Raw genomic sequence first — 247,091 nt, 5'->3', positions numbered from 1 at the left:
CGGGTAGTGATCAACGGCTCCATGTCTAGTTGGCAGCCGGTATCAAGCGGAGTGCCTCAGGGGTTGGTCCTGGGGACGGTTTTGTTCAACATCTTTATTAATGATCTGGATGATGGGATGAATTGCACCCTCAGCAAGTTCACAGATGACACTAAGCTGGGGGGAGAGGTAGATACGCTGGAGGGTAGGGATAGGGTCCAGTGTGACCGAGACAAATTGAGGATTGGGCCAAAAGAAATCTGATGAGGTTCAACAAGGACAAGTGCAAAGTCCTGCACTTAGGAAGGAAGAATCCCATGCACTGCTACAGGCTGGGGACCAACTGGCTAAAGCAGCAGTTCTGCAGAAAAGGACCTGGGGATTACAGTGGATGAGAAGCTGGATATGAGTCAGCAGTGTGCCCGCGTAGCCAAGAAGGCCAACGGCATATTGGGCTGCATTAGTAGGAGCATTGCCAGCAGATTGAGGGATGTGATTATTCCCCTCTATTCGGCACTGGTGAGGCCACACTTGGAGTACTGTGTCCAGTTTTGGACCCTGACAACAGAAGGGATGTGGACAAATTGGAGAGAGTCCAGCGGAGGGCAACGAAAATGATAGGGGGCTGGGGCACATGACTTACAAGGAGAGGCTGAGGGAACTGGGGTTATTTAGTCTGCAGAAGAGAAAAGTGAGGGGGGATTTGATCAGGGCCGGCTCTAGGTTTTTTGGCGCCCCAAGCAAAAAAAATTTTGGCTGCCCCCCGTCCCAGCCCTGGGCTACCCCCCCCGCACCTCCCTGCTGCCCTAGCCTTGGGCTCTCCCCCACCCACCCTGCCGCCCCAGCGCTGTGCTTCCCCCTTACCAGTGCCCCCACCCCCACCCTGCTGCCGCTCCAGCCCTGGGCTCCCCTTTTACCCCCCCCCACCTGCACCCTTCTTCCGCTGCAGCCCTGGGTCACTGGTAACTCGCTCCCAGGGCGGGTCATTCAGCAGGAATTTTGGATGCGCACAGAACACAGACAGGATTGGTTCCCATATAGTTACAGAGCTGCAGTAAAGTGGAACAATTTTCAGCTTGTGTGATTGGAGGGTATCTGGATGCATATTATAAGACTGTCCTCCATAAATGAGGAAAAGTTGAGGTGCCTTTATTATTCTTTTGTTCCACTCTTTCTTTCTATGGGGAATTTGCCAATGCAATATCACTGTCTTTCTTCCTTCCTTCCTTCCTTCCTTCCAAACAAACAAACGCAATGGCTGTTGAAAATAGCAATTCCAGTCCTAATAACGACTGGGAAGCATTTCTTGCTCAATTTTATCCTACTTTTTCTACAGCAAGTCACAGTGGATCAGTATATTTGATTTGGGAGAAATGAAGTAACAGCTGCCCAAACTGAGCTTGAGCACTCCTGAATTTTGAGGTGTTCAAATCTGGAGGGCAGGTGCTGGGGGGGTGTGTGGGCGAGGCTGTGGGCTCCACGGGGCAGCACGGCAGCATGTATGCAGCAGCGTGTCTGGACCTGCGCGGAGCCAGACACACTGGTCTGAGTGGCACAGTAAGGGGGCTGGGGGGTTGGAGAAGGGGTAGGGGGCTCTGGGGGGGGGCAGTCAAGGGACAGGGAGCAGGGGGGGTTGGATGGGGCAGAGGTTTGGGGGGGCAGTCAGGGGACAGGCAGCGGTTGGATAGGCATGGGAGTCCCAGGGGTTTGTCAGGGGACAGGTAGGGGTGGGGTCCTGGGGAAAGTTGGGGGTCTCTGGAGGGGGCATTTGGGGACAAGGAGAAGGGAGGCTTAGATAGGGGGTTGGGTCCCAAGGGGCAGTTAGGGGTAGGGGTCCCAGTAGGGGGCAATCAGGGGACAAGGACCAGAGGTGCTTAGATAGGGGGTGGGGTCCTGGGGGGCAGTGGTCCTGGGAGGGGGCAATCAGGGGACAGGGAGCGGGGACGGGGGTTGGATGGTTTGGGGTTTCTGTGGGGGGCAGTCGGAGGGAGCGGATAGTGGCAGGGTGGGGCTTCCCTTCCTGTGGAGTGTCCTGTTTTCTGAATGTTAAAATATGGTCTCCCTACCATCCACAGTGCAACTCTCCATGCACAGGACGCTGCCGCATGAGGTCCCCCTCCTTCCTTTCCAGTTGGTAATGGCCAAGGGAATGCTGGGAAATGTAGTTCTTTCCCTGCTCCAGGGCTGGCTCTATAGGCAGGGAGCTAACCAAGGAACTACAGCTCCCAGGGCCCCTTGTTGGTTCTCAGCTTTCCTGCCGCCCCTGCAAATGGGCTGCCCCAAGCAGGTGCTTGCTTTGCTGGTGCCTAGAGCCGCCCCTGGATTTGATTGCAGTCTTCAACTACCTGAGCGAGGGTTCCAAAGAGGATGGAGCTCAGCTGTTCTCAGTGGTGGCAGATGACAGAACAAGGAGCAATGGTCTCAAGTTGCAGGGGGAGGTCTAGATTGGATATTGGGAAACATTATTTCACTAGGAGGGTGGTGAAGCACTGGAATGGGTTCCCTAGGGAGGTGGTGGAATCTCCTTCCTTAGAGGTTTTTAAGGCCTGGCTTGACGTGATGATTTAGTTGGGGTTGGTCCTGCTTTGAGCAGGGGGTTGGACTAGATACCTCCTGAGGTCTCTTCCAACCCTAATATTCTGTGATAGGGGTCAGTTGCTCCCCATCCCCACAGCAGGTGTGGCAGGGGCAGTGAGAGCTGCTGGAGGAGCAGAGGGGGCAGGGTGAGCTGTGCTGGGGTGCATGTAACTGATGGGAACATGAGAGATGCTGGCCAGTCTGCGCCAGACTCACCTGACTGTCAGTACAGAGAGCTGGCAGTGCTGTCACTGCCCCACGCCCCGCAGGGTCAGAGCCCTCAGGCTGGCTGAGCTGCAGACTGCTGGGGTAGGGGCTGCAGCACCGATGTGATTAGCTCTGCTGCTGTCACTGTGTCCTCCCCTCAGGGGTGCTCATCGCACAGCTCCCCCCAGCAGAGCTCACTGATTGCTTTATTTATCGGAGCTGCCCACACTAGGGGATGGTAATTGGCACCTGTATTAAACAGCCTGGTTTCAATTACTGCCCGACGCATCTCTCGCTCTCTAGAGCTGGGAGATTAGGCTGGGGGAGGGGAGTTGTGCTCGCTTTCTCTTGCTCTCCCCACCAGATGCTCCTTCCACTGGCTCCCTCTAGGGCTGATGCAGCTTGTGGGATTCTTGCTCCTCTTTTCAAACTGTGTCTGTCTCCTGTGCCTTGCCAGGGCCGCCCAGAGGATTCAGGGGGCCTGGGGCAAAGCGGAGGAGCTGCGAAGCTTGTACTCACCCGGCGGCGGTCCGTGTCGTCTGCGGCATTTCGGCGGCGGGGGGCCCTTCAGTCGCTCTGCCTCTTCGGCAGCACTGAAGGGCCCCCCGCCACCGAAATGCCGCCAAAGATCCGGACCGCCGTCCCACTTGTCCCCCCCTCTGGACAGCCCTGTGCCTCGCTCATGTCAGATGTGGGCGGCAGGGAAGCTGCCTGACATCCACGAGAGCGGCCAGGAGCAGCGGGCACTGGGCTACAGTTCTGAGGCTGCTCTCCCAGGAGTCTCACAGGAGGGGCTCCTGCTGCAGGGCCTCTGAAGGGCTTGCTGGAGGGGCTGCAGAGGCAGCAGCAAGAGAGTGAGGCACAGGCCTTGCTGCCTGATTCTGGCCATGCCATTCTCCTTGCCTGATGTCCCCTCCCCTGCTGCACATCTCTGGCAGGCTCCTGCTGCATTAGTGCTCTCCCTGCTCAATGGGCTCAGCCCTCTCCTGCTGCCATCCATCATTTCTGATCCAATAAATTACAGCACCATTAAAATGCAATGGGAATTGTTTTCTGTGTTTTAGAGACACAAGCCCTTAAATTTCAATTTGTTTAGCAGATGATGAATGGGGAGTTGTGGTCCGTGCTGGAGCCACATCCAGCAGGGAGGGGAGAGAGCTGTGGAGTGCAGAGCCTCTGCCACAGCCTCTCTCCTTCTCCCCTTTATGCAGTGAAGGGCTGAGGGTGGAGCCCAGGAACCTTGGGGCCAGCCAGGGCCTGCTAGACTGGGTCTGTCTGACTAGGGAGCAAGCTGGGGCCTTTGGATAAAGTGGCACAGAACACCTGTTTTCAAGTGATAATGGGAAACCCCCAACCCAGCGCATTCCCATGGCCTGTGGGGCAGGGAGAGTGAGGGTCAGTAAACCAGGGTTTGTGCCCCCCAAGTGTCTGCCACGTGCAGGATACTGCACAATATGCTATGGCTGGAGGGAGCGAGGGCTAGTGAGATAGAGCAGGTGGGACAGGGAGCCAGGCTGTCTGGGTTCCATTTCTAGTTCTGAGATGGGGCGGAGGGGAGCCAGGACACCTGGGTTCTATTCCAGGCTGTGAGAAGGAAATGGGGTCTAGTGAGGCGAGGAATCATGAAGAGCCTGGGGACAAGAATCAGAGTCCTTGGGTGCATGAGGGAGTGACTCAAAATCTAGGGAAATAATGGGAGATATACCAATCTCCTAGAACTGGAAGGGACCTTGAAAGGTCATTGACTCCAGCCTCCTGCCTTCACTAGCAGGACCAAGTACTGATTTTTGCCCCAGATCCCTAAGTGGCCCCCTCAAGGATTGGACTCACAACCCTGGGTTTAGCAGGCCAATGCTCAAACCACTGAGCTATCCCTCCCCGCTAATGAAAAGGGGGAGGTGGTCAAATGGTGACTAGCTGCATTGGGGGAAAGACAGAACAGACTGAGCTCATGCTGGCGAAGGGGGTGAAGGTGGAGATGTTCTTACAGATCTACTGGGAAAAGGGAGGGAGACAATGGTGCTGGCACATTCATGAATGAGGTGGTGGGGATGCTGAACTCCTCTACAGAATCTCACTTAGAGCTTGTTGCTAAAGGGCAGGTTGGGGAGCTCTTGGGAAATAGCCTTTAGCAATTGGGTGGGGGCATCGCCCAGCCAGGGGCAGTAAGGGCCACTCCCTAGAGTGCAGAGAATTCTTTTTGGAAAATCGTGGCGAGTTGATTGGGGAGCCAGTGGCTGAAACAACAGTGAGGTGATAACACGCAGTACCTTACTGCTGAAGGACTGGGCTAACGCCAGCCCCCAGTTCCAGTGCAACTCTGCTGGAGCCTTCTGGGGCAGCACGCTTGCCCGGAGCTGAGTGGGCCCAGCAGGTGTGAGTTCTGTCAGTGATGCTGGCAGCGTTCTTTATTAGTGATGTGTGCACATTCCTGTCGTGCCAGTGCCAATCTGCCTCTTGTCAATACTGGAACAAATATTAGGAGGAAAAAAACCCCAGTAAACTGGGGCCTTCCTCCCACTTTCCCTACCTCCGCTCTTCCCGATGCCAGCACCCAGTGCTCCTCTCCTGCCCCATGCCCAGACAGCACCCCAAAACAAAAACGGCATGTGCATCATAATGTTGTGAGCTGTAGCAGGCAGTGGTGTCATAATGGGGGCTGGCTGGAACATTGCTAGGGTGTATTAGGGCATAATCATAGCCCCCAGCCCCTTGCTGCCCACCTGACCCTTGTAACGCTCATGATTTAAAAGCCAGTTGTATGATTTTTTGAGCCTGATGCATGCTATTTTAATGCTGGGGTCAGTGATACTGTCTCTTTTTCTGGTGTCCAGTGCAGTGTGGCACTGATCCCAGGAGGGAGGGGTCTCTGGGTGCTCACCATAATGCCAGTCCTGAGCCTCCTCATTCCCACTCTGCAGATGACCCTCAGTCCTGATCCCTAGCCCCTCCTGCTGGGATGCAGCCCCCTCTGGTCCCTGGGATACTTCTCTGACTCCCTATGGCTCTGCTCATCAGTTCTGAGAAGCAGCATCCCTGCTACCCTGGCCTGTCTCCCCATTCCACTGGCTCTTGCAAGTGTGTTGTAGGCAGGCACATAAAGGGTTAAACAATGCTGGGAGAATCAGTATTTAATCCAGCGCTGTCCCTTCCAGCAAACCTAGATGGGAAAATTACTCCCCATTGGAGGCAGCTCCTCTCAGGAAATGGAAATGCAAGAAGGCTGGGGATTAGGGCGCCTATCGCTGGAAATGGGTTTCTTATCATGTGCGTAAGCTGAATTGGTGGGACAGCCTCTGGAAATTGAATTGCCTGCCCGGCTCTGTCTTTCTGTCACGGCCTCCGTTCTCCCACCTGGCTCCGCCTGCCTCCCTCTGCCTCCCCAGCTGTTCTCTGGCACTGGCAGAGTTCTGTGTGCTGCTGCCTGAGTGGCATAACTGTAACTGAGCGAGGGGGGAAGATGAATGGGTAGCGAACTCTGAGTCGATCGGAGCCCCCCCCCAGCCTGTGAGATGGCTATGGCCAATGACAACCTCCCCGCCCCCCAGCTAATCCCTGCTGGACAGCTATGGCCCAGTGACCCCTGGCTCAGTCCTGACTCCACAGGGACAGCTATGGCCCTGTCCCCCCATCCCTACTTCATCCCGGACCCAGAGGGATGGCTATGACCCAGGGACCCCTTAAGCTCTAACTTCACTGGCGTGAGTAGAATAGAACCAGTAACTGACCACCCCTCTAAAATATGCTGCCCCCGTTCATACCATTCAGCAGAGCCTCCCTTCTACTAGGACCCAGCTCCTTTGTACACCGCAGGTGGCCCCCAGCCGGATGCTAACCCACTTGGACACAGCCCCTCCCTTGGGACAGGCCAGCATGAGAGACTGCTGCAAAGAGGGCTAAAGAGATGAAGATGGAGCTTTCCAAATAGATCAGGGAGATAAGGAGGAGAGGCAGGGCTAAGCACAGGCTGTCTGTCTGTCTGTCCATCAATACCCTATTTCTAATGTGCCCACCGCCATGTCTCTGCACCCGTGGTCTGTGACGGTCTGAATGTTGGAGGTTCCTTTAGAACTAATATAGCAGCAGGAGCTGTGCAATGTGTAATCAGTTACAGCCCTGGGCCGAGGAGTTCTCGCCCTGCAGGCAGAAGCTGACATTACAGAGTAGGACGGAACCCATCAGGGAGATGTGGGGGCCCGTGCTGCTGGAAGGCCTCCCACAGAAGATGGGGGCTGCAGGGCACATGGTGCACAGGCATTGGAGGCTGCTGCTTGCATAGTGGGCAGCGTGAAGGAAGGTGTGAAATAATCAGAAAGTAGAAGGCAAAACTGGAAAAGTGGGCAGGAATTAGCACAAAGGGATTGAGCTGGAGAGAGTCCAGTGACTCAGTGGATGAAGAGTCCTGGCAGCATGAATGGCAAGGAGAGAGCCAAGTAAGAGCATCTGTTGGGAGTTTGGGCTGAGTATGTCCCAAAGGAGGGCATGGACAATGATGAGTCCCATCCCCCAGCACCCTGCACTCAGTTGTGAGCTACTCAGCACCAGAGCCTGCCTGTCCCAGAGCAGGGAGGGGCCTGTCTCTCCCTAGGCTCTGGCAAGGTGATGCTTGCATATGAATGTGAGGGAGGAGTGAATGGAATAGACTGTGCCTCTGGGATGGCCCAGGCCGGACATCATGGGACTGCTCAGTCCCAGCTGCTGCAGTGACTCGGATCAGTGATCCGATCACTGTGTCAGCAGGGCACCCACATGGCCTGAGCTGTGCCCTGCAGTGACAGAACTGAGCACCAGGCCAGGACGATTGTAGTATTTATATTCCCAGATTATATTAAACTGACTAGGCAACACGTTAATTTATTCTCTCACTCCATCTCTAGTGGGCAGAGTTAAGGTCTGTGGTTGCCCTGACTGTGCATTTCCAGACCTTAGCATGTATGGGTGTCTTTCAAGTGTAACCATAATTCTGAATTTCCTGGTTTATAACACTTGGGTTTGGGATAATTACAACTTCCCTGCTGTATATTTTACCCTAAGTTACTGAGACACACTCTCAACCTAAATGCCATCTGTCTCAGTGTCATTTCCTGTTTTATCTTAATTAAAAATGTTACGGATGAACAGCAAACAGGAAACCCAGCAAACATCTTACCATGCAATATTCATAGTGAATATCAGCCTGCAATCGTTGTTTTATCTGAACCTTTAGGGCCAGATTTGCCAGGACACTCTGGCTGCTTTACCACGCTCTAGGACAGCCTGCTGTAGTGTTCGGTTTTCAGAGATTAGAAAGTTGGCAACCCCCTCATGTGGCTGGCCTGCATGCTACCCCGGCTACACGAGGGGGTTGCCAACTTTCTAATCTCTGAAAACCGGACACTACAGCAGGAGAGCTGGAATCTCCCAATCTCTTCCCTGAGGCCCTGCACCTGTCACTGCTCTCCCCCCTCCCTCTTCCTCCTCACTCAATCCTGTCCACCTCCCTCCAGCTGGGCTCCCACTGCTCTGGGGGCTAGGATGGGAACCTGCCTGCCCACGAGTTGCAGGTAGGAGGCCACTCCAGCTGAGCAGGGGCTGGCGTGGGTTGATGACCCAGCTCCTCCTCCCTTGGCACCCCCACCTGTGGTAAGTGGACTTTTGGTATCCGGTGATGAGTACATGTGACTGAACACTGTACAGGTCCTCTTTCAACTGGACTTTCCAGTTGAAAACCAGACACCTGGCAACCCTAGGTTTACAGCTGCTTTGCTTTGCCATAGCAGCGTAAAGCAGCCAGAACGTGCACCTTTCCTCCTTCCTGCTCATCTGAGGTTCTCCTTGCATCCTGTCCTCCACATGCCTCGGTGCACCCCACAACTCCCACACCATGTTCCCCAGCTATACCCCCACACCAGTTTTCCCCTCCACGTTCTCCTGGGTTTGTGTGCACCTCAGCTCCCACCCCAGTTTCCTCCTACTGCTTGCACATTCTGTTGAGCAATCTGCTGCAACAGGTAGCTTTTGAAAGGAAACATTTTGCACTAATGAGTGCTTTTGCTGTCATTTTTCATAGTTGAAAGTTTATCTGTCAGCATAAAATAGTCTCCTTTAGAACCTTTAGAGAACTGAAGAAATGCCCTCTTTCAAAATGGCCACTGTCTCCCATTGTTTTCAATGGGTCTGAGGCCGGGGTGGGTAAACATTTTGGCCCGAGGGCCACATCTGGGTATGGAAATTGTATGGCGGGCCACGAATGCTCAGGAAATTGGAAGTGGAGGTGAAGGCTCAGGCTGGGGGTGCGGGCTCTGGGGTGGGGCCAGAAATGAGATGTTCAGGGTGCAGGAGGGGGCTCCAGCCTGGGACAGGGAATTGGGGTGTGGGGGGGGTAGGAGCTCCAGCTGCGGGCGTGGGCTCTGGGGTGCAGGAGTGTGGGACCAAGGGGTTTGGAGGGCGGGACGGGAATCAGGGCTGGGGCAGGGGGCAGGCTCTGAGCGGCGCTTACCTCAAGCAGCTCCCAGAAGCAGCAGCATGTCCTCCCTTCAGCTCCTACGAGGAGGTGTGGTCAGGCAGTTCTGTGCACTGCCCTGTCCACAGGTGCTGCGCCTGCAGCTCCCATTGGCCGCAGTTGCCAGCCAATGGGAGCTGTGGGGGTGGCACTTGTGTCGGGAGCAGTGTGGGGAGCCCCCTGGCTGCCCGTGTGACGAAGTGGGGGGGGTTCTTGGGGTTTCTGTGTTTTCCAGTGGGCTGCATGCGGAGGGAGGGGGACTCAGTGTCCCCAGGTGTTACTGGTTTAACGAGGTGAGGGGAGAGGGAGTTTGTTGTTACAGAGGTCGGGAGAGGGAACTTGGGACCCCAGCAGAGGGCCGGGAGGATGGAGACCCCAGCGACTGGTGACCTGGTGACCCGGAGACCCAGTTCAGACGAAGAGAGGACCCCGGTGACCTGACCAGCCGGTTCCGGCCAGAGGGGGGCTGAGAGGAGAGGAGACCCAGGCCTTCCTGTTTACGACCCTGTTTCCCTGGAGAGAAGTCAATGGACAGAGGCAGGGCTTGGGGCCGGGGGTATGGGAGGCCCAGCTGGGAAGCAGGGGGGGCTCTGGGCTGGAGAGGGGGAGCAGGCAGAGCCCCCCTGGCTGCAGGGGAGACTGGGATGTGCTGGGCTGAGGGAGGCCAGGCCTGAGGCCCTGAGAGTTTCCTGTGCTGTGTTCAACTCTCAATAAACCCTCCTCTGTTACGCTGGCTGAGAGTCGCTCCGGTCTAGAAAGCAGGGTTGCGTCAGCCCCTTCGGGAGTGAGGAGGCCCGGGGGGTCCAGAGCGCATGGACTCCCTGAGGGGGCCCACGGCAGAGGCAGACGTGCTAAGGCTCAGAGAGGTGCGGCTCCAGGAGGTGGAGGGGCCTGACTCCGAGAGAGAGTGGACCCCCGAGAAGGGCTGTCACACTGGAAGGGGCACCCCCCACGGACCGCACGGGGCCACGAGTGGGCACGATCTGTGAGTCCGTGACAGCCCCTACGCGTAGGAGCTTGAGGGGTGACATACTGCTGCTTCCAGGAGCTGCGTGGAACCACGGCAGACGTGGCGCGGGGCAAGCCCCAGACCCTGCTCCCTGGCAGGAGCTCGAAGGCCAGATTAAAACGCCTGAAGGGCTGGATGTGGCCCCGGGCCATAGTTTGCCCACTGTATGGTCTGAGGCCATACAGTGCCACCACTAAGATGCCTTTTCAAAATGGCTGCCAATTCCTATTGTTCCCATGAGACTGAAGCCAAGCTGCCCTCAGGAAAGCAAGTGGCCCCTGGACTACTTGCCGGGCGTCTGGTTTTTGACCAGAATGCCTGGTCAAAAAGGGACCCTGGTGGCTCTCGTCAGCACAGCTGACCGGGCCGTTAAAAGTCTGGTCAGTGCTGGGCTGGTTGGTGCTGGTTGGTGGGCTGGAGTGGAGGGGAACCCTGGGGAGGCCTGAGTCCCACTGAGAAGGGGGGCAGGCCGCTGGGAACATCTCTGCAGTAGAACATTGTTCTTTGCCCTCTGTGGACGGAGAAACTCTTATTTCTGAAGAAAACCAGGAAACATTGCCATTAACCCTAGAAATATTTCTTCCCTTGTAGCCCTAGTGCGAGGCTCCAGCGAGTGCTAATTGTACAGACGGTTTGGTGAGTCTGTGTTACGAAGAGACAGAGGGCCAAAGCAAGATCTGAGGGGCACTGCCTTTCATAAAGAACCCCTTCTACATTCAGCGCGAATGCCTGGTGCAGTTAACAGCTTTTCTTGTACGCCCTCAGACCACTCACTCTGGGCCTGATGCGTCAACACAGTAAGTTTGGGGAGGGTGCACTGCGTTTCTCACACAGATAGGCTGAACTCCTGCCTTAAGTGCAAAACTCAGCCCAGCCTTAACTAGGGAGCTGCAGCTGGTGCCGCTGTCAGTTATTTCTGTAGGGCTGCCTTAGCCTTCTCTGCCGGCACTGGGAATTCACCCCCAAACAGCCAGAGGGGAGACATTCAGAGCCCTTGACGATGAGGCAGAAGGGAGGCCCAGCTCTGCTCAGCACTAAGCACTACTTCCTGTGCTTGATTTGTAAAGTACTGAAATGCGTTCCCTGCCTAGGCATGCCCTCACCCACCCCCCTGTCCCCCTCGTCTGCCCCTTGCCTGCCAGGGCTATGCCGTGGAGCTGTCCATAGATCCGTTTTGCACAGGGAAGGGGTGTGTTTCACTGGCGTTCACCTTGGGAATCTCTGCCTGCCCGGCCTCTTTCCCCATGCCCCAAGCCAGCGTGTGCTGGCTCACTCCCCAGCCGGTGCCTGGTTTCATGGCAGGCTGCATGGCACAGGTCCTGTGTGGAGTGTCTGGTCACCAGATGCAGGCGCAGCTTGCAAGGGCTGCCCAGGGCCGCCCAGAGGTGGGGGCAAGTGGGGCAATTTGCCCCAGGCCCCACAGGGGCCCCCACGAGAATACAGTATTCTATAGTATTGCAACTTTTTTTTATGGAAGGGGCCCCCAAAATTACTTTGCCCCAGGCCCCTTGAATCCTCTGGGTGGCCCTGGGGCTGCCAAGCTGAGGGGCCAGTGCTGCCCCAGGCCTGGACATGCAGTGAGTCCTGTGAGCTGGGTCTGCCCAGTAGGGGGCACTGGGCGGGGTCAGGTATCTATCACTTTCTCCAAACTGACTTTCTTGTCTATATCATTTTGGGCTAAAACTGATAAATCAAGGTGACTTTGGGGAGAGAAATATTTCCTGTTCCAGGATTTGCATAATCCTGGCTGGCGATATGATAATGATGTTTGTTGAAGACAGAACACGATAAATTAATACCGTTAAGTTGTTGCTGCAAAATGCAAAGCAGGTAATTTACAGCAGGCATGAGCAACAGTGTCTGTGAGTGCAAGAGACCGGGGAGCAGGCGGAGCCACTCAGGCAAGCGGTGGGGAGTCAGGGGCCACTAGGGCAGGGGTGTGGCACGAGCTGGCTTTGTCAGGCAGCTCATGCAGGGCTACGGGCAAGCCAGACCCATGCAGGGAGAGCTGGCTTCTTCAGTCCCATTCCCCCACCCGGCCACCCCTGGGGGCTCCTGAAGTTCTGACCTGGCTCCTGTCCCTGCGATATTCCTGCTGCTGTCCGCTCCTGTCCTAGTTCCAGGAAAGCAGCAGAAATGCCCTGCTTGGGCTGCTAAGGGGGTGCCCTGGGAGAAGGCAGAACTCAGGGCAAGGGGTCCCCTGGAGGACAGAGGGTGCTTGGGTGACCGTTCTGAGCACCTGCCCCTTGTTTGCCTCAGGGCAGTGTAAGATGGACAGCCAGCTCCCCCCCGGGATACCATCGCAGGGACCTGGGCGTCTGGTTCCAGCCCCAGCCCCCTTCACGCCCATCAGGGCTCAGCGCACAGGATGGCTCATTCAGCAGTGCTGCTGACAGGCTGTGATGAGGAGGAGTGCACTGGGGACTGGAGTGAGATGCGGAGAGCGAGTGACTTTGCCTCCCTTGTTTCCTAGACAGCTACATTCTCTGCGCATTGCCCTGGCCTTGCCTGCCGGACCCTGCTGGAATCCCAATGCACCGTTTACCTTTGCAGCTGCATGGCTTTACGCAATGGGAGCCGCTGCACAGGGGCTGTAGCAGGATTTCAGGCTAAGTGGATCCTCGTTTAGGCAGGTGTCAGGGTTAGAGCGATAGTGCTGGGAACCAGACAAGGGAGAGGGGCATCCAATGTGGGGAATCCGAACCGTCCTGGCCCACATGGGGATCCTCTGTCTCCCAGCCCATCCAGTGCAGGGATCCCCAGGGGAGTTGGGCAGAGAGGCTTGGAGGCAGGAGGCATCCCAATCTGCTCCCCAACTGGAACTGACTGGCTCAGCTGTTTCACAGTGTGTCTACCTGCACAGTCACAGACTTTTGTCTGAGTGCAGCCCTCAGAGCCCGGATCTCAGAGCCTGCCTGGGCCTGAGGAGGTCTCAGTGCCTCCTGCTGACTTCAGACAGGAAGGCGTCACCTGGAGGGACCCAGGCATGATCAGCTACTGATCCTAGGAACGTCTGCCCCCGCAGTCCTGGCTTCCGGCTGGGAGCAGTGCATGGCCCCATCCTTATTCTCTGCCCCCCTCCTGCCAAATTCCTAGCTTTGATTGAGAGCCTGTCGGGGCAGGAGTAGGATTCACCTCATTAACACAGATTTATTCCTGTATAAACCTTTCCTCGCTTTAATTGCAAAGCACTCAGACTGCCGGCACTGCTGCTAATGACTCCATTTCCACTGGGTAGGCCAGGTGTGTGAGCACAAACATGATGAGTGTGATGCGTGGCTGAGTGTAAGTGTGAAGCTGCAATGTGTGTGTGCGCATGGGAGAATATCATGATGCAGGCATGTGGGGTACAATGTGTGTGTGTGCACACCATGACGTGCTATCTGTCCATTACATGTGCTCACTAAGCCCTGTGCAGCTGGGCCGTGCTCTGGTCCCCTCTCTAAGGGGACGGGGAGGAGGGCTAAGCCTGGCATGTTTGTGTGTATTTATTACATGGCTAGATGGGCCCCGGCTGTGCCCAGCCAGTGCCATCACACGGGTTTGGGTGTGTAAATAGTACAACCATATCACTGCTCCCACAGCCTTTGCCCTCAATCCTGACCCACAGCTCCCTGCTAACCCTGCCCTGGGCTCCCCCACTCCCCAGTTCCGCCAAAAGGCCACCTTCTCACAGGAGCCCAGATTTTGCCTTTCCCACTGATTAAGACACTCCAGATCCAACCAGCAGGCAGGACCGGCTGGGGCAGCATTTCTGACCATCAGCAGTATCTGTCTGGCTGGATGGAAGCTGTGAAAATGCAAAGAGACTCGCTAACCAGGCTGTTGCTGTTGCTTTTCCCTCTTGTTTCCATCCAAATGTTAATTTTATGGAGTTCTTTATAAATCTTCCAGCCTTCCCCTGTCCATGGGCTACATAGATTTCATCTTGTTGAGAGGTGACACTTCTGGCCTTTGGTACCAGGCTATCAATTTAATGCGCTGAGTGTAATAAAAAACACAGGACCATATTAACTCACAATTACTCTGCTGCTCCTTCCTTAACCCTTTCCACACTGGTCTGAAAACCTCCTTGCCAAACAAGTGCCTCACACACTCCCTGTGCAAGGAGCTTGAGCATGAGGGGCAGCAGCAGCAGAAGGGTCAAACCGCCTGAGCTGGCCCCAGGGCTGGAAGCTTTGGGAGCCAGCTTGTGCCCTCTGCAACCACCATCCCATTGAGGGGCAGAAGGCACAAGATTTGCATCACGAAAGCCAAAAGCCAGCGTGTGCCCCTCTGAAGGCATGTCCCTGGGTGGTCTCCCCCAGCCTCTTTCCTGGAAGAATCACATAGCGCTGTTAGAGCCACAACTAGCAAAGGAAACGGGACCTGAGCCCTCCTGTCACAGACAGGCATGGAATGGCCATGCTGCCTAGCCCACCCAGGGCCCGACTCAGGCCACTGAACAGCATTGGCATGCATCCTTATCAGCTTCCTAAGGGCTGACCATTGCACCCTCCGCCGCCGATCCATACAGGGCAGTGTACTGCAGGCCAGGCAGCACTTGTGGTGAATGTATGAGGTGTCTAGTTCATGCTGTCCTGCCCTGTCCCTCCATCCCCTGCTGATGTCCAGTGATGGAGCAGCCAGAGGCCCCAGCACTATCCCAGACCCCTCTCCTCTGATGTCTCCATGTGTCTCCCTTCCAGGACTTTGTGCCAAAGGCTTTTCCACTTCCCATTACCCAGCTAGCACCAGACTCCAGGCTCATCTGGATCCACCCTGAGCCCTTCTAGCCGAATAAAGCGCAGCTCTACCCCGCTGGCTGGGAACAGAGCCGGAGGGGCTGGCATTCGGGAGCACCACGCAGGCTGGAGCACAGCTCTTCCATTTCCTCACTGCAAAGGCTGCCCCCGGACGCTGCCTCAGCGCACCTACCTGTATTCTGGGCTCGGCTGTGGGCTGGCTCCTGAGCGCAGCCCCTGCCATTGCCGGTCACAGGAATTCGCCCATTGGCAGCGCCAACAGGTGTGAGGTATACAAACATTCTTGAGACTAATGGAAAGCTGCAGCTCTTCATCCCTTTTGGCCCAGGGCACCCATCCCGCCTGGCTGTGGGTGACCCCCCAGGACTGGGTGTCACATCCCTTGCTGTGTCCCTGAGGGGTGAGCCTGCTAGGGCAGGCATGGGCTCACTGTGTCTCTGCAGTGCTGATCACATAGCAACAGAGCCAGGCAGACAGCCAGGGTCTGGCCCTCACCTGCGTCCCTGCTGGGCCTGTTTCTCTGGCCTCGGGTACCATGCCCCCATTATCAGCACCTGCGTACGGCTGTCAGGCAGCCTGTTGGATCTTACTCCTTTCTTAGCTCCATCCCTTGTGGCCTAGTTCTACCCTGTGTCTCACCCTTAGTAACTCCCCTCCCTCAGTGCCAGATACGGGCCGCAACCAGCCCCTTATGCCCCTGCTCAGCTGTGTGGAGTTAGCTGTGTTAATCTCCCCAGGACTCCCTCCCTGCTGGGAGCATCTTTATTGCCCTTCCCTGAACTCTTTCCAGTTTGGCTTGTGGCTTGTCCCAGCATCCTCCCCCTACCCCTGCCTGGTTCCACCCCTCCCACAGGTGCAAACTTTCTCCAGTTTCAGCCAAACAGCCCAAGGCAGCCCCAGCTCTGTGCTTGCCAGATGGGGAATGCTGAGAAGACAGACAGAGCCCAGGGCCTGGCAGAGCACAGCCAGCTGTGGGTTAGCTCAGGGAGCTTTCTGACAGCCCTAGAGCTGGGCTGCTCAGGGAATGGGGCAAGGAGGGGCCATTGGCCTGGAGAGAACTGGCACTGAGCTGAAATTCAGCTGTGTGGCTCCCCCTTTGCCTTTGTGCGTGCGTGCCGCTGGCATTTCTATTGTTAAGCCCTCAGTGTCCCTCCCTGAGCTGTGTCTGTCTCAGTCAGGTCACCCCGGCTTGGCTCTCGGGGAGAGCTGGGAAGGCCATGCCATCCTGATGGCTGCCTGCCTTTGCCCAGGGTTGTGGATGGACACTGTCTCATACCTTTGGGGAGGGGGCAGTTGAACTGTAGGTTGGATGGAGGGCAGCTGTGTCTGGTGCCTGGCTGTGCAGGCTAGGCAGGTTGCTGTGCTGTGGGCATGGGCTATGGGCCCAGTGAGGGGCCATAGTGTAGATCTGACTACGTTTTGATCTAGGCTGGCCCTGCTGCAGAGCTGTGCTGTTGCCAGAGCTGGGGGCTGGGTGGGGGATTTTACTGAAAGGCTCACTGAGGACCAACCATTTGGGCTCCACTTAGCACTATTTTAACCCTTGGCCTGGAAACTGCTTTTGTGCCCATTTTCCTCACCGTTGGGGTGAATGTGCCGGGGCAGGACAGTGGTGACACCAGGACTTCTGGGTGCAAATGCCTGGGGCAAGACCCAGTTCCAGTCGAGCTGTCAGTCTGGGAGCAGGAGCAGATGGATGTGGAAAGCCTTTACATTCAGCACATGATCAATACTAAGCCAATCTGCTGGAGTCTCTTATAAGATTATCTGGCCTCGTGTATCCAGTCGTAAAAAATCACTCAGCAGCACGCTGGGGAGAAGTGCTGCAGATCCTCTCTGAGAAGGCACAGAGCCAGAGTGAGGGACTTCGCAATTGTTTCTTGCAGTAAATAATTCATCCACTTTACATTTCATTTTATTGGGCTGTTCCCTGCCCCCCCTCCCACGCTCTCAGCTCCTTCTTCCCAATTTCCTTCTCTGGTCCTGCTTCTTCACACTCTCATTAATTTCTAGTCCCCACCCCATATGTCTCCAGACGGGGCCTCAATCCAGGTTGAATTTAGCATTATTTATTAGGTGCATTGCCGTAGTGCCAGAGCAGGAGCCTGATGTGCAAGGTGCTGTACAAATAACTTAATCTGACAATGGCTCCAGCTCTCCCAGTTTCTCTCCCTGCCTAGGAGATGGGATCAGATCCTGCTAGAGCCTGGCTGAACCCTTGTCTCCTGGGCCAGGCTCCACCCTCCCTCCATGACAATAACATAAAGAATGGTCATGCTGGATCAGACCACTCCTGCCTCTGACAGTGGCCAGTGCCAGTGCTTGAGAGGGAATGTACAGAACAGGGCAATTTCGAGGGATCCATCCCATTGGCCAGTTCCACCTTCTGACAGTTGGAGGCTTAGGGACACCCAGAGCATGGGGTTGCATCCCTGACCATATTGTCTAATAGCCATCGATAGAACTGTCCTCCATGGACTTCTCCAGTTCTTTTTTAATGATGTTACACTTTTGCTCTTCATAACATCTCTTGGCAGTGAGTTCCACAGATTGTGTCTTGTGTGAAGAAGTACTTCTTTATGGTAGTTTAAAGCTAATGTCTATTCATTTCATCAGGTGACCCACTTCCCTGTTTACTTTCTCCACACCATTAATGATTATATAGACCCCTATCACATCCTCCCTCAGTCATCTCTTTTCTAAACTGAACAGCCCCAGTCTTTTTAATCTCTCCTTATAGGGAAGCTGTTCCATCCCCCAACACAGGTGCTGGAACTAGGGATGCTGGGGGTGCTGCCACACCCCCTGGCTTGAAGTGGTTTCCATCACACACAGGGTTCACAGTTTGGTTCAGTGGCTCTCAGCATCCCCACTGTACAAACTGTTCCAGCACCCCCTGCCCCCTAATCATTTTTGTTGCCCTTCTCTGTACCTTTTCCAATTCTAATATATCTTTTTTGAGATGGGGCAACCAGATCTGCACACAGTAGCCAAGGTGTGAGCTGACCATGGATTTGTATAGCGGCATTATATTTTCGGTTTTATTATCTATCCATTTCCTAATGGTTCCTAACATTCTGTTTGCTTTTTTGCCTACTGCTGTGCATTGAGTGGATGTTTACAAAGAACTATCCACAGTGACTCCAAGATCTCTTTCGTGAGTGGTAACAGCTAATGTAGACCCCATCATTTTGTATGTATAGTTGGGATTATGTCTTCCAATGTGCATTACTTTGCACTTGCCACCATTGAATTTCATCTGCCATTTTGTTGCCCAGTCACCCAGTTTAGTGAGATCCCTTTGTAATTCTTCAGTCTGCTTTGTCCTTAACTATACTGAGTAATTTTGTATTGTCTGCAAACTTTGCCACCTCACTGTTTACCCCCTTTTCCAGATCATTTATGAGCATGTTGAACAGCAGTGGTCCCAATACAGATCCTTGGAGGACCTTGCTGTTTACCTCTCCATCGTGACAACTGACCATTTATTCCTACCCTTTGTTTCCTGTCTTTTAACCAGTTACTGGTCCATGAGAGGACCTTCCCTCTTAGGCCATGACAGCCTACTTTACTTCAGAGCCTTTGGTGAGGGACCTTGTCAAAGGCTTTCTGAAAGTCCAGGTACACTATATCCACTGGATCACCCTTGTCCACAAGTTTGTTAACACCTTCAGACAATTCAAATAGATTGGTGAGGCATGATTTTCCTTTACAAAAGCCATGTTGCATTTTCCTCAACAAATCATGTCCAGCTGTGTCTGATCATTCTATTCTTTACTAGAGTTTCAACCAGTTTGCCTGATAATTGCCGGGATCACCTCTGGAGCCCTTTTAGAGGTCGGCGTCACAGTAGCTATCCTCCAATCATCTGACATCAGCGCTAGGTTACGTACCATAGTGAGTGGCTCTACCATTGCACATCTGAGGTCCTTCACAGCTCTTGAGTGAATATGGTCTGGCCCTGATGACTTAATTCTGTTTAACATCAGTTTGTTTCACTATTTGCACCAATATGGTTGAGTACATCTGGCATCTGGAACGGTGGCTCAGGAGCCAGTTTGGGGGTGAGTGATAGATGTCAGGCTGTGGGCAGAGCCTGTCTGCAGGGACCAGGCTGGCCCCAGTGACTAGTTTGACATCTCTCTCCTGAACCTCTGGATGAGGGGAAGAGGGTGGCTAGGCAGGCTCATTTGTGCCACAGCTGCTGCAGCCTTCAGCGGCGGGATTGGGCGGGACTCACATGGGCAGAGGGATCTGCCTCAGGCCCCTCTGCTCCTACCTGAGCTTGGAACTTTCCCCTCTCTGTCACAGACACAAGGCACCAAACAAAGCCTGGTTGGCAAAGACATTCCCTGGTTGCCTTTGGATGGACCAGGCTGAGATGTGGGGCTGGACAGGGTAAAGCAGCCGGGAAGGGTGTAAGGGGGGATTTGAAGAGGGACAGGGTGTAGGCTCTTTCCAAGGCTGAATCCGCCTGCAGCTGGGCAGGGTGGCTCTGTTCTGTGCTTGTGCAGCACGTGGTGCCCTGAGGCAGGGGCTAGGCTTGGACTCTGGCTTGGCCCCGGTGCCTTGCTGGGCTGGCGAGAGAACCAGGAGCACTGGGACATGGGCTAAGGTCAGCTCTGACACCAACTGCCTTGGCTTGGCCCTTCCCCTGTCCTTCTCCAGAGGGGGCAATTTCCCCCTCCCCCATCTGTAAAGCACTTGAAAGATGGAAAATGCTGCTGAGCGTTACTGGTCCCTGGAGCCCACGTACTGTGGTGATGGGCGCTCGAGAGACAGCAGAGCGCTGGATAGCTGGACTCCTTCCTCCATGACAGGCTGCCTCAGGACAACGCCTCCTCCAGCACTGAGGGGCTCTGTGGAGCCCAGCCTGCTCTAAACCTCAGCTTTGTTCTGTGCTGGCAGAGTCCCACTACCTGAGAGACAGCGGCAGCCTTGCCTGGTTCTGGCTCAGGGAGCTGGATGGCTAGGCCCAGGAGGCAGTGCAGGCCCCCATGTGTTGTCACAGCGGGGATGCCAGGAAGCTGCTCCCGGAAGGGAGATGGGTTCTGGCTGCTGCTGCTCCCTGCCCAGGAGCCTGTGTCTGCAGCAGGCATGTAAAATGGGCTGCATTTCAGCAGCGTTTCCTAAACATGCCCGGGGCCCAGGAGCTACCACACTCACTCCTGGCTGCGATTTGCTCCTCACTGCGCGTCAGAATCTCTTGTTGCTGGGCTCAGGACAGTCCTTCCTTGCTAGGGGAGCAGTTTTAGCCCCAGACGAGACAAGGCCAGAGAGGACGGATTGCTCAGTGACTAGTGGCTGGGGCCAGCTGCAGCCTGCCTCCTTCTTTTATCCAGGGGTGATGTTGGCTGGGTGCTCAGTCCAGCCCCTCAGCAGCATGGGGGTGATGGGAATGGGCACCTGGCACATCATGTCCACCCTGAGCAGTGTCAGGAGGCGGGTCTCATCCTGGTGTTTTGATTGGGTAAGCCAAGCTGTCACACCAGGCAGCCGCAGAGCTCTGCAGCTCCTGCACCTGCTGCTCCCTTTCATCTCCTGCGTGCGCCAGGTGGGAGCGCAGCCTGGGGAGATGCTCGCCCACCGGGGACTTGGCTGCACCCTTTGATTTAACACAGAGGCATCAGCATCAAAGCAGCTTGGCAGAGGCAACCTCAGCAGTGCAGCAAGAGGACTGCAGCCTGCGGGCGCTGTGCTGCCTAAGGCTGGCAGAACTCCTGCCCATCCTCGCAGAATGACCTGGCAGCAAAGGAGGGACCAGGGCAGAGCCCTCTCCACCTGCCCCTTTGAGCCTGAAGGGGCTCCCCAATGCCCCTCCTCTTTGCTCCCAGGCACCAGCCTTGGGGTTACGAGGCCTCGGGGCAGGAGGGTCTGGATGTTAGTTGGCATCTGGCCCTGACTGCTAGAGAGCTGAGCACCCAGGCTACCGTAAGGCTCCATGGACTAGAGCTGGGTCTGCAGTGCCAGGGATGGCTGATGTTCCCACAGCGCCAGCAGGATGGTGTGCAGTGCCCCCTCCAAGGAGCACTGGGGATTAGGCACTGCAGGAAGTACCATCCTTGGGCATCTGATTGGCTACGCGTGCTGTTTAACTCTGGGGGGCGGCCCAGCAAGCTGTCTGGGTAGCCACAGATGTCTGGCTTGCTGTGACTCCGGATTGCACCACGCCAGCTGATCTCCAGCTCTGCCCCTGGCGCCTGCCCAGCAACTCCTCTGACCCCTGCTCGCTGACTGCCCTTGATGGGTGAGCACCAAGCCAGCTGGGACCACTAGGCCGGACCACCTTTGCCCCAGTCCCTCACAGATGCCCCTGCAGCCAGTGACGCAGCACCTCTGAAAACCAGGCCCAGGTTCTCCAGCTTCTCCACCCTGTGGTTCCCCATTGTGCCTGTCCCTTCACTCATCCCCTCTGACTTCCTGCCGTGGCTGTGCCAGTGGTGCAGAGCTGTGCCTGTCAGCCAGGCCAATGGGGTGGGGGTCTTCTCCCCAGGCTCGGGGGGGACGGGGACCTTCTCTCCAGACTCAAAGCTGACCTTGCTGCGGAGGTGTCCTCATCTACCCCCACCCTTCAGCCCCGTGTGGGGAGCTGGAGCTGGCGTGAGAGCACTGCCGAGTGCAGAGGAATTAGTCAGGTGGAGGCGACAGGCCCCTTTTGAAATAAGATGAATGGGCTGGAGTTGCTGAAAACGATTCTAATTTATAATCTGCTGCTTTGTGGAGCTCCCCAATTAATTCTCTACAGATACATAAATAGGCCGCATGTTTGTTTTGCTTCAAACGTAATAAACATTACACTCTGTCCCCTGCTTTTGGTGCCGGTTCCTGTCAGTGGTTCGTCCCTGTAGCTAATTCCTCACACCTGTCTCCCCGGCTCTGGGGAGCAGGGCTGAGCACGGGAAGGAAACGCCAGGCTCCAGGAACCTGCGGCACAGAGAGATAAATTGCTGATCAAAGGGCTACCGCGCAGCGTCTCTGCATATTTAGTCCCAGGCAAGGCAGCAGAACCTCACTCAGGAAAGCGCTTTGTTCCCAAAGAGCCGTCTCTCCGGACAAGCTCTGTAACAAAGAACAAACGGGGAGGCGCAGACTAGATCTCCCCAGAACAGGGGTGGGGAGGAGGGAGGTGGGCACAAGACTCTGGGTGTAAGAGCCAGAGCTGCATCTCCAGCCTGCAAACAGCTGTGTGCCACACCAGTGACATGGGACACAGGTCACAGAGCTGACAGACTGTCATTCATTAGTGTATAATCCCGTCATGGAGCTGTTCTTGCCGTGGGAACCATGTGAGCCAGTTTAGCCACAATCTGTAACAGGTGGGATAAACTGGTTGTGGCTATTCACACCGAGATTTGATTCCACACAACCAACCCACCTGCCCACCAGCAACCCACTGGGCACAGTGGGAGGGGCACACCCACCACCTGGGCCCACTGAGTGCCTCAGCCTGGGGCTTTTGGGCCTCCTGGCACCCCCCCTGCCCTCCTGTCCCCAGCATCCTCCCCCCCCCCACCCTCAATCATCCCCCTCCCACCCCTCCCTATCCCCCAACCCCACCCCTGCCCCTGGCCCGCTGCACTGCCTGCTGCGCCTGCTGTCCTGAGCTGTCCTGCTGCTGGGCCTGGAGAGCAGAGCTGTGCAGAGTGCCTGGAGGAGCAGGGAGGCAGAGTGCGCACAGCACAGAAGGTAGGGGCAGCAACCAGCAGGAGCAGCAGAGCCTGAGAAGGAGCCTGGGTGAGACTGCCCTTGGGACCTGATTGACTCTGGGATGGCCCTGGGATGCTGTCCAAGTGGGGATGACCCCCCAAGTGGGGCGCCCCACCCCAGAGTGGCATTCCCACTAACACTGCCAGCCGCACTGATGCTCCCCCCTGGGAGCGCCTGCAGGCCATCCAACCACAGCCACATCAAGCACACAGGGCCAGGCCAGGAAGGCTCTGAGGGGATTTTAAGATAACAGCAGAAGCAAGGGGAGCAAGTGGAGGCAGGGGAGAGCCCTCCCCGTAGATTTCGGCTCTGGCTCCCCAACCTAAGACTCTCTCCCATCCTGGAGTGAAAGCCCTGCCTAAGATGCAGGTCCGGGGTCAAACCAAAATGGCGGGTGAAAAAATGGGCGCGAAGCGGATCGGCCAATGCGGTCAAGCGGAATGCCAATTTTTCTGGGCTGGGCCTTTCTTTCTTTGGATCAAACTGCTTTCATTTGCTGGAATTTTTTGCCTCCAGCGGGACAGGGAAGGGCCAAGCAAAGGGACAGGGGGCTCTGGGGGGACAGAGCAGAGGAGGGAAGGGCTGGCAGGAGGGAGAGAGGGAGAGAGCAGAGAGAAGAGAGGAGCAGAGAGGGGGGAGGAGGCTCGGAGAGAAGAGGAAGGAAGCGGGGGGGCGGGATTTTTTTTTTTTTTTTTTTTTTTTCTTTTTTTTTTTTTTTTTTTTTTTTTTTTTTTTTTTTTTTTTTTTTTTTTTTTTTTTTTTTTTTTTTTTTTTTTTTTTTTTTTTTTTTTTTTTTTTTTTTTTTTTTTTTTTTTTTTTTTTTTTTTTTTTTTTTTTTTTTTTTTTTTTTTTTTTTTTTTTTTTTTTTTTTTTTTTTTTTTTTTTTTTTTGTTTTTTTTTTTTTTTTCCGGCCTGGGCTTTTTTGAGCCATTTTTTTTTTTGCCACCTTTTTTAGCGCAGCGGGGTTATTCGGCCGTGGCATTAGCCTTATTTATATTCAGAAATAACTATTCACTGCTCCCCCACTCCCCAGAAATATCCTCATGTCCTGGTCTCAATCCGCAGCATCAGCCTTCACCTGGAAGCTGTGGTAGGGGTGTGGAAGGAGTCTTAGTGCTGGTCACAGCTGAGTTTTGATTAGAGGCTGATTTGCATTTAGGCTTCTCATTGCTTTTTCTTCTTATTCAAGGCTTCTCATTCATTCCCTTCCTTCTCTATATCTTTTTCAATCCATCTCCCACATTCTCAGAGGACATCCCCCTTGGGCAGACATTTTGAGGTTTTGTTTTTTTTCTTTTTGTGTTTCTGCTGTTCATTGCTACCTGCTCCAAACTCTTTTCTTCTGTCAACAGTCATTCTTCTCTGCCACACCCTGTGAGCCCAGCTCCTCTTCTCCCCCTGGGTCTGGGTTCTGCCTGGTCAAGTCCTCCCAGTTTTGCCCTCTTTTTGGTCTTCCATTTTTTTTGTTGTTTTTTTTTGGTGGTTCTTTTCTGTGTGTGTTCTGCTCTGTGGTGTTTCTTTTTTCTTTTTTCTCTTTCTTCTGGCCTTTTGGTAATCCTGGTTGCAGAGAAAAGCCTGAAGCCTTGAAGCAGGAACCCTCCAGCCAACCTCCAAGAAAAGCCTGTATTTTTGACCATTCAATGTATTGTTGAGCTGACTCGTGATTTTTTTGTTGTTGATGCTGTGTCTTTTCAGCACTGATTTTTTTTTTGTGCAGGGCAATGGGCTGCAGCAGCAGAAGTGAGGAAACTCTGTCTGAAGTGCGATAACAGTGTGCAGTGTGCAGTGTGGGACAGTGGTGCAGTGATGCAGTGCGTGCAGGTGCAGATGCATGAGAGCCTGCTGCCTGCTGCTGTGTTTGAATGTTTCCAGGGTATGTGGCTTGTGGCCAGGTTAAACTAGTTCCACTAAGATGCTGGCTGTGAGCCTGGCACACTGGCCCGGCTGAGTCTGCCAGCATGTTGGGGTCTGGAGGCTGCCAGGGTGATCTGGCAGGCAGGCAGCATGCAGGCAGGCATTTGGGCAGGCAGGCAGGCTGGAGGGCTGGGCCTTGCTTTGCTGAGCTTGCTGCTTGAATGGCTTCTAGTGCAGTGAGCTGCTGTTAGCCCTGCTCTTGTGCAGCATCTCTCTTGCATCTCTGAGTGCTGCCAAAGCAATCCATGCAAAACTCCAGCAAGTTCAAGGCAGCCAAAGCTTCATCCCCCTATATTGACTATAGGTGACCTGGTATATTTGGTAATATTGAGTATGGTTCACCTGCAATCAATGGTCAACAATTCAATCAATGTCAACAAAACATTCAAAACATTCTAAAAAAAAATAAAAAATTAACAAAGAATTCTTTTTTTTTTTTTTCTTTTTTTTTTTTTTATTTTCTTTTCTTTCTTTTTTTCTTTAGGGACACACACACACCACACACACACACAGAGATGACACACACACACACACACCACACACACACCACACACACAGGTGACTGACTGACTGGACAGACCCTTCAGACTGCTCTCCCCTCTCCTCCTCCTGCTGGACGCCCCCCTGGGACCCCCCTCTCTTGGCCCCCTGGTGGTGCCCTCTTCGCGTCTTCCCAATGTGTGTGGGGAGTGTGAACCCCCACCGATTTCTGCCAGGTTTCACACCAGAATGTGGCCAGCAGCAGCAGCAGGGAGGACAGGAGGGGGTGAATGGGGGGAGGGGGGGGGGGGGCCAGTGGGGAGGGATGACTTGGCCAGTGTCTCCCCATTTCCCCATGCAGCTCCTCCCTTCTCCCCATCCCTGTCCACAGTGTCAAAAGGCAGCTAATACCTCCAGGCTGCTGCTGGCCACACCTGGCTGCTGCTGCTGCCTTGGGCAGCACAGGCAGGAAGGGTTAAGCCCAAGGAGGAATTGTGTACCAGGGCCCAGGAACCTGACTGCAGGGGGGGGCTGACTGCAACCAGCAGAGAGAGGTCAGCAGGAGGAGAGGGAGGGGAGGGGGAGAGGGAGCGGGGGGGGGGGGGGGGGGGGGGGTGGGGGTGGGGGGGCGGGGGCGGGAGGCGCCGGCTGGTGGCTGGCCTGAGTGCCTGGAGAGAGTCGAGAGGCTGATGCCCCCCCCCCCCCCCCCCCCCAGAGCTGAGGGAGAGAGGAGAGGAGGCTGCCAGCTGCGTGTGGTGGGGCTGCGGCTCTGCCCAGCGCCCTGCCCTGAGGGTCTTGGGCCTTCCAGGGGGGGCCCGCGCGCCAGAGGGGGGGGAAGGCAGGAAGGCAGCGCCGCCGCCAGGTTGCTGGAGCTGAGCGCCCGACCAGGGGGGCTGGTTCTCTGCACAGCGCTGGGAGTGGGTCGCACCCCGCCAGGGGAGATTTGGAGGAGCAGTGGGGCTGGGCGGGGGCAAAGGGACAAAGCAGGGAGAGGACAGCGAGAGGGGGAGCACGTAAAGGGCTGATGGGTGGGCAACAGAGGTGACATGTAACTGGCTGGCACCTGTCCGCACTCACCTGCTGCCGCAGCTTTCAACACACAGGCAGTGCCGGCTGAAAACAGGATGGTGGCTGGGTCCTGCTGACTGAGAGCCCTCACGCAGCAGGGGCTGTGCTGATGGACCAGCAGGGAGAGCAGCCGGCCCGGCACGCTGTAACTTTCCCCTGCCACCAGCCTTGCAAACCCACCCCCATCGTGTGCCACTGGACCCCCCCACCCCACCCAATCACCGGTGGTGGGTGGGCAGCTGGCGAGGGACCTGGTCAGCAGCAGGACCCGTCAGGAGTGAAGTGAGGGAGACAGAAAATACAGAACAATGTACCGTTTTAAGAAAAAGTTGGGACACCTGCAGGAGGGCTGAAATACAGGCCTGTCCCTTTAAAAACAGGAGATCTGATCACCCTAACTCCAGAGAACATGTGCAGCTCACCCAGGCAGAGGAATCACAGAGCAGCCATTTCTGCGGCTGAAGGAGAAAGGTGGCTTTGGTGGTTTGTTTCAGGCCCTCACACTTCAAACCTCTTGAAACAGTAGCCCAGGTGGCCTGGGCCCTCCCTCACGCTCCAGGGCTGCTCCTGAGCTCCCAGAGCCGGTAACAGTGGCTTACAGCTCTGGCACCTGGAACGCTGGCCACAGTTCTTGGAGGAATGGGATAAAATTATAAAAGCAAAAATATTGGCTAAATTCCAGGAAGAACTTTCCAGGAGGCATCCGATCAGGCTGTGCAGTGCCCAGAGGGAGCCGATGGCCCTGGACATTGAAAACCCAACCAGGCCTTCAAAGGGTGGTGCAGGGACACGCAGAGCCCGTATGGGTTTCTCCAACAAGCTGCACAACAACCCTGTGTTGCAATGGGAAAGAGAATTCTGAAATGCAGCCCCCGTGCGGTGGGACCTGGCGGCTATTTAACAGCACCTAGCAATGCTGCCCAAGAGTTAGGATGTGTTCGCTAAGCGCAATGTCTCCGAGGCCTCAGGACCGAACTGTTGCTGGAGACAAACCCACCTGGTTCCACAGAGATTTCTTAAAACTCATCCAGTTCCTGGCTTGTGAGAAGAGTGAAACCATTTTGCTGAGTCCTGTGAGGACAGAAATGAGATGTCACCCAAACCCCAGTGCGGAGCTGGAGCAATAATCAGCAAGAGACGCATCATGCCTGTTCCTCTCACCTGGGGTTCTCCAGCTCCCTGGTAGGAGAGAGAGACCTTCTTCCTCTCTTAACAACCATGTAAAAGAAGCAGTGAGAGATAAAAAGACTCCCTTTAAAGAGTGGAAGTCAAATCCTAGTGAGGCAAATAGAAAGGAGCACAAACACTGCCAACTTAAGTGCAAGAGTGTAATAAGAAAAGCCAAAGAGGAGTCTGAAGAATGGCTAGCCAAAAACTCCAAAGGTAATAACAAAATGTTTTTTAAGTACATCAGAAGCAGGAAGCCTGCTAAACAACCAGTGGGGCCCCTTGATGATCAAAATACAAAAGGAGCGCTTAAAGACGATAAAGTCATTGTGGAGAAACTAAATGGATTCTTTGCTTCAGTCTTCACGGCTGAGGATGTTAGGGAGATTCCCAAACCTGAGCTGGCTTTTGTAGGTGACAAATCTGAGGAACTGTCACAGATTGAAGTGTCACTAGAGGAGGTTTTGGAATTAATTGATAAACTCAACATTAATAAGTCACCAGGAGCAGATGGCATTCACCCAAGAGTTCTGAAAGAACTCAAATGTGAAGTTGTGGAACTATTAACTAAGGTTTGTAACCTGTCCTTTAAATTGGCTTCGGTACCCAATGACTGGAAGTTAGCTAATGTAACGCCAATATTTAAAAAGGGCTGTAGAGGTGATCCCGCAATTACAGACCGGTAAGTCTAATGTTGGTACCGGGCAAATTAGTCGAAACAATAGTTAAAAATAAAATTGTCAGACACATAGAAAAACATAAACTGTTGAGCAATAGTCAACATGGTTTCTGTAAAGGGAAATCGTGTCTTACTAATCTATTAGAGTTCTTTGAAGGGGTCAACAAGCATGTGGACAAGGGGGATCCGGTGGACATAGTGTACTTAGATTTCCAGAAAGCCTTTGACAAGGTCCCTCACCAAAGGCTCTTACATAAATTAAGCTGTCATGGGATAAAAGGGAAGGTCTTTTCATGGATTGAGAACTGGTTAAAAGACAGGGAACAAAGGGTAGGAATTAATGGTAAATTTTCAGAATGGAGAGGGGTAACTAGTGGTGTTCCCCAAGGGTCAGTCTTAGGACCAATCCTATTCAACTTATTCATAAATGATCTGGAGAAAGGGGTAAACAGTGAAATGGCAAAGTTTGCAGATGATACTAAACTACTCAAGATAGTTAAGACCAAAGCAGATTGTGAAGAACTTCAAAAAGATCTCACAAAACTAAGTGATTGGGCAACAAAATGGCAAATGAAATTTAATGTGGATAAATGTAAAGTAATGCACATTGGAAAAAATAACCCCAACTATACATACAATATGATGGGGGCTAATTTAGCTACAACGATTCAGGAAAAAGATCTTGGAGTCATCGTGGATAGTTCTCTGAAGATGTCCACGCAGTGTGCAGAGGCGGTCAAAAAAGCAAACAGGATGTTAGGAATCATTAAAAAGGGGATAGAGAATAAGACTGAGAATGTATTATTGCCCTTATATAAATCCATGGTACGCCCACATCTCAAATACTGTGATCGCCTCACCTCAAAAAAGATATTCTAGCACTAGAAAAGGTTCAGAAAAGGGCAACTAAAATGATTAGGGGTTTGGAGAGGGTCCCATACGAGGAAAGGTGAAAGAAGCCAGGACTCTTCAGCTTGGAAAAGAGGAGACTAAGGGGGGATATGATAGAGGTATATAAAATCATGAGTGATGTTGAGAAAGTGGATAAGGAAAAGTTATTTACTTATTCCCATAATACAAGAACTAGGGGTCACCAAATGAAATTAATAGGCAGCAGGTTTAAAACAAATAAAAGGAAGTTCTTCTTCACGCAGCGCACAGTCAACTTGTGGAACTCCTTACTTGAGGAGGTTGTGAAGGCTAGGACTATAACAATGTTTAAAAGGGAACTGGATAAATTCATGGTGGCTAAGTCCATAAATGGCTATTAGCCAGGATGGGTAAAGAATGGTGTCCCTAGCCTCTGTTTGTCAGAGGGTGGAGATGGATGGCAGGAGAGAGATCACTTGATCATTGCCTGTTAGGTTCACTCCCTCTGGGGCACCTGGCATTGGCCACTGTCGGTAGACAGATACTGGGCCGGATGGACCTTTGGTCTGACCCGGTATGGCCGTTCTTATGTTCTTAAAGCCCAGTCCCACTCCTTACCCCTCCTCTGCTGCCTTCTCCACGTCAGAAGTTCATAAATGACGGAACTTCTTCTTGTAGGTAAATCTGCCTGGAGTGAAACAAAATAGTTCAAAGCACTGTGCAGCCTGCTGGGGTGCCCACTAAATGCTGGCTGGGGGTAATGACGGGGCATTGATCGCTGGGCAGGAGGGCAGGGGTGGCTAACCTGAGGCAAAGCTCTTGCCATCTCCAGAGAAAAGGGAATTTAAAAAAATCAATTTAGCATGTAACTTAATGATGAGATTGAGCACAGCCCAGACCCACTACATATGGGGCCTCTCACTCCCCTTCTGCCCTCGCTACTGGGCAGGAGACCTGGGTCTGCAGCTTCAAAGGAATCTGCAGTCCCCTGCCACTGCAAGGTAGCAGCCAGACCACCACGGTAGCTGGTGGGCTGCCCGGCTGGCGTGGAGCCAGCCCTCCGTGGCGTGTGCCCTGTCCCCTCACTGGTGCTGGCGGCACCATGGTTCACTTGGCCCTGGAGGAGCAGGAGCAGAATCGCTGATTGGCCGTGTGTGTGTGTGGGGGGGGGGGCGGGGCGGGTGTCTTGCACCGCAGCAGCCAGGCCGTGGCTGCAATGGGCTTGGGTGAGCCCCACTCCTAGTCTGTGGCTGCCGGAACGTTTGCCTGGCCTGGGCCAAGGCGCAAGGTCCCGCATTAGCATTGGGTGGAGAGAAGCAGGCGTCTTTCTAGTAGTGCTGCCATCTGCCCATGGGAGGGTTCCAGCCAGGGAGGGATTTGGCTCAAGGGCTGGCTGTGAGAGAAGGGAGGCAGGCCAAAGACACTAACCTGGCAGCAGGGTCACCAACTGGCATATTGCCAAAGCTCTGGGGCCTGATGCCCTGTGTGCCACACGCTTGTGCTGCCAGAAGAGAGGAGCCAAGACTCAGGGTTTATCAGACCCCAACAGGCCTCCCTGCTGGCTGCCTGTCTGCAGGAGTAAGCTACGCTCTCCTGCCGCGGCACTTAGGAGTATGTTACTGCTGCCCCAGGGCTAGCTAATGTCACAGTCTCGCCCATAGTGTGTGTGTGTGTCAGGGAAGGGGGTGTCTGGGCTGTATAGCGTGGTGTGTGTAGGGTTGTATGGGTGGGGAGGTGTCTGGTGGGGATCGGCTGTATAGAGGAGTATGTGCAGGTGAGAGGTTGTATGGGCATAGGGTGTATCTGTGATGGGGTTGGGCTATATCGTGGGATGTGTGTGTAAGGTATGGGGAAATGGGTAGGGAGTGTCTGGTGGGGATGGACTGTAAAAAGAGGGGTATGTGTGAGTGATGCGTTGTATGGGCGTGGGGTGTATGTGTGGTGAGGATGGGCTGTTCAGAGGGGTGTGTGTAGGGGATGGGGTGTATGAGTGGGGGGTGTCTGGAGGGGTTGGGCTGTACAGAAGGGTGTGTGTAGGGGATGGGGTGTATGGGCGTGGGGTGTATGTGTGGTGAGGATGGGCTGTTCAGAGGGGTGGGTGTAGGGGATGGGGTGTATGGGTGGGGGGTGTCTGGAGGGGTTGGGCTGTATAGAGGGATGTGTGTAGGGGATGGGGTGTATGGGTGGGGGGTGTCTGGAGGGGTTGGGGTGTATGGGTGGGGGTGTCTGGAGGGGTTGGGCTGTACAGAGGGGTGTGTGTAGGGGATTGGGTGTGTTTTTGGGGGTATCTGATGGGGATGGGCTGTATAAAGGTATGTGTATGGGATTGAGTGTATGGGCGTGGGGTGTATGTGTGGGGGGTGGGCTAGATAGAGGGTATGTGTAGGTGATGGATTGGTTGGGCATAGGGTGTGTAAGTGTGGTGGGGATGGGCTGTATAGAGGGGTGTGCACAGACATGGTGGGGAGGGGTGCATGGGTGAGGGTGAGGTTTTTGTCCCCAGAGATTCATAGAGTTGAAGGCCAGACCAGAGCAGCTGATCCTGCATCGCACAGGCTGTTACAGTTCACCCTGGTCCCTCTGAATTGTGCCCAGTAACTTATGCTTGGCCAAAGTGTCTCCAGAAAGGCCCCAGCCATGCAGTCCTGGGGGTGGAGACTCCAGCACGTCCGGTGGGAGTTTGTTCCATGGTTAATCACCGCACTGTTCACGATTTGCATCTTATTTCCCGTTTGAATGTGTCTGGTTTCGGCATCCAGCCATTGGCTCGTGGTCTGCATATCTCTGCTGGATTACAGAGCCCTGGTTCCTGGGATTTCTCCCCGCGAAGTTAGTTACATGGTGTAATCCAGTCACCTCGCAATCTGCGTGTGGCGAAGCTCACAGCACCGGCTCTGTCACTCTGTGTCAGGCATTTTCTTCAGCCCTCAAATAATCTTTGGGGTCCTTTCTGCTCCCTCCACTGGAGATCGCACCGCAGGCTCCTGGCCACCATGCGCACCAGTGCTGGTCGGTGCAGTGTGGTGTCTTTCCCCTTGACTCGGGCAGGGGAGGCTGCTGGCCAAGTGGTCAGGGAGGGTGGGCATCTGTGACCTGGCCTGCCTCCCCAGAGAGCCGCTCTGCTACTGCCCTTTGCATTGTGCTCTCAGCAGCAGTGACAGGAAAACTTTATTCACTTGGCTGGGACTTGAGCTGCGATTCAGAAACGTTCCTCTCTGGTGTCACCAAGACACACTCTGCAGCTCCCCTCGAACTATGGCTGTGACCCAGCCGGGTCCTTCGCCCAGCCCACGGGGAAGTCAGTGCTCAGGGATCCCGCTTTCTCACCCCAACTCACTCCAGGACAGCTAGATAATTAAGTAATAATGAGCCTGCAGGATTGGGGCCCCACTGTCTAGGGTGCTGCGCAGACCCAGGCAGGCTCACTGTCCCCTGCTCTGTGAGCTGAGTGATCAGACTGGGGCCATGGGTGTGGGCAGGGCAGGGCCTCAGTGAGTTCTGCAGAACAGCAGCAACTGAGGCTGGCTGTGTGTGTGCTGGCTTGGTGCCGTGGAGGTGAGAAGGGGCGTGGACTCCCTGCTGAGTGGATCCATGGCATTTCTTCAGCAGCGCCCGACTGAGAGCACTGCTTCCTGATCGATACTCTCCAAGCCAGGGAATTCATTTCCAGAGTGATGGAGCGCCCGTCTCCAGGAACGCACGGAGATTGGCTGCAACTCATGCCGCAGAATCACCCAGGCAAGTGAAGCAAGAAATTCTAAATGTTTTTCATTTTCAGCTCTCTCTGCAGCCTGCACCTCCCCAAGAGCCGCTGTCCATTTTTATTTAGCTTTTGTTATTCCATTACAGTTTGGTAAACAAGAGTCTGGGAGCTTCTCAGAGCATGGCATGCGTGCCAGGATGGCTCCACACCAGAGCACCCTCTGCCTGGGAGACATGTCCACTTCTCCCCTGCGCTGCCAGCGCTCCCCTTCCCCCGCACTGGGAGAAGTCCCCTAGCTGGGGCCAGGGACAATCTCCCATATTCAGTCCTAGGGGCTCCTCTTTCCCTGCAGTGGGAACACTCCCCACGGGGGTCAGAGGGCGTGTTCACTCCATAGCCTCGGTCCAATACCAGCTCTAAGATGCTGCTAGTGATGGGAACTTTAATCGGTCCTGGAAGAAGGGGTGTTGCAGCCCAGGGATTTCTGACTGATTAGTGGAGAGGAGAAGGGAAGTTCACTCCTGGCTCTGAGATGTCCCCTTTAGTATGGCCCTGTTTGCTCTGCACAGCTCAGACCCTGCTGTTTGCCCAGTTCTTCCTGCAAGGCCCTGTCCTTCTCCATCTCTGTCTGCACTGGGGGCAGGGGACCTGGTGACCGTAGGACTGTTGTAGTAATTTGGTTGGAATAAAGGGCAAAAGAGTCAAAGGGGTTACCATGACCCTCAAACTGTCCAGCGTTAAACAAGGTATATAGAGACCTCAGCCTGCTTAGTACATGGCAATTGCTCCATTAAAAGCCTTTCCTTAATGATACAGAAAAGAAAGAAACACAGTTCAAGCATCTGAAATGTCAAGTATTGAATAAGGCTTTCGTTTTAACAGCATCCCTTGTTCCCTGTCCCTTTAGCTGGAGAGAGCTTTTTGCAGGAAAAATCCCCTATATTTGAGAGTCTCGGAGCTGGTATTAAAACTAGCACTAACTGTCCTGATGGGGACAGGGAAGTTAGCTGAGATGGGTGGGAGCGGTGGTTGTTGTTAAAGTCTGAGCCCATTTCCTAAGACGACAAAGGGGAAGACAAAACAACAGCCAAGATAGAAAATGCAACTTCTGTCCTTGGTGTTGATTCCTACTTGTGCCCTCACTGCTGGAGAAACCCGGTCACAGCACACAGTCTTCTCAGCCAGCTTAGAGGCCTGGCAAATTGTCCCAGCATTGGGCTGTTCAGGGTACTGCTTTTGCTGCCTCTTTCTGGCCACAGCCTCACAGCAGTGTTGCAAAAGACACAGACTTCTTGACTGGCTGAGCCAGACTGTTAGACAGGAGGAAAAAGGGAAGAGAAGAAATAAGGTGGAGAAGGGAAAGAACACAAAAGCGGGCTGGTGTGTGTGACAAAGTCTCACATCCAGGTAGTATTCAGGATTTAGCCGACATGGTGGAGGTGGTGATGTCACGTGGCTCCCTCTCTCACAGTCAGGACGATGGAGGCCCAGGAGATGGTGGAGGTGGCAGCCAGAATGGTGCAACTTGCTCCAGTAGCCAGTTTTTCTCCCTGAAGTCTCTCTAAGGACCGAAGGGAGGGCTGGGTGGAAGAGCTCCTTCCGTCATTATTTTAGCCACCAATTAGGCCTAGTTTCTAACACACCAATTTTGGTTCATGGATTTTCAATTTCACACTGTTGTGTTTGCCAGACAGGATCTTAACCCAGTTCTGGAGTTCTGTCGGGGCACCTGTTTGTTTGGCCTGGGCTCTGGCTACACGAGAGCGCTCACAGCTGTCCCGATGCAGCTGCGCCGCTGTAAGCTCTCTAGTGGAGCCGCTCGAAGCCGCGGGGAGTCACTCTCCCAGAGCAGCAGTAGCTCTGTCAGCGGGAGAAGCTCCCCATTGACGTAGCGCTTAAGTCGGTATAACTTACGTTGCTCGGGGGGTGAGGGTGGGGTATTCATACCTCCGAACAACCTAAGTTATACTGCTATAGGTGGTAGCGCAGACCTGGACTAATCCAGTCTTTCCATCTCCCTTCTGCAACTTTCCCCATCCATGGTGGTTGTTACAGGTTATTGTGTTAGTTTACAAATGTTCACTCACTTTTCACAGTTATGCTCGCAATTAGGCCCAGTTATCACAATAGGACCTGAGGGGGAGAATGGAGCCAGCCTGGCCGGGCCATCAAAACTCTGGCACTGAGCAGCAGAGTTATTGTTTAAAGCCTGACTCCACCTCTGAGCCCTGCATCTTTGAGCTCCCAGGTCCCACTCTCCATCCTCTCTCCCTCTGAACCTCTCCTCTACCACAGTGTCAACTCTCCGAGCCCCCTTCCTGCTCCCCCACTAACTCAGCCCTGAATATATTTTTACATGTTACAATTCTCAGATGTTTTTAAATTTAATGGGTTCTTTTTCCTCTTCTCCTTCTCAGTACCTATGCGGGAGCCTCTCTGAGCTGCTGCCAGCTCCAGGGATTACAAGTGACTAATTTAGGGCTGATGGTGTGTTTGAAGTTTAAGGGAAGGAAGTGGCCTGTGTAACATGCTCTCCCTCCCCAGCCTGGGGTCCTGGGGCAGGCTGCTGCTGTGGAGCCAAAGGAAGTTTAAAGTTAAACCTAGGAAGCTGAGCTCTGGACACAACTTAACCTTGTTCTGAGACAGGCCGTGCCTGGAGCTCAGAGGGTGAGGCTTACAGACTGTGTACGGGAGTCTGTGTGCTATCATCCCTCCACCCCTATAGGCCTCTATTGCATAAGGCAGGACGTTTGCTGGGGAGCTCTCTTGAATGCCACGGGCTGGGCTGGGGCACACAGAAGGAAGAGGTCTCTGCAGCTGGACCAAAGATAATCATGTAATAAAAGGAGAACAGACATGGGTGGGGTATGTGTGTGAAGAGGGGTATGGAAGAGCCCAGCACTCAAAGGGGCATTTTGGGGCCCAGGGAACTATATTAGATGCCAAAATGGCAACTGGAGCTCACATGCGGGACCTGGGCACCTGGCAACCAAGTCTGAAAATTCGGCTGTCCATCTCCTTATTGCCTTTCTGAAAGGGGATCCATTTCTAGCTGGGAACAAACGGCTTGTTTCCATCAGAGCTCTGCTCAGCTAGATCCAGGCCTGGCTCTGCCTCTGTCGGAGGTCTCCCTCCATTGCATTCAGTCAAATATTTCTCTCTTGCATATTTAAAGCCCTTTTTTCTAAGCACTAGTGTGCTCTACAAAGATACGACCTGAAGGAACAAATTAGGAATAAGTAAATAATTAGTCAGAAGCCTTGAGTGGAAGCAATGAGCAAAAAAGTTGAGGCACAGCCTTTCCCAGCAGGGAGCAAAAGGGCTCAGTACATAGAACTGGGAAATGGTAAACCTGCAGGAAGCAAAGAAAAAGCAGCATTGGAACTGAGATTGCAGATGGCTGTATGTGCTGCAGGCGAGAAGGCATGTGGAGAGAAGGACTTGAAATGCTAAGGTCCAAACCAGAAATTGGAGGCATAAAAACACCAGGAAGCCAATGCAGGCCTTGAATGAATGGAGTCACAAGGTAAAACTGGAAGAATGAAAGCTCAAAGGAACGGTATGATTTTGAACCAGAGGAGAGGACAGATGCTGGCAGGCCACCAAAGAAGCTATTATGAGAGTCAGACTTGGAAAAGCTCAGGACAGAGATGGAGATTTGAGTGCACCAGTCATCAAGCAGGCAGATTCTAAGATGCTTAGGTGATGACATCAACAGGAATTGACTATGGGATAGCATCAATACAGAGGGGAAGGTGGAACTACAGATCAGAGGGAATGATACGGCTGGATCCCGTGGCACAGGGACTGAAGAGAAACAGGGAGCGTTCACCCCAGATACAGAGACTCCCAAGACAAAGTAGTCTAATGGGACAAGAAAATGGATTTGGCTCTTATCCCTGTTTAATGGTAACAGATCAGCATATCCCCAGCTGGAGACACTGCTCGGACAGTGAGAAATGAAAGACCAAGAATCTGTGGAAGTAGAGACGCACAGGCAAGATCTGTGCATGTATTGCCAGCCTGTGTCTGACATGGTGTGTGGGGTTGAAGGTCTAGAGAGGAAGGAAGCAGGCCTAACACAGCTCCTGAAGCAATCCCAGCAGGAGAGTTACCTCCATGAGCCTTGTGAAAAGAACACTCCAGAAGCACAATTGTGCAAGAGAACAATGCCCTATGTATACAAAATGGAGGCTAATTGAGATAATGCTACCCTACCAGGCAGTGTGTTGCCAATGGATCTTCTCAGAGCAGGAGAGGGAAGAGCCTACTCCACTTAGCCTCAGCAAAATAGCTGCCAGCTCTAGCAGTGAGGCTGACTGAGTGCTCTGCTCCAAAGCCGAGGGAAGAACGGAACCAGGACAATGTGCTCAAGCAGTTTTGAAGCCAAAAGGAGGAGATAAATGGTCCAAAAATGACCTATTATCAAAGGTTCTGAAGGGGGGGTTTCAGACAGGAATTCCTGACAGACTCTTGGGGTCAGGGGCGAGAGAGAGAGCTCTGGGTAGGGGAGAGATGGCTTGGCTGAAGATAGAGACCCCACAGTGCTGTGAGCCATACCGAGGAATGTACTGCACCACTGCAAATCTTACCAGGTGAGGCCTGGTCTACACTAGAGAATTAGGTCAGCGTAACTACATCACTCAGAGCTATGAAAAACCCACCCCTGAGCGGCGTAGTTAAGCTGCCCGAAGTCCCCATGTAAACAGTGGAACAATTTGCCATCAGCCAAGCTACCGCCTCTTGGGGGGCAGATTCCCTATGCCGATGGGAGAGCCCCTCCTGTCGGCGTACTTAGTGCTGACACTGAAACTCTACAGCGGTGCAGCCATGCTGCTGGAGTGTTTTAAGTGTAGACAAACCCTGAGTCACAGCTCCCTGCACTGCACTTGTAGAGACTGGCTCAGCCAGGGCAAAGGACCTGTTATCAGGTAGCCTCATGGGTGGCTCCATGTGTGGCTGAACCACTCTCTCCTGGCAGATAGTGGGCACCCCGTGGCATAGCCAGGGGTGGACTTCTGCCAGTGCCTCCAACAGAGCCAGGGACTAAGGAGAGAGCAATGGTTTGGGGGCAGCAGGGCTGGCTTGGGGCTCCCTGGTGCTACCCTGTTGATTAGGGAGAGGATCCTAACTGCCAGGAGGGCTGCGGTGGTTCTTCTGCCTCTGATGGAGCTTCCCTCTCTCTGGTTGCCACCAGCCTCTATCTAACAGGAGAGCTGGTCTCCGGTCCAGCGCTGCAGGATGAAGTATTACGCTCTTGAACAGAGAGACGGTCTGAAGCTGCTGAGTCTGGCTTCAGAGGCTGAGCCAAACTGGAACTTCCCCAAAGGTCAGGAGGTTCTGGATCCAGCCACACTTGGCTCCTGCAAACATTCCCCTGGCAGCCTTGCCCCAGGGTGCATGTGCTCACATGGCGTGGGGGGTGTTTGTGCTCGCCTGGCGCGATGGGGTTCTGGTTCATGACAGGGCTCCTAGGTGCTATTGCCATGCAGATTATAATAATCAATAGTGGGGGGCTAGGTAATCTGTTAATTCAACACAAATGCTTCCTCACACCATTAACCAAGGAGAGGGCGGCGCTGGTGAGCAAACAGCCCCAGCCAGCTCTGCTTTTCTGCAGGTGGCTGGGCTTCGTGCCGGAGCAATGCCTAGCAAGCTGCACATAGGCACGGAGATCACGTTGAGGGCCAGGGAGGCTCTTCCTCTGGGAAATGTTTTTAAAACACCCGTTATTTGCTCTTCAGCGGGGCCCCGGGAGAGTCACTTTGGCTGGGCTGGTTTAGTAGCAACCAGAGGGGGAAGCTCCATCAGAGGCAGAAGAACCACCGCAGCCCTCCTGGCAGTTAGGTGCTGACAGAATTTTAGCAGGAGGTATAGGGGCTCCCTGGAGCGCTCTCAGTCATATCCCAGAGTCCTGAGTTAGACCTGTCTCTGCTGGGATGTTACAGAGAATAGGAAACCTTTGGCATTTTGAGATCCATTTGGCAGCAATAGGTATAGGTGGAAGACATGCTGAAGTGAAGGCCCCAGCCTTTGTGCATAGGGTAGGAGAAGTAGGCTGAACGTTGCAGAGAAAAATATCACGGTGAGCAAACAGCAGGAGCTGTGCATTCCAAAACTGACAGAGTCATTGGGCATCACCAAGTCTTTACATGCAAGCAGAAACAATTGATCAATATGTGACAGAATTAAGGATGCGCAGTAAAACCTGGGAGCTTGGGGATCTGACAGAATCATTAATAGAGACCAGAGTAATCTAGGGAATGCTGCATAAAACATAAAAGGAGAGGCTGGTGTGTGGACAAGAATTGACAGTAAGCCCAACCTCACAGATATACAGGGCAATCGAAATCACTTACACACAAACCAAGGAGCTAGACCCCACTGCAGAGGGAGCCATAGGCAATAGCAGAAAGAGAAACCAACAGTTGGAAATGTCTAGCAGAGGAAGAAACACCTTGTAGGACATTCCAAGTCTGAGCAACTATGCAGTATGGCCCCAACCTGTATCCTGCTTTGCAAGAAGCTGCAAGCGATGTGGTAAAACTAAGCAGCTTGTAAAGCCGTGTGATCCCAGCTGCCTTGTGGGGAATATCTGAAGGGTTCTATGTAGAGGAAAACCAAAAGACCAATAGACAGTCATGACACAATCCACACTGAGCAATATGGAACTAAAACCAGTAGCAACAAAGATCCAAGTCAGGTGTTAAGGAATGAGGGGAAGGTGTTTTTAGCATCATCTAGGAACTGCTGCCACCGTTCAGTACATAATGTGCCAATAATGGCTCATAATAGGCTCTGCCTAGGGAAACAGCGAGAACAGGAGAGAGGTGCTAGGTGCAACTTCAATACAAATGGAAGGTGAATGACTAGAAGATGGAATGCCTGGAAACAGAACAGTGAATGGATGTTCTGGCTGAATGGGAAAATACCTTCGTAACTGTGGACAAAGACAATGAGTAGTTGTGGGTCTGCCTACCCTTCAGAGACCTTAACTTGAAAAGCACCCAAGAATAAATCACTGCACAGTTTGAAAATACAAACATTTTTGGTTAATTACATGCATCCTCAGGATTCTGGTGACTGAATGAACAGAGATGAGCTCAGAATGATGCACATTTAATATATATTTTGGGAGGTTCAGATTCTTGCAATTACACTTTGGAAAAGACCCAGAAGCTTAGAACGGAATGATACACAGAGGAGCACGTTATTGGCAATGTCACAACAGTGGCTGATATAAGAAAAGCATGACTTAAACAGGGAGTGAAACAAGTAGGGCTGCCTGTGACAGGAGTGTGCACTTGAGGACTGGCCTGACATTTGCAGAGGGTATCATTTCTGTTAAGGACATTAAGCCTCATAGAGAAAAAGTCTCAGCCACAGACCTGATGCTGCATCCTCAGTGTGAGCAGATGCAATGGATTCCAGGAATGGTCAATTACCTGCAAATACCTGTAGCCATGAGACCTGAAGAAGAGCTCTGTGTAGCTTGGAAGCTTGTCTCACTCTCTTTCACTAACAGAAGTTGGTCCAATAAAAGGTATTACCTCCCTCACCTTGCAGCTTTGAGCAAACTGCCCAGATTTAATGAGGGGGAGAGGATAGCTCTGAAAATGCTCAGACAAAAGCCATCCTCACAGGAACTCTTCTGAAACCTGGAAGTGGAAAGAGACCACAAGTCTCTGACAATACTGTCTAATAAGCCATCAAGGACTTAGAAAATCAAGGTGCTGAAGATGTGTGTATGAGGTATGTGCACCAGGACACCAGCTTGTGCACATTTACCACAAGTACACATGTAAACTGGAGTAGATGTGCATGCACGTAGGTCAGTGGTACCTCCCTTGTGTTGGCTCTGTCCCTCTCCCTTACTACTGCTTAAATCAATAGGCTGCAAGAGCAAACATTTCTACTTTAGGAAACACTGTATCTTGGCACAGAGAACTATGCGCTACCATTGTACTCCGCTCACAGGAGTAAGACCTTACCCCAAGTTGGGGGCTGTAGAAGATTCTGACTTGTTTACCTGGCAAGGAAATTTGATAGGATCTTTGGTACTTACTATTCTCTGTATCCTGAAATTGCAAGATACCAGCAGTAAAATGGTTGACCAGAACCTGAAAGCTCTTTTTGCAAAGCATGGAATTCCATATACACTGAGAGATAATGGGCCACACTCTCTCAGAATGTAGAGAGTTAGCAAGTGACTGGGATTTTGAGCACATGACTTTGAAACCTAACGATCAAACAAATGGCCTCGTTGGGGCATCATCCCAGACAATTATTAATCGGATGGAAAAGTCAGTGGACAGGAAGGACTATTGAGCTAGATCAAGCTAGAAATCAGCATAGCTCCATGGAGTCCAGCGGGGGAGTGACTTCAATGGAGCTAGCAGGTTACACCAGTGGAGGATCTGCTCCGGTCCCTATAAAAGCACTCTAGTCGCCTGCACTGCTCCAGTGGGAGACTGGAAGTCCCCAGCTCAGCTACTTATTGAAGAGGAATCCAATCTAAGGGGCTGCCAGGGAAGAGCGACGTAAGGCTCCTAATTCGGAAGGAAATCAGAAGATTAAATCTGAAAAACTTGACTTGGATAATAATCTCCATTCCTTAAAGCCGGCAGTTGAGAGTGGCTCCATGGCTGCATCCCCAGCAGGTGGTGCCAGAGAGGTGCAAGCAAGCACAACTAGAGCCAAGCTCATGAAGCAAGGGACACAGGCCTGGAGCCTGCAGATATGAACTCTGATGCACATGAATTTGCAGAGCTTTGTCAACATTTGATAGAAGAGGGATAAAAAAGAGCATATGAGAGAGTGAAATCTGTGTAGCTGAGGATCTACCTAAGAGATTAAATGGCCTAATGGAAACATCTGAGGGGTTTCTAAAGTTGCTGCCTGACCAACAGGGAAGCAGGTGGCAAAGATGTGTGAGATGGGAGAGTGCGAGTGAGCTCGTCTCTGGAGCGGTGCAGTATGTGAGAAACAATTCATGCTGTTGTCTGTGTGTGAGAGACTGAGGGGGGGGGTGATAAGATGGGCACCATGAGGGGAGTTTGCACAAGATCTTTGGAGCAGACAATGAGAATGGGAATTGGGGTTGGTCTCTGAGAATTTTGAAGAATGTGTTTTTATGGTTCTAATTCCTGCTCACCCCCAATAGTGTCCTGGCCTCAGCCATGGAGCTGTGTGCTGCCAGCTTCCCAGAGATGGCAACAGGGAGGACGAGTAGGACTTGGAGCTGAACTGAACTTGGCAGCTCTGGCTGGGGAAGGTGCTCAAGGGTGTTGGGGAGAGTTGGATGGGAAGCGGGGGTAGGGCTGGTGGTCTGCTGGAGGCAGGGGCTTCCTGGGGGATAGAGACTGCAGGAGTGAACATAAGAACATAAGAAAGGCCGTACCGGGTCAGACCAAAGGTCCATCTAGCCCAGTATCCGTCTACCGACAGTGGCCAATGCCAGGTGCCCCAGAGGGAGTGAATCTAACAGGCAATGATCAAGTGATCTCTCTCCTGCCATCCATCTCCATCCTCTGACAAACAGAGGCTAGGGACACCATTCTTACTCATCCTAGCTAATAGCCATTTATGGACTTAGCCACCATGAATTTATCCAGTCCCCTTTTAAACATTGTTATAGTCCTAGCCTTCACAACCTCCTCAGGTAAGGAGTTCCACAAGTTGACTGTGCACTGTGTGAAGAAGAACTTCCTTTTATTTGTTTTAAACCTGCTGCCTATTAATTTCATTTGGTGACCCCTAGTTCTTGTATTATGGGAATAAGTAAATAACTTTTCCTTATCCACTTTCTCAACATCACTCATGATTTTATATACCTCTATCATGTCCCCCCTTAGTCTTCTCTTTTCCAAGCTGAAGAGTCCTAGCCTCTTTAATCTTTCCTCATATGGGACCCTCTCTAAACCCCTAATCATTTTAGTTGCCCTTTTCTGAACCTTTTCTAGTGCTAGAATATCTTTTTTGAGGTGAGGAGACCACATCTGTACACAGTATTCGAGATGTGGGCGTACCATGGATTTATATAAGGGCAATAATATATTCTCAGTCTTATTCTCTATCCCCTTTTTAATGATTCCTAACATCCTGTTTACTTTTTTGACCGCCTCTGCACACTGCGTGGACATCTTCAGAGAACTATCCACGATGACGCCAAGATCTTTTTCCTGACTCGTTGTAGCTAAATTAGCCCCCATCATGTTGTATGTATAGTTGGGGTTATTTTTTCCAATGTGCATTACTTTACGTTTATCCACATTAAATTTCATTTGCCATTTTGTTGCCCAATCACTTAGTTTTGTGAGATCTTTTTGAAGTTCTTCACAATCTGCTTTGGTCTTAACTATCTTGAGCAGTTTAGTATCATCTGCAAACTTGGCCACCTCACTGTTTACCCCTTTCTCCAGATCATTTATGAATAAATTGAATAGGATTGGTCCGAGGACTGACCCTTGGGGAACACCACTAGTTACCCCTCTCCATTCTGAGAATGTACCATTAATTCCTACCCTTTGTTCCCTGTCCTTTAACCAGTTCTCAATCCATGAAAGGACCTTCCCTTTTATCCCATGACAGCTTAATTTACGTAAGAGCCTTTGGTGAGGGACCTTGTCAAAGGCTTTCTGGAAATCCAAGTACACTATGTCCACCGGATCCCCCTTGTCCACATGTTTGTTGACCCCTTCAAAGAATTCTAATAGATTAGTAAGACACGATTTCCCTTTACAGAAACCATGTTGACTATTGCTTAAGAGTTTATGTTTTTCTATGTGTCTGACAATTTTATTCTTTACTATTGTTTCAACTAATTTGCCCGGTACCGACGTTAGACTTACCGGTCTGTAATTGCCGGGATCACCCCTAGAGCCCTTTTTAAATATTGGCGTTACATTAGCTAACTTCCAGTCATTGGGTACCGAAGCCGATTTAAAGGACAGGTTACAAACCTTAGTTAATAGTTCTGCAACTTCACATTTGAGTTCTTTGAGAACTCTTGGGTGAATGCCATCTGGTCCCGGTGACTTGTTAATGTTGAGTTTATCAATTAATTCCAAAACCTCCTCTAGTGACACTTCAATCTGTGACAGTTCCTCAGATTTGTCACCTACAAAAGCCAGCTCAGGTTTGGGAATCTCCCTAACATCCTCAGCCGTGAAGACTGAAGCAAAGAATCCATTTAGTTTCTCCGCAATGACTTTATCGTCTTTAAGCGCTCCTTTTGTATTTTGATCATCAAGGGGCCCCACTGGTTGTTTAGCAGGCTTCCTGCTTCTGATGTACTTAAAAAACGTTTTGTTATTACCTTTGGAGTTTTTGGCTAGCCGTTCTTCAAACTCCTCTTTGGCTTTTCTTATTACACTCTTGCACTTAAGTTGGCAGTGTTTGTGCTCCTTTCTATTTGCCTCACTAGGATTTGACTTCCACTTTTTAAAGGAAGTGCCTGGGGGACAGGACCTCCTGGGGTAGGAGTAGGTTGCAGCGTAGGATGGGGTGTGGTACTGGGTGGGCAGGGGGCAGGGTGGGGTAGGCTAGGGGCCCCCAAACCCGTGGCTCAGCACAGATCCCCTGAAAGGGCTGAGATGAGCCAGGGACCCCCAGGCCCCCGGATTGGGGTGTTTGGCATTTCCAAGGGCAGGCCGTGTTGGGGATTGGTGAGCTCCGTTGACAAAGCCCTTCAGTCAGCACTCACCCTCCATCCCCGTTGGGATGTCCTTGGACTACAGATCATGTCCCATGTGAAAGGGGATCGTGCCCATTCCCTTGCTCTGCACTGGGCTGTAATATTGTGTGTTTACAAGATGCATAGAGGGTTAGCTCTGCTGGGACCATTCTGATCATCCAGTCTGTCTGACCTCCTGTGTAACCCAGGCCCAAGCTCCAGCCCTAGCCCTGAGATTCCTGCATGCAGCCTGAACTAATGGGTATCTTAGAAGGACATACAGTGTGCTGAGCCTGCAGCAAGGTCTTTGTGTAGACACACTACAGCGCAAGATACCCAGTGTTCTTTAGCCCTGGCCTCTCCACACTGCATCTTCTACAGCCTCCTCTGGGCTGATCTAAGTGCACTCCATTGGACTCTCTGCAAAGCACTCTGGGAGCCACCTACCCTGATACTAAGTCTCTAATGCCACCTTTGCCTTGTGTTTTTTAGGCTGAGTGTCAGCTTTCAAGCCAGGCACAGCTCACGGAGGAGATGAAAGCATGGAGCGGAGCAAACAGCACAGAGCTTGCCCAAGCACTTGTTTATGAAAGAGCCGCCTGGAATGCAGGCTAAGTGGAAAGGTGCCACTTGAAAGATACCTTAATGCCTGTGAGTGAAAAAAGCATCAAGGGCTGGGAAGCAGGGGGAGCGTCCAGAGGCGACTGCATGGGCGGACTGCTAATGGGACTGCTCCTGGAGTGAGCAGCAGCGCGCAAGCCTGTGAATGGGAATCGATGTGGGTGCGTGATGCAGCAGGAGAGCAGCTGGGAATAGAGCTGAAAGAGCAGAGCGGAGAGCAGATACCAAGTGAGAGCAGGGCCAAGGAAGTGCCCAAAGGAGATGTCCCAGGAGAGGGGGACGACTTTGGGCTCTCTCCGGATAGCCCACGAGGAGCAGCTTTTAATCGTGGCATGTCCGGAGAAATGGATAACCATGCGCACGCTGCTGCTTGTACGGTGAAACCCACTCCACACAGGCGGCTGCACTTCCCCCAGCCCTCCACACTGAGCTGGGGCTCTGGCTCCCAGCACATGTGAGGAGGATGGTGTCTGAGCTGCTGGGCTGATCCAGGCAGAGCTTCCCCGTCACCCGAATCTGCAATGGCTCCCCCTCCTCACATTGTCAGCAGCTGCTCCAGATGCCCAGCGGCTCTGAAACCTCCCCTTACCAACAGTGCAAACAGGCGCAGGGTGCTCAGTGCTGTGCAAGAGACAAGTACAGGCCTGATGCCTGCCTTGCACAGCTTACAAGGCCCCTTGTTTGAGATCATCCTGGGCTCCACTCTGTTCCCTTTGAAACCAATGGGAGGTTTGCAGGGACCAGAATCAGGGGAGTTTGGAAACTGTGAGTCGAGGAGGACTATGTTAAATGAGGAGGAACACAGGGACTGGAGATAGCCATGCACTCCGTGCTCCAGCGCGCTCCAGCGGGGCTGGCCATCTTAGGGGCAGATCGTTTACCCACGTGAACACCATCTCATAGGGCAGGGCCAGCCGTGCACAAAGTTCCCTCCTTCCTTGGCCTCACTAACGCCCCCTGCTGCACTCAGTGTCTCCAATTTACAGAATTTCCTTGGCTGCCTGCCTGCAGCCCACCTTATCGCGCCAGAGCTGACACCTGGCACTCCTTCTCCTTCCTCTGCCTCTGGAACTACTCAGTGCAATGGAAATTGTGGGATTAGGTCAATTTCAACAGCCCCCTAGGTCAGTTACCAATTACCTGCACTAGATACTGATTTGAAAAGAAGCCTCTGATCTTTTCAACTTGCTCATTTTCCTCTTTCCGTTTCAAATTCTCCACTGCTGGAAATAACTCCAGCCTTTTACAGACCATAGTAAATGAGGATTTCATCCCAGTCCCTTGGTTTTGCTGATATGGACTTTTTCCTACACAGATGATGCCGTGGACAATCCAAGCTGTTTCCAGACTCTTCCACCTGGGCCCTTCCAGCCCCGGCCACCTGGATGATGTCAGGCAGCACTAATGGTGCATGGAGCGTTTTCGGATAGGCCATTGACCCCCCTATGTTATCCTGGACTGGCCTTTTCCTCTCTGCCTGGGCTAGGCATCCTGCTGCCTCCGGTGCTTTCTCAGCGTGAATTTAGAGCTGGGTGAAATGTGTTGAATTGGCAGTTCCAGGGGGCTAGGCCCCTCTTCCCCAGTGCACATGCCGCACTGGCAGCAGAAGTACAAGTTTCCCTATCAGTGTGCTCCTGTCCTGCCCTGGAAGGAGAAGGAAATTCAGACTCCATGGCCTAGTCAGTCCTCTCTGGAGAGACAAAGGGCCAACCATGGAGGGGGCTTCTGCAGGGAGGACACCTAGGAGCCGGATGGAGACGTCCCGTAGTGTTTGCATAGTAACCACAGTCACGCAGCCTCCTTGGATCCAGTGAAATGCTCTGACCTATGGCAGCCTGATCCCCACATTTTGTGCTGATGAAGATGCAGTCTCACAGTGCTGGCTGGGGCCAGGCTCACCGTGGGAGGTGGCTGTAGGAGGTCACAACTTGCTTATCCATTGGGGCTAGTGCAGGGTCGTTCCCCCTCATGTCTCCCAGCCCAGGAGCTGGCCAGCAGAGAGGCTCAGTGGCCCCTGGAGTCTCACTGTGTGCAGGCTGCAGGCTCCTGGGGAGCAGAGAGGGAGCTATTTGGTGGTATGGTTTCAGACTCCTCTGTGGTTCTTGGAGCCTATCATGGAGTCAAGCAAGCCACATCCCAAAGCAGGAGGCTTGGCACACAAATGCAGCAGCACATTTTACATAAAGTTCAATTAAATATTTGCTTTATAATTGCATAACAAATTATTCATAAAGGCATCGGAATCTAATCACTGGGCTGACACGATGGAGTCTGCAAATGACATAGTACTCAGGGAGAATAGAGATTGGGGAGAGCTGCCAGCCTCTCCCAGCTGCATGGGATGGGGGCAGGGACCTGGACGCCGGGGCTGCCTCAGAACCAATCTCTGGCTCCCAAACTCTGAGGAGAGTTCAGCATGGCCCCAAGCAGGCCAGGGAGCGTCCAGCCCAATGCCTCAGCAGCAGTGCAAGGTGCCACCGTGTTGCGGAGTGGCTGTGGGGCAGCAGGGTGGGGTGTTTGCAGTGTGTCCAACTCTCACAATTTTGTCATGAGTCTCATGATAATTATTGTTTTCCTTAAAGCCCCAGCTCCTGGAGTCAAGTGGATCTGTGATGATTTCAGCCTTCATTCTGAAATAAAAAGTAAGTTTCTATCCCTCGTGGTTGTGGAGAAAGCTTCAAACTGAGATTCCCAGTGCATCTACAGGCTCAAAAAGCAGAAGGCAAATAAAAAAACCAAGTCTATTATTTTTATACAATCTCATGATTTTAAAGCCAATCTCATGATTTTTGGTGTGCCTGACTTGTGCATTTTGAACATTTGGAGTTGGCAGTAGTGAGTTTGTCCCCACCTCACCCACTCAGGGTTCTGTGTGCCTGGCCCCAGGGGTGGGGAGGTGAGGGGGTTGGGTGGGCAAAGTACCCACCCCCTAAGGGACGACGGGGCACAGGGCGGGCATGGTAGGCTAAAGGGGCAGGCCAGGCCAGGCCTGGGTATGCCCCCTCCGGCCAGGCTACGCTGAGGAAGGCTGGCTTGGCTTGGGGCAGGTTTGGAGTGGTGACAACTCTCATGATCTTATCACGAAAGCTGCTGTTGTACAGGACTGAAGTCGGTCTCTGGTGAGACGCTGCGGCTCTCTCAGGATTTCAGCCTGAGCTTTAACGGGGGCTGCTGCTCCCTGACTGGGCAGATGGCGGCGTCCCGCAGTTTTGGCTGCCACCAGCAGAGGCTGCCGCTCCCCAGTGGGGTGCCGCAGAGCCCTGCTACCCAGGGTGGATCCTGGGCCCTGGGAGAGGTGGGTGTTGGAGGGTGCCCCTTGGAGTCCCCCCCCCGCCTGGCACTGAGCCTGGCCTGCATCTTGGGGCCCCCTCGTGCGTGGCGCCTGGTCTGCCCCAGTGTGGTGAGCTGCTTTGCCATATTGCCCCCACTGTGTGCTGAGCACTTGGCCACTGGCCCTACTGCTCCCCCAGAAAGGCTGCACTTGCATACAAGGGGGCTGAGTGTGAATGGCAGTGGCGGGAGGGCTGGCTGGACGGGGAGGTAGATAGCCAGCCAGCCAGCCAGCAGCCATGGACAGTGGATGGAGAGTTCTGTTAATGGGCGCCGGCTCTGCCACCAGAGAGGTGAGTCACAGAGCTCGTCCCACTCTTGTGCAGCTGGATCCATTGCTCAGCGGGGGTGCGGCAGCGGGATTCAGAGAGTAGGGCGAGCAGGCGGCACGGGCTTCCCACAGAAACACCTGCTCCCTGTTACAGAGCTTGGCTGTGTCAGGCAGGTCAGAACCCCCCACGCTCTTGCTCCCACTAAGCTCAGCTAAGATCAGTGTCTCCCTCTCCCTGCTCCCAGGTGAAAGAACCTGCGAAGCAGAGGCTGCAGCAAGAGAGCCCAGTAAGGAATGGCCTGAAAGCAGCACAGCTCCCTCCTGTGCATTCTCCTGAAGTCCCTCTCTGGCCACTCCAGCCCTAATGGAGCAGAGAGCAACCGCTGGCAGTTGGCAGACGGCCAGGAGGCGCTGGCTGTCAGGGGAGGGCTCAGCTTCTTCTGGCCAGCAGGAGGTAATGTGGGGATGAGAGCAGAGGCTCTAGCTACAGGGGAAACTCCCTGTTACTCCAGGAACTGCCTCTCCTGGCAGGAAGCTCAGCAGGGAATGGGGCAGGAGTGCTGGCTCCGGGAGCTCCTAGCTGCTCCGGACTTTCCCAGCAGGGAGCAGGGCTGCAGGGATAGCTGGGGCGCTCCCACCGGCTTCAGTCTCTTCTCCCAGCAGCAGCCTCCTTGAGGTTGGAGGTCTGAGAACCAGAGGAGGAAATCCCAGCAAATAGTTTTTATATTGTTGTGTTTACAAGAGCAGTAGAAGGAGATAATCTCAGTGTTCAGGAAGCAGGGAGATTTTCTCAGAGAAAATGGTAAATTTCCATCCTGTGTCGGGAGGCCCTGTTCCTTTTCTGATATTTCTTTAGTTGTTCATGTCACGGCCCTTCAGTCTGAGCAGTTTTACAAATGTGCTGTGGAGATGAAACGCCGGAGAAAGCTGCTCAAGATCAAGTTGGGAAAGCTTTTAACTTTCAACTGCTACAGACAAAGGCACCCAGAGAGAGGGAGAACACGGGGATTGGGAAGAGACCGAGAGAAGGAGTAAAAAGAGAGAAGGGAGAATCGACATGTGAAAGAGGCAGAGCAGAGAAGACAAGTCACAACAAACCCAAGACTGAAAGACAACAGGTGACTGGTAGAAAGAGAGAAAAGAGACCGAGATGGAGAGAAGAGAGCCCCACTTGGAGCCCAGGGAGTGGGGAAGGAGGCTGGAATGAGGGGACAGCACCGCGGACTGGGAAGAGTGAGAAAATACAAAGGCAGCTATTCGAAGGGTAGGCTGGATGGATCAATGAGGGGGATAAATGGAGAGAGAAGCCAGATGGGGACGAACTCCCCATAGAGCTAAAGGGGAAGGCAGCAGATTCCGAGGGAGACTGAGGAGGGTTTCGGTCATTCTGAGAATTAAAGAGGTGGCATGAAAGTGGAAGGGAACTGCAAGCAAGGGAAGGGAAGGGAATGAGGACAGGGCTGCAGATGGAAGAGGGAGCCTGGAGGAACCCCACTGGGGGAGCAGCATGTGGAAGGCCAGTTCACCCTGGAAAACAGAGTCCTGGGGCTGGGTTCTGCTCTTCCCATCCCTTTCCCTGCTTGTGCCTCTCTCCCAGGGCACCCTGGGTGATCCCGGCCTGCTCTCCAGTCTGAGCTGTCCCTGTCTGATCTCAGGCCATTATCTGTCCATCTCTCCTGAGTGTTGGAAATTCCAGCCATCCTGCTCAGATGAGCCTGGCCTCAGGCCGACCGGCCCTTGTCTGTGTAGAGAGGACCTGGGACAGGGCCCTGGCTAGCTGTGCCAAGTTCCTGTAGCGAGTCAAAGAGAGAGGAACCCAGCCCCCCCCACACACAGCAGCACTGTCACCCCATACTCAGTGGGGATGAGTCTCTGGAATAGGCATAAGCACCACCCTGCTCCAGAGAGTGAGCGAAGGTCCAAGCACTGCAGAAATGGGGCAGAATACCTGCAGCCAAGTGCCCAGGGGCCTCCATGTCTCACCTAGGCTGCTGGCCACTGGACGTGGGCTCGCACTGCCCCTCCCCTGTGCCCACTGTCCAGATGGAGGGTGGCTGATTGCTGCCTCTGCACCTCAGCCTGACCTCTGCCTCCTTCCCGCTCAGAGCCCTGGCCCCGAGACGAGGCTTCCCACCCCCTGGAGGGTGGTGAGGGGGGTATTATGACATGTCTTGTGCAGACCTCAGCCTTTGTCAGGCACTTGGATGAGACCAGTGGGTCTAGCTGCCTGTACAGCAGGCAGGAGGAGGACAGGCTCATCCCAGGCACCTTGGGAGCGGGTGGACATCCCTCGGGCTCTGGCCTGGGCACTCTGGCTTGGGAGTTAGTGTTTGCTGGGCCACAAACTTCGCAGCCACACTCAGGGAGGCAGGTCCCTGCTCAGACCCCAGAGGCAGCACAGAGCTCCAGGCTGTTCGGTTGTGGCCCTTCCTGAGCCTCACTCGCCCTGTGCCCTGCATGCCAGGAAGCCCCTCTCTGGCCTGCTGAACACCAGAGAGGTTATGGCTCCCAATTCATCCCCGCCCCTCTCCCTTTGGCTCACCCCTGTAGTTAGCAGCACTGACCCTGCTCGGAAGCTGGAGCTGCAAGAGGCACTGACTGCATTGCTGCCCTGCTGGATCCAGCACCCCAGCATAGGGCCAGGAGTGCTGTGATCCTGGAGGACCCTCAGCGCCCGACCATTCAAGATCAGTAACGATCCCCTGCTGGCTGTCAGCGCCTGTGCCCTGGCCAGATCCTGACACATGGTTACACTGAGCTCCCTACACTTCCTGGGTAGTTTCAGTTGGACCCAGGTTTCTTGTTGTAAACTGTTGGGTTGTGTAACTGTCTGCGGTTTAACGGCACCTGTGCTCCGCCTCAGAGGTGGTGGCTTTTCAGCGTAAAAACGAATGATTCCTGTACATGCCACCTGTTCGTCAGTGCCCAGGCACCGTGCACACGGATAAAAACTCGGCTGTGTGACTTCGGCTGGGCTGGGGAGGGGGGCGGGGGGGGGCGGGGAGACAGCGCCCAGAGAAGTCCCTGGTTTTTGCAGTTGTTATTTGACTGCCGCTTGGCTTTGGTGCTCCTTGTGAGGAGTGTTAGTTCACCCCCATGGGCAGGTCGGCCGAGACTTCAGCGGTCTCAGCACTGGGGGTCTGCCTGCGGAGGGCTGCCCCATTGTCCTTGGCCTGTATGGAGCTGTCTGAGCGATGGGACAGTGGGGCAGAACGCGACAGGCTGGCACTGGATGGGGGTGCATCGGGGGCAGTGGGGGGGAAGGAGAACACTGGGATGGAGTGTGGGGTGGGGGTGGGGGTGTATAGGGGGCCATGTGGGGGAGGGCGGGAGGATACGGGTTAAAGGTGCATGCATAACCGCGATGGGGTGTGGGGGAGGGAGGGAGGATGGGGTGCATTGGGGGCCGTGTGGGAGGGATCCTGGGATGGGGTGTAGGGAGGGTTCCCAAGATGGGGGTGCATAGGGGCCGTGTGGGGAGGGTTCCCGGGATGCATGTGTGGGAGGGAGGGCAGATGGGGTGCATTGGGGGCCGTGTGGGGAGGGATCCCGGGATGGGGTGTAGGGAGGGTTCCCAAGATGGGGGTGCATAGGGGCTGTGTGGGGATGGTTCCCGGGATGCATGTGTGGGAGGGAGGGCAGATGAGGGTGCATTGGGGGCCGTGTGGGGAGGGAGGGCAGATGAGGGGGCACTGGGGGCCGTGTGGAGGAGGGAGGGAGGGCATATGGGGGTGCATTGGGGGCCGTGTGGGGAGGGAGGTGGATGGGGAGTATAGGGGGCTGTGTGGGGAGGGAGGGCAGATGGGGTGCACTGGGGGCCATGTGGGAGGGAGGGAGCATGGGGGTGCACAGTGAGGCCATGTGGGGAGGGATCCCAGGATGGAATGTGGGGAGGGAGGGCGGATGGGGTGCATTGGGCGGCCGTGTGGGGAGGGCAGGCGGATAGGGGTGCATGGGGGTTGTGTGGGGAGGGATCCCAGGATAGGGTGTGGGAGAGGAAGGGTGCATGGGGGCTGTGTGGGGAGGGATCCCGGGATGGGGGTGCATAGGGGGGCCGTGTGGGGAGGGCAGGTGGATAGGGGTGTGGGGCCGTGTGGGGAGGGATCTCAGGATGGGGTGTGGGGAGGGAGGTGGATGGGGTGCATTGGGGGCTGTGTGGGGAGGGAGGATGGGGTGCATAGTGGGGCCGTGTGGGAGGGCAGGTGGGGCCGTGTGAGGAGGATCCCGGATGATGGGTGCATGGGGGCCATGTGGGGCAGGGCGATGGGGTGCATTGGGGGCCGTGTGGGGAGGGCAGGGGATGGGGTGCATTGGGGGCCATGTGGGGGCAGGGGATGGGGTGCATTGGGGGCCGTGTGGGGAGGGCAGGGGGATGGGAGTGCATTGGGGGCCGTGTGGGGGAGGGAGGGAGGGCGGATGGAGGTGCATAGTGGGGCCGTGTGTGGGAGGGCAGGTGGATCCCGGGATGGGGTGCATAGTGGGGCCGTGTGGGAGGGCAGGTGGATAGGGGTGCATTGGGGGCCGTGTCGGGGAGGGATCCCAGGATGGGGTGTGGGGAGGAGGGCAGGGGATGGGGGTGCATTGGGGGCCGTGTGGGGGGGGAGGGCAGGGGGATGGGAGTGCGGGGCGTGGCACAGGAACCCCCCCCATTGCGCCCCAGGTCGGGGCTGGTCGATGGGGAGGCCCGGGCCGGAGCCCCCAGCGCCGCATTCTCCGCGTCTCCGGCAGGGGCCGGGCGGTCGGGCTGGGCTGGGCTGGGCAGGCGGGGGGCGGGCGCCTCTCCCCGCCCAGGCGCCCCAGTCACATTCCAGCCCGCTCCGCTCTGCCGGCACCAGGAGCCGGGCTGCGCTGGCCGCCGAGCGGCTCCCGGCCGGTCCCGCTGGGCTCGTCCCGGGCGCCGGGCCCCTGCCGGGTCCGCGCCATGCCCCGTCCCCAGCCCCGCGCCGGAGGAGCCGCCGCCGCCGCCCGAGGTAAGAGCCGCTGCCGGGGACGGAGCTGCGGGGACCGGCGCTGCCGGAGCTTCCCGGCGCAGAGGGAGCGCTGCCCGCCGGCTCCCGGAGCTGCAGCCCGGGCAGGCGGCGGGGTCCGGGGCGCCCCTGCCAGGCCCCCTCCCAGCAGCGGGGCGAGGAGCCCAACTTCCCCGGCTCGCGCCTCGCTGCAAACTTTCCTGCCGGTCCAGGCTGGGTCGCCCCATGCCCGGGCAGAGCGGGGGCTGCGGGCCAGGGCTCGGGTCCTGGGGTGGGGGCGGTGAGCCGGGAGGTTTGGGGGCCTGGGGCCCTGGCAGTGAATCTTGGGCTGAATCAGGTTTAATGACCCTTTTCCAGGTGACTCACCTGAGCGCTGTTTGACGGGCTGTGGGGCCGGGCTGGTGGGTCAGAGGGGCGCTCACTGCTTCACATCACCCCCCTCGAGTCACTGCCATGGTTACAGCTGCGGCAGGGCCACGGCCACCCCAGCCGGGGCATGGCTGGAGCACGGTGGCACGGTTTGGCCAAGGGCTGTCGCTCTGCGCGCCTTGGGATCCGGACTGGATGATATTGGAAAGCCCTGCGCCCAGTGACCCCTGCCACCTTCCTAGGCTGTGGGGTCAGGGAATGAGTCCAGCTGCAGCTGGAGCCGGAGCCCTGGCAGTGACTTCAGGAAGCCGAAGTGAATGTAAAGCAGATGAGCTGTTCTCTGGCCTGTGGCTGGGCAGTGCCCCCTCTCCAGGTATTGGCATGTACAATGGAGATTGTCACAAGCATCTCTCTGTCACCCATCGCTGCAGTATCTGGGCACTCGGATGGCTGCAGTTCACCCCTACACCAATGTTACCTTTAAAAGAAACCATCTGAGATTCCTTTAGTCATGTTTGTTCTTCGCTCCTGTCTACGCGTGGAGAGTTAAATGACCTATTTATTCACCTGACCAGGATCAGGTCAGCCCCTGCCAGCAGCACCAGGAGATTGGTCCATTTGCCCTTTCTCAAGGAGCCCCTGCTAACGGCAGGCTGCTGTATAGCACTGCCACCCCATATGCACCAGGGTGTCCCCTGTTTCCTTTCGGCAGAGTCAGGATTCTGGCTTTCTCAATGGAGCCACGTTTTCTAATAAACTAAAAATAACTGTACTAAAACAGGCACTCTCCTCCTTTAAAATGTGGCTCCCAAATGCCCAATAGGCATCTCTGCAAAGACAGTCTGGGAGCATGTGCTGTAAGCAGCAAACACCTGGGAAAGGTTTTGCTTGTCCTTTGCGTCCAGCTAATGCCGTTCATTTGGGCCCCAAGGCTGTAAGCACTGAGTGCCTACAACTTAGCATGCCTCCGCCTGGAGCCCTAACCTTGTGAGACCCAGGCAGTACCCCGGTACCACAAGGGGTTGGAGTGCAGCCCAATGCTGCCTCTTGTTCACTTGTGTCCTTCTGAATGTTCCTTAAAGTTCGTTTTTTTCCTCCTTTTTAATGTGTTTTTTTAAATTAACAAAGCCTGTTACAGAACCAATGATGTGAATAGCAGCAAGCATGAGCTAAGCGCTGGTGTGAAGTTCAAATCAGTGAACCACAAGGCAGTGCAGTGTGAGAGTCAGGACAGAGTATGAGACTGTTCGGGGTGAAGTGAGCCTCTCCCTCCTGCCCTGAGGGTACTTGGATGGCCTGGGGAAGGAGAGCAGCAACACTCGGCCAGGGCCGCCTGCGGGGGGGCAAGTGGGGCAGGGCCCCCCATGAGAATATAGTATTCTATAATATTGAAACTTTTTTTTATGGAAGGGGCCTCCGAAATTACTTTGCCCCAGGCCCCCTCAATCCTCTGGGTGGCCCTGCACTCGGCTGTCTGCATGCCTCGCAGGTACAGCCTGAGCTCTCATTTCTGTTCTCCTGGGGAAATTTCAAATGCAAACTATTTCCTCAGGACCAGTTTCAATCGCTCATGAGAGCCTGATATTTACAGTGTGTTTGAAACCTGCAGACTCTGGTTTAATAGATTGTGGACTCTATTTTCCAGGAAGCTCACCTTAGATGCAGCATCAGGTTGTGCTAAGGTTTCTCCCATAAAACCTCCTTTTTCTAGCTAGCAAGTGCAGCAGATCCTTCTCAGAGTTACAGATCATGACCATTTTGCACAAGTTTTCAAAATTCCCCAATAAGCTGTTCCTCCAGACTGGCTGACTTTGGAGTTATATACAGTAAAAGCAGGGAACGAGAGAGGCTTGCATGTTTCTTTCTGGGCTGAGACCTTGCTGGCTGTGTTCCAGCTCCAACGGTGTTTTTCTGTCTCTGTGACAAATCCCTGGAAACGCTGACATGGTCTCAAGTTGATGACTATAGCATGAAGCAGAGAGTCCACAGAAAGCTGACCAAGGTAGACCAAATTCTGCCCTGATTTACAAGCTGTGCCACTCTGTTGCGTTCAGTGGGATTGAGAACAGAGTGATCCAGACAGGGTTCCTTGCAAGAATCGTTGGGTTGTCAACATTTCATACTATGTGTTTAAAAAAAAATCACCGTTTGATATACAGTAAATACCAGCTTTGCCCCTGCAATACAAATCAAGCACTTGTCCTTTGCTTTTGGTGTCTGACACTGTGCAGTGGAAGACATGGATTTTAAACTCCCAGCAGTGGAGTCATCGGTAAAATCAGGCCAATTTTAAAACTTCCTTTTACATGAAATTAGCAAATATCACAGAAACTATGTCAAAAGGCCTTCCTCAGGTGAAAGAGAATGTATAAAAACAAAATTCCCTACCTCTGTTTCAAACAACACCTGAGGCTCTTAAAACTGGGTATTTAAAACATCTACAGACCCAATCCTGCAAATCGTCACTCAGCTGAATAAGGATTTTCAGGATCAGGCCCTATTTGCTATTTACCAGGTATGTTGTTTTGTTATTTGGGGATTTATTTCCACTTGGACAATGAAAACGGACTAGTTTGTTTTACCTTTATTTAGAATCAGTTTATAATAAATTTCACTTTCATCTTCTTAGGCACTAGTCCGAAGCTGCAGGATTTGGGTTGCAAAGGAGCCAGAGGAAATCTTTGCTTGTTTGAAAAATCATTTCATGTCCATTGACTTTATTTTTATTTGCGTGGAGCTATTAAGTGTTTTTCCAGCTTCTCTGAAGAAAACCTAAGTTTTAGGTCAAATTTGACTTGCCATTGTCCCTTTAAATTATAAAGACAGAATTTTCAAATAATACTTTCTGCATTCTGACATGTTTGACATGTCTAGAGATACTGGTCAAAGGATGGAGTGTTGTGGCCACACTTGCTTTTCTCCTGTATTGGCCTTTACATATTTGTACATGTACATACTGTATGGAGTGTGTGAGCATAAGTTAGTTTTATACCTGTGTAGTTCTCACTGTGTATATATATATATATATGCAAGTGTATTTTGTGTGTCTATGTAATAATGTCTCCACATAAATGTCTGTGCATGTGCAAGTTTAATTATAGTTTAATTATGTCGGTTTATAAGGAATAATCTTTCAAGGGTACATGTATGTGTAGGATTCCTTGCACTGGTGTGTGGATTGTACAATCTATATACAGTGTGTGACTGGCTTGCTGTTCCGTGGATCTCTGCTCCATCTCTGGGGTCGGTTTGTTGTGTGGCTTGTGGGGGAAGAGTGGTTGGTTGGAGGGGTGCGTGGACCACCCTTATGTCCTTGGTCCTAGATGGCATTGTCCTGTGCTGTGCTCTGAGCTGGCGTTGGCAGCTCAGCCAGGCACCGTAGCTGTGCAGCCAGGAGGGGAGACAGTAGCACTTGGTCTGCTTCTTTTCCCGCACAGGCTGGGCCCCAGGTGTCTCCTCAGGGAGCCGGAGGCGGGAGGGAGATGGGGGTCGGTGACTTCCTTTGCTTTCTCGATCCTCCTGCAGCATTTGATTTTTCACCCAGGGCAGCTGCCCCCAGGAAGGCTTTGTTTCCCTTTGTTTTCTTGTGCAGTTGTACTTTGTTTGGGGTTAGTGACTGTATCAGCCCTGGCTCTGCCTCAGCACAGATGGAGCCTGCGTTTTGCCTGCTTGGTTCAGCCACAAGGAGCCGTCCATCAGCCGGTCTCGGCTTGGATGCGGGGAGGTTGGTTTGCGGGGTGCTAGGTGCTTGTTAACATTAATGCAGGGCGGGTGCTTGCTGCCTGCTCAGCCCTGCAGGGATTTTATATCTTCTGGGGCTTTGGATTTGTTTGTTGGAGTTTCCTGCCGAGGACTGGGCTGGGGCATGTAAAGCCAAAGACACTCTGATCCCATCGGCAGTCACCGCAGGGATCCCTTGCTCCAGGATTTAGATTCTTTGTTACATTTAATCATGACTTTTTATTATTTGCCAAGCCTGTAAAAAGAGCCAGGGAAATGTGCAGGGACAGCACGTTCCAGTCGTTTTATCTTCTCCTCCGCAGGGGTCTGGATTACAGGGGCTGCTCCAGACTCTCCCTGGGCTGTCTGTGTGTCTCCTTCCTTGTCTGGTTCTTTCTGGCAGTCTCTGCCCCGCGCTGTGCTGAGGTGCAGGGAGCAAGCTGGTTGTTGAGTGGCCCTGTTCAGTGCTGGAGTTTATCCTGGTTAATATGCCCCCAGCCTGCAGGTTGGGCAGCCTCTCTGCTGCCTCCAGCACCTCCTGAGCTTTGTTTTTCCACCTGTTCCTTGTCAGAGGAGAGATGTGCCCAGTGTTCTCCCTCTGGTTGGGGAATTTCACCATGGGCAGCAAAGACCAGGAATTTTCCTATGGGAGCTTTGACCTTCCCCAATCCACAAGCCTGGCTGGGACCCCATAGAAGGAAGTGAGGGGTCTCCCACCTCCTCTGCTGAAGCCATAGGTCTGCGTCTTGGAGACGCTGCTCCTCAGAAGGCACTGGAGAGCCCCAGGGTGGGTCTCACATGTGCCCTTGTGAGACTCTGCAGTTGTGCGGAGCAGCATTCAGGAGCTGGCTGTGTGGCATGGGGGACATGCTGTTACTGCAGAGCTCCCGTTGCTGGGAGCAGCTCCAGGCATGGGCAGTACCTAGATGGGGAGAGGCGCCAGAGTGAGGGGGGATTCCCTGCGTGCAGGGACCAGACTTGCGATGACTCTCACCTGGGTGAGAGCACTTACACACAGGCTGAATTTTAGTTTCAACTGTCAGTTTTTACAGTGTGTGTTTGTTGCATCTATCAGCCAGCGCACCCCCCCCCACCCATGAGCCCCCCGAGTACCTGTGAGCCAGGGCCATCCCCTCCCCTCTGACCTCCCTCCCCCACCTGTATCCAGCGCCATCCCCTCACCTCTGACCCCCCCCGTATCTGTGAGCCAGCGCCGTCCCCTCACCTCTGACCTCCCGCCCCGCCAGTATCTGTAAGCCAGCGCTGTCCCCTCCCCTCTGACACCCCCCCATGATCTGTGAGCCAGCGCCGTCCCCTCCCCTCTGACCCGCCCCCTGGTGTATTAGAGCCAGCACCATTCGCTCACCCCTGGGGGTGTGTCAGTGATGGGGATGATCTATTGGTCAGGGCACTAATCTAGGACTTGGGAATTGAACCTGGGTTTCCCTCCTCTGCCACAGACGGCCTATGAGACCTTGGCCCCATCCCTTAGCCTCTGTGCCCCAGCCCTGTCTGTACAATGGGGATACCTGGCTGCATAGGGCTGTGGGGATATATACATTGAAGACAGCGAGGTGCACAGATCCTGCAGTAACAGGGGCCATAGGAGCATCTGCAAGAAGGACAAACACACAAAGGAAGCCGCCTGCACTCCAAGTGTCTGGATCCAGATTCCCAGACTCCCTGTACTTGATTCAGATCATGCCGATTGCCAGAGTTTAGCTGGCCAGACCTGGCGGTGACAGGTGACCACTGCCCCGCAGCCCCTGCAGGATTTGCTGTGTCAGGAGTTCCTGCCCCTGCCCTGCCATCGGCTCGTGACCGGGTGGCGCTGCCATGTCCCAGTAGCACAGCCCCACTACCAGGGGCGGCTCTAGACATTTCGCTGCCCCAAGCAGGGTGGCATGCCGCGGGGGGCGCTCTGCCGGTCGCCGGGAGGGCGGCAGGCGGCTCCGGTGGACCTCCCACAGGCGTGCCTGCGGAGGGTCCGCTGGTCCCGCGGCTTTGGTGGACCACCGGAGCTGTGGGACCAGCGGACCCTCCGCAGGCATGTCCACCAGAGCCGCGGGACCAGCGTGCCTGCGGGAGGTCCACCGGAGCTGCCTGCCGCCCTCCCAGTGACTGGCAGGGCACCCCCCGCGGCATGCCGCCCCAAGCACGTGCTTGGCGTGCTGGGGCCTGGAGCCGCCCCTGCCCACTACAGCCGGCCTGGGCCACGTGCATGAAGCAACGGCTGAAGGCGGAAGTGCTGGATGAGTTGCTCTTGGATCGTGTAGAGTGCATCCTGCAGGCCTGGTGTTGCAGCCGGAGGGAGGGCTGTTGCAAATGGAGCCTGCGCTCAGGTGCAGGCTACAACATTCATTGCAACATCATGTTACTTTGTCCCCTTCCCAGGAATTTCTAGCCAATAGGAACCCAGTCTCTGGGTAGACTCCACTTTAGCTCCTGTGCAGCCAAGCCCAGAAGTCAATTGTGTATCTCTAAAGTCTAGCTGGTGTGGACAGACAGGTCTGGCGCTCGGTGGGAGAGTGTCTGGCTCCAGGCCCTGGAGCTCCGCCAAGGGTCCGGGTGAGGGTCCTAGTCCAGGGGCTGGGCTCAGTCTCTGCTGGCGCAGGAAGGGAGCAGTGTTGCTGCTGGGGAAGCAGCGTGTGCATGGGCGATGGGATGGAGCCTGGGGTGGTGCCTGCCGGCTTGCACCTGCTGGGCAGAGCTAAGAGCCTCCTGCTCGCGGGGCTGGGGGTGTCTCCAGGGCCACGGAGCACAAGTACTTGGGGCTTGATCATGAGAACAGAGATAATTGGCAGGGATGAGCCTGAGGTGGGTTCCGGGCTGGACAGGGGATCACCAGGCCCAGAGGCCATTGCTGTGGGTTACTGGCGAGTTGAGCTGTGCGCGAGGTTATTCTGTCGCTGCAGAGCCAGGTGATTGCTGTTGCCTGTGCCTGGTCTCTTTCTGCACGGCCCCCTCCAGCCCCAGACACATCCACAGAGTTCAAGGAAAGGGATTTGGTGCCCCCACCCCCAGCTCTCTTCTCTGGTTAGCTTCGCCTCGCTCCATTGCCGGCTCCACTGTCAGTGCCGGGAGCTCTTTGCTAATCTCACCCTAATTAACTGCAGCTGGCGAAGTTAATGAGGGTAGGTGACTGGGAACCTGGGGGCCTCAACTCACCTGAAGTTGCTGATGACCACATGCCTTCAGCACTTCGAAAACCAGCCAATCACATGAAATGAAGGGGGTCACCATAGAAACGGCTCAGCCAGTAACAGGCGTCCAAGAAACCAAACCGACTTTAGCAGAGGCGCGTGTAGACGTGGGCACAGACACGCACGCAGATCCAGGTGCACTGAGGTACACAGACAGACCTATGCAGACAGACCCATGTACCCCAGCATGGCAACAGCAGCAGCTGGAGGAGAAAATGAACCACCGTGGAGATTCCCTGAGGCTCGGCTTGCAACACGATCCCAGGGCGATACGCAGGGAGCCCAGCGCGGGACCTGTGCACCCTTGGCACCGACAAAGCCCTGGTAGTTCTCGCCTAGGGATAAACCTCCATCAGCCAGAAACCACCAGAGCCCTGCTCTGCAGCCTGGGCTCTCACTGTGGGCTTGAGCGGTGCCACCCCCCCCCCCTCAGGGGCAAGCAGCTTGTTCCATCCCACTGGTCCCTCATTCCCCTCCCTCCTCTCCTGGGCTGTGATAGGCATGGCCCGGGCAAGGGAGCCACAGCCTGCAAAAACTGGGTTCCACAGCTGGGGGGCAGGCAGCGGGCCAGGGGTGGCCCTGGGAGACAGGAGCCTGGAAGGGAGGCCTCAGGCTTGTGGGGAGGGGAACGATCCCGGGAGTGTACTGGCAAGACCTGTTTTGGACTGTGTTCCTGTCATCTAAATAAACCTCTGTCTTACTGGCTGGCTGAGAGTCACGTCTGACTGCGAAGTGGGGGTGCAGGACCCTCTGGCTCCCCCAGGACCCCGCCTGGGCGGACTCGCTGTGGGAAGCACACGGAGGGGCACATGCTGAATGCTACGTGGGAGCTTCCTGCCCTAAAGACAGTCTGCTCCAAGGGAGAGGAGGCTCCCCAGAGTCCTGACTGGCTTTGTGGGGAGCAGTTCCAGAGCATCGCCCGGGGACTCCGTGACAATGACATTCAAAATAAAAGACCCTTCTGTGCTGCATTTGTGCTCCCAGATCTGCCCCATGGTGCCCTGCATAGCAGCAGCAGCCATCTACTGCTTGGCCAACGGTGCTTCAGGAAACTGAGTACCCATCAGGCACATGGGCACAGAGCGGACCCTTGCTCCAGGCCTTGCCATGTGGCCCCAGGGGGGAACCCAGCACCTGCAGCTGACGGGACAGGTTCTTGCATTTCTTCACCACAATCTCTTGCTGAGGAGCTGTGAATTTTGGATTTTTCAAGGAGGCCTTGGGCCCTTTCCCTGCATCCCATGCACCAGCAGAGGGAGCTGCTTTTCCTCGTTTCATACACAGGCTGACATGCCAATTAATGTATTAATTTTCAAGGGACAGTCAGAGGTGAGACTTGAGCTCTGGCCCTCAAACAGGCCAGGTGAAGGCTGTGCCAGTCCCACTAAGCTGTGTGTGCACCTTACTCCAGTGCCCCTTCCCTGCTTTATCACCACAGCTGGTCCTTCAGGCTGGCTCTGGTGCATCCTGGCTTCTGGGGGCTGTGAATGTGCGTAATGTGCACGGGGTGTGAGCGCTCCCCGTGGAGCAGGTGGACTCGGGGTGTGAGCGCTCCCCGTGGCCGTGCACGGGGTGTGAGCGCTCCCTGTGGAGCAGGTGGACTCGGGGTGTGAGCGCTCCCCGTGGCCATGCACGGGGTGTGAGCGCTCCCCGTGGCCGTGCACGGGGTGTGAGCGCTCCCTGTGGAGCAGGTGTGCACGGGGTGTGAGCGCTCCCCGTGGCCGTGCACGGGGTGTGAGCGCTCCCTGTGGAGCAGGTGGACTCGGGGTGTGAGCGCTCCCCGTGGCCGTGCACGGGGTGTGAGCGCTCCCTGTGGAGCAGGTGGACTCGGGGTGTGAGCGCTCCCCGTGGCCGTGCACGGGGTGTGAGCGCTCCCCGTGGAGCAGGTGGACTCGGGGTGTGAGCGCTCCCCGTGGCCATGCACGGGGTGTGAGCGCTCCCCGTGGAGCAGGTGTGCACGGGGTGTGAGCGCTCCCCGTGGAGCAGGTGTGCACGGGGTGTGAGCGCTCCCTGTGGCCGTGCACGGGGTGTGAGCGCTCCCTGTGGAGCAGGTGGACTCGGGGTGTGAGCGCTCCCCGTGGCCGTGCACGGGGTGTGAGCGCTCCCCGTGGCCGTGCACGGGGTGTGAGCGCTCCCCGTGGCCGTGCACGGGGTGTGAGCGCTCCCCGTGGAGCAGGTGTGCACGGGGTGTGAGCGCTCCCCGTGGCCGTGCAGGGGTGTGAGCGCTCTCCGTGGAGCAGGTGTGCAGGGGGTGTGAGCACTCCCTGTGGCTGTGCAGGGGGTGTGAGCACTCCCCGTGGAGCAGGTGTGCAGGGGGTGTGAGCGCTCCCCGTGGCCGTGCAGGGGTGTGAGCGCTCCCCGTGGCCGTGCAGGGGTGTGAGCGCTCTCCGTGGAGCAGGTGTGCACGGGGTGTGAGCGCTCCCCGTGGCCGTGCAGGGGTGTGAGCGCTCCCCGTGGCCGTGCAGGGGTGTGAGCGCTCCCCGTGGAGCAGGTGGACTCGGGGTGTGAGCGCTCCCCGTGGCTGTGCGCGCTCCCTGTGGGCGTGGTGTGCACGGGGTGTGAGCGCCTCTGTGGGAGCATATGGAGCAGGCCTTGCTTTGCCCAAGCCCAGAAGAAGGATTAGCTGAGGCAGGATGGAGCGCATAGTTCGGAGCCGAAGTTGTGGAGTCCGGCACTGCAGCTCTGTCTAGAGAGCTAGCCGCTGTGCTGGCAGACCGTGCTGCTATTTCCACCCCTTGGCATTGCTCAGCATTTCTGAGGCGCAGAAAGCTGCGTGCAAGCTCTCTGAATGGGCTCAAACTAGCAGAGCAGTGACAGAGAAGCACTTATGAACTCTCTCCTAATAAGCCATTGACAGGCTCTTTTGGAGAGGGGCTGGTGTCTGGCAGAGACTGACCCCTGGACCTTCAATTCAGAACTGGTGAACAGGGTTTGGGTCCCTGTGCCAGTGTGCTTTGGTTAGAGCTGACGACATTAGGGTTACTGCAAGACAGGAGACATCAGCTCATATCCCAAGATTCTGCTTCTCAGAGTGCTGAGCAAGAGGGAATGGGAATTATCCTCAGCACTGCTGCTGCCTCTTTCCAGTAAATATCCTTGTGGACATGGTCAGCATTCTCCCTGCAGTCCTTGTCCAGCACCTCCTGCCCTGGTCTGACAGCTGGGCACCCCTCATGGTTCTGCCAGCACAGTGCCCGACAGCCATTGCTGCACCCACATTTTCCAGGACTCCTGGAACCTGCCTACTGCTGGTCCTGGGAAGCATAGGCTTCCAGCCTTGACTCTGCCTCGTGGGACAGTGTTTGGGGGCCCGGCTGCAGTTAGTGTTGTTTGTGTGGTAGGCGCGGTCAGCACCAGAGGAAGGTGCAGAGCATGAAAGGTGAACTGTCAGGCTGGAAGGAGGTTACTAGTGGAGTTCCTCAGGGATCAGTTTGGGGACCAATTTTATTTAACCTTTTTATTACTGACCTTGGCACAAAAAGCAGGAATGTGCTAATAAAGTTTGCGGATGACACAAAGCTGGGAGGTATTGCTAACACAGAGAAGGACCGGGATATCATACAGGAAGATCTGGATGACCTTGTAAACTGGAGTAATAGTAATAGGATGAAATTTAATAGTGAAAAGTGCAAGGTCATGCATTTACGGATTAATAACAAGAATTTTGGTTATAAATTGGGGGCATATCAGTTGGAAGTAACAGAGGAGGAGAAGGACCTCGGAGTATTGGTTGATCACAGGATGACTATGAGCCGCCAATGTGATATGGCCGTTAAAAAAGCTAATGCGGTTTTAGGATGCATCAGGCAAGGTATTTCTAGCAAAGATAAGGAGGTGTTAGTACCGTTGTACAAGGCACTGGTGAGACCTCATCTGGAATACTGTGTGCAGTTCTGGTCTCCGATGTTTAAGAAGGATGAATTCAAACTGGAATAGGTACAGAGAAGGGCTACTAGGATGATCCGAGGAATGGAAAACCTGTCTTATGAAAGGAGACTCAAAGAGCTTGGCTTGTTTAGCCTAACCAAAAGAAGGCTGAGGGGAGATGTGATTGCTCTTTATAAATATATCAGAGGGATAAATATCAGGGAGGGAGAGGAATTATTTCAGCTTAGTACCGATGTGGACACAAGAACAAATGGATATAAACTGGACACTAGGAAGTTTAGACTTGAAATTAGACAAAGGTTTCTAACCATTAGAGGAGTGAAGTTCTGGAACAGCCTTCCAAGGGGAGTAGTGGGGGAAAAAGACATATCTGGCTTTAAGACTAAGCTTGATAAGTTTATGGAGGGAATGGTATGATGGGATAGCCTAATTTTGGCAATTAATTTGGCAATTGATCTTTGATTATTACTAGGTAAGTATGCCCAGTGGTCTGTGATGAGATGTTAGATGGGGTGGGATCTGAGTTACTACAGAGAATTCTTTCCTGGGTACTGGCTGGTGAGTCTTGCCCACATGCTCAGGGTTTAACTGATCGCCTATCCCCATGCTCCAAGGAAATTCATGCATTTCCCACGTGCACTCTCTGAGGCTGTACTGTCTCTCTCCTCATTCTCGTCTGGCCCCATCACTGTGCTATCTGGCGCCTCCCAAGTGTTTATAAATAGAAATAATAATGACTGTCTCTGTCTCTCTCTCTCTCAGCCTATGGGGGAAATGGCTTGTTTAATTTCTAGGATTTGTGGGTGGGGGGGCTGTCTATCCGCACAGACCTTAACGAGGGAAGCTGTGGCTCAGAGCTGAGCTTTGCATTTAAGCCTCTCCTGCCTGGTGACAGTCTCATAGCTCTAGTGGAACACAGCTGGCATGGGGGGTCATGGCTGGAGAGATGGTCACTCGGTGAGTTAGGGCTGAGCCCACAGAGAGCTGTGAAAATCAGGACGCAGACCCTGAACTAGGCTCTGTCCTGAGTGGGCAGCCAGTGCCGGGAGTGGAGCATGGTGGCTCTGCGCTCACAGTGACCTGTGACACTGAGTAGATGCACTGCTGTGTTTTGTAGCTGCTGTCGCCCCTCGGTAGCCTGGCTTGTAATAGTCACGTGTGGGGGTCACAGATGTGGCTCTGGAGGAGGGCACATGACCCTTTGGCCAGTCGCAGTTGGCAGCAGCACCACAGCTATCCTAAAGGAGCCCAAGGTGCTGACCAGCTGGCGATGTCATCAAGGAGAACACCCTCTGCAGCACTGCCTCAGGCTTGCCCAGGCTCAGCTGAAGCCAGCTGCTCTTCATCCAGGGGCTGCTCTCTGGAGAACACTGGCGGTTGAGGCATCTCTAGCACTGTCGGCTGATGTTGAACGATACGGAGGAGAGGACTGAGCCTCGTGATGGTGTTGGGGGCTAGCGGGTGCCTGAAACAACTCTCTGGGGACAGTCCTGTCTCTCCAGCAGAGTGCACATGTGGCTGCTTCCACCGGTGCGCAGGGCTTTGAAGGGCCTGGGCTGGTGCATTTGCACAGAGCAGAGATCTTGGGGTTTTGTTTGAGTTCTAAGGGTATCACCATAGCAGCCGGAGAGGGACCTGGGGAGGGGAGAGCAGCCCAGGGAAGAGTTAGCAAAGGAGACAGTGATGTAGCGACAGGGAGAGCAGGGAAGCAAAGGAAGTGTGTGATGGAACAAAGCTAGACGCGTCTGCGTACGTGGGCGAGTGGGATGCTGGGGGCGTGTGTGGGAAGTGTACGCTCGCAGCTGGGAGTACTAGCGCTCATCCAGCCAGTGTGCTTCAAATAGACTGTAGCCACGACAACGCGGGAGGGGCTAACCGCCCCAAGCGTGTACCTGGGGTCTCTGACGGGCATGCCCTCAGGGGAGCTAGTGCCGTTGCTGTGTTCTGTTTGTCGTGCTAGCTGGATGAGCGCTAGGGCGGGTATGTCGCCTGGAGCTGAGAATCCCCCTTCCAGCTCCACGTGCAGATGGATGCACGCATGCATACAGAGCGCACCAGCCAGACAGCGTGGGCAGCATCGAGTTCGTGTGGGTAAATGACGTGGGGCTGTGCAGTAATGCCATTCAGTGGGGCCAAAAGTGGTTCAGAAGGATGGAGGTTTTGGGGGGGCTGGTTCAGTGTGGATGTGACTTTTCGCAGGTGTGTGGGGTTAGGTTTTAAATCTTCCTGAGTGGTTAGGGTGTAGTGCACAAGTCTCTGGTTCAGCTGGAGACTGTTTGCAGCTGTCCCCCACCCTCCCTGGTCTCACTGGTGCTGAGCTCCCAGCCTGGTGTTCCAGTGCTGGCTTTACCTGGTGATTTTGGCAGAAGCGTCGCTAAACAGATGCAGCGTCCGACCTTTCTGCCACCGTGTTTCTGACAGTGCTCGGAGTGCTGGCTTACACAGCAGGAGCCCTGCCTGGCCATCCTCCCTTCAGCCCTGTGCTGGAGCTAGTAATGGGGGAGAGCTTTGCCAGAAAGCCCTGGTGTAGATAAAGCTCAGGAGTATTAACAGATATTGGGGATGTTGGTACCATCCTCCACCCCCAGCGTTAAGCAGTGCAGGGCTGCACGCCCTCCTGGTGGATCTAGGAGTGGCAGCGCTGTGTCACAACTGGGGAGACTGTGCATTTGCCAGTCACCACACTCGCATGCCCTCTCTTCACATGCACGTGTACACACTCACACATACAAGCCTTGTTGATAAGGGGGAAGTGGTAGATGTGGTATAGCTTGATTTTAGTAAGGCTTTTGGTACTGTTTCGCTTGACCTTGTCATAAACAAACTAGGGAAATACAACCTAGATGGAGCTACTATAAGGTGGGTGCATAACTGGTTGGAAAATCGTTCCCAGAGAGTAGGTATCAGTGGTTCAGTCATGCTGGAAAGGCATAATGAGTGGGGGCCTGCAGGGATCAGTTCTGGGTCCGCTTGTGTTCAGTATCTTCATCAATGATTTAGATAATGGCACAGAGAGTACACTTATAACGTTTGCAGGTGATACCAAGCTGGGAGGGGCTGCAAGTGCTTTGGAGGATAGGATTAAAATTCAGAATGATCTGGCCAAACTGGAGAAATGGTCTGAAGTAAATCGGATGAAATCCAATAAGGACAAATGGAAAGTATTCCTTCCTAAGTGGAGTAATCAGTTGCACACATACAAAATGGGAAATGACTGCTTAGGAAGGAGCACTGCGGAAAGGGATCTGGGGGTCAAAGTGGATCACAAGCTAAATATGAGTCAACAGTGTAACGCTGTTGCAAAAAAAGCAAACATCATTCGGGGATGTATTAGCAGGAGTGTTGTAAGCAAGACACGAGAAGTAATTCTTCCACTCTACGCCGCACTGATTAGGCCTCAACTGGAGTATTGTGTCCAGTTCTGGACACCACATTTCTCCAATTTGTACACATCTTTCCTGAAAGGCCAGAGGAGAGCAACAAAAATGATTCAAGGTCTAGAAAACATGACCTATGAGGGAACATTGAAAAAACAGGGTTTGTTTAGTCAGGAAAAGAGAAGACTGAGAGGGGACATAATAATTTTAATGTACATAAAAGGTTGTTAGGAGGAGGAGGAAGAAAAATTGTTCTTCTTAACCTCTGAGGACGGGACTAAGAAACAATGGACTTAAATTGCAGCAAGGGCGGTTTAGGTTGGACATTAGGAAAAACTTCCTAACTGTCAGGGTGGCTAAGCACTGGAATAAATCGCCTAGGGAGGTGGTGGAATCTCCATCATTGGGGATTTTTAAGAGCAGGCTGAACAAACACCTGTCAGGGATGGTCTAGATCAGGGGTCTCAAACTCCCAGCCCGCGGGCCATCTGTGGCCCAGCAACCTCCCCAATGTGGCCCGCGGGGCTCCAGCAATTTTGGGGCTGGGTCTCTCCTTTGGCCCTGCCTGCCACCCCCAGGCACCCCCCCCCCCCCGCCACGTGTCCCCCGGGCTATTTAAAATGGCCTGGGGCCCCACCCACCACTGGCAGTGCAGCGGAGCTAAGTGGCTTCCTGCATGCTTGTTCAACATGGCTGTCAGCTCCTCCCTGCGGCGGGGCGGGGCGGGGCGGGGCTGTGCCTTCGTGTGCTGCCCCCGCCCCAGCAGCCAAGGGGAAGCTGGAGGGGCAGTGCCAGGGGCAGCAGCGCATGGAGGCCCCCCACCTTGCCTTGGAGCCCAGGTAAGCACTGCACCCCCTAATCCCCTCCCCAAGCCTGCACCCCCTCCCCTTTCCCACACACCCCTTCCCGCCCCCAAACTCCCTCCCGGAGCCTGCACCCCTCCCCCCTCCTTGAGCCTGAAACCCCACCCCCATCCCTGCAGCCCCACCCCATCCCATTGCCTGCACCCAGCACCCAAATGCCATCCCAGAGCCTGCACCCCCGACCCCCTCCCCCACCCAAACTCCCACCCAGAGCCTGCACCCCAATCCCCTACCCCAGACCTCCCCCACCCAAACTCCCTCCCAGAGCCTTAGGCAGGTGGGGGGGGCAGAGTTTTGGGGGTCAGGTTCTGGGCGGCATGAGTGACATTATTGACCAGCTGGGAGGATTTGAGGACTGGCACTGGCCCTAAGGTAAACTGAGTTTGAGACCCCTGGTCTAGGTAATACTTAGTCCTGCCTTGAGTGCCAGGGACTGGACTGGACGACCTCTCAGGGTCCCTTCCAGTTCTATGATTCTGTGATACACAGTCCCACTCACCAACATACACACATGACTCTCCTTGGCTTTGTTCTCTCTCACACATTTTGTTTGCTTCCCTCTCACTACATCACAGTCTGTCGTGCTCATTCTTGCCTTTGATCCCTGGGCTGCTCCATTGGCTCTTCCCTCCCGGTGTCCCTTTCTAGCTGTTTGATGATAACTTTAGAATTGCAAACAAAACCCTGAAGTTTCAGCGCTGTGCAGCTGCGCCAGCAAAGGCCCTTCAAAGATCTTGCATCTGAAGAAGTGGGTATTCACCCACGAAAGCTCATGCTGCAAAACGTCTGTTAGTCTATAAGGTGCCACATTCTACAGATCCTCTGATCCTTCAAAGATTGTGGGTTGGAGGGAGCGGAGCTGCGTGCTTCGCTGGCATCTGGACAGGGCAGTGGAGGGATTTGTTACCCACTGTCCAGCAGGAGCTGCACTAGGCCCAGCTCTGAGTCCTAGGGCTATCCTGGCATCCTCTGTGGCAGAGTCAGCACTAAAGCTCCAAATCTTTCTGTGTGGTTAAGGACTCTCAAACTGGTCTGCCACTTGCGCAGGGTGCAGTGGCTGGTCCTAGAGCTCCCAGTCTCCCTTTCTCATCCCACTGGTGGCCTGGTAGCAAGAGTTTAAATTAAAGCCACCTAGGATGCACCTTCCCTTTGCAACAAAGGTGTGTGTATAGCAGAGATAGGCCTGTCTGTGCTAGTTAAATCTAGCTCGCCCAGGTACCGAGTAGTGTGGATGTGGTAACACAGGCTAGCCACCCGAGTACAAGCCTGCTGCGTCTACACAGCAAACAACCACCCTATAACAGCAAAGCTCAGAGCCCGGTTGTCACAGAGTCCCCGGGCGATGCTCTGGAACTGCTCCCTACAAAGCCAGTCAGGACTCTGGTGAAGTCTCTCTGTGAGCAGACTGTCTCTAGGGCAAGAAGTTCACACAGCTTCTGCCTTCCTGGGTCTGACCTTGGAGCATTCAGCATCCTCTGCCCCTCCGTGCGCTTCCCACCGTAAGTCCTCCCAGGCGGGGTCCTGGGGAAGCCAGAGGGTCCTGCACCACCACTTCGCAGTCAGATGTGGCTCTTAGCCAGCCAGTAAAACAGAGGTTTATTAGATGACAGGAACACGGTCTAAAACAGAGCTTGTAGGTACAGAGAACAGGACCCCTCAGCCAGGTCCATCCTCGGGGTGGGGAGGGAGGGGGTAGTGAGCCAGACACCCATGTCTGCACTCACCCCACATCCCCAGCCAGCTCCAAACTGACTCACTCTCCAGCCCCTCCTCCTCTGGGCTTTGTTCCTTTCCCGGGTCCGGAGGTCACCTGATTCCTTTGTTCTCCAACACCTTTAGCTATCACCTTGCAGGGGGGAAGGGCCCCTGGCCATTAGTTGCCAGGAGACAGAGTGATGGCCATTTATGCACACTGGCCCTTTGCTCTGCAACAATTACACCCCCTTATCCCACCACCTAGAGATTTAAGAAATGCATAGGGGAAACTGAGGCACCCCTACAGTATTCAGAGGAAACATTAAGAACAGTCCCACTAACAGCAAAGCTCAGAGCCCAGTCAGCTGACTTGGGCTTGTTGGGCTGTCATGGAGTCACGGGGCAATGCTCTGGAACTACTCCATATGAAGCCAATCGGGACTCTGGGGGAGCATACCTCCTCTCTGTGAGCATGTCTCCAGGGCAAGAAGCTCACACGGCTTCGATCTTCCTGGGTCTGACCTTGGAGCATTCAGCATCCCAACTCTGCAGTCAGATGTGACTCTCAGCCACCCGTAAAACAAGGCCCACTAGACAACAGGAACACAGCCCAAAACAGAGCCCGCAGGCACAGGAAACAGGACCCCTAAGTCAGGTCCATCTTGAGGGCAGGGAGGCCAGGCCCAGGGTCTAGGCCTTCCTCTCCTTCCCCAAGTATCAGAGGGGTAGCCGTGTTAGTCTGGATCTGTAAAAGCAACAAAGAATCCTGTGGCACCTTATAGACTAACAGACGTTCTGCAGCATGAGCTTTCGTGGGTGAATACCCACTTCTTCAGATGCAAGTCTCCTTGTCCAGTCAGGTCCAAACTGAAACCCCATCTGGCCCCTCCTCTGGCCCTTGTCTCTCTCCCGGGCCAGGACACCACCTGATCTCTTTGTTCTCCAACACCTTCAGTTGTCACCTTGCGAGGGTGGGGAGGCCATCAGTTGCCAGGAGACAGGGTGTCGGCCATTCTCTGTGCAGACACCATCACACTGGTCCCCTAAGGCTTTGCAACAATCACACATGCCCATCCCACCACCCAGACACTTAAGAAACACACAGGGGAAACTGAGGCACTCACACAGCATTCAGAGAAATCATCAAGAACATTCCCACTTCATCACAGGGGCTCATGTTGCAGGGCAGATGTTCAGGCTTGGGCTGGAGTCCAGGGGCGGAGACCCTGCCCCTTTATCAGGTTTCAGAGCCTGAATCGTCTCAGTTTTTAGCCCTGCAGCTCAAAGTCCCATGAGCCCGAGTCAGTTGACCCAGGCACTGAGACTTTCTACCGTGGGTCTTTATTGCTGTCTAGACAACGTACCCTTGGTACGCACTTGGTTGCTAGCCTGTGCAGAAATCTGCTAGCCACATCTACACTGCTATCTTACCTGTGCTAACTAGATTACAGCTAGTACAGACAGGCCTATCTATGCTACAATCACATCTTCCCTTGTAGGGAAGATGTCCCCATAGAGGATCTCTTCTATTGCTTCGTTCACCAGCTCTCAACCTTCAGAAACATTCTCCTTTCAGTCGCGGTTTTGCACCTTTGGTCTCTGCTAAGAGCTGGTATTTTGCTGGACTATTGAGCGTCTGGGAGGGAGGAAAGCGGCATTTCCTGCTGTACAAGGTTGAGTCTGATCTTGCACATGTAGAGCTCAGCTGTACTTTCTCAGCTAGAAAGTCCTAGGGGGCCACTGCCCACTGAACACTAAACAGTCTGCAAACAGAGCCGGGGAATGAATGGAGGGAGAAGCTGCTGGCAAATGAGTTTTGCACCCTTTGGTAGGGAGACCTTGGTGAGTGGTGCTCTGACACCGTGTGCTGGACTGCAGGATAATGCACACGGACCCATTGTACCAGGTCAGCTAGTCACACAGATGCCGCTGTGCACTGCTAGTTCATTGAGCTGCCTGTGATTCTGACTCTGCAGCTGGGGAAGAGCTTGAGGAAATCAGCAGAGAAATTAAAAAAAGTTAGAAAAGAAAGGATTAAAAAGTCCTCTCTGAATTTTGTGCTCTCTCTCTGTTGATCTCCGTGGCGTTTGCCTGGACCAGGGGTAGGCAACCTATGGCACGTGTGCTGAAGCCGGCACGCAAGCTGATTTTCAGTGGCACTCACACTGCCCGTGTCCTGGTCACTGGTCTGTGGGGCTCTGCATTTTAATTTAATTTTAAATGAAGCTTCTTAAACATTTTGAAACCTTATTTACTTTACATACAATAGTTTAGTTATATATTTTAGACTTATAGAAAGAGACCTTCTAAAAAGGTTAAAATGTATTACTGGCACACACAACCTTAAATTAGAGTGAATAAATGAAGACTCGGCACACCACTTCTGAAAGGTTGCCGACCCCTGGCCTAGAAGCAGCTGGGCCAGAATCGCAGTCTCCGTGCTGCTTGGGGGAGTGTAGAGGAGTGGACTCACCCCTGCAGCGCCTCCTGCTGGTGGGAATTAGCTCGTTCCAGCTCTGGAGCGCCCTCTGCAGGCCGGTGATCCACCTGTCCTCTGGCCCCTGTGTCCCTCCCAAACCTGGTGCCCTGTTGTTTGGGGTGCTGCCCCTGGCAGTAACCCCTCAGTCTTAGGGTCTCCCTTCCCCAGGGAACCCCCACCCACTATCCCCACCTTGCCTCAGTATACGGCTACTGCCAGTCATCGTCTAGCCCCACGTCCTAGGGCAGACTGCAGTATCAGCCACTCATCACTGGCAAGGTTGGGTTTGGACCTGCTGCCTTTGCCTACCCCTGGGCTGCCCTTTGCAACCCCCAGTACCTGTTAGCCCAATGCTAGGCGACAGCCTGGGGCTTTCCAGGCTGGAGCTCCCCAGCTCCTCTGCCTTTCCACTCAAGTACCCTGTCTCTAGCCCCCTGCAGCCAGCCAGCCCATCTCCCTCTACAAACAGAGACTTTGGCTACACTTGCACTTCGGCAGCGCTTTGAAGCGCTAAGTATAGTCAAAGCGCCAGCGCTGGGAGAGAGCTCTCCCCGTGCTGTCCGTACTCCACCTCCCTGTGGGGAATAACGTACAGCGCGGGGCTTTGACCACACTGGCACTTTGCAGCGTCGCAATCTGCAGTGCTGGAGAGGGTGTGTTTTCACACCCTGCTGCAGCGCTGCAAATTTGCAAGTGTAGCCAAGGCCAGAGAAAGACTGCTTGGGCTCCTGGCTCACAGCCTTTTTATACAGGCCAGCTGTGGCCTGATTGGGGCATGACCCAACTGCAGCCACTTCCCAATCAGCCCAGCTTAGCAGCTCCCAGCCACAACCTTCCCCCAGGGCTGTTTTAAGCCCCTCAGGGCAGGAGTGGGGTAACCACCCTGCTACAGGGAGGTTACTGTGATGACATCATGTTGGCTCTTCCTGCCATGTCAGCCTGTTACACTCCATCAGTGCTTGGTTACGGAGCATCTTGCTGTGAGCTGGGCCTGGTAGAGAACAAGCAGCAAAGCCATAAACCCAGAGTTGCTGCCTGCTCCTGGAGACACTTGATCCCCGTAGTCCTCTTGAGTCCTGCACAGTGCAGAGCTCATGCGAGGACAGTGGGCTCACGCACCAGTTGTCAGCTGTACTTGTAACTGCCTGGCCCTCCTCTTTGGGCTGAAGTGACCTCACAATATTGTAATGTGATTTCACAATGGTGCTGGTGTGCTTGGGGGTTGGAGTGTGCTGCCTTGGGTCCCCTCTTGAGTGGTCACTGTCCCTGCAGAGCTGCAATAAGTACCTGTCCTGAGAAAACTCTGCCTCGAGTTCGCAACAGAGAGCGCAGTCAGTTCTGTAGGGGAAGCTCTGCCCTAAATTACCTGTTAGTTACTGGGGACCCAGGGCCACTGACCTCAGCCTGTCAGTCCTGGGTAACTGAGTGTCACTGTATCTATTATCAAGGCTCTTTGAGGTCACGGAGCTGCCAACCAAATGCAGGCCCCCTTGTGCCCCATCCAGTCAAGGGGGGGTCAGAGACACACTCCAAGGGTAGCAGCAGTTTCTGCTCTGAGCCACAGTCCGTGGGGATGTGGCAAGAAAGGAACATTCTGCCAACATGGCACCTCTCCACATTTGGCTCCAGGGCTCTGATTCTGAGGTGCGATGGGGGGGAGGAGGAGGAGGAGGGGCGGGTCGTGCCTGTTTGACAGTGAAGCTTCTCCACTTCAGTGCCCCCTCCATGTGGTGCTGGCATGGCTGACTGGGGTCTCTTGCGGAGCCCTCGCCTGTGCCCAGGCTCTGTGGAGGCCTTGGCCATCTTGGAAGGAGTAGGAGGGCAGCTGCTTGGCCTCTTTCCTGTGGAGCTTGTCACTGCTGCCTGCAGGCCCTTGGATGGTGGTTCCTAATAGCTCTCAGCTCCTTTGGGTTACACTGTGCCTGCCTGTGACTCCCAGGGAGCCTGCTAATTACCACAGGGGACTGAGGGGATCGATTCCTTCCCTGGCTGAGGCTCGCTGGTAAAAATTAATTGGATCCTGTCAGGTAAAGTGACTGAACACTGCCAGACAAACACTGCAGGGCCGTTCTGGAGCTGCTGGGTGTCCTTTCAGGCACAGCCAGGATGGATGTGAATTAACGAGAACCTCGGTTTCTCTCCCATTAAACTTCTGGGCAGGGGCAGGTGAGATGGAGGAAAGAGCCACATGGCAGGGCTCTCCCTGGGGCAGGCTGAACTTACAGAGCCACGTGGGAGGGCTGGGTGCACTGAAGCACCTGCTTATTCTGGAACAGTGGGAATCTCCCCTTCCTTAGAAGCAGACAGATGGATAAATGCTGCTTCCCTTTGTGCTGCACACTCCATGGCAAGTGCAGGAGAGGGCAGGAATGGAAACCGTACGCGTCACTTCAAACTGTCCCCTGGCTCTCGCTCTGCGAACTCTTCTCCTCTTGCTAGTTAATATTAGTATTCAGTTTGTGGAACGGGCTATGCAATTAACACAAAGGTACAGTCATTCATTCTGACTGGAGGACTCGTGGGATCAGATGTACTGGGGGTTGGAAGAGGAGGCTTTCTGCTGGGAAAGAATGTCACAGCACAGCGGACACAGAAATGAAAAGCTATTAATAATGATCCCGGAACTTCACTTCCATCAGCTGTTTATTTAAAGGTGCTCCGGATTCAAAGCCTCCTGATTTATGTGGGCAATAAGACTCTCAGTCCTGGGATCACTGTTTTAAGCAAGGCTAATGGGGTGAAACCATCGTACTGCGACAGTAGAGATCACGCTGGGAAAATGATACTGGAGAGAAAAATAAACTATTGCCTAGATTATCTGGGAGCTGGCATGTGCGCCCTGCTCCTCCAGCATTTATTAGGGCCTTTACTTCCCTTTTTCGTTTTCTTTTCAAGCCCTTGAATTTATTGTCCATGGAAGGAGATAAAAATGTGATTTTTCCGGGTTGGATGCTAACAGCTTCTCTTTGTGGTATTTCTCTGGTCTGCAGATTTGAACGTGTGTAGCTGTTACACTTACATGCAGAGCCTTCGCGTGTCCCTGTGGACCTGGTCTTCCCCTCGCTGCCCAAGGGGCCAGCCCCTGTCTGGAGGGTGTGTGGGGGGGAGAATCACTTTAACTTCATTCAGATCTTCCTCTGCCTGGTTTGTGCACTGTTGTGTGCCTTCCCTACCAGTGGACTGGGGGAGACCGTCACCCCCCCACCGATGGAGGTGAGATTTTGGTCTGTGCTCCATCAACTTAGAGCTGGGGTGCTGCTGTGTTGAGGGCAGAAACCGCCTGAATGGCTAGATGGATGGATAGGTGGGCTCCTCTGTTCTGTCTGAGAGAAGAATTCACTCGCCATCATGGTTCTCTCTTCACTAATGGAGCTCAAAGGGGAGAGAGGGAACTCCCTGCTTTGCGAAGACTGAGAGGGCAGATAGGTCAGTAGGCAATGCTGTGCCATTGGGGTTGGTCTTAGTCTGACAGGATTTGGAAAATCCAGTGGAGCTTCTCCCTCCCCAGTGGCAGGGCAGATGCCGTGTCCCCGGGGCTGCTGAGGGGACAGGCCTGCGGCGGCAGGGCAGCCGGGGTGTCCCCGGGGGCTGCTGAGGGGACAGGCCTGCGGCGGCAGGGCAGCCGGGGTGTCCCCGGGGGCTGCTGAGGGGACAGGCCTGCGGCGGCAGGGCAGCCGGGGTGTCCCCGGGGGCTGCTGAGGGGACAGGCCTGCGGCGGCAGGGCAGCCGGGGTGTCCCCGGGGGCTGCTGAGGGGACAGGCCTGCGGCGGCAGGGCAGCCGGGGTGTCCCCGGGGGCTGCTGAGGGGACAGGCCTGCGGCGGCAGGGCAGCCGGGGTGTCCCCGGGGGCTGCTGAGGGGACAGGCCTGCGGCGGCAGGGCAGACGGGGTGTCCCCGGGGGCTGCTGAGGGGACAGGCCTGCGGCGGCAGGGCAGACGGGGTGTCCCCGGGGGCTGCTGAGGGGACAGGCCTGCGGCGGCAGGGCAGACGGGGTGTCCCCGCGGCTGCTGAGGGGACAGGCCTGCGGCGGCAGGGCAGAAGGGGTGTCCCCGGGCTGCTGAGGACAGGCCTGCGGCGGCAGGGCAGACGGGGTGTCCCCGGGGGCTGCTGAGGGGACAGGCCTGCGGCGGCAGGGCAGAAGGGGTGTCCCCGGAGGCTGCTGAGGGGACAGGCCTGCGGCGGCAGGGCAGCCGGGGTGTCCCGGGGCTGCTGAGGGGACAGGCCTGCGGCGGCAGGGCAGCCGGGGTGTCCCGGGGCTGCTGAGGGGACAGGCCTGCGGCGGCAGGGCAGCCGGGTGTCCCCGGGCCTGCTGAGGGGACAGGCCTGCGGCGGCAGGGCAGCCGGGTGTCCCCGGGGCTGCTGAGGGGACAGGCCTGCGGCGGCAGGGCAGCCGGGTGTCCCGGGGCTGCTGAGGGGACAGGCCTGCGGCGGCAGGGCAGCCGGGGTGTCCCCGGGGCTGCTGAGGACAGGCCTGCGGCGGCAGGGCAGACGGGGTGTCCCGGGGCTGCTGAGGACAGGCCTGCGGCGGCAGGGCAGACGGGGTGTCCCCGGGGCTGCTGAGGGGACAGGCCTGCGGCGGCAGGGCAGACGGGTGTCCCCGGGCTGCTGAGGACAGGCCTGCGGCGGCAGGGCAGAAGGGTGTCCCGGGGCTGCTGAGGGGACAGGCCTGCGGCGGCAGGGCAGAAGGGTGTCCCGGAGGCTGCTGAGGGGACAGGCCTGCGGCGGCAGGGCAGAAGGGTGTCCCCGGGAGGCTGCTGAGGACAGGCCTGCGGCGGCAGGGCAGCCGGGATGTCCCCGGGGGCTGCTGAGGGGACAGGCCTGCGGCGGCAGGGCAGCCGGGGTGTCCCCGGGGGCTGCTGAGGGGACAGGCCTGCGGCGGCAGGGCAGCCGGGGTGTCCCCGGGGGCTGCTGAGGGGACAGGCCTGCGGCGGCAGGGCAGACGGGGTGTCCCCGGGGGCTGCTGAGGGGACAGGCCTGCGGCGGCAGGGCAGCCGGGGTGTCCCCGGGGGCTGCTGAGGGGACAGGCCTGCGGCGGCAGGGCAGCCGGGGTGTCCCCGGGGGCTGCTGAGGGGACAGGCCTGCGGCGGCAGGGCAGCCTGGGTGTCCCCGGGGGCTGCTGAGGGGACAGGCCTGCGGCGGCAGGGCAGCCTGGGTGTCCCCGGGGCTGCTGAGGGGACAGGCCTGCGGCAGCAGGGCAGCGGGGTGTCCCGGGGCTGCTGAGGGGACAGGCCTGCGGCGGCAGGGCAGCCAGGGTGTCCCCGGGGCTGCTGAGGGGACAGGCCTGCGGCGGCAGGGCAGCCGGGTGTCCCCGGGGCTGCGGCGGGGCCAGGCCTGCGGCGGCAGGGCAGCCGGGGTGTCCCCGGGGGCTGCTGAGGGGACAGGCCTGCGGCGGCAGGGCAGCCGGGGTGTCCCCGGGGGCTGCTGAGGGGACAGGCCTGCGGCGGCAGGCAGCCGGGGTGTCCCCGGGGGCTGCTGAGGGGACAGGCCTGCGGCGGCAGGGCAGACGGGGTGTCCCCGGAGGCTGCTGAGGGGACAGGCCTGCGGCAGCAGGGCAGACGGGGTGTCCCCGGGGGCTGCTGAGGGGACAGGCCTGCGGCGGCAGGGCAGACGGGGTGTCCCTGGGGGCTGCTGAGGGGACAGGCTTGTGGCAGTTCATTTTCTCCACCATTCTGAGTGGGTCCCTGTCGGGAAGATTCACGTTCAGGTGCAGATTCTGAGCTCCGGCTGTTTAAGTAGGTGTGCAATGGGATGGAAGGTGCTGACCAGTCCCCAGCGATTGCTGCTGCCTCTCCCTTTACTGCAGTGAAGTGAGAAGCCCTGTGATACGACTGCTGGTTAGTGATAGGTGTATCGAGAGTTGCCAGTTTTCAAGTGTAAGCTCATCAAAGCAGGGGCAGGCTCTGTACAGTGCCCAGCATCTTGTGGGTGCCACCCACACCTAGTAATAACAGTAATTAGTAGAACGAGGCAAGTGTCTTGTAAATACTAAATGCATAATTAGAATTAAAGGCCTTATGGATTCATGGGCTATTGGCTCCTCCTGCATGTTTCCTGCAAACAGGTTATATTTTTTTAGGTAATTTTTGTCTGAATAATTTCTTGGTCTGTAGCTCATTTGTGAGCAGTACAAGAGTTCCATATTTGGTAACCAGGCTGTTCTGATTGGACTCCAGGTCAGATGGTATCTGGTCTGTTACCTGACTGTATGAGCAGAACTCATGATCTGGTGTAATGAGAAGGCTGGAATTCATCTACCTTGAGCAGTCCTGCCAAGTTTAAGAACATCATAACAGCCATACTGGGTCAAACCAATGGTCCATCTAGTCCAGTATCCTGTCTTCCGACAGTGGCCAATGCCAGGTGCCCCAGAGGGAAGGAACAGAACAGAGAATCACCAAGTGATCCATCCCCTGTCGCCCATTCCCAGCTTCTGGAAAACAGGTTAGGTACACCATCCCTGCCCAGCCTGGATGATAGCCATTGGTGGATCTATCCTCCATGAATTTACATAGTTCTTTATTGAACCCTGTTATAGTCTTGGCCTTCACAACATCCTCCGAAAGAGTTCCACAGGGTGACTGTGCATTGTGTGAAGAAATACTTCCTTTTGTTTGCTGTTGCAGTGTTGCCAGCAGCCCCTTGTTGACAGGGGTGAAATTCATGTGCTTGTTCATAAAAATGCTTGTGCAATATTGGCCGAACTCTGCTTACTGCGTTGGCACCATGAAGCCAAGGAGGGGACTGGTGAAGTTTGTGACCTGCTGGGTCAGTCCAGTGGTGTGTGTGAGGGCTGAGCAGCCCAGATAAAGCAGGGAGCAGCCTCCTTGTTGCTTAGTGTCATCAGGAGTTCTGGTCATTGCCAGGAGAGCAGCTCTTCCATGAGTGACATTGCAGAGTTGGCAACAGAGCGTTGCTGGAGCTGCTACCTTTTGGGAGTCTCATCTTTGCAGGAGTTCTGCCCATCAGGGAACGTCCTGTTAGTTGCAGCATCTCTTAGAGAATCCACATTTCATTCCAGTTCTGAGTGTGAAACTGTTGCAAAGTTCAGCAAAGTGCATCCAAGTTCATGTAGTCTGTACTCCAAGGGGTCCCCTCCCTGAGGCGGTTGTTCATAGAGCCACCAGCAGTAGTGAGGGAGCAGGCCTGGCAGTCCCTCTGTTCAGGAACGGAGGAAGGTCTGGCTCACTTAGGTGATATTCACACCTGATGGATTGGCTTGATGCTGAGCCCTGGGACGTGCTGTTCCGACCCTCAGGGTGACCAGCTCCGGTGCTGATGTTCCAGGACGGCAGGTTGTGGTGAGGGATTTGATAAGCCCAGGGATGGTATGTTTTGGCATAATATCATTGCAGAGCTAATTTTCGTATCTATTATCCTATCTTGTTTCTAATTCTTATTTAATGAGTTCCCCTGAAAATAAGAAAATCATTGGAACAATTTTCTTAAGTGTGAAAGATTAGACTGAAATCGGCATTAAAGGGACTAATTACCTCCATTCTTCCACCATTCTGATGGCTGTTTGCTATTGCAGATTACTAATTCAGCTGCATTGGGGAAGTCACTTGCCTCTGCCTGGCTCTGCTCCTTTTTCTTTCCCTTTGAGTCACAGGACATCAGAAAGTCAGTGTTTTCTCCTGGCTCAGGACCATACAGAGCAAGCTTGTTGGGCTTTGTAGAGGTGCGGACTCACCCCTGCAGTGCCTCCTGCTGGTGACTTCTGGGAATTAGCTCGTTCCATCTCCAGGGTGCCCGCTGCAGGCCGGTGATCTGCCTGCCCTCTCTTTGGCCCCCGTGTCCCTCCCAGTGCCCCGTTATCTGGGGTGCTGTCCCCTGGCAGTAACCCCCCCAGTTCTGGGTCTCCCCCTCCCAGGGGAACCCCCACCCACTATCCCCACTTTGCCTCAGTCTTGGCTACTGCCCATCATCACTTAGCCCCCGTTCCCTGGGGCAGACTGCAGTGTATCAGCCACTCATCACAGGCAAAGGGGTTTGGACCTGCTGCCTCTGCCTACCCCTGGGCTGCCCCTTTGCAACCCCAGTACCCAGTTGGCCTTACCCTAGGCCTGCAGCCTCGGGGGTTTCCAGGCCGGAGCTCTCCAGCTCCTCTTGCCTTCTCCCAGCCCTGTTCCACCTTAGGTACCCAAGTATGCTCCCTAGCAGCCAGGCCCTTCTCCCTCTAAAGGCAGAGAGAGAGTGAGGCTGCTTCAGCCCAGCAGTCCCTCTATAGGGCCAGCTGAGTCCGTTTGGGGAGTGGCCACAGCTGCGGCTGTTTCCCCACTCAGCCTGCCAGCCCTCTCCCAGGGCTGGTTCCAACCCTGTCAGGGCTGGAGCGGGTCATCACCCCGCTACAGGCTTGTTGAAAAGGTATGTCCTCAAAGCTGCAAGGGTGAATCCCATGTGGCTGGGCCTGGGGCATTGCCCAGGTGGGCCTCACCCACGTTTTGCCACTTATAGCATTTAGGTCCTTGCCTCCTGACTTCCCTTAGCCAATGTATTTTGAACGAGTTTTCCATGGTGTGCATTTTGCTTTAACATGGGTAACCCTATGCTCACTCCGAATCTCCTTCGCTCCCCCTGACAGTGCATCACCGTAGAGGGCTCTCTGGTATCATATGCAGTAGAAAGAAAGGTCACTTATCTCCTGTCATAGGGACTGAGAGCGATTTCCGGGAGCAAGATTTCCGAGAGCACTGAAATGTATGGGGAAGAAGAGTCAGCAGCAGCAAGACCTCTTCAGGAGTGCTATGTGCCTGCTGTAATATTTATTTAAAGCAGAGGATTGAGTGAGTCTGACCTTGAAACCTGAGCAGTAGATTGAGGGAACTTGCTTTGAACCCAGCCAGCTTTGTAATACCCACTTGTTATTCTCCGTAGGAATTTGGGGGAATTTTCATGGGAGGTGGGGAGCTGCAGACAAGAAAGCTGTGAACATCTTCAATTTTCCATTTAACCACACAATATTGAATTATAAATAATTCATACATCTGCCAAACATTTGATTAAAAGAACCCAATTCCCTCTGCATTTGTCAAGAGGTAAGAATTCCATTTTGTGTTTTTATTTTAATCTGTCCTTTAACTCCTGTGAGGATATTTATTTATCCTGGCCGTCGGCCTTTATTCTGCTTGCCCTGATTCCAGTCAGCCCAGAGCTGGCACGTTTTCTTTCCCCTTACTTATTTCTGCCATTACACCCAGACCATCTGGGAAATGGCTTTATGTGGATGGGGGAAATGTTGAGAAGGAAAGCATCCCCAGACAGCAAAGGATTGTGGGTAGCAGGAGGTGGGGCTGGCCCAGCACTGCCCAGCTCCACTGGCAGAGCATGCTTAAGACAGCTCAGGGTGAAGGCTCTATTCCCTTTCCTTGCCCTGTTGTGGGGTCCCCTGGCCACTCCTTTAGTGCGGGGCGGGCACATGGGTTGGGAGGAGTGCAACTTATGATCCTGAGCTCTGTATGCCTTGGGCTGGTGGAATCGGTTGGCTCTGAAGGAAGGTCTGTCCTTCAGCCCCTGAATAAAGCTTTAGCTGCTGAGCCCCAGGGTCTCCTTCCTGACTGCAGTGGGTCACTGTATGTTCCCACAGCAGTTTGCATCTGTTCCAGTGCCTCCATCAGTGTCTGCCCCTCCCCATCTCTAGGCTCTGGGTGTCCCATCCCTCCAGCCTGGGGGATAGTCGTTGGAGGAATTCTGCAGCATGGAGGCACGAGAGGCTCTGACACCACTGCTGTCCTGCTCCAAGCCTGAGGCTGAGTCACCCAGGAGCACTGTGCATGGGAACTGGCAACAGCAGAGGGAGGAGGCTGCTGGGACTCGGCTAGGGGACTGTTCACCAGAGTAGTGATAGCCAGGTAATAGCCCAGCCAGATCCTAATGGCGCTGATGCAGTGGTGTCTGCCGTAGGGTTAGTCTACACTCGCTTTAACGTCGTGTGTGGTCGTGGTGCAGAGCTGGAAGAGAGCTCTTCCAGCACTCTAAAAAACCCACCTCCACGAGGGGCGTGGCTCCCAGCGCTGGGGCACTGTCTATACTGGCACTTTACAGCGCTGAAACTTGCTGCGCTCAGGGGGGTGCTTTTTCACACCCTTGAGCGAAAAAGTTGCAGTGCTGTAAATTGCCAGTGTAGACAAGCCCTTAGTCTTCAGATGGCCAGAAACAGTTGCTGGCAGAGGTGTCAGCTGCCCTGCCCCTCCGTACCATTCAGCCCCCTTGTGATGTTAGTGGCAGATTCCAGTGATGACACTCCCTGTATCAGCTGTGTACTTGCTGTTCACCTTAGTATTGGGGCTGGGAGTGAAGCCCACAAGGGGGTGGCTGAAGGCGGGAACCGCAGTGGCCCAAAGGGAGCCGACTCCTCATGAGTGATGATGAATGCGAGACTGTTGTGCTTAGGGTGACCAGATAGCAAGTGTGAAAAATCGGAACAGGAGGTGGGGGGTGATAGAAGCCTATATGAGAAAAAGGCCCAAATATCGGGACTGTCCCTATAGAATCGGGACATTTGGTCACCCTAGTTGTGCTGAACACGCAGTCGGTGATGGTGACAGCTAGAAGGTCAGCTGCTGCAGAAAGGCCAGATTTCTCCCTTGGTTTCTGTGCAAGCCATCCCCATACATCTGGGGGGCGGGGATGGAGCGCTGGGCACTGAGGAATGCGAAGCTGTAAATGGATACCCAACCCTGTCCCAGTATGCAGGTGCCTTCTGCCCCACGTGCTCCCTGCAGGCCCAGGGTTGTCGCAGGGGCATGCGCTCCCTGGAAGCTCCGAGAAAGCAGCGCCTTTCTCCTCCTCCTTGCCAGGCATGGCCCTCTAGCTCTTTTACTCTCCTCTAACGTTCACTTGCCATTTTATAGTCCTGACAGCAGTGTGCTAATGGCACAAAGGGGTGGGATAGGGCTGCGTGGCGCCTGGCTCTTCTTTGGCACTCCAGGAGCTCGGCCTCCCTTGCCTTCTCTCTGCCACTGGCTGGGAGGATGGAGCAATCCTATTGATGTATGGGATTGTGGAAGCCCATCACAGAGAGGTTGCACTGATCAGTCACTGGGATCTCATTGGCCTCCTTTTGGGAACCTAAAGCCACCTTCATCCTTAACAGAGAAATCTTTAAAGCCCAGGAACCTTGAGCAAAGAGAATCTGCTGTTAGTGAGGCCCCCGCTCTCGCGCTTTAGCTGCTGGGCTGCCTTTGATCCCCCAGAGGGGTTGGAGCAGGTGGGGCCTTGCTGGCCATATTTCACCTTTTAAATGAGAACTCTGTGATCTTGCAAATCCCTGTTTAATTCCTGCGGCATTGTGCAGAAGCTGGAGCAGTGGGATGGACAAGGGGGAGGACAGGGAGGAACAGGAAGCCCTGACCCATGCATGTGACTGTTGCTGTGAGCTGCCCATTGCTGTGTAGATAAACACCTGAAACCTCTTTGGGCTGAATCAGGGCAGCAAGGTCTTTACCCTCCCTTCCCTCCCCCTCAACGTAGGTAGGCATAGATAGAGTGACTCAGATCCCAAGTCCATCTAGCCTAATGTCCAGTCTCTGACAGTGGCAGCATCAAGTGCTGCAGAAGAATGTTTAAGAACCCCACTGTAGCAGATGTGGTGTAATCTGCTCCCACATTGGGTCTCGCCCTGGTCTCTAATAGTTAGATGGGTGTAAGCCACGAAGCATGAGGTTTAATATCCTTGCCAGAATTTGTGGTGCTGTTAATTATGCAAACTCTGGGTATTCTTATCCATTAACATCTAATCCCTTTTGGAATCTAGCTAAATTCTCAGCTTCAGCAGCATACAGTGGCAGTGAGTTCTCCAGGCTAATTACATGATATGTGATAAAGGAAATATTTTTTCAGTTTTGAATTTCCCACTTGTCAGTTTCACTGACCGTTCCCTGGTACCTGTGCTCTGGGACAGGGAGAACAGATGCCCCCTTTATCACTTCTCTGCCCCACCCAGGATTGCATGGACTTCTGCCCCTTTTCATCTGTCCCATCTTGAAGGTACCAATCCCAATCTCTGCCAGCTCTCCCCAAAGCAGATATTTCTCAGCCTTGATTGTTCCTGTCGCCCTTCTCTGACCTCCCTGAACTCTGGGCCACTTTGTGTGTGATGGGAGGCCCAGTGCTGCCTACAGGATCCATACCATTCTCTGCGTTATTCTGCATCTCGTTCTTGGCACACCCTCTTGCCTGCAGCTGCGCATTGAACAGAGATCTCTATTGCTGTCTGCAGTGGCACCCAGCTCCCCTCCCATCCAGTGTTCATTACTTGGTATTTATTGACACGGAATTCCATTTGCCACTGTGTCGTCCATTCCCTTGGCTATGTTTGGTCTCTCTCAGTTCTTCACAGGTCTCTCTAGTCCTGACTACATAACTTTGTGTCATCTGTGGAATTTGGCCCTTCCCTGCTCACCTTCTTTCCAGATCACTTATAAATATGTTAAACAACACAGGTGCTAGCACGGCACCTTGTAGCCCCACTTTAACTTTCTGACATGGCGAAAAGTGACCATTTCTCCCTGCTCTTTGCTTTCTGTCTTCTAGGTGGATTGGTCTGTGCCAATACTTTGCCTCTCCCCTGTGACAACCTAGCCTCAGTAGCCTCTTGTGTGGGACCTTGTCAAATGTCTTTTGAAAGTCTAAAAACATTGTCACTTGGTTCTCCTCGATCCACTACTTCACTGACAAGAACTTTTAACAGATTAGAGCAATTTGTGCTGGTGAGACCGTATCCGCTCACAATCTGTTTTGTTCTGGTTTTAATTATGGTTCCAACCAATCTGGCAGGTATGGATGTATAGCTGTTACTCCCCAACTCACCACTAGGACTCAGGGAGCCTCCTGCCTTTGCTTGGGACTCTGCCCATCCAGCCCTGCCTGCTGATTCCTCAGGCCCTCACAAAGAGATGCTATCGATGTTGCAGCCAATGAGTGCTGGCCACCAGAGCCTGAGGTCACTTCCCAAGGGACCCATTGAGGCATCAGCTGGGATGTGAACTAGGTTCTTTGCTCTTCGGCCTTGTCCATACGTCGCACCATTGCACTGGCACAGTCTGGCTCTGATGGTGTGAGCTCTAGTGCAGACAAGGCACTGGTGCTGCAGATGTTTAAGGTTCAATGTTGTCCACTTTGCTTTGAGCTGGGTTAGGCAAGACAGTGGTGGAAACTCCAGTGCCTGCCAGCACCTTTATGGTAGAGCTTGCGCTGGTGGAGATGAACTGGAGCTGGAGCAAGTTGCTCAGCACAAACATGGACATGGACACGGGTGCATGAGAGACATAGGCACCAGCACCGGAAAACAGGAGCAATAGTCCCTCTGTACTGCTCCCCTGGGACAATGCATGGGATGTCTTGCTCATTACTGTCTGGACAAGCGAGTTCTGAGAAGAGCAGCAACAATGATTAAGGACCAGGAGAGGATGACACAAGGAGATGAGCAGAGCTAAATCCGTACTGCGCTGTGTGAGCAGCGAGGGGAAGAGGAGCCATCCGAACGTGATGAGACTGAGAGAGGGAGAATGGAGGTTGCATAGCAGAACAGCTGTCCTGGCTGTTTGACCTCTTGGATAGTGGCAGAGTTGTCCCAGGGCAGGACTGGGAGCCCCGGCACCAAGGACCTAAAACTAGGCTGCACAAATCCTGGGTGATGGAGGACATGCCATTGCCTACCCAGGTGGATGGGTCTTTGGTATCTATAATGTCTATGGGCCAAATCCTGGCACCTGTGAAGTCAGTGACAGAGCTCCTATTCACTCAGCTGGGACTAGGGCTTGGCTTATCTGTCCAGGAACCATTCACAGTGATGCTGCTAGCCAAGGCATTCTCCTGACTGCCTTTAGCACCAGGCACTGCAAGGCCTTTGTGTCATCCACGGGCTCTGTGGGATTAGGAGGAAGTTTCTCCAAGTTCTGGGTCAGGTGGCACCATGAAAATATCCAGATCTGCAGGAATTCACATTATTTCACCTCCTATCAGAACCTACATTTTAAAAGGCCAATTAAAACATTGTATCCACGTAGACAAAGCATGAAAATTCCATATTTGGAAAAGAATTACTGCAGAGCGAGACCGTTATGGCTGTAAAATCCTCTCCCCTAAGGGAGACTTTAAGATTTTGTTTGCAATTAAAATTTCTTTGAAACTTGGACCAGAGAAGATTTGGAGGAGAAAATTGCTAAACTTTGAACATACTTTTCCTAACCAGTGGTTGTGTGAAGGTTTTAACAAATAGCACTTCCTCCCAACGTGGTTGGAAAGCAGAAGGTAGCACTGAAGGAGAACTGCTGAAAGGGCTTGAAGAGCTCAAGAGCGCCCATCTCAGCAATCGCTGCACCCTTTTTGTTGGAATTTCTCCAGAAAACATCAAAGGCAACAATATTTAAAACTTCAAATTAAGGCAACTTGAAACGAAGAAGGAAAATAGATTCCTAGTCACGCTGGCCTGAGCGCAAGTTGTTGGAAGGTTCTTTTGGAAAAGCAGTTTTACCTGAACCCTGCTTTCCAGTCCAGCTAAGAAGACAGGCAGAGGCAGAAGTCCCCTGCTGGGAGAGTAATTCCAAGAAACCAGAAAGAGGAAACTCACAGATTTACTTCAAGGACAAGAAAGATTAAACTTCTAATAAGTGTAATGGGCTTTCTGTCCCTGTGTTATTAAATCAGGAGCTAGGGGGAGATTAGTGAGGGAACTTCCTGTTATCAATACCCTCTGCCTGTGTCGTGTGCTATGGGTCAGGGCCGGGCATTCGCTAGACCATAATGAACCTCATACCTTTTCCTTCTACTGTCTCAGACTGATCCTGAGAGGTGCTCCTCTTGTTGGAAGCCAGTGGCGCCTGGTGCTTTGCTGTGATACGTTAGCGTTATTGCAGGTGGGAGCAGTGTTCAGGAGGATGCCAGTCTGGATACAAAAGGGCTTTCATTGGGTAAGTAAAATTAAAAATCAATTAAATATGCCTTTAAAAAAGGGTGCAGCTCTCTTGGCCATTTATCTCCAGAATTTGTATACTCTGCTGCACTATCTCTTATCCAGATCAATATCTTCAGCTATTTCTTATTGCTTGATCGCTAGACTACGTTCAGGTTCTACAAAAGATGCTGTGAATCAGAGAGTGGTTGCTGAACGAATGCATCTCATGAGAGAGGGTCCTACCTAACTGCAGCGCCGGCCTGGGTGGCTAGCGCTCACCTGGCACAGCAGGGAGAGACCAAGGGTGAGGAGAGGGATGCTGTTGTCGTCAGTCAGAGCTAGGCCACAATTGCTCTGTATTGTACCATATACTTCCTAGTGCTTTGTCCAGCCTAGTTTCCCCAGAAAAGTCTGTGATCTGGGAGTTGGAGCTGAACCCTAAATAGCACATCATTGATGTGATTTGCTGTGGGCTGAGAACTTGCAAAGCTAGAGTCTTTGGGTCAAATGCAGCCCTGGTATGACATGGTGCAACTCCGTTGATTTCAGAGGAGGGTCCTGGCTCATGTAGGGCTGACAGGGGCCTGGTGTTCTCCCTGCCCTCAAAGAAATAATAAGGTGCAGCATGTGTGCATGCTCCGTGCTGGGGACACCCATTCTTCCTATGTGAACGGCCCCCTCAGGCTGCAATGCTGCATGTCTGCAAAGAGCAGGCAATGAGTACGCAGCAGGGAGAATGTCGTGTTCACCACACAGGCATTCTGGAGCAGCATCTCTTCTGGGGGGCAAATCGTGTGGTTAGACAGTGTGTTCACTATTGGTCTTTCACCTCTTCAGACTGCAGTCCCAGGGGACACATAGGAATGAGTTGCATGCCTCATCCCAGTCCCTAGTGAACATTTCTCTTTAGCACAAAAGGACCCCACAGTTTTGCACGGGCAGCAGCTGTTGCTAAGAAGTGACCTAGCAGAGGTGCCGCAGATCAGAGTTGAGGCGTATTGTCAGAGCTGTGTGTAGGAAGCTGGCACACAATTTTCTTGCACTCTATGTGGCCCTAGCCTGGTGCTGATAGTATCTTACATTCAGCAAATTCTCCTCTCCGCTCCCACCCCACTCTTGCCCCAGAATTGGAGGCAGTAGCACATGAGAGGAATAGCGTGTTAGTCACTCCTGCTTGTCTCGCAATAGGCAGGAGATAAATTGAATTCTGGAGCAGTTAAGACTCTGGGTTCCCAGCCAGTGGAGATGCTTGGAGGTGATGTGCCATAATAAAGTTTCCTGAGAACCTTGCCACGATTACACAGTCTGTATACAACAGACACCGGGAAACAAATTCTAGCTAGTCTGCTCCTTTCCCCAGGAAGGAGAGAGTTAAATGGAATTGAATCTTGTTTAAGAAGTGGAGACAGTTACATGGCACTGTAATATACTGCACTGTTGACAATATGAAAGAGGAATTTGTTGGTGGAATAATCACAGGCTTTTTGGCCCATCTCAGTGGGATCTGTGTGAGGCCAAGCTCTCAGAGCTGCGCTGACTCGCGGAGATGAGATGCTAGGCAGGTGGTCTCGCTGAGGTATTAAGTGGGATATCGAACTCTGATCCTGCACTAATGCACTCGTCAGGAACAGAGTTCAGGAGAAGCTGGGTTTCCTCTGTGGTTGGGAGCACTGCTTCGGCAGTTCCCCTGTTGCTTCAGCACTGACGCAGCCAGCAAGGCAGGGTAGGCCCTGGCTCCAGGCTTGGCAGGCCTGGGCATTATGGTTATTTGTTGGTAGTACCCAGAGGCAGGGAGCTGGGCGCTGCACAGACACTAAGGAAAAGGCAGTCCCTGCCTCAAAGAGCGCTCAGTGTGGGCTGTGACAAGATTCAGGACAGGAGGACCATTGTGACTATCTAGTGTGACCTGTGTGGCTCAGGCCACAAACTCAACACCGGATTTCCATGGGGGGGGCGCCGCAGGGGCAATGCAGCACGGCCCTGGGCTCTCCCTATACCCTGACGCTCCTTTCTTTGGGCCTTCCAGGATCATGACCAACCCGTTCCCTAAATAAGCCCAGTGTGCCCACCGCAGGTCCGGCCTGGACCCCTAGTTTGGTGTTATTCAATGTTAGCTGCATGGAGAGGAGCAGACTGCAGCTCCCACGAGTCCTGGCGTGAGCTTCACCCCCAGATGAATGTCAGCCCGTGGGGCCAGCTCCCCTTATGCACAGGCACTGCAGACAGCCTCAGAATTCTTCCTTGGGTGCATTGTGCCGTTTTGGCACACATCCTGGCAGCTGCTCGGCTCACAGGGCACTCTGAGACCAGGACCCCAGGTGTCAGCTGCCCCTGCGTCCAGCTGCAGAAGGAGCCCCCTGCCTGGGAAGGATGGGAGATGCGGGGCATTAGAACACAGTGAAGCCTGGTGCGAAATCCCTACTGCCTGGGGCAGGCAGCCGGCACCCCTGGACTGTGGGACGAGCAGCAGGAGCATCTGGCTGGCTGGAGTAGAGAATGAAGCCACAGGGCAGAACGAGGCATCTTTTGAAATAAACAGGCATTTACTTTACTATCAGCCTCCTGAGGCCTGGGACCCAGCCAGGGCTAGGCCAGGAGTAGCCTGCCCAGCCTGGATCTTCTCTCATGTATCAGTGGTGCATGGCAGCGGTAGGCTACAGGGAACTGTCTGAGCTGGGGTGATGGTGGGGAATTTGGGAACATTTAAACAGCCCCTGCCCAGCCTCTCTGAGCCCCTCTTCTCTGAACTGTGGGGTCCCCTGGCTTTGACTCTCCTAATGTGGCGAGCTGCAGATCTCAGGTGGGCTCATGCCGCTGCTCAGCCGTGGCCTCTGGTTAAATCCACGTCCCACTGCGCCTCGTGCACCTGCTGCTCTGTCACCCTCCATTGCATACATCAGAGCAGAGGCAAGTGGGACCATTCCGCCTGCCGACACCCTGCCCTGACTCCCCAGCCTTGGGTGTCCCATGGAGGTAGCTATTCCCTCCCACTTCTGAGCAAGGCACTCCACCTCTCCCACTGAGCTAGGGAGGGAGAGGTCTGGAGCAGAGCCCAGCCTGGCAGGTGGGGCACCAACCTGGGCACCAGGCAGTGCTGGTCACCTGGCAATGGACCTTCCCTGAGGCCGCCAGAGGGGCGAGGCTCTGAGCTAAGCCCTTGCTGGTGGTTTCCTGGGCAGGCCCAGAGCCTAGTGGCAAGGGAGCTTACAGGGCACCTGTGTCACCCCTTTTGGGGACTGGCCTGCCCTGCCTGCCTCTTGGGTCCCCCACAGGCTGGCCCTATCCACTCAGGTCCTCCCCTCAGGGACCCACCGCAGGGCCCATCCCTCTTCCTCTACCATTCATACTTGCAGATTCGAGGGTGGCTCCATCTGGCCCTGGATGACATAGGCAGCACTAACTGCTTGTTGCCAGTGGGAAGTGCTGCTTCTGGCTGGGTGGGTTTTTCTATTCCCTGCCTCCATCTCTCTGTGTCCCTGACCCCTCTCCCCACTCCAGATGATCGTTTTGTTCCCAGGCTGCTGTCTCCTCTTGTGCCCCTACCGTATGCCTTCCGTGCTTAGTGTTGAGGCTGGCAGGGAGTGCTGCGGCTGCCTGGGACCTGCAGGATGAAAATGGAGGACACCCAATAGGCAAGGGCTAGGAAGAGACCCTGGAGCCCAGACACCTGCAGTTTCCCTAAGCCAGGGGTGGGCAAAACTACAACCTGTGGGTTGGATCCGGCCCGCCAGCCATTTTAATCCAGCCCTTGAGCTCCCGCTGGGGAGTGGGGTCTGGGGCTTGCCCTGCTCTGGCGCTCCAGCCGAGGAGCAGGGTCAGGGGCCGCTCGACACGGCTCCTGGAAACAGCAACACAGCCCCCCTCCGGCTTCTTCGTGTAGGGGCAGCCAGGGAGCTATGCTCTGCATGCTGCCCCACCCCAAGCACCGCCCCTGCAGCTCCCATTGGCCAGGAACCGCAGGCAGTGGGAGCTACAGGGGTGGTGCCTGCAGACATGGCAACGTGCAGAGCCGCCTGGTCGCGCCTCTGTGTAGGAACCAGAGAAGGGACATGCAGTTGCTTTCGGGAGTCGCTTGAGGTAAGCACCACCCAGAGCCTGCACCCCTGAGCCTCCCCCAGCGTCCCAACCCCCTGCCTGAGCCCTGATCCCCCATCTGCCCTCCAAACCCCTCAATCCCAGCCCAGGGCACCATCCTGTACCCCAAACCCCTTACACCCAGCCCCAACCCAGAGCCCCCTCCTGCACCCTGAACTCTTCATTTCTGGCCCCATCCCGGAGCCCTCACCCCCTCCCGCACCCCAACCCCAATTTTGTAAGCATTCATGGCCCTCCATACAATTTCTATTCCCATGTGGCCCTCGGGCCAAAAAGTTTGCCCACTCCTGCCCTAATCCCTCCCCAGTGCAAGCTCACCCCTTCTGGGTGCCTGACCTGCCAGATGGTGCTGTGGTTCTGAACCGGCCAGGCAGAGTAAGCCATTGGCAGCCTGATGGGGCACTAGTAATTGATTTCCAGTTGTCAGGAAGGGGTGTGGGTGAGCAGAGACCATTCGTACCCTGCTTTTCAGGGAAGATGGAGCTAGTGAGGCCCCAGGTGATGCTTCTGAGAGCTGGAAGATGGATGTTTGGTGTGAAGAGACCCCCAACTGCAGAACTTACCCCCAAGTGTATGTAGGCAGGTAGGGCTGCAAGTTTGTGCCTGTAGGTTTTGTGTATGGTGTGTGTGGAATGTCTGAATGCAGTTGAGAGTCTGTGTGGACATTTGCGTGTGTGTAGATGTGTGCATGTATCGGGGTTTGGAGTGTGTGTATTCCTACAGGAATCTATTTACAGTTTCCTAGCAGCCTGGAGACAAAGCCTTCCCCTTTCTGTTCATTCCGGGCCCCTGCCCAGGTCTCTGGAGGACTGCAGTCATCTCTGTCCATATTGCAGCACCTGAGCGCATGCCCGTGTTATGTAGGGCTTCGTCAGGCTGCATGATGTATTAGCGGTTAGGCTGTTCCTTTGTGTGTGCTGGTGTTTGTGCCCCCCCGCCTTCCCCTGCATCGGCTGCATTTGTAAAATGAAATAAATATTGACACGGGCGGGATGCTATTCAATTTGTCCTGATCACTGGGCTGCGGTGAGTTCTGACAGGGCAGAGTGTAAAACATAAGCTCAGGATGTAATTTCCACTGTCAACATGATGTACAGTATGGCTCTGCCAAATACATACCGACAAGCCGAGCGAGCCCTCTCGGGGAGGGGCACAAGTCACGCTGATAATTGGGAAGCTGGGCCTGAGGAACATCAGCAAAGGTGGTGTTTCACTTGGATTCTGAACTAGGGGTGCAGGGGGTGTGTGAGCATGAGCTCGAGCCAGCCAGCGTGTGTGTCTGCCTGTGAGCCCCCATAGGCCGTCATGTCGGGACGCTGCACTGATTGCTGGTTCTGGCGGCAGCAGCTCCCATCAGTTATTTATTTATGGCCCATAGCTCGTGTGGCAGAGAGAAGTGCCCCAAGTCAGTTATGAAAGGCCATCAATATCACTGGGAAATAAACGCTGTCGCCCGCCTCTGCCCCTGTGTGTTGGGTCTCCCTGGGCCCTGCCGCCAGCAGAGGACTTCATGTTTTGGCACCACAGCTTTGGATGCAGCACCAAGAGGCTACAGGAAGGGGAGAGGAAGAGAAAGCAGCTGCCCCTGGAGGAGGCTGGGGGAGCCTGAGAGGCAGGGATAAGCTGGAGAGGAGGGTGTGGTGGACGTGTGCAGATAACAGACCATTCACCCAAGGCCAGCCCTTCTATAGCCCACTGGGGGCCCTAAGCAGGAATATTCCCCCCACAACACATAATAAAAAGCAAATATGGGAGCCCCTTGAGCTGCTCGGGGCCCTAAGCAATTGTTCAGTCTGCGTATGCCTAGTGACCGCTCTGAATAGCTCAATCCAAATGCGGGACTGTAAGGGTGAGAACAGTGGAATGAAGTCTGAGCACTTGGAGTGGCCTCACTCTGTATGTTTATCTCCAGTTTCCACAGATCTGCTCCTGCAGACGTCCCTCCAGCTCTCTGCATTTCTGTGGCCACAAGGCCAAGGGCTGCAAGTGGATCAGACTGGCAGTGTCCTGAGGGGCGGAGCAAATGGAGGAGTCAAGCCCTATTAAATTAGCAGTGAATTGAGGGTGTGTGTTTTTCCTCCTTTCCACGTCTCCCACCATGGGAGACTTTTCCTCCACTCTGTGGCACTCCGCCCTTGGCCGTGCACCAGTCTGAACTCACTGTGGATGCCATGTGTCACAGAGTCCCCGGGCGATGCTCTGGACCGCTCCCCACAAAGCCAGTCAGGACTCTGGGGAGCCTCCTCTCCCTTGGAGCAGACTGTCTGCAGGGCAAGAAGCTCACACGGCTTCACCTCCTGGGTCTCTCCTTGGAGCATTCAGCATATGCGCCTCCGGGCGCTTCCCACAGCGAGTCCGCCCAGGTGGGGTCCTGGGGAAGCCAGAGGGTCCTGCACCCCCACTGCGCAGTCAGACGTGACTCTCAGCCAGCCAGTAACACAGAGGTTTATTAGATGACAGGAACAGGGTCTAAAACAGAGCTTGTAGGTACAGAGAACGGGACCCCTCAGCCGGGTCCATTCTGGGGCCCAGTGAGGCAGACCACCCCGTCTGCCCTCACTTCTCGTACCCAGCAGCTCCAAACTGAAAAACCCCCTCCAGTCCCTCTTTTCTGGCCTTTGTCTCTTTCCCGGGCCAGGAGGTCACTTGATCTCTTTGTTCATCTTCAGCTATTCCCTCGCAGGGGGAAGGACCCCAGCCATTTGTTGCCAGGATACAGAATGTCGTCTATTTATGCACACTGGAGACTTAAGAAATGCATAGGGGAAACTGAGGCACCCACACAGTATTCAGCGGAAACATTAAGAACAGTCCCACTTTGTCACACCATGCGTGCTCCTGCTGCAAGGGCCATACCTTGTTTCTTGGACACAAATATGTCCCGTAGGAACACACAAATGTGCCTGTCAGATGAAATTGGCTAATGCCCTTTCTCTGCTGCCTCTAGTCATTTCCCAGACCAGGGGCATTGTGTGTTTTCCCTGTGGAGACTTCTGGTGAACCTGAGCGTGATTGAGCGGGCAGGGTTCTGGTGATGAGCATAGGGTGAGAATTCTGAGCTCTGGTGATTGCTTCCTACAGTGTACTTAGTATTGTGACAGGACCAGAATGGACCCTTTGTTAAGTTCTGATTCTAGCAGTTGCATTTCCTGAGTGCAACCCGTCTGTGTTATGGCTACAGGTCTCGCTGCAGCGCAGAAGTGTTGTGTAATAACAACAACTTAGCACTGACGGCTCCAGAGGTGGATGCCCTTTGCTTGTCCCCAGGCAGGCTCAGCACAGGCGGAAATAGACTGAGCTTCGCCCCACCTTGGGGCTGAGAGCCGAGGAGCAGGACAGGCTCTGGGGCACAAGGGGTGAGTGTTTTCTAGCAACTGGCCTGAGACCCACCAGCTGATTTCACGCCCACCCAGAGCAGCCATGGGATGGGAGCCATTTCTGGCCAGTGCTAGGGGACCAACTTCCCGAAGCTCCAGTCCACTTCAGCATGGTGGGTTTGAACCTTTTCAGTGGGGCTGGAACATCCTTGGGTTCATGTTGGGCTGAGGAGAGAATAGAACAGGGATGGGTTGAGATTCCCATGGAAAGGCTGTCATGGAGTTACCGGGCGATGCTCTGGAACTGCTCCCCACCAAGCCAGTCAGGACTTTGGGGAGCCTTCTCTCCCTTGGAGCAGACTTGTTCAGGGCAAGAAGCTCACATGGCTTCACCTCCTGGGTCTCTCCTTGGAGCATTCAGCATCCTCTGCCCCTCCGTGTGCTTCCCACAGCGAGTCCGCCCAGGCGGGGTCCTGGGGAAGCCAGAGGGTCCTGCCCCCCCACTGCGCAGTCAGACGTGACTCTCAGCCAGCCAGTAAAACAGAGGTTTATTCGATGACAGGAACAGGGTCTAAAACAGAGCTTGTAGATACAGCGAACCGGACCCCTCGGCCGGGTCCATTCTGGGGGGCAGTGAGCCAGACCCCCACGTCTGCACTTCACTCCTCGTCCCCAGCCAGCTCCAGACTCCCAAAACCCCTCCAGCCCCACCTTCTTTCCTGGGCCAGGAGGTCACCTGACCTCTTTGTTCTCCCACACCTTTAGCATCCCCTTGCAGGGGGGAAGGGCCTGGCCATTAGTTGCCAGGAGACAGAGTGCCAGGCATTTAGGTGCACTGGCCCCTTCCTCTGCAGCAATCACACCCCTTATTCCACCACCTAGATATTAAGAACTGCAGAGGGGACACTGAGGCCCCAACACAGTATTCAGAGAAAACATTAAGAACATTCCCAGTTTGTCACAAAGGCCCCACCCTTGGCCTGGGGGCTCTTCTCTCCCCAGGGCAGAGCTGAGGCCGACCTCTAGCTAGAAAACCTGTTTTAGCTGGATCGCTGCTGGGAGGAATGTGTTGGCAGGAAAGAAAATTCATGCGCTCAGGCAGGTTTGCAGAGTCTGTAAAACCCTGGACTTAGTGAGATTTGTCAGCCCTGGTCTTTGCCCAGCAGGACCGGACTAGAGTGGTCTGAACTGGAGATGAAAGCTCCGCAATAGCAGAGACTTTCCAGTCAGGCGTAACTGTGTTACACTGGCCATTGTCATGGATGCTTTGTACAGTATGTTTATGTGCACACCATAGCACACGCATGCTTTACATGTGGTTTTGTGTGTGCCATTATTATTTGTTACAGGGCTTTTTGCTCCCCGGGAGCAGCTGGCTTTGGCCGTCTGGAGATGGGGCTAGATGCATCCCACTGACCTAGCACAGCAGTGCTTCTGATGCCAAGCGACGGAGGGTGCAATCAGATTGGCTGACAGAGGGTTCAGCCCAAGTGATTCTGGGCTGGTGGCCGACATTCTCAGCCCTGCACCCTCCAGCAGTTCTACCCACTCATCCCTCCCTGCCTCCTAGAAACAGTTTCCTGCTTTAAAATGTCTTTCATATTGTTTGATTGCAGGGAAACCCTGCCTAATTGGCACAAGTGACTCCAAGACCCTCTGTCACACACAACGAATGAGTGAGCCAGGATGGCTGGGGCATGCCCTTCGCTCTTGCCCTCTCAGGCCTAGTGCATGGGTGATCATTCTTTGCATTTATTAGTGAGTATCCGGTAGCACATGCAGTGAGACCTTGCTACAGCCCTGTCTGCTGAGGAATGGGCCCAGGCGACGGGACCTCTGGGCAATGCATTTGGGAAGGAAGCATTAATGAGGCTGAACAATAATTCCTGACTCCTCAAAGTGCACCAGAGACCCTGTGTTCCTCAGAACATCAGGTGCCCACAGTGCAGTGTGTGTGTGGGTGAGAGTGCACTGGCCCCTGTGCATGTTATACAGGGCATATGTGTATATGCTGTAGCAGGCCTGTGTGTGAGCGTGCTGGCGTGTGCATGCTGCGTAGGAATCAGGAACTGAGTGATGCTCAGTGTCTCCGCCACGTGAACGCCCTGCGTGCTGTGGTGTGAGGGGGTAGGGAAATACCAAAGCAATGCTGCAGCGAGCTGGCGTGCTGTGTGCATCAAGCCAGTCGGGCCCGTGATCCTGTCCCAGGAGGGCAGGGAGCTGGGTGCATGCGAGGGACTTGTCAGCTGCCGCTGAACTTGGCTTTGTAGCATCTGGCAGTGGGTGGGCTTTGAGGAGCCCTTCTCCAGGTAGCTGTGTGACTCCTGTACTCTGGGGAGATCCTGGTCTGATTCATAAGGGACACAGTCCAGGATGCCCCCTGCCCTCTCCCTCTGTCGTGTCTAGGGGACAGAGAGGTGCCTGTCCATCCACCCATGGGCACGGCGAGGCTTATTGCAAACTGTCTGAACTGGTCCCTGTTACACAGAGCATGTTTCTATCCTGGTGGCAGGTCACAAATCCTCCTGCCCAGGCTTGTCTGTCTATGTCTGGGACAAGGTCAGACCTGGCTGGGAAGTTGGTACTGAGTATTCTCTGGACTCCTCTCCTCAACCACTGTTGATCTGGAGCTCAATGAAGGTTGTTCTGGCTCCCACAGTCCCAAATTTGGGGCTGGCAGCTCCTTCCCAGTCTGAGAATATCAAAGGGTGAGGCTGGTGAGAGGGGCTGGAGAGGCTAATAGGTGGAGCCCATAATTGGGGAGCCAATCTCCCCTGAGCTCCAGTCCTGGCTCAGGACGGTGTTGTCCAAAGCACGCACTCATTAGGGTGCTGAGCTGCACACACAGGGTGTCACGCAAAACCTGTGCCCCTCAGCCCTGGACCAACCGCCGCTGCTGGGAGAGTTTGCCTGTGGGGCCCTCCCGACGCCATCTGATCACCCTGAGTAACTGTACTCGTTCTCACTTGAATCCCAGAAGCAGCGTGAGGGGGAGGCGCGCTGTGCAGCTGCCGCCTTACTGGTTTGAGCTGTTGCTGTTCTCCGGATCCCTGCTAAATACAGGAATTTCCATAGAGATGAAAGCACCACAGCTCTGCCACCCTCCTCCTCCTCTTCCCGATGTCCCTGGCTCGAGCAGCTCCTGCAATGCCAGGCTCCCACACGTGGCACCAGGGGAGGGGGCAGCAGCACCACCAAGAGGGAGAGAAAGCAGGGGAGGAAAAGAGCCAGGCAGCGAGCACCAGAGATGAAGGGAGCATAAGGGGCAGCCAGGCGAGGGGTGGCACTCCGAGCGGGGAGTGCAGTGCTCAGCCCAGGGGTTGTCACTAACATCTCGGCCTCTTTCAGGTTCCCAGAGACGTCGTCAGTTGCCCCGTGCTCACCAGAGTGAACTGGCAGAGGATGGAGGTGACCAGCAGCAGCTTGGCGAAGGGTTCTCCTCTAGAAACTGGAGTGCAACTGCTGTGAAGATGGAGAATACAAATGCCCTCAGCCTGAACAGCCCTGCACCAGGGCCTGCCACAGCTGGATCTGTAGCCTGATAGCACAAGGGCTGTTTCTGGAGTGGGGGAGCGCCCGTCTCGGCCACAACAGGCTGCTCCTGTTAAGATCTCTCATGAAACTTAATGCAAAGGTGCTCGCTCTGCCGTCCTGCGAACTACAGGTGCAGCCTTCTCTGCCCCCCCAAGAAGAGCCCTGCCACAGGCAGCAGAGCCCCCCCCCTCTCTGCTTGCTGAAGTATCCCGAGCGTGGGATGTGGGGAGAGCAGGGGTGGGGATAAATGGTCTTTTGACCCCTGGCTCCCAAGGAACTGCAGCCACTAGCCCAGCCACGGAGCAGCGCAGCCCTGGGTCGCTGGTGAATGGGGCACGCGAGCGCTGATGGGAAAGCACTAGTCGTCTGGCTACACGGAGTCTCTGAGGGGGCCCAGGCTGTAGCCTCTTCCAGGCAGAAAGCTTGACTGTTCTCGCCTTGCTCAGCCCGATGCCAGGAGCCGAGGGCGCTGGTCGCTTGTTGCTGTCAGCAGCATGCCTGGGCCCTGGGCAGACGTAACTCCTAGCCCACAGGCATCCTGAGGAGCCTGACTGTCTGGAGCGAGGTCTTGGCGGGGATGGGGAAGCTGCCCCATCCGGGCTGGTGAGCTCCAAAGGATGTCAGCGTCCTCTCTGAAAGCCACTCTCCATGCAGCCTCCCAGTTCACAGTGGTGATGGCGCTGCCAGGCTTCTCATGGACCGTACTACTGCTGCTCTGCACAGTGGAGCAGCTGGGGGCCCTGGCCATGCACATGGAGGCTGGGGGGCCGGGCCTGGAGCAGCCGGGGGCCCTGGCTATGTACATGGAGGCCGGGGGCCCAGGCCTGGAGCAGCTGGGGGCCCTGGCCATGCACACGGAGGCCGGGGGGCTGGGCCTGGAGCAGGCAGGGGACAGCATGCTGCTGGCAGGTGGACGTGTGAAGCGCGGCTGGGTGTGGAACCAGTTCTTTGTGGTTGAGGAGTACACAGGCACGGAGCCGCTCTACGTGGGAAAGGTAAAGTGACCTTGGTATGTCTCTGCAGGGCCCAGGTGTGTCGCTGGGAGGGGAGGGGGCTGGAGCTAGGCCAGCAGCATGGCCAGGCACAGCGGGTGCCCCTGCCACACGGGAGGAAAGGCCGTTGCTGGGGGAGGGGCTGCACTGAAGGCAAGGTGCATTGTTGGATGGGGTGGGAAGGCTGCTCAGGTGGATTAGGAGCCCTCAGGGCCAGGGAGTTTTAGACACAGTCATTGTTTGATGGGGCTTCAGTAGGACCAGTGGGTTCAGAGAAAATCCAGAGCAGGGAATACCCCCTAGATGGACAGCTGCCACCTCCAGTGCTATGTGGGCACATGGGGAGGGGAGGAGGCAAACGGGCAGCACCCAGGGGGGTGATGGGAAGGGGGGCTGGTGGTGTCCGGGGGGTGACAGGAAGTGGGGGCTGGCAGTGCCCCAGTGGGGTGATGGGAAGGGGGCTGGTGGTGTCCCGGGGTGATGGGAAGGGGGCTGTGCCCCGGTGGGGCGATGGGAAGTGGGGGGGCTGGCGGTGCCCCCGGTGGGGCGATGGGAAGTGGGGGGGCTGGCGGTGCCCCCGGTGGGGTGATGGGAAGTGGGGGGGCTGGCGGTGCCCCCGGTGGGGTGATGGGAAGTGGGGGGGCTGGCGGTGTCCCGGGGGGTGATGGGAAGGGGGCTGGCGGTGTCCCGGGGGGTGATGGGAAGGGGGGCTGGCGGTGCCCCCGGTGGGGCAATGGGAAGTGGGGGGGCTGGCGGTGCCCCCTGAGGGGCGATGGGAAGTGGGGGGGCTGGCGGTGCCCCCGGTGGGGCGATGGGAAGTGGGGGGGCTGGCGGTGCCCCCGGTGGGGTGATGGGAAGTGGGGGGGCTGGCGGTGCCCCCGGTGGCAGGGGATGAGGGGAGCGGGAAGTGGGGGGCAATGCCCTGGGGAGCGCCCCGACACACAGGGTGCAGTGCACTGTCCAGTGGTGTTGCTGGGCTCTCATGGAGACATGTCCCAAATACCCTCACTGGGAAGCTGGATGAGCAGGGCCAGGGAGCTGGGAGTGGGGTGGGGGATGGGCTCTGTGGAAAGGGATTGCACAGCAGGGCCAGGCTGGGCCCTGGGACTCTCAGCAGTTCCTGCTGGGCGTGTGTATGGGGGCAGCCAGAGAGCAAGTTCCCATCCCATCCAGAACCCTCCTCCCTGGGAACACTGCCCTGAAGTGAGCATCATCATCCCTCCAGCCAGGGGGTCCCTTTTCACGTCCCAGCGACAGGCACAGGGGCCTTGCATCCCCCTGCACTGCATTCTGCTCCAGGGGTAGTTCCATGGCACTGCATCCCCTCCCCCACAGGATAGCTCCATGGCACTGCATCCTCCCCGCACTCCCCCATAGCTCAATGGCCCGGGATCCTCCCCTCCCCCACCCCCAGGCCCATGGCACTGCATCGTCCCCTCATCCTGCCCCCCACCCCTGTAAGTCCATGGCACCGCATTCCCCAAGTCGTCCTCTTGCAGGGGTGGTTGCGTTGGGTTTCAGACTCTCACCACTGGCTTGCTCCCAGTCCTGGGAAGACTAAGCTCAAACTTACCAGCCAGATCTCCCGTGAGGACTGTGCTTCTGTTTTCTGGTTCCTGGTCCATGCAGATTGGGGCTGGCTCAGAAAACAGCCCCTGTAGGCCTCCATGTGCAAATCCCCTCCCTCCCCCGTTCCTCTGCCCAATTAGTTACCCCAGAGTAAAGGTGTTGCTGTATTTACATAATATGACTCCAATTTGCATAAAAGATTTGCATGGAATGCACTTAATATGCCTCTATTTGCATATGAATGTGCCAGGAGGGACTAGGGGGTGGTTCTTAGGGCAAAAGCTAATATTACAGGTGCAGAGTCACTTTGCTATAGGCCGAGGGCTGGGGTCTGGCTCCTATGTCCCAGGTGCAGAGCCAGCAGTCCTGGGTGGTGCCTGGGCAGGAGTCCGGGGTGATGGGAATTACTGGGGCACCCAGGGGAATGCCATTTGCTTTCCTCGTATTGATATTCCGCTCGTGCCCAGTCATGATCCGGCTGTGTTGCACTGGGCTCTATACAGCACCCAGGGAGACTCGGCCAGTTGCAAACTCTGCCGTTGGGTTTGAGACTGATGATGGGGTGGGGAGGCAGGACAGCGTGGGGGGATAAGCTGGTGTCGGTGCGTAGGCTCCACAGAGCCAGTCCTGTGTCCGCCTGAGAGCCGAGTGCAGGGCCTTGCACAGTGGCTGTTGCCCAGGGGAGTGACAGTCTGCTAACCTCAGAGGTGACTCGGTTCATGCCATTTATATCTTCTCTTTCCCTTAGCGTTTCTCTCTCTGCTAGCTGATGAATGCTGCTGTTAGACCTGGCACCATGGAGATGCTCTGAACCTCTGGTGAGGGGTGTGGTGTGAAAGTTCAGAGAGACAGTAACTGTGGTAGCCCCTGCACAGCAGCTGGGGCTGGCATGTGCTTGTCCTCCAGCACCCAGGTTGGCACTCAGTATTTGTGCAGTGTGGATGGCCCCCTGGCCCTGCCCATGTGACCTGTGTGGCTGGTGCTTTCCTCAGTGCTCTGTGGTTAGGTCATCCCAGGACCTTCTCCTCCACCCCCTGTTCCAGCACAGTGAGCGAGCATCTCCATTGCGCAGCATGCCCTGATGCAGGTGCAGTGAGGCAGCGTGGAGACTGTTGGGGGGGCATCCCCCGTGTCAGCTGGGGCAGAGGAGCGTGCTGTGAGCCGATTCTGATGGCTTGGCTGTGCTTGGGGCACGTATGCTTCAGGGCTGTGAGTCTGGGGGATGCCACGTGGACAGGATCACGAGTGAGGTTCCACTTAAGTTTGAAACAATCCTCTGTGTCCGTTTTTGCAGACGCTCAGGAAGTGTTGCTCCTCCATGAAGATGCTGGATGTAGTTACAGTTAATTGACAGCTCCCCTGGGGAGTGACTTGAAGCATCAGGCCTTGTCGAATACCAGAGGTAGCCTAGCAACAGCCTCATTTCCAAAATGAACTCAGGAACCTAAAACTGGCCCATTTTACATCCCCTTTCCACATCACCTGCCAGCCCGGAGTGAACAGCCAGGCCACACAGAGAACAATTCCCTGTAAATCTCTCTCAAAGGTCTGCTGTCCCCTACAGCTGCTGTCCAGCCTCCTGCAGCCCGCACTCCTGCCCTGCTCCCCACAGCGCCCCTGCCAGGAGAGGCTGGGCAGAATGAAACCAGTTATGATCTCTTCCTGCTCCTGGTGTTTTAACTGCTCCATAGCACGGTTCCTTTATGGAGTAGCTGTGAGCCTCCTGTGATCAGTGTTCCTGCGTTTCTCCCTGAAGAATGTGTGGTGGGGACAGGCAGGTATGGGAGCTGCTGGAGCTCCCCCTATGTGAGGCACCTACCCAGTTCCCAGCAGTGCCACCTGCTGGGAAAGGCTTGGCCAGCCTCTCTCACCCCTACACGTGCTCCTCTGAGGGCCAATAACATTTCCGTACAATCTGGATTCTCTTGCTAATCCTTTTTCTGAACTGTAATTTCCCCCGAGGCTTCTGTCAGTTTGATGTGGATTTCTTTGAGTTTTTTAAATAGAATTATGGGGTCAGCACTAGTTACAAACTTCTGCATGTGGACAGATCTATTTTAGATAGAAGAGGGGATTAAAGGGAAAAAAGCAGATTTAATTAAGTTGCTAATATTTAAAGAAAATTGATGAACTAAGGCTTTATGAGCTGGAGCAAACACAGAGGATGCCTTCATTGTGGCCAGTTTTTATTTGATTTTCTTTATTTTTCAATCCCAAAGTAGTTTTTATTTGTGTATCTGTGCTTTCTTTTTAATCATTTTTAATAAGGAAAATGCACCTCTGTTCACATTTAATTTTGATTTAATTAGTAGGCGGTAATTAATGGCCTTGTAAAATCCCAGTGTTAGCCCTTTAGAGCCGGGAAATAATTCCCCTTTTTAACAATCTGAGCAGATGAAAGATTTTCATCTTTTCCAAGAGGCATTGCCCAGAAACACCTCATCACCAGGAATAAGGGGCGACTCCATGGCTGAATGTGGGGCTTCCTTCCCCCATCCTCAGTGAAGAGGATGCCCAGGAGGGAAGGGATCATTGCACCCTGCTCCACAGCTGCTGCTTTGTTTTAGATCATGGGCTGGTGAGAGAAAGCCTCCCAGCTGTGCTCTGGAGATGCTGGGATTACGTTTGCCCTGGATTCACCTGCTCCCAGTGTGCCTAGAAGTTGGGACGAAGCGCAGAGAGGCCTGTTGCCCCAGGAAGGGGCAGGTTTCAGGGGTTTATGCTGCAGATGCGTATTCTGATCTCACCCCAGTGTAAGTCTGGAGTAACTCCATTGACTTCCAATTTACCTGGCACTGCTGAGATGGGAGCCAGGCCAGTGGGGTCTCTGGAGGACTGGACAAATGGTGGTTGTCCCCGTGGCTATTTGCGCTGTGGAATGGCTGCTGTCTCTGCCTCAGCACCCTCTGGCTGTCTGCACTGTCAGCCACTCTTGTGCCATTTCCAAAGCAAACCCAGTGCAAGGTTTGTTCTCCAGATCGGCTTGGGAGAGGGTGGCTTTGCTCATTGGTCATGCACTCCTGGAGAGGCCTTGGGGACTTTTGGGGCAGGTGTGCACTGGCCACAGCACAAGGTGAGGAGTTTTTCCCTGTGGCACCACTCGCTAGAGCCACCCTGCAGCTTGTCACCATATTTGGTTTCTGTGCTGGTGGGGCTGCGGTGGCAAGGGAGGCAGGCCAGGAACGAGCAACAGTGTGTATCATGGCAGAGCTGGGGTGGGAGTGGGGGCAAAGACAGGGACTGTGGTGCCTTGGCAGAACTCTGGGTGAGTGGGTGGGGGACCAGGCTGCACAGCTGGGGGTGCTGCAGCTTAATATGGAGGGGGTTTGCAGGATGTGAGGGGCTCTGGGAATGCCATAGGAGCCGGTGGTAGGGCTAGGGTGCACTGGTAGAGCTATGCAGAAGATGCTTACCCAAACCTGCCTCCACATTGGTACCATTCACCCCTCACACCTGTGAACAGGACGGGTCACCAAAATCCATCCCAACATTTAAATGGACTGTAAGAAGCCAAATGCAGCATGGGTACGTCTACACTGCGATTAAACACCTGTGCCTGGCCCGTCAGCTAACATGAGTTTGTGGGGTTTGGGCCACAGGGCTGTTTAATCGGTCCCAGATCCCAGGCTCCAGCCTAGGACCAAACGCCTACACTGCAATTAGCCCCGGGCCTGAGTCAGCTGACAGGGCCAGCCACAGGTGTTTAATTGCAGTGTAGACATACCCCATAGGGCAAATGATCTGGAGGCAGCTGCTGCAGGTGTCCAGCTCAGAGCCCATGTTAGTGCTATGCACCAAGTTCACTGACTGGCATCTCCGAGAGACAGCCCGAGAAATCAGATGGCTGCATTTTTGTGCTTTAAAAACCTGCATATCCGTATTTTGGCCCAAGTTTCAGAACTGCTCTGGCGTCCGACTGGTCTTGTGCGTGCCCAAGCCCTATGCTGGTGCATACAATCATGGTGATTGTACACCAGGTTAGGATGTAAATGCAGACTCACTTTCACACCCAAAGCACCCCCTGCTCCTTCTCCAACCCTCCTTGCTGTCTCCCCTCATACACCTACAGACAGTTATCCTGCTCCCCCATTAGTTGTTGTTTAGCCAAGTGATGCAGATTTAGCTCATTAATCTTCCCTTGTAAATCTATCTTTCCAGCCCCCGGAGTGCGGGTTCTGTTTTTCTTCCTGGCTTTCCAGGTTTCAGGGCTGCTGGCATCTGCTCTGAGCACAGAGTCAGTGTTAAGCAGATGTGAAGCAGGGATATGCTGCTAGTTTGGACTGTTTGCTGGGCAAATGGGCTTGATGGGCAGGTTTATCTCCTGGCTGATAATTAGAATAATAGAATATTAGGGTTGGAAGAGACCTCAGGAGGTCATCTAGTCCAACCCCCTGCTCAAAGCAGGACCAACACCAACTAAATCATCCCAGCCAGGACTTTGTCAAGCCGGGCTTTAAAAACCTCTAAGGATGGAGATTCTACCATCACAAATCTTGTTGCTGTTGTTATGAGCAGAGAAATGCACATTTGTGTATGTGGCCCCTGCACTTTATGGAACAGATACAGCCCCTGCTGTGGTGTTTCAGTCTCTGGCAAGAGTTGACATGAGGCAGAAGGATGTGATGCAAAGCAGGCAGGGTCGTTCCTATGCAAGCCAGCTGGGTGACTACCTTATGGCTGCAATTCCCGCAGGGCAGGGAGACTGCCCAGGCAACCGGAAGTGTATGTACCAGGGTGGCTGGCCTCTTTAAATGAAGCCAGTTGAGAGGGTGTGGAGCGCCTGGAGCTAGAAAGGATCAGGGAGAGTCAGAGGGAGGAGCGACGTGACGCTGACTTCTGGGGTGAAAGCTGAAGAGCAGCAGAGGGGTTTGCTGGCTGACCTCCCGACGCTGGAGTGCTAGGGCTGGAGGGAGCAGGGCAGGAGAGGACCAAAGGATGTCGGTAGGCAACTCCCTCCCAGCCTACTGACATCCAAGCTGGCGGGCCCGGGACTGGAGAGGGCTGTAGATGGGAACAGCAGATGGACTAACCCTCGGAGGTCTCCATGAAGGAGAGCTGGAGCCAGAGGGCCGAAGAGGGCTGAGGGCCAAGAGAACCTCTGGCCAGCCTGAGGTGAGAGGATGGCAGAACTGGGGGAGTGAGGGAAGGTGAGTTTGCCCTTCCAGTGGAGAGGCTGTGGGGCCTCCTGTTAGGAAGAGCGGGGTTGCACTTGAGCTGGAGGGGCTCTGGTGTGGCTCTGGTGGCAGGACAGGAGAGGACCAATGAAGACCCGGGTGGGGTGGAAGGTGCTGGAGTGTGGTATGTGCTACGTCGATGGACTGTCTGTCATGGGATTGTAAGGACAATGTGCACTGGAGTGATCAGTGGGCTGTCTGGGGATTTCTGTTAGCGACTGTTTGCACAAGAGTTTTGCAATGAACCAGCCCCAAGGATGGGTGTTACTGAGTCAAGCAAACCCGACATGGAGCCATTAGGGACCTGAGAGGGAATGTGGGGCCAGAACCCTGCTGTTAGGGCACCCAGCCGCAAAGGGGTGTCTGGGTGTGTTTCTCAAGTGGGGCCAGGTGAGTGGGTGTTTCCTAGGGATAGCTGAGAAAACAGGTGTGTCTGTTGGCTTGGCAGGGGAGTATTTTCCAGGTATTGCCTGTCACGCAGGGGTAATTCCTAGGTGATACCAGGCAGGTGGTTGTATTTCCTGCGTGATGTTGTTTGGCCAGGTGTATTTCCCAGGCAATGCTGGGCAGGTGGGTGTATCTTCAATCTGGGTGATGCTGGGCAGGTGAGTATATTTCCTGGCAATGCAGGGTGGGAGTGTGTATTTGACATAGACGATAGTATATGAATAGCATGTAAAGTACATTGAATTGTCCAATGTGTGGGCATCTTATTCATGAAATAAATAAATATATAAATTGTATCTAACAAGATAAATATAATGAAGGCATCATAAAAAGAAGCAGGTCCTGGTATAAATTCTTGCTGGTGGAACTGTATGTCTTTAAGGTGGATTATAGAACTGCAGTTTGGAAGATTGAATGGCCCATAAACATTTTCATATTTCATTAGCCGATTAATGGACAGCTCTTTTTTTGGCAACTTTGCTGATTCTCAGCAGAAATTGTGGGGAGTAAATGAATGCATCTGATGAAACCTTTCTGGGGGCCTGTCCATTATGGATTGCCCCAATTAATGCCCGCGCTGCTCTCCTCAGAGATGCATTCTGCCTGTCCAGTTACTGTTAATAGATTTCTCATAAGTGGCTGGATTGTAAAAACCTCATAACTCAGTTTAATGCCACCAATAAAATTATCTCCGGACGCCTGGCCTGGATTCCAGGCGGCTGCAGGGCAAAGGGAGCTGCTGTTTACCCTTTCGCTCCCTCATTCCAAATAGCATCTTAATTAGAAAACGAAGAGGAAATTCTTGGCTGCTTTCCTGGGGGGCTGTTTCTGGTGCTGAATTCAGGGCTCATATCGCTGCCAGGATGCTGGGTGGGCATGAAGCTGTCACCGTGTGGGAGGGCTGGCAGCCGTTGGTTTCGAGAGCCAGAGCATGCACACCAGAGTAGCAGGGCAGCTGGCTTGGGTTTGGAAGGGCAGTGAGCTGGCGTTTACACACATCACAGAGCTGCATGCAGTGACTTGATGCCGCCCATGTGGATGTCTGAGCCTCACAAGCTTTGGGGTGGCTTTGTTCCAGTTGTACCTCCTGTACTGTCAAACACTCTGTCTTTGGGGGCTGCTCTGGCCCGTGTGATGGGGGGTCTGAGCTGCACAGAATTATTCTCTCAGTTCTGTGTTAGAAGGGAGCAGAGCAGAGATCTGGTGACAGGCCCAAGGTCACACAGCAAAGCAGAGGCAGAGCTGCAAATTGAACCCAGATCTTCCGGGTCCCAGCCCAGGACAAGTGCATCGCTTGCTGTTCCCTTCCAAGAGGGACAGGCTGATATGGACTAACTCTTGGCAGTGAAAACCATGCAGCCACCGGGTCCCTGCTCTGCCTGCCCTCCCCACCCCAGACTCCTGCTCTAGCCCTTCCCACTCCATGGGCCCAGCTACTGCTCCTCTCTTGCCGGGGTCTCCTCAGTGACTTGGCTCTCGCAGCAAGCGTGGCGGCTGTGGCTCCAGCCAGTTCAGTTGCTCTCTCTTAGCACCAACCCTCACTCTCTGTCCTTCCTCTGCAGATCCACTCGGACTCGGATGAGGGGGACGGGTCCATCAAGTACACCATCTCCGGGGAGGGCGCAGGAACCATCTTCCTCATTGACGAGGTCACAGGCGACATCCATGCCACCGAGCGCCTGGACCGGGAGCAGAAGACGTTCTACACGCTGCGGGCACAGGCCCGGGACCGCCAGACCAACCAGCTGCTGGAGCCTGAGTCTGAGTTCATCATCAAGGTGCAGGACATCAATGATAGCGAGCCCCGTTTCCTGGAGGGGCCCTACATCGGCAGCGTGGCCGAGCTGTCCCCCATAGGTAGGTGCCCTGCACCCGCGCTGAGCACAAGGTGATGGGGGCAAGGAGCTGGCAGCCCCTGCTTCCGTCCATTACCCTGAGCTGTCAAACTAGAGTCTTGCCCAGCACAGAATCACTTGTCATAAATCCAGGAATTCCAGCCGCGATTGGAGCCAAGGGGGGAAATAAATAAGGTAGTTTAGGGAAACATTTGAGTAAATCCTCAGGGCTGATGGCCAGCTGGAGGAGCACGTGGGCTTCCCGTGAGCCTGTGCAATGGGAGTGGGCTGAGCTGGGTGCTAACCCCCTGCTTCCCCGTCTGAGGTTTCCCCGGTTCTGCCTCAGATTTCCTCCACACATGCCGTCGCTGTTGCTCTCAGGCACTGGGGAGGAGGCCCCAGGCCTTGCTTGGGGCAGGGTCTGCTGCTGGTTAGGATCATATTGAGACTGATATTTATTGCCATGTCTCCTTGCCTCTGGCTGTGTCTATGGCACCTACGCTCCCAGCTCTCCCTACCCCTGGGATTCCACCTCCCCCATCTGTTAGTGCCTGGCTGCTGTTGCCTAGTCTATTAATTATATTGATTACTTAAAAATTCCCAGTTAACACTTGGAGGTTTGATTGGGGCAGTATTACTAGAATTCCTGTTTAATTGGGAACCCTGACATACACGGTCGCAACACTCACACTTTTATTAACATTGTTAGCAAAGTTTCAAGCCCGGCCAGAAAGGCAGAGATAGCACAGAACGAGCTGAGCCGGCCCTTGCAGAGCAACCTGACGTGTTAGTTCTCCTCACCATCAGCAGCATCCCCAGTGGGCGTCATCCTGACATCCCAGGCATGTGGGTGGGATACAGCTGTTATAATATGTTCTAGTGACGCTGCCAGGCCTAATACGTATTCAGGAGGGGCTCAGCCCCTTCCCTGTATTTGTAGTTCCTCACTGTACTAATGCTGGGGTGTTCTTCTCCCATAGGTTATTAATCTCTTTACCTCAAGTTCATTAGCATATATACCCATTAGCTACCATGGCACTCGTGTGGTCGGACATCTGCCAATGTCTCTAACTAAAACTATCCCAGGCTGGGATAAACCTGCCCCTTGTGGGAACCTGTCGGCAGCTGGGTCCTTGCAGCATGTTACCTTGCGATGCCCTGCGCTCTAGGGTTACTCTTGGTTACCTATGTATGCTGAGGCTTTTGCCTTGATTAGTTTAGCTAAGCTATTGTCTTAACGCCTGGAGGCCTGTGGGATCATTACTGCCTTACCTGTCCCCCTGTAATGACAGGCTCACTGGGCAGGGGCTGGTGGTACCAGGTTGGGTGCCCACCTTCCGTTGCAGGCTCAGCCCCTGCAGTGTTTAGTTTCCATGAACCTGGCTGTCCCTGGGCTCCAAGAAGCGAATGTAATGGCCCCTGGAAGGTGCTGCTGCTGGAGACTAGGGCATCTCTTCCTCGCCTCTGCCCAGCACCTTGCAGATTGTTTGCTCACTCTCTTTGGTCCTGTCTAGCAGCTGTGTGGCCAGCCGCTCCCTGGCGCTGCTGGCCTGGCAGGTCTGGGTGCGCTGGTGCAGGTGTGCAGCTGAGATGAGTGGAGATGAGCGGCCACTGGAAGAGGCAGGGTCCCTAGAGTCCTTGTCCCTGCTTCCTTGCTCCAGTGAGCAGGAGGCTCTGCCTTGCACTGGAGTGTGGGGGTGGAGCCTGCGTCTGGCATTGTGTTTGCATGGCCTCCCCACCTGGGAGGTCCATGCACCCTGGGAACTTAGAACGAAGCCAGGAGAGGGCAGAATGATTATTTCCTCTGCAGGGCTCCATCCTGCACTCCTCACTCAGGCAGAACTCCCACTGATGCCTGTGGAACACAGAAATGGGCCCATAGCCTCTGTCCCCCTGAACTGCTCTGTTGCTCAGGGCCTGTTCATTGTGCACTAGTGTGTTCACTAGTGCAAATTTCTCCTGTGTTGGTCTGTTCATGTCCCTCAGTCCCAACCCATGGTCCTCCTGCCTTTCCATTCTGGGCTCCCCACACAGTCCTATCTGCAGCCCCCCTGCTGTTGCAGTGCCAAGTCCCATCCCCCAGCTGTGCTGGTCCTGACCTGCTGGACCTGCAGCATCCCCTGCTATATCTGTGCTGCCCTGGCACCCCTCCCCCAGCTCTGCTACTGCATATCAGTCTTGATCCGAGCCCCCATCCTGTTCCATTCCTACCCACCCCACAGCCCTGACCTGCAGCCCCTCTCCCAGCAGCTCTGGTCACAAGCGCCCGCTGAGCAGAGGCCGGCAGTGGTGTTGAACTAAGTACAATTGTTCCGTAATGGAAGAAAACTTCAGCTGATTGGCTCAGACATGTAAACTCATCCCTGTCGTTTCCTAAGTGAGGCCTAGCACCTCACACACCACACTGCCTCCGCTCCTGTGGTAGCACGTTGTCGGGTCTGGAATGCCGTGCACCAGGGCAGGGTCTGTGCGGGGAGGTTTCCCAGAGCGTGGGGAGAGGGCAGGATAGTGTCGCACTGGGCAGGTGGTTATTGTGCTTTAAGGTGGGGGTGGGGACGTGCAATGGGGCAGCAGCAGGGCGTCTGCCCTTTGTCCCTACTTCACGCTGGTAGTGCATTCTGCTGAGCCCTAGAATCCATTCACCCTTTTCCCGCTTTCTGGGTATCGTGCTGCTCCCTGTCTGCGTCGGGCCAGGGGCCCGGGTTGACTGAGGTGGGCAGCAGGCTTGGGGTTGGCAGGCTGCGAGAGGGGAGGTATCCCAGGCAGTGGCACTGCAAATCTCTGCTCTCCAAAGGCGCCTCAAGGCAAAAGACAGAGCCTGCTCGACATCAAATGGTAAGGCAGGTCCCGCTTGACAGCCACAGGGGATGAAAAGGGGAGAGTGACAGGTGCAAAGGAAGGAGAGAGTGAGAGGACCAGCAGTGAGCAGAACTGAGGAGAAGGCAGGAGAGCGGGAAGAGCCCCCGAGGAGGCTGGCAGCGCAAGGATCATGTGGCACAGGTCGGGCTCCAGCAGGTTTTCCCATCTGGGGGTGTGACAGGCAGTGCCCTGGAAAGGGGCCCAGGCCTGGTTCCTGTGAGCGCCCAAGGAGTTAAGTGCAGCAAGGGAAGGGCTCTTCTTAGGGCCTGGCAGGAAGCCGGAGGGTCAGTCTCTTGCTGTGTTTCCTGGATGCTCTGCTCATTCAGAGCCCTGTGATGGCCTCCAGCACATGTACAGATGTTCAGAAATCATTACACCAGAGAGGCTGCTGCTGACTGAATTCCTCCTGACACGTGGTTTCAGCCCCTGTCAGGAACCCTCTCCTCCTTTGACCAAGAACACCATCAGTCACAGACCCGGGCTCCTGTACAAATGGAAGGCAGGATGCCGGCAGCGAGGGGGAGACTCGCTCCCTCCTTCTCAAAAGGGAGAAGCAATTAAATTAACGTAGTTTGCCTGAGCAACGTTTAAAAAGGGCGGTATTCTCAACTCTGGGTGTTAGACCAGGAGCCCCATGCTTTGAAAATCACTAACAATTACGGAGCTGCCTGATCACAGGCTGATGTGAACAAGACGTATCAAAGGAGACAGTGTCTGTGCAAAATTGGAGATCAGAAGGAGAAAGAAACTCGGTTTCAGAACATGAAAGGAGGCAATTCCTGCAAATTAAAATCGTCAGAAGTGAAAAGTAAAAAGAAGTGTTTGGAGCAGTGTCGGACGTGCCTCTGCTGTGTCTCTCCGGAGGCGGGGACCTGACAGCCAGGAGCCAGCGCTGACTGACAGCCTCTGTCCTGCCGACCCACAGCAGCCCCAAATTAGTGAGTGTGAGCTGGCTTCCTCGTGGCTCCCCCTTCACCGTGGGGCCTCCAGCAGCCTGGCCAGCCCCAAAGGGAAGCAAAGACTGTGGGGAAACCACTCTGGGCCCCAAGGCCAAAACTCTGAAATGTCAGGGCAAAGGTGCTTCCTCCTCGTCTGCAGCCACCCTGCGCTGGAGAGCAGAACAGAGCTCTGCTGCAGCAGTGTTGGCCTTATGTCCCAGCTGACCCTCAGCTACCAGGAGAGGGGAGAGCTCCCTGTGTGGCAGAGGCGGCCAGCACAGCTGCACAAAGTCCCCCACAGCAGCTGGGGCAGAGATCTGGAGAGTCCATCCAGACAGCCACAGAGAGCTGATGATGATGCCCCTAGGCCCCAGGCCATCCAGCACCCCGGCTTCCTTCCAAGAGCTATACATAGGGCTCAGGTGCTGGAGAGACAACCGTCCCGTGTGCTACACCACCGGCAACAGTGTTGGGTCCTGCTTCTGCCAAGCCAGTGACACTGGGAAGCAGCTCCACCCGGGGCACTGCACTTGGGGGGAGGTTGGGGGGATTATGGGGGAGCAGCTCTGCCCTGGGCACTGCACAGGGAGCCGGATAACTGGAGTGTGGGGCGTCACAGAGTGTGGGGGAGACAAGGCCCTGCACCCCTGGCTACCTGCGATTCACCAGGACTCTCAGCCAGCCAGTAAACAGAAGGTTTATTTAGATGACAGGAACACAGTCCAAAACAGGTCTTGCCGATACAGACAACAGGACCTGCATAGTTGGGTGAGTGCTGAGGCTGCTGCTGCTAAGGGTGCGCTGAGCTCTCGCAGCTCTGAACAGGGCCACTTGCTGTCTCTGCTAGGAGCCTAAGTTCTCTCTAAGCTGGGAGGCCGGGTGGCCACCCAGCAGGCTGTCAAGTGCCACGTACTTCAGGTGTCCCTGCCCACACTTCTCCTGCCCTCTGCTTTGGAGCCCCTTGCCAGCTGCTCCCAGGACCTCCTGCTTGCTGTGTGTGCGCACACTGATGTCAGGGTGTCCCCCAGCCCTGTACCCCATCTCCACAGAGCGGGAGAGGGGACACACATGACAGGGCTCAGGACGGAGAGAGCTTGCTGGCAGCTGTTGCTGTGTCTGAACACACAGGCTTCAGACTGCTGAGTGCCAATCTACTTAAAAGGGCAGCGTACTTAAGGGGGAAGCGCGTGTTACACCCTCTCTCTCTCTCTCTCACACACACACACACACGGTGTGTCTGTCTCGCATACGCACACTCACTCACTGTCTTTCACACTCATCTCCCAACACATACTTGTATCATTGTTGTTCTTACTTGATACTTCTTTCAAAGTGTGGTGTTTTAGGTTTTTTACTGGTCTGTGCGTTTCAAAATTTTGATTTCTCTCTTACACTTAAATTTAATTCTTTGAGTAGTGAGTTCTAAAATGCCCAACTTGCCCTGGCTGGAGTAATTATCCCTATAGCAACTTTTTAAAAATATATATTTTATCTAGGTTTTTTGTTTCTACTGGTGGCGCACATCCACACATTACCTCAATATGGTGCACATAAGAAAATTCATTCTGCACATGGATGAAAAAAATTTGATGGAATGCTGCAGGCTGGCAGGCCCCAGTGTCTGCGCCTCGTTGGGGTAGGCAGCGGCTGCAATCATCACATCCTGGGCAGAGGAGGGTAAGGGAGATGGCACGGAGTGGAGCGTTGTTACTTTATAAAGCCACTTCTGCTGCTTTCCCTGCCATCTAGGGAAAAGGACCAATCCTATTCAATTTATTCAATTACCATCCTAGGACCAATCCTATTCAATTTATTCATAAATGATCTGGAGAAAGGGGTAAACAGTGGGATGGCAAAGTTTGCAGATTATACTAAACTACTCAAGATAGTTAAGACCAAAGCAGATTGTGAAGAACTTCAAAAAGATCTCACAAAACTAAGTGATTGGGCAACAAAATGGCAAATGAAATTTAATGTGGATAAATGTAAAGTAATGCACATTGGAAAAAAATAACCCCAACTATACATACAACATGATGGGGGCTAATTTAGCTACAACGAGTCAGGAAAAAGATCTTGGAGTTATTGTGGATAGTTCTCTGAAGATGTCCACGCAGTGTGCAGAGGCGGTCAAAAAAGCAAACAGGATGTTAGGAATCATTAAAAAGGGGATAGAGAATAAGACTGAGAATATATTATTGCCCTTATATAAATCCATGGTACGCCCACATCTCGAATACTGTGTACAGATGTGGTCTCCTCACCTCAAAAAAGATATTCTAGCACTAGAAAAGGTTCAGAAAAGAGCAACTAAACTGATTAGGGGTTTAGAGAGGGTCCCATATGAGGAAAGATTAAAGAGGCTAGGACTCTTCAGTTTGGAAAAGAGAAGACTAAGGGGGGACATGATAGAGGTATATAAAATCATGAGTGATGTTGAGAAAGTGGATAAGGAAAAGTTATTTACTTATTCCCATAATACAAGAACTAGGGGTCACCAAATGAAATTAATAGGCAGCAGGTTTAAAACAAATAAAAGGAAGTTCTTCTTCACGCAGCGCACAGTCAACTTGTGGAACTCCTTACCTGAGGAGGTTGTGAAGGCTGGACTATAACAATGTTTAAAAGGGGACTGGATAAATTCATGGTGGCTAAGTCCATAAATGGCTATTAGCCAGGATGGGTAAGAATGGTGTCCCTAGCCTCTGTTCGTCAGAGGATGGAGATGGATGGCAGGAGAGAGATCACTTGATCATTGCCTGTTAGGTTCACTCCCTCAGGGGCACCTGGCATTGGCCACTGTCGGTAGACAGATACTGGGCTAGATGGACCTTTGGTCTGACCCGGTACAGCCTTTCTTATGTTCTTATGTTCTTATCTCAGGGACAAGGGGCTGAGACCCGCACACCAGGGGTAAGCGTGAATGGATCCCATTCCTGACCAGTCTCCAGTGCCCTGGGGACCAGCCAGCAGACCCTGCAGCAGTCCCACTACCATGCTCTGCCTCTCACAGAGAAACTCTTTGCTGAGATGCTCTTGAGAACAGGGAATGGAAGGGCCGTTCTGCACTGACTCAAACCTCTCAGCAGCTCTAGCCCCAGCCTGTGAGCAAGGCCCTACTGCAGGTGCAGCTCTGCACTTTGGACAGAGGCAAATCCCTGGTGAAGAGGCCTGGGGTGTGCTGAGAGGGCAGGACAGACCCTGTGGGGAACCAGCCAGGTGTCTGGGAACCATGGGAATTCCCTGATATTAGCAAATGATAAAATCAGCTCAGTTTTGGGCTCCCTTTCCAAGCTCCCCTAGGGCTGATTAACAGCTGCCTGCTGCCCCCAGGCCAAAGACAAATCCCACAAAGCCAGAGTCCAAGGGCCCAATCCTGGCATCATCAGAGGCTGTGCACATGTGCGCGGCACCTTGCAGGATCAGCCCATGGCAAAGAGACCCTGGTGAAATAGGCATCCTGTGACTCAGGGACCATGTTTCCCTCCCCCATTTCCCTGGGTAGCAGCAAGTCTCATCAGGCCAGATTAGAGACGATTTGGCTGTGCAGACAAAGCTTGGGGTCAGGCCCTGCCTTTAGCCCAAAGTCAGCTGGCTGCAGAAGTGATTATTGCCAAGAGAAATTGTTTAATCTCCCCACTGGAAGCGGAGAAAAGGGATTTGTTCTGGGTGCAATCAGTGTTTACAGGCCATGCAACAGGTGGCTCTGAATTTTTAATAGAAAGTGCTCAGAACATTGGAGCTTGTCTGGAAGCTCTTTGGCTGGGAGCAACCAGGATCCAGGGCTCTGCACGCTGGAGCAGAGTGGACACAGACCCTAGTTCAGCGCTGGGATCTCTGGGCTGAGGACACACTGCAGACTCTGGAATCTTTTTCAGAGAGCGAGTGTCCTGAGTGCTCTCTGCTCCTGGGGCAGGGGCATGTTCATGGGGCTCCCATGCTGCTTTGGGGCAAACTTTCCCCTCTTCTGTGCCTGTCTGCATGCCCAGGGCGCCCGGACCCCATGCCTGTCTGGAGGCTGTCCCCCACCCCCATGGACCTGTCCTGTAGACGTCTTTCTCTAAGTGCCCTCCGTAGGCTGCTCTGTTTTGTAGCATTTCATTGCGAGATCCATCTGCAGCTGGGTTAGTTCCTGCCTGCGTGTGGCTGCAGGAGCAAGAGTTCTGAGTCTGCAGTGAAATTCCCTCTGGGCCGGGCTCTGCATTCTACCAAAACAGGCCATTCTTGGGGATGCAGGAGGCTTGTTTCTGCTCCGATAATCTTTCAGCACTGGGGCTTGTTTCCTTCCCTGACATGCCGCCACTTGCTCCTGGGAGGCACTAGCCGCTTCACCTGTTGGAGCAAGAAGAGAGAACGCTGAAAATTTTATCATTTAAAAAATCTTGGTGGTGGCTGCTGCTGTGCCCAGGCCTGGGCCATGTGAGTGCCACGTCTGTAGACAGCTCTGCCCAGTAAATTCTGCCATCAGGACACAGTCTCCCTCTCTGTCTTAGAGAGTGAGAATAATCCACAGCTGTTCTGGGGCTGACCAAAGAATTTCACATGAAAACCCAACATGCAGCTCTGCAAGCAGTTAAAGGGGCCAGACCCCGTCTGCGCCGACCCTCTGCCCTGTGTGACCAGAGTGGAGAGCCAGAGGCCTCGGCTGCTATTTGGGGCCAGAATTGTAGCTTGTGAATGGATGCAGTGTGGGGAAAGACTTGGGGGAGCCATGAAGTGCCTGCCATGCCCGTTGTTCATGGGACCATGGAGTTCAGCAGCAGGCCTTGAGACTAGCCAAGAGGGGTGGACCGTGGTGGTCCCTGCCAGGGAAGGGGCACTTTGTCACCACCGTTACAGAGACTTTCGTTCTGCCTTTCTCATTAGGTGCCAGGGCTGTTTGTGAGCTGTGATGAAGAAGATGCTCTCAGTGTGTCTCTGCCAGACTCTGTCTCTTTCTTCCATACACCTGAGAACCTCACAGCTCTGTTGGGCCAGTGGCAGCCCTGCTCCTGGCTGAAGCTTCCTTCTGCTCCCTGAATCAGGACATTAGATTTCATCTCCCTTCTTCCCTGCCCAGCTGTGACTGTGGTACTGCCACTCAGGATTGATGCACAGTGCCCTGGGAGTGCAGCCGTCACAGCAGGCAGGGCCGGCAGCTGAGACCCTGCTGTAGGTCGGTCCCAGGAGTCTTCCGCTTGGGGCAGATGGTTCCTGGGGCTGGTATGGGAGGTCTTGGCTAGGTAGAAAAGGAAGGCCAATCAGGTAGCATGGGCCTTTTCCACACAGAGCTGTGATGATTATGTCGCCGAGACTGGGAGATGAAATTCTGCAGCAAGGCAGGACAGGGAGCAGGTGCTGGGCCCTCAGGGTGGGGAGTGGGAGAGGGGGCTGCATTGCTAAGTTGGGCAGGGAGCAGGCGCTGGGTGCTTGGGGTGGGGGCTGTGTTGCTGGGATGTGCTGCCATTCTTGATCAGCTGGTGTTCTGAAGTCCGTGTTGTCATGCTGGGCATGCCCTATGCCGGGCTATGGAGCGTTTATATCAGCTGTAGCTACTTGGGCATCCAAAATCAGCCAGGGGCTGAAACTGACGTGGCAGCCAGCATGCAGGTCTGCTCCCTCTTCCACCAGCCCAGCTGTCGTCTTGCCTAGAGCCAGGTGCTCCTTTGTGGGGGCTGGTCTGTGCCAGGCATCAGGCCAGCTGAGACATGGTGTGGGTGGCAATAAAAGGAAGAGGATGTGGAGCTGGGGGCTGACCCTCAAGGGACTCCATATTATGGAGATCTGGGAGCAATGGACCGTGCTGCGCCCCTGGGATCAGCCTCGCCGGAAGAACTAAACCAGCTGAATGTGGTTGCTCTCGCCCCTGCCAGGTCTCTGATGGGTCAGCAGCATGCCAGGGCCTGTGGGATCAGCTGCTGTCCGTCAGCATGAGCAGCACTGTCTGCGCTCTGGCGCCCCAGTGGCAGGGGGTAGCCGTGTCTGAGGTGGCTCGGTGGCTAGCATGCTGAGAAATGGAAGATGGGAGGCTGGGTGCTGGTTTGCAAAGCAGGGTGTGTCAGGTGATGGCTCCCTGAGTGCTGGGTGGTGTGAGAAAGCTCTGTTAGGTCTGTGCCGGGGTACTCAGGGGCTCGATCCAGGTTGCCCACAGTAGCCAAGAGCTTAGAGAGCTCGAATGGTCCAAGCTGGGAGAAGGACGTTGTGTGCTGTGTGGCTCCATGTTCAGTGGCTGGTGCCCAAAGAGGCCATCCCGGGGCGGGACCCTGCTTTCAGAGCCACCTCTCCCCCTGCCCCCCTCCAGCACGTTTCCAGCTTGCTGGGTCTCTGTCCCCAGCAGCTGGGGGTCAGCGGACTACTCCCTGCCCGAGCCCAGCATGCTCTGCCCCGGATCAAGGAGCGGGCCGCTGCTGCCTCCCAGCCAGGTTCTCAGGTAGAAGTGGCTCCGTCCTGATCCCGGACTGACTGCCAGGAGAGTGGCCGAACGTGCTGGGGGTGGTGGTGGAGGGGGGCACACGGAGAGAAGGCCAGTCTGCGGGGGCACTTGCCCCCCCACGTCCCCCCTACATGTCACCTCTGAGTGAGACGCAGCAGCTACTACACTGGGAAAGGGGTGTGGGAGGGGGACTCCGTGGCCTCTTGCATAGCGGGGCAGAGTCCTGCAGGGGTTCCTTGTGCTGGAGCCTGTCCTCACCTGCGCAGGGCCTTCCCTCCCACCCTGCCATGGCAGGAGCAAGGGGATGGGCACTAGCCTGTGCCAGGAGCTGGGCTATCGCGAGTGCATCCCTTTGAGCTGGTCATAGGCTGGGAGGGAAGGGCTCGGGGCTGTGGGCGTGGGGCACTCTGCATTCTGCATGGATCTGATGCATTCACCCTCGGCTGGCATCTGGACTGGCGTGTGCAGGTCCCTTTCCAGCCTGCCGGGTCCTTGTGGGTTCTGAGCGGGGCCTGTTTGCTTTCCGTTGTAGCTAAATGCCGCCAGAGCGAGTGGCATCGTCAGTGGCGTCAGTCCAGAGTGTGCTGCGAACGGAGGTCGCAGGCTTCCAGGAGTGCTGAGAGAGGAAGGTCCAGAGGAGGCGGGAGAGGCAGGGAGGTCCCCAGAGTGGAGGCTCTAGGGGAAGGGCGAGCGCCTGGGAGCCTGAGGGCGGGTGCTTTGGAGACTCTCCCATCCCTGCTCACTGCCAGTGCGGGCGGGAAGAACAGGTGGTTTGGGGAAGGGGGCCGAGCTGGGCCAGCACTCCAGGGGCTGGGATTGGCTGGGCCGCTGGAGAGCTCAGCCCCGCCCCAGGGCATGGGGGGAAGGATTTTCCTTACTCCTTCCCCTCACCACAAGCTCTGCCAACAGCTGCCAGGCGTGAGCCCCACAGACAGGTCCTAGCCCCTTCTTCAGCCAGCCAGAACCCTCCCTCCTGGCTTACAGCAGTGGTGCACAGCACTCTAGGGGCCAGCCACGCAGCCGGCGGCAGGGCTGCGCACGCCCAGCTTGGCCGAGCAGTGCATGGCGGGCTGCGGGGGAGGGCCCCAGCTGGGCCTCGCCACGGCTGGCAGTGCCAGCCTCACACTGTCTGCCCCGGCCTAGCAGTACTTTCTAGAGCACTGCTTAGTGATTGGTGTACAAGGAGAGGCACAGGAGCAGATCAGAACAAGCTCCACGCAGAGGAGATGCTTCCCGTAAAGCAAACCCTCTATCGGCGAGATAGCCCCAGAGGAGGGATAATGTTCACAGGTGCCCCCCTGCATGCGCTCAGGTGGGCTGCAAGGAAGTGGAGAAGCTGCCAGGCAGCAGCCAAGTGGTAGCTTCCCTTGCCTGTGCCTCCCAGATTGCTGCTGTCCCCTGGGGCTGTAGTCCGTTTCCTAGCTGCTCCCCTAAGGGTGGCTGTGGATGCAGATGTGCCTCTCTCAGGTTACAGCTGGTTGCATTGCTGCAGGAAGGTGCCTCCAGCAGCTTCATGTCTCTCACGGGCACCAGTGTGACAGGGGCAAGCATGGGACTTGCCTGTGGCTGGGCAACGTGTGCGCAGCAGCCTGGCTTGATGGGAGGTGTTTGCGTGCAGCTCCCTGGAGGAGGGCTTGGTAGCTGACCCTTTGCTTACGGGACAGCCCTGAGAATCCCTTTGCTGGAGACACTGCGTGTTAATCTGCACTGATTTCCTCAAGCAGAGCTGGACACAATTCCTCTGCCGGCTGGGTGCTAAGAGGAGACCCTCCCCAAGTTGCTAATCCTGGCTTCCTGCAGGCCAGAGTAGAGATTAATTGTGCCGCAGCATTTCATGGCTTCAGAATTAAGGGCTGCGTTATCTCCCCACACAGCTCTACAGAGATTGCTCTTGGTGCTGGGCCAGTGACTCCGACAGCACTTTCTGGGGGCACTGGCAGCCAGCACACTGCTGGGCACCCTTCCGCAGCCAGCCCCCAAGGAGCATGGCCACCTGGGCAAGCGCTCGCTTTGTAAAGACGTCGTGTGGGGAGGGTGTTTATTCCTCTGGTGCCATTGCGGGGTCTGTTGTTCCAGAACAGAACCAGGGTGAAGGGATCTAGTAGAAGAATGCCATTGTAGAATGGGCCCCTGACAGAGGGGTCCCCCAGCCCGGGCTCTGAACAGTCTCTCCAGTCTGCGGTGGCAGACTTGCACCTTTGCAGCCAGGAGAGCGAGAGACACAGATCCTGTCTGATGCATTCATCTCCTCCCTTGGTTTTCACACCTCAGCCGCTGGAACAGGGCCCCATCCTCCCTGATTGATCTAACCTCGTTATCTCTCTCTCTGCTGCTTGCTTGCTTATATATACACCTGCCCCTGCCTCACTGCTTGCATCCAAGAAAAGAAGATTCACCACCCAAGCTCATCATGCAAAAACGTCTGTTAGTCTATAAGGTGCCACAGGATTCTTTGCTGATTCATTTTTATGTACAGTTGTTGGTTTCCTCTGATTCCCCAGTGCGAGCCGGCCAGGGGAGGAACTTGGGTCTTTATCTCATTTTACGTGTCTAATTATCTCTCTGGCTATGAGTTCAGGGTTCCTGGAGATGGGCTGTGGGTTATGCAGCACATGATGGATGTTTAGATTTTATTTATTGTATTTTTATGGCAAAGGCAGATGCCAGAAACAAACTAAAAGTAGGAGGACAAGATGTACTCGCAGCGGGTGCTGCTCTGCTTTGGGATTGAGCGCTAATGCTTAGAAGAGGGCAGTGGATGTAGTGCTTAGAGCAGAGGGGTCAGTGTCAGGATTCCTGGGCCCTATTCCTGGCTGCGGGAGGGCAGTGGGAGCAGTGGTTAGAGCAGAGGGGTTGGAGTCAGGACTCCTGGGCTCTGTTCCTGACTCTGTGTGTGTGTGTGTGTGTGTGTGTGTGTGTGTGTGTGTGATCATGAGCGGCAGCATTACATGTTTGTGTCTCAGTTTCCTCATCTGTGACATGGGTTTAGTGCTCTTACCTGGCTGGTGTCATGGGGGCCATTTAGGACTCGGTGAAACACCCTGCACGTTGCAGTGGAATGAGCAGCAGGTCTGTTCTCCTCAGGACAGCTGCTCCCAGCAGAGGTATTGTGCTCACTGACAGCTGGTTCTGTGAGCTGCTCCTGCTCAGTGTATGCTGGCAGCATGGGGCTGTCAGGAGCGCATTGCCATGGGGTGCTCAGCACTGCACAGCTTCGTCATTGCATCAGGTGCAGGTCCTGGTCTTGATCTCCAAGCTCTCAATGGGCTGGGCCCAGGCCTGTAGCCGAGGGACCGTCTCTCCCCCAACCAAGAGGCAGCTGTGATTGTCTGCAGCAGTTGAGCGCTCAGCAACCGGGGGTGACTGTTAGAGCATGCAGCCTCCCAGGAGAGCTAGGAATGGCCACAGACCTGTGTCACCAGGGCAGAATACCAGACCTGTCGGTTTACTGGGACTTAAACCCAAGGACATACAAAGCAGCCTCTCTCTTCAGGGCAGGGTCACTGTTACATCACGTGCTGGGTGTCACGGAGAGTGGGGAAGTCAGGGCCCTGCACCCTCATGTCCTGCGATTCACCGGGACTCTCAGCCAGCCAGTAAAACAGAAGGTTTATTAGATGACAGGAACACAGTCCCAAGCGGAGCGTGTAGGTACAACCAGAACCCCTCAATCAAGTCCTTCTGGGAGGTTCAGGGAGCTTAGACCCCAGCTTGGGATTCCCTGCCTTGCACCCCCCAGCCCCAAACTGAAAACAAAACCTCCTCCAGCAGCTCTCTTCCCCCTCCCCCCAGCTCCTCCTCTCCTTTGTTCAGTCTCCCAGGCAGAAGGTGTCACTTCTCCCAACCCCCCTCCTGGCTCAGGTTACAGCTCAGGTAGCTTCCTTCAAGGGAAGTCCCCCATCCCCACTGTAACCCCCCTGTGACATTCCCAGGTCAAATCCGCCCTGCTTCCTGCTCCGTCACACTGGGGCTGACCTGTTGTGCAAGGCGCTCACATAAATGTCTGGCTAGACAGACAGATGGACAGACTCATGAGTGCAGCAAGGCCTGGGTCTGGGGAATGTGCAGCTCTCACTCGCAGGGTACATACAGCAGGGTTTAGTCCTGGATGGAAAATGCCCAGTGTCTCTGGGTTCCAAGAAGCAGGGGCAGATGCATTAAATGGCTGCTTCTGCTGCCCAATGGCCCCTGGCCTCTGTACTGCTGCCTGGTTGCAAATGGCACTAACCCGGACATATAGCCGGGGCCGCGGGAGGAGAGCTACATGCACATGCAGGGGGGTTATTAGACACTTACCTGTCATCTCCTGCTCTATGATGACACGTCCAGCCCTGTGATGTCATGTGCAGGGATAACTGGAGCAAATGACTCTCCTCTGCTCCAAGCCCTGCTGCCAGGGATGTTCTAACCTCCTCCAGCTTGTAAAGAAGACTCCTTGGCCAGACCAAGCTGCATGTGTCCAGCCAGCTCTGTTCTCTCAGGGGATCAGCGTGGTGCCGGCGTGCGAGTAGTGTTCCCGCTGGTCAGTGTCCAGGTGGCACTGCCGTGGGCAGTGTGTTCCTGTGGGTCAGTGGTGGGATGGTGCTGCCATGAGTGGTGTCTTCCCATGGGGCAGCACAGCCCTGGTGCAGTGGTTGCATGGGCATGTCACTCTTGGGGATCATCATGTCTGTGCCGCAGACTCCAGCGTGTCTCCTGAATGCAGCATGGCGGAGTAATTGGAGGGCTTGATGCTGAGTGCTCTACTCTGCAGGGCCTGTAATGGACCCTCATTAAATGGGACATTTCCCATTTATGATCTGAATTTCTCTCCATCCCACACAACTGCTGTTCTGGTGTTTTTATGCCTGTCGTTGGAAGGGTCAGGTGTTATCATGGGAAGGTGCAGGAGTGTGAAGTGGGAGGCACGGTGCAGGGGTGGGTGGAAAGAGGAGGAGGGAGCGAATATTACACAGAACGTTTGGGTGATGGGCAGGGGAGAGCCAGATGGAGGAGGGTGGATGGGAGGCACAGAGAGAGCCTGTCATGGAAATGTTATTGCGAGGTTTCTAAGCAGTCACTCATTAAGCTAGACAGCGCACTAGTATCACCTCAGTGTAGCCTGGACATGCCTGGCAGAGATACACGGTAACTACTGCAGACAGCAAAGCATAAATAAGCTGGCTCAAACCAGCCCATCTCTGAGAGCTGATGGTGGGAATTCCTGACTTATCGGCATTGCTACGGCTCTGAGGAGGAGGCCTGAGACCAATCAAAGTGGCTACGTAACTGTTGGTTTCTTCCAGGGTCAGCAGGAAGGGGCAGATCTGTGTAAATAGGAGTGAAAACTGCCCTGCTAACTCCATGGGCTTATGACTCCTGGCAGGATCAGGGCTGGAGTGGCCCAGGGTGGCTGGAATGGCCTCTGGGCTCTGCCCCCGGGGGCTTGGGCTTTGGCACTGTCACCAGTTGGGTGGGCATTTCTTTCAGTGAGTTACCTCGCACCTGGGTGGCTTTCCATTCACTTTGCTCTGTTACAACCAAGGTGTCACTGATGTGTTTCACTCATTCAGGCTTTTTCTTAGCCAGACCTGCCGTTGCTCCAGGGTGTTGGATGAAGTATTTATAGGGATTTGGATACTTTGCCAGGTCACAGTATTCGGAATCTGGATCTCTACACTGCCCGGACAGGCATTGATTGCACACTGAATAGCCAGGAGATCTGAGTGCGTATATTCCTCACATAGGTTCAGCTAGAGCCAACGTTTTGTGGTTATTGTTGAGTTAAGCATCACAGGAACATAAGGATTGCCAGATCAGAACCATGGTCCATCCAATCCAGTCTCCTATCCCTGACATCAGCCAGCTCCAGATCCATCACAGGAAGTGAAACTGCCTTGTGTGGAAATAAAACCCCAACCCAGTGCCAAGGGAAGTCAGTTGGAGTCACTGAAGCAGGTTGTAATGGAATACGTGGCTGTGGGGTATCTCTACCTCGCCCTGAGGCCTTGGAGCAGGAGAGGTTAGTTTCCTCTCTTTTCTTTAACCCGTCTCAAGTAACTAGATGTCTTCATTATCCATATAAATGGTCAGTCTTCTCTGAGCCCTGCGTAGCCCTTAGCCCCACGTAGCCCTTAGCCGCAACAGTGACAGAGAGTTCCCCAGGTTAATGAGATATCATACGTCTGTGACGTTGCACTCCATATGCTTTATGGAAATATGCTTATGAATATGACATAACTGGAATATGCTTTATGCTAAATACCCCTTGTATGGTGTCATTAGAAAGCTTGTAATCTACTAAGTGTGTTCATCCTATTTGTTTGCTTGTATTATTTCTATATCTGGAGATAGAGGAATAAGATATAAACTTGTATCACTGATGTAAACATGTTAAGTGGAGGCCATTAAGGGTGCTCCAGAAACAATCAGTTGTAAATGGCCTTAGTGACTTGAAAGCCTTCCTGTGTATGAGTGGGCCAGCCGAATGGAGACTAGGGGTCTTACAGTGACATGGGACCATGTCACCTGATAATGAAATCGTCTTAAGTCTGGTACTTTTCCATGTAGAAGGAGGGGTGGGGACCCAGAGAGAGACAAAAGATTCCTGCCTTGTGCCAAAGCTATAAAAGGGGGTGGAGCAGGACAAAAGAGGTGGCCAGTCATGAGAAAACCCCTGCTTACCACCTGAGGTGCCTGTTGGAGCTAACAAGGACTGTACCGGGGAAAGGATGGGGGCCCAGACTAGGAAGGAGTCTAGTCTGTGAAAGAAGCTTATTGGAACATCTCTGAGGGTGAGATATTACCTGTCGTCAGTTTCTTAATGTATTAGGCTTAGACTTGCGTGTTTTTGCTTTATTTTTCTTGATGACTTACTTTGTTCTGTTTGTTATTACTTGTAACCACTTAAATCCTACTTTTTATACTTAATAAAATCACTTTTGTTTATTAGTAAACCCAGAGTACGTGATTAATACCTGGGGGAGCAAACAGCTGTCCATATCACTATCAGTGTTATAGAGGGCAGACAATTTACGAATTTACCCTGTATAATCTTTATACAGAGTAAAACGGATTTATTTGGGGTTTGAATCCCATTGGGAACTGGTTGTCAGGGTGCTGGAGAGGTAACCCGCTGAGCTGGTTTTGGTTAAAGTCTGCAGCTTTGGTGGCGTGGCCCAGACCCTGAGTCTGTGTTGCAGTAGGCTGGCGTGTCTGGCTCAACAAGACAGGGTTCTGGAGTCCCAAGCTGGCAGGGAAAATGGGATCAGAGGTCATTTCAGTACATCAGGTGACAGTCCCAAGGGGATCCCTGTGACTGAACCCGTCACAATGTCTGTGATCAATTCATATCTTTTCTCCTCCTGGTGTGGGCTCCAGCCTGCCAGTGGGAGGAGAGGGTTAGGGTAGTTGCACTGCAGCGCTGGTCTGGTCCAGCGTGGAAGCACCTTGGTTTCTGTGTGAGTGTATGTTGGTCCCCGCGTTCTCTGCTGTAGGTTTGCTGGGTGGCCTTGCGCTGCTGTATCAAGTATTGCCTTCCCCAGGGGTTTCTCCAGGCAGGAGGAACATCTTCCCTCCCTCTCTGTGCTCGTCTCCATCGCCCTCCCGCCCTTCCCTCCCTGGCCCCCAGTTCTCACGTCCTGGGGTCCTGCTTTTGTCAAATTGAACATGATGTCAAATTAGAGCCATCACAGGGACAGTCAGAGTGAAGCACCCTGGTTAATGAGACAGCGTTGGAAATCAATAACTTAATTGCAACCATTTGATGGACTTTTATCCAATTTACACTCCTCCGGCCCTGCTACGTGTGGTGCATGAGGACGCTGCTGGCGTGTCTAGGTCGGAGAGAGGGAGGGAGCAGGCGGGATGGCAGTTCTGCTCCCCCTGCACGTCTCTGTGCTAAAGCAGGCGGCCTGCTGTGGAAGATGCTGTAGCAGCAGCCCTAGGTTTGAAGCCCCTACTTAGCCCCAGGACACTGCCAGGCAGCAGCCATGTTCTCCTCACACTTGCTCTGGGGGGCCGGCCCCCTTAGGCTGAGGGAGGGGCCCAGCCTCCATAGCCCCTTCGATCCTGGCAGTATTGCCAAGAAAGGGGCAGTTGGGATGGTGATGCCTGTTCCCCTAGAAACCAGGGGGAGACCCACTCTGGGAAGAGTCTCCAAAAGCTCCCACCTTCTGCTGGGCTTAGCCCAGGCGTCTAGTGGTGAAAGGTATCGCATCCCATTACCAGTCTCAGAGCCCCCCCACAGCCCAGCCCCTCTTGGCCTTATGCACAGAGAGGAAAACATTCCCTCGGCTCAGAGATCCCAAGGCCAGAGGGGACCTCTTGCAGACATAGCCCCTGCCTGGAGGGCCATGCCTGCCCCAGGTTCCCCCTTCGGAGCCCCCAGAACTAATCGTAAGTACCTTCCAAGTATAAATATAGCCCCTGGGGGCGTCATTATGAAAGTCCCATGCACATAAATCATAACAGAAGTGTCTCAACCATAGTCCAGAATTTCCTTGGCATAGTCCAAACAGCACATGCAACATGCAGCCCTGGCATCCCTCCGTAGGCCACGGCTCTCCTGTCCTTTACCAGGACAGCAACTCCAGTCCTGCCAGCAAGAGTGGCACCCTACTTTTCCTAGGGGAATCTCCACTCTGCTGGCAGCTCCTCGGAACCAGGGGAGCATCTCTCACTCCCCCGGCCCCCTCAGGGTTCTTCTAGGTCCAGCTCTCTTGCACTGGAGACGTCAGCAGGTCAGCTCCTCTGCTGCTCTCCTGCCTTTGGCCCTTTCTGGCCCTTGGCTTTGACTCTGGCTTAGAGCCAGTAGGCATCTCTCTCTGCTGCTCCTCCTCCACCTGGGCCGTCTGGTTTGGGGACACCAGCCAGCAAACCCTTCTTGCTGTTCTCCTGTCTTTAGCTCGGTCTCCCCCAGGTCCCAGACAGTCTCTGCCAGCTCCTGACTCCCAGTCTGGCAGCTCTCTCCCTGTCTCTGTTTTGCCCTGGTCCTTTATAGGCCCCAGGTGCTGCCCCATCCTCCTTATTGGCCAAGTAGGAGCACTGTCCTGGCACAGGGGCCCTGGGATAACAGGCGGCAGGACGGTCACGAGTTAATTCCTGTGTGAACCAGAGCAGATTTCTCAGAAACGCATCCAGTCTGGATTTTAAAATGGTCAGGGATGGGAGAATCCACCAAGACTTTTGGGAAGTTGGTCCAATGGTTAATTATCTTCATTTTAAGCATTTACGCCTCTTTTCCAGTCTGAATTTGTCTAGATTCAACTTCCAGCCATTGGATCATGTTAGGCTTTTGTCTGCTAGATGGGAGACACGCCCCCCTTATCAAATTTCTGTTCCGGTTAGGTCCTTATTGGCTGTAATCAAGGCATCCAGTAACCTTCTCTTTGATTAGCAAACCAGATTGAGCTCCTTGAGTCTCTCACTATGAGACGTTTTCTAATCCTTTATCATTCTCACAACTCTTCTCTGCCCCCCTCCAGTTTATCAGCAGCCTTGAGTTGTGCACACCAGAACTGGGCACAGTCTGCCAGTGGCTCCTAGAGAAAGGAATGGCCAGCCCTCTCCCCAGTGACCTGTCCCACTGGGGGTGGCGGTGTTATCCCAGCATAGGTTCGTAGTCCTTGGCTATATCAGCCTCTGTGCTCTGTTACCAACCCGTGCCCGGCCAGCCCCAGGGGACCCAGGCGTGAAGGTCTGAGTGGTTCTGCCCAGCTGGCTCAGGCTTGTTTTTGTTGTTGTTTCTGCCCTGTCTTGTGCAGGCACGTCCGTGATGCAGGTGATGGCATCAGATGCCGATGACCCCACGTACGGCAGCAGTGCCCGGGTGGTCTACAGTGTGCTGGAAGGGGAGCAGCACTTCACAGTGGACAGTAAAACAGGTGAGTGTCCTTCTGCTAGGCGGGGAGGAAGGGACTGACATGCCAGTCGCCGGGCCGCTGTCAGCAGGTCTGACACGAGCTAGGAGCTTGGGAGCCAGGATGAAGGGTGGAGGCTGCCTGTCTAGACGAGCATTTGTACTCCCCTCACCGCCTCGCTTTCAGAGCAGGCCAGGCCGAGTGAACCACTGAGCTGGAGAGAGCCATGTGCCACCCAGTAACAGGTCCACGGTGTTCGGGGCAGACTGCAGTTGTCTCTCCTGCTTGTACTCACTGGCAGCAGCAGCAGCTTCTGTGCACTGTACCCCGAGCAGCAATGTACCTTAGGTGCCAAAAAATCGCAATGCGTGAGGTTTAAATCCTACCAGAGGGGCTTTACCAACGGCTGCATTGCTATCACCCTGGCTTTGATTAAAGGTAACACTTTAAATTAAGGATCAGTTTATAAATGTTCTATTAATATTTAATGAACGAACAGCGGAAGCTGCTCTATTTCTTAATAACTTAGACTAAAGCCCATTATAAAACGCATCTGTCATAAACCCCTAGCAGGTGGTGCTGTGACAAGCTGGTATAAAGTACCTTGTCCTCAGGAGCTAGTGGGATGTGCATTGGCATCTCCTTCTGATGGTGGAAGTCCCATTAATGTTAATGGTTATGGGGGAGGGAAGAGGCTTCGTGGGGAATAGCAGATTTTAGGGTATAAACCCTGCAATCAAGAGCCAGGAATCCAACGAATGATAATAGAAGGGCTAGTGCCCTGGGCAGCCGCAGTTCATACAGTTTGGCTTCTTGTAGTTCCTACAATACATGACAATGAAGAACCCCTTTGTGCTTTGACCTGCTTCTCTGCTATTTGTTGCACTCATGCACCCACAGGAGCAAACACACACTGGCACACCCCACGAACAAATGCGCGCACGCACACACGCTCACACACGTTCAGATTCCATGTCTCTTCCTTGTCGTTCGTCACAAGTGGCTCTTTCTCCTCCTGCCCGTAGGAGACTATCTTGTGAGGGTGTGTGGAGGTATCCGAGCCAGTGTGCACGTGGGGGTGTGCTTGCACATTCAGGTACAGGATGTAAAAGGTGCATGGTGGGTTCTGGATGTGCTTGGTGTTCCTGCCCATTTCCAGCTGAAGCATTCAGCAGCTGATCAGACTTTGAGCACCGGGGGCAGAGAATGGGTCTCATTATGGGTATAGCTTCACTGCAGCTGGGAGAGGTAATTCCCAGCTTGGGTGGATGCACAAGCACTAGCTCTGAGTGAGAAATAGCACTGTGGCCACAGTGGCTGGGTTAGCTGCCCGAGTGTGTAGCTAGGATCTCCGACGGCATTGTGCTTGGGTAGCTAGCTGGAGCTGCTGAAGCCACACTGCTATTTTTAGCATGTGTATGTCTATCTGATCTGGGAATTATACATCCCAGCTGCAGTGTAGCTGTACCCGATGTGTGTGGTTGTCCCTAGCACACTGTGTCCTACCATAATACACACTCTAAATAATACTACTTCCTGGGTATTACTTGCTAACCAAGCTGAATGCTGCATCTCCAGTGTGCATGGATATTAGCGATCTGCTGCCTTCTGAAGCCTGTTCTGGGAACAGGAGTTAATGCTGAGGGCAAGGGCCCTATGGAGCATGGTACACACCTGGGCCCTGCTGGGTTACTGCATGGCCCAGTGTCCCCGTGGTTTCCACTGGAACGCAGGGCTTGTGGAATGGTGAGTAAGGGAGGGAGCTCTGTGCCACACCTGAGAGCAGGAGGTAGACAGAGGGTGACTGATGTTTAGAATGCCACTTAGTTTTATAAGAACAACAATGCACCGCTTGTGTCTTGTAGGAGCCAAGTTTCATCCATGTGTTGAAACTGTGCCTGCAAGTTTTGTGTGCTCAGGCCAGGGCTCCACCCTGCATGTTCAAGGACTGTAAGGCCTATTAAAAAGGCACAGAGCTGGTGTTCTGCATGCACAAAACTTGCAGGTGCCATTTCCAACGACAGCTTTGAAAACATCCCATTTTGGTAGTGGCTGAAGTGGTGACTCTGTAGAGCGTGTAAAGCTTTCTAGGAGGCTTTGGGTGAAAGACTCGAACACGAGTCTGAGCAATTAGCATATAAAGAGCCAGGCCCATTGGCCATTCCATCTGGGTTCTGAGAGTGACTTTCTGGTATAGCGTCAAGGGTGTCTCTCCTCCTCGTCACGGCCACTGCACGTCGCTGCCAGCTCAGTGACCCGGGAGGTTGTGCTGTGCTGGGTGGTGAACAGCCAGGGGACCTAGTAACAGCAAGGCACAGTGGAGCAGGAGCAGCACAAGGAAACACTGTTTAACAGCATGTCTGTACAGCGCCAGCCCTGCCTAGAATTGCTTCCCTAGCAGGTGCTCAGGGAGCCTTTTATTCTGATGCGCCTGTTTGTAAACAGTAATTTCAGCCATTGGCAGTGAGATTTTAGCACTTTCTGTCCCTGAGGGCTCAAGCTCCAGGTCCTTGTCATTCTTAGTGCCAGGAGGGAGCATTTCCTTGCAAACAGAGAGGGAGTGGGGAGCTGCAGGCTGGCCATGGAGCGAGACTAGGGTGACCAGATGTCCCGATTTTGGGGTCTTTTTCTTATATAGGCTCCTATTACCCCCCTCCCCCAGTCCTGATTTTTCACACTTGCTGTCTGGTCACCTTAAGCGAGACGAACCGGCTGAGAAATGAAGGGCCCATGTGGGGGATGAACCCAGGCTCTGTCCATCTGGACACAGAGGCCAGTGCAGATTGGTCTTTCCCTATCCCAGCTTCATGCACCCTGCCCCCACCTGACAGTAGTACAGACACCCCAGCAAGTGTTTTCCTGCTGCTGGGGGACAAGGGGGGGGAGGTAATTTCTTTGATTGGACAACTTCTGTTGGTGAGAGAGACTCCCAGGAGCGCTGCATGGAGCTCTTCTGCACAGGGCCGGCTCCAGGCCCCAGCACGCCAAGCGCGTGCCTGGGGCGGCAAGCCACAGCGGGCGCTCTGCCGGCGCCGCGAGGGTGGCAGGCAGGATGCCTTCGGCGGCTGGCCTGCGGAGGGTCTGCTGGTCTCGCGAAGGGCGGTCCTCCGAAGCCGCGGGACCAGCAGACCCTCCGCAGGCCAGCCGCCAAAGGCAGCCTGCCTGCCATGCTTGGGGCGGCGAAATGCCTAGAGCCGCCCCTGCTTCTGCAGGTCTGGGACAGGGGACTCCAGCGGCACAGCTAAACACAAGGGGGAACAGATTGTTTAGCATAAGTAGTCAACACATATTTCCAGGGACCATTCAGAGTGCAGTGGCCTGTTAACACCTTTCCAGTCAGAGGGGGAAGGAGGGGAGTGTTGTTAGTGGGTTATAGATTGTTGTAATAATCATAAATCCAGTATCTGTGTTCAGGCCGGGATTTTTAGTGTCTAGCAAAGTTATGAATTTAAGCTCCCAGCGTCGTGCAGGTTTCCTTTGAGGACGGGGACTGAGAGGTCAGATAAAGAGTGAACCCTTTGTGAGATGTGTTCCCCCACAGGTGACAGGGTGATTCTGTCTTTTATTGTTTTCTTGCATGAGTTCATTTGAGCGCGCAGTGACTGTCGGGTTGACTGGCATGGTGGTAGTTACGGCATTCAGTGCACTGCATGAGGAATACCACATGTTGTGATTGGCATGTGTGGGACCCATGGGTCCCCAAGGTGTGTTGTGGGCAGTTAATCATTTTAGCCATGAAGATATGTCTGAAGGTTTTCCATCTGTTGATCTAGCAGGCTCTGCAATGATCAGCACTCCCCACAATTCACCTTTCAAGACCCATGGGTTTACACATGCCTATTACAACATGTGGTGTACCTCATGCAGTTGAGAAAAGATAAAAGAAAGCCAGAAAGATAGGACCTCGTCCACCTTGTCTCTTTAATTATAGAATCATAGAAGATTAGGGTTCGAAGAGACCTCAGGAGGTATCTAGTCCAACCCCCTGCTCAAAGCAGGACCAATCCCCAACTAAATCATCCCAGCCAGGGCTTTGTCAAGCTGGCCCTTAAAAACCTCTAAGGATGGAGATTCCACCATCTCCCTAGGTCAGTGGGTTTCAAACTGTGGGTCGGGACCCAGTACTGGGTCATGGAATGTAAGGCACTGGGTCGTGACGGCTCTGGTCAGCACCGCCAACCAGGCTGTTAAAAATCCTGTCAGTGGTGCTGCCCTGTGTCGCTAAAAGTCGGGCAGTGGAAACGCTGTTTGTCAACACTTTTGCCGACAAAATACTTCCACCTCCTACTCCTGCTGACAACGAGCTGTTTACACTGCCACTTGCCATGGAAAAACTTCTGTCGGGGTTTTTTTTTGGGGGGGGGGGTGTTCTTGAAGTACCTGTGAATGACAAAAGTTTTGTTGTTCAATTGGCAGTGTAGACAAAGCCTAAACAAGCCCAGTTCCCTCAGCCTCTCCTCATAAGTCATGTGCCCCAGCCCCTTGATCATTTTCGTTGCCCTCCGCTGGGCTCTCGCCAATTTGTCCATATTCTTTTTGTAGTGGGAGGCCCAAAACTGGACACAATACTCCAGATGTGGCCTCTTCAGTGCCGAATAGAGGGGAATAATCACTTCCCTCTGTCTGCTGGCACTGCTCCTACTAATGCAGCCCAATATGCCGTTAGCCTTCTTGGCAACCAGGGCACACTGCTGACTTATATCCAGCTTCTCATCCACTGTAATCCCCAGGTCCTTTTCTGCAGAACTGCTGCTTAGCCAGTCGGTCCCCAGCCTTTAGCAGTGTGTGGGACTGACAAGCTACAACACTGCAGACAATGCCTGCTTCTGGGTCAGTCACAGAGCTGGCTTGCGATGGATTTGGCAGGGATGAGAATCAAGCTTGTGCTTCCCTTTGCAGGCAGGAATCTGCACATCACTCTGCACCCAGTGGAGAGATTCCTTCCCTGAGTTCACTGCACCCTCCACCGCTGCACATCAAAGCTGTGTCTTCATCTGTCAGGGGATCCAGACCCCTGCTAATTATCCAGAAGCTGGGCAATGAGCACTTTGGACACGCAGCTTTCCTCTTTGCAGTACCCCGGGGGTACACCTGCCCTGTGATAAACAGCCCCCTGCACCAAGTCTCAGAGCCCAGGCTTCAGTCAGAGCCCAAATGTCTATGCTGCAACCATGTAGCCCCTCAGCCTGAGCCCCGTAGACCCAAGTCAACTGGCCCAGCCCAGCCCCAGGTCTTTTCTCGCAGTTTGCATGTTGTTATTCCCCAGTAACCCTGCAGCTCTGTGGTGTGGAGGCCATTGTGACAGCCCTGTGAGCATGGGGCTTGCAGGGACAGGGACCCGTGGGCGACAGGGAATTTGCTGTCTCTGAACCATACGGATGCAAACGAGTCACAGGATTTGTGCCCCTTGGGTTGGGGACACAGTTAAACAGAGACGCTCCTTTTGGGGCCCTGTGCTGTCAGCACTTTTGTGTGTGTGCAGACATGTGTCGGGTTGTGTTTGCCTGTGCTCACAGGTTGCATTGACCTGCGTGGCTACTCTCTCTATCAGCACCAAACGGCGCCTGCTGTCTTGGGATTATCCACCTGCGCCCTGGGCAGGGACAGGCAGCTTTGAACTGGGGTGATCCCATGTCCCCAGATGTGAGCTGTTTCCAAGGAGATTCCTCGGTTTTGTGTTGGTGTGATTCTCTCTCCTTTAAGAGACACTGTGCCTTTAAGGAAGGTCAGTTGGTTTGGGACAAATTGTGTGTTTGGTCTGCGGGGACTGAGGGCGTATTTACTCGTGTAAAGTGGAAATTAATATTTGATGTCAAGAGGGATTTGGGATTTAGCTTCATTTTGTGCTGTCATAGGCTGCCCCTCCCCTCCCCTCCCCTGGGACTAAGTCCTCTGGGCCTGTCTGTTCCAGCTTGGCTGCTAGGTGGCCTCTTGGGGCACAGGCCCTACGTGGCTGGCAGGAAGAGTGGCCATTTTATGTGCTGCTCTCCCTTCTGAATCTCCTTATCCCTTCATCGGCAGCGGCAGCCATCCTGCGTCCCGGCAGCTCCCTCCGCTCTGAGCGCCGTCCTGCATCCCTGCCGCGTGCCAGCTCGGTGTAACTTACGTCGCTCGGGATGGCTTATTCCCACCCCTGAGCGAGAGAAGTTGCGCAGGTATCAGTAGTAGTGTGAACAAGTCCTTAGTGGCCCAGGTTTCCTGAGCCTGTCCCATTCGCCCCCCTTCCCTCACAGGTCTCCTGAGCCAAGGGTTGGGGATGGGTCCAAGCCTGCTGCACGAGGAAAATGCAGGTGATCCTGGGCCCTGCAGAGAGGATGTCAGAGGTCACCTCGGGGGAGAGGGACAGCAACACGCAACATAGCCTGGCATGTCTGTGTGTGCACACGTCCCTGTGCCCTGCTGGTCGCCTGCCCCACATGTCTCCCACACACCTTCTTCTCCCCTGCTGCTGGCTCCTCTCTGCGCCTTGTCACCGTTTCTCACATACATTACAGCGATTTTTATCTCTTTGAGGGTGGGGGAATATCCAGCAACATGGACAGGAAATGAAGCTGGCAAGACTCTCTCAGCAATTGCATCATTTTCCTTCCATAGATAAAGGATCCGCTCTCCAGGTTCAGAGCTGTTAACCCTTGAAAGTCTGACCCTGAAGTGTATTACCTCCATCCGTTGTGCACACAGTTGTGTTATTGTAGGGCTGCTCCCCAGCGCCGGGCTGCCCTCGCTGCTGTGTTATTGTAGGGCTGCTTCAGTTGTGCTGGATTCCCTCCCCCTTCGCCCTAGATAGCCCAGACCTATAGACTTTCAGCACCCACCTGCTTCCCCAGGCTTTGACTAATGGGGGGTGGTGCAGGATGGGCTGGGCTAGGAGAGGGGTTGGAGTAAGGCTTGGATTTGCTTTAACCTCTGGCTGGTTATTTCCTTGTTTCCTGGCTTCGAGTGGGCACATGTGTCTGGCTTCACTGCTATGTGCCTGCAGTTTGAATTGTGGCCGTGTTCCCACGGCCTGGGAGCACAGACCCTTCAGCCTGGTTGCTCATTGAAACAGATAAAGGACCCACAGGAGAGGCCACTGAATGCACCAGGGCTACCCGCCCTTCCTCAGTGGTGGCCTTTGCGTCTTGGCTCCTGGGCTCAAAGGGCGGAGGAAGAGCAGGACAGAAAAGGCCCCTTGGCAAAGTCTCGGTGTCCCCCCTTGGGGCAGGCCTTGGCCGAGGGCACAAGAAAGTGCAGCTGGGCCCTGGCCTGGCTTTTCTTCAGTGGGGAGGGCGAGTGTGAATTCCCCATGCAGAGGCCAGCGTGAGGTCCAGGCACCATCTCAGCCCTCACTCGGGCTGGAAGGCAGAGTTCTGACTGCAGGGGCAGGTGGTAAGGGGAGCGCAGGGCTTGTGTCAGGGAGGAGTGTGAGGGAAGCCTGTCAGGGCTGAGGGGGGAGTAACCCCGTGGGGGTGCCCTGCTGGGGCGTTGGAACCCCACATGAAGAGAAAAGCCACCCTGTCAAGGCGGCTGCATTTTCCAGGAGTTATTCCTGAGCATGGGATGTTGCTGCAAGCCAGTCTGTCTGCCTCCGCTGGGGGCAGAGTCGGACACTGTCATTGTGACCAAAGGAGATTCCAGGGCCAGCCATGTCGCTGTCAGGGCTGGGAGAGGGCAGAACCAGGCGAGCAGCAGGCTGCCTGCACCTCTCTTCTCTCAGGCTCCTGCCTGTGCTGAGCAGGGCCGCCCAGAGGGGGGGCAAGTGGGGCAATTTGTGAGCCCTGGCCCAGCAGCGGTCCTGGTGTTCGGCGGCATTTCGGCGGTGGGGGGCCCTTCAGTGCTGCCGAAGACGCGGAGCGACTGAAGGCCCCCCCCCCCCCGCTGAAGTACCTTGTGAGCCCTGGCCCAGCAGCGGTCCGGGTCTTCGGCGGCATTTCGGCGGCGGGGGGCCCTTCAGTGCTGCCGAAGACGTGGAGCGACTGAAGGGCCCCCCCCACCGCTGAAGTACCCTGTGAGCCCTGGCCCAGCAGCGGTCCGGGTCTTCGGCGGCATTTCGGTGGCGGGGGGCCCTTCAGTGCTGCCGAAGACGCGGAGCGACTGAAGGGCCCCCCGCTGCTGAAATGCTGCTGAAGACCCAGACCGCCGCCGGGTGAGTACAAGCGCCACAGCTCCCCCGCTTTGCCCCAGGCCCCCTGAATCCTCTGGGCAGCCCTGGTGGTGAGGCTGGGTTCCAGGGCAATGCTGTGTTCCCACCCCAGCTGCGGCAGCCCCGCACACTGGCTCTGAGTGTGTAAAAATGGCACCTCAGGGGCTCAGCTTTGCAAGACGCCGGGTCAGCCCCGCTGTCGAGGTGGCATCACCAGGAGAGAACCGTGCCGTTTGCTCAGTATCCCCAGCCCGTCTGCACTGAGGCGCAGCCTGCGTGTGGGGAGCAGGCAGGCACAGGGCTCACCCAGTGCCCACCAGGCATGGGGCAGCAGCGGGGAGGTGCTGATGGGCTTGGGAGGCTGGGGAAGCAGTGAAGAGTGCCGAAGGGTTGAGGATGGCTGGCTCTGATGCTCCCCCACAATACATCAGGCTTGGGGCACAGAAATCAGGTGGCACCTCGTGCCTTCCCAGAAAGGGACATGGTTAAAGTTGGCAAATACTTTGGCACTTCCATACCCTGCATAGGCAGGTGTGTGTACCTGGAAGGGACCTTCCCATTGAAGTCTGTTCAGGTTTGTTCCTGGGCAGTCCCCTGGACTACACACCTAGGCTTGCTAAAGCCCTGATCGGGTCACTGGGGCAGGCCCTGCCCACGCTCTCCTCTCTGGCAGGGCGCTGTGGTGGGTGCGGGGTAGTCTCTGTCTTGTTCCCTTGGGGTAGGAGCCCTGGGATGTGGACTCGTAGCCCCCTAAGCTGGAAGCATCGAGAGCGAATAACCTGCAGGGTTGGATTCCTGGGAGGCATTTACCTGCCGAGAACTTGTCCTGCTTTGGTTTTATCGCCCAAAGAGCGTCTGCCATTGAGCCAGTTTGATGGCGTTTGTGTGACTGTAAGTGTCCCGTAACGTTGTAATTATTCTCTGTGATTAATCTGGCTCCTGCTGGAAAGCCGTGCGCAGCGTGCACCGGAGGGTATGTTGTTACATGGCTGCATTATTCAGCTGTAATAGACACTGACACAAACTGAAAAGACACGGCTGGATGGAAGGGGGTTCTGGCGTGGCTGGAAGTCTTTGGGCAGGATGGATTGTCTTGCTGTTCTCCTGGTTGGGAGAGCAGCAGATCTGTGGGCCTGGGGAGGGAGCTGCTGGGGCTAGCCTCCTGGGGCTGAACCCTGGCTCCTTTCTATCCTCCCAGGAACTCGGCTGGGCGTGTCCAGTGCCCAGGAAGGTGTGTTCCTCAGGGTGGGGGTGAGGGAACATGTCAGCTCCTTCCACCAAGCCGCAGCAGCACTGGTATTCCACAGCATGGTCCTGCGCCCGCCCGGAGAGCTGTGATGCACTGACAAGCTGTGACGCAGCAGGGAGCGGGGTGGACTGACCTGGGAATGTCCTTTAGTTTTACTGGGGCTGTCTGCATGGGGGAGGGGAGAGCAGGGGGTGACTTTAGGTGAGGGACCGTACCTGAGCCTGTAACCTGAGCCAGGAGGGGGTGGGGGGAGTGGACAAAGGGGGAGGGGGAGAAGGAGGGGGGGAGCCTGCTGGAGGGGGGTTTGGTTTCAGTTTGGGCTGGCTGGGAAGAGGCAGGGAACCCCAAGTCTGGGGTCTAAGATCCTCGCCCCCCAGAGGGACCTGGCTGGGGGTCCTGGTTGTACCTACAAGCCCTGCTTGGGACTGTGCTCCTGTTGGCTAATAAACCTGTTTTACTGGCTGGCTGAGATTCACAGAATCGCAGGATGTGGGGGGTGCGGGCCTTGACTCCCCCACACTCCGTGACACAAGCTGTATCCCAGCCAGTGCCACCCTGGGCCTCGGGGTTTGCTTCCTACTAGGATGCAGTGATCCCATGCGGCCGGGCTGGGGATCGCGCTGTGGGTTGGCATTGGGGGGTGCAGCTGGGCTGGGGATTGCGCTGTGGGGGGTGTTGGGGTGTGGCTGGGCTGGGTACCGCACTGTGTGGGGGTGTCGGGGAGGGCGGCTGGGTCGGGTACTGAGCTGTGGGGGGGAGTTGGGGGGGCAGCTGGGCCGGGTGTCACACTGCAAGGGGGCATCGTGGGGTGCGACTGGGCCAGGTACCATGCTGCAAGGGGCTGTCGCGGGGCGCGGCTGGGATGGGTACTGTACTGCGTGGAGGTGGGGCGGGGGGGCAGCTGGGCTGGGTACCACACTGTATGGGGGCGTTACGGGGGGGCAGCTGGGCCGGGTGTCGCACTGCAACAGGGCGTCGTGGCATGTATCATTAAGTGTCTCAGTTAAACCATTACAACTACGCTGAATGCAGGAGCTTTTCTGTCTCATCCCAATTCAGCGCTATTGTGCTGACAAGAATCGTTTTCATTATAAAACACTTCATACCCCTTTAATTAACAAAATTGCTGAAATGTGAATGTGATGGTGCTTCCCCAGAAATAACAGTTTAATATTCAGAGCCGGATGACTGGGTCTGACTGTAAATGCTGCCAACCAGCCTGCCGGCCCCTCAGCTCCCAGGATCAGCCTGCCATAGGGCCAAGGGCTCACCCGAGAGGGGTCCCTCCCACTAGGGCCTTGTTTCTTCCAGTGCTCTTTAAAAATGCAAACCCCAAATCTCCCTGAGGGGCATGACGGGATGTGAGGAAGAGCATCCCCTAAAGGTCTCCATCCTCCTGCATCCATGCCTTCTGGCAGTGGGAATGGCAGCAGCCCATACAGACTGCATTGGCAGCGGCTCTCACAGGGAAACAATTATTTCCAAATGGACACAAAGCGAGAAAGGGAGTCTGCAGCCATGGGGCTGACACAGGGAGATGTCCAGGGAGACACGGGGAGAGACTGAGCCCCTCGGGAGTAATGGTGGCAGAAATCGAACTTCTCTGCAATGGAGAGGCCTGAGGGGTGCCGCATCCAGTTCAGCTGGGGCTATTCCCAGTCCTCTGTAGAAAGGTCTTTCTGGTATAAAGGCTGGAACTGCCCTCAGCTCCCCGTCCTCCACCCCACCCCCTGTGCAGCTGCCAGGAGACATGAACCCCAGGGAGGGGAAGGAGCTTACAGAGCGGTCCGTGAGTCAGTTTTTAGTGCACAGGAAAGCAGGTGCTGGATTGATGGGAGTGCGTGGGAACCTGCTTGAGGTAAGGTAGGCAAAACGGATCCTCCCTTTGATTCATCAGATCGAAGGCAGCAAAAGCACAGCTTAGAATGTCCGGGGTAATTACAGAACTGAAATAACGGAGTCCGTGGGGAGGTGGGTGAAATTGTGCCTGTCCGTGAGAGTGAGGGAGCTGCAGGGATCGGAGACAATGGTGATGTCTTCATAATAAATCCTAACGATGATAATCACTGGAATAATTGCTAGTTTCAGAAAGCGAGGCGAGTTAAATGTCTCCAGAACAGCATCGCCAGCTCCTTCAGCGCCTGCAAATGTCATCAGAGAAAGAGAGAAAAATGGCTGCTCCTCACTGTTCAGTGGCTTCTCCTGGCTTCCTTCAACTTGCGGTTCTGAGCAGTGTCCTGGGACGTTTCTGGCTCCTCAGGACTCTGCTTCTTTACTCCCCTGGGCTGCCCCCATCTCAAGCCTGGCCTTTGGGGAGAGGTGGACAAGGGCATGTGAGGTGCTGGAACCCGGTGCCTGTTGAGGAGCAGACAGTGTGAGCAGGTCAGGGCCAGAAAGGGGAAAGATTGGGCTAAATAGCCTAATCCCCTGCAGGTCTCTCACTGCAGGCTCCTGAGTAAGGGCAGGTCTACACTTATAACACTGCATCTGCGTGGCTGCAGCAATGCAACTGCACCACTGAAGTGAGGTAATTCGTACGCCGATGGAGGAGCTTCCCCCGGTGACGTAGTTAATTCACCTCCCCGAGACATGGTAGCTATGTCTGCCGACATGGGGCTGTCTACACTGAGTGGGAGGGCTATGTCGGTGTAACTGCATCTCTCAGGCTTGTGGATTTTTCACACGCCGAGCAATGTAGTTACACCAACATAGGTCTGTCGTGCAGACACAGGGCTCTAGGCTTCAAACCAGGTTCAGGCTGGCACTGACTTCATGGGAGTTACTCCTGCTGGTCTCAGAGTGCCCTTGGCACCTACTCTGGGCTTGCCACGTCCCTGGGAGTGCTAGGTATTTGTTCTGTGGTAGTGCCTAGGAACCCCATGGCACGAGGCACTGGACAAGCATGGAACACAGAGCTGGGCTCTGCCCCACATAGCTTACACTCCAAGTATGAAAGACAGCAGGTGGATTTGTGGTAATGCTGTCCTGGGCCCGGGACAGATCTGTGCTTGGTTGGGCAGCACCATTCACACACCCCTTTCCATGCATGTTCTGGGGCTGTTTCTTTAGCTGGGTTCTGGGCCTGTTCTTGGGGCCTTTCACTGTTTCGTATTAAACATCTTTATTTTTGTGTGTTATAATAAAACAGCTGGTACTTAGCTTCTCCTGGTGAAACAAACAATGACAAACCCAGCTGGTGTGGCCAAGCCCCAGCCCAAGTTTGCTCCTACAGCAGGCACATGAAACATCTTGTTTCCTACGAAATGACCCGGCCCTCCCACCGCTGCCTGGGTGGATGGGGCTGTTTGCTTGCGCAGCTGACAGACTGCTGCAGGGCAATGCCCATGTCCCCCTGGCTCTTCCAGGCCCAGCCTAAGTTGTTGCTCTGCTAATGCTCCTCCCTCAGCTGACCCTGCTGTTACAACCTTTCCCAAGTCCATAAGCACGAGGAGGCAGAGTCCTGCTGGCAAGTGAAGGTGAAGGGCTCCTGCCTTGTGACCATGCTCTGCCTGGAGCCTGGCCTACAGGATTCCATGACCTGCCCCCAGGGGAGGGTGGCAGTGAGAAGGGTGCTCCGTGGGCTAATGGGCCACCCCAGCATTCACACTCATTACTTCCCCTTTGGCCTTTTCCAGGTGTGATCCGGACGGCAGTGGCGAATCTGGACAGAGAAACTCAGGACCGGTATGAAGTGGTGATCCGAGCCACAGACATGGCAGGGCAGCTTGGTGGCCTGTCTGGATCCACCACAGTCACAATTGTGATCACAGACGTCAACGACAACCCTCCACGATTCCCACAGAGTAAGAGTCACTGTTCCCCGTCCCGGGGGTCTTGCAGGCAGCCTGGTGCTGAGCCAGCCACTGCTGTGCAGGATTGTTGTTGCTGACTTTGCTTTGAGGTAGCAGCTAGAGACCCAGTCAGGGACATAGCCCCCTTGTGCTAGGTGTTTCACAGACCCAGAGATCTGGACCCTGTCCCGAGAGCTTGCAGTCTAAGAGGGCAAGTGACGTGGAGTGGGGGAGTCAATCAATGCTGAGTTTTAATGCAGACCCATTTGTTTATTAGAATTCTTCTGGAGTCAGTGTCATCTCTCCCTATTGGCCCTTCAACCTGCCCACCTTGGACTGGCTGGCAGTGCAGAGACACTCTCTGACGCTGGTGACTCTGGGTGTACAGGAGTACAGGCCACGGTGCTGCGGGCCAGTGCATAGTCAGGTCTGTGCAGGTTTCTCTTATTCCACAGGGCAGTGGTGGTGGCAGAGGGGGATCTGACCGGTGACATGTGCAGGAGTCCTGGCTGCTCCTGCCCCAGCCTGCGGTCGTTGTGTAGTGGGTTTAATACTCCAAGTGCTCTGCAGATCCCAGCCCTGCTCATTAACCGAAGCAGGAGGGGTGTCCCAGTGACAGCCAGCAAACCCTGGGGGAGTCAGTAGGGCTGCAGGACTGTAGGTGTGAGGAGTAGGTGTAGCTGTCTGTCTCTGTCTCCCTCCCTGGGCCTGTAGGCACTGGGAGAGGGAGAGTAACCCCCAAACTCCATTGGCAGGTCAGCCTCTTCCCGCCATCTCGCACAAATGTTAGGTGCTGATTCAGACCTCAGACGCTGGCTTGAATGAGCCCCAGACCCTTCCTTGCAACCTGGCAGTCCACCAGCCCCTGCTTGCACACCGCGTGCATGTGGGGGTGTGACTGAGCTGATCTCTAGCTCCCAAGCCATTGCCAAAGCTCTGTGACCTGCAGTTGAGTCCCACCACCGGGACAGAAATCCTGTCACTGAAGAGCTGCTGGCTTGGTCTCTGCCTCGCACACCAGCTGCAGGGCTCTGCAGCGCTTGGCTGGCAGTCTGGGGCAGAGCTACAAAGGGTTCTGAGCTGTGGCTGGAGGGAGCTCAGCCCTCTGAGCGCATTTGTATTCCAGACATTAGCAGTGGGAAACGGGGCTGTGCTAATGCTGTGCCCACAGAGACCTCGGCACTGGCCCTGGACTGGCTGACATCCCTGCAGCTGGTTCTGAGACAGCCTGGTGTGGTTGCCAGACTTCTAGAGACTGGGATGCTCCCTAATGCCTCACACCAGCTTCCTTCACCCAGAGTGGGGTTATTTGCTTTTCTCTCGCAGGAAAAGCCAAGACGCCTTGCACAGAGGTTTAGGAAATGGGGCGTCCTCAGGGGTTCCAGCAGGGCCTCACATGTGCCCCCAACGAAGCCCAGACTCTGGCGTGGCTGCCAAGGTTAAATGGGACATTGCACACTAGACAGGACAAAACTCTGCAATCTGTGTGTGCGGGAGCTGAGCCGCACCGGACCAGGGACCAGCCAAGTGTACTCAGTAGGGTTGCTGGCATTCTGCCTGGAGGCTGGTGCACTCGCCTAGTGGAGGTGCCCCCAGGGAGTGTCTATGCACTGCCTGAAGGGAACCCAGGGATCAGAGTCAGCGAAGGCCATGCTGTGACGCCAAGCCCCTCTCTTCCCCCTTGGCAGAGATGTACCAGTTCAGCATTGTGGAGACTGCCCGTGTGGGCACTGCGATCGGGAGAGTGAAGGCGGAGGACTCGGATGTTGGGGAGAACACAGACATGACGTACCAGATCAAAGATGAGGAGGGGGTGCAGATGTTTAAAGTCACCACAGATAGCAACACCCAGGAGGCGATCATCACCGTGCAGAAGGTAAACCCAGAGGAACGGCACCAGGAGGAGGTGTGAATGGAGGCAGAGGTGGTAGGTTGGGGAGGGCAGGGCAGGACTCTCAGAGCGGGATAGAGCCCTTCCCTTTTGATGATACCTTCTGGTGCTGGTGTGTTTCAGAGGCTGGGGGATTGCTCCTCCGAGAGCTGGTTTAACAGCATCTTAGAGAAGTTGGAAGCCGCAGACCCTGCCCCCCAGCTAGCAGGGAGCAGGAGACGTGTCAGGAGAGAGAAAGGATTGGAAAGGTGGGCCGAAGAAAGGCAAGGGAGGCAGGGCACCCGCTGAGCAAGTTGCTGCCCACAGACGCTAAGAGACACAGACAGTTGTGAGCACAGAATTTACAGAGAGAGACTTTCAGACAAATCCGTAACGAAGGGGTGAATGCTGCCATGTGCAGAAGCGAGGTGTGCAGCGGAGGGGGCTAACACTAATCCCCGTTATTGATAGCACCTATTAGAGAGCAATATGCCCACGGAATGCCTGAGCCTGACCAACCGCATGTGGAGTATGTCTGCTTTTTGTGGCAAAAACACTTGGTGCAGGCAGGAAAGAATGAATGCTCACCAAGACCATTGCATTCCAGTCACCTCTGCTGTAAAAATAATCACAGGGTGATTAATGATCACTACACCATTGAAAATCAGTCACTCGCCCCCATGGTGCACACAGCCGTCTCAGTGCATTCTGAGTTCCTACATCAGGCCTTATCTGAATGTAGAGTGGGGGAGGGCAAGAAACGTTTTTCCCAGCAGGAGCCCTGTAGGGAATGGGCAGGAGAGCTCACAGCTATGCATGCCCTGCCCAGCAGGAGACATTGTAGGGGGCATGGCAGGAGCTGAGGCTCTGGGCTTCTCCAGTCCTGGCCTCTCCCGGGAGCCCTGGTGGGGTCTAACCCAAAGCAGCAGTAGTGAATACACCAGAGGTGGGAAGGAACCGTCAGATGGTGAATCGCTAACCCTGTCCTGTTGTCTCAGCCCCTTGACTATGAGGCCAAGATGGTTCACACTGTGGTGGTGGAGGCCCTGAACAAGTTTGTGGACCCGAGGTTTGTGGATCTGGGCACGTTCCGAGATCAAACCATTGTGCGGGTCTCTGTGCTGGATGTGGATGAGCCCCCGGAGTTCCAGCCCCCCTCCGACCTGATGGAAGTCCAGGAGGATGCCTATGTTGGCTCTGTGGTGGGAGTGGTCACCGCCCTGGACCCCGATGCTGCAAACAACCCTGTCCGGTAAAATCAACCTTCCTAGCTTCATGTTCTCTTCCACCAGGCGATGGGCCTGCGAGCGACACAGGGCCTGGCGGGTGCCTGAGAAGGGATTTGGGTGGGAGGCTGAGTGACAGGAGAGGGGCATGCAGCAGAGAGCGACAGCGCCGGGTGTGAATGGGTGACACAGGGCAGGCGTCTGGCAGGTGAGTGACAGAACCAGTGTGCTAGTAGCAGATAGGTGAGGGCACAAGCAGTGTGAGTGGCAGATATGTCATTGGCAAATGATGGGAGTTTCAGTGGCAAAGGAATGCCAGAAAAGGGGAATGGGCGATATTCATACATACGTGTGAATGATAGCAGGGCAGCCTCGGGGAACAGGCTGGTGAGTGACCAGAGATGACGGGCAGGCAGTGAAGAAGACTGACAGATGTACAGTGTGGCGTGTGCTGTGAGGCGTGCAATTGGAGCCGGAGGCAGGGCCTGGGTTCACGGGAGGGATCAGAGACCAATGGAGTTGATGTTTGGGCAGGGGCACACGCTGGGCAGCAGCTGATCTGCACAGGACGTTTCCCATTTCCATTCATTTGTGGCTAATGAAATTGAGAGTTAAACTCTCATTACCTACGGCACAAAAGCAGCCTTATGGCTCTGCCAAGTGCCCTGAGTGGTGAGCAGTGGCAATGAAAAGCTGATGTACAGAAAAGATCCTGGACTTGTGGAAAATTCCCTTGGAAGGCTGGGTGTTGTGTTGCCTGGAATCTCTGTGCTGCAGGTCTCTGTACACAGCTGCTCGCTGGAAATGGAGCATTGCCGTCTGCTGGAAAGGAGACCAGCATAGCTGACCCAGGAGTAGCCTGGAGCCAGCACATTGTGGCCTTGGATCCTGGAGCTGTTCCTGATGACAGAGAACAGGGCAGAGAGTAGGAGCACGGACTCCGGGGAGGAGCGCACAGTATGGAAGGGGAAACAGCTGATGACAGCCTGTGGATATAATCAGCAAATGACACGGAGAGATAATGTTCTAACAGGCCTGCTCAGGGCCACAGCAAGGCGATGGGGAATGCACCGTGCCAGGCTGTTTGGTGGGGAGGGAGCGTCCCAAAGCCTCGCACTGGACCTTTGAATTAACATAGAACCATGTAGGAATCCCCACAGGAAACTTTAAACATAGAATCATAGAACTGGAAGGGACCTCGAGAGGCCATCTAGTACAGTCCCCTGTACTCGTGGCAGGACTAATTATCTAGACCATTCCTGAGAGGTGTTTGTCCAGCCTGCTCTTAAAGGTCTCCAATGATGGAGATTCCACAACCTCCCTAAGCATTTATTCCAGCATTTAACCACTCTGACAGTTAAGAAGTTTTTCCTAATGTCCAACCTAAACCTCCCTTGCTGCAATTTAAGCCAATTGCTTCTTGTCCTAGCCTCAGAGGTTAAGAAAAACAATTTTTTCTTCATCTTCCTTGTAACAACCTTTTACATACTTGAAAACTGTTCTTGTGTCCCCTCTCAGTCCTCTCTTTTCCAGATTAAACAAACCCAATTTCTTCAGTCTTCTCTCATAGGTCATGTTTTCTAGACTGTTAATCATTTTTGTTGCTCTTTTCTGGACTCTCTCCAATTTGTCCACATCCTTCCTGAAATGTGGCATCCAGAACTGGAGACAATACTCCAGTTGAGGCCTAATCAGAGCAGAGTAGAGCAGAAGAATCACTTCTCGTCTTGCTTACAACACTCCTGCTGATATAGCCAAGAATGAAGTTCGCTTTTTTTTTGCAACAGTGTTACATTTTGACTCGTATTTAGCTTGTGATCCACTCTGACCCCCAGATCCCTTTCCGCAGTGCCCCTTCCTAGGCAGTCATTTCCCATTTTGTATGTGTGCAACTGATTGTTCCTTCCTAAATGGAGCACTTTGCACTTGTCCTTATTGAATTTCATCCTATTTACTTCAGACCATTTCTCCAGTTTGGCCAGTTCATTTTGAATTTCAGTCCTATCCTCAAAGCACTTGCAACCCCTCCCAGGTTGGTATCATCCACGAACTTTATAAGTGTACTCTGTATGCTGTTATCTAAATCATTGATGAAGATATTGAACCGAACAGGACCCAGAACTGATCCCTGCGGGACCCCACTCATTATGCACTTGCAGAATGACTGTGAACCACTGATAACAATTCTCTGGTAACAGTTTTCCAACCAGTTTTGCACCCAGCTTATGGTATACTGCTCCATCTAGGTTGCATTTGATTTCCCTAGTTTATTTATGAGCAAGTTGTGCAAGACAGTATCAAAAGCCTTACTAAAGTCAAGATATACCACATCTACCTCTTCCCCCCATCCACAAGGCTTGTTACCCTGTCAAAGAAAGCTCTCAGATTGGTTTGACACAATTTGTTTTTGACAAATCCATACTGACTGTTACTTATCACCTTGTTACCTGCCAGGTGTTTGCAAATGGATGGCGTCATTATTTGCTCCATTCTCTTTCCGGGTACAGAAGTTAAGCTGACTTCCCATGTACCGCCACAGCCCCTTCACCGTCTGCCAAGTCCCTGCAGTCAGCACAGAGTGTTGGGCTAGGAAGGCAGCCAGGGAGAGAGCCCTGCTGGGGGGAGTTATTGGGATCAGCCACAGAGGGTACATGTATGTAGCAGGGTGGACCCCTGCTCCTGCCCTGAAGGGGTTAAAAACAGCCCTGGGAAGGGGCTGTGGCTGGAGAAAGCAGCCTGGGCTGATTGGGGAAAGTGGCTGCAGCTGGGCCACGCCCCAATCAGGCCCAGCTGGCCCCTATAAGAGGCTGTGAGCCAGAAGCCCAAGCACACAGTCTCTCTCTGCATTCAGAGGGAGATGGGCCTGGCTGCAGGAGCTAGACCAGGTACCTGAGGGGAGCAGGGCTGGGGAAAGGCAGAGGAGCTGGGGAGCTCCAGCCTGGAAAGCCCCAGGCTGCGGCCTAGCATTGGGCTAATAGGTACTGGGGGTTGCAGAGGGCAGCCCAGGGGTAGGCCAAGGCAGCAGGTCCAAACCCTCCTTGCCAGTGCTGAATGGCTGATACTGCAGTCTGCCCCAGGGCACGGGGGTGAGACGATGACTGGCAGTAGCCATACACTGAGGCAAGGTGGGGATAGAGGGTGGGGGTTCCCTGGGGAGGGGAGACCCTGAGAGAAAGGGGTTACTGCCAGGGGGCAACACCCCATGTAAAAGGGCACCGGGGTCCAGGGAGGGACTCGGGGCCAGGGAACAGGCGGATCACCGGCCTGCAGAGGGCGCTCCGTGCTGGAAACCGAGCTAATTCCCCAGAGTCACCAGCGGGAGGCGCTGCAGGGGTGAGTCCAACCCATTACAATGACCCAAACTCCCAGAGTACACGCACACAGCTGCACATACAAGCTCTGCATAGACTCTGTGTGTGCACGAAGTACGTGCAGTGCCTCAGACGTGTACGCTGTGCCGGGCACACTCAGCCTTAGCTCAGATATGCTGTAGGCCCAAGGGTGTGTCTACGCTGTGGTCAGAGGTGTGACTGCAGCTCGTGTAGGCACCCCCACGCTAGCTTTAATTGAACTAGCATGGCTAAAAAGAGCAGTGAAGGTGGGGCAGTGTGGACCCCCGGGTAGGCTGTACAAGTCAAGCCAGAACGCTGGGGACATATTTACATTGCTGGCCTGTACCAGGGGCCATGCATGTCTCCACTGCTATGTAGCCATACTAGCTAGATTGGCATTAGCATGGATGTGCTGAACCGAGCTGCAGTCACACCTCTGATTGCAATGTAAGCACACATATTGTGCACGTTCTCTCCTCACATACTGCGTGCGCACGTCCACTGCCTTACTGGGGCTTTGCTAGCAGTGCTGCAGAATGTAGATTTTATTTCCTGGTCTTTAATGGTAGGAAATGGGCCTTAGGGATGGAATTGCTCTTTCTCGCTTGCTTCTGGTGCTGCTTCCCTGTGGGGGAGTGATGCATTATTTCCGGAAAGAACAAGTGAATGCAGAGGAAGGAGCCTTTCTGACCGTTGAGAGAGATGGCAATGTTTGGGAAGGGGCGCTTGGACCAGAGAGAAGCAGGAGAAGTGTCTCTGGTGTTACAGCAGCACAACACACTCCAGACAGAGCCACATCTCATAGGCTCATAGACTTTAAGGTCAGAAGGGACCATTATGATCTTCTAGTCTGACCTCCTGCACAATGCAGGCCACAGAATCTCACCCACTTACTCCTGTAACAAACCCCTGACCTATGTCTGAGCTACTGAAGTCCTCAACTTGTGGTTTAAAGACTTCAAGGTGCAGAGAATCCTCCAGCAAGTGACCCATGCCTCATGCTGCAGAGGAAGGCGAAAACCCCCCAGGGCCTCTGTCAATCTGCCCTGGAGGAAAATTCCTTCCCGACCCCAAATATGGTGATCAGCTAAACCCTGATCATGTGGGCAAGACTCACCAGCCAGACACCCAGGAAATAATTCTCTGTAGTAACTCAGATCCCACCCTGTCTAATGTCCCATCACAGGCCATTGGGCATATTTACCTCTAATAGTCAAAGATCAATTAATTGCCAAAATTAGGCTAGCCCATGATACCATCCCTTCCATAAACTTATCAAGCTTAGTCTTGAAGCCAGATATGTCTTTTGCCTCCACTGCTCCCTTTGGAAGGGTATTCAACCCATCACAGTGTTAAACAGCATTCGTATATTATTAGTATATGCATTGTTTTTAAGAGGCCAGCTCAGTTCCGTGATTTGTCAGTCCAAGCTGCTGGAAGGTTGATTACATAAGAACATCATAACAGCCATACTGGGTCAGAGCAATGGTCCATCTAGCCCAATATCTTGTGTCTGACAGTGGCTAGTACCTGACGCTTCAGAGGGAATGAACAAAACTGGGCAATTATTGAGTGATCCCCTGTCATCAAGTCCCAGCTTCTGGCAGTCAGAGGTTAAGGAATGCCCAGAGAATGGGGTTGTGTCCCTGACAATTTTGGCTAATAGCCATTGATGGACCTATCCTCCAGGAACTTATCTATTAGTTTTTTAACCCATTTTTACTTTTGGCCTTCAGAACCCCCCCGGTAATGAGTTTGACAGGTGACTGTGCATTTTGGGAAGTACCGGGCGCTTCTTTTTGTTGGCTTTAAACCTGCTGTCTGTTTATTTCATTAGGTGACCACATGTCCAGCCTCAGGGGCTTGGCCAGTGGGACTCTGAGGTACCCAAATCCCCTGGCCTCAGCCCCACGAATCAGAATGTGTTTTCTCTTGTCATGCCAGACGCATTCAGTTATGAATTCTCCCTCCAGCAGCCCCTAGGCAGACAGCTCCTCAGAGTCCTGTCATGCTCCCTTGGGGCACTCTGCCTGCCTACATACCTGGCTGTCCACTGGTTGTGGTTTTTCAGTGCCTAGCAGCATAATAGATGGCATGTCCCCTTCCCATGAGCCTCCATTCTTCTGTTGCTCTCCCATCTTCTGGCCACCCGAGTAATGTAACAATCCTCAACACTTACTTAATTCTTCATGGCTTCCAAGTGCTGCACAAACATTAACATATTAACCCTCCTGGTGCCCTGCCAGGAAGTGACACACTTGTCGGCAGGACGTCACCTCGCATTAGCTTCCAGCTAGACTCACAGCATCTGTTCTACATCTGCGACACAGAGGAGAGCAACTGGTCCTGACAGCACTCCAGGGTTCGATCCTAGGCCCATTGAAGTCAGTGCTGAGTCCTCTCTGCTGGCACAGCAGTTTGGTGGATCCCCTTTGCCTGTCTGATCCTTTGCTACTAGAAAGGAAGAGGAAAGAGGCTCCCCTGCCCCTGACTCCGCTTTGTGTGCTGGGCTTGCCTGGTGCCATGTACAAGGCAGGGGAGCTGCCGTCTCACCTTGCAGTGGAGGGGAACAAACACTCTGCCCCTGAGGTGAGGAATCCCAAGGAGCCCAGGAGGCAGCTGAGCTGAGACTGGCCTCATCAGCATTTCCAGATCCCACTGGTACCAAGCTCCCAGTGCCTAGCTTTGGGGAACAGAAAAGGAAGAGCCGGAGTATGTCTGGCACGGGTGCCCTCAGCCCCAGGTGGTCCCTTCCACCTGCCGAAGGTGCTCGCCCCTAGACTCCGCTGCTACAGCCCATTGCTCGTGCGAAGAGCTGAAGAGCCGCTGTGCCTGGGCATGTCATGATGTTCTCTGGGCTGGTTATGGGGTTTGGCTCATGAACTTGGCAGGTTTCTATTCTATTCAGATTCTATTCCCCCATTTTGGGGCAGCGCGGGGCAGCTAATGTGAGACCCTGCATGCACACCTACCTGTGAAAAGCTGACAGGACCCCAGCTCTGCCACATGCTGCTGGGAGAGACTGGAAGCACAGAGGGGAGGGCCCTTTCTTTCCCCTGTTGGCCAGTTCATAGTCTCTAACAGGGCTGGCCATCTCTGTGGCTTCCTGTTCTCTGCCAAAACCCATGTGACCTCCGTCTGTGTGTCACCCTCGCAAAGAACCTCATGCATTAAAGGCACAAGAGGGGAAAGTCCCAGAGTGGAGCCGTATCACTTCCCAACTCCATCAGGCTGGCTGAATAACTCCTGGGGCACTTCCTCATGGCAGCTCATGCCGCTGATGACAATGGGAATGAGCAGCAGCAGGCACGGATATCTAGCACAGTTCCATAAACCCAACCTGCATGCAGCAGGCTTTGTGCCTGGGCTGTGAGGTCTCCTCCAGACTCCTGGGAGACGCCATCTGGTACATGGAACATTGTCCAAGTCAGACACAACATGGAGGCAGCCTGGGTACTCACTGCCCTCCTTTCCATGAGCCATCACAAAGAAGGTCATTCATGCCCCTCAACATGCCCTCTTCACCCTGGAACAAACCCATTCTCCAAGCTCAAGAGATTCCCTCAGGTGGTTTGTTACAGGATGGAGCCCAGCAAACTGTTTTTTCATGCTACATTTGAAGTCAGGCTTCAGGATGACTTCAGACACCAATACCTGCTGACATCCATCCAAATGCTACCGCCTCGAAAGCCAGCAGCCTGACCCAAGCTCTGGAACTCCCTGCCCATGCAGAGGCCAGGGGGACAGAGAGAATGAAGGGAAGGAGCTGCAGTCTGGGCTTTCCCAGGCGAACAGAGTTTGCTGGTGAAGGCTGTGCCAGAGCTGCGTGGAGAGAGGAGTTTCGTCATCCTTCCCTCCCAACTCTGCCAGGATGACTCTCTGGACTCTGCCGGGGCCCTCTCTCTACAGACAGAATTATGAACCCAACAGGTCCCTGTCCCCCATGGAATGCCTGCCTCACTCCCAGCAGATGGCACCAGGCAAGGCACCTTCGGGTGATCCTGGTGACTCAGAACTCACCCTGGTGCCATTCTGCAGAAACACCGGCACTGACCTGGGACTTAAACAGGTTCAGCTTCCCAGAGGGCTAGTTCTAAATAGCCCCCCTCCCTGGAGAGCTGGCTGCAGGAGGAGAGCGGTCCCATAGCACTCACTGTAGCAGGCTGAGATTGGATCTTTGCATCTGTACCATGGTGAGTTTGTGTGGCACTGGCTGGTTCCAAGCTGCTAGTTCAGTGCCACTCCAATGCGGGCGGTCACTCTTCCACGAAGCCCTACAGCAATGACAGGATTCTGATGCCCAAGAGTATATTTAGATTCCACAGCCATCTGGGTGGGTCTCCACAGCACACCAAGTGGGCTCTGCCATCCCCTCTCATGTCAATGGGAGATGGGAGCCCAGGCAGCTTGGCTTGCATCACACAGTGAAAAACAGCCGCAACCTGTGTGTGTCCAAATGTAGGTGGCTGTGCCAGAGAGGAGGGTTAAAAAGCAGCATAAACCCCATCAGGACATGGCAGGGAATCTTTATCTAAAGGGAAAGAGCTTTTAATTTCATTCCAGCTCTTATTCACTGTCTGACAAAGGCAGGGGCTGGGACATTTTTAGATGGGAGTTTTCTGTTTCCAGTTGGCTTTTCGGCTCCTGCTGTATTTCCTGTGCACAGTGTGATTTTTCTCAGACACGCCATTGTATTAGGTAATACATTGATAGACTGTCTGTGTACGTGAGCTTGTTTGTATGGGAGCCTTTTGTTTCTCTCTCTGCAGCGAGAGCCTGTGTTCTGATTGCCTGCGTTCCAGGCTTTATCAGCACTGGGAAGATGTTGCTTGGGATTTAAGGTTCTCAGAGATATTTTTGTTTGGCATTCACCAAATCCAGAGACATGTGTTGGACACGGGCATTTTATATACTCCAACAACACAGCAAGAACTACAACCTGCCACAGCACAAAAGAGAGAAGAGAAAAAAACAAACATCACAAAAAGCTTTTCATAGGGTTTGAAAAGCTTCCCATTAACAAAACCACCATTAACAAAAGCCAACAGACATGGTAGCAAATGTGCTCCTCATCGCGGTCAGGGGAGGAATGAAACAACCTGCTTGAGAAATGCAGAAAGATGAGCTCCAAGAAAGCTGTCTAAATGAAACAGCCACTTGTAACATCCAAACAACAGGCGATGCCAGCAAGAGAGAGGAGAATGGATGACAAGGGCTGCATTCCAATCAGAACCAGGGACTGCGACAGCATAAAGTCCCAAATATCAAACACTGCGCAGGCTTCAGGCGGAGGAGCAAGGAACATCCCAGAGTCCAGGAAATCTGGAGAACATGGGCCTGATCAGCTCAGTGGGGTTGGGCTGCAGCATCATATGCGGGTGCCCAGACACTGGGAGGAAGGGGTCATGTTTTGCTTGTAATGGCAGGTGAGTTTGGTGGCTATAGCTCAGTGTCCAGTGGACAAAGATCCACGTGACAAAAAAATGCTGCATCAATTCAGCATAATTGGCAGTTTCTGGTCATTAGAAATTCTGGGCTGAGCTGTGTGGGCCTGAACCTTTTCTCCCTGCTGATCTCAGCTCTGGACACGTAGGAACAGCATGGGGCAGGCAGCTGTCTGAATGGGCGTGGCCCCGGGGTGAAAAGAGAGAACTTCACATCCTATCGCTGTCTGGCCTCGATTCAGCTTGAGCACTCCCGAACCACAATCCCACAGCACATTCCAATGGGGCAAGCTGCCCCTAACCACGCTGGCGCCTCACTGTGAGAGGAGCACAGATGTCACATTAGTGATGCATGTGTGTGCACATGCGTAGCTGCGTGTGTCTGTGTTATAGCTCTTGTGTGGTGGTGATGCAGCCAGCAAGGTGTATTTGTGTGTAGTTTACCTGACCACGCTACCTTGCCAGGGGCATGCCTCTCTTGTTTACACCAAGTCCCTGCTGTTCAGTTCACCCATCCCTAGCATTTACTCCAGTTGAAAATTGCCCACAGTGCTGGGGTTAACATCCCATCTATTGAAAACATGCTGCGGGATCATTAACAGTCAGGGCCTCGACTTTACATCTCACCGTAAGGCCACTTAGCACCATGCAGATGCTCTGGATTCAGCACTGACTGTGGAGTGAAGCCTTCTTTTCTCTAGACGTAAGCAGTCCTCCCGGCATCTTGCCTGGCGTACCTTTTGCTACATCTCCAGCCAGCTCACTTCAGGCTGTGACTGGCCAGTTCCCACAAGTGAAGCAGGATCAGGACTTGTTGCTATTTGGAAGAAGAGCCCGAAGCAAAACTCAGGTGTTGCAGAAAGTGGTGTTGGGAGTTCAGTGGGGGGTGCTCTGAGGGGAGACTCACTGTCTGTAACTACAGAAAGGAATGTTATGAAGAGGAGAAAGATCAGTAACTATCTAACCAACAAGGACAGAATGAGATGGAGTTGGGTTCAAGCTGCAAGAGGGGAGGAGAATTTAGGTTAAATAGCAATAACACCACCCCCACCTAGCACTTAGATGGGGCTTTTTGTCTTCGACAAGCTGTACAGACATTAAGTGACTCATCCCAGAACCGGCAGTGAGAATCAGAGTATCCGAGAGCTCCCAGGGTATTTAAGGCAGTAGAACAAGTTGCTGAGGGTGCTTTGTAGAATTACTAGAACTGGAGAGCTCCAAGGCTGAGACCCAGGAAAAATAAACTCAATCCTGCCACACTGTAGAGAGCTGGACACGCAGGCTCCTCAGAAATCCAGCTCCTCCCACTGGATTTTGTGGGAGAGGAGCGAAATGGTAAAGGGACTGGAATTATTGCAGAGCTCGATAAGGACAATCAATCCTTAAAAGACAAAGTAGACATGATTTAAAATACACTCACAAGCAAAGCAGTTACAAGTGTGAGAAGAGAGGCTCAATCATACCTGCACCCTGGCTTCTCACAGAGTCAGCGGACGCCAGATGCTTCTAAACTCGGGTTTCTCTCTCCATGGTGATTGGATTTTCCTCCCCAATTATTTTTATTAAAGTGTTTTATTTATGCAGCAAAGACAAGAGGACAAACAAAACAGATGTGTACATCTCATGTCGACCACAGAAATAGGCAGACATATGGAGAAGAGAATGAAGTACCATCTCCATCTCTAACTACATATGGACTGGAGAAGAGGAGAGAGATGTGCTAGAGGCCAGGGGATGTGGAAGAATAATGGAACGCTTATGTAAATATCTTGATTAATCCATCAGAAGGAGCTGAAATTTTTTGCACCAGTTTCTATTATTCCTTCCAGCAAGACAGTCTCCATCGGAGAGATTTTTGCTGGTTTGGACACCCAGAGCTTTTTCCGTTTTCTTGCAATTGCCTTTTTGGCAACAAATAAGCACAGAGCGGCAAATGAGTGCTGGAGGCTGCGATCCAGGCCAGGTTGGTGTTAGAGGCCTCTGAAGAAATCTGAGGATCAAGGGAAAGGTAATGCCCTTGGCATGCTCTGTCCTTCCATTGGGAGCTAAGGCAGAAAATGGGAGCATATCCCACATGAGGACACGCCAGGGTCCTGCCCACTTGCTGCGATGGCTCTTGGAGATTATCAGCATCTGTCTATGAACATGAGAATGGTCTGACCCAGTAGGGCCAATGGTCCATCTAGCCCAGTATCCTGTCTTTTGACAGTGGCCAATGCCAGATACTTCAGAGGGAATGAATAGAACAGGCAGTTATTGCATGATCCACCCCCTGTCGTCCAGTCCCAGCTTCTGGCAGTCAGAGGCTCAGAGATGCTCAGAGCATGGGGTTGCATCCCTGACCATCTTGGCTAATAGCCATTGATGGAACCTATCCTCCAGGAATTTATCTAGTTCTTTTTTTAACCCCATTATACTTTTGACCTCCACAACATCCCCTAGCAATGAATTCCATAGGTTGACTGTGCGCTGTTTGAAAAAATACTTCCTTTTATTTGTTTTAAACCTGCTGCCTATTAATTTCATTTGGTGACCCCTGGTTCCTATGTTATGTGAAGGGGTAAATAACACTTTCTTATTCACCTTCTCCATACCATTCATGATTTTATAGACCTCTATCATATATCCCCTTAGTCATCTCTTTTCCAAGATCAGCAGTCCCAGTCTTATTAATCTCTTCTCATACAGAAGTTGTTCCATACCCCTTATCATTTTTGGTGCCCTTTTTCCATTTCTATGTCTTTTTCAAGATGGGGTGACCAGAACAGCACTCAGTATTCAAGGTGTCGGCCTACCATAGATTTATATAGTGGTATTAGGATATTTACTTCCTTTTTGTCTATCCGTGTCCCAATGTTCCTAACATTCTGTTAGCTTTTTTGACTGCCGCTGCACATTGAGTGGATGTGAAGACTATCTACAATGACTCCAAATCTCTTTCTTATGTGGTAACAGCTAATTTAGATCCCATCATTTTGTATGTATAGTTGGCATAATGTTTTCCAATGTTCCTTACTTTGCATATACTACCGTTTAATTTCAACTGCTATTTTGTTGCCCAGTCACTCAGTTTAGTGAGATCCCTTTGTAACTCTTGACAGTCTGCTTTGGACTTAATCATTTTGAGTAATTTTGTAGCATTTGCAAACTTTTCCACCTCACTGTTTACCCCTTTTTCCAGATCATTTATGAGCATGTTGAACAGCACAGGTCCCAATACAGAGCCCTGCAGGACCCCACTATTTATCTCTCTCCATTCCGAAAACTGACCATTTATTCTTATCCTTTGTTTCTTGTCTTTTAACCAAGTTCAGAGTGGTAGCCATGTTAGTCTATATCAGCAAAAAGAACGAGGAGTACTTGTGACTCCTTGTTCTTTTTGTCTTTTAACTAATTACTGATCCATGAGAGGACCTTCCCTCTTATCCCATGACTGCGTAGTTTGCTTCAGAGCCTTTGGTGAGGGACTTTCTGAAAATCCAAATACACTATATCCACTGGATCACCCTTGTCCACATGCTTTGTGACCCCCTCAAAGAACTATAAAAAATTGTTGAAGCATGATTTCCCTTTACAAAAGCCACGTTGACTCTTCCCCAACATACTGTGTTCATCTATGTGTCTGATAATTCTGTTCTTTACTATAGTGTCAACCAATTTGTCCGGTACTGAAGTTAGGCTTACCGGCCTGTAATTGCCAGGATTGCCTCTGGAGCCTTTTCTTTAAAAATTGGCATCACATTAGCTATCCACCAGTCATCCAGTACAGAGGCTAATTTAGATGATAGGTTACCTAAAATAATGGCTGAGGTGTGGGAATCTCCTCACATCCTCTGCAGTGAAGACCAATGCAAAGAATTCATTTAGCTTCTCTGCAATTTACCTTAGTGTGATCTTTTAGCTTCTTGATCATCCAGTGGCCCCACCCATTGTTTGGCGTATTCCTGCTTCAGATGTACTTAACCTTTTTTTTTTTTTTGCTGTTAGTTTTTGTGTCTTTTGCTAGTTGCTCTTCAAATTCTTTTTTGCCCTGCCTAATTATATTTGTACGCTCAATTTGCCACAGTATTTGCTCCTTTCTGTTCTTCTCAGTAGGATTTGGCAGCCAGTGTTGACAGGATACCTTTTTGCTTCTAACCGCTTCTTTGACGCTGTTGTTTAGCCATGGTGGCATTTTTGGGTCTTTGTATTATTTTTTGTAATTTGGGGTATACATTTAATTTGAGCCTCTAGTATGGTGGTTTTTTTAAAGTTTCCATGCAGCTTGCAGGGATTTCACTTTTGTGACTACTCCTTTTAATTTCTGTTTAACTAGCTTCCTCAGTTTTGTGTGGTTCCCCGTCATGAAGTTGAATGCTACTGTAGTGGGTTAAATTTCATTGCATTACGGTTTTATTGAGCAGTTCAGCTATGTTCACTTCTTAGACAAGATCTATTACTACACTTACAACTAAGTCGGGAATTGCCTCTCCCTTTGTGGGTTCCAGGACTAGCTGCTCCAAGAACCAGTCATTAATCATGTCTAGAAAATTTATCTCTGGATCCTATCATGAGGTGACATGTACCCAGTCTATATGGGGATAGTTGAAATCCCCCATTATTACTGAGTTTTCTAGTTTTATAGGCTCTCTGATGTCCCTGAGCATTTCGCAATCATCGTCACCATCCTGGTCGGGTGACTGGTAGTATATCCCTACTGCTCCACTCTTATTAGAATTTCTATCCATAGAGATTCTGTGACGCAGTTTGAGTCATTGGAGATTTTTACTGTATTTGGCTCTATGCTTTCTTTTGCATATAGTGCCACATCAGCATGACCTACTCTGTCATTCCTATATATTTTGTACCCTGATATTACCATGTCCCATTGATTATCATCATTCCACCAAGTTTCTGTGATGCCTGTTATATCTTCATTTAATACCAGACACTTGAATTCACCCATGTTATTACCTAGACTTCTAGCATTTGTATACAATCACTCATCAAATTTGTCAATATTTAGTTGTCCACCTTCATGTAATGTAACTGAATGGGACTCTTTTTCATTTGACTGTTTCTCTTCAGTTCCTACCTGTACTTTATCAACTTCTGTCTCCTCCTTTTTACTAGGACATGGAGAATCCACATTAATAGACCCTCCCCTAAGTAACATCTTTGTCCGAATCATGTGCTCCTCTGCATGTGTTGGTTTTCCCCCAGCCCTTAGTTTAAAACCTCCTCTGCAACCTTTTTAATTTTACACGCCAGCTTTGGGTCACAGTCTCCTGACACATACTATGTTCTGCTGGTGCAAAGGTGGGCAGGGGAGATAACTGTATGGGCAGGACATATATTTGCATGTGCATATATATGGGTGATGATTTTGGACAGTTTTGGCCTTTCATTTTCAAGCTACTGTGTGTCTGCCTCCCTGTATTTTGCAGTTTCCCATGGTATTTGTGCACCAGGATAGCGGTTTAGCCAAGGGCGGGTGTTGGTTTTAATGAAAACCATGCAGCTAAAACCTTGTGTGGGAAGGTGCTCTGTAAGTACCCTAGCCTGACAGGGATGCACCAGTGTTACCTGCAAGTTCATTGATGACCCTTGAGGAGGTTAGTCCCATGACTGAGCTGTGGCTAAACAAGGCTGGTATGTGAGTAGAGGAATCTGTGGCCTTGAGATCACACTGGGAACCACCCTCCTTGTCTGAAAACTCTCTGGTGGAGCTCCTGGGTCTTGTCTCTGTGTGGTTACTAATATTGATATTGCTGCTTGGAGGCCCCCAGCTACATCAGGGTCCCGTTGTGTTGGGCAGGGCACAAACAAATAGGAAAATGATCCCTGCCCTGAAGAGCTCATGGTCTAGGAATCTTCTCCCCACAATTCATCCACGCCCAGTCACCTGGATCCTTCTCCTCTGCAGTCCCTGCCATCTGTCATGGCCTTCCTGTGCCTTCCTATTTCATCAGCTCTCCGTTCATTTCATCTCTCAGCTCCCTTGTCTCTGCCTCTCAATTTATCTCTCCCGGTTATTGGCCTGAATGCTTTAATTTATTCGCCACCCTCCTTTCGGTAATTTATCCTTTGTACTTTTTGTTGTCTTGGATTATTTAATTCTGTAAAACGCTTTGGGATGCCTTGCGTATGAAATACACTGTACACAATTCAATTATATTGTATTGCTGATGGTTTGCTGGCCTCCTGGATTGATACCATTGACAACTACCCTCTGAGTACGATTTTCCAACCAGTTGTGCACCCACCTCACAGTAGCTCCATCTAGGCTGTATTGCCCTAGTTTGTTTCTGAGGTTGTGAGACTGTAACAAAAGCCTTACTGAAGTTGAGATATATCACACCTACTGCTGCTCCGTCGCTGGAGGTGTTTAAGAGCAGGTTAGACAAACCCCTGGCAGGGATGGTCTAGATAATATTTCGTCCTGTGTCCGTAGTCAGGGGACTGGACTAGGTGACCTGTTGAGGTCCTTCCCAGTCCTACATTTCTACGATTCGATGAATGTGTTGAGCTGATGCGTTACAGTCAGAACAGACATTTCCCCTTGTCCATAGTCCCTGCTTCTCCAAAGGAAGGAGTTTGCACTCTTGGTACAACCTTCCCCCATGTACCCTCGCTTTAACTCTAGGGCCTCCAGTCAGATAGTGATGGGGCTACCTATGTCCCTGGAGATAGAGGCCAGACAGAGAGCAGGTTAGTGTCACAGTGGAAGTGATTGTAACAGGGCCTAACCAACCTGGCTGGGAGTCAGTGCAGGTCTCCCTAGCCCCCTCCCTAGTCCCTCATGGCTCTCTCCTGCTTTGTGCTCAGATACGCCATCGATAGCAACACCGACCTGGAGAGGATCTTTGACATTGATGCAAACACAGGCGCCATTGTGACAGGCAAAGTCCTGGATCGGGAGACGGCAGGGTGGCACAACATCACGGTCCTGGCAATGGAAGCAGGTGAGGGGGAGGGTTCTGGAGAGGGGTGGGTCTCACTCACTGGTGCAGAGGTGACCACCTCAAGGAAGCAGGCATTAACTAGAGGTGATGTAAGAGAAGATGCAGGAAGGGGAATCTAATATCTCCCCAGACAATCTAAAAATACTCTTCCTGTCTCTGTTGAGAAGTGGAGCTGTGGTCGGATGGTACCTTTGATGAATACTAATCAAAACCCGTGTTATCTACCCAGCAGCTCCACCAGCCATCCCTACGCTGCTCATTTGCTGCTTCCACACCTGATGAGACACCTCTGGGGCTGCTAAGAGCTCATGTTTATATAACGTGTTTCCTCCTCAGTTCAGATGCCATCCTGTTTCTGGATTCACTGCCTGAGTCTTGGGGACATGGATGCCTCTGCCTCTCTCCTCAGACACGTGCAGCACTCACAGCCACCCATGGGGAAGTAAATTACATTGTGAGGACTTTGCAGTAACTTAAAATTCAATCCGGCCCCTGCACCTGCACCGCTAGGTATTTTGTGATCAACGCCTCCTACCCATGTACCTCCCATTTACATGCACAGGCACCGGGCCAATAGCAGAAGCAGCTTGTCCTGTGTTACATCAGACAGTGATTTTATAAAAACAAATAGATTTGGGGCATTGTGTCTAGAAAGGGCCATGACAGTGACAGACAGATTGACAGATGAAATACGACAGATGGACAGAAAGGCCCATCACTTGCCCTCTTCTTCCTTTTCTCCAGACAGTTGTGCAGACTGTCTCTGCTCTGTGTCTCGGCCCAGCTCTCTGTGCTCTAGCAGGTACCTGCTCTCAGCTGTGGTGATGCAGCAGCCATGCTGTCTGTGCTTCATCAAGGTTATTTCTCTGCCTGGCACCACTGGGTGAGAGCCTTGGTGATTCCAAAGACTTCATTAAACACAGGGAATAAGCAGCAAGGAGGCTGAGGCAGCTTCAATGAGCTCAGAGAATTGCCCTTCCCGAGGCTGTGCTCACAGGGAGAACACTTGCCTCCAGATCCAGAGCAGCAGAAGAGCTTCACTAAATGCAAAACTCAGCTCTGTGACTGTTTTTCCCTCAATAATTTCTGCACACACAGACCACTGCACCCCTTACTCACGTACAGGGGCGACTCTAGGATTTGCGCCGCCCCAAGCAGGGTGGCACGCCGCAGGGGGCGCTCTGGCAGTCGCCGGTCCCGCGGCTCCGCTGGACCTCCTGCAGACGTGCCTGCGGAGGGTCCGCTGGTCCCGTGGCTCCGGTGGACCTCCCGCAGACATGCCTGCGGGTGCTCCACCGGAGCCGCGGGACCAGCGGACCCTCCACAGGCATGCCTGCGGGAGGTCCACCGGAGCCGCCTGCTGCCCTCCCGCGGGACGCCGCCCCAAGCGCACGCTTGGCGCGCTGGGGTCTGGAGCCGGCCCTGCTCACGTATAAAGAAACCCATTAATCGATCAGGCTCTCTCTCCTGTGGGCTGGGAAGGAAGCAAGAGAAATTCTCAGTGTAATTTCTGTTTTGTGAATACTTGGGAAGTGCCAGATACTGTGGGACATCTAAGTACATGGGTAGATGGATGGGTGGATGATGGACAAACTTCAAGGACTTGGAAGTTTGAAGACGCTGCTAGATTTGCTTTTATCTTTCTAAAGGGGCCTGTGGGGGGTTGTTACTGATGGTTTTTCTCCTGTTTCTGCCCATGTTTCCTGCACTCTGCTAATTCCCTTTCCTACTGTTTGCCTGGTTCTGCCCTTCCCATACTATGCACTTTCCCAGAAGGATGAAAATGCTGTTATAAAAACTGCTCTTCTAAACTTCAAAAAGACAATGGGAACCCAAAAGCCCAAGCAGTCACGTTAGCTTTTGCTTCTGATGAATCTTTGAGCTCCCTCACTGGGGCTGGGAGGGCTGCAGACGAAGTAGGGAAGAGCCAGTAGCCGACAGAGTGGATTTCTGAACGTGCCCCTTGACGTTGCTCTCCTGCTTCTCCCCAAGAGGGCCAGCACGTGCTGTTCTGCTAAGTGAAAGGCGTTTTTGTTGGTGAAGTAAATATTCAGCACTACGGCAAGTAGAAAAGGAGCACCTGCCTTGTGTGTGAATACAAATGAGCTGGCGAGAGCCAGACTCAGGGCGGGGACTGAAAGATTGAGAGGAAGAAGGGAAAGAAAGAGAGACACCTAAAGGGTAGAGGTTTGCAGAACCAAGTAGCTGTGAGATAGGGAGCTACTGGATTCCCTAAAGGCTATTGTGGAAAAGGGAGCTTGTGCCTGAGAACTCCGTCTGCCTAGGAATTCAGAGCTGACAGCCAGACTGTAGCAGTGACCTGGGGGACTAACAGGAAGGGCCTGTGGCAGGAGATGGAGCCTGCCTGTTCTCCATACTCCATTGTCCTCTCTTTCAATAAGCTGCTTCTGGAACCTTGACATACAATCCTCATGTGATACCCTTTCCTTTCCGTAGGGCAGCAATGCCCTTCCAGTCTTCATTTGCAGTTGCTGAGGAGCCCTCTCTCATCCAGCTGGGGAGAGCAAGGAGGAAATGCATTAGCAGACATGCAGGTTTCATGTCTGTTTATCTGAGAGGATTTTTCGGGTATCTGCACTTCCGCCCAAACACAGCGACATGGAACAAATGGCTGGCACGTTGCTGAGCAGCCAAAGCCTTGACTCGGGCAGAATGATTTCCCAGCAGAAGTTCTGTTCATCTTTTTTACTTCAGTTAAAGACAGAAAAGAACAAACTCTTGGTCCTGCCTTGCAGAGGCTTTGAACAAACTCCTCATGGGGAATGAAAATAAAATAAATAATAGCAAAAAGAGCTTTGATAGACCACAGGTGTTCTGCTGCTGGGTAGGAAGCCGGCAAGATTATCCTCAGTGCCCTGCCACTCTCTGTCATGCATGTTCAGGCCCTTGTCTCATTATGTGGAGCTAAGCAGGTTGTTCTTGGTAAGACAATGGATCTGACCCTTTTGACTCCGGTGTGAGGCCTTGGATTCCCTCCACATCCCACACAAGCATTGAGAACGATAGAGGCTTCGAGAACCAGCAGAACAGTGGGGAATACAGAGAACACGAACACAATCTTCAAACCCTTCCGCTCATGTGTCGAATGTCTCAGAATGGTAACAGGCACCAGCATCTCCAGGCCAGGCGCAGACAAGGTCATGTTCCACTTTCCACCATCACAGTTAGCACCAGGCTCCAGTCCAGTCCACTGGATGCCTTTGAAATGAGAGAGAGGTCTCAGCTAAGGATTTTTCCTCTGTGCACTCAGTGTGTGCAGGTAGGGGCACCTGCCTACATCTGACTCTGAGCAGGGGAATTTGCCTAGGTCTTCCTTAGGGGATGTCTTCGTGGGTTATTTTTTGTCAGGGAAGATGTGCACACGCTTGCCACGCCGCATGGTGACACATTGATGGGTCTGATGCAGGGCCAGGACTTCACTTAGCACTAATCCTGTCCTTGCCCTGCCTTCCTGGCTCTGGGGCTGAGATGCCTGGGCACAGGGGGACTCAGTGTGCGTCCTCGAGCTTGTGTCACTTCTGTTGTTTCCAACCCACCTCTGCTGCAGCCATTGCAATGAGAGGGCTCCAGAGCTACGAAGACTGGGCCCAGATTGGAGCAGCCCTATGGTCCCGGGACATGTGAGCCTAGGGTTTTGGCTCAGTCCTGTCTCTAGTTACAGTGAGGTTTTATTTCCACTGGCTGTTGTGAGCTGTTTGTTCCTGGGAAAGCTGCACCACTGTGGCCTTGTGGTGAGCACTGGCTGGGCCCAGGCTGGTCTTCCCAGCCCTGCACCGCTGTGTGTCTAGACACCTTTAATGCATTCAGCTGGTACAGATTGTTACCAAAGCAGGGGCACGCGCCTCCTGAGGGCATGGAAATGAAGTTGTGTTAGCGCTGGCCGGTGGAGAGGACGCTAGTGGTGCAGAACAACTCAGCTTTTACAGCAAACATGAGGTGACAAGAATCAGAAGGAAAATATTTATACACAGCAGCTAGGATTTCAGAACAAGTCAGTAAATGCTGCCGTTCCCCTCCAGCAGGGAGGCCTGTCAGACTGGATTACTTCAAAAGCTGGGGAGATTCTTTAGTATTCTGACTTCTCCCCGTCAGTAAGTTCTGACTCATCCATTTTAACTGTCCAGACGTTCCTGCCAGTGACATTACCCTTAACGGTTTGTAATCATGAAATATTAATGGCCAATATTGAATTTAAAGTACAATTTATGTCTGAATTCTCTGGTGGAAAGGGCAGTTGTAAAGGTAAGGCCTTCAAAGTGACAGAAGGAATTTCAGCATGTGGCCTTATAACAGATGTCAGGCTGAACCCAGAGCAGTGCTGGGGCTTGGCGCCGAGGGGAGGGGGCCGTGGCCGCCCTGCGCTGGGGCTTGGCGCCGAGGGGAGGGGGCCGTGAGGAAGTGAGGCTCAGTACAAACAGGTGGCAGAGTATTTCCCCATTTTTCATAGGCAAGTGCTTTGTACTAAACACATCACAAGACTTCCAAAGAGAGGAGACAAATCTATACAGCTTCTCCTTCTGCCCTGGATCAGGTCCATAGCTCCCCATGCTAATCACTCAGCCCAGGGAACCAAGGGACTCCCCATCCCCCTTCCACTCAGGAGCTGGGGTAGTGGTGGCTTTTCTGACCCCCCTGGGCGCTCCATGTCTGCTTACAGTCTGTTTGACCTAACTATCTCCCTCCTCAGTCCTGTACCTGTCTCCCTGCACTCCCTTTTCCCCCTTCCCCATTTCCTGCTCTTAGATCAAACACTTGCCATTACCAACAGCGACGATAAATTAAAAACTGAATGCATGGCACTAATGTGATGTTTGCCAGCACGCTCCCCCCTCCCCCCCAGCTCCCTAACCCTGACCCGTTGTCTGGCTTGTCTAGATTGCGAGGAACTTGAGGCAGGAACTCTCCATGCATTGATATGGGGCCCTGATCCCGACTGGGACTTTAAGCGCTACTGCACTACAAATGAACCACCATACATGTTCACCTGTGGGATTCCCTGAGCACTCGGTGTGGCTGGGGCCACACCTCAGTTACAGTTCTTCACAAATGGTACATTCACGTCAGGGGAATAGCAGGAAAAGCAGGGACGGGCCTAAGGCCACACCCATAACTCTCCAAGAATATGCGCTATTTGAGGTGAAGACAATAGAGTCGATTCTCTCTTCCAGAGAGAAGCAAAAAGCCCCTGCTCCAGGGTGGCCTGTCTGTGCCAATTGGCAACGGGCAGAATATTTGGGCCCTGGTAACTGTGCAGCCAACCAGCAAACCTGGGGATTGTTCAGCAAATCTGACCAAGTGTTTGCTGAGATAAATCTTCATTTCACACACAAGCTGTTTACCTTCCTTAGGCTAATATTTGTGATTCTCCTCCTGCTTTCCTCTCTGCTCATGTAAAATGAGGAGGACTTGACTGCTGTGTCCACTGCTGGTAATTGAGATGATAAATCTTCCTGCTGGAGACCGGCTTTAATCAGAGCATTGTGTTTGGATGCAATTTAATTACTCTCATGCCGCTGAGCTAGGGCAGGGCTCAGGGGAGGTAAGAGCCATTTATACATTACTTGGTCTCACATGCTGCTTCCACTCACTACGGAGCCACGTTTTCAGCTCCGGACTCTGATTTTAGGTGCCCCTATTTAGGACACCTGCATTTGCTTGTACCTGCAAATGTGAATGTGCAAGCAGCCATTTGCCTGCATAGTCGGGCAGTTACACTCACGTCTGCACTTGTGAAAAATGGTACGCACTTACGCACTCACTTGTTCTCGCACCCCTCTTGTGCACACACTGACAGGCCAAATATTCAACCCTAAAATTCTACTGTGTCATTTTGCTCTTCCTAATCCACTGAGATTATGGGTGGAATAAGAGTTGCTCCCTCGTGTATCTGGCTTCTCCGGTGACACAATAATCCTGGGTTTATTTCAAAATCAGTTGCTATGGAATGATAGTGATGTCACCATTTCAGCATTGTTGCAGAAAAGACATATTAGATCATCCAGTCTACTCAGCATGATGATAGGCCCAGTGTTTCTTGAGATTCAGGGGTGACAGAATTGGCTGCAGAATCTGTGTCTTCAGAGATGTGCTGCAGGAGCAGAACTTCCTTTAAAAGAACACGGTCAAACGGTTGCAGAGAAACGTTCAGAGCATGGCCTGACTGTAACTACCAATGTCTGAGCCTGGAGGTAGAAGTTATCACAGATCTAGCTGAGCTTCCCCCATTGGACACTGATTAGACTGCTTGGAGGGATCCAAATGCTAAATCTCACAAGCTCCTATCGGGCTGGGGCAGGGCAGAGTTTAGACACTGTTCCAGGCTCTGGGCCTCTCAGCACATCTCCAGGTACTGACACCCCTCTTGGCAGTCGGGACCCTGCAACCAGTTGCCTGCACCCTGAAACTAATGCTGTCTGCCCCAAGCCTCCCCAACAGCTCTTGCACGTTCCCCAGTATTCCACCAAAGGTGTGAGCCTTCTGATGCACTGATTTCCTTGTATGGGCACGTGATAGTGACATGCACAGACTTTGCAAAGGATTCTAAAACACCATTCATCATCTGGATGATGGCAAATTGCACAGGGCTGTAGCCTCCTTGCAGACTGAGTGCTGCCTGCACGAAGCTCTAGCTCGATCCTTAAGGTGGCCTGGCTGTACACTGAGTCCATGTCCATCACTGGCAATCCTCTGGCGTCACTGACGCTTTTTGGCAACCAACTGACCATTGGCCATGTAGTGGCATTCCCAGGGAAACACATTTCAGAAGTTGTTGGTCTTCCATCAGTTGAAGACGGCTATCCAGGGGCGGCTCTACAAATCACGCTGCCCCAAGCAGCGCGGAGCGCTGCGCCGCCCTTCCCCAGTCCCGCGGCGGGTCCCCTCTTCCCGCGGCTCCGGCATCCTGGGGAGGGCGGCATTTGGCTCCGGTGGAGCTCCCGCCGGCATGCCTGCGGGAGCTCCACCGGAGCCAAATGACGCCCTCCCCAGGATGCCGCCCCAAGCGGGCGCTTGGCCCGCTGGTGCCTAGAGCCGCCCCTGCCGCTATCATGTCCTCCCCTCACTCTCCTCTTTTCCAAACTAAACATACCCAATTCCTTTGGCTTTTGCGCCTATGACTTGCATTCCATCCCTTTGATCATCTTTGTCACTTGTCTCTGGATCCTTTCCAGTTTGTCTACATCCTTTGAATACAGCGGTGACCAAACTGGATACAGTGCTCCAGCTGAGGCCTAACCAGCGCCGAGAAGAGCGGTTCCTCAAATCATCATAGTAGTGTGAATGTTAAATAGTTCAATTCATTGGTGGGTTGAATCCGAAGTCTAATGGTGGCAGTTTTGGTGTAAAAAATATTGTTAGTGGGGATCATTTTAATTAGAAAAGTCCAACTAGCATGTTTATGCACCGCTGCTGGATGTGGTGGGGACCTGTGGGGCAGCTGGTTGCTGTCCAGGATTTCTGGGCTGTGGAACTAAGAGTTCAAGCCAACATCAACAAAAACCTCATATCACTTCCTCTTCTGCCAGCAGGTAAGAAAAGAGGAGATTCATCTTCTCATCACTGCCAAAAGCCTCAGGTACCAAAACTTCTAGCTTCCGTCAACAACAGCCTGCACAGTTACTCACTATAAGTTCAAGAATCTGCTGCACGTTGAGAACCAGGGGCAGCATGGAATAATTATAATTTAGTATCTAAATAAATAACACCAGGAAAAGTGCCCTGATAGGGTTATTTTCATAATTGAAAAAACTCTTTATTTTGGAATTTACTTGAAGCTGAGAAGAAATGTCAAAACGTGCCTCAGAATTCAGCACCATTGTACTGGAGGAATTGGGGCCATGCCTTAGAACTGGGTTCCATGTGCCTCAATCAGTGTGACAGGCAATCTGCTGGAACTGTAATAGACTCAAGTGGATCTGGAAATACTTCTGCCCAGGTTGGCAAAGGTAACTGCCAATCACAGGTCCACAGCTCCTTCACTGCAGTGCTGTGCTTCCATCATCTCGCTCTTGCTCTGTGTGGTTTTCCCATCTCCTCCCTCAGTCTTTGCAGATTAATGGCATTCAGACTCCTGGAGGAAATGCAGAAAAGCGGCATGTTTAATTTTAATTTAGGAAACCGTTTAGGTAGCAGCCTAGTTTCCTTGCTGCTGTCAGTCAGGTTTTCTCAAGGCTGACATCAATTAGTTTAAAAATATTGAATGTAATTTTGCCTGACACAACATATTGCAGCCACTGCAAAATATAATTTATTTTAGAAGAAGAAATAATTAAACTAATTTGCATGTCAGTCAGCTGAGTTGGAATACAGAGTAGAGTTGCAGCAGTGAAAGATGATGCTCTCTTTAAACTGATCACGCTCTTCCTTGGCATGTTGCACCCCCTCAGTCCTGGCCACTGAGGACCAGCTGCTATTTTTGTTTTCTGTCAGGCTCTGCTTGATGATGTCATACTTCTCTGCCTTCTCTTTCTCAGATTGACGGTCTGGCTAATAGCATGAAAATGTGGTTCGTTCTGCCTGTGGGTCTGTGTGTGCATGCAGCTGTACGTACATTAGCACGTGGCTATGCCTTCGTGGGCATGTCTGCACATGTCTCTGTGTGTGCGTGTCATTCCGCACGTATACGTGGGGGCAAGGGGTGCTACAAAGCTCTTTGGGGCGCTGGCGTGTGAGGTTTGGAGTACTTAGGAGGAGTGAATCTTGCAGTTCCTTACACATGCACTGCAGTAACATCTCAATCCCACCCACCCCAGACCACTGTTGGCTCTACTTATACCCCATAAGTTACAGAAAATACATATCAGGAGAGTTTTAAAAAAAATCTGTTGAAGCTGCTTTTTATATTTCCCACCCTGTAAAACCAGGTGCCTCAGAGGGAGAGGAGAGTTTTGTAAAGAATACATTTTAGTAATCCTTAAACAGCTTTTTTTAAAATATATTACAATGTTCTATTCAAAGGCCCAGCAGGTAGTGATGCAGCAGGGCCAAAAAGAAAAGAAATACCGTGTGTTCTGTGGAAGGGTCCCCAAAGATGATGCTCCCATTTCTAGCCCCACCGTTTCTTATAGGCTCATAGACTTTAAGGTCAGAAGGGACCATTATGATCATCTAGTCTGACCTCCTGCACAACGCAGGCCACAGAATCTCACCTGCCCACTCCTGTAACAAACCCCTAACCTATGTCTGAGTTATTGAACTCCTCAAATTGTGGTCTGAAGACCTCAAGCTGCAGAGAATCCTCCAGCAAGTGACCCGTGCCCCATGCTACAGAGGAAGGTGAAAAACTTCCAGGGCCTCTGCCAATCTGCCCTGGAGGAAAATTCCTCCCCGACCCCAAATATGGCGATCAGTTAAACCCTGAGCATGTGAGCAAGACTTCTTGAGGTATCAGACCCAGGGCCTCAAGCTTCAGTGATTTAGGGTGATTTGAGGGGGGAGGGGGGAGGAGTAGGGAGGAGACCTTTGTGTGGCAGGTGATTTTTTTTTTTTTAATGGCATGTCTTTGAAGCTGCTCACAGGCATAGAATGTTATTGACAGCTCTGGGGGAGACAAGTCCGCAGGCAGAGTGCAGGTGAGACCATCACAGGTGCTCAATAAATGTATCTTAGCACATGGATATCTCCACCCATGCATAGTATATTTTCTCAGACTCCTTGACTTTCAGGCTGTGATGATAGGAGGGGTTCGTACTGTTCTCTCTGACTCTAAATATCAGCATACGCTGGTTACAACCTCAGCTAAAGGGCTGCAAGCTAGTTCCATAAGGATGGCATTGTAGGAAACATGCTGTCTTCTGACTGGTTTGGAAAGATTTAAATATCCTGGGTTAAGATCTGGCTCCTTGGGGCACACATCTGTCTTTTTCTTAAACATGTCTGTGCAGTGCCAAGCACATGGTATCTCTAGCACTGTAAAAATACATAAGAATGATTAAGAATAGTCATGATAATGAATGCTCTATTGCCCACTAATTGTGTGTGCTCTGAATGGGTGATGGGAGTCAGGGTAAGGTTAGGAGGGAGACAAGGAGAGATCTGAGTGTCTCTCTTCCCCCTTTCTCTTCCTCCTCTCATCCTTTCTTTCTGCCTTTTCTCATCTCCTTCTCTGTATATCACCTTCAGGGCAATGCCAGCTCACTTTAGAATCAAACTGCAGGGAAAGGTTATCCATCTTTCTGCAAGACGAGCCAGGCTGCTGGGGAAGGAGATAAAACGCTCTCATCATATCACTTGCTGGAATCAAACCCCTCTCACTCGCTCGCTCATTTACCCCTTCAGATGGAACCGGACGGACACACCTCTTTACCACCCCCTCAGATTTTCCGCCTCCCAGCTCCCTCCCCGCCCTGCTGCCTTTAGCTTCCTTTCTTCCTAAAAGCAATTGCAGTTTATTTCGCTGCACTAACATGCTCTTAAAAATAACAAATTGTTCCAGGCTTTTAGTCACGACTTCTGCCTCCTTCCCCCCAAAACACCCATCTAATCACCAAAGCAGCAGGTCTGGGTGAGCAGAAGCGATAACAGGAGAGCGGAGGGGGGGGGGAGCGAAGGTGGGCTCTGGGGAGAGGGTTTGGGTTCTCAGATAATTATGGAGCCTTGCTCATACTTCTCTCCCCCGGGTACAGCTCCACCTGACTCACAGACCAGAGTTAATTTTATCAACAAACAGGCAGCAGGCTCCTGCTTTAACAACAAGCAGTGCTCCCTCCCATGCTGGGCCTCTCCAGAGTTATAACTTCTGGGGGAACAAAGGAGCCGGAGAATGAGGGTTTTTCATTTCTGGAAACATGTGAGGCGCTTTGGAAGGCATTAGGCCCTCAGGAGTGATTTATAATATTATAAAGAGGGATTAATGTACCTTTACAGTGCGTGCCATGGGGCAGAAACAAGCAGGAGCAAATCAGAGCTCCCAAGCTACCTACAAGCTACATCCCACATGTATAAAGCTCACACAGCTTATCAGGCAGAGGTAAGTGCAGGAGCTGCCTGGTGCAGCAAGGCGCAGAGCTGCTGTCTGGGCTCCGGGGGAGCCAGGGGGTTTTGTTTGCTCATCCCGGAATGAGAGGGTTGGCTTAGGCTGTACAAAGCCATGGATAACACAGTCATATTAGAATATGCATATAGTAGCAGCAGGAGCAGGTGGACACCAAGATGAGCTTGTGATGCTGGCAGACCAGGTCCAGCTCAGGCCAAGCTCCCCATGTCTCAACTGAACCCTGACAAATACATGGGTGGAGTCAGTCCGGCTCACCTGGTGTTAGCATTGTTAGAATCGGGGTTGGAAGTAGAAGAAGTTTAGTGTTTAGACTGTATTGAAGGCTGGGGCTGGCTGCCTGCATTAATCTCACTTATAACATCCCATCGGGTAAGGTAATGCTTGTGCATTCGCATTGTGAGCCATCGTAACTGTATCTCTCCAGGTAGGAGAGGGACATTAGCCAGTGTGAAATGCTGGTCTCCAGCAGTCAGATGTTATGTCCTGCCCGACAGGGAAGGCCCAGCAACACCAGATGGACTGAAGTGGAACATTAGAGAGGACACGAGAGTTTGCTGTTTACGCTCCCCCTTCCCCTTCCCCCACATCTCATGAAGATGAGTCTTGCAAGTGAATTCCTCCCATCAGCTGAGTGTGCAGCTCAGAACAGAAGGGGGGAAGGGAATAAAAAGCCCTAACAAGGAGGAACTGGATCTCATTGCTTCTTGGACTCTGCAGACAAGATTTTTAAGGCATAATAAGCAAGAGATCCCCTGTGCCCAGCCTGGGTTAGCCCTAAATGACATCTAGAGCCTGCTTATTATAGAAGCTTCTATTATCTTTTGAAACGTGAGGTTGTAACTCATTTGTGTGTTTGTTGACCTGCTTTACACTTGAAAATAACTCTCTTATTTTCTTTTGCTATATAATAGATCTGTATTTAGTTTATTATAGGGTTGGCTATGAGTGTGTGGTGTGCAGTTGACCTGGGGTAAGTGACTGGCCGTTTGGGGCTAAAAGCAACCTGAATATTGCTGTAATTTGTGGCGCAAGCAACCAGCTATCACAATAGTAGGCTGCCTAAGTGACAAGATAGACCAGAGAATCCAAGGGGCCTGCCTGTGACTCCATGTTTAGGCTGTCAGAGACCCTGAGCAGTGTACACTTGGTAATAGGATGGGGAAATCTATGTGCAGAACTCGCAGCCAGTTTGAGTCTGTGCCCTGCTTCCTAGCAGTGCCCGGGGGTTGGCACAGCTGGAAAGGGTTCAACGTGGCATTTGAGGAGTGCTGCGTGGCTGCACCAGCTCAGCCAACCCCAGCTCGGGAGGGGCTCAGAACAGCAACATAAGAACGGCCAGACTGGGTCAAACCAAAGTCCATCTAGCCCAGTGTCCTGTCTTCTGACAGGGCTGGTGCCATGTGCTTCAGAGGGAATGAACAGAACCAGTAATCATCAAGTGACCCATCACCTGTCGCTCATTCACAGCCTCCGGCAGTCAGAGGCTAGGGACACCATCCCTGTCCAATAGCCATTGATAGACCTATTCTCCATGAATTTATCTAGTTCATAGTCTTGGCCTTCACAACATCCTCTGGCAAAGGGTTCCACAGACTGAATGTGCGTTGTGTGAAGACATATGTCCTTTTGTTTGTTTTAAACCTGCTGCCTATTTCATTTAGGGTGACCAGATGTCCCGATTTTATAGGGACAGTCCCGCTATTTGGGGCTTTTTCTTATGTAGGTGCCAATTACCCCCCATCCCCTACCCGATTTTTCACACTTGCTATCTGGTCACCTTACATTTGGTGACCTCTAGTTCTTGTGTTATGAGAAGGAGTGAACAACACTTCCTTATTTACCTTCTCCACACCAGTCATGATTGTATAGACCTCTATCTTATCCCCCCTTAGTCGTCTCGTTTCCAAGCTGAAAAATCCCACTCTTATTAATCTCTCCTCATATGGAAGCCATTCCATACCCCTAATCATTTTTGTTGCCCTTTTCTGAACCTTTCCAATTCCAATACATCATTTTTGAGATGGGGCCCCCACATCTGCACACAGTATTCAACACACCAGGGTCAGACACGGGGCAGGTCTCTGAGGGGGCAGAACCAAAGAACCCCTGGAGACTTATCGCCAGCCTGAAATGCAGCTGAGCCCTGTTCCCTGTCTCTGCACCCCTGTTCTGACATGGGCATTATAGCCTCAGGGCCTGGAGCACCAGCTCTTGAAATGACTAATGCTGACCAGGGCCGAGTGAAGCCAAACTGATAGATCTTCCCACTTGTGCATCTGGGTTTCTCTCCGTAAGATGGGAATTGCCCCATGTTTAGTATCAGAGGGGTAGCCGTGTTAGTCTGGTTCTGTAGAAGCAGCAAAGAATCCTGTGGCACCTTATAGACTAACAGACGTTTTGCAGCATGAGCTTTCGAGGGTGAATACCCACTTCTTCGGATGCAAGCCCCATGTTTAGTTGCTCTGGAAGAATTTTTACATAACACTCCCCTTCTTTCCTTGAGAGGAAGAGATGTCTCTGGGAGAGAGAGACTGGGTCCTCCCCACAACCTGGCATGCCCTGGAGACCCCAGTGCTGAGTGAGTGGGGAGTGGAAAGGCCTTTTCTGCCCCTCTTTGATTCAGCATTTACTTTCAACCCCCTGGAACAGCTGTGAGCTGCTATGGGCTGCGGTGTCTGCTGCACACTGGGGATCCCTTTCCCTAGAGCTGGGCAGTGCTGTTTCCTCAATCCTCTCCAGACTCAGAGAGGGGCCTGGATGAAAGCCAGTTGGCTTAAATACCAGCCAGATAAGGCAGAGGTGTGATGCTTTTTGGCAGGGGGAGAAGCTTGAGGAACTGGTGAAATCTGAGTGAGGGCATCTGCTCAGCTCTTGCCAAAGGGGTTCACCACCCCTGGGCTCTGCCCAGCCTGAATGGAATGGGGAGAAATGCCTCTGCCAGGAGTTTGCATTCTCTTCTCTCAGACTCTGCCCCAGTCATCAGTGCCTCAAAGCCCTGTGCTAGACAACGGCAGCGAGCTGGCCCTTGGACTGCTTTAGAATCTCTCTATCCAGGATGTACATAGCTCCCATCGCCATCATACCTGGGGCCCCCCAAAGATTTAAAAATAGAATTAACGTTGGCAACCTCTCTCTTGTCTCCCACTTGCCAGTCTGTTGGGAGCACAGCTTGACTGGTTTATAGCATTGACTTTAATAGTGCGTGTGTGTATCTATGGGAAGAGCTTATTGCAGGAAAACTGAATCTCAGAGCTGAGTTTTGCATTTAGCTCCAGACTTGGTGAGACTCTTATCTCTTGTGGCAGTGTGACGAAGCGGGACTGTTCTTAATGTTTCCTCTGAATACTGTGTGGGTGCCTCAGTTTCCCCTATGCATTTCTTAAGTCTCCAGTGTGCATAAATGGCCGACACTCTGTCTCCTGGCAACAAATGGCCAGGGCCCTTCCCCCTGCAAGGGAATAGCTAAAGGTGAACAAAGAGATCGGGTGACCTCCTGGCCCGGGAAAGGGACAAAGGCCAGAAAGGAGGGTCTGGAGGGGGTTTCAGTTTGAAGCTGGTGGGGGATGGGAAGTGAGGGCAGACAGGGTTGTCTGGCTCGTTGGGACCCAGAATGGACCCGGCTGAGGGGGTCCCGTTCTCTGTACCTACAAGCTCTGTTTTAGACCCTGTTCCTGTCATCTAATAAACCTCTGTGTTACTGGCTGGCTGAGAGTCACGTCTGACTACGAAGCGAAGTGGGGGGTGCAGGACCCTCTGGCTTCCCCAGAACCTCACCTGGGCGGACTCGCTGTGGGAAGCACACGGAGGGGCACATGCTGAATGCTACGTGTGAGCTGCTTGCCCTGAAGATAGTCAGCTCCAAGGGAGAGGAGGCTCCCCAAAGTCCTGACTGGCTTTGTGGGGAGCAGTTCCAGAGCATCGCCCGGGGACGCCAAGACAGGCAGTGAGTTCCATAGTCCAAGTCTGGCTCCCATAAAGGACATACCTCCTGCATTCACAAGCCTCCCGTTAACAATTAACAGCTTCCTGGTTCCAGTGGGATGTAACTGTCATAGAGATCATGGTCTGAGACAGAAGTGATCTCTGAGAGCTAGGTGTAGTCTCTGGACACCATCTGGAAGTGCACTTTCCCTTCTTCCCCCGCCTGCCCCATATCCTTCTGATCAGGGCACACTCATGCAGACACATTACCTGTGCCTGGTGCGCTGCACTGCCTGCCAGGTCACACTCAGGAAAGATTCCAGGTGCCAGCGATTATCTACAAACCCATCATTCCTGTAGAGCTCAAACTGAACTGGATGCCTCACCGGCAATGAACACAGGAGCCCTGGGGCCAAAGACCTGGCATTCTGACGAATGTCCAGGCATGGGCTGGGAAGTGGGGAGCCACAGGAAGGGAAGGGACTGAATGTGACACGTGGAATGGTGTTTGTTAATGCCACGATCTTTGTATTGATTTGTAGCTCTCTCCCGTTCCAACTGCGCTTTCATTTCACCTTTACTGAAGTTTCACTGAGGTGATGCCTTCAGCCCTTGATGGTTGAGTCTCACAGATCCCCTCTGCCTATGCCCACATCTGTCAGTCTCAAGAGTGAAGCTTGTGGGAGCTGGCCAGGGGGTAGATCTTCACCATCGGATCAGTGGCAGGTTCTTGCCACTGGAATTCACATGCACCATAAAAGCTGGGACTTGCTGAGAGAGGCACCTTGTTAGCTGCAGTCCTCAACAGTTGAGTTTCACACATGGAAATTCGGCTGGTGCTGCTGAGGGACTCTGTGTAGATGCTGCTGAGTTGTGGGGGAAATGTTTGCTTCACACTTGAGCTAATCTGTGTACCAGGCAGCTGGAAGGTGTGTTGATGGTTGTGTTGGAAATCAAATAAATACTTAGGGCACTGACCACAGGGGTTGCCAACAGAACAAAGAGATGGGATAAGTTCCCTGCTGCTGGCAGAGGACGCTCACCAATGACATTGTGTGTTTATTTTGTTTCAGACAATCATTCTCAGGTGTCTAGAGCATCTCTGCGTATCCGAATCCTGGATGTGAATGACAACCCACCCGAGCTGGCCACGCCATATGAGGCTGCGGTATGTGAAGATGCCAAGCCCGGCCAGGTAATCAGTACGCCTGGCTCCCAGTCAGCATTTTGCCACGTGCAGTGTTTGCGTGTGAAACGTCTGCATTAGGCCTGGCACATCCTGACCGGGTGTCTATGTATCTGGGAAGTGCATGCAGCTGTGAGGCCCATGGTGAGGCCCGCCTCAAGGTTAAGGAGTTGGCACTGTTCTCTGACTGCTCAGTTTGGGACAGGACTTCACCCTGATAGTGTGACTTTGGGGGGCAATTTTCTTCTCAAAATTACTCTGGCAGCCACTGCTTGTGGAGCTGCAACTGCCTCTCCCTCCAGGAGAGCTGACCCTTCAGGAAGAGAAGGGTGCTGTTGTGTTCCGGGGGGTGGGGGTGGGAGCAATGCCATTCCCTTCCTGCCCAGCTGCAGATGCATGGAAGGAGCCGAATAGCTGAATCTGATGGCACTGGAAAAGGTTTTCCATCTCTCTTGAGGGAGAGGCTGCCCATTCCCAGTGCTGTGAGGAGCCCCCAGGCAGAGACCTCTCCATCAGCCCCAGGGAAGCAGCTCTGACCTCTGCTTTCTTCTTGTAGCTAATTCAGACAATAAGTGTCGTGGATCGTGATGAGCCTCAGAGCGGCCATCGCTTCTACTTCACACTGGCCCCGGAAGCCACCAACAACCACCACTTTTCTCTGCTGGATATCCAGGGTGAGTCATCCTCCTTCCCACTTGTCAATTCCCTTCTGCCCTATTCTTCCTTCCTCTCCAGTTGGTAGCTGCATGGCCTGGGACCTGTGCCAAGAACGGGGAGCAGGAAAGGCTGGTCACCATGGGAAGTGCTGTGTGATGCAGCAGGCTCCCTGGACTGTTCTCCTCCCAAGACCTTTCACCTCCGATCAATGCGGATCCAGCCCTTCCCGAGCAGCTGCCTGAGCCACACCGGCCCTTCCTAGGAGCCTGTCCCACCAGAATTCTTTGCTGGCAAATAGCAGGAGCTCTCATCAGCCGCTTTGTGTCTGGCTGCTGCAGGCTGCACTTCACTCCTTCCTAGCCAGCAGATTCTCAGCCCCTGTTAGGTGCTCTGTGGCTCTGACATTGGGGGGCCTGTTTTCCTTTCTCAGTCCTGCAGAGGGGGCACAGCCTCACCATGATGTATATTTGATTTCCCCCACACGCAGTGAAGCAGCCCCCCACCCAGAGCAGAGACACTCTGACCAGAATAGCAGGCCATGCCCCTGGAAAAGATGCACTGGGAGGCTGGGGGCTTCACTCACACATCGGGTCTAGGCTGTATCTACACTAGCACTTTTGTCGGTATAACTTATGTCACTCAGGGGTGTGAAAAAAGTAGGGCCGTCAAGCAATTAAAAGAATTAATTGTGATTAATCGTGCGATTAATCGCACTGTTAATAATAGAATGCCATTTGTTTAAATATTTTTGGGTGTTTTCTACATTTTCAAATATTTTGATTTCAGTTACAACATAGAGTACAAAGTGTATAGTGCTCACTTTATATTTATTTATTAAAGTATTTGCACTGTAAAAACAAAAGAAATAGTATTTTTCAATTCACCTAATACAAGTACTGTAGAGCAATCTCTTTATCATGAAACTGGAACTTACAAATATAGAATTATGTAAAAAAAAATAAACTGCATTCAAAAATAAAACAATGTAAAATTTTAGAGCCTGCAAGTCCACTCAGTCCTACTTCTTGTTCAGCCAATTGCTCAGACAAACAAGTTTGTTTACATTTGCAGAAGATAATGCTGCCCACTTCTTGTTTACAATGTCACTTGAAAGTGAGATCAGGTGTTCTCATGGCACTGTTGTAGCCGGCGTCGCAAGATATTTACGGGCCAGGTGCACTAAAGATTCATATGTCCCTTTGTGCTGCAACCACCATTCCAGAGGACAAGCGTCCATGCTGATGACAGGTTCTGCTTGATAACAATCCAAAGCAGTGTGGACTGACGCATGATCATTTTCATCATCTGAGTCAGATGCCACCAACAGAAGGTTGATTTTCTTTTTTGGTGGTTCGGGTTCTGTAGTTCCGCATCAGGGTATTGCTCTTTTAAGACTTCTGAAAGCATGCCCCACACCTCATTCCTCTCAGATTTTGGAAGGCACCTCAGATTTGTAAACCTTGGGTGGAGAGCTGTAACTATCTTTAGAAATTTCACATTGGTACCTTCTCTGCGTTTTGTGAAATCTGCTGTGAAAGTGTTCTTAAAATGAACATGTGCTGGGTCATCATCTGAGACTGCTATAACATGAAATATATGGCAGAATGTGGGTAAAACAGAGCAGGGGACATACAATTCTTCCCCAAGGAGTTCAGTCACAGATTTAATTAATGCATTATTTTTTTAATGAGCGTCATCAGCATGGAAGCATGCCCTCTGGAATGGTGGCCAAAGCATGAAGGGGCATACGAATGTTTAGCATATCTGACACGTAAATACCTTGCAATGCCGGCTACAAAAGGGTCATGCAAGTGCCTGTTCTCACTTTCTGGTGACATTGTAACTAAGAAGAGGGCAGTATTACCTACTGTAAATGTAAACAAACTTGTTTATCTTAGCTATTGGCTGAACAAGAAGTAGGACTGAGTGGACTTGTAGGCTCTAAAGTTTTATATTGTTTTGTTTTTGAGTGCAGTTATGTAACAAAAAAAATCTACATTTGTAAATTGCACTTTCACGACAAAGGGATTGCACTTCAGTACTTGTATGAGGCGAATTGAAAAACTATTTTTTATCATTTTTACAGTGCAAATATTTGTAGTAAAAAATAATATACACTTTGATGTCAATTGCAACACAGAATGCGGTATATATGAAAATGTAGAAAAACATCCAAAATATTAAATAAATTTCAGCTGGTATACTATTGTTTAACAGTTTAACAGTGTGATTAAAACTGCGATTAATCAAGATTAATTTTTTTGAGTTACTTGCATGAGTTAACTGCGATTAATCGACAGCCCTAGAAAAAACACACACGAGTGACACCAACAGAAGCACTGGTGAGGACAGTGCTATGTCGGCAGGAGACGCTGTCCCATCAGCGTAGAGCGGCTACACAAGTGAGCTGTGCTGCTGTCAGCTCGCTAGTGTAGACATGGCCTAAGACATGTCAGTCTATTGCTTTTTGGAGCATAAGGAGTTACTAGCTCACATTACTCTCCCAGTCTGTCCAGTCTCCTATAGCACCTCTGGCACTGGCTGCTATTGTTAGTGCTTCAGAAGAAAGTGGAAACAACCACAACATGCCTGGCCAATTGTTCAGAGCTGGCAGGAAAAACCCTGCTTTTGCCTGCAGCATGTCAGGGTGTGCCCTGAAACAGGAGAACTTTTCACATTGAGGCTTGGTCTACACTGCCAGTTGAACGACAAAACTTTTGTCGTTCACAGGTGCTTAAAAAAGCCCCGCCCTCCCCTGAAAGACAAAAGTTTTGCCACGGCAAGTGCAGTGTAAACGGCTCGTTTTCGGCAGGAGTGCTCTCCTGTTCACAACGCAAACTCAGCTCCTGGGGGTGGACGTATTTTGTCGGCAGCGTTTACACTTCTCGACTTTTAGCGACAAAGCCTTAGTCTACAGCCAGGTCTACACAACAAACTTCTGCTGCCATAGCTCTGTTGACTGGGGTGTGAAGAGATGTGGTCCCTGATCGACAGAGCGGTGCTGGCAAAGCCTCTTGCAGTTATACCAGCAAAACTATGCTTTTACCAGTGTAGTTTATTTTCCTCGGGGGACTGGAATAGGCTTTACCGGCAAAAGTGCAGCTGTGTCCACACTAGAAGTGCTTTGCTGTGGTAGTAAATCAGAATAGCTACACTGGCAAAGCTAGTGTCAACCTGGTCTTAGCCTACAAACCTCCCAACACTATTAATAATCTGCCAGAGTAACTGACTCAAGGGGCCTTCTGCGGCATGGGTTCCACCCGCTCCCTCTACGGTGCACTAAGAAACATTTCCTTTCATTGGCTCTGACTGTTCTGCTCTTTCACTTAATCTCAGCAAGCGTCTCTTTGGAGGGCTTAGTCAGTTGATGATTCAGAATCTGTCTGTCAGTCCCTGCTAACTCTCCTCTACTGCAGGCCAAATAACTCCGGCACTCAAGCACCTTGCCACCTGTTCAATCTTGCCATTTGGCTAACCCTCCACTGCCCTTCTCAGGACTCAGATGACATGACCGAGACTGCCCCCTTGCTTTACAGACTGTCAAAATAATGTTTTCAGCAGACATGCTATCCTCTGTCTGTTCAAGCTGTGTGATCTCAGCAGCTTCCGGCATTTAGCAGAGACCGGATGAAAGGCTAGTGGGTCTCTGAAGGTGAGAGCTGTAGGGGTGGGGTGCAGCTGCCTGATATGACCTGAGTCTGGTGCATAAGAAAGGAGTAGAGCCATCACATGTTGCTACTTGCTCCTGCTAGTTGTCTGAGCTGCTCCAGTGGCATCTCATGGTCAAACATAGGTGAGTCTGGTACCACCGGAGAGAATCCCACGGTGAAAAGAGCAGACATGAGTTCTCCATCCAGGGACCCAGAGGTGCTGTCTGTGGGCACTGATGTGTCTCATTAAATCTAGGAGGCTTGCCCCAAGAGTCATTGCCTGCTATCTCTGTTTGGAAATTCAACCCTCCAGGGGCCTGTGCACAGCAGAACCCCAGTGTTAGAGTGTCTGGCCTCACAAAGACGGTAGATGCGTTGGCCCAACAGATCCCATGCTGCCTTTGGGGTGAGCTGAAATATTAGGGTTGCTGCATACACATCCTGCCTTCTGCCATTCTGAGTGTTCATTTCTGGTTCTGATGCACTGAGTAGCATGGGGATGGGATGGGCAAGGGCCAGCAGGGCTGTAATGTTGTTGGGCCTGGTCTCAGCAGATCTTGTTGATAGTCATGGTCTTATTTACTGTTGATTTGGCATTAAACACTATGAGCTTCATGTCCCTGTGTTTGCCTGGGGAGATGCACTCTGGAGTGGTGGAGGGTGCTGCCTGGTATCAGATCAAGTTTTCTATTGGTTGACTGACATTTCTGCTGAGTCCAACTGCGAATTGTAAGTGGATCTGAGGGATACCTGCCACATTGCAGGCTCAGCTAGGAACCCAAGTGGCTGGGGGCATCTTAAAACCCTTCTACTAAACATTTACCTTCCGTTTACCTCCTGAAGCTTGCCCACTAGCCAAAGGCACCATGTTGGAGGGAGACAAAACAAAAGGTAAAGGAAGTTTTCAAAAAATGAAACCACCTCCATTTTCACAGCCTTCATCTCCCCATAACTTGATTCAGTTTGCCTTCCAGAAGAACTCTATCCCCTCCTAAAATCCTGTCTATGACATTTCAGGCAGATTGGTTTGGTTTTGGCCTAGTTCAGAGCATCAAAATCCAGGTTGCAATTAAAAGCTTCACTCTTAACTGTGGAGAAACGAATGTCTCTTCACCGTATGTTAAATAACACTGGTCCAATTACTGACCCGAGGTGACCCTCAATTAACCTCTCTCCACTCTTGGGGCAGCTATTCATGGAGTCTCTTTGTGTGTTTATCATCTAACTAGGTTTTAATCCTCCACAAGATTTTGCCCCATGCCCTGTGTTATTTTCCTTCATAGCCTCTTATGAGAGATTTTATCAAAAACTTTTTGAACTCCAAGTAAATTATATCCACCTGTGTCTGTTACTTCATTAATGTCTTCCAAATGTTCTGACAGGCCTGGGAGGCAGGATTCTCCCCCACGGGAACCAGGGCTGTTTGACACAGTCAGGTTACGCTTATCCAAGCGCATTCCCTGACAGGAGGTTGCTCTGTAGCTCCCAGCATCCACTGTGGCCCTTTGCTGCATTAGTGATTTTCCAACCTCATTTTCATGCGTATAAACATTTCAGATAATCAGAGCTTGGCAAAAGCCGCCCTCTTCCCCCAGACAGTGTGTGGCCATTTGTGCTCCATGTTCATGCTGCTCTGGGCTTCTCCACCAACGGGCTTCAAACCAAGAGGAACCCGGGGATTCGGGCAGCCCTGTGCTTGCTTGCACACAGCTCCTTCTCCAGACTCTCTGCTCTGATACTGCAACGGATTACTGATTCCTCAGAGAGCACGATGAGGCTCACTCTGCGGGAGCAAATTAATCTTCCATGCTGAGTGATCCCCGAAACTTTCCTTGTGGCATCTCACTAAACCAGGAGTAAAAGCCTGCGTCACCCAGCACCTCTCTGCCTTGGTTGGAAACAAGCTTTAATTGCAGGGCTTGTTCCAAGGGCTGCTGGAGACCCTGACGGACGCGTCGCTGAGCAATGGCTTATTAGATAATAAGAACCGGAAGCTGCACTCTTTCACTCTGTCTCCCCTCCTTTGCTTCTGTCCAATTCCCCCTCTTCATCCCCCCGCAAATCTAATTTCCCCAGCACTCTCTTCTTTGGTTCCCTTCCGGTCCTGCTCATTCCCTTGCTATAGCCTCCTTCAGTTTCTCTCCCCCCCCCTCTTGCCATCTCTCTCCCAGGCTCGGCCCCTCTTGCACTCTGTCTCCTTCTCTATATAAATATCAGTGGTGACAAACTGCTACCCACCAGCCCATCTGTTTCTTTGTACAAATTTGTAGCCCGTTTTGAAACGTGATTTATAAATATTGCTTCTGCAGCCAAGGAGTGACACTGATGGATGTCAGCACAGATGGATTCACTAAGCTCTTGGTTAAATCTTTTTGCACCTACTTCTCTCACTTCCTGTTAGGCAGCAGAAAGCAACATCAGGAGTGTAACTCATCCTCTCAGCATGACAGGGACCAAAATCCTCTCAGGAAATGTTCTCCATCTTTGACCCTGTGTAAGAGTTTGTCAGGCTGAGCAGAGAGGCTCCTGGCAGAGACAGTGGGATTTTGATGAGGGACTGGATGGGATTAGGAGGCTGTGGTCAGCAGAGCATTAGATTTTCAGCTATTAGAAAATGACATTTCTTTGCACACACCAAATGCCAAATTGTCCCACTGGCGGCAGAATGCAAAGGTGTTGTCCCTAGCTGCAAGAGGGGATCGGCATCCCTCTATTCTAATAGCTGAGAGAAGCTTCCAGGGATCCTACAGAGATGTGCTAGAGCTGAGAACTGCTCGGATATGCCTAAACCTAATAGGGGAGGGATGGAAGGTGGCCCCTGAGCCGTAGCATCTAACCCAGTTAAAATTACGCTCTGCAGAAGATGGCAAAATACCAGGGGAAACGGAATGGCCCAGAGTGAAAATTTATTTCCTTTTAAAAATTAATGACCCGGATCCTGCCCCCGCTTCTGCAGGCAGGCATGGCAGCTGAGCAGCCACGGACCCACTGTGCAGAGAGGAGCAGGATGCTGAGAGTTAATGCAGGTGGGTTCCAACTACCCAGAGTGCACCCTGTGGAGGCTCCAGGGACAGTGGTTCTTGGGGCAGGCCCAGGGAGATGGGACAGTCTGCCCTTCGGATCCACAGATAGGCATTTCCCTTGCCCCACCCCTGCATAGGTGTGCTCTGGAGGGGTGACTCTGCCCTCCTAGCCGAACCTCCCCCCATGGGACTATTTACATGGGCTTTGCAGAGGGCAGTGGGGCTGGGCCCATAGCTTTGCTGCACACCAGCCAGGAGAGGAGGCAGCATACTGTGTTGTGAGGGCGGGGAGCCCCTCCCCCATCCTAGAAACCACCCCCCGGAGCAGACCAGACCAGACATACTCCTGCACTCCCTTGAGTCCTTAAGGGAAGTCGGTCACCATGGCTCCCGCAGAGATGAGGTCATGGCTCAGTCCGTCCTCTTACATACACGCCACAATTGTCAGCAGGCTTTTGAGAGCCGGAGTGCTGCAGGACATGGTGTCTCCAGGCACCCCGAGCCATCTTGCCTATGGCAGCATGATGGCTCCTGGGCCGCCTCCTGCCATCCCCAGAGCCAGCTCCCCCTGGGGCATTCAGGCAGGAGGTTTCTTTCTCTAGTTAGCCAGGACAGTGATTTTGCCACGGTCCCCAAATGGGCATGGCTAGTGCTCAGTGACCCCAGACAGCATCCAGCAGAGGAGAGAGGACATGCAGGAGACATTACGGCCAGTGGCCATGGATGGGAGAGTGCCCAACCAGGCAGGACTCAGAGAGTCAAAATGATAAAAGCCCAGCCCAGCCTATGCCTCAGAGGCCATGGTCTGTCCCTGCCATCCTGTCCCCCGGGGGCCAGGCGGAGATGCACCACACAGTCCATTCTCTAGGGCTCTCTCCAGCACTGCATTCAATGGCCCAAGTGATGGCACTCCCTCTCGGGGGGTCTCTGACACACAGGGCTTGTCTGCACTGTGCCACAGTGTGGCCTATGGGGCCAGTGGGACAAGAGGGTGTGAACTATTTCACTAGGAGGGTGGTGAAGCACTGGAATGGGTTCCCTAGGGAGGTGATGGAATCTCCTTCCTTAGAGGTTTTTAAGGCCCGGCGTGACAAAGCCCTGGCTGGGATGATTTAGTTGGGGATTGGCCCAGCTTTGAGCAGGGGGTGGCACTAGATACCTCTTGAGGTCCCTTCCAACCCTGAGATTCTGTGATTCTATGATTCTATGAACCAGGAGCAAAGGGCTGACATAAAGCAAAGGAAAATGGAGTCTGAGTCTGTCTATGTCCATGGCGCGCCACAGTGCAGCCTACGGGGTGTGAAGGGCCGGGCACACCAAAGCGTGACACTGTTTGAACAAGGGCGACGTTAACGCGAAGAAAGTACCGTTTAGTTTGTGCCCGCAGCGTCCACATGGCCGAGTTAGAGCTCAGCACTTTGGTGCGCTGTGTAATTGACCCCCTGTAGTCTGTGCTGTGGGGCAGCCGCACAATGTAGACATGACGTCACCTCAGGCTCCATTTTCCTTTGCTGCTGTCACCCTTTGCTCCTAGTTTACACCCCTTTGTCCCACTCTGAACAGTTCCCAACGCCGCTCCCCCGCAGGCACGTTTACGCTCTGAGCAGAGCTGCCGGTTCGCATTAGCTGGCTCTGCGAGGCACGCTCAGCCATGTTCCTCTTTCATCCTTATTCGGCCCCTCCAGCCCTCCTGGTATTTTTGTTGCTTTTCTCTGAACCTTCCAATTAATCAGCATCATTCTGGAACTGAGGTGCCCAGTCCTGAACACGAGATCACGGGGCCATTTCGCAGGCCCTTCACAGAGAGGGACGATCAGTTCCCTGCTGAGATGTGATACCGCTGCATGTGCAGCCCCAAGTCGCCCACAGTAACCACCTGCACCTCCCAACGTATGGAGCAAGTGCATTGGGGTGGCAGCAGAATGGAGAGAAGAGGCTACTCTGAGCCAGGCTGTGCTAGAAGGAGTTTGAAACTGGCCCTGGGACGTCGTCATTGCAGCGCAGCCACTGAGAGGACCCGCTGTCCCTGTTCAAGGAACAGTCCTTGTTCTGGCTTGTGTTTCTGGCACCAGAAACACAAGCCAGAAAGCACAGAAGCTCCAGCATTTTACCTCAGGCCCCACTTTCATATGGGAAATGAGCTCAGTCAGCCCCACCATCCCATGCTCCAGAGCCGGCATTCACTGAATCCCTAGTGCTGAATCCGGGCCGCTAATCCACCGGCAGCTGGAACGGCAGGCAAAGCCCCCCCTTCCTCTGCCACCCTCCCTGGAGGCTCCAGGCTGCTGGGCCCCACTGGTGGTCACTGAGAGCAGAGGGGAGAGACAGTCTCCTGCCCTCCATGCTTCAGCCCCTGGAGCCTGAAAAGTCACCGAGGGGCTCCCTGCTTGGGGCCCAGATGCTAGGGCTGGTCTGGAATCTCACAGGGGCCCAGCCAGCCATGAGCTTGATCTACGAGGGTGTGAATAAAAAGGTGAGAGAAGAGCCATGTCCCCACAGACACAGCCTGCCCCACCCAGGGGCCAGGCTTTGCTGCGGGACCTGTTCCTTCTCCCCCTTCCCAAGGCGTGTGGCCCGGCCCCCAGACACAACCCACCAAGGGGCCTTTTAAATAAAGACCCTGATTAATATTCCCACTCCCCCTGCCCTCTCCACACTCGCTGCTTCCTACACCCACACTCTGCCACACCCACTCTCTTGCTACGATCGACCCAGCCTCCTTGGCTGAGCCCTGGTTGCCTTCCAGAAATGCTGATGCTCCTCTTGATCAGAGAAAGAAAGGGCCTAAAGCGAGAGCCAGTAGGGAACCATTTGCTTTGGCTGACTTACCGCTTATCCTGTCTGTGAGAGCCAGGGGCTTTGGTAATGGTTCCCTCGTTTGTATCCGCAGGGGTCACCCTGCTTTGCTGCTGCTCTTCCTGAGTGTTTTCAGGGCGCTCACTCACTCACTTTACTGCTGAGCTGCAAAACCGCGAGTCGGGGTGGATCTCATTGAGCGCTTACTCACATTCTGTGCCAGCTTCTTTGTTGTGTTGTTCTTACCCAGTCCCCATACAAGCTCCTATCCCACAGGACTTTGAGTCCATCCTGACAAAGCCACATGGGCCCTGTTCTTCTAACACCGCAGACTGAGCCTGCTTCGCTCTTAGCATCATCTGCTAGCGCCATGTTGAAAGATGAAGCTTTGAAGTGAACCTTTCCAGCTGTGCGGCATTGTTCTACACTCCTCGCAGCATCACAGCCAGTGGGTGGCCATGTCCAGAAGGAAGCAGAACAACAGTTGAGATGCCTAAAGGCAAATATAGAATGGAAAAAGCTGACTTTCTGCCCCGTCCAGTCTGTGGCCTTCCAGATGTTGCACTATCCTAGGACTCCTGCCTCTCCTCTGCTGGCTCTGCCTGGCCTGAGCAAATTGATTAGAGAAGCATTTGAGACAATTATGGCCAAAAATCATGTTCTCCAAGAAATATTAACTGCATTGGAAGGGATAGTAGAGGGAATCTCATCTCAGCAGCCTGGAAAGTCTGGTAGATAATATGGAGTGACACATGGAGCCTACCAACTCCAAAGCTTAGGGGCTAGACAAGCAGATGTCTCAACTCTCCAAAGGTCTAAGAGCAGCATAATGGGTGATGGGAGACTTGGAAATCTTAACAATCCGGATTCTAGGAATGCCTGAGGATAGAGGTAACAGATACTTCAGCTCCAGTGGCGATTCTGTTACCCACTCTGCATGACATAGAAACTGATCTGACAGAGGGAAAGGGAGCACTTCATTCCCACCCAGGCAAAGAAGAAGGCAGTGGGGCTAGAGCAGTAATGATGCCTGAAGCTCAGAGAATTTTGGGTAAGGAAGAAGTAAAATGCAAACAATCAAGAATTCTTTCCCACCAGACCTGAGCCCTGCCATGGAAGTCAGAGAAGGGAATTTTATTCCTTTCAGAGAAACCTTTAAGGCAGAGGGAAGCTACAACTGCAGTATGGTTGCCCACTGAACTGGGAGTTAAAAACAGTAAAAAGTCTGCATGTCCTGGGATGCTAAAGCTGTGGAAACAGCTGTTGGAGAAGGGGAAGACAGATGCTTATTCTAGCCCGGCGAGTGCAGGAGGAGCGAGGATCTGAAAATCCAACCCAGAGATTTGATTGCTCTCATCTGCTTTCTTTTTTCTCCTATTTTTGATTGACTTATGAAAAAAGAACTATTGCTGCCATCAGCAGAGTCTGTTTGCAGAAAGACTCCGAGAGACTTAACTGTTTTACTACATCTGGTTATGACATGGGCATCATTGTGACTAGCTCGTGTTCCCAAGCTTTCCTGTTCTGTACCAGTAACAAGGGCTGGGTTCTGGACACTTCGTTCACGCAGATTTGGGCCCTGTTTTATTAGTCTGGTCCTCAAGGCGAGCGAGACATGGGCAGGAAATAACAGAGGACTCTCTCTGGAAAAGTGACGTGGCGTATGTGGGAAGCAGTCGCCCAGGTGATTAGGAGGAGGGCAGTACGTGGCAATCTGGGGACAGCACAGAAGGGAAGTGCTTGAAATGTAAGATGGTAGCGAGGGGAAAAAATGGTTTGTGGGCTTCACAAGCAGAGGATGAGGCATACGAGAGTTACTGCCTCGCATGTGCCAGGCAGCAAACACATGCCAGCATGGAAGAGCCCCAAATACTTCACCATACAGATAACCCCATTGTCACCTCAAAGTTGAAAAGCTGTGGACCAAGAAGATAATTTTGACCCCTGTGGTGGCTTTGGGACTACCTTCACAATGATCATCTGTGGCACAGCACTGGTAGGATGGTACCTGCTGAGAGAATACTGCCCTCTGCTCAAGGCATCGCAGTTCTGCAGAGGAATTAGCAAATGTGAGGATGCTCAGAGAAGAGCCATTACAAAGATAATGATGATGGGGCCAGAGGAGAGGACTGACCTGTGAAGACAGAGGGATACATGTGACTATTTGGCTATTCAACAGCTAAGGAGAGGGGCCAGGAGAACTGTCTACAAATTACTGAAGGATGTAAACACCAAGCAAGGAGAGAAGGAGGGGATGTGGGGTTAGTTATGGGATTAAACTGAGCAAAGGGAAATGGAGGCTGAATATCTGGGAAAAGTGCCTAATGTTGCAGCTCTCAGACTGTCTAACCAATAGTCCAGCGTTGGCTTGGTGATGAGCTCAATAAACTACCAGGCCTTTTCTGCTTTTGTTAGAGCCATGAAGATCTGTGTGGGTCTCCACTCTGGATCCAGTGCTTGCTTGGCCCTGCTCAGGGAGAGAAAACGTTGTGTTCGGCAGTTTGAAATAAAGAGTTTTGTATTCGTCTTTTAATTTTGTCTCACTCTCTGCTATTGAGTTATGTGTGTCTGTGGACGGTCTCCAACACCTCCATGGGCTGTGCCTCTCTGAAATATTTAAATGTTGTTGGCTGCTTTTGTTTTGACTTTGTGGACAGGACAATCAAAATGCTTCCTCTTTGCCTTCCGGGGGGAGGGGGAGGGGTAGTGTTGGATGGACGCAGTGATTCAAAGTGCTGCATGTGTCGTTCCATCAATATCAGAGCTGAAGTTAGTAGCTGCCTTTCACTGAGGAACTCGCGTATTTCTAGTGAGTATTTTGTATTTATACAAATCATTTTGAAAATTGATGTGTTGTAGCAGGTCTTTCTCTAACCTGAGCTGGAGCTGACTGTAAACAAAATGGGTGTTGTCAGCATTCTGATGTGCTTCCCAAACAACACTAGGAACTGGTGCTAAGTACATATTTACAAAGAGCTAAATAGGTGTCTGCCTGAGACACTGGAACAGCTCCAAAGTTCAAAACTCCTATCCAAGAAACATCTCGGAGCGAGAGCTGGCCTGGCACCAGTCCCTCACCCAGATCTGGCGGTGAGCAGAAAGCCCCAGACAGGGGCCAGGGTCAGACCCACTGAGCCAAGATTTCTCTGCCCCAAGTTCTCAGGCTTATTAGTAGGCTTGTGCATATTCCCTGCTGGTATGTCCCAAACCCCTGATAATGTCCATTGGGTCCAGATGGGCAGAACTTCTGAGTTTCCCATGGACTGGCAAGTGTTCTGTTAAAATTAATATAACAGCGTGCTTCTCCATCCTGTTACTTCACAGTGTCCAAGCACCTAACTTGGTGTCTAGCTAAACTGGGCAGAGATGGAGTCCTAGCCCCCTGCTATGACAGTGATGTTAATATTGTTTATACCTCCCTTTCTCCTGCTACACCACAGCCAGACGAGGCAGCAGCAGCAGCAAGCTAAGGATCTTATTATCTGTATGCAAGTAGTTTGCATAACAATAAACAAAACTTCACAGCTCATGGCAGCTCCTCAGCATTTACTCCTACAGACAGGCTGCTGCTTCCTCTCACAGCATCCCCCGCCTCTGAGAGATGTCGTTTTCCATCCCATTCATGAAAGATGTTTTATCAGGCAACCCCAGAAATTGAGGGTGCATCTACACTGTAGTAAAAGCTGCGGCACCAAGTCTCAGAGCCCTGGTCAAGAGACAGGGTGTCACGGAGTCCCCGGGCGATGCTTTGGAACTGCTCCCCACAAAGCCAGTCAGGACTTTGGGGAGCCTCCTCTCCCTCGGAGCAGACTGTCTCCAGGGCAAGAAGTTCACACGGCTTCACCTTCCTGGGTCTCTCCTTGGAGCATTCAGCATCCTCTGCCCCTCCGTGCGCTTCCCACAGCGAGTCCACCCAGGCGGGGTCCTGGGGAAGCCAGAGGGTCCTGCACCCCCACTTCGCAATCAGACGTGACTCTCAGCCAGCCAGTAACACAGAGGTTTATTAGATGACAGGAACATGGTCTAAAACAGAGCTTGTAGGTACAGAGAACCGGACCCCTCAGCCGGGTCCATTCTGGGCCCCAGCGAGGCAGACCCCCACGTCTGCCCTCACTCCTCGTCCCCAGCCAGCTCCAAACTGAAACCCCCTCCAGCCCCTCCTTCTCTGCTCAGTTCCTTTGCTGGGCCAGGAGGTCACCTGACCTCTTTGTTCTCCCACACCTTTAGCATCCCCTTGCAGGGGGGAAGGGCCCGGGCCATTAGTTGCCAGGAGACAGAGTGTCAGCCAGAAACTGAGGCACCCACACGGTATTCAGAGGAAACATTAAGAACAGCCCCACTTCATCACACAGGGCTCCTGGGGTTTGATCTGTGGGGCTACAAAATAGCAGTGTAGGCATTGGAGCTCACGTTGGAACTCCCGGCTCTGAGACGCCCCCCCATGCAACCTCAGACCCCAGCTCCAGCCTGAGTTCCAAGGTCTACACTGCAATTTAATAGCCCTTCAGCCCGAGCCAGCTGACCCAGCCCAGCCCCATTGCAGTGTAACATACCCTGAGGCAGGCCATCCCACAAGAGCAACAACTTGAGAATTACAAAGCTCATGGCACGTGAGTCATAAAGGGTGCGTCTACGCCACAGTGAAAGACCCGGTTGCTCTGCCACGGCCACTGATGCAGGCTCGTGGGGCTCAATTGCAGAGAGACCTCACCCAGCTTGGCACTCGCATTGACACATTGACAACATATCCCAGGGGAAATTCTAATACGTTGAAACATGGTTAAAAAACCAGTATCTGTTTGTGTGGTGTCTATTCAAAGGAATTCCTGTGAATGTTGGCCCTGTCTGAGTTCAGAATAACGTCAGCATTATGGCATGTGCTATAGCTAATCTGTTGCCCTGTGTTTCGCATTCTGAGTGAGCTCTTTAAAGAAGGTTCTGTGTCCTAAGGAGAAGAGGAGATGCCTTTTTCTTGTTTCCCATGTGCTGGACATCCCAACTGCCCCCTGCCCAGGTGCCAAAGCCTCTGGCTTCCCTGACAATGGCTGCAGTGCAGTTATCCGCTGGTAATACAGAGAACTGTGGCAAAGTGATAACAGGGGAGCAATCTCCCTGAAGAAAGGGAAAACACCAGGTGAATGGCATCAAAGCTTTGTGTTGCCTGTTTTTAAACATAAAGGAGATATTACACTGTGTGTTTATGATCCCCCACTTAAGCTGATGTCACATGCTATGAAGGTGTGGTAGAAGGCTTTTGAAAAGCATCTCTGTGGAATGGTTTAAATTTGGAACAGTCCATATGGATTCATGTCGGGAAGGAGCACATCTGATGCCGAATTTGTGCTACAAATACTCATGGAGAAGTTCAGAGAAAAGAGAGAGCAGCTGGGTATGGTCTTTGTGGGCCTGGAAAAGGCGTATGATTGTGTACCAACAAACCAGCCTGGTGGAGTTCGCAAGAGCCAATGTGCCAGAAGGTACCTTTGTCTGACCCCGGATATGTACAATGGTGGGACTAGCCAACTAACAGGGGCTACAGGAGAGAAATTCCAGGTCAGCGTTGCCCCCCTTTTAGTTTGTGCCTGTCATGGACGTGATAAATGAGAAGGTAGGAAGGGAGCTAGCTGCTTGGGAACATGCTGTTCGCTGAGGACTCAGAGATGTGTGCGGAAGATTGAGAGACCCTATGAGCCAACTTTGAACAGTGGCAACGTAGTTGTGAGTGGGCTGGGCTTAGACTCAAGGCTGTGCTACCTGCAGGAGGAGGACTCACTATCAAGGACATCACAGGCCAATTGCCTAGAAGCCTGAAAGTATTTAAATACTGGGGTCAATGGTTGCTGCTGATGGTGTCCTCCTGAGTGATACTCAGAACAAAACCAAAGCTGCGTGGTGGGAGCAGACCCCAGTTCTCTGTGACAAAAAGGTACCAATAAAGTTAAAAGACAGAGTGCATAAAACTGTAATTCAGCCCATCGTAATGTACTGAACAGCGACGTGGGCACCCCCAGGAAAGGAAATCAGTATGTCTCCGCAATGGAAACGAGGATGTTGACATGGTCGAGTCGTTGGCACTGTGACAGGAAATGAAATGGGGTCGTAAGGGGCCCAGTACGGGTTGCTCCAGTTAAGAACCAGTTGGGGGATGTGAGGCTAGGCAATGAGACGCAAGAGCTAGATCGGTAAGCTGGCTCTTGCAGTTATTGTGGATGGAAGACGACCACAGGGGCGACCAGCCTGCACAACAGGCAGGAGTATGAGCATGAGTGGTGGAAGAAGGCTATAAAAGTCACCTGCCCTCAGTAGGGAAGTGACGAGAGAGGAGCAGAATATCCCAGGAAGTGCCAGAAGGGAACCTGTGCTGACTACTTCCAGCATTGATGTATTTAGTCAATAAAACCTCATAATGTACCTGAGTCTGCTGCAGAGTCTCACTCAGGAGACCAAGCCCTGGAAAACAGGGACCTTGCCAGAAAGTGTTCAGGCCAAAGTGTGTGTGACTAAGTGATGCTGTGACACACATCAGGACAGTGGCAGGGTGAGCCCTGACCCCAGTTCTTGGGTGTGACCGAACTGCTCAGCACAGGACTCTGTTCCCCCTTTGTGGCGCCGATAGTCCCTGGTGTAAGTTAGAGCAGCCTCGGCTTCTCCAGCCTCTACCTAAGCAAGGGCCTATTCCAGGATCCCAAGAAGAGCTGGGCATTGAGACAGTCCTGCCATGCCTCATTTTCCCCAACTACTCCCAGGCCTGCCAAGGGGGAGCGGTAGAGCCACTAGACCAGCTCTGTGCAACCCAAGAACTCTGGGGCAGTTCCCATGGGGCCAGATTCTCTTGTTTCTGGCCCCATTGCACCGCCGGATCAGGACGGAAGTCGGCCCCTGGCTGCTGGTGGGTTCTGCCCTCACCATAATGTTCTCTGCCCATTGGTTTGTTTCCATTGTGCTCCTCTTGCTCTTTCACAACTTCTCTAAGGCCTGTCCCGATCTCCTGGTCATAGGCCTTTCCCATGGCCACAGCTCATAGAATCATAGACTATCAGGGTTGGTAGAGACTTCAGGAGGTCACCTAGTCCAACCCCCCTGCTCAAAGCAGGAACAACACCAAACTCCATGGACTCTTTACTTCCTGGTTTTTGCATGGTCAGCACATTGTCCCTGACTCGCACAGATGCTGCCCCGTCAGTGACTTCTCAGCCCGCACAGCTCCCAGTCCATATGCCCGTTTCCATAATGGCAGGCGACACAACAGCCACAATTAGAGCAGATGTCTTTGCCGATCAAAAAGCTGATTGATACAGAAAGGACTCAGGCCAGCAAACATCAGCTGGGATAGGGAGGGAGTTTGCATTCAGCAGGCCACCCTGCTGTCAGTGGGCCATTTACATTTCAGTAAAGAGGGCAGGCAGATTCAGCAGCCACTTCTGACATTTGGTTACAATTCTTCCATTGGTAGTGCAGGTGGTCCTCCTGTATTTCTTCTCTTCTGCTTTCCTGTGGTGAGGACTGTCCAGAAGTGGGGAAAGGCAGCCATGCCGTCACTCATCCCCCTTCCCCAGTCCTGTTGCTCCAGATAGCTTGGATCATGGGCCAGAATCACTCTCCCAGTTTCCAGGCCAGTGTCAGGAAGCAGCTGGCATTACAGCGGATGGCTGCTGTTTGCCTGGGGGTTGGTTGTTACTCTCTGTTCTCCTTGGTATGGATTGTGTTCTTTAAATATTGTTAAAGCACCTTGAGGCTGGGGTGGCAGAAGACATGACTGGCTGGAAGCTTACGAAGAGTTCCTCCTGCTCCTTAGGAAGCTCGGAGGTGGCCCTGAAGCACTCCCGAACCTCAGACTAAGACCTAGGTCTTGTCTAGAAATCGTTCTGGGGAAGTTCTGTGGCCTGTGTAATGCAGAAGGTCAGATTAGGAAATTATAATGGCCCCTGTTGGCCTTGGAATCTCTCAATAGGCCTGGCCCATGGTTCCAGGTGCATGTTGACACATGGGGACAAGGAAAACGTTGTTTCAGACTGCTCCTGTCCTCCCCCGAGTCCTGCCTGGCTAAGGGGCTGAGCCAGTTGGCCCAGGAGCTGTATCTTTGATCCCCTCTCAGTGTCTGAGGCCTGGTAACTTGCTCCAGGAGAACCTCGTCATGGACACCAGAGCGATCAGAAGGTTTTCTGAAAATATTTGTGCTTCCTCTGCTTTCCTTGTGTTATTTACCCGTGTGTTTGATAGCCATCTGCTGCTGCTGCCTCCCATCTCCCTCTGTCACTATTAGTCTCACTTTTGTGCCATGCACTTGGTTTAGGGTGCCAGACTGCCACAGACCACTGGGCTTGTGTGGGAATTCAGGCAAACCAGACTCCTAGGCCGTATTTTCAGTGCAGTCGGAAGAGGCCAGCTCCCGCGGGAGTGTGCATGCCAGCTGGGTGCATAGGCACCTGCTCTACATGTTTGAGGATGCCTGTCGGGCCCACTGGTGGAGTGGAGGCATTGCTGCTTTTTCCAATGGCAGAGCCAGAGGAAGCGTGGGAGGAGCAGCATGGTGAGGAGGGTGGTTGGGATGGCATGCTTGTCTCAGGCTGGCAGTAGGGGGCCGGGGCTGTTTGGTGAAGCTCTCTGTGGGCACTGGCGGTGATACTGCCTGTGGGTTTCTTGCTCTTTCCAGACAACACAGCCGCGGTGCACACGCAGAGAGTGGGCTTTAACCGCCAGGAGCAGGACATTTACTTCCTTCCCATTCTGGTGGTGGACAGTGGGCCTCCCGCCCTGAGCAGCACGGGGACTCTGACCATCCGGGTGTGTGGTTGTGACAGCACAGGGGCCATCCAGTCCTGTAACAGCACAGCCTACGTCATGTCGGCAACGCTGAGCCCCGGAGCTCTCATCGCACTCTTGGTTTGCATCCTCATCCTGATCGGTGAGTGTCCCAGCCTGCCTCTCTTTAGCCGTGCTCTTCCTCTCCTCCCTCCACCCTCCCCTACATCTCGCTTCTCTTTCTCCCATCCTCTCGCATACACATCAGTGAGTGCAGCTGTCTCTGGGCTGGAATGTCCCTGCTATTTGGCACCCGCCCGACAGCAGCTTCTCACCTTTGCCACCTGACTCCTTGATGGTTTTCTGCAGAGCGGGAGAGGCAGTAAATTCACCTGTCCTGCAGGGAGAAGCCTGACAGAGCTGATTTCAGACAGGAACCCCTCCATCCAGAGAAGCCTCTGTGCATGGAGCCCATTCCATGCAGGGCCGCCCGGGGGAGGGGGGTGGCAAGTGGGGCAATTTGCCCCAGGCCCCACAGGGGCCCCCATGAGAATTTTTCGGGGCCCCTGGAGCGGGGTCCTTCACTCGCTCCAGGGGCCCTGGAAAACTCTTGCGGGGCCTGGGCCCCTGGAGCTTCTTCCGCTCCGGGTCTTCAGCGACGGGGGGTCCTTCCGCTCTGGGACCTGCTGCCGAAGTGCCCCAAAGACCCGCGGCGGGGGGTCCTTCCACTCTGGGACCCGCTGCCGAAGTGCCCCAAAGACCCACGGCGGGGGGTCCTTCCGCTCTGGGACCCGCTGCCGAAGTGCCCCAAAGACCCACGGCGGGGGGTCCTTCCGCTCTGGGACCCGCTGCCGAAGTGCCCCAAAGACCCACGGCGGGGGGTCCTTCCGCTCTGGGACCCGCTGCCGAAGTGCCTCAAAGACCCACGGCGGGGGGTCCTTCCACTCTGGGACCCACTGCCGAAGTGCCCCAAAGACCCACGGCGGGGGGTCCTTCCGCTCTGGGACCCGCTGCCGAAGTGCCCCAAAGACCCACGGCGGGGGGTCCTTCCGCTCTGGGACCTGCCGCCGAAGTGCCCCAAAGACCCACGGCGGGGGGTCCTTCCGCTCTGGGACCCGCTGCCGAAGTGCTGGGTCTTCGGCGGCTATTCGGCGTTGGGGGGGGCCCCCCGCCACCGAAGACCCCAGGCCCCCTAAATCCTCTGGGTGGCCCTGATTCCATGCCAAGTCCCAGGCTGGCCTCTGCCAGGGAACAGGCTGAGAGCCTCCAGAACTTGGTTTATGGAAGTGTCCCAAGCCACCTGCAGATGGACCAGCATCCTGCATCACCACATGGTACACAGGCAAAAGCTGGAGTGTTGTGCTAGCTGTTTTTTTAACACTCCTTGTGCTGGCACCTCAGAGAGCTCCTTATGCAGAGAAGGGACAGTGCTTCTGTTGCAATGGCACCCAGGGCTGAGCCCTGCCCTGAGTTGCTCACGGTCTAACTGAAGACAAGCAGGGTCCCAAGCACACAGAGGAAGCCAGGGAAGGTAACAGTGACAGGAGACTTGGACACAGCAAGACGTTGTCCAGTGAAAGGCCTTGTGGGGGTGGGTCAGCATTAAGATCTAAATAAACAAGGAATATGATTGTTGTCCGAGTCCCTGTCATGACTCTGATACATAGGAGCCCCCGTCTCTCCCATTGGTCTGATTGATCAATTGTTCCCTGAGTGTTAGGCTCCATGCCTGGGAGTGTCATCGGCTCCTGAGACCTGTTCTGGGGGTGGCAGTGGTTACATCGGGCAGGATGATCCCCCCCCCACACAGCATTCCTCCTCCCTTGTTTGGGCAGGCACAGACTGGGTCACAGGCAGAGGGAGGCCTGCACACACAGGCCTCTTCGCACATGTCAAGGGAGGAGCTCATGTTTAAAATAACGGAGATGATCAACAGAGTCACTTCCCACCTTGTGGTGTCCCTGCTGGCTGAGCATCGTCAGGGAACATGCAGGACCCCGGGCGTTGCTGGAAAAGTCTTCTTTAGAAAACCCTTTCCACAGGGTGCACTTTACATCGGTTTCATTTTCCAACGCAGTGCAAACAAATTTCTGCCTAATTGCCCACAAACGAATAAAGTGCACATCAGTGTGCTAAAGGTGATGGCTGAATAGCTGATAATCCAGGACTCATCTGCATCTTGCTGCTCCCACTCTGTGCCATCTGCTCCAGAATCACCCTCCAGCCATTCTGCTGCTGCCATGCCCTGCTCCCCCTTTCCTCCTTGTCTCTCTCAGAACCCATCCTTCCGTCTCTGTTGCACTTTCCCCTCCTGGGGGGTGAGTGCCCTGGTGGCTGTGCAGCATGGAGAATGCGGCTGCCCCAGTTCCCTGGAACACACCACAGAGACCAGCACTAGCTGCAGCCTGCACTGTCCCCCACTGGGGACCCAGGGAATGTCGTTGCTATGGGCCTGGCCCTCAACTGGCGAACTGGCCAGTGATGCCAAGTCTCACCAGCCAAGAGGGCTGCAGCTCTGGCCTTCCCTCCCTGGGGGCATGTTCTTCCGCCATGAATGGGCCATTTGGGCGCCATGTCCCTTGCCCTGCACACCAGCCCTGAATGCAGGCAGCGCCTCCACTGCTAGAGAGGGAGCCGCTCACGCTCTGCCCTCTCCCCTAGCTCGTCTCCCGGGCGTCCTGCCCCACTGATGGCTCTTTCCCTCTCCAGTGCTGGTTCTCCTAATCCTCACTCTGAAGCGACACCACAAGAGCCACCTGACATCAGAGGAGGATGAGGACATGAGGGACAATGTCATCAAGTACAATGATGAGGGGGGTGGGGAGCAGGACACCGAGGCCTACGACATGTCAGCCCTACGCAGCCTCTATGACTTCAGTGAGCTCAAAGGCGGCGACGGCGGGGGAGGGCCAGGAGATGGGGGCATGACTGGTAACCTGCCCTCCGAGCTCCATGCTCTCCCACAGTGGTTCCAGAACCCAGACCTGGACTTCTCCATGTTCAGAGACTACATCAGCAGGAAGGTGGATCAGGCAGACGAGGATCTGTCTGTCCCACCATACGATTCGTTCCAAACCTATGCCTTCGAGGGCTCAGACTCCCCTGTCCTGTCCTTGAGCTCCATCAACACCTGGTCCACCAGCTCAGAACAGGACTTCTCCTATCTGAGCAGCTGGGGGCCGCGCTTCCGGCAGCTGGCGGCTCTCTACGCCGGGCATAAAGGTGAGGAGGAGAGCGAAGAATCCTAGCCACAATTAACCAAAAACCCACAATGAGACGGAGACAATGATTTCCAGACTTGGGGATTCTCCAGGCTTCCCATGTCTTCGAGGGCTGCTGCGGAAGCAAGCTCAGGTCAAACAATAAGGACAATATGTCATCCAGATAGCAGAGTCCCTCCACTACCCACCCTGGCATGGAAGGAGAGGCATCAAGGACCATTTTGGACAGGGCGAGTGATGGCTTTATGATGTGCTCTTTGTTAGCCGCCTCTCATTAGAGGCTCTGTAGCACACACATAGCGAGGCTGAAGTGCCCAAAGGAGCTGTTGTTACCATCCTAATCGCTTTCATAGCAATCTCCATTAAAGCACTCCATGTTAATTTAAGAAAGAGAAAATCTAATTCAAGAAAATTTGGACGGGATTTTCCCCCACAAATTATCATTTAAATCGATCTGTCCAATGAGCCCAGTTAAGGAGAGGAAGAAAGAAAGAGAAGCTTTTTGTTGTCTAAATTGTTTTTGTCACTTGATTCAGAGCATTTAATGTGCTTTGATTTTTAAGAGCTTTCCTTGCAGAGCGAAACCAGCTTTTAACTTTTATTCTGTTTTCTCCCCCTTTATATTTACTGACTTTCCTTGTATTGCGGTTCCTCTAGTTGTGGCGAGCTGGTGTTTCTGTGCAGAATCCCAGCTGCTTACACTCAGTGGAGCAGTTTACATTTGCTGAGTTTTGGAGGTCCTGGGTGCTAATTCCTAGGTCAGGGTCCCTTTAAAGAGAGGTTTTTACATTAGGGTCTGGGCTTGGGTTTCACCTCATGGGTTTTATTAGAATTTTCCTGTCCGTTTTTGCCATGTATCACAGATATTTATGTTTATGCCAACATCTACCCCTCCTGCTTAACCCACAGTGAAGTCATTGTTCTGAGGCTCTGGCATCCCAATGATCCCCATGCCAACAAACTGTGATATCACTAATACAGGATACGACTATGTGGCTGGACTGTGGGCAGTGATGCTGAAATGTGGAGGAGGAAGCTCTCTGAGCCCATGTCGTAGAGGTAACAGTAGAGGGAATGCAAAGCACCCCTACAGCACAGCGCTTTGTGTGGGAAGTTCTCAGCCAGTCCCAGGGCCTGATGTCTCATGTTCGTATGGGTTGCAGTGTACGCTCTCACAGGCACAGCACTTCAGCCAGCCTGCTGCAGCATCCCCGAATGAGGTAGCCTGGATGGCTGAGAAAGGAGTGAGCCTCCTTGGCCTATTCAGTTCTTGAGCCACAGTCTGCAACCAACAAGAGTGGCAAGTAGTGCCAGCTGCGTTTGTGGGTGTGAGGTGGATGGGCTTTCCAGCAGGCACAGGCCTGACAACACTAACAACTCATTTCACCTCAGCCACTGAATATCAGTCAGTTGATCACAGCCTTTGATGACAAGTCCACCCCAGCTCTGGGATCAGGCCTTGTGGAGGTGCCAGACACCACACGCCATCAGCAAAGCCAAGCCACGCTATCCCCCAAACCCAACTTTTTGTTGTTGTTGTTGTTGTTGTTGCAAGTTTGCCCTAGAATGAGAGTCCCTTCAGGTTTCCACAGAAACTGCTGGCCGAAGAGTTCTGTTTATATTTCAGGGCGAGCAGGGGCTTTAGGAAAACTTACCAGAGAGTGTGAGCCATCGGTCCCCCAAGGGGGTGATCAAAGTATGAGCACAATGTAGTACCAGGAAACATAGGGTGGTTAATTCGGAGCTGCCTGGCAAAGAGCAGTGCTGGACGATGAGAACTGGGGTCAATGAGGTGGGAGAGCAGAGGCTGTCCGAATGCCGTGGTCCACGAAATGGCATTTGAGGGACATGCTGAGTATCGCAGGGATGTCTTCAGATCAGTGACATTCTCAGAGTAAATCCCAGCTAACGTTTCGGAGTCCTGTTCAGCAGGGCACACAAGCAGCTTCTTGTGTAGCTCTGGCTACAGCAGCTTATCTGCTGATATGGGAAAAATCAATGTTGTAATTGATACATAACTGATAAGGCCTGCCAAGGCTTGTCATAGTCATTGGGTTTGTCCCCTTAGCCTAGCCACAGTGTTTTCTATCCCAGTTGCCAATTCCTTGGAGACCGTGTTTGAATATAAATGTATGTGCATGTTCATTTTATATTGTGTTCTGGTTCCCAGTAGCTTGTATTGCCCTGAGCTGTAGAGAGAGCCCCATGCTGTGGTATGGAGGGGGCTAGAAGGACATGTTAGAAAAATAATAGTCTCTGCCTGTTGCTCCTGCAACAACAGGTTCCCCCTCCCCTGCTGCAGCCACTCAAGGCTCACATGCTGTTAAGCAGCTGAGTCCCCAACTCAGGTGTTTTTTGGGAGACTCTCCCAAGGCAGCCGGAATTCAGCATTTAAACTTTGAACAAGCAGAGTTGCTCATCTCTCTGGGTCTCAGTATGGCTGCAAAGGCTGGGGGAGCCGCCCCTCTCTTGGTATCTGTGCAAGTCTCTCATGTCCTGGATGCTACACGTTGTCTTGTTAGTCCTTTACTGTGATTTTTCCCCACTGATTTTAGAGAAGCAGCCAGATAAATGGCCTGTTTCGTTTACCAGGCATTCAGACGGGCTTTACTCGGTAGCTGTTCCTCCTGCCCCCAAAGCATCGCCTTTGAGCATGCTCAGTCACTCCCAGACAATGCCACCAATCCAGGAGTAAGAGAATGGAGAAAGGCCTCTCTTTCCTCAGGAACTTTTTTGTGTTTTCCCTCTGGGACAATGAACCACTCTGCCCAATCCCCTGCTGAACTGGCCTTTGCTTTAGGAAGGGCCTCATGCAATTGCCAGGGATTGTCTAAGCAGAGGATGCAGTCTTACAGGGTATGTATTCTGAATTACCAAACTGGCTTCCACTTGTGCATCCTGAACCAGCCAACCCCTCCCCAACACACACAACCTCTTCTGCATTTTTATTTTTAATTCCATCTGTAAATGCAATGGTCTGGAGCAGCCCAGCTCAGCTCCTGTCTGGGATCAGGTTGCAGAGGTGCCCAGGCAACCCTGCTGGCGTCACTCCCACACCACACTGTGCTCATGAGCACCCCCTACAGGAAGGAGCTGGCAGACTGTTTGGGTGTTTGATGGCGTCACTTTGCTTTTTTCCCTCTATCCAAACAAAATCAGGAGGTTGATTTTCTCATCCTTGTTATTTTGTCAAGGTCTTTTTAGGACCCGGAAATAAATTATTTCCTTGTCGTCTAGCCCAAGTCTGATTTAGTTTATCTTGTTTTGTTTCCTTTTCTTGTACGGTATTTTTAATGTGGCTTAGTAAACGACAGCTCACCAAGGGGGGCAGGGCACCCTGCAAGCAGGAGAGGAATCCTGTCATGCAGACTATGGACACAGCAAGCCCAGGCCATGCTGCAGCAGAGAGCAGGCTGCAGAATCAGTTTGCTCTCTGTACAGATTCCCAGCGACAGGCCATTGCTTGACTGGATATTTCCAGCTTTTTATTAAAATGCTCCTCAGAAAAAGTTTCTCCCAGAAAAAGGTCGAGTGATGATGATAAAATGGGCCTGTCTCACTCCAGCTCTTCGGGAGGAGGAAGCCCTGTTGCGTTGGAGTGACAGCAGGTATTCAGCGTGTGTTGTGACTAGTCGATAGCGCACGTCTGTCAGGCTTGCTGCTCCACAGGAGCCACTGTGGCACCGGGAGACGAGGAATGGTCTGTTGCTTCATGGAGTGCATTTCCGCTGGGCCGCCTGCTTGTCCTTGGAGTGATTTATTCTTTCACTTTTTGAGCCTCAGAGACAAATGTGCATATTTGTACCTCTGACCTGGCTGTGGGCACAAGCCAGCAATTGAGTGCACAGGGACTTGATTTCCACCTGCAGTTCGTTTTGTGAGTGCACACAAGGAGGCCCACATTTTGAAGTTGCCAGTTGTGCCTGCAGTGGAGCATGTGGACCATTTCCCCTCTGTTCTGTGTACTGCACGATGCCTCCTTTGCTTGCCTGGCCATGTGCATGAGCCACCTTGGGGGTGAAACGTGGCACATAAGTACTAGGTGTTATTACTACGTTACACCCGAGGTATTGGAGCAGGATGGATCTTTGCAGCCATGGAGACGCATGTATCATTTTCACCATCAGAGCTCAGTGGATGAGCTTCCCAGGCGCCATCCAGCCGGGCCGGCTCCAGGCACCAGCGCAGCAAGGAGGTGTCTGGGACAGCCAACAGAAAGCGGCATGTCTGGCTCTTCAGCTGCAATTCGGGGGCGGGTCCCTCAGTCCCTCTTGGAGGGAAGGACCTGCCGCTGAATTGCCGCTGAAGAATGAAGCGGTGGCGGTAGAGCTGCTGCCGAAGTGCCACCGATCATGGCTTTTTTTTTTTTTTCCGCCACTTCGGGCAGCAAAAATGCTGGAGCCGGCCCTGCCATCCAGAGGTGAGTTTGTTTGGAAAGTTTGAGCAAAATCCTTCTGCTGTGCCTGAGCAATGAGAGGGTGTGGAACTGAAGCGCCTTGCTGTGTCCGCCGCCACAGGTTCCTGCCCCCCTGTCGCTGGCACTTGGCATGAAAAAAACGCTGTTTTTGTTCCTCAGAAAAAGGTTGAGTTTTCTGTCTTAATTTGAACAAATGATGACAACACAGTGTGCCCTGCACTGGTGCAGGAAGGACATCCCTAAAATGCTGAATGTGTAAAAAATCCACCCTTGGCCCCTGACCTTGCAAAGGAATTCACCTGTGCAGAGTCCCAGTGAGATTCTACAGAGACAGATGGGTCCAAGCAGAGGATCTCTGTAAGATCAGAACCTAAAAATGTCTGGGGTGGGGCTGGGGATGAGGGGTTGGGGGTACAGGAGGGGGCTCTGGGCTGGGATCAAAGGTTTCAGAGGGCAGGAGGGGGATCAGGGATGCAGGCTGCGGGCAGTGCCTACTGCAAGCAGCTCCTGGAAGCATGTGCCCCCTCCGGCTCCGAGGTGCGACCAGGCAGCTCTGCACGCTGCCCTGTCCGCCGGCACCACCCCTGCAGCTACCATTGGCTGGGAACCACGGCCAATGGGAGTTGCGGGGGCGGCACCCGTGGACAGGGCAGCGCGCAGAGCCTCCTGGACACACCTCCGTGTACTACATAGGAGTCAGAGGGGGGTCATGCCGGCTGCTTCCTGGGAGCTGCCCAGAGCGGGGCAGGCCCCCGACGCTGCTCCCTGGCTGGAGCGGGGCAAACCCCCAACCCCACTTCCTGGCGGGAGCTGAGGGCCACATTAAATGGTCTGATGGGCTGGATGTGACCCGCGGGCCATAGTTTGCCCACCCCTGAAATAGAGTATAGTACTGTTCTTCAGCGCTCCCCCGCCCCGACTTTAGTCCTTCCCTTTCGCACAGGGACGTGGGGGCCTGGGCCCGTGATGGATCAGGGTCTTCCCCTGCTGGGTTCTCCACGAAAGTGGAGCCCCTGTTGCTGTCACATCTTCTTGGAGGGGGTAGGGGGGCTGAGACCCCCACCCTCTCCACCGGGCTGTGGTCCAAGGCCCAGTGGTGGCCAGCTATCCTCTGCACCATGGGGTGCTAAGCAGCTGCTCCCCGGGACCCCTTCCTACCCAAGTCTCCTTTTTCCCCCACAGAATAAGTCCAAGAATCTCAAATCAAGGTTCTGATCTGCACAGTCGCCTGCCTCTCCTTGTAGATTTGCTAAGGTCGTTGTGGTCTGGTCTCAGTCAATGAGCCCGCCAGGTCAGAGCAACAAACCGCTCCCTTCCAGGGCCTTTGAAGCCCTACGTCCAGCTTGTGCAGGCTTTGCAGGTGTGGCTGCACCTGGTGGGGCCGCCTGGGCCCAGAGCTGTTTCCTAACCTCTTGTTCTCCAGCGTGGGGTTTGTACACCCCATCACACACACACACGGGCGTCATAGAAATGCTGCTGTATTCATTTATTAGCTGGGGCAAAACTGTCCAGGTCTTTTTAAAGGACTGTTTTACACTAAAATGGTGCAAAGAGATGATTTTTCATTTTGGTTCGGGATAAATCCAACAGCAGTGCTTTTATTAGCCCCAGAGATTAGGGAGTGAGCAGCAAGCTGGTGGCAGGTGAGCTCGACCTTTTCACACTAGGTCCAGGAAAGAGAGCACCTGCCTGCAGTGAGGGGATGCAACAGTCAGATCTTCATAAAAAGTCTGATGCAACACACAGCAGCTGGACGGCCCACGGAGAGAGAATGCATTAAATTCTGAGGTAGCATCTATATAGGTCACCAGATAACGTGGGTAGAAATTAAACCTCCCCATAAAATAACTCCCCTTTAAAGACACCGTAGGGGAAAAGCCCCTGTCTGTGTACAGCTGCAGCTCAGCATTTCAAGTTGCATCCGAACCAAAGATGGAACAAGTAGGAAACAGAATCACAAACAAGTGTGATGCCCGTTAGTGGAACAGGAATCCAAAGAGGGAAGATCATGCAGGATGTCCTGGTAGTTAAGGCACTGGGCTGAGGCTTGGGAGAGCGGGGTTCAGTTCCTGGCCAATGAATTCGTGTGTGACTTTGCCAGTCACTGATTCTCACTGGGCCGCAGCGCCTGTCTGTATGATGGGGTGTAAATCTCCTGCCTTTGTCTGCTTGGATAGTAATCTCTGTGTCAAGCACTCTCATTGTGTGTCTGCAGTGCCCAGCATGACGGGCCCTGATGTCAGTCAGAGTCTGGGCAGTGCCCGCCATGACGGGGCCTTGATCTCGGTCGGGGTCTGGGCAGCGCCCAGCACAGCGGGGCCCTGATCTCGGTCGGGGTCTGGGCTGCGCCCGGCCCGATGGGGACCTGATCTCGGTCGGGGTCTGGGCAGCGCCCGGCACAGCCGGGACCTGATCTCGGTCGGGGTCTGGGCAGCGCCCGGCACAGCGGGGCCCTGATCTCAGTCGGGGTCTGGGCCTGGCACAGCCGGGACCTGATCTCGGTCGGGGTCTGGGCCTGGCGCAATGGGGCCCTGATCTCGGTAAGGGGCTGCAAGGAGAGAAATATGTCCTGGCTTCCATAGTGACTGATACATGAGTCCAGTGAGAACTTGGTACTTTCTCCGAGACCCCCGAAATGAAGCACAGGCCATCATCCCTGACCGGCCAATTCCTCCAGACCTGCAGGGAGGTTGCAGCTTGCTCTGATGCCACAAGAGAGATGTATCTTCCCCTCCAGTGCAAGTAGGTCTGGCCAGACTCCAGCCCAGAGCAGAGCCCCACCAGGCAAAGGGCATTGGACACCTGAACATAGTCCAGAAGTGTTTGTAGTCTGAGTCCTTCCATTCTGGCCTGATCTTTTCCAGAGTTACCCCTTGTCTGGGAGGAGCCAGGTGCAATCTGCACTGTTCATTCTCAGGAATTCAGCTTGGCCACAAACATACCAGGTGCCTGGCAGACTCAGCCCCTGAGTCCCTGCTCTGAAACAATCTCTCATTGGATCTGGTAGGATCATTCATTCATGTGACCCTTTTACGCTCCAGTCATCCCCCACCATCTTGTTCCCAAGATCATCCACTTCCTGAAGGACCTTTAAGACAGCAAATAGCACGACGCGTAACCAGGGAAGGGATTCCAGGATGTGCCAGGAACAGGTACATGCACCTTGCTCACCTTAGGAGATAGGATGGCCCCAGTGGATGCATCACAAATTTGCACTTGCCATTATGGTGATTGCATGTGCAACAATCAGACTATACTGGGCATTTGTCCATGCAGCACTGGTAACGGCACAATCGCAGCAAATGTTGGAGCACATTAGGCTCCCAGCTGCACGTGTGCACAGTTACGGACTTGGTGGCCAATTCCTATGTCTTGCACAGAGCTATGGATGTTTCCTACATGCCATCCTGTCTCTTGTGTTTAACCGAGGCACTTAGCTGTAAGAGGCTTCACATCCTGGATGCAGGACTCCCAGAAGCCAGTTTCAGCTGCCAGCACAGAACTAGGCCCAGGCCAAGACACATGCAGAGGGTTTTGTTTTTTGACATTGTGGCTGAATAAGCAGAACATCGAATTCCCAGCAAGATCCCAGACCCTCTGCTAGCAAAAGGAGGAGCTGTGATTCTAACACCACAGCCGAGGTGCACCCTGGGCTCTCATGCCAGCCCTCCTCCCACAATACAGGCCAGGCTTGGAAGAGTGTTTTCTACACTGGTTTCCTCTCATCTTTTTTATTATTCCTTCTTGCTTGAACAATTCAACAGCAGTGAGGCTCCCGGTGGGGGGCGGAGGGTCTTCAAGAAAAGCCTCATTTCCTTCTCATTTGACTATTTTCATAGACTGACGCTTCACCAGGGCCCAAACCTGCCCCTCCTCTGGGGCTAGCGACGCGAGGCAGCTGGCTTTGCTAAAAACGGGGAGTGTGAAGTGCTCCTCAAACTCTGCAGTGTTTTCTAGATGTCAGAGGGCAGCACCCCCACAAAGGACCAGTCAGTCTCCAGTGCACAGACAACACCCAGGCCAGTGTCAGACTGGGCCTATGCTGCCCCCTAAAATAGCCAAAAATGTCAGTTTCTGCAAATCCCGGGAGTGCCTGCAGAGTGGGGCATGGTGTGTGTGTGCATAGCAGGAAATTGTGTGCGTGTGTGTAGAGCAGGGAATTGTGTGTGTGCAGAGTGGGTCTCTCTGAAGATGCAAATACCTATGCACACTCATAGTCCGAAGGCTGTTTGAAAATCCAGCTGCTGTTGTCACCATTCCGGTAACTCTGAAACACTCGTTTCTTGACCTGTCTTGAAGGAAGCCTATGACGGCCCCGCTTCTCGGCTGAGGTGACTCCTCGCAGCTCCACTGATGCCAACTTTATTTGAAACCTGTTTTGTCAAAGACTGGTAGATGTTCTGCTGCACTGGCTCCAGTGGAGCTGCCTCTGATTGACACCAGCTGGGGATCTGGCCCCATTGGCTCCAGTGGAGCTGCTGCTGATTGATCTGGCCCCACTGGCTCCAGTGGAGCTGCATCCGACTTGCCCCAGTTGGGGCTCCGCCCCTTTCCCTTTTTTTAATGCAGTGGGCTCCAGACAGCTAAGTACAGATTTCTCAGTCACCGACCACAACCAAGGCAGGGGCTAAGGAGACACTGTGTTCCTCTGGGCAGTGAATCAAGCACTGCCTGCTCCGTGTAGGTGAAGCACAGAGGAGGTTTGCAGGCCCGGAGAACCGTAGCGTTTGCAGCTAACTCATTGTGACACCAGCCCTGCGATGTTCATTGTCTTTGTGTTCCAGATGTCCAGTAAAGTCAGGGCACTGCAGCAGAGCACCACCCAGCTCCCTGCCCCAGCCATCAGTGCAGGCGCTGCAGCAGAATCACCTATAACGATCGCACATTGTGCATAATGTTGGTACCAGGTTGAATTCCAGAAGGCAAGATGTCCAAACCTCCTCTGGAGAGTTATTTACAAAAGATGGATGCGATCTGCTGGGATCATTAAGGGAAAATGAAAAAAAGATTGTGATGTCTATACACCCCAGGAGAAAAATACATCTCTGGGAACCAGAGTTTGAGCTGGGCCTTACAAATGGGGAAGGAAATGATAGGCCTGGTAATAAGCTGCTCAGAAAAAACACCACCCTCTTCCTCCCTGTAGCCTCCAGCGGGGCTGCTTCCAGGCCTAAGAGTCCTTTAACTCCGTGACACTCAGACCTCGGTGGTTCAACAGAGCCACAGGTGTGTGAATTCCTTGTTTCATTTACTATTTATATACAAAATTCCCACAGCAAAATGATTGACCAACAGTGTTCCCTCTACGTTTTCCTACCCATGTGCAGAATGAATTTTGTTATGTGGTGGGGTAGGACCGAGGGGTTTGGAGTGTGTGGGGGGGGTTCAGGGCTGGGGCAGAGGCTTGGGGTGGGGGTGGGGCTCCGGCTGGGGGTGCGGGCTCTGTGGTGGGGCCGGGGATGAGGGGTTTGGGGTGCAGGCTGCACTGGGGCTACAGTGGGAAGAGAGGCCTCCCCCCAGCAGTCTTTCCTCGCAGCAGCTCTGGGGCTGGGCTGCAGGATAGGCGCCTCTCCCCACAGCCGCGGCAGGTCTGGGGCCGGTCGGGAGAGGGACGCCTGTGTTCCCCGGCCTTGACCCAGACCAGCCCTGGACCTGCTGCAGCCGGGGGAGAGGTTCCGGGGCTGGGAGAGAGGATTTCTCCCCGCCACAGCCCTTAGCGCCTGCGTAGTGTTTAATAGGCTGCCGCACGGCTGTGCAACTTAGAGGGAACTTGGCTGACCAAGTCTTATTGTTTATCAACTACAGTTGGTTAATGACTCAGTAAAAACTTCCTGACTGGTTAATAACTTAGGCTGGTTAATAATTAAATCACACGGTGTTTTAACATCATGTGCTGCAAAGAGCTGCAGGACACACATCAAAGAGCCATTTGCAGCTCGCGAGCTGCAGTCTGAGTATCGCTGCTCTAACTGTATTGTCCGCCACTAGTGTCTGGGCTCCGGGCCCCACACTCCCTTCAGCTGCCGAATCGCTGCTTCATCCAGCATCCAGGCTCTTACCTTATCCCTCGCAGGTATTCAGTTTAGCACCTAGGCTGCTAGCTCTCAGAGCGCAGGCTGCAGCCTTGGGCTGTGGAGAACATTTAGACATAACATTCCAAATGGATTTTATTTATGCCTTTTCCTCAGTGCAACTTCCACATTTCAGAGCATGGGATCACCAGGGACAGGCTAACACGGAGGCCTATCTGTCATTCTCGCTGTGCACACTAGACTGATTCCGAGCAGTCGAAGGCATCCCTGTCCATTTCTCACCATACAGAGCTAGGATTCCGCAGCAGAAACCTCTGAAGCTGAGTTCCAGGGAAGGTCCCAGGCAGCTGGTACCACTCCAGGAACCGCCATACCCACAGAATTCACAGAGAGAAACAAAATCATTAAATTTTACTTGGCCTTGAAACCTTGCTCCTGGGCAGTCACTTACTGCCACTAAACTCCATCCTGCGCCTTGCTGAATACTCATTAATAGCAGTGCCATCAGGACTGGAAGTCAGAGCTTCCTGTTACCAGCTGGTGCGGAGCCTCCAGCCTGGGAAAACAGGCACTGACCTAGGCTGGGCTGTGCACTGCTGGGATTTCAGCCTCTGCTCCATGAGTGTATCTCCTGCACACGCTGCCGTGCGAGCCCGGTGGCAAAGGGAGTCAGCCCTGCAGCAGAATGGCAATGGAAAGTGACCATTGGGTGGACCCGGATCTGCAGAGGGCTGCATATGCTGTGCTGAAATGTTACTGCGCAAGGAGCGTGTCATTATCATTAGTCTTATTGTCACAGCCATTCTTGTATCCTCTCTGCATCTGGGAGATTCAACCTCCAATATGCCAAAGGTGTCTACATGGTAGATCCTGCAGAGCAGCATAGAGTACAGTCCTAGTTGAACAATGCTTCTGCTAATTCTTGGTCTGCTGCCTGGAGGCTGTTATGGTGGCTGTACTCGGAATTCACAGACTGACCGACAGGCAAGCCATGCTCCCGGCATGCTTGGGGAGTTAAATGAACAGCATTCTGCTGTGTGCGTCACCCAGCAGCTAATTAGCTCATTGATGCTGTTGAGGAGCTTTTGGAAGAACCTGAGCCGAAAAGCAGACTGTATTGCAGAGATAGGAATGCAAACAGCTGCCTGTCTAACCTGCGGGGACCCACCACTCCTGCAGAGAGACTGAGCAGGCTTAGGCAGCCATTCTGCACCTGGCTCCATCAGCAAATCCCCCCCCCCCCACTCTCCTTTCAGTGAGAGAGAAATTGTGTCTCCAGCTTCCTCACTCTGCTGCTCCAAAGAGCCTCACCCTGCTCCTGACGGGAGGCCGCTGTCTAGAATCAAGAGTGTTTACTGACCCTCCAGGAGCCTTTGAGGGAAGGGCAGGGCCGGCAGAGTTTCCAGGGAACTGGAAAAGCCACTAGAGCGCGAGATGATCGGGGTTATGCATCTGTTGCAGGTAAGTAACCACATGCCTCTGGCAAACGTAGCGCGCAGTGCTCCAGCCATTCCCCCGGAGATCCCTGTGCGCATACAGAGGAGAGAGTTCAGCATCCTCACGCTGCGACCCAGAGAGGGGAACCAACTCCCACAAGGCCAGACAGCAAGTCTGGGACAGCGCTGGTGACAGTCCATGGCTCTTGACTCTCCACCCTTGGCCACATCTACTGGCCCATGCTATGTGGCAAACGGCGGCTTCCAAGTTCTCGCCAGTTGTTCCCAGATAGTGGTTAGCACATCCAGCTGCTGTCCTCTGACGTTTTCCATTCATCACTAAGCAGAACTAATGGCTCATGGCACAAGAATTGTTATTGACTCATGCTGCACTTGGCTTTATGCAGACGTGTATTTTTGCTTTGCCCTGTCTCACTGCTGTAGCAGAGCTGTGCTGGTGAGCTCTGCTTCACCCAGATGTTCATTTCAGGGAGAAGACACCAAGCCCTTCTGAGTAGAACACATCCCTTTAACCATGGCAACTGGCGAAGTTCTAATCCCACCTCTACCAGGGGAAGCACGCATCCCTAACAGAACGATCCACCCTGACGTATCCCCCACTGAATCAGCCAATTGCAGCTTTATTTCTGGTCAGGAGTCACTCACCTCTGACTTGAAATCCCTTCAGACTGCACACAAATTAGGCATTAAAAATACTCATTACCGTCAACATGACACACCGTCGTTATTTCAAAATAATTGTTGGAAAGGCTCAGTTAGCTACACAGGCTTCACTTTGGTGCAGAAAGGTGACCAGAAACCCCCCAACAACCTCACCCCAGAAAGTGCAATCAATGCTTGTAATCCTTTTAAATATAAAAGGTAGTTGCTTGTAGCTGCCAACATCTTAAAAAAGCTATGATTTCCCTGGAGAGAGCCCTTATCAGCTAGGGCTGCATGTCATTCTGGCTGTTTGTCAATCCATCAGACTTCAGTGCCACTGACAGTAAGAAGCCAGGCGTTAAGATTATCACATTTAGCCGTAATGTAGCACAGATTGTGTTGACATTTGGAATATATTCCACCTCAGGAGCCATTTGACTTCTATACTTTCTCCCCAAAGAAAAAAATGCTTTGAAATATTTCAGAAAGAAACCATTGTTCTGCGGGAAGCCAGGTGGATGTGCCGCCCTATTCCATTGTCCCATGAACCACAGCACGACGGGAGGCGACTGGCCAGGCAGGCTATGGTGACCACCACCTGGGATGGAAAGCACTAAACGTTCTGGCGCATGCTCTCGTAAAGCACAAAGAAGGAATTTCTAGAGGGAAGTTGGCCGTGGAGTCTCTCGACACTGGATTTACACAGTGTAACTGCAATGGCGTTGCGCTGAGAAACAAGGTCATCCTCAATGCATGGCCTGGGGAGACGCGTCCAGTGAATATGCCCCCAGCCACCCTCCTGTGTGGTGAAGACAGTGAGCATGGTGCTCACGCCAACATGAAGGCGATAGAGGCATTGGATCTCAAGGCATCATTGGCCAAGGAGGTAGGTGTGATGTGGGCTCTCTCCCCCACACCTTCCTATCAATAAACCTGCAGGCCCATGTGCTAGAATTGACATGTCCCAGCTAGGTTTGGGGTGTGAATTCTGTCACCTGTGCATGCAGCTCAGGTGCATGCCAAAAGGCATGTGCAAAGCTGTGTGCGCAGAATGGGGGCTACTTCCTAAGTGTTGCCCTTCAGGTTAATCACAAGTCTGTCTTCTGAGTGGTGAGAAATATATTGTAACCTCCCCATTTCAGTGCAACACGCTCCTGGCCAGGCCAGGTGGCTATACCTCGTGACAGCAGGGATTGGAGGGGGAGGCTCTGCTATTCCACATAAACAGTCAGGGCTTTATTCTCTTTTTCTGGACTCCCATCAGCTGCAGAGCTTGCGCCAGCAGAAAGAGTTGTACAGAGAAAGACCCGTCCCAGGCCATGCTTTGGAGGGGAACCTGGCTGGAGCACATGGAAAGGAATGGTGGTAAATGACCTGAAATTAAGTGATTAATCTCTTTAAATAACCGTGAAACCATTTTCCAGAAAAAGTTAATCTAGTCCCAGTGGCTCTAGTGCTTTTCCTGGGCTCCAATCAATATGTGGTCGCTTGCTTTTCATTTGCAATTCACAGTAATTGCAAAGGAGCATTTTCTGAAGAAAATGACATTCTTGAAGCAGAGATGGTAAGAGACAGACTAGGATCAATTAGATTTAAATCCCAGAGCAGTGAGCGCTGTCAAATGTGCAGGAGAGATGGAGACATTTCAGGAGTCATGGGCTCTGTATGCTGGATTCTCCTACTCAAAGTGGCAGGAATTATCAACGCTAGGACTGACATCATGCATCTCCTGCCTGTTCATTCGGAGGCCTGTGCTGCCTCCAGATGGAGCTGGGAGGGGAGAAATGTTCTGCTGAGCCTTTGTCAGCAGAAGCTGGAAGGAAGATGGATCACAAAATTATAAGGTTAGGAAAGAGGAATAAGATGGACCCAATGACACGTTTCCTGCAGGTGCAGCAATGAACCTTGCTCTGATCCACAGGCTGCCCAGAACCGGCGCACTCCAGAGCCTGCCGCAAGCTGGCCAAGTTGAATAAGAAGCTGTCAGATAGGGTAGGGAAGAAATCCTTCTATGGAGCCTGGGAAGGTTCTGAAGCATAAGGCACTGGCCTCCCCAGGTTGGGCAGGAGGATAACAGCTGGGGAGTTTCTCTCTGCCAGCATCACCAATGGGCTCAGATGGGAGCTCTCAGCACCACGTGGGGAGCTGGGCCCTGGCCTGGCCTGTGAGTTTAGGGCCCAGTTCTGCATCCTGCACTCACATGAGTAGCTCTTACCTGGGGTGAAATTCTCCCTTGTGTAGGAGGCAGGACAAGGCCCGTGCTCCATGTAAACCCCATGGACACAAGGGGCTTGAATTTCACCCATGCACAGTCACTTGTGCATCACCCCTTTGGCTCCAAGGTTTGCAGACAGGGGCCCTAAGCAAGGCCACGCTCCCACAGAATGAAGGGCTGTGTGTGCCCCAGGACTAGCGCAGGCAGTAAAGCAGGAAGCTCCCTGGTTTGCTCTGGGGACCCCAGCTGGGCTGGCCAGGGCACAGGCCAGGGCAGCACCTCCTGACCTGGTGTCTGCTCTGTACCTTTGCCTGGCAGAGCAAGGCTCAGAGTCTGGCGCAGGTGCCTCAGCACTCCATGCACCCTGGGCGGCATCGCCCTGTGGCTGAAGGATAAACATGGAGCTTCTGCACTGATGGAGCCTGAGCGTCGGGGGGCTATTGAAAGGTAGGCATTGCTGGCTGGCTGGACAGACAGGACAGCCATGTCCCTCCTCACTGCCCTCGGTCTGGCACAGAGCTGCTGCTCCTGCACTGAGTCCGCAGGTGACAGGATCTTGTCGGGCAGAGAGGACAGCGACTCCTCTCTGCGGGAGCCCATTGCTTTTCCGTCATCCTCTGTTAAACCAGAACATAATTTTCCGGGATGTCATTCTAATTCTAGTGGGAAAGCTTATTACTTGTGATTTACCCATAAAACAGCCTGATGACTTACGACTGGATGTCAGTGGGTTTGCCTATCAATCTGTCAGCGTGGGGCTGCGGGCGGGCTCTCTGCAGGGCCGGGGGAGTGTGCCGAGGGGTGGGGGTGAGCAGGGGAGGGCGCCGCTGTGATTGACACCGTTTTAACCAGCCATAAAGCCTCTGACATGTTCCTTTTGGCTCAGCGCTGATCTGCGCTGCCAGGCTCTAGTGCAAATGTCATTCGACCATGTTCTGCCCATGGTACCTATAAATAACGAAAGCAGCAGGTCTGTGCGCTCAGCTCTCCCCTTCTCCAGGGAGGTGGGCGAAGGCAACTGACCCTTCCCGCACCAGGCTCAGGCACAGCGAAGGGAGGGAGCCCAGTGCTGTGCCCCAGGCTGCCAGCTTAGTTATTTCTCTGCCGTGTTATCCTGAACCCTAAGGCCAGCGTGTCCCCCTTCCCCTCCTGCAGCCCAGGGCTCACTCCCTTCAGTGGGGGAGGAAGGACCCGTCGGCCCCAGCATGGGGATACTGCACACGTCTCCGAATGATGCCAGGGTCGTCCTACAGCCTGACCAGTGAGAGCAGCCAGCCAGATAATGGCTCACTCGGCCTGCTCTGAGGGAGATGCGGGCCAGCCCTTGTCTCTGCCGGTGGCGGGGGGTGGTCCTGGCCAGCCAGGAGCAGAGCACAGCTTGGCACAAGAAAGGCAGGTCAGGGAGGGTGCAGCAGCGACTCGGGGTATTGTGCACAGCTCCCCCGGCGCTCTGTGCCCTTGCCCAGCTTGGGCTCCAGTACAGGGCCCTGCCTGCCCCCCAGCGTTCCCGTCCCTGTGCATGCTCTCGGCTCGCGCTCGCCAGCAGAGGGGCTGGAACATTGACCTTGTGAGCGTAGTGAATAAAATCCCTAAGAGCTGAACCCACTCAGACGCGTCCTCAGAACAGGCCCCTGCCTACTCGTTTCCTTCGTACGGCAGCAAGTGCAGCCCTCCCTGGAGCAGGGGTTTGTGTCCTGCATGTGGCTCCGGCATCACCTGGTGCGAAGCTGATTAATCCATAACCATGATCTCCCACTCCCAGAGCCCCGGATGGTGAGAGCTCCCCCTCCCTTCCACAGGCGCTCGCTGAAGGTTTACTGCAGCCTCCCTCGTGGATGTCGGTCCCTCTGCAGCGCTGCAGAGGGACCCGCCAGCATCCTCCTACCAAGGGCCTTCTGCAGGCTGAGCAGGGTCCTGCTGGTGCCCCCACCACATTCCCTGAGACACTTATCAGTGACCCCAAAGGACCTGCAGCCCCTCTGTTCCCTTGTACACTGGGGTGGGAGCACAGGAAACGGGGGGTAGGCGATGCTCTACTGGCTAAAGCTGTGGTTGGAACACTAGAGATCTGGGGCCAATTTTCAGGCTGTGCCTCAGGGTGTGTCTGCACTGCGGCTGGTCCAGGTCTGCTGAGACCCCGTGAGGGGGATGGTCTCAGCGCCTGGGCTCCTGCCTTAGTCTCTACATTGGATTGAGCTGACCCAGGCTCCGGACTGCGCAGTGTAGACACACTTGGGGCCTGAGGATAGCGGGGCGGTGCCAGGAGCCGAGAGACGGAAGGACCCGCTGGCATGCTGAGCGTCGCTGTGCAGACGGTGCTCGACGCTCAGGCTTTCAGGCCTGGGCCTTGCTCCCATGTGCAGTGTAGACGTACACTGTGAGGCTGCTGGTACCTGGGGCGTCTCCCCTGGGGAGTCCATGACCACTCCTGGGTCTCCCTGGAACACGCCACTCCGCGCAATTCGTATTTCATACCGACACTGGAGGCACTTTGTCAGCTCGGCCAGCGCACGTGGCCTGGCTAAGCCTGTGAGACGCTGCACAGCCGCTCCTGCTGGGCTGTCAGTCTGCAGTGATCCCCCGGTGCCCTGGGAGGCTGTTTGGTGTTTGTTACTCCTGTCCCTGCAGGGAAGTGGGGGCTGTGGCTGCTGCAGCGGGGCTCGCTTTGCCCCTTTCTGCACCTGCCCTTTTGCGGGGCTACGGGTCGCGTTGGGAGGCTGCCGGCAGGAGGCTGCTACCAAGGCCTGGGGCTAGAAGCCGACTGGACGGGTCATTGTGCCCACCCAGCTCAGCTGGGCTCCTCCTCACCCTCCCCTTTGATACCAACTCATGACACAGTCACAGTCTGTAGTGGAGATTGAGCCAAGGGTTTGACCTGGCTGTAGGGCAGTGTTAAAATGCTCCACTGCATCCTGCGCGCGGCCTGCTGTAGCTGGGCCTGGTGACACTCACAATCCATAGCCAGGTGCCCTGACGGCTCATGCTTGGAGCAGCGTGGATGGGCCCCTGTCCCTCTCCATTTTGCTCCTCTGCTGCCAGTCTGCATGGCAGGGAAGGCGGCGCCCGCACCATGCCACGTGCTCAAGGAGCTACGGGGGGTGCTGAAGGCACCTGGGGTGGGAAGTGGGGAGGGGGTTATTCCCAGGGCGCAGACACCAGGCCAGAGTCTGTGCTTGGGACTTCAGATGCTGACCTGCTTGTGCCAATTCCCATTGCAATTCCCAGGTTGGTCATTCGGAGCCCACGAGTCCCACCTCGTCACAGCACATGGCTCGGCCTGGCCGACTCTGGCTCGCTCCAGAGCCAAGTGCAAGTCCTGTCATTCCTCCCATGGCAATAGGCAAGTGCTTCCCCACCGCCCCGGTGCTGAGGGGTCTTTAGTGTGTGTCTGGCTGTGCTAATAGCAAGGCTCCAGGCCTCCCTCCCTAGACCCTGCCCTGGACAGCATTGCTCAGCTTCTGGAGAGCCCGAATCTCCTGTGCCAGGTCGGAATTAGTGCTGGTTCACTGCTACTCCCCAGTTTGCACACGCACCACGCACACTCGTACTGCACATAGAGGCACTCTCACCACACACACACCACATGCACACGTGCCGGCACGCTCCTTGACAGATCCTGGATGGGTATTAAATTGCAGCTGTCAGGCTGTTCTATGAGCGCAGCGGTAACACAGTTGGGACCCATTGTGATGTCTTCCTAATTTAAACTCTTGTTGTCTTTCAACCACATGCTAATTAGAGCTAATGGGGAGATGATCTCTCTGCTGCCAGCATCTCTGTGTTTTTCTGTGGCCCCGGCCAGTAGCTTTTGTTTCACTCTGTTTGCTTTAAACCTGGTACTGGCATAGTGCGAGCCCCAGTTACCTGCAGCCAGGGCAGTGACCCCCGAGATGGGCCTGTGGCCGCTGAGCCAGCACTGAAGGGCCCTCCCCACTCGGGGCTGGCCTAGCCCCCCCCCCCCCCCGGAAAGTGCTGTTCTAAAGCCTTGCCTTGTATTCTCCTTCTTCTCAGTATTGCAAAGGAGCCCTTCCCCGTGGACTCAGCACCGTCTCCATCCAGAGGAAGCAAAGTCTCCTCCCCTCACTCAGGTACAGCCACCACCATCCATCGTTCTCGTTTTGTCATGGCAGCAGCCGGGACTGGAGCCCCGTCACACCAGGCTGCACCCAGGGCGGCCAGTTCAGACAGACAGGGCAGAGGCAGGTGGATCCTTTGCCCTGGGGTACAGGGCGGGAGATGAGGCCCAAAGAGACCCAGTGCCTGGCCCAAGCTGACAGGGGGGGTCTCGCTGTCACGGAGTGTGGGGGAGTCAGGGCCCTGCCCCCCTCTTCCTGGGACCCACAGGGACTCTCAGCCAGCCAGTAACACAGAAGGTTTATTGGACAACAGGAATGCAGGCTACAGCAGAGCTTGTAGGCACAGCCAGGGCCCCTCAGTCGAGTCCTTCTGGGGTTCAGGAAGCTTAGATCCCAGCTTGGATTCCCTGAATTCCAACCACCCAGCCCCAAACCGAAACTGAATTGACTCCCTCCAGCCGGCCCCTTCCTTTGTCCGGCTTCCCGGGCCAAGGTGCTGACACCCCTCCCCCCTGGCTGGCTCAGGTTACAGGCTCAGGTCCTGTCCCTCACCTGAAGTCCTCCCCGGCTCCCCCATCCCCCACACAGACAGTCCCTACTGCATCACAGTGGCATAGCCAGGAATCCAGCCCAGGTCTCCTGCTACCAGGCTAGGACCTTAACCCTCACTGTGGGAGCAGCTTCCCCAAACCTCTGCAGAGCCGCCTCATTGTCCGTCAGCTCTTGCCCTGACACCTGCACAGCACTGCACAGGGGCTAGCAGGGGCAGGGGCCACTCCCTCGCTTGCCAGCCAGGGTCGTGTCCTCATCTTCCTCTCTGCCAGTTGTACCCACCTACTGTCTTTGGGATTGTGAGCTGTCTGGGGCAGGGGCCGTCTTTGTGCTCAGTGTCGCTAAAGCACCGGGCACGACGGGTCCTTCTCCATAGCTGGACAGGGGTGACATATATGGCCTGGCAGCCAGTATGGCGCATCAGTGTGACATGCTCTTGTCACCCTGCCCAGCCTCAGAGGCAGGGTGCTGCATGGCGGGGCACTGGCAGCACCTGTCCAGCCTTCTTCCAGCCCTGCCTCTCCAGCCCAGCATTGTGCTGATCCCCGGATTGATCCGGGCAAACGACGCATGCAGCAAATCGGTAGAAGTAAAGCAGTGGACACAACAGACAGCAACTGAGCACAGCAGAGTGGTGAGAGACTAGTGTATTGGGCATGCACATGCACTCGTGCACACACACTCGTGACCACAGAGCACTCACAGGTATGCACTCACACTCAGATGTGCTCACACTCACAGATGCACACTCACACTCAGAGATGTGCACTCACACTCAGTTGCACACTCACACAGTGACATGCACTCACAGAGACGTGCACACACACAGAGTCACGCATTCACACTCACAGAGATATGCACTCGCAGTCACAGACTTGCACTCAGACACACAGACATGCACTCAAACACAGAGACCCACTTGCTCACATGCACACGTGCACAGAGGAGAAAAGTAATTGCCTTATTACAGATTAACTGTCATGCAGCAAAATAACCCAAACACTAACACAGCCATTTAAACCATATTTGCATATTTGTTTAATAAAAAAAGTATGGCTGTTCAAAGCCTGATAATTAATTACCTGGCAAATTTTCTTTTAACTCCCTTCCCTCCCTTTTTATTACAGCCCAAGCTGTTTTCCTGCTTACTCAGCGAAACCTCTGCACTCCTGTATTAGGGTGAGCCGTGCAATGAATAAGTACTTATTAAATGTGCATTACAGCTACAGATGAGCAGAGCAATGGGGTACAGCACAAAGCTGAAGTATTTATGCATGTACCTAGAGTCCCTTTAGCTATTTATTTCCAGTGTGATAGCTGTCAGTGTGATTACGCAGGGGATTTACCGGGACTCCGGTCTGTTGGAGAGAACTTGGGTGTGCAGGAATGAGCCAGCGTCCATCTACGTGTCTGAAAATTGGGGTGCTTCTTCAAGGCTGCTTTCTAGAGCATCCTGCTGGGACAGCCTGGGTGGGGCCGGGGGAGCTAGGAACTCCTTATACACCAGGCCCTAGATCAGTTGCTGATACAGCCAGCCCTCCAGAGAGCGCTCCAGCTGGCCACACATGGCACTAGACCCCAAAGGTGTCACACAGCAGCTCTGAGCAGTGACCCTCCCAGACTCGTTCTCCTGGCGAATCCAATAGACATGGCAGTGAGGATGCAACCCCCCCTCCCTGCCCCTTCCCCCCTACCCCCGACATGCCTACACACACATGTCTGGAGCTGGGCAGGAACTGTTTTCTCTGCTTCATGGGAAATTCCCTGATCGCTGGGAAAAATATTTCGGGTCGATTGATGCATTTCATTTCAGCTGGGTCAAAACATTTCATTCTGATTTTGACCATTTAAAAATACATTATCTATCTATCTATCCCCATACACCCCCTATCTATCTATCTATCTATCTATCTATCTATCTATCTATCTATCTATCTATCTATCTATCTATCTATCTCCTGTGAGCTGCAGCTCCCCATGTCTTACCCCCTGCCTCACTCTTGGAAACAGTGTCTTTAAATCACCTGCTGTCTGTGTTACACTGTAGCTCTGGGTGCACTTTAGCCATAATTTCCCTGCAGGGGGGCTCAGCAATTATTTAAGTAACTGATTAGTGCTGATTACATGCCCCCTGCCAGCCACAGAAGTGGAGTGAGGAGGAAGAAAGGTTCTGAGGGGACCCTTCCCTGCCTCCCTCTTTTAGAATTTGTTTGGAAGTTCTGAGGAAGTTGTGTTTGTGACTGCCTGCCCCTCTCCGCATTGCTCTAAGCCCTGCATGGGCCCTGGGCACCCCCCGCCAGGCTGTGAGGGGGAGAGTGCCAATGTCTACATGTTCATGTGTGAGTATCTCAATGTGTGTGTGTGTGACTCTGTGAGTGTATCAGTGTGTGTGCGTGCATCAGTGTATGTCTGTGTGTGCCTCAGTGTCTCTGAGTGAGTGTGCACTGGGTTCCAAAGAGGATGGATCTAGACTGTTCTCAGTGGTGGCAGATGACAGAACAAGGAGTAATGGTCTCAAGTTGCAGTGTGGGAGGTCTAGGCTGGATATTAAGAAACACTGTTTCACTAGGAGGGTGGTGAAGCACTGGAATGGGTTCCCTAGGGAGGTGGTGGAATCTCCTTCCTTAGAGGTTTTTAAGGTCAGGCTTGACAAAGCCCTGGCTGGGATGATTGAGTTGGGGATTGGTCCTGATACCTCCTGAGGTCTCTTCCAACCCTGAGATTCTATGATTCTATGCATCAGTGTGTGTGCGCATCAGCGTGTGTGTCTCTGTGAGTGAGTTTGTGTGTGGGCACCTGTGCGGGAGTGGCGCTTGTCCCTGCTTCAGTGGCTTGGCTACATTTTCAGAAACAGGAAACCAGGAACTAGGTCTCTGAATTGCACCTACAAACTCTGCATGTACACACAGGGCTGGCAAGTGCATTTGCTCACACAGCTCCCTGCTTTGGAGCCACTCAGGCTGTTCCATTGATCTCTGCGCTGGTTTGCCTAGAGGTGGCTAGTATCAGCCTGGCTTGGCCCAGCCCCTTTCCTCCCCTGGCCACAGACACGCACGTTGCCAGCTGGGATTCTCCAGGCATTTGGGATGCTCAGAGCTGGGGCAGATGAGACCTGCTCCCATCAGAAGTGCAGGGCAGCATGCAATAGATGTACTGGGACCACCATGGTGCTGCTAGGGGCGGGGGCTGCATGACAGTCCTTGCCCCTGGAGCAGGGAGCTCAGTCCATGCAGACCCAGGAGGGCAGGGAGAGGGGTGAGCGCAGGCTGTTCTCTCTGGGCGTAGCCTGTGCGTCAGCCTCTCTACAGAGCAGGGTTCCCTTTAAGCCAGATTCCTCCTTGTGTCCAGTCCCCTTGGCATCCTGTCCTGTGGGAATACAGGCCGGCCCGGGAGCTGGAAAACGACACGGCCTGGCAGGGTTTAATAGTGCTGAGGACATGCTGCTCCTGCAGCGTCAGCATGCTGGAGGGACAGGGAGTTGTCTGGGAGCCAGCCTTGTCCACTAGTGTGGTCTCCTTGGAATTAAAATGAGAATGGTCATTTCTTTCACTTTGTGCTCGCCAGTGCCTCTTCCAGATCAGCGTCGGGAGGCTCATGCCCCAGGCTCTCCAGGAGCCAAGTGCCCTGCGCTGGGCTCCATTTGTGCAAGTTTCTCTTTAATCAGGAGATGAGCAAAGGAGGAGCAAGGAGGCAACTGAGCCACCTGGAGAGGAGCACCTGAGCCCAGCCCTTGTCTGCCTGGGCCTGCCCAGCTCAGCAGCACCTGAGTATCCATTAACCCCTTCCATTCTGGGGCAGGGAACATTTTTCTCTAGTGAAATGGAAACCGATGTAAATACACCAGAGTCCCTTCCCGAGTCACAGCAGGGGACCTCTCACATTCCCGGCTGGGCTTGCTGCATCTGCGGCTGCTCTGGTTGCAGGCTCCCGTCTCCAGTTTGGGCCGTATGGGCTGCGGCCAGTGCTTGGTGCTGAAGTTGTTTGGGACGGTTTGCTCGTGTGACAGTTCGGCTGCCGGGTTTGATGGGCCATCTCAGCTTTAGACTCTGCTGAACAGGTCCCAAACTGGCCAGGGAATATGTGCGGCCAACCTCTCTACACATGGGGTCCGTCTGCACAACGACCTGCTTGGCAACACGGCCTCCCCCAGTCATGTGGCTGAGAGGTGTCAGCTAACCTGCCTTCATGGTGGCGTTGGGCAGCTGGGCCTGTCACTCTGCTGATGAAGCGGCCGTCAGGCGCTTGGCAAGCCCTGCACGTGCTAGCAGTAGGGCTTGGATGGGTGAGACTGCCTGCTGCTGGCACATCCTCTGGTACTGCCCCTCTGGGCCCGGATCTCCCTCACTGGCTCCTGGAAGGGCTTTTTGTGGGTGGTTGCTGTATTTCCCAGTCTCCCCGCCCCAGCAGCCCCCTCAAACACTAGGAATTCTTTCTGGCTTTCCCCCATACGGCTGAGTGGCTTTAAAGCACAGAGGATCAGGGTGAGAGGCTGCGTCTGCGGGAGCCTGTTAGCAAAGGGACTGTCATGAATGCTGCCTCTGCCTGGAGTTTACATTAGTCCAGATGGGCTGGAGGACTGAGCTGTGAGTCCAGACGAGGGATTTCTCTTCTGGCCAAAAAAACAAGTGAAAGGACCCCAATTCTCAGTGGAACAGGAGGGAATACAGCTCAGCAATTACAGCACAATTAGCTCAAGCAGCAGGCTGACTGGAAATTGCAGATCTGTGCCAGATACTCGGGTAGTGTGAACTTCAGGTGTGAACCGATAGAGGGACTGTGCTGCCAGAACAGACCCTCCAGGCTCCCTCCCCTCCTGACCTGCTTCGGCGAGAAAGGGGAAGCCCCAGCCCGCTGGGCACAGGGACAGAGCCTCTGCCAGCACCATCTGCCGCCATCTCCAGGCAGAGCCCCGTTGCCACCAGTGTCGAGTCTGGACACAGAGCAAGGAGCGACTGTGGCCTCTGGATTCTGCCAACTCCCATGCAGCGCCTGCGAGCTGCTGACTGTCAGAGAGCAAGGGACGGCTGCAATGGTCTCTGCAGGCAGAGCCGCCCCACAGCAAATAAGCACATGGGGCAGCCCAGGTGTTCGTCCGCCCTGGACCAGGACCCTGGGCCTTTCCCAGGGAGAGCTCTGCCGGGGGCGATGCAGGAGCCGCTTAGCACCCCAGGTACAGTTCTGCAGCTCCTCACAGCGCAGATTTACCAGCGGCCTCTGTGTTCTTCGAGTCTCCAGGACTCCCCACCAGCCGGGAATCCCCCCACCAGCCAGCGCTCCTGCCCCGCTCCCCACAACACCCCCTGCTGGGAGAAGCTGGGGCTGGAGTAGCTGGGAGCCCACCCCCCCACCAGCCAGTGCTCCTGCCCCGCTCCTTACAGCGATTTCAGATGGGAGAGGCTGGGGCTGTATTTTTTATTCTATTCTCAGGACTTGCTGGCGCAAGATGAGTCCTTCTCACCTCATCTGCTGCAGCCTTCCTGCGCTCTTGCCCTAAACCGCCAGGGAGCAGAGGGGTCTGTGAGTCTGCAGACTGCGGCTGTCCCATGGGCCCAGAGAGTGGGGATGGATCCCCTGGGAAACAGCCCCCGCCCCACCCAATTAACGGTGGAGAGAAGCTGGGACCCAGTGGGCGTGCAGCAGACGTCTCCTCCCGGGTGAGTGAGCACCACTCCTTCCAGTCCATTTAGGAAGCAAGTGAATCAAAGTGACAGCGATGTCCCAGAGGGTTGGTGCGGCAGCAGAGCTGGGGCTGGGGCTCCGATGCTCAGGGGAGCCTGGCAGCTGGAGACACCATGGAAGTTGCATTGTGATTGGAGCAGCACAAACTCAGCAGACGAGAATCTCTGTGGGTCACCAGGGCTCCACGCGCTACCCAGGCGTCCCTGACCAGCTTTGGGGGCCAGACCCTGCTGCTGCTCGTGGTGTCTCTGATCCACGAGGGGCAGATAGCCCAGACCTGGCCTTCCCCTCCTTGCTGCTCCCTGTTCAGCCTCAGCACTAGGAGCTGGGCCTGCCCATTCACCCCTCTGCCAATGGCGCAGTTGGCTCGCCCCCGGGGTCCTGAACATCCCTTCGTGCAGCTGGGGCAGATTATCAGGAAAGAGTCCAGCCTGAATCCCCATCTCCAGACTGCCCTGGAGCCCAGAGGGACCCTCACGCTTGGCCCTGAGCCCACCTGTGCTGGGACATGGGCTGGGAACACCCTTCTCCCTGTGCGGAGAGCGTCTCCGTGCATTGCACCCGGTGCCCTGAGAGCCCCTCCCGGCCAGCTGAGATGCAGCTGAGAGTCATTGCCAGGCAAGCCGGGTCGGACACCTCACAGATCTCTGGCCCTTCTAGGAGAGCAATGCTAAGGAGGCCGGGGGCTGCGGAGGGCTGCAGCGCCCTGTCAGGCTGCTGATGCTGATTCCTTTCATCTTGGAGCTACTGGCTCGTGTCAGGGCCGAGCTGGAAATGCCAGGAAGTGCTGCGGGCCGACCAGGAAGAGTGGCAGATGGTCAATGATGGATTTGTCACTTTGGATTCAGAGCGGTTTTAAATATTCAGCAGAATCAGAGGTGACAGCTCATGGCAGCAGGCAACATTCTCTGCACATTTCGCTGCAGGATCTCGGTCTCAAGAGGGCAGGGGGAGCTCAGGAGAGACCTTTAGACGTCACGGTGGGATTAACTGAGGTGGTGCCACCAACGAGCCGTGGCCAGGCCTCACGCTCCTGATTCTGCGCCACTTTCCCCGCTGTGCTGTCAGTGCGTTGCAGAAGCCCAGCCTGCCAAGAGCTCCCCGCTGGTACAGGTCCCCCACAGGGGTGTGGCCTAGCGTTGCCTGGGCCAGCCTTTCCCAGCCTCAGCACCATGCGAGGAATCCCACTGGCTCACATGCTCGCAGCGCGTATGCTGCCAGGCGCACGGTCCCCGTGTGGGGCAGCTTGGGCAGTCAGGACCAGGATGACGCTCATTGGCGAAACCATGGAAACGGGCATGGTGCTGCCATTGCCTCCTGCCCACATCCGCTTCATTCAGCAGGCGACTCTCGAGTCCCTTTCAGGAGGCGTCCCAGAGAGCACAGCTCCCGTGGCACTCTGCTGCCTGCCTTGCCGTCCTCTGCCTGAACACGTGCCCCAGCCCAGCAAAGCAAGTGAGAGCCCTAGTGAAATCACATCCTCTCGTGTGGGGTGTTTTGCAAATGTTCCAGGACCCAGTGCCAGGCCAGGAGACCAAGTTGGGAGGATGCCAAGCACCAGTGCAGCCAGAGGACTAGCCGCAGGGGGCGTGGAGAGCTCAGAAACAGGCGCTGCAGACACCTAGCCTGCCATGCAGACGTGCAGTGTAGAGCAGAGGCGGCTGGGGCAGCCTGAGGGCTGGCAGCGGGCGCAGAGGGGAGTCAGTTTGCACTGCAGGAGCAGAGGGATCACATTGTGGTGACCAGAGAGACACCAGCGGGGAGGATTGCAAAGGGTGAGTTCCACAGGTGAATCAAACAATGTCAGTGGCCGTTCCCTGGTGTCTGCTGGGGACAGAGAGAACGGATGCCCCCTTTCTCACTGCTCTGCCCCAGCAAGGACTGGATAGACTGGTATCCTGCCCCCTCTGCTCCACCCCCTCGCAAAGGTACCAATCCCAATCTCTGCCAGCTCCCCCCGTAGCAGAGATTTTCCAGCCTTGATCATTCTTGTTGCCCTTTTCTGACTCCCCCCCCCCCCGCCCCATCCTGTGTGCGCCGGGGGCCCAGGCTCCTGGGAGGAACCAGCATGGTCCTGCACCGGGAGCTCATAGCAGCACCTGTGGCCACTGACAAAGAGGGGAGAAAAAGTGGACAGAGCAGCAGAATCAGGCAGTTCTCCCAGCCGAGACTGGAGCTGTGGCCCGGCTGGGCGTCCTCTGCATGTCTGCTGGCGGGAGGGCGGGGGAGCCTCGCAGGAAGTGCCGTTATTTATGGAACTGCCTGGATGATCTAGCGCCGCGGCACAACGTGTTCTTGCAGCCGGGCTTCCGCAGCCCCAGTGCCCAGGGCTGCTGAGGAGGGAGGCTCCCCAATGGGCATAGCAGCTGCTGGGTCTGTTCTCCCCGTTATCTCCATCGCCTGGACTCTCCCAGTGCCCTGTATCCCTTGCTGGTCTGCACAGCAGGCCCCTTGCCTGAGAGCCAGTGCAGTGCCTGGGCTTGGGACAGAGCCAGGCTGGCTATATGGCCAGGCTCTGCACACCAGGCCCAGAGGGGCTGGCTCAGTCTCTGCGGTTGGACACTTTGTAAAGAGTCTTTATGAGGTGTTGCATTTTATTCCCTTGTGTGCATCTTATAACCATGCTGACTGCAGCGCCAAGTCCCCCCTTCTGCATACAGGAGGTGTTGAGCCAGCCAGCAGCCCTTGCACCATGAAGTGCCAATGCCGTCCCCTTGGTTTGGCAAGCCCTAGGGTGGGTGACTGGCCAGATGTCATAGCCCTGCAGCCCACCATCCCCACATGGACAGCCTCACAGCAGGCAGTGCTCCCGAGCTCTGGGCATCCCCCAATCCTGCTCAGTGAGAGCCCTTTGCAACACGACATACCAGGCAGGGGTCTGGAACAGTTTGTGCTGAGAGCCATTGACCCAAACTGTAAACCCTGGATATGATGGAACCACCTCAAGCAAGGGGGTGCGGCCGCACCCCCAGCACCCCTAGTTCCTGCACCTATGATACCAGGAGCTCCTGCCATGCAAAGCCAAGCTGTGCAAAGCTCGCTGGGCCTGAAGCACCAGGCACCAGATTAAAAGTTGGAAATGCAAATACTAATCTAACTGGAGCGGCTAATATACCAAGGCCGCAGCAGGCTGAATCAGCAAGGGACAAAGCAATGGCAAGGTCAGTGGTGCAGTAAAACGATACTGCAGTGAACCTAGGAATGTGGGCACAGAGCTGCCTCAAGCTACGCGGGAACCAGGTACCAAGGGAGAAAAGCTCAGAGCACCCAGCTGAGCTCAGAGAAAATAAAAACCTCTGCAGAATTGGCCTGAGACCCACAGGCTACCGGCTGTGCTGAACTGTGCCACGGAATTCCCCCAAAAGCAACAGTGGGAGAACTGCCGGGAGCCCCATCACTCCAGCCTGGCATGAGGCTGGGCTGGGGAGACGATTTTGCAGGCACCAGAAAGGAGCAGGGAGCTGTAACAGTCTGGATGTGTCTGACTCTCCCAGAGCCGAGTTCCTGGCCAAAGCATTACTGTGCTCAGCCCTGCACCCCACAAAACCTTCCTCTGCTGGGTCCTGCAAAGCACCCAGTGATGAACAGAAGCAGAAGAGTGGAAAACTAGAGGCACCAGCCCCCAGCCCTTACAATGGACTCAGATCTGTGAGCATTTCTGCAGCAGATCAGCAGCAAAAGCCCAGTTACTTCCTGGGCGTCAGTGTGTTAACAAACTAGCCTGAGAATTCAGACCCGGTGACTCCCCAGGACGGATCACTCCAGCAAGCCGCCTTCTCTTTTCCTTACTGTTCAGTGTAGTCCCCTGCCCCCTGTCTGAATGGATTCTCGCTCCGCCATCGCTCCCCAGCCTAACCTGACAGCTGAGCTCTGCACATGAGACTCTAGTATTAGCTGCATGCAGAGTAGGTCCCAGGATATCAGAGAGATGGGGCGGCGGGGGGAGGGGCTGACATGGCAGTTACTGGACCAGGTTCTGCTGGGGGGAGAGAGGAAATTTCGAGCTTACTCTTCTGTACGTATCTGGCAGCTCATCTCTTTCCCCAGCTTTTGCTACACCACTAAATGCCATGCCCCACCTTGTCTCTGACGTTAGCTGTGAGCGGCGGGGAACTTGCTGGGGATTCTCAGACAAGGGCTAGGGGCCACCTGGTCCCTAGCAATGGCCTGAGCTTCTAGTCATTTACTAAAAGCAGCAGCAGGAGGGGAAGGGCCGGGGAAAAGAGCCGACTCCTGCTTTGACATGCTACCTTCTGTGTGTGCTTGTGCACACGTGTGCGTTTGGGGGAGATGCTGCTTTGCATGCTGCAGCTATCACAGATATTCCCCTTCTTTTCTCCCCTCCCAATAGCTCCGTGAGTTTCCCATCTTTGCCTTCATCACTCAGAGCGTTAACTGTTTCGGAGCCATCAAGTGCTGAACGAATAACAGCAGCCCAGGGCCATCGGAGAGACTTTGTTCTCCCTGACGGTGGGCGAAGCAGGGAGCTCTCGTGCGCACCCTGGCCACAAATTGAGGGCAGCACTCAGAGCCAGACGGCCTCTCCGCACTGAAGAGTCACTCCAGGACATACTAGGCAGAGCTCAGATGCTTGATACTAATCATCCAGTTTGGGGCACTTATGATCCTGAGGGATTTGTGAGGAAATTGCTGTGAGCGTCGCGCACTCAGGTGCAAAGTCAGGGCTCGGTTACAAAGACAGATGGCAGAAAGTCAGCACCAGAGAAACAGGAAACAAATCAATGATGAACTGTCTCCACCTGGGGGGGGGGGGTAGCCAGTACTCAGCCAGCCCCCAGTCCCTGTGGAACTACATTTCCCAGAGCACCCTGCCCCAGCCAAGCACCAGCTGACCGGTCAATGAGCCCCTCCCTACAGCACTCCCCAGGTGAACCTACCTTCCCAACAGGGGAGTGCCCGACACGTGGGGGGACATGGGCTGCCCACACAGGACCTGTCCGCAGCCCCCCACCCCCTTAGACAGGCTTAGCCTGAAGGGACCCAGGCTTTGGTGTGGGCTGCTCCTGCCTTGCAGCTGCACCCCAGGGCTGGGAAACAAGGGTTTCAGCATAGGCAGGTCCCTGGCTTCTCCTGGGTTTCTGCTCCCTGCCCAGTGGCACGAGTGGCACGGCCTCAGCTTCCCCAGAGAGGAGTGGAAGCTGTCAGTGCTCCCTGCCCCCAGCGCCTGCCAGCAGTGGGGGCTGTAGCCAGGGCCCCCTTGGCTAATGCAACATTCACTCCGTTCCTTGCTGTGAAAGGGCCAAGGGCGCTGAGAGACGGGGAGCTGCCGGAGATGAGCCCTGGAGCACTCACGCTAGTTTCTCTCTGGCTGAACGACTGCTCCCTGGTAACGGGTGAGCTGAGGTTCTAACTGCACGATTACCTGGGGAGCAAACGGTTTGTCATGAGCTCTTCGGTCTAGCAGAGGAAGGGCTAACACCATCCAATGGCTGGAAGTTGAAGATAAGCAAATTCAGACAGGAAATAAGGTGTATGGGTTTAATGAAGAGAATAATTACCTGTTGGACCCATCAGGCTGGATTTGCCATCACTGGAATTTGTAACTCAATATTGGAAGTTTTGTGAAAAGCTCTGCTCTGGGAATCATTGTGGGGCAGTGCCCTGGCCTGTGTGAGCCAGGAGGTCAGACTAGCTGATCCCAATGCTCCCTGGTTGATGTCAGGAAGTTGTGAGTTGTGTGTATCCGCCCTGGGGGGCAGGGCGGTGTCTCTGCCAGGCCAGGACAATGGAACAGGATTGGTAGAACCCGGCGCGGGCTATTCAGCCAGAAGCACCCTGGGACAAAGCATTTGCTGGAGCTGAGAGAAGCTGCTTCCTCCTCCTGTGGGAAGGGAAGGGGGGAAGCGGGGAGAGTGGAAATGAAGTTACCCAAGCAGGAGAAAGACAGGTGGCCACAGCAAAAGGTTGTAATAGGACGGACATGGGGAGGCCCCAGAGAGAGACGGGCTCTTTGGGCAGGGAAAGGAAATAGCAGGCATTGACTGGCCAGGTCAAAGGTACAAGCTGACCTGGGGCAGAGGTGCTGTGTTTTGGAAGAAGTCTCGCAGCTGCCGGGGCAGGGAGCCCCAGTGTGGAGACTGAGCCAGGGACAGATGATCAGGGTTTGTTAGTGTGGGGGAGATGTGGGTCGGCACTGTGGGTGCGCTGCGCTGTGTGACCACCTGGCTCTGGGAAGCGGGAGCCAGCAGGTTACACCTTGGGTGGCGTGTTCAGGCTACGGGGGGGTTCAGGGCTCAGTCCTGGGGCGAGGGCTGGCCAGTGGCTGCTTGCACTCAGGTTACCATGCTAGACAGCGGATCTCACTCCCGAGCCGGGGGCAGGGGGGGATCCAGCAGCTCACAGCAGTCTGGTGAGCCAGCAGGGGCAGCCCAGACAGCTTGGTGACGGCCACGTAGCCCTGCTGTCCTGTGACCGCGCGCTCCCAGATGTGATGTGCAATGGCAGGCTGGCAAAGGGTGCCTGTGGCAGCCAATAGAGGACCCAACACCTACTAGTGCTGTGGCATCCCGAAGGGCTAACCGGGATGGGGCCCGGGCCTGGGTGTCTCCACAGTTCCCGGTTCCCGTCACGGGGCGGGGAGGGCGTTTGTGCAGGCACTGGTGTTCTTAGACTCTCTGTCCTTCAGGGGAACATTGGCTCAACCTTTGGTTCCAATCCCTCCATCTTGGTGAACCTGCCGGGCTGCTGAGGGGGCCCAGGAAAATTTGGACCCACCTCATTCCATCCGGAGAGGCTGGTGGAAGTGGCAGAGTAGCAGAACTGGGCTCTTTACTGCCTCTTCTCAGCAGGGTTAGTTGAGAACTGTCCACGCTGCCCTGTGAGTTACAGCTCTGACTGGCCTAGGGCTGATCGACCCAGCAGCAGGCTGTGCAATCAGCATGGCGGTGGTTTGTGTGTAAGTGGGACCTTGCAGAGCCTGTTTCATCTGCTCGTCTCTCTGCATTCCCACGCTGGACCCCATTGTGGGGCTGGTCACAGGGGCGGGAAGAGCTTCCTGTCTAGCCCCGCTGCAGTCCCGTTCCCCTGGCTGAGAGCAGAGCTGCACTCCCTGGGCTCAGGTGGGGAGCGTAAAGCGCCGTAGGACACTTGGAGCAAACACACGCTGGGGCTGCTCATCTCTTCTGCGCGTCAGCATCCCTGGGTCAGGCCCAGGGCTTGGGAAGGGCTAATGGATCGCTCTGATCAGCAGCACGTGCCCATCTCCCCTGGGTCTCCTAGCACGACTGACTGCGCCAGCCTGGAGCGTGAGATGCTGCCTAGGAGCTCACGCCACTCTTGGTTCTTCCAGACCAGGGCTGGCCAACCTGGGGCGCCGGAGCTGCATGCGGCTCTTCGGAGGTTAATACGCGGCTCCTTGCACAGGCACCGACTCTGGGGCTGGAGCTACAGGTGCCAACTTTCCAATGTGCCGGGAGGAGCTCACTGCTCAACCCCTGGCTCTGCCACAGGCCTGGCCCCCACTCCAGCCCTTCCTGCCCCCTCCCCTGAGCCTGCTGTACCCTCGCTCCTCCCCCTCTCCCCCAGAGCCTCCAGCATGCCAGGAAACAGCTGATCAGGAGGGAGGGGGAGGCGCTGATCAGTGGGGCTGCCGGGGGGCGGGAGGCGCTGGGAGCTGGGAGGGAGCTGACTGGGGGCTGCTGACGTGTTACTGTGACATTGGTAAATTCTGGCTCCTTCTCCGGCTCAGGTTGGCCACCCCTGTTCCAGACTGTAACCAGTCCGTTCATCACGGCTCCTGGCTTCTGTAGCACAGAGGGCAGGCGAGGGACGCGCGACACCGCAGAGGGGTGGGCTTGGTCGAAGCATGCGAACCCCTGGCTGCTGGACTGGGCATGGGTGTCTGAGGCAGCCCCAGAGTTGAGTCCTGCAGCCGGGCAGGCAGGTTCCTGAGACATGACAGCTTTGATGCTCAGCCCTGAAGAGGTTAAATCTTTCTAATCACTCAGTAAGACCTTCTCTAAGAATTTATCTACTCGCTGCCTTCCAAGAACATATGGCTAAAATCCCCCTGAGCGGGACTTACATTTATAGCATCTATTACTAAGATCAAGGTTAATCCAGAGAAATCTAATGGGGTGAAAAGGACTTTAAATAAATCTGTCTTAATCTGCAGGCCATGAGAGCCCGACAGGGGCACTGGCAAAGCCCGCTAGACAGGGTCGGGCCGGGCAGCCAGCAGGGGCTCGCTCAGCTGAGGCACGGGGCAAGTCTGCTTTGTAGAGAGGGGAGTGGGTGAGCCAGGTTCCGGATGCTCTGGGGACGTGGGCGGGGACATGGCCACCCTGTGAGGTTGGGGCTGCATGTGCCAGGCCAGGAATGTGGCCGATCTTGCTGGACCCCTTGCCAAGCCCCATCAAAGGCCATGTTGGAAAAGGTCTGGAGGCTTTTGCAGAGGGCTGATGTTAGGAAGTGGGAATGTTCTTAATGTTTTCTTTGAACACTGAGTGGGGAGTGTTGCCCTGGGAAGGTTGCAGGGGAGTTTGGCTGGGACTGGCTGCATTGGGGGATGGGAGACTGGCCTTGAGGGAGGGTACCTGAGCACGTAATATGAGAACCCAGGAAGGGGATTGGAGGCCAGGTAACACCTCTGCCTGGGAAACTGGACAAAGGCTGGGGGAGGAGTCGGGGGGGGGGGGAGGCTGAGTGAGAGGCTGGAGGGAGTTTCAGTTTGGAGACCGCTGGGGAAATGGAGAGGAGCCCAGATGGGGCTCAGGCCTCCCTGGGGCCCCCAGATGGACCTAACTAAGGGGGGTCCTGTTGTCTGTACCTGCAAGACCTGTCTTGGACTGTGTTCCTGTCGTCTAAATAAACCTTCTGTTTTACTGGCTGGCTGAGAGTCCTGGTGAGTCGCAGGAAGCCGGGGGTGCAGGGCCTTGTCTCCCCCACACTCTGTGACAGTTTGTCACGGCACCAGTGTGGTTCACGTGAATGCACTCAATCCAATCCCCAGGCCTGTGGCTGGGAGCATCCTCCAGCAGGACAGGGCCCATCAGTGCTGGCCGGGACAGTGGCTTCAAAGTCATGAGATTTATATTTCTAACTGTTCTCTTCCTTTGCCTCCTGACATGATATTGGGGTTGTGTTTTCTGGCTTTTCTCTGCACTCATGAGGACTTTTTCTTGTTTGTTTTTAAATGGCAGTGGAGTCTCCCATAATCACCTGACTCCAAGAGCTGGGACTTTAAGAAAAACCTATCGTGAATGGTGGCACCCTGGCTGTCCAGGGGCCCAGGCAGCTCTGAGGGCTCAGTTGGTGGCTGTGATCTGTCTGGCCTGCCCATGGGAGGAGATGGAGCATCAGGCGGGCTCAGCAGGTCCCCTTGCTGTGCATAGATGCTTCAAATGTTGTGTCTAAATCAGGATCCTTCAAACCACAGGAAGCCAAAGGCCTGGGACAACTTGGGCAAATTCTAAGTTCTCAAAAGAAGCCTTTTTATTTCTAAACTAAACGAGCATAAAACGAGTGTCCAAATCCCCAGTAACTGGTGCAAATGCCTGGCACCAGCTGCCTGCCTGGAGGTGCTCCCACCATCCCATGTGCTGATCCCCGCCAATCGAGCACCGTGCAGCACTGTGTGACGGGTCATGTATCTGCAGGGGGAGCGGGATATTCTGGGAGAAGCACTGGGGAACCTCTCAGGAGGGACAGGGCCTGGAAACAGGCTGAACCCACAGAACAGGCACGGGCTCAGGCTGGAGCCTGGCTGCCGAGCGCTCCGTTGAGCTGTTTCCATCTGGCAGCTGCAGCATGGAGACTCCAGCACTGCCATGCAGGCTGGTCCCTGAGGATCCGGGCCCAAAGAGAAGTGCCAGGAATTCCCACTGGTTCATCTTCCTGCAGTGCACGTCCCAGAACCGTTGGTGCGTCAGTTGTAAAGGCTTCGTCGGGCTGCCAAGCGAGATGGTGTCAGGCTCCAGGCCTGTCTCGCCGCGGCCATTGCTGGCTGCCCCCGAGGGAGATTGCATGGCTGGTGCTCTGCGGGGCCCGGGGCTGTAGATGCTCTTTCCTCCAAAGGTGCTGGACTTTCACTTACCTCTGGGCACGGTGCAGGGATTGCATCAAATCTCCCATCGTCCCTCCAGCCCCCACCCTGGCGGCCAGCGTGTCCCCTCCGCCGGCAGGGGGGACACTGGAGTCAGCCCTCTGAGCTGGGAGAATTAACTCAAACAAGGGAAACGCCAGCCAATCCCATTAAGTGTGGAAATAGGAGAGCGGGACAGCAGCAGCATGCGAGTCTCTGGGCCCTAAGCCTGCAGGAGGACAAGGTGACCTGAGTGCCATGTGGCAGGGAGAGTGCTCGGCCTGCAGGCCGGGCCCCCACGCTGTGCCTGTCACAAGACGCTATCCCCTGGCACCTTCCCCATGCCATTTCCCCTCCACACACAGCGCCCCCTGTGCTCTCCCATTCCTCCCTTCCCCCGTTCCATTCCCCCTTCCCCACACAGCCCCCCCATGCTCCCCCATTCCTCCCCTCCCCTGTGCCATTCCCCCTCCCCACACAGCACCCCCCATGCCATGCCTTCCCCACACAGCGCACTCCCCGTACCCCCACTTCCTACCCACATGCCTCCCCCGTGTCATTCCCCCTCCCCATGCAGCACCCCCATGCCTCCCTCCCATTCCTCCCCCCATGCCATAGAATCATAGAATATCAGGGTTGGAAGGGACCTCAGGAGGTATCTAGTCCAACCCCCTGCTCAAAGCAGGACCAACCCCAACTAAATCATCCCAGCCAGGGCTTTGTCAAGCCTGACCTTAAAAACCTCTAAGGAAGGAGATTCCACCACCTCCCTAGGGAACCCATTCCAGTGCTTCACCACCCTGCTAGTGAAAAAAGTTTTTCCTAATATCCAACCTAAACCTCCCCCACTCAACCTGAGACCATTGCTTCTTGTTCTGTCATCTGGTACCACTAAGAACAGTCTAGATCCATCCTCTTTGGAACCCCCCTTCAGGTAGTTGAAGGCTGCTATCAAATCCCCCCTCACTCTTCTCTTCTGCAGACTAAATGATCCCAGTTCCCTCAGCCTCTCCTCATAAGTTATAGCAACAAAGAATCCTGTGGCACCTTATAGACTAACAGACGTTTTGCAGCATGAGCTTTCGTGGGTGAATACCCACTTCTTTGGATGCAAGTCACTTGCAAGTCACTTGCATCCGAAGAAGTGGGTATTCACCCACGAAAGCTCATGCTGCAAAACGTCTGTTAGTCTATAAGGTGCCACAGGATTCTTTGTTGCTTTTACAGATCCAGACTAACACGGCTACCCCTCTGATACTCATAAGTTATGTGCTCCAGCCCCCTAATCATTTTTGTTGCCCTCTGCTGGATTCTTTCCAATTTTTCCACACCGTTCTTGTAGTGTGGGGCCCAAAACTGGACCCAGGACTCCAAATGAGGCCTCACCAATGTCGAATAGAGGGGAATGATCACATCCCTCAATCTGCTGGCAGTGCCCCTACTTATACAGTCCAAAATGCCGTTAGCCTTCTTGGCAACAAAGACACACTGTTGACTCATATCCAGCTTCTCGTCCACTGTAACCCCTAGGTCCTTTTATGCGGAACTGCTGCCTAGCCACTTGGTCCCTAGTCTGTAGCAGTGCATGGGATTCTTCTGACTTAAGTGCAGGACTCTACCACTCCTCCCAGTTTAGTGTCATCTGCAAACTTGCTGAGAGTGCAGTCCTTGCCATCCTCCAGGTCACTAATGAAGATATTGAACAAAACTGGACCCAGGACCGATCCTTGGGGCACTCCACTTGATACCGGCTGCCAACTAGACATGGAGCCATTGATCACTACCCGCTGAGCCCGACGATCTAGCCAGCTTTCTATCCACCTTATAGTCCATTCATCCAGCCCATACTTCTTTAACTTGCTGGCAAGAATACTGTGGGAGACTGTATCAAAAGCTTTGCTAAAGTCAAGGAATAACACATCCACTGCTTTCCCCTCATCCACAGAGCCAGTTATCTCATCATAGAAGGCAATTAGGTTAGTCAGGCATGACTTGCCCTTGGTGAATGCATGCTGACTGTTCCTGATCTCTTTCCTCTCCTCTAAGAAGGGTGACCAGACAGCAAGTATGAAAAATCAGGACGGGAGTGGGGGGTAATAGGCGCCTATAGAAGAAAATACCCCAAATATCAGGACTGTCCCTATAAAATATATGGTCACCCTACCTCTAAGAGCTTCAGAATTGATTCCTTGAGGACCTGCTCCATGATTTTTCCAGGGACTGAGGTGAGGCTGACTGGCCTGTAGTTTCCCAGATCCTCCTTCTTCCCTTTTTTTAAAGATGGGCACTACATTAGCCTTTTTCCAGTCATCCGGGACCTCCCCCGATTGCCATGAGTTTTCAAAGATAATGGCCAATGGCTCTGCAATCTCATCGGCCAACTCCTTTAGCACCCTCGGATGCAGTGCATCTGGCCCCATGGACTTGTGCTCATCCAGCTTTTCTAAATAGGCCTGAACCACTTCTTTCTCCACAGAGGGCTGGCCACCTCCTCCCCATGCTGTGCTGCCAAGTGCAGCAGTCTGGGAGCTGACCTTGTTCGTGAAGACAGAGGCAAAAAAAGCCTTGAGTACATGAGCTTTTTCCTGTCACTAGGTTGCCTCCCTCATTCAGTAAGGGGCCCACACTTTCCTTGACTTTCTTCTTGTTGCTAACATACCTGAAGAAACCCTTCTTGTTCCTCTTAACATCTCTTGCTAACTGCAACTCCAAGTGTGATTTGGCCTTCCTGATTTCACTCCTGCAGCCTGAGCAATATTTTTATACTCCTCCTTGATCATTTGTCCAATCTTCCACTTCCTGTAAGCTTCTTTTTTGTGTTTAAGATCAGCAAGGATTTCACTGTTAAGCCAAGCTGGTCGCCTGCCATATTTACTATTCTTCCTACACATCGGGATGGTTTGTTCTGCAACCTCAATAAGGATTCTTTAAAAATGAACCCAGCCGAGGGGTCCTGTTCTCTGTACCTACAAGCTCTGTTTTAGACCCTGTTCCTGTCATCTAATAAACCTCTGTGTTCCTGGCTGGCTGAGAGTCACGTCTGACTGCGCAGTGGGGGGGCAGGACTCGCTGGGGGAAGCGCACGGAGGGGCAGAGGATGCTGAATGCTCCAAGGAGAGACCCAGGAGGTGAAGCCATGTGAGCTTCTTGCCCTGCAGACAGGCTGCTCCGAGGGAGAGGAGACTTCACCAGAGTCCTGACTGGCTTTGTAGGGAGCAGTTCCAGAGCATCGCCCGGGGACTCCGTGACACCGTGTGACTGCTAACAACTGCCCAGGCTAGAGACTCAGCAATTCCCTGCTCCACAAGGCCTCGCGTGTGTCTGCCCATTCCCCCTGGCAGTATTGTGCAGGCACCGGTCCACGTCCCGAGCGGCCGTGTAGCAGCACATGGAGAGCTCTGTGTGTGCGTCTGTCACAGACTCACAGATCGTGTCCACTCTTGGCCCCCATGGGGGGTGCCCCTTTCAGTGAAACAGCCCTTCTCAGGAGTCCACTGTCTCTCGCGGTTAGGCCCCTCCAGCTCCCGGAGCCGCACCTCTCTGCAGGGCCGGCTCCAGGGGTTTTGCCGCCCCAAGCAGCCAAAAAATAAAATAAAATAAAAAAGCTACGATCGTGATCTGCGGCAATTCAGTGGGAGGTCCTTTGCTCCGAGCGGGAGTGAGGGACCCTCCGCCGAATTGCCACCGAATACTTGAAAGTGCCGCCCCACTCCAGAGTTGCTGCCCCAAGCACCTGCTTGATAAGCTGGTGCCTGGAGCCACACCTCTCTGAGCCTTAGCACGTCTGTCTCTGCCGTGGGCCCCCTCAGGGGGTCCCCTCACTCTGGACCCCCGGGGCCTCCACCCCCGAAGGGGCTGACGCAACCCGGCTCTCTAGCCCGGAGTGACTCTCAGCCAGCGTAACACAGGAGGGTTTATTGAGAGTTGAACCCAGCACAGGAAACTCTCAGGCCTGGCCTCCCTCAGCACAGCACATTCCAGTCTCCCCTGCAGCCAGGTGGGCTCTGCCTGCTCCCCCTCGCCAGCCCAGAGCCCCCCTGCTTCCCAGCTGGGCCTCCGATATCCCCGGCCCCAAGCCCCCTCTGTCCATTGACTTCTCTCCAGGGAAACAGGGTCGTAAACAGGAAGTCCTGGGTCTCCTCTCCTCTCAGCCCCCCTCTGGCCGGAACCGGCTGGTCAGGTCACCGGGGTCCTCTCTTCACAGCCCATTGTCTTCCCACTGGCCAGAACCGGCTGTGACTCCTGAGCTGCGTCTCCAGGGCACCAGTCGCTGGGGTCTCCATCCTCCAGACCATCGGCCGGGGTCCCAAGTTCCCTCTCCGGTCCTCTGTAACAACAAACTCCCTCTCCCCTCACCTCGTTAAACCAGTAACACCCAGGGACACTGAGTCCCACTCCCCCTGCATGCAAACCATTGAAAAACCACCAAAAAAAAAATCCCCCATTTTGTCACAGTGTCACTGATGAGCATGTGCCAGTGGGGGGAATGGGACAGTCCTCGGGCATTGGGGGTGTCGGCCATGGGAGCAGGCGCGCGGTTTGGAAGGAGAGCAGCAAACCTGGACATCCAGGAAACTGTTTTCAGGAGCATCACGTGCCAGTTGGAGTCCTGCTCCAGCGGAGAGCCGAGTTATCCAGGTCCCCAAGTCCCATGCCCAACTGAAGACAGTATCTTGGCTAAACGATGCAAAAATGATTTAATGGAGGGAGCTAATCAAGGAATTCAGGAGAGACCGTTCACCAAAGGCTGATACAAGATTCAATTAAAATGCAGCCTTTGTGGGCTCACCATTTTAATTTTCCACAAATTAGCTTTAAAAAGGTATGGAAATGAAGATCTTAGATTTTTTTTAAAGTCCAAAGGAAAAACCCTTTGAGGATTATATTTGCGACTTCCCTTTAAAAAAGCATTTTAGACTCATTTTCTTGTTTTATCTCAGCAGTTGAGATGTTGTTAGCATTTCTAAGGCAGAGTATTTTGGGCTCTCTGAGACCAGCTTGGGGTGGCTGTTAACCCTTGCTGGCGTGGCATGGCCATCTGGCTTCTACCCAGCAGGAGCATCACCGGTGACCCGGCTCCGTGCACCAGACTGCATGACACGGCTAAGTGCAGAGCCAAGGCTCTGGGGTGCCGAGACGGTTAACTTGCAGCAGCTGGCAAAGCAGGCCCAGTGTGAGTTGGCTGTTAACTCACCTGCTCAGCTCTGCCAGCGCTGACGGACCCCTGAAAGCGCCCTGTGGGGAATCCGTGCCCAGCACGCACCAGGCTCTGCTCCCGTGGGAACTAGCCTCCCTCGATGGGCTCCCAGGGACAGGGCTCACCCCCCTCCTCCTCACAGCTGTCCCGACTCACACACAGTTCTGCCCTGCTGCCTCCTGCGCTGTCCCTTAATGGCACCTGCTGGGAGCCACGTGGCTCTTCCTCTGGCAAAGCCCAGACATGGCGAGTGCCTGGCGCTGGGCGAGGGCAGGTCCTGGGACACCATCTGTGTGGTCTCTGGCATGGTACACAGCTGGGGCCTGCAGTGCTGGCTGGGTGCCCTGCCCTGTCACCTACTAGCGTTATCTGTGTTATGGTCCATCACGCTGAACTCTGCACTGACACCAGCGCCACGTGGCCGTGGCCCAGCCCAGCCAAGTGAGGGACAGGCGATGGGGGCAGGATGAGATGGCAGGATAAGCCAGGCCAGCGGCTGCAGCTTCTTGTGGGCACAGGGAGGTGGTGATGGTATCTCCTGGGATGCCCCTGCCCTCAGAGGGACGGAGCGAACTGTGAGGGGACAGCGTGCTGTGTTAACTGCTGCTTGTCTCCTAGGCGCCTGGCTCCCGGCTCAGGGTCTCCAGGGCGGGGGCAATTCTGTGTGTGGCAAAGGCAGGTCCCAGGGAGGGGCTCGTACCTTGCGGCTGTGCTCGACTTGCTAACAGGTTTTCCCAGGACCCTTCGCTGCTTCCTGAACTGTCTCCTTTCTGGCTGGGGCCAGTGCCCGTCTCCCCCACACCTGCTCTGCTCTCCAATTCTTTGCCCTTCCCTCCTTTCTGTTTGCCACTTTCTCCCCCTGCCTGCTGCTCCGTCGGTTCTCTGTCGTCCCCCGCCCGCCCGGCCGCCAGCACCGCTGCCGCAGTCGGAGGTCACTCTCGCTCCTGGTCCTTCCCGCGCTTGCTCGCTGCAGCGTGATCTGGCTCCCATTTGACCTTCATGCGCACACGCTGCTCCCCAGGAAGTGCCTCCCGCCTGCCCCCTTCCCTCCCGCCTCGTGCTCACTCTGATTTTCAGTGGAACTTCATTTATCACTGTCTCTTTATAAAGGTTCAGTCTCTCCAGCTCCTCTCCCCTCGCACTCAGAGCTGCACTGCTGCAGCGTCCGTGGCTGCCGGCCCCTCAATCTTCCTCTCTGTGCCTCGTCTTCCGTTCCTCACTTCACCCTGCTCCGCCCGTGGGCAGGGACTGCGGCTCGGGGAGGGCTGGGGAGATCTGGCACTGTGTTGCCCGGCCAGCCAGAGCAGGGTCCCAAGCCAAGTGCCCCTGTTACCCAACCGGGCCCAGTGGCTACCACTGCACCAGCTGCCACGGGGTGAAGGCCTCAGGCAGGACCCGCAGTGAATGCACTAGCGGTGCGTCGGTCCCGGGTGAAGTGACAGCACCATTCTATTGGTCTGGTGTGTTGAGGGTCTGAGCCTGGCCCCATTGAAGTCTCTGGGTTCATTGTCACTGACTCCAGCAGGATCAGGACTGGGCTCTGAGTGGGGAGGCTGCTGCTGGTCAGGTAGCCTAGGCTGCACCCCCTGGATCCGACCTCAGCCCCTGGAGCGAGGTGCCAGCTCTGCTCTGTGCTGGGAGTGGGAGAGGCAGGGCTTCGCGTCGTCCCAGCATGCACAGCAGCCCAGCGTAGCATGTGCGGGGTTAATGCCGGGGCTGCGCAGGGAGCCTGAACCTGGTCCCTGCCCCAGCAAGGCCAGGTGTGGGAAGAGCGGGTGCAGCAGCGCAGGAAATGCTGTGCAATGTGCACGGTGCAGGCCGGCCAGGCAGCCAGAGAGCAGGCGTCTCTGGAGTGATGGACCAGCCCGCAGTTCCGAGCGGCAAGCTGCAGCGAGAGATTTGCTTTGCTGTGACTGACTGAGAGGGAGCTGGCAGCCCCTGCTACATGGGGTGCCGTGTGGCTGGCATCTAACTGCGCAAGGAACAAATGGCTTCCTGTCGCAAGGCTGCACAAACCTTCCCAGGGCCCAGCTGGGGTCCTCCCCGGGCCCTGTTGTCCTGCAAATGCTCCTGGGGCGTGGAGCGGGGGAGGGGGCTCATTTCAGAGTTCTGCCCTTGCCCTAATTTGATTTTGAAGTGGCTGAGGCAGAAATGCTGCCACTCCAGCTGGCCCCCTCCCCCGCCCCGCCCGCGCTCTAAATGGATCTCAGCACAGAATTAATTTGTCAGATTGACACTGATCGTTTGTTACAGAGGAGAGTGGAGTCCATTCATTTGAATAGAAAACATTCCATCTTATCTCCTGCCTTTTCATGCCTCCGCTCTCACTCCTTAACCTTGGACAATAAGACTCATAATTTCCTCCCTGACACTGGGGCTGCTCTAGATAAGACACTTGGTTTTTAATCTTTTTCTCTATAGAATTTTAAGCCTGTTCCCGAAGGACACCTGCTGCCTGCCCATAACAACATCCCAGCCCCTTGCCCAGTGATCATGTGCTACACGTGCTGGCCCCTGCCCACTCCGTGGGCCCGGAGAACACCCAGCGCGCCTCAGAGGATTGCAAAGAGCAGGAGGAAGTTGCCTCAGGAAGGCAAAGGGAGAGTCTCTTCTGCCCCCCAGGTGGCTCCTGGCTGGACCAGGACCATGGGGCTGTGTGCGCTGTTGCCAGCGTCAGGAATGCAGGTACACTGGGGAGACGTGGGTCCTGGCGGAAGCTCAGGACCGGCTGGGTCACTGACTGTTCCACATGGACCTTGGAGCACAAAGCCACAGGCCCTGCCAGTCCCTCCAGTGCCAAGCTTTGCTGGGACCTGCCCGCTGAATTCTCCACACAGTGATCACGGCACCACGTCCATCGCTTCTCGCAGTCCCGCAATGTGCTGCCATGCAGAGCTGCCACATGCTGGGAGCGGTGGCTGCTTTTAGCAGCTTAGGGCCTCGCACTTACGGACTAATGCTAATGGAACAAGCAAACGCTGCAGCGTGTCCAGGCTGTATCTTTGGTCCCACAGTGCAAGAGGGAGGGAAGCCCAGGGGCTGGTGAGGGCAGCCACGTCGAGCCGGCGGGGGAGCGGTAGTGAGTCCCAGAAGCAGTGTGGGAGCCTGGCACTAGCTGGCTGATCTAACCAGGGCTCTTGGCTTGGTTAGGCTAAAGGAGGGGAATTAGCTCTCTCCTTACTCTGCGTGGGGCGGGGAGTGGCTCTGTGGAGGGGCGTGGGAGGCGAGTGGCTCTGTGGGGGGGGGCACGAGTGGCTCGGTGGAAGGGTGGGGGGAGGCGAGTGGCTCGGTGGAGGGGGCCAGTGGCTCTGTGGGGGGGGCGCGAGTGGCTCTGTGGGGGCACAGTGGCTCTGTGGAGCGTGGGGTGGCGAGTGGCTCTGTGGGGGGGGAGGCGAGTGGCTCTGTGGAAGGGGCGAGTGGCTCTGTGGGGGCACGAGTGGCTCTGTGGAAGGGGCGAGTGGCTCTGTGTGTGGGAGGCGAGTGGCTCTGTGGGGGGGTGTGGGGAGGCGAGTGGCTCTGTGGTGGGGGCAAGTGGCTCTGTGGGGGGGGTGCGGAGGCGAGTGGCTCTGTGGAAGGGTGTGGGGAGGCGAGTGGCTCTGTGTGTGGGGGGCAAGTGGCTCTGTGTGGGGGCGGCAAGAGTGGCTCTGTGGGGGGGGTGGGGAGGCGAGTGGCTCTGTGTGTGGGGGGCGAGTGGCTCTGTGTGGGGGCGGCAAGAGTGGCTCTGTTGGGGGGGGTGAGTGTGTCATGTGAAGGTTGGCCGGTGGGGTCAGTATTTAGAGAGTCCGAGGGAGACTGGTGGAGAAGTGGCAGAAAAGGCTGAAGATGTTTTTTAATGTTTCCTTTGCAAACAGTTTGTAACTGTCCAGCGCTCTGCCTGGGCGCCCCCGCTGGTCCTGGGGAGCCAGTGTGTGGCACTGGGAAAAGTCCCTCAGCCAGGAGCATGTGAAGTCAAAGCTGTTGAGTGCCGGTCTCTCCGCAGCCTCGCTGGAGCGGTGCCCGGCAGAGAAGGAGAAGTTTTGTGAAGGGGAAGGCTTCTGGCTGGCTGGCTGCAGCATGGCTGATTGCATTGCCAGGCTGCAAAGCCAGCTGCCCTGACACTAAATAGCCCTGTCAGGACTTCTACAAGGCGAGGTCACAAGTATTTTGTGAGTGCCAGCACACCGGCGAGATAAGGGTTCACCTCCATGGCTCTGGCTGGAAATTAGGGGCAGGCAGCAGGCGGGAGGAAATGGAGATAAATGAGTGTGCCGTGTGGCTCGCCGCCCACAGGACGCTGACATCAAAACTAAGTAAATAAAAAATCACCAGCCTTTTATCTGGGCACAGCTGTGGACGGACTCTGTGATAACTGTAAAGGATGAGAGCACAGCACGTGCCGTAATGGGCTCAGAAAGTGACCTGCCATCCCTCATCTCCAGTGCAGGAAGGCCCACGGCCACGCTTCTATTCGGCTGGGAAAAGCAGAACGCGTGAACGTGAGTCACTTCTGCCAGCTGCCTTTCTCCCTGTGCTCCCGTCCCCTGGCTGCGGTTTCTGCTCTCGCCGTATGGACAATGCGTAACAGGGCACAGGCTGTCCCCACCTCTGTCTCCCTTCGAGCAGCCCTGGGCCCCCGGGGAGATGCCTGGTGTTGACGCAGACTTTCCGGTGATGCTAACACTGCCAGCTCCTGCGCAGTGTGTGGCCCGTCGGGCTGGGTGACGCAGGAGTGCTGTAGTGGACGGAAAGGGCTCCACATTCAGCACCTGGACACTCCCACCTGCCCTTATCTACCCTGGGCTTCGGGCAGTGCAGTGCCTCCGGGGGGGTGCTAGTGACTGCCGGCATTCAGAGCCCCATGTTGTCTAGACCTGCGCTGAGCATGGGAGCCGCGGCGCTGAGCTGGTGCCAGTGCAGTGCTGGGACGGTCTGGCCTGGCCACAGCCCTGAGCCCTGAGCGGGCAAAGGAGCAGCGCGTTCTGCTCTGCCCGCGGTGCATGAGGAGGCCCCGCACGGGCTACGGGGTGGCGTCACTGGCCTCTGACAGTTGTATAAGGACGCCGAGCAGGCTGTTCTGTGCTGAGCATCTCATGTTTGCGCTGCAATGTGCAGACAGCAGGATCTGGCCCTTGGGAGTCCACAGCCCCACAAGTGGCCACATGTAGGTCGAGGGGGTCCAAATTCTCAATATGGGGGCCCGGATGTGACCCCTCTCACAGCTACACTCGCTTCCTGCCCTTCCCCCTTCATGACCCCCATGTCAATCACAGGCCACCCAAAGCTTGGGGTGCAGCTGACGGCACTGGCTGGGCACAGAACACAGTGGTGGAACTAGCACTGCAGCAGGGATGCTGTAGCAGGGTGGACCCTGCTCCTGCTGTGAGGGGTTTAAAAGCAGCCTGGCAGGGCTTGAGAGCTGCTGCTCTAGGCTGGGCTGATTGGGGAAGTGGCTGCAGCTGGGGCCATGCCCCAAACTGAGCCACAAGACCTTATAAGAAGGCCAGGGAAGCTGGAAGCCAGACAGTCTTCCTCTGCCTGAAGAGGAAGAAGGGCCTGGCTGCAGGGGCTATAGGCAAGGTACCTAGGGTGAAGCAGGGCTGGGGAAAGGCTGAGGAGCTGGGGAGCTCCAGCCTAGAAAGCCCCAGGCTGCGGCCTAGCGAAGGGCCAACTGGTACTGGGGGTTGCAGAGGGCAGCCCAGGGGTAGGCCAAGGCAGCAGGTCCAAACCCCTTTGCCTGTGATGAGTGGCTGATACTGCAGTCTGCCCCAGAGGGTGGGGCTAGACAATGACTGGCAGTCGCCAATACTGAGGCAAGGTGGGGCTAGAGGGTGGGGGTTCCCCAAGGAGGGGAAACCCAGAGAGAAAGGGGTTACTGCCAGGGGGCAGCACCCCATGTAAAAGGGCACCGGGTCCAGGGAGGGACACGGGGGCCAGAGGACAAGTGGATCACCAGCCTGCAGAGGGCGCTCCGAACACTGGACTGAGCTAATTCCCGGAGTCACCAGCAGGAGGCGTCGCAGGGGTGAGTCTGACCCGTCTACAGATGCCATGGTGCCCCTGCCCCATATGATCCCTGGGGATACACTGCTAGGCTCCAGCCCCACGCAGAGCAGCCAGGCACCAAGCCCCACAGCTTCCAGTGACAGCCCCATGGGAGAGGAATGAGGTGTGGAGCTGGCGCCTGCGACCTCCAGGAAAAGGCATTTCCTGCTGCCCCATCAGATGTGCTGGGTGGGTCTAAGGCAGGTGCCAGCCCGGATCCATTGGTCTCTGTCCTTCACCCTTTGCTCTTTGGCTAAAGGCACTGAGAAAACATGAGGAATGTGTCACAGGCCCTAGGTTTAAGGTGTGTGCAGTGTGCGCAGACCTGGAGCATGGTGTGCTGGGTTTGCTGTTAACATGTCACGTTTGTCCCACAGCCTCAGGGGCCGGGGCCAGACCACGTGTCTCTTTTTCCTCTCTGTGCACTCTGCTCTCCAAATCTTCCTCTGCCTTCCACTGGGTCTGATGCTGGGAACTGCTGGGAGGCATGGTGCCGAACAGAGCCTCAGAGGCCGGGGCTAAACCATGGCAGTGCCACACTAGCCTGCCCCTCATGCCCAGTTCCTTAGCATGGTCCCTCCTGGTTTCCCACATGGCTACTGACAGGCCTAGGTCCCTTCCTCCTTCCTAAATATGAAAATGCACTTTCCCAAGTCGTCCTTCACAGCAAGGAAAAGGCAGATCAGATTCCGAATTAGTCTGCAAGAGTCGTGTTCCCTTCTCTCTTATCTAACTCACTGTAACAAGCTCTTTGCATTTATTCCACCAAATGTGCTGCAGAATTACGTTACAGCTCATGGCTGTGAGCCATCTGCAGAGAGAAATCCAGTTATACCTTGTATAATAAGTTCCTGACAATCTTACAGAGGACTCCGGGTCATAAAAGTCTCCTGGTTTTATCACCAGTAGCAGACATGGAGAGAAATTAAGTTGTCTTATCAAATGTAGATAATATATATCCCTCTGGAGTGGAAGGTTTCTGATGGATCTCTAAGAGTATTAAAACATCTAAGAGGGTTGAATAAAAATCCACAGCAGGGTGGGCAACTGTTGGGGAACAAAACGCCCCCAAGGCACTGAGAGTGCGGAATTCCCAAAGCTGTCAACAGGAGACAGCCTTTGGGAAGCCCTGAAACCGAGAGACAAAGCAAAGGCCATTTGTAGTCAGGAACAGTCCTGAAATGCCTGGTCTTCCCTCCCGTCTGTCCCCGAGCTGTAGCCTGCCATCTAGGTGTAACCCTTCTGGACGGTGAAGCCAGCAGCAACAAGGGCCGGGTTCCATAGCTAGGGGACGGGGTTCCTTTTCACCAGTACAACACAAACCGGCTCGAGCCAGCGACCTGGGACAATTGCACGCTACCCCTGGGCGCCTCTAAGAGGCAATACTTCCCACTCGCAAGCACAGAGTTTGAGTGCAGCAAAAAAATGTTAAAAGGTGAGAAGTAACTCAGCGTTAATTTGGGGGAAACACCGCACACAGGGCTCATAAACATAAACCATGAGCAAAAGACCCACCCCCAAGCAGGGTGGGCAGTGTCCTTTTCCCCTCAGGTTCTTAAGTCCAGCAACCCAACAGTCTCTTTCTTGTGCCCGTCCCTTCTCTGCACCCCACTCACAGTTGCTGTCC

The 247,091-nt window shown here is 53.9% G+C and overlaps 1 protein-coding gene and 2 long non-coding RNA genes across 17 annotated transcripts; 2 read left to right on the top strand and 1 right to left on the bottom strand.

Annotated features, from left to right (window-relative positions):
- Positions 1–44,761: 44,761 nt before the first annotated feature.
- On the top strand, positions 44,762–47,476 carry LOC120379763. The gene is made up of 3 exons (XR_005587568.1): positions 44,762–44,911; positions 46,197–46,384; positions 47,464–47,476. It is a non-coding gene; the product is annotated as an uncharacterized LOC120379763 (long non-coding RNA).
- Positions 47,477–53,342: 5,866 nt separating this feature from the next.
- CDH22 (cadherin 22) lies at positions 53,343–241,881 on the top strand. Of its 15 annotated transcripts, XR_005587787.1 has the most exons (16): positions 95,191–95,386; positions 96,964–97,105; positions 98,696–99,876; positions 108,626–108,920; positions 128,851–128,970; positions 141,953–142,120; positions 143,797–143,984; positions 144,977–145,230; positions 160,788–160,924; positions 176,933–177,054; positions 177,602–177,719; positions 195,825–196,076; positions 217,909–217,985; positions 218,978–219,159; positions 219,653–219,704; positions 241,865–241,881. XR_005587787.1 is itself a non-coding variant. In XM_039498236.1 (14 exons), exons 3-14 carry the CDS (start codon positions 99,499–99,501, stop codon positions 219,065–219,067), a joined length of 2,199 nt encoding a protein of 732 aa, XP_039354170.1. In that variant the 5' UTR covers positions 95,191–95,386; positions 96,964–97,105; positions 98,696–99,498; the 3' UTR covers positions 219,068–219,160. The 15 variants fall into 15 exon arrangements, 11 of the variants coding, with proteins under 11 accessions (XP_039354167.1, XP_039354168.1, XP_039354166.1 ...); XR_005587786.1 differs by lacking the exon at positions 241,865–241,881 and having other exon boundaries at positions 219,653–219,748; XR_005587788.1 differs by lacking the exons at positions 195,825–196,076; positions 241,865–241,881 and having other exon boundaries at positions 219,653–219,748.
- Positions 116,397–122,718, bottom strand: LOC120380500. Its single transcript, XR_005587790.1, has 2 exons — positions 122,106–122,718; positions 116,397–117,027 (listed from the first exon to the last, which is right to left on the bottom strand). It is a non-coding gene; the product is annotated as an uncharacterized LOC120380500 (long non-coding RNA).
- Positions 241,882–247,091: the final 5,210 nt, after the last annotated feature.

This window comes from Mauremys reevesii, linkage group 13 (genome assembly GCF_016161935.1).
Source record: "Mauremys reevesii isolate NIE-2019 linkage group 13, ASM1616193v1, whole genome shotgun sequence".
Classification (NCBI taxonomy): domain Eukaryota; kingdom Metazoa; phylum Chordata; order Testudines; family Geoemydidae; genus Mauremys; species Mauremys reevesii.
This window is presented reverse-complemented; position numbering and strand designations above follow the sequence as displayed.

What these genes read in the sequence shown, in the direction of transcription:
- CDH22 (XM_039498233.1), top strand. Translation starts at nt 99,499, where the DNA reads ATGTCAGCGTCCTCTCTGAAAGCCACTCTCCATGCAGCCTCCCAGTTC. An exon ending in GGCCGAGCTGTCCCCCATAG is followed by an intron (nt 108,921 to 128,850) that starts GTAGGTGCCCTG and finishes TGTCTTGTGCAG; the next exon opens with GCACGTCCGTGATGCAGGTG. An exon ending in CCCTCCACGATTCCCACAGA is followed by an intron (nt 142,121 to 143,796) that starts GTAAGAGTCACT and finishes CCCCCTTGGCAG; the next exon opens with AGATGTACCAGTTCAGCATT.